Below are 247,726 nucleotides of genomic sequence, written 5' to 3'. Positions count from 1 at the left end.
AATTTTGAGAGAGAATCATTGATCAACTGCCTCCTGCACACCCCACACAGGGGATTGAGCCCACAACCTGGGCATGTGCCCTGAGTGGGAATTGAACTGGGGACCTCTTGGTTCCTGAGTTGATAATAAACCACTGAATAACACCGTCTGGGCACTTTTCATATTTTAAAGTCTTTAACCTTAATTACATTTGCAAAGTCCCTTTTGGTATATCACATAACATATTCACAGGTTCTGGGGTTAGAGAGTGGACGTCTTTGGGAATTCTTTGCATATACTATCTAATTGTTCTAGAACAACTTGTTGAACAAGTTAGGTGTTTGATTTCTATCATGATGAGAAATTATGATTTCCATAGTTTCCGAACAAATAGAACCATGACTCATGTTTCATAATTATTATTGCTGATTTCATGGGAAGTCCTATCACATTTTTGGCATTTACAAAACATATTTGTCTCTGGAAATTTTTAGGAGTGGGGCATGTGAAACTCCATTTCCATCCTCACTTTCCACACACATCCAACATTCCAGATGGCCAAGGAATCCATAACTTAGTGGCCAATTCTACATTTATACTACTTAAAGGCAGAACAAATCATGGGGCAGCTCTCTGGCTGCTTACAAGTTTCTGCCTCCTGTCTGGATTGTCACTGAGGCTGGACCTTGGGATGGATCAAGGTTTTCCACCCTGTGAGCTGGTGGAGGGATGGGGTGAGTAGTGAGGCAGGTATGATGCCTTGCTGTGAATGTCTCTGAGAAAAACATCACCCCTCTTTTTAAAAATAAGTTTCTCACAGTAAAAACTGTATCTAGGAAAATAAGAACAGAAGGTGGGCAGTCTCAGAAATTCTACCCTCCCAGCTTTCCTTAGTCCCCCGTCAGCTCACTCCCTGGTTAGATGGTCTCTTCTGGGCTGGGACTGGGTCACTGTTCTCTCTGAGGATCGCCCTGCCTGACTTTAGCCAGGGTCATGGATTCTGGTCAGCCTGTCAGGTGCTGGTTACCTGTTCTGTAGTAGGGCCAAAGCATGAAGCATGATGGGACCTCAGCTCCACAGGCACAGAAGGGCAGGAGGGTCGGGAGGACCTGGGACAACCCAAGTCAAGGGCAAGGAACTCTCACTTATCTCAGGCAATGACAATGACTTAGCTTTATGAGCAGCCACTGAGTGCCAGGCACTTCACTTATGTGATTAGATGAAATGACACTTCTTCCCTTCTGAGAAACTAGGATGATTAATTTGGGGCTGGGCACCCTTCATTATCTGTCAGTGAAAGAAAACTTTAGGGCCAAGGGCAGGTGTTCTTTCAGCAGAATAAAGCCCAAGCCAGGCTTAGTAGTTCTCAAGAAATGACTTGTGAACTAGACCATGTTAGTTAAATGGAAGAAACTTAGGTTGAAGGACTCAGCTAAATAGAACTATAAATCTTTCCTGGGGGTCAGGCTCAGGAGTCAGAAGGAAATTAATTCTTCAGGGTAAGGTGTGCTTTGGTTTTAGGTATTTGGGGAGTGAAGCAGGACCCCACCACTATGCACCTTTTCCTCCCTCCCCTGGGTACAGCGTTCCTTCTCTCCAACCCCCACTTCATCCCCTAAAAAGCAGAACAGTGGGAATTGATCCTTTGAAGCACTCAGAGGGTAGGGGGTTGTTATGCTAGGGATGCTCCTTTCCCCTCCAATTTCCCCTCCTCACCGGGCCCCTGGAAGGTGGGTGTCCCAGTGCTTCTGTCACTGCTTCACTGCCACCTTGCAGCCGCTGGTCCTCAGCTCTGGACCCCTCCTGTCGTCGCTTTGTGTTTCTCCATGCAGCCACTGCAGGAAAGCGTTTCAGTCTGGACCTGTCAGTAGTCTGGCTCCCATGATGTTTACAACTGCCTGTAGCCTAAATAGAATGGGGGTGCCTGGCAGCCAGCTCAGGGCGATTTCACATTGAAACAGAAAACCAGCTCACCATCCAAAATAGCTTCAGCACGAGTATCTCAAGGAAACATCTCAAGTCTTTCAAGATTGGCCCTAGCAAAGCATCTTGAAGATCCTCTCCACTCACCCATCTCTGAAGTCCTGTTGATAGTTACTCAATAATAGTTTTTTCCCTCTTATATACTCACCATGCCCCACCCCCCTCCAAAACCTGGCCCACACTGCTGCTTTTCCTCTTACTCTTCCCTATCTTCTTACTCTCAACTCCTTTCTCTTCCCAGAAGCCTTAAATTTGTTCCCTTGTCAAAAGTTTAAATCAGACAAAAGACCAATCTTCTCTTAGTGAAATGGATGCCAAGCATAACAGTACCAAAAAAGGGTCATCTAGCAAACTTGTTAAACTTGTTCAAAACACCACTTCCTGGGCATCAAACCTAGAGATTTTTTATCCAGGTTTGGGAATCCCAGAATCTGCATTTAAACAAGCTCCCTGGTGATTCTGAAGTGGTTGACCATTTTTGTAGGGAAGCAGGATTTCACCCCAAAATATGTCTCTTTGGCATGAGGATTCTTTTAGGCTGATTATTTTTTAGGAAACAAAAGGCTCTGGAAGAACTTCTCATCTCTTCTTTAACTGACTAAAATGAATTTAGATGGAGGGCCGGTTGTAGGAAGAGAGCTATCACCAGAAATAACTACAAAGAATGTGTGGGCTAGATGTGGTGGGCTTGGAGTTGCCTGCAGGGCCTGGAGATCTAATTCCTTTCTTTGTCCCATTGCCTCTGCAGGGCAGGGCAAACATTTATTTACCAACATTTGCCCTTCCCATCTTCCTGTGCATTGCCTCCCTCCCTAAGTCCTAGCCCCTACCCTCTTCTCCTTAGTTCAGAATGGCATGTTAGCCTCAATTACACGACTGTTTGTGGGCCTCCATGTTCTTATGGAGCCTCCTTATATACAAAGTTAAATTTGTTTTTTCTCCTGTTACTCTCTCTTATCAGTTTCATTATTAGACCTTGAAAGTTTTCCTCCTCAACAAGTTCAATGAAAAGCAGACAGATGTACAACCATCTCAGAGGACCCCTCTATAAATACCATCTGGTCAGGTTTACTTCATTAGACCCCTCTGGCAGTGAGGACCTGATCCTTGGCCTGCAGCATCCTGGAGAGCAAGTCATGTTCTTGCAAATGGGAGGGTCAGTCATTCAGATCTGAGCGAGCTGTTGGCCATCTCCATGTGGCTGGGCCTACCATGTGACCACAACCTGTTCGATGAAAAACTAGACCACACAGCCCTCTTTCCAGTTCACATTGATTAGTACACCTCAGTTGCTGCATTATGCTAGCTGTGAGGTCCCGAGCTTGTGATTCAGAAGGTGCCTCTGCAGAGGGGAGGTGGGGATAGGTAGGTGGAGGGAAAGAGATCAACCAAAGAACTTGTATGCATATATGCATAACCTATGGACATAGACATTAGTAGGGTGGAGGCCTGGATGTGGGGTTGGGGTGGGCTATAAAGGATTAAAGGGAGAAAAAAGAGAACATATCTAATACTTTCAACAATAAAGATTTAAAAATTAATTAATTTAAAAAAAAAGAAGGGACCTCTGGCCTGTGTCCCAGTAAGAAAATCCTCACTTAAAGTTTTTCCAGACATAAGCACATGCCTAACCATGACAGTCTAACTGGTTATTCTTAGCCAACCGAATCTGGTTTTTGGTTGGTGCTCCTGTTACTGGATACTCAATCACAAAGTCATTGAGAGCAGCTTTGTTCCTTAAAAGCTCTCTCTACTTCTTTCTAGTTCCTACTTCCCACTTTTATTATCTTTACTTCCTTTCTGTCTCTGGAGAGGACCCACACTGCCCTCTGGTGGTGGAACAGCATTGCACAGTCGCCTGCAGTAGTCCATCATGCAGCTAATCTCAGAGCCTGACTCTGCAGGAGCTTGGAAAGCACCCGAGACAAGTAGTACTCAGTCCAGATGCTGATTGCCAATGAAGTCTACCTCTCCTGAGGACAGATGTACTTGCCCAGGGGACCACACCTTCCCAGCTCCTAAAAATGAGTTTTCCAAGGTTGATTTCTGGTGTCAGCTGGAGTGGGGGATAAATTCTTACATAGAATTCCTTCAGGCATTTTTCTGCAAAGCTTTTCTTTGTTCCATTTTTGCAGCTTTAGCATTGCCAAGCTTCAGGGAACCATTGCAGTAATTTATAATCTCTTGTCTCACAATTTGGGTGGAGGCAGTCCTGAGTTGACCTGGGCTCTCAGCAGCCCTGGCCGGTGCGGGAGGGAAGGAATAAAACCCAGCTGGACCAGGAAGAGAGAAATAGCCTGGGTACAGGACTAGAAGAGATCCCTGGGGAGAGGCAATTGGCATTGTCTGCCAGGCTGTCACTTACACTGGTTTCATTAAGAGTCATCAGTGTGTAAGGAGGTGTGCGTCAGAACTGGCTGGGCCTGGGCAGCAGGAGACCAAAAGAGGGTGGCCTGAGCCTACAGCTCATAGGGAGTGGGGGAAGGCAAGCTGAGCTGAGCAGAATAAACCAAATTCTGCTCTTGGGGGATGGAAGTAGTTTGAAAACCAGAAGAGCAGTACAGCAACAAAAGGCAGAGATAGGGGTCTTGGTTGTCATGGCAACCAGACTGCTAGTGGTTAAAACTTCCCACTCAAAAGAAATAAATGACTCTTTACTGTATTTTTTCCCCTTTTTTAGTAATAGAGCAGCCAAGATTCATAATGGAAGAAAGGGGAAGGGAGGGGAGGGGAGAGGAGAGGAAATGAGGAGACGGGAGGAAAGGGAAGGAGAGAGGAGAGGGGAAGAGAGAAGGGGAGAAGAGGGGGGGGGGGAGAGTTAATTTAGTTTACCAGTGCCAGAATGAAAGGGTCACAAATGGATGCAATATCATGTAGACCACAGTAATTCTGCCCACTGGGAATCAGTAGGGTAGAAGATCTTTTATCGTAGCACTCTAGGGAGAGAAAGCTTTAGTGCTCCCATTAGAAGAATTTGGAAATCCAAAGATAATCCCACAAGAATTATCATCTCTAGGACTCACCATTCCCTCTCAGAATGGCACCAGGAGTGGCAGTCTTTAAAGCCATATTTGCCATCTTCTTATATAATAAAAGCAATTCAGTTTAATTATATGCTTTTTTTAAGTTTTCAAACTGCCTCTGCCCTTTTCTGGATCATAGGTGAAGTCAGTCCCTGTCACCCTTCACATTATTGTGGAAACACTTATAAATAGGACCTTCGAGATGTCTGTACATTTTCTACTTATCAGCCTGTGACACTAGGCACTTCCATGGAGACTCCAACACACTATCCCCCCAGTTCCTCACTGGGAGACTGGGAGTTCCTGTTGGACAGTTCTGCCTGGTTTGGGGGCTAGACAGGCTGTGGTGGTGTCACTCATTCTTTGGATTGGTCAGCTTGGCTGCCATAACAAATCCACAGACTTGGTGGCTTCAACAACAGACCAAGATGCCAGATGATTCAGTTACTGGTGAGAGTGCTCTAGGGGCTTGCAGATGGTCACCTGCTTGCTGCGTCCTCACATGGCTCTTCCTCTGTGCCTGTGTGGAGAAACATCTCTGCTGCCTCTTTCTCCTCTTACAATGGCACACATTTGATCTGAATCAGGCCTTACCCTTTCTGACCTCATTTAATCTTTTCCCTCTTTCTTTTAAAAAATTTCCAGTATTGCTGGCAACATGGGAGAGCAGTAGGTCATCATAAAAATCTGCTTTTACACTCCCTTCCCCCCCCCCCCCTTCTCGATAAGCCAGCTGCTTATATTGGGTAGAAAAATAAAGATTGCATGGGGAGGTAGGCAAAAGGAATAAGAATGGGTATAATGCTTACAGGTTACAGGCAATGTGGGCTAGGGGGTGCAAAGGAGGCAACTGACCTCATTTCACCTTTAAATGTCTTCTTATAGGCCCTCTTTCCAAATATAGACATATTGGGGATTAGGGCTTCAACCTATGAATTTGTGGGAACACAACTCAGTCCATAAAAACCCTCCATAGACACTAAATAAGAATGAAAAATCAGAAACACAGATCACAGGACAACTTTGTAAGTTGCAATGTCCTTTGTCTATTTTTGAGTTGAGGAAAGGAATGTATTGCAATGAAAAGTTTATATTCTTTGAGGCTTGGTTAATAGATAGCAATTCACATTATTAAAGTGCTGAAGAGTCATTCAGTTTAAAACATTGACATAGAATTACAATCATTTCTAGTTAATATATTTAAGTCTCATACTAATGACCTAAGAGAAGTAGTGCTTTCTGGAACTTTCTTCTTTCTTTTTTATTGGTAAATAGGAAGGACAGAGAATAGATAGTAGAGGTTCTTGAAAGTGAGCCTAGAATAAATGGATCAAAAAGATTTAATGGAATTGAAAACAGAACCAGTTATGTATATTGAAAGGGCTCAGCATGCCAGGCAAGATCAATGATAACAATATTATATTGAATCCTATCCTGTCAAAGTAACTAAAGACATAACTACAGAAGTAACAGGGGAAAATCCTATATTTGTCCACACACTAACAAAGAGTTAGAATTCTGGCTGAACTCAGACTTTAGGGTTGTAGAACAAAATGCCCCAAGGCAGTGGAACAAAGTCTAAGTCAATTCTGAAGGCCAGAAATTGTGATAAGATATATATTGTAGCACAATATGTGGTTAATGATGAAAACAATAAAGGTATTCTGAGTATGCAGAAGAAAGCATACCACCCATGTACTTTTCTTTAAAAATTACTTAAAGATATACTTCAGTTGACTGAAAGATGGAATAAAAATGAAGTATGGAAAAGTCATGCAAGAAAAGACCCGTAGGGAAATCTGAACTGTAAAACAGAAATAAATCAATATTATTTTAATGACTATGGATTATGATATAACACAAAATTTGATGTTACAAATAAAATATTTGATGTAATATAAAAATAATAAAATAATGACATGTTATCTAATAAAAGAGTGATATGCAAATTAACCACCACTCTGTTACACACAAGCTATTCCCACCAGCCAATCAGGAGCAAGTATGCAAATTAACCCAACCAAGATGGCTGCAGCCATGGAACGAGCAGGAGGTTTGGATTTCTTTAGCAACTGAGGAAGCCAAGCTTTCTGCACACCCTGGTGGGCCCAGGCCTCCACTCAAGGCTACAAAGTTTCAATTATAGAAGATAAGTAAATCCCAACAAAAATGGTGGCAGCCACAGAGCTGGAGAGATCAGGAGGCTTGGGTTGCCCCTGGCAATGGAGGAAGCCAAGCTTTTCACACACCCTGGCCTGCCTTGGCCTCTGCTGAAGGCTACAAAGTTTCAATTATAGAAGATAAATAAGTCCCAACAAAAATGGCTGTGGTCATGGAGCAAGCAGGAGGCTTGGCTCTGCTCAAGGCTACAAAGTTTCAATTATAAAAGATAAATAAATCCCAGGTACCAGGGCCTCTGCTTGGGTCACCGGGGTGTGTGGCTGGCCTGCAAACCAACATAGGCCCCTCGCCCAGGCCGCCTCATGCCTCAAGGGAACCTCCACCCTGATCCAGGACACCCTTCTAGGCAAACCAGCTGGCCCTCACACCCAATAGTGCACCAGGCCTCTATCCTTTCTAATAAAAGAGTGATATGCAAGTTGACTGTCACTCCAACACACAAGATGGCTGCCCTCATGTGGTCAAAGATGGCTGCCCCCATGTGGACACAGATGTCCACCACAAGATGGTCAGCAGGAGAGGGCAGTTGGGAGAAACCAGGCCAGCAGGGGAAGGCAGTTAGGGGCAAACAGGCTGGCATGGACCAGTTAGGCATTGATCAGGCTGGCATAGGAGTGGTTAGAGGGTGATCAGACTGGGAGGCAGAAACAGTTAGGGGCAATCAGGAAGGCAGGCAGGAGAGCAGTTGGGAGCCAGCAGTCCTGGATTTGAGAGGGATGTCTGACTGCCTGTTTAGCCCCAATCTTACCAGGATCAGGCCTAAACAGGCAGTCAGACATCCCTCAAGGGGTCCCAAATTGGAGAGGGTGCAGGCAGGGCTGAGGGACATGCCCCTCATGCACAAATTTCGAATAGGCCTCTAGTCTGATTTAATAAAGAGGGAATATGCTAATTGGCTGTCATGCCCTCACAAAGATGGTGGTGACGATAGCCAATAAGGAGGAAATATGCTAATTTACTGCCATGCCCTCAAAAATGGAAGACTGCGGTGCCCACAGCCACAAGATGGTGGCTCCCAGTCCCTTCAGCTCTGCCAGGACGGCAGGTGCACAGCTCCTGGGTGGATCCTGTTGTTCTGCACACCTGTCTCCAGAGTTCCCCAGTCCCCTCATCCCCCCCAGCCATCTAGGGCCAGCCTGAGGTGCAGGAAAGCCTTGGATGGTGGCTGCCCAACCTCCTAGGGCTAACCTGAGGCACAGGTAACCAGGGCTGGGCTGAGGCTTGTGCTGCTGGCAGTGGCAGTAGCAGAGGTGTGATGGGGGTATCACCTTCTCCTGGTTGCCAGGTTGCCTCCTCCCCCTGAGAGCTCCCCGACTGTGAGAGTGGGCAGGCCAGGCTGAGGGACGCTCCCCACCCAGTGCTTAAATTTTCATGCACCAGGGCTCTAGTATAATATAATTAAATACTATAAAAATAATTATGTAATTAGAGTAAAAGAAACAAATGTTAGTAATGTAATGAATAGCAAATAGGAATTAGGGAGCTGAGGGGTATAATAGTGACAAACACTTTAGTTTAAACATGTGGTATGTTAAAGATATTTTATTTTTAGCTCTGGCATTTAAAACACACATTACAATGCACTTGGAAAACTTTCAGGTAAGTATTAGAAAAACTAAAAACTGTTACAATGCTTCCAGAATAGAAGATAAAAATAAAAAAATATAGGCACACACACACACAAAAAGAAAGTATTCAAAATGGAGAGAATAAAATAAGGCTTAAATAAGGCTGACTATAAAAAACCCCACACAAATGCAATGGATTACTTCTTAGAAAAAATATAAAAGTGGAACTGATTAAAAAAAAAACACAATAGAATATTTGAATAGTCTAATCACCATGAAAAAAAGCACACAGAGAAAATAGTCAATAAGCACCTCTCTAAAGGACTCTAGACTATATAATTTTATAGATTTAAGACATGTTATTCCAGAACATATAAAATGGTAGGAAGTTTTATGAGTTATGAGTTATTTTACCAAGCAAGGATAACCTTATGCCTAACTATGGCAAAATACAAAAATTTATAGACCAATTTCATTTATAAATACAAATGTGAAATCCTAAAAAATACTCTCTGCAATGGTATATTTAATATATAACAAACAAAAATAGATTCCATACAAACTTAGAATTTAACTTAATAAAATTTTTATAATAGTATGAATGTACAAAAGCCCAGAATATGAGAAATTTTATAGGGTAAGGGCCCCAGGTGTTATAATAATGTAACCCCTCTAATGTATGAAATAATTATTGTGTGAAATGTTTGCTATATATAAACCCCTAATACTCTGTAACTTCCAAAATTAATGAACACTCCACTATCTTGATGTAAAAGCTCTGAGCCCTTAAAGTGTAAATGCCCTGTTTCCAGCATAAGGTACACCATCTGGCCCACACTGATAAGGACACAACTTGTTTATGGTGGTCCATATAACCCTGGGACCATCTTCAGTTGAGGTCTCCTGCCCGATAAGAGGAGGACTCCACATTGCTCTGAGAGACAAGCCCCTGATTGCTCTGCTGTGTGAGCCTGAACCAGCTACGGCCGCCTGCCTGTCTCTGTTTTCGCCTGTCCTTCAGTGTGCATCGCCAGGTGGTCTTTGCTGGAACCCAGGACCTACTAGGAATAGGTGTGATTACATACTAATTCTGTCTTGTGTGTCATGTGTTTCGGTTTGGCTCAGTTGTCTAGACATTGAAGTACCAGAGGATAGGTCGTTATTTCTGACTCCTGGTCACCTGCATTTGTCCCACTAAGTCTAGACAGATAATCAATTAATTGGAGCATAATTGGGACAATAGGCTCTCCGGTGAATAGTTGGCAAGGAATAAAATTGGCAAACTTATAGAATAGAAAGGAACTTAAGAGACAGAGTAGTCAAATGCAATGTGTGGAACTGTTTGAATCTTGACTGAAACAAATCAATTGTAAAAAGATTTATAAGAAATGGGGAAGAATGTGAACTATGATGGCTATTTAATAGTATTAAAGAAGAATTCAATTTTTTAAGTGTGAGGTATAATTTTTTAATTGCAAAAAAAAAAAAAAAAAAAAAAAAAACACCAACAAAAAAACAAAACAAAACACTAAAAGGAGATAGAAGGTGTGATGATGCTATGAAGGGCCTGGATTTGAGTCAAGGGGACAGAAACTCACTGGCAATCTAAAGATGACCAAGGTTATATCATCTGGATTCTGAAGTGGAGGTGCCTCAGTTCTTCCAGAATGGGGTCAAGAAGGAGCCTGGAAACTGTTCTCACTAGCTTCATGAAAAAATAAGCACTTCTTTGAGATCCTTTTCAAAATTTGCCTCTAAATCCAGTCCTATCTGACCCAAGTCAGAAGCCTGAAAGAGAATACAGCAAATGCATAGATATAAAGATAGAAATAAAGAAATTTAGGCAAAAATAATATGAAAGTACTCAAAATGGAAAGAATAAAATAAGACTTAAATAAGGCCAACTATAAAAGACAAATGCAATGGATTACTTCTAGAAGAGATTTTCCCCTGGACCTCCCCTAAAATCTTCTCCCTTAAAATCATTAGGAAAAAAGACCCAATGCGCTCTCCCTTCTGGGAGCTTGCCCAACCCATGCCTTCCCTTTCTGTCCCCCTCTTCTTCCCTACCCCAGGCATCTTATCAATTGCTTCCTCATTCCTAAACTCCAAGGACCCCTCCTTTGCAGGAAGCAAATTCCAGTAGTTGGCATAATAAATGTGAGAAGTTAATCAGAAGGCTGATGGACAGCTTCAGTAGGGCTGAAAATCTGTATATATTATTGTCTACTGCTGGAATAGCCGAAGGCAGTTCCCCCAAACTTATAATCTTTTTTATTGTTCACCAAACTTTGATAAGTATACCTGCTTTGCTAGAGGGCAAGATGTGTGAATAAAAAGCCCTGGGTGAAGAGATTCAAGGAATTTAGTCACTAGCACTAAGCTTCCTCTGGATCCCCCAATATGCCTTCCAAATTTATATTTTATGTCTAGTCTCTTTATCATTTACATGCAGCCCCTTTTCCAGATTCCTGAACCCTTGTAGATGCTGAGAAAGACCCTGGCACTCCTTTATCTCCAGAACTTGTTTCCTAAGCCCATTTCTTTCAGGATTACTTCTACCTCTATGATTTACCAAATAAATGTTCTCTTACAGTTTGGGCCATGGCTCTGAATTCTTTCCTAGCCAGAACCCAAGTATCCAGGATGCTGAACCCAGGTTTGGTCTGACCCCACTGATCAGACACCTGGTGCTGTTCCCACTGCCTACAACCTAAGGACATTGGATTAGGACTATTCAATCACTCCAGTACTGAGGTAGAATGGGTGGGGAGATGCTGCTGCTACACTGAAATGGATGAGAGTCTGCCTGGTTGGTAACTTGGACCCGACAGGTGGTCTGAACTGAAGAACTAGTTCTGATCACTGAGAAGCTCAAGATTGGTGTTACATAGGAAAAGTAAAGGCATTTCTTGAAAGCTCACTCTTTGAAGGAAGGATGAACCTCCTCTTCTCTAAGGCTAAGACTATGTTAGGTGAGAAGGCACTCCCAGGTCCACTCTGCTACTTCCAGCTCCATATATAGACAATTTATGGCTTGTAAACATGCTGAATTATGGTATGCAGGAGGGAGGGAGGCTGGGTGAAGTGAGAACCTTCTTTAACTATCTCTCCAAGTATGTCTGAACAAGTTAGAGTAAACACCAGGAGATAGAGAAACATCAAGAAACCAAAGTTAATGATGTCTTGGGGTTGGAGGAGGGGTAGAAGGGGTCAATTGGGAAAAAAAGGGGGGACATATATAATACTTTCAACAATAAAGATTTAAATTGAAAAATACCTCAACTAATTGTCTCTCCCTACCTAGGAAGGTGGAAGACAATAAGAGCTTAGGACAATTTTGCATGATGTTTAAGTTCACTGGGAAATTTAGGTCTCATAAATTCAAGCATATGCATCCTGAAAGTTTAATTTATTTCATCTTGTTTAATTAACTCATCTATATATTCCTGGGGCATGAAGAATTATGGAAACACAAATTGCCCTTCTCAGTTTGAACAAGGAGGCTGGGGAAATTGACTGTCTTAGTGGGAGCAGCCTGCCAATCTGGGAACTGAGGATGGATTTTTTTCAGGCACCATTTACAAGAATTCTTCCCTGTCCTGTGTGTGGCTCTTTTTGACATTCAGCCCTGTAATCCTTATTGTCTGAGGAAAATTCTTTTTTATATATATATATATTTTATTGATTTTTAAAAATTTAATTAATGAATTAATTAATTAATTAATTTATTTATTTATTTATTTACAGAGAGGAAGGGAGAGGGACAGAGAGCTAGAAGCATCGATGAGAAACATCAACCAGCTGCCTCCTGCACACCCCCTACCAGGGGTGAGCCTACAACCAAGGTACATGCCCTTGACCGGAATCGAACCTGGGACCTTTCAGTCCGCAGGCCGACGCTCTATCCACTGAGCCAAACCGGTTTCGGCCCAAGGACAATTCTTGCAAAATTCTGTCATCCCAGAAATTAGGGGAAAGTAGAAAGGATGTGAGAAGGAAGTAGGACATGTCCTTTCTACTTTACCTTATAAAATGTTTTGTGGTTATGAAAGATCAGGCGTATGTCCCGTACAAACCATTCCACTGAGTACATTCTCTCAGCCAGCCTTTCCTTTACCAGGTCCAGCCACATGGCTTCCCTAAAGGGCTCTGCGTAATCTCGGATCTAGGGACAAAGTCATCAGAGGGGTGATGTTAGCACAGCTATCCTGATGGGGTGGATCCAACTTAAATACCAGGCAAGTGTTTATTTCCAGGGTAATGATAATACCACCTGACACCTAGATGCCAGGTGTTCTGAGAACTGTCACAGTAATAATATGTGGTCTCCACAACAACCCTATGAGATAGGTGCTATAATAACTACCATTTTACAGATGAGGAAACCGAGGGAGGGAGAGGTTAAGTAACTTATCTAAGATGTCACAGCAAAAAAGTGGTAGAGCTGGGACTTGAACCCACAGTTTGGCTCCTGAGTTTGAGATCTTAATCTGTGAGCTATCTTTAAGAAAGACATTGTCCTGTAGAGACAGTAAAAGTAGGACCTGAGGGAGATGAAGTTAGCACAGTGGGATGGAGTTGGACCCACTCCAACATCTGCAGCTAAAGGTTCTGCTTCCTGCAGGCAGTAGCCTCTGCAGGACCCGTATTCCAGGTTTCCAGGTTGAGTTTTACACCAGAGAGATGACTGGAGGATGAGACACTTACGTTATGAGGGGTCTTTGCAAAAAAAGCACTTTGTGGGTGACAGTAGGCCTTCAAGAGGAGGAACTCACATCTCTGTAAAATATCAAGAGGGTTTTAAAAAAAATGCAGCTAGTACACGGTGGAGAGATCCTGTGTGATGACAAGCATGCATGCGCAGGCAGACACTCAGGCCCTCCGACCATATTTGTCAAAGTGTCCTAAAGTGGGTTCAATCCTGTTCAGACTCCATTTTTTGAGCACTGAATACCATCCTCTGAAGCCAGACACCTTTAGGTGCCATCCCTTAAGGCTATGACTCTTGACTTCTCAGATGTGAGCAGAAAGGAAAGGTCTTGGGTTTGAATCTGACTCACCAGCTGCTCCTCAGGCCCCATCTGCCTTGTCAAGACCTCAGATCTCCTGAGACACTGTTGACTTCCTGAAGACTCCTTCATCCTGCAGAAGGTGCAACTCCACGGGCTCCTGAGAGGTCGGGCATAAGTGATCAAGGCAAGACCTCAGAAACAGCCACCATTCCTAAGGCTGCCACTGTTTCTCCTTTTAGGAGTGGCTGGTGGGCACAGCCGGAGGTTGAAGGGGTCACTTCCCAGTGTCCAAGACCCTTAGGTGGGGTGTGACCCAATGACCCTCTTCCCATTGAGGTTAGCATTTGGGGGTCAATAGATGGAAGGCCGTGTCAGGATGAGTGGTGTGCTCTCTTTCCCCCATCTGAGCTGCTGGGAGCACAAGGAACCCTGTGCACCAGGACTGAGTGTTGGAGGCTGGGCCTTAACCTCTGGGGGCCTTGGGCCCCAACAGCCCATTGAGAATGTAGCAAAACGAGGGAACCAGGCCATGTTTCCTGCCTTTTCTGAGTAAGCACAGAACACGGACCAGTGGCATTTCCCATCTCCATCCCCTTGGACAGGAGTCTGTGCTGCAAACCTAGGAGAGGACATCTCCTAGGGGCAGTGGCAGCCTTGCCTCACAGACACAGGCTATCACTGACAGCAGAGGGCACAGAGCTGTGCCCCACCAGGTAAGCACACCTGTGCCACCATGCTCATGGGCCTGCTCTTCCCTCTGGAGCTGAGGGACAAGAGACAGAACCCGGAAGAGGGTGTTCATGAGGCTGCTGCATCTCACTAACCTCTTAGCCTCTGTGGACGGGATGTGACAGTCTTCATGAAAGGCTCGTGGACAGGCGTCACAGCTGAGCAGCCGTCCCCCTCTACAGCACACCTCACATTCCTTTGCATTTTCCCACTGGAAGAGCAGATAATGTGGACACGCCTGGAATCAGCAAGATCTGCAGAGCACTGTGGGGCTCTGGGACACCCCGTCCTTGCCTGTCCCAGAAGGGACTGGAAGGTCATGGAAGCCCTTTCTACACAGTATGGTTTGAGGGTCAGTGGCATTAACATTGTCAAGGAGCTATATATACTGAATCAAGGAACACAGATATACTGAATCAAACCTGCATTCTAAAGGATCCCAGGTGGTTGGTATGTGAAATTTGAGAAAATATGGCTATAGGCAACTCCCCCCCCACACCCCCTCCCTTTTTTTTTTTTTTTTACCAGCCTGGGAAGATGAAATGCTTTGATTCATGCAGGAATCAAACTTAGTACCTGAGCCAGACTGGCACTTAGACCTACTTGGGGTCAGAGCTGTTCCCACCTGCTTGGTACCATACCAGGCAAGCCTGTGGACCACTCAGAACTGTCCCTAAGGCAATGGCTGACAGGACACAAAGACAGAACTGCTGTGCAATGGGTCATTGTGTGGGCTTGAGAACTCATACGGAGCTTTCTCGTGGCCTTAAAATGGGACTCAGTAAATTCTGCAAGTGATTTAGGTGAGGAATCCTGTCTTCACTGCTGAGTAAAGCACTGGTTCTACTACTGATGCCCCGCCCTCCCTCTCCCTCCTGCCCCTCCGGAGACAGACAGCAAGGGCTCTACATGGATAAGAGACCACTTTCTCTGTGCTGAAGGTAGGAGCCAGGAAGTGGCATTCACCCTTCTGTGCCCATTGTGCACCCCAGACAGATGTACATAAAAAAGTGGGAAACAGATCATCAGGAGCTGGAGGAAAGGATCCACGGAGCTGGGACAGGCCACCGCCCTCAACTGTCATAACGCAAGCATGAGGACCTGGGAAAAAGCTTAGAGAGGGAATTTTTTTTTCCATTCTCAAGACTGGCCACTCAGCCAGAGTGAAAATTCCTTTTGTTTTTGGGAGGGTGTTCTTCTTGCTTGTAACTGAGAGGAGGCTTTGCAGCAGCTCTCTTCATTGACTGGGCCCCAGGACTTCATAAAGAGAGATCCCTCCACCCTAAAGTCCAGTGGATTTTTCTGGCCTTCACATGCTGAATTCTCCAGTCTGCTTTTCTTTGTCCTTGGGGTTGATACTCTATGACCATTCTTGCCCTCTGACTGGATGCCTGGCCTGCTCTGGACCAGGATGCAGATTTCAAGGTAGCCTAGACTCTTCCTAATTAAGACTCTAGTTGGATCCAGAGTCCTAAGCCACCAGCACTCCCTGCCCCCATATACTCTAGAGTGAAATTGTTTCAAGCGTACATGATAGAAAAATAATAGAGAAAGGACATACAATTCTTCAACCTCCTAATCTCTAAGAGTCTGACTCTGGTTTTTGTGATGACCATTAATAGTTTCAAGCCCCACCCTCCCTCTTACCCTCTTGCCATATCTGTGCAAGTTGATAAGAAAGTTATGGGTTTATAAAGATAATTTTTTTTAAAGCTAAGGGTTCCTTCCCTCAGCCCTAGTAGAAAGTCCAAACCATATAGGCCCTGCCCCAGCAAGAGAAACCTCACCCTATTGCTACTGACCTCCTCAACCCCACACTACACTTTCATATAGGAGAAACCATTGAGGCTCTCACAAGCTCTGAGCCAGTACTCTGCACCAGCCACCCATTGTGGGAAACCACAAAACATGTTTGTAATGTCGGCATCAGGTGTCTTGATGGTACACACGTACAGAGTTCTACACCAGTGGGACTTGGTCTACCGCAGAGCAACAGTGATGTATAGAGTGATGGGGCCAGGGAAGGGCCTGCGTTAGTCTATTTGAAGTCAGAACTAGACTTCATTCTCATTATCCCAATGTGGCTCCTTCTAGGTGGGATGGAAGGTCAGATTAAGTGTACTCCTGGCTATCATGTGCTGACATGTGGCATTACGTACGAGTAAGAAGAAACTATAATGTTGGGGCCATGAATTAATGATTTGGATTTTAAATATCTTTATTGTTTTTTTTTCTGATTACAAAAGTATTAAGTGGTTATTTAAAAATTTTCCACATGTACATAAATATGTAATATGGAAGGCAAATTTCCCCTATAATTCTGTCCCATGATAGCTATCTCTTTCACATTTTTAAAAGGCATATACCTACATATTTACATAAACAAAACATAGTACTACCAGTTTGAGTTTCTAAAAGCTTTTCTGACCTCAAAACCTGTGTGTGGTTTTTCAATGGACTGAAGGATGAATCTTGACCTATGCATTTAAAAAATAACATTCTGTAGATGTCTTAGGTTATTTTATAATACCAATGGACATTTATAGTCTTCCCTATTTTTTTTTTTTTTTTTTTTTGCTATTACAATGAGCATCCTACACATATCAAGGTATTTCAAATCAGTATGGAAAAGACAGCTTATACAAGAAATGGCTTTGGGGGACCATTGTTTCACACACTTTGAATGGAGCCAGTCAAGGGTCAAGATTGCCTACAGGGCAAGATGGGACTGACACCATTGCCTCTGTTGGAGGCTCAGATCTAATGAGAAGCCCATGAATGGGACTTAAGAGGAGGCATCTAAGCAAGTAAAGAAGGCTGAGGAGAAGCAGCTGGTACAACCAGTGGATTGCCATTCTCACCTGGAGGGAGGTTCTGTAGACACAAAGCTTAGTTCAAACACATTCTTCCATTCTGATGCCCTTGAGCATGTTGAGTTAGGATAACTTGGTGTTCAATCAAGGATGATCATCTTTCCTTTTCTGTTCTTATCTATTTCAACGCCATATTTGCTTTTCAAACTAGAACACTCAACTTCTGACACCCTGGGTTTGCCATCATCCAAATATCCTGATCTTTGTTTACAGCATATACATCATCAGCTTTTGTCCTGATCTTTATTCTAAAGAGTTATTTGCCCCCATCTCAAATCAGCTATGAAAATAGTGGTGGCATGTACAGGTATCAGAGAACTAATGCAGTCAACATGAAGACGCAGTATCTAAATATGATGGTCACTCAGAGCTGGGAAACTCCAGGATTCAAGGATGATCCTTTGGACATAAAAAGTTGGCAGCTTGGTGATCAAAAATGTGGTAGAAATTCACTTTCTATTTACCTCTCTCTTGAAATTTATTCTTGGAGGACAGAACAAAACTCCTTTCTGAAAGAGAGAAGAGGTCAATGAATTAGGTTATTCTGGAGACTTTCCTTTTGTAATTATTGAAGTTTTCACTTCCTAGTGAATATTTGTACCTCGACATCCTACTGGGTCTCAAACCCTAAGTGTCTAAAAGAAAAATGAGCTCCTTTTCCCAATCAGTTCTTCTTCTGGATTTGATAAAATCACTTCCCCCTATTACTCAAATCCAAGACCTGTTGGTCTTTTTTTTTTTCTCCGTCCCTTCCCCATCCACTTCTTTTCATTTGCATTTCTTTCTCTCTAGATAAAATCCTATGGTTTCATCCTAGCAATAATTTCTGAGTGTACTTGAGAGGCTTTGTGTAGGGATCACTAGGACCCTAGTGAATTGCTCAAGGGATGGAATAGTGTGCTGGGAAGTACAGAGAAGAGATTGACCATGGACAGAACAGCCCAGAAACACTTCACTGAGGGGTCCAGATGGAACAGTGTCTTGAGTAGCATTTAGTGAGTGGAGGACACTGGGAAGCTATGGCTGAGGCCTGTTTTCATCAATTTTCCTTTTAGCTAACCCTACCTAATACCACCAGGGAGAGCTACTTTTCTCTCCTGACTTCAAAACCCTTTGCTTGCACTTAAAGTTCTTCGCTATTAGCACCAATCTGCATTTTTAGCTTTATTGCACGCATCTTTTTTTCTACTAAGGTTTACCTCTTTCTCAATCATGCTATGGAATCTAATGGGAATTTCTTCACACTTCTGTTACTGACATCTCCCTCATCCTTCAAGGAATTACACCCATTACCTATCTGCCCCTTGTCCTTATCATACCTCCATCAGCTGTTGTAGGGTCTGTCCTTTGCAACGCACATTCCGCTTCCAGTGCTTTGCTTTTGTTCCTCTTCCTTTAATTTCAAATTCTCTTGGTGTGAACCAAACTCCCTCCTTATTCTCAATGCACTTCTCTGAGGGTCCTATAAAACAAAGACAGCCCATCCCACCATCTACTTCCATCCTCTGAATTCACCCTAAACTCCAACCTCCTGCTTGTGGTGTTCTATCTTTCTGGGTTCAGAGAGAATCCTTGGAGGCAGAACCAGTAGCAGGGAGTCTGGGTTTCTTCTCTCTCAGATTGCAGGAAGCCCTAAAACCTGTCTGAGTGGTGAGGTTGGGAGAGAATTGGCATTTTATGTGACACCTTCATGTGGCAGGGACATGGTGATCAGTGTCCCGGGGTCCATGGATGGATGACTCCTTTGGGAGAGTGTAGTGGCCAATAGGTATACCACAGCCAGGAAAAGTTTGAAAATTCCTTTTTAACAGATACTCTCCCCACCCCACCCCCTTTTTTTCCCTGCACCCTGGCTTGCAGGGCTCATTTCCTAAACAATCACATACCTGGGTATGTTCCTCCCCTCTAGGATTCCTTTGTTAGGGCAGGGCAGGGAACCTTTTTTATGCTAAGGACCACTTGGATTATTTATGACATCATTTGAGGGCCATACAAAATTATCAACTTAAAAATTAGCCTGCTATATTTGGTCAAACATTTAATTAACTCAGCCCTAATGCATTGGTAGGGCCTGACCAAATGATTTTTTCAGGCCTTACACGGCCCTTGGTTCTGGATGTTTCCCACCCTTGATCTAGAGGTTCCAAAGAACAGACTGTCAAGGAACTCACCATTTTTCATTTTCTCCTTATGTAAAATCCCCGTCTCCCCACCACAGGTCACAAAGAGTATAGGAGACTGAAAGTCCACAGCATCATCTTTGGGTTTTTCTGAAAGTGGACAAAGAGCACAGTTTGTTACTCAATCCTTATTCTATCTCTCTCATGAATCCTCCTTTCCATGAGCATAAGCAGCACACCTTCCTTTACTTGGTGCAGGCAGCATACTGAGTCATGGGGACCTTGTGTCCCCAGTACTTCAGAAATGACAACCCTGCCTCTAAGGGAGGGAAACAACTTTCTGAAGCGTTCCCCCAAATCTTGTGTCTGGCTCAGCTTTCCTCACAGATTTCAGCAAACAGGCCTTTAAGGGTGGAGCCCTGCCTGGAGCGCTCCAGGGTGGATTAGGTCACCATTAGTAACCATCAGGTCAGGGTGAGCCAATAGGAGGAGCCTGCTTTGAAAGTGAGGAATTGAAAACCAAAGAGAGTCCATGTAAACAGAAAGCACTGTGGAGGAAATGAAAAGAAAAGCCTCACAGAGAGAAGGAAGAGCAGAATGGAAAACAACAACAACAACAACAACAAAATAATTAGCCATGGGAAGACTAACTCCAGGAATTCTTACAGAACACAGGAAAAGGGCACTAGGTGAAAAATGATATGGAAAGACACTACCTGGACAAAGATCTGGGAGCTTTATGATCAGCACACACATTGTACAGCTTATTTTCACTACCATCCGTGAAACAGGGAAGGCAATGATGATCCCCATTTTACAGGTGGGGACACAGATTTAGATCTAGAGAGAATTCCTGGTGGTCACCACATTTCATGAGATGCAGCTGGTTTTGGGATCCAGACATACCATCTAGTCTAATGCTCTTCCCATGCCATCCAAAGGGCCTCAACAAGACTCCCTAATATACTAGTATAATTGATAACAGTACAGAGACACTGTTAGAAGGCAAGCCAAGGGTGGGAATGTTAAGGAGGCAGGAGAAGCTGATGCTGGTGGATAACGGTTTGTGTTTGCCTGGATTCTTGCTTACACTAGCATTTTCTAAAAAGACCAGGGATTTTTTTTTTTCTTGTAAAAAATGAAGAACTTGAAATTTGAACACCTAAGTTTTTAGCTCATGCAATTTTTTTTTCTGTTTTAATTAACTATAAAATGAGTTGAATCATACTTACTTGAGGGTTAGTAAACGATAAAATGTAGAACAAAGTGATTTGACATTTGTAAAGTGATGTACACACTTATATTGTTGTCAGGGCCTCTGTATAAGGTTGTGTGGGTTGTGAACGGAGCAAGGATTCCACCTGGGAGGGGCCTCTGATTTGCATCCAAGGCAGAATCCATCTGTACACTTCCTACAGCAATCTTCCAGCAGAGGGCAGAAAAGGCCGTGGCTTCAGGAATCAGCTCCAAGGGATGTGGGGAACATGATTGAGGAAGGAACACCCTTTTCTAGTTCACAGGGGCATCGTATGGGTAAATGAGGGCCCTGATGTTGTTGGTATTCATCCTTGATGAGGAAGAATGAATAAGGTTTTGATGACTTGACAGTTACTTAAGCATAAAAAGTGTGAGGCACAGGGGAGACAGCAAGACTGACCCACTTACTGACTTCATTTGACTTTCACACAGTGAACAGAACCTACACAGATGGTTAATGACAGTTGTAATAAGTACCAGAGAGAAAAAAATACAGGAAGCCCTACTCCTGCCTGCAGGGTGGAGAATGCTCTATTCAAGGTGAGGCCTGAGGATGTATAGCAAAGGGAGAGATGGGGATGAGGGAGCGTGTGTGTATGTGTGTGTTTGGGGGAGCGGGGCACACCAAGCAGGCCCTGAACAGGAAGAAAAAATAAAGCATTCAGTGTCAAAGGAATCTATGTGTTGAGAAATCAGGCTGGTGGCTACCGAGGAGTGTGGGTAGGGATTGGATTATGGGAGTGGATTGTGTTCTGTTTCTTGACTTGGTGCTGGGTACACATGGGCTCTTGTTTTGTGTTAATTCCTCAAGCTGTACAGGTATGGTGCATGCATTTGTCCATAAGCACATCCCACCAGTGCTACTAAGCATGTGGCCTGTGAAGAGACAGGATCTTGACCAGGATAGAAATCAGTGCACTGCTGCCTGCACTGGGTAGGTCTGGCCACAAAAAACAGCGTGTTCAATGTCACAGTAGGTTCACAAGTTCTGCAGACCTGCAACAAACAGGCCTGAAGATGGCACCAGTCTATAGATCCCACTTTGAATAGCACCTGCTATATACTTTAATAAGTTAATGGGACTAAAAAGACCAATGTTGCTTGTGCCAGAGAGGAAGGAGAGAGTGACAAGAAAGAATGCTGAAGAAGTAAGTTATAAAAGCAGAAGAAAAGTGAGTACAGGAAGAGGAGGAAAAGAGAAAGGAGGAGGAGGAGGGGAGGACAGTCAACCCAGGAGGCACAAGAGTTCAGAGGGACAGGAGCAAATCCAGAACCTGACCCATGGAGACCAGACCTGCACTCCTGACCAACTCAGGAAGAGAAAGTCAGTCCCAGCAGAAATGAGAACACCCTCGGCTTTGCTTAGCTTAGGGTTTTCACCAATTCCTAGAATGAAGAAAGTAGATGTTTATATTAAACTGGATTCATGTGTTTGATCATTTTCCCTTATCGTTTTTGGGTCTCTGTAGGTACTGTGGTTGCTGGGGCACAACGTGGATAGATTGGATGGCAGTGGGGCAGCACTCCTTACATCATTTGCTGGGAGTGTGTCACATGTGGCACCGAGTTGGAGTGGAGAAGAGACCTAGGAGGAGGACAAGGACAGTGGGAGGGGGTGCAGAGGAGGGGAGGGAGAAAGGAGCTTTCAGCTCCTAATGGCAAGTCTCTGCCTTGCTTACTTACCCTTATGGGAAATACTTTTCTGACAACTTATTCTTGAACTGGAACAGACATCCTTTTTTTTCTTTTCTAAAAAAAAAAAGTCAATTATAATTCACATGCTTTATATGTCAACTACATTGAAATAACATTTCTTGTCTTTATTCCAATTTGGAGAAAGACAGATATGAATTCTTATTAAAGGAAAATCATAGCATTGACCAAGTAAAAATAGCAAGCTCATGTTAATAAATAGGAAGGCTAAAATATTACAGAAGTCAAAATGTCAATTATTATATATAGTAATATGTATAATAATGTGTATGTATACATTTAATACAAATACTATGAGTTAATAAAGGATTAGCCTTTTACATATTATATAGGAAGAACGTTTTAAGGCAGAAGTACAGGGCATAAAGCAGTGATTCTCAACGCTGAGTGATTTTGACATCCAGGGGCTATATGGCATGTTGGGTTTTTTTTGTTTGTTTTTTTTTTGTCATGACTGGGAGGCAAGTGCTATTAACCTCTGATTGGTAGAGGCCAAGAATACCAAGTTGTAAAACTCTAGCATAAAACATACTGGAAAAGATAAACTGATTTGTCTAACACAAATTTAAAAAAGGTTTCTATAACCAAAAATTTCTTAAGTTAGAAGACAAAAACAAAACAAGAAAAATTGCAATAACAAAGCATTAATTTTGATTAAACAACAACAACAAAAAGAATATTCTTATACAAAAATGGCATATATAAACAGGTGATCCTTAAAAAAAAATTCTAATAAAAATTTTATTAAAAAATAGGTTCTGGTCATTTACGATTGTCCCAAACTTTGGTAGTTTATTTATAGGTGTAATCAAACGACAACCTGAGGGCCAAATTGGCTCAATGCCAGTTTTGTAAATAAAGTGTTATTAGAACACAGTCAGGTCCATTTGTTCATATATATTTATTTCTGGTGGCTTTTGTGCTACAATGACAGTGTTGAGTAGCTGCAAAGAGACAGTAAGACCAATAAAGCCAAAACTAGTCCCTTTTTATTATTGGTCCCTTTTTAGAAAAAGTTTGCTAAATGCTGGTTTAGAAAAACACAGGTTTACTTCTTCCTGGTGCTGTTTATTGATCACAAATTAGAATAGGTCCCGCTCCATTGACACTCATGGAGTCTGGGACAGAGATGCCTAACATTGCTGAGAATGACAGAGAATGAAACACAGGGGCTCTTATATCTTTGGTTTGGAACTTACCCTCTCACATCTGCCCACTTTTCTTTGTCATGTCAAGTCTCATGGCCATTCCTGAGTACGCAGAGCAGGGATATACACTGAGTGGCCAGATTATTATGATCTCTGAACGCATAATAATCTGGTCACTCAGGATGTGTGTGTGTGTGTGTGTGTGTGTGTGTGTATGCATAATGTATATATATGCTATATATATGTATATATATATATATATATATATATATATATATATATATATATTCATGCACCAGGCCTCTAATCCGCTAATATAAATATATAGAGGCCTGGTGCATGAATTCGTCCATGGGTGGGGGCCGGCCAGCCTGGCCAGGGGGAGGGGAAATGGGCATTTGGCCTGCCTGCTTTCTGGCTGAACTCCTGGTGGAGTGGACAATTTGCATATTAGCCTTTTATTATGTAGGATATACACTGAGTGGCCAGATACTATGCATTCAGAGATCAAAATAATCTGGCCACTCAGTGTATAATCTTCTGAAATATTGATGAGCAGTTATACAACCTGTAACAGCATGTTTAACGACATGCATGGTGCAAAGAAATTCAAAGGGAAACATTGGAGGAATATCATTTTATGCTTTTCAGTTGTCGAACACACAAGTCTCATTATTGTGAAGGTGTAGGAAAGAGGATGTCCAGATCTCATTAATGGGAGACTAAAGTAGCAATTATTTGCTTATCACTATATGCTCACTTTAAATATGTAGACTCATTGACCAATTGACTTCACTTTTAGAAATTCACCAGTAAAAAATACTACTGAGAATGTGTCCACTTTAGGGATTGGTGACAGTCTCCTCATTGGGTCACCTTGAATCAGAGAGTAGCCCCAGATTCAGTGGAACAGTGGTGACTCTACCAATAGAAATGTAAACAGTCGACACTGGGAAGTGGTCATGTGAGTCCACAGGGCACAGCTGAGGTCAACTGCACCCAGGGGACATACTTATTTCTTCCAACAACCACTCAGACCAACAGATATTTGCTGTCTTCATGCCCTTCTTGTCTACACTCTGTTCTTCTCATATTAACTTTTCATGTCCACCTAACACTGTGCCTGCTGCGTGAGAAACCCTCCCACCCCGAGCCTTCAAATGATAGATTCTGTCACCAGCCTTACCCTTAGGTCCAGATGTTTGGGCACATTCAGTCTTTGCTTTTTGGGCCCTTGTCATCATCCTTGGGTTTCTGGTTGAGTTGTTATTTTGAGTTGCCTGATCCACCATTTGAGGCTTCTGTTGGGTTCTGGGCACAGAGGAGGTGGTTCCTGGGCCAAATAGGGATTTGTGAGTAGTTTCCATTGGGGTCCCTAATGCAGCTCCTCTTTCCCGTTCGTGACCTTTCTTCTGATGCAACCTGTCTCCACACTGCCGGGAAATCCTGCATCCCTATGCTTCATTTCACCTTTCTGTTTTTCTATAAATACTCCTCTTCTTTCTCACAATACACCTTCTGATTCTGTATCCCCCTTCGACTCCTCTTTTTGCTTGTTAATTACACGTGCATCAGTGAGATTGTAAGCTCCATGTCTGTTTTGCTCTCAGATGATTTCTCAAGACCCAGGACACGTGCCTGGCACCCACCTCAACCCAATTTATCTTTGTTGAATGAATATACAAGGGCATTTAATATTTTTGAAATTACTAGAATTATAACTTTTCATCCTTATAAATCCCAGTGTCCTAGGGTTCTCTAGTTATTAAATCAATAAGTTTCAGGGGAGGGCAGATGCTGGCTAGAACTAAGTCATGGCTCAGTTGAAACCATTTTGGAGACATTACACATCATGAAGCACAAAATTTGCTGAGAACAAAGGGAATTTCTAAGTTCCAAAAATTTTCTTCATGTACCAAGAAGAAAGATTTGGAAGTCTGAATGTAAAATTTTCATACAAGTCACTGGTAACAAAAAACTCAGCATATGATAAAAAGTAAGTTTCCTCCAGCCTAAGCAGGCACTAGGGTTGGGATTTGGGAGAAAAGACAAGGGTTGGAGGAGGGCACAGAAGGAGGTCCGAGTCCCTTCATCCTCAAGATTGAGGGTGTTGGAAAGAAGCAGGAAAATGGGGTATATCTAAAGCAGGGAAGCTCATGTGATGCTGCATGTTTGGAAGTTGAGATAAGGTCCCTTTAGAGGGTATCCAGTACTCCATAAGGTAGGAAATCCAAGCGATTTCTCACCTACTAGCATATTTTGAGCTGTAGAAAAAGGAAAGGAGAAAGAAGAGGGAAAAGGGAAGAGGGAGAGAATGCAGAGGAGAAGGAGAACAGGGTGATGAAGACAGCAGAGAGAATAAAGGAGCCAGAAAAATGCAGTTTCATGAATTGTTACTTCCTGTAGGAAAATAACACAAGTTTCATGGTAGATGCATGATAAGTAGGTGGTTTGGTGCACTCAGTGACTATAAATCTAACTCCAGCGTGATGTAGGGAATCTGAATCCTTCCTGCACATTCAGATTTGTTTTATCTATTCTTCCTGGCTCTCAACTTGTACTAGACACATTTCCTAATCTCAAAATTGTCTGATGCCTCTTGCCCACCTCACCCCCATTCCTTTCCAATGGTAAGAAAAAAAAGCTTTTGGAAACGACAGAATGTCTGGATCCTTTTTTTGTGAGGAGAAGTGCTTTCACAGGGTGGCTTAAGGGACAGGGATGGAACTAGCCATGTTCCCGTGACACCAGGTGATCATGTGCCTGGAAAAGAGGCCATGCTTGTCCTTCAAGTGAGGGACCTCATGAATAGCAAGGAAGTGATGACTTCACTCTTCTTGCTTACTATTCGGGAGCCTTTTTTTCTGTCTTGTTTTTGCCCTTGAGCAGCTATATTTTTTTCTTCTATTTTCTAAAACAGAAAAAATATATCTCATGGCCACACAAATTGATCTACAAGAGCTAGATGTCAATACTTTATAAATCAATTTACTTCTGTCTTTCCATCACTTTGAGGAAGCAGAAAATCATGAGATCTATATAAAAAAAAAAGTACTCCATTTTAATTTCCATTTTACTTGGAAATTAAAAAACTTGAATAAAGAAGTAATAAAGATATACTAAATTGTTAACGTTTAAATAAGGTCTTTTTTTTCTTCAAATTTATAACTTGGTTTTTAAAGACTTGAAGAATATATATAGAGAGATTATTATAAGATTTAAATATAAAATATTTCTTAGCCAAAACTCAAGGCCAGAAATTATAAAGGTAAAAGATAGATTTGACCATTAAAAAATTTAAAAATGTCCACACTTCAGAAAACATCCCCACAATATTAAAACAAAAAATAAAAAATATAGAGGGTTAATATCCTTAATAAATAACACAAAAGATGAATAACACAAAAAATGGGGCAAGAACATAAATTTAAAATTATTAAAGTAGAAATACAAATAATACATTTATTTTAAAGTTATATTCAGACCACTAATAATATAAAAATGCATTGCTTGGTTTTAAGGATACCCCACACTTTAAAAAATTTATCCTATCTAAGTTGATGAAGATATAGTTAATGAGCACTCTTGTATTGTTAAAGAGAATGTAAGCAACTGCATTTTTGACAGAACAATTGGGTGACATATATGAAATTTAAGATAAAAAGATTGAAACCAAGTAATCTCACATTTAGAAATTTCAAGGAAATTATTGGAGAAGTGTGGAAAGATACAAATAGATGTGAATAGGGCATACATGGGGAGGGGTTTAGGATAGGAATGGGGGGATGAGGACAATTATGTGACACCATAATCAATAAAGAAATTAAAAAAAACCACATGTGAATATGACTTCTATTTTCATATAAAAATTGAAAATAGCCTAATTGTTCATCAATAGGTGATGACTTAAATTGTTAATCATACAATAATGTGCTATGCAGTTAAGAGAAAAGAAATAGGGAACACTAACATGAAGATATGTGCATGAAATTTGCAATAAAAATGTATTAATAAAATAGACTAATAGTATATATATGTATACACACACACACACACACACACACACACACACACACACACAGCATATGACAACTGGTAAGAGTGACGTGGAACCCACCCAGACAGAGAACATCCAGGTTCTACACTTACCCTTTTTCCTCGGAGATTTCCTCAGAGGCAGTCTGCTTCCATCATCCAGGGGATCTACAAAGCAATGACAAAGTTATTTTTAAATAAGCAGGCTTTACATTTGTTGACCACACTCATTTCAGATAATATTAAGATGACAAAGCTTTTTTTATTTTTTATTTTTTTATTTTTTTATTTTTTATTTTAAAAATACATTTTATTGATTTTGTACAGAGAGGAAGGGAGAGACATAGAGAGTTAGAAACATCGATGAGAGAGTCATCGATCAGCTGCCTCTTGCACACCCCCCACCGGGGATATGCCCGCAACCAAGGTACATGCCCTTGATCAGAATCGAACCCGGGACCTTTCAGTCCCCAAGCCGACGCTCTATCCACTGAGCCAAACCGGTTTCGGCAAGATGACAAAGCTTTGACAACGCTATTTCTGTTCCTTCCTTTCTGATGGGGAATCATGGCTCCAAGGCATGAGTCCTGTACACAGAGAATCATCTAAAACCCATTTGACCTTTTACAAGTCTCAGTATTCTCATCTGTAAAACTGAATAAACTACTCACACTTCTCCAAGGGCAGTTGTGAAAATAAATAGAATTTATCCATGAGAAAATTGGAAGTGAAAGAAAATAGAAGTCAGTGCAATGGAGGAAGCAGAAATTGGGTGACATATATGAAATTTATAATGGAGAAATTGTGAAAATGGTCATTTATTTCAAAGGTGGTCAAATTTAACACATTCTTTGGGGCAATGACTAGATATTTGTTGTTTGTGAGTCAATGTGGGATTTTTAAGTTGTGATTTGTAAGTTGTCATATAATGACCAAAATCACCAACAAACGGAAGGATGTTCAGCTTTTCTGCCTCAAAGAACAGTGATTACAAGGAGCATATACAGTAGCCATGGTGAGAATGAATTAACATGCACTCGTTCATGAGCGCATGCCAACATCATCATCAGTTGCCTGTGCTCAGTTATACTATTATGTTTGTGTCTATGATGAGATGTTCTCTTTCCAGTCATGGAGATTGAGACTTATAAGAAAAAACTTGATCTAAGGCTTGGGCACTTCCAATAAAATGCCAAGAATATGCTTAGTGCATGAATTCTCAGTAGTGGTGATACTGCCCAAAAATTGATTCCTGGGGGGGGGGGGGGGGGGAGGGGGAAATCTTACTCTTTTTTATGTATAAGGCATAAATAAATATATGCAGTCCCTAAATCAACATATATCTTGTGATATTAAAATGTCATGGGGGTGTGTGTTCTGGATTAGGTAAAAAACACATGCAAGTAGGCTCCCAAGGGCAGTGATAATGAAAAGAGGCCTGAGAAACTCTTGCTTAGAGTAAAACAGCTCTGAATCTGGGCTCCGGAGACTGCATTCTGAGACTCACAATCCCTCATCTGTACCTTGTGTGATTCTCGGTGGCGTGCTGGATGGGTCCTGGGGACTCTGCTTCATTCATATCTAAAGTGTCATCACTGACCTCTCTCAAAAAAAAAAAAAAAGTCATTCTGTTCAGATCTCAATAAACATGCCCTAGAAAAATCTCATGGGGAATCTCGCAGAGATCCAGGGAGGAACCTTGCACACCCTGCAGCTGAAGGCTGGAGGTTGCACAGAACCTCCGCGGTGCCCTCCTGTGTGTCCATCACCAGGTAGCTCCCACTCAGGGCAGCAGCACAGCCAATGAGAGAGCAGTCATCTGAACCCCTGGACCAGAGGCTCAAAGGGAGGTCATGAACCCCTGAGGAGTTCTGGAAACCCTTTTAGGAGATTTGTGAGGTCAAAGCTGTTTTCATAACAAGGTATCCTTTGTCTTTGTCACTATGGAGATTTTTCTACCCTTAGATGAAGAACTGCTGGTGCCTTAGGACAAATCAAAGCAGTGTCTCCAAACCATAGGAGTGGTTACTCCTCACTGTCACTCACCAGAAAAAAAGAAAAACAAACCAGTTTTAAGAATGTTCTTGATGAGGCAGTAAAAACTATTAATTTTATTACATTTCTATCTTTGAGTACACATCCTTTTAATAATAGTCTTTGTGCCCTAAGTCCCAGCTGGGGTCAGCTGTACCTTGTAATCACAGCTGTTTCTTTAACAAAAACTCCTCAGATGTAACCTGCATTTGTGCCTTCTCTGTTGTTCCTGTCATACCTCATGGTCTTTCCCTGCATTGCTCCCTCCTTCACATGTCCACCTAATTCTGTGCCTGCTGCACAAGAGACCCATACTGAGCCTTCAAATGACAGATTCTGTCACCAGTCTTACCCTCAGGTCCAGACGTCTGGGCACATTCAGTCCTTGCCTTTTGGGTCCTTATCACCACCTTTGAGTTCCTGGTTGAGTCATTCTTCCTGTGAGTCTCCTGATTCACCATTTGGAGCTTCTCTTGGATTCTGTGCCCAGGTGAGGTCAGTCCTGGGCCGAATAAGGATTTGTGAGTAGTTTCCATTGGGATCTCCTCTTAGTGACCTTCCTTCTCATGCCTTTAGCCCCCAAATGTTGAGATCTCTGTACCCCTGTGCCTCACTTTTCTCCTGCTACTTTTCTGTAATTATATATTTTTTATTGTGTGTGCCTTAATTCCCTTCCCTAATGTATACTTTTAGTAGGATTATGTGTGTTCTTTTTTTCTCAGAATGTGGTATCTCTTTTCAGGTGTTATTAGTATTTTTAATCAAGATGATTAATTAAATGTAAAGTAAATAATATAGGAACAAAGCCAAATCTGGAAGGGCCTGGCATCTTCTTAGCAGAGGACAGTGTCAGGAGGGAAGTTCCTCAAACAGAACAGCTTAACACAAGCCCCGGAAGCTCCCCATTTCTAACAAAGCCACTCTGACTGGGGAGTGTGTGCCGTTGCATAGTCACATAGATGTTCCTGCCCTCAGTTCCATAAACCTTTAGTGCACTATGAGAGTGGATGCTTCAGTATTGGCATGCTGGCCAGAGGGCATGCAAACCATCCATGCCTGCTCTAAACTAGGGATAACAAGAAAGAGAATTATGTGGTTTTATTTCTCTGCCATGAGATTGCCCTCCAATAACTCTTAGTTTATATCAAGATCACATGCGGGTAGTGGTACCTGTGACTTTGCATAGCATAATAATAGATCACAAACCATCTTTTGTCATTCTTCAAATTATGGGATATAGAAAATATGGTTTCTTTCATTCCCCCCCCCCCCATTCAGGTAATAATTAATGTTGATTTCTGTGCCTGGAGATTACCATCTAGCTTAGAAGAGACACATTAGTAGTAATTACAACGAAGAATGTGGAATCTTCCCAAAGGGCCAGTGCTGAGTGCTATGGGAACATGCAATGTGACCACCTTATCTAATTTAGCATCAGAGAACACCTTGAAGTAGTCATTGAAGCCAATACCAGTGATGAACAGGAGATAGCCAAACATTAATGGGAAGTAGTGTAGGGTCAGAATGTATTATTCAAAGAGAGGAGCATATACCAAGGATCAAAGAGGAGAGAAATAAAACAGGAGGAATAAAGTTCAGAGTGTCAGCTGGAGTTTTGAGTGAGAAAAGATGGAATTAAAGAGGAAGAGAAGGGTTGGATTGGAAAGAGCATTGTCAATCACACTAAGAAGTATGAATATTATTCTAAAAGCACTAGGAGGTCATGGATAAGTTGTAAGCATGGGAATGAAACCATCAGATTTTAGTGTAGCAAAGAGAGGACAGAACCAATAGAACTTGTCAATATATTAAGGTAGATAATCGGGTAGTCAAGGATGGCTTACTTTTTGACTTGTCAACAGGGTAACTAATTTCAAGTTAAATAAACTCCAAATTCCTCCCAACAGCCTGTGAGGGCCACATGATCTGGCCCCTCTCTACCCTCACCTTGTACCACCTTCTCCTTTCTTCATCATAGCCCAGGTCAAAAGGGATGATACCAGAACTTGGAGACACCTCTAAGTAAAAGACAAGGATACCTAGGGTTTCTATGGCTCTTGGAAAGACACATTTAAATTCCAAAAAATTAGGGTACAGACCCAGGATGCTTTCCTAGTCCTGTATAAAAACAGCAAACCCACCATTCTCCATTCCTTGTCTATGGAATGTAATCTACCACTCACATAGAAAGATTCCATCAACTCTTTTTGCTGCCTGTGGGTATGCATGTGAGGGATATACGCTGCAATGTTAGTTTATTGAGCTGCTGATTGTGATTATCAATAAAAATTATTTTCCCTGACCCAGGTGACTTGTGTTTCTGTAGTAGTCGTATATCTAAGGAATATGACTATGCAAATGGGGTTACAAGTCATCCGGTCACAGTTCTTGGCAAATCACATATTGGGCACAACTGCATGGATGGTTAGCACAGATCTTGAAATGGACAGGTGAAAAACTGAATTATAAAATCTCCCTCCAAATATTATATATTGTATCCTTTTTCAGCAACAGGAACCACCATTCACCCAGACATTCAAGCCAGAAATTGAGATCACTGTCTTTTTCATCTTGTTTCCAGTTTATCACATCTTGTCAACTCGACCTCCAAACTGACTTTGAATTGGTCCTCTTCTCTCCATCTTCACTGCTTGATCTGAATCCAGGTTACTATCAAATCTCATGACATCTGCTCTCCAAATGGTTTCCCTATTTCTATTCTTTTCTATTTCCAAATCATTCTTTACACAGCACCCAAATCAGTCTTGTCTAGTTTAAAATTGGATAGTGTCATTCACTGATTAGATCTGTCAATGGCTCCACATTACATTTAAAATACAATTCACCTTCCCACACCTTGACCTACAAGCATGAGCTGCCTCCAGCCTCCAGCCTCCTCTCCTACTGTCATCTTACCTCTGAGAAGTCTTTTTTTCTGTTGTCTCTTTTTAGGACCTGACCACATACTTCTTTTTCTTTTCTTTCCTAAAAAGACAGAATACATATAATCTTTTATAGCTACACACATAGATCTCCCAATTGTCTTATGCCAACAATTCTCAACTTTTATGTCTGGCTTTCAAATGACAATGGCTAGGCAGTCATTGGTGACCTTAGGTAATACTGCTTCATGGAGTAATGGCAGAGAAGAAATTCTAAAGTGGCAGAGGCAGGAGAGACATGAAGAAAAAGAAGAGAATAATTCCAGGTAATGCATTTCTAGAAGCTATGCTGTGAACTGGAGGGAAGGGATATGGAGGCAAGTGAAGAGAGATGGGGATCAAGATAAATTTGCTTTATGAGCTGGGATAGGTATGGGCATTGGTTAGGATGCAGATCCTATGAGAGGTTGATGCTGAATTCTACAGTCAGGTGAGGTGGAAGGATTGCCTTGGAGAGAAGGAGGGAACCAGAAAGAAGGAAATTTCCACCTGATGGGTTTCTATGAATTAGGAGGAAAATTAATCTCTTGAGAAAAAAAAAAAGGAAGCATAAAGAGGGGCAGAACTTTGGGGGGAAAATGAGCTCAAAGTTTCAAAAAGGATCATCACAGGAAGTGGGATTGTCATTTAAAGGAGGTGCGACTAACCCTTTATGAAGTTGTGGCTATAGGAGAACTTGGTGATTGCAGAACAGGCAATTTCAAAGGATGCATATTATAATGGCTCTAAATGCCTTCCACTTTTCCTATCATTTAATGAAGGCCTCAAAGGTAGAGGCAGTGAGAGGGAATTGCAGAAACAAATAGTACTGAGCGTCATGACTACAATCACAGAGAGAATGCCCATGACAAGATCCAATCAGAAAAACAGGATGCAGCTTCGCATTCCCCCTCCTGATGCCTATAAGAGGAGAACAATCCTTACCTTTCTTGAGGAGAGGTGTGCTGGCTGCCTCCTGGGGCTCTGCTGGATCATTTGGTTCAGGAGAATCATTTCTTATCACTGATAAGGGAAACAGAATTCATTTCAGAGGTCAGATGGGCTAAAGAGAAAATACTGAAGGAGCTCGATGTGAGAACAGGAGGATGGAGGACATGTGTGGCCTAGGGCTGGGGACCCACCAGTACAGGGTTTCCTACCTCTGCCCTGAGTCAATCAAACTTGTGGTTATTGTGACTTACATGACTACCCCAGAACCAGGGAACAATTGCCCGTAGAGGAGGGTTCAGTTTGGCCCATTGGATGGACTACCCCTACTCAGTGGAAGATGAATACGGGGACTCTCACTCAGGGAATGAGGCTGAGAGCAGTGGAAGTGGTGACCTTGAATTCTGTTAGCCACAGTGAAAGTGAATGTCTGCCATATAAAAAGATATATGTTATTGCTTAGATGTCTATGAATGGATATTTTTAACCTGTTCTACCTGATTATTTCACCCTGAGAAGGCTAAGTGCCTTATATATATATCAGCTGAAGAAAGCAGGAGCCAGGGGGTATTCGCTAGCACTTGTTAACAGCAAATAAATACAACAGTTCTTAGTTTCTGCTGCACTAAGAAAGACAGAAGGGCTCAAAGATAGAAAGCCATCACAGAGACCCATCTCAAGAAAGCTATCACCTTTTTGTCTTCACATCCATATCAAATTCTGGCCTATTTAGGAACAGATAACTAGGACAGGTGGCAAGCATAGACCCTTTAAACAATTTGTTGCATTTAAAACTATTTAAATAATATCAATTTTAAAAAACCTAAACATGCAGGGATTTTGAGGGCTAAGTGAATGTTTCCCACAGTTAGGGTGGGGACTGGGCAGGAGGGCCATCCATGTCTGGGGCTCTGATTCAGTGTTAGGGCCACACAGTGGTTTTGCTTGCTTTGCATTTTGATGGAGCAGTTTTGAGCCTTGTCTTATTTAAGTGGCCTCAGAGGGTGAGTCAAACAGTCTTGCCTGGCTTCATGCTTTTCTTTGTGTTCCCATCACAACCCCTCTGGAAGGTGAATCTTCTCCCTTTCCAGACCCCTTAGTGGTGTTTGAGTCTAGGTCCAGTGGGTATTAGGAGGGCTCCCATCCCTTGTCATTGGTGTCCCCTTCCCAGTTCACCTTGCCTTCCCCAGGGACTCTATCTCCCTCTAGGAGCTCAGGTCTCCTGTCTGTCCAAGCCTCCAAGGGCTGGGTGAGAAGCCAGGAGCTGCACCATGTTGGTGGTCAGGATCAGTCTCTAGAAGGTTCAAGTGGATTCTCCTCTTTGCAGACATAAAAACTAAGGTGAACTTAAGTTGCTTAAATCAAAATTACCTAGCTCGTGGGCTGAGGGAGCCTGGGGCATCTCTTGAATCTTTTCTTTATCTTTTGCTTGAGGGATCGGGTGGTCACTGGACACTGAGCAGAAGAAGAAAAGGAATTTCAGATGCCAGGACCAGCAAGCAGGGATCAGAGAAGGAGGAAAGAGAACAATCTATTCTATCAGGAGAAAACGATGGGGCCCAGACTGAATACCAAGGCCTGGTGAGGGTGAGGCAGAATGGGAGAGTGAGCCTTCATTTGCTTTCAATGGCTACTTACTAATTTAATTATGGTACCAATTTTTTTTCTTTGAAAAATCTAGAATATGGAATCTTACATTGTTATTCACTCTATGATGATGTTAACCTTAATCATATATCTATATCTTTATCTATGTCTATTACCATATATATTAGATGTGTGGAGGAAACATTATTTGGACCAAACAGGACCCCTAATTCTCATAATTAATGACACCATTTCTGGCAGCACCTAAAATATACCATGGTATATTTAACAAACTCCAACTCCTTTATAATGACGCTTTGAGGTTAATAAGCGACACAGTCTCAGAAACTAAGTCAGGTCCAGCAGACCTTTAAACATGTTGTTTTCTTTTCTAATAATTTTAATACCATTGCCCTTAGAATTCAAACCACATGAAAATGAATAGGGTTGAAACAGAAAGGCCTGTAATCAATCAGAAGGTGGGCAATCAGGTGAGGATGGTGGTGTGAGTGTGCTCAAGTTAGTTGTCAATCAGAACAGTGTTTGAGTGTTGGACATCACATAGCCGACTGGCTGTGGCAGCGACCCTGACAAGTGGTCCTGTGCCAAGTCGGAGCATTGGTTCCCTTTTGTCTTTTTGTTTGTCTCCGGGTTCTTACCACCAGCCTCCTGGTTGGCAGGTGTGTATCCTCCCTTCATAGCTACCTTGAGCTAAACTAAGCCAGCCTCAAGTATATTACCTTGCACAGTTGCAGGGGGAGTGCTGGGCATCTGTTGTGAGTCTTCTTTATCATTTTTGTGGGATGTTAAGTTGACCACTGAAGAGAGGAAGGAAAATCATTGCAGGGTGTGGGGAGGAGAGTGAAGGGTAAAAATGCCTGAGCAGATGGAGCACCAAGGTCCAAGGGCAGAGGGTTGGGCTGTTCCAGGGATGGAAGCAGGGCTCTGGGCCCCCCACCCAAGCCCCTCACAGTGTATATAATCCGTCTTAGAAAAGGCTGTTTATGGAGGTGGGTGTATGGAAGGGGCAGATTAACCCAAAGGTGGGACCTTGGGTTGTAGACATGGCCACAGGCACCCAGGCTGGCAATGTCCAGGTGTTGGACTGAGTCTGTTTCTCACCTGGAGTGGTCCTTCCTTCCTGGATGACTCTTGGGAGAGCGTTGGCAGGGCCAGCAGTGCTGGGTGGCTTGTCCAGGACATTATTGCTGGGCTGTGGGATTGCTCTGGGCTGACTGACTCTGGGCACAGAGGTCGGGCATCTCATTGGGGGGCGCTGGGCTGCAGGCAGTGGCAGCAGGTTCTGACGGGGGTTTCTACCTGTTGAGTTGGCTGGGGCTTCAAAGACAGTTCTTCTCCATCCTCCACAGGAAGCGACAACTGGAATTGATAAAGGAGCACACATCAGCACCCTAGAGACTCAGAATTATGTGGGAAAGAGATTTCTTTACACACATGACTTCCAATAGGTTGGGGGGGGGAGGGCATAGAGGTATTCATTCTCCTCCCAGGTGTAGAGAATTGATTTATCGTCCTCGCTATGGCTAATGGTGGGCTTCTCTTATGATTCTTCTCCATAATTTATTTCAGAAGTAAAGTTGTTTCAAACAGTAAACAGAAAAAGGCAAGTAAGGTGGGATTTTGGAGAGGGACCCAGAAAAAAAATCACAGAGTAATAGATCAAGAAGGAAGTTTGAGCTCAGCTAGGTCAGAGGGGCACGTTGGTGTGTGGTCCCTCTGACTATCAGACTTGCTTGGCATGGCCTTTGAGAACAATATTTCTCCTAGAAATGCCCCAGTGCTGCCAGGAGTATGGGCCCACATGCCTGCCTGAAGATGACTTTTCTCTTTTGAGGCCCCTTAAGCCCAAGGATTCATTTCTTCTTTTGGGAAGGAGCCTGTGGATGGAAAAGTGTTGGAGAGCAGATGAAGAGCTGTCAACAATAGTGCTCTGCTGCTCTCTCCCCTGCCATTCTTAGATAAGTGAACCTCCTGTTTCTCCTCAAACCTGAAATAGTTTTACCATCTGCTCCTCTTACTCCCTCCCCGCCCCCCGATCTCTATCACTGTTCTTTTTTCTACTCCTTTATTTATTCAGTTCTTTCTCCCTCTAAGTATGCTTCATGCTCTATGTCTTTCTCATATCCTCTTTCTGCCTCTGTGTCCACACTTCCCCTCCCTTTTCTCTCTCCTCCAGTATCATACTCTGCCTCCAAGCTATCCGCTTTAGTAGAGTGATTAACATTCCAGGCCCAGGTATTAGGAGATCCAGGTAGGAATTCTGGCTCTGCTCATAACAGACAAATAACTTTGGAAAAGTCACTATTACTTTGAGCTTTAATTTCCTTCTGTGTTATATGGGGATAATTGTGACTCCACAGGATTGTTTTAAATATGATATGAGACAATCATATGAAGTGCCTGGGATATTGCCTGGCACTTACTAAGCACTCAAAAAGAAAATAATACCACCACCAAAAGATATAGTTCTTACTATCTCTCCTTACCCATTACTCTTCCTCTCCTTGTCCTTCCATCAGAAAGGGTCTCTGGAACTTTGCATTTCCTCATATTATGCATTTCTTAGAGACTGTCCAGTATACTAATCTGTACCATTTTCCCAAATTCTTAAAACAGGTCCGACAGAAACATATGTGCCCTCCAGAAAGTCATCTTAGAGAACCAGGGCTAGAGGCTACACTTGCTGCCACATCTGAGAAAGAGCACGGCCCACACCTTTCCAAAGAGAAAGTGGGCAATTAAAGTGCCTCTTCCAACAACCCGAATTTTCTATAGCAACCCCCCTCATGCTTCTATAGCCCCAGAGATATTTAAGAAGCCTCATACCATTTCTGAAGCTCCTGTGAATTGCCTCCAGGTTGGGGTATTCCCGTAGATTGATCTGACTGAACAACATTTCCAGAAATGACAGATTAAATGGGTCCTCCAGTATGGTGAGAATGTTGTATACCACTTTGGACACAGGGACCATATTTCTACAGGCTTCCATAGACTCCTTAAGAAACAGAATGAAAGATTATTATACATGATTATAAAGATAAATAGAGATTTGTTATACATTTGTGGTTTTCTAAGTTGTAATAGAGCTATTTTGCTCTTTTTAGGGGGAATTTCATGCAAAATGTATAGTCAAACTCTCTAATGTAGAGAAATCACAGTTCTACCTGTTTACTTGGGAACTTCATATATATGTATTTTGATAGTCATAGAAATAAATTAGCCTTCTTTAAAATAAGTCTGTTTTGTAAACCTTATTTTAGTTCTATTTGAGGGAATAGAGAAATTTTATTTTGTTTTGTTTTAAAATATATTTTATTGATATTTTACAGAGAGCAAGGGAGAGAGATAGAGAGCTAGAAACCTCGATGAGAGAGAAACATCGACCAGCTGCCTCCTGCACACCCCCCACCAGGGATGTGCCTGCAACCAAGGTACATGCCCTTGACTGGAATCGAACTCGGGACCTTTCAGTCTGCAGACCGACGCTCTACCAGTGAGCCAAACCGGTTTCGGCGGAATAGAGAAATTTTAAGAAAGGAAAGTGGAATCAAAGGCTGTTATGGTAGAATTAACTCTCTAAGGCTCTGGGAAGGACACTTTGGTAATTGACCAGGGGTCAGTAAATAGTTGTTATTCCGTTGATTTTTGTTAGCCTGTGTTCTCTCTTTGCCTCTTGGACTTGAGATAGCCTGATTAGGGTCCAGCCATAGGGAAATGACCCAGAGAATTCTTTTTGATGAGAGGATAGCTAAGAAGACAAAAATGGCAAGAGAGAATTGATTGCAAATGTTTATGGAGCACCTACTAGTCTAGTTCTTGTGTACAAAGTAATGGAGATGTTTAACATGTTGCTCCCCTTATGGGGGAGGGGCACTGTCAGGCAAAGAAGATAGGCATCCAAAATAATAAAAGGCTAATATGCAAATTGTTCCCTCTACCAGGAGTTTGACTGGGAGTTCGACCAGAGGGCAGAGCCAGCTGGCCAATCACCCACAGCCTCTCCCCTGGCCAGCCCCACCCTCGATCAGTCCCTCCACTCTGATCAGGGCCGGCCTACCAGAACCCACCCATGTACAAATTTGTGCACTGGCCCTCTAGTTAAATAATAAACACAAATTAAATAAATATTATTGTTGAGAGAAGTTTTATTAAGGGCAATCATAGGAAGAATAATGAGGGAGGTCTTAATTAGGAGTCAGTCATGGAGACATCTCTGAGAAGTGACAGCTGGGCTATGATCTAGAGAGGGCTTAGAGCCAACCAGGCCAAGCCTGGGGGGAGATGATTCTATCACTGCTAACACTTCCCTAGGTTCAGGAAATGCTTTAAACACCCCAAATTATATGAAAAGAGTGCCATTTTTATACACATAGACATATCCCATTGTCTTCCTTTCTTCACATTAGAATGGACCATGGGTGCCATGCTCTTAGGAATTAAAATGGTGCCATTAGTAGGATGAATGGTATCCTCTCCCTCCAAAGATATGTGCACTTGAAACCTGTGAATGCGATCTTGTTTGGAAAAAAAAAAGTTATTTGCTAATATAATTAAGGATCATTTTGGATTAGGTGGGCCCTAAGTCACAATGACAAGTGTTCTTAGAAGAGAAAGAAAAGGGGAGAAGACACAAAAACAAATAAAGTGGTGTAGAGATGGAAGCAGCTATTAGATGTTTTTATAAGTAAAGAATACCAACATTGCTGATACCACCAGAAGAAAGTCAGGGAATAGACTCACTCAATATCTCTAGAAAAAAAAAAAAAATCAACCCTACCAATTCCTTGATTTTCGATTTCTGGCCTCCAGAACTGTGGGAGAATACATTTAAAAACTGGTTTGGGGATGGGGACAATGTTAAAATATGTACACAGATAATAATTTAATAAAAAAATGTAAAAAAATTAAAAATAAATAAATAAAATAAAAATATTTTTTAAAAAAGTAAAAAAAAATTAAAAATAAAAAACTGGTTTTTGTTGATTTAGTGATTTTTTTGGAGAGAGACATTGACTTGTTGTTTCACTTATTTATGTATTCACTGGTTGATTCTTGTATGTTCCCTGACTAGGGATTGAACCCACAACGTTGGTGTATGAGGATGATGCTCCAACTAACTGAGTTACTCAGCAGGAGCCATTATTTCTTTTAAGTCACCTGGTTTGAGATTACCCTATGATATCCTTTTTTTCTGCCAATAAATATTTGAGTCCAGGCCTTCTGAACTCTAGAAATCCAGGGTGTGTGTGTGGGTGGGGGCAAGGGGGTTGGTTTGGGACTTCAACAATTGGGCATTCTTGGTGAGAACTGAGCTGCTATGTGAACGTGGTCAACATGACTCACCGTGTACATTTTCTCAGAGATGAAGGATTTGTCTCGGAGGCCTTCCAAGAAGGGAAATGGCTTGCATATGGCATAGGAGATCTCCAGCTTCTGGAAGATGAAGTGCTGGCGAAGAGTTTCTTTTAAGTCTCGGGTGATGTTGAACATTCTATGGAAGGGGCAGAAGAAAAAAAAAGAAAAAAAGGAAGCAAAGACATTGTGGAGCTTGGGAAGCTGCCCCCTGTGTTTAGTGAGCATTCTGGTCCCAAAGGCATACCTGAGCAGTCTGCAAAGCAACATCTGCCTCAAAGACTCTGGTATACAGGACAATACCTAGCAATAACGGAGGCTAAAAGTGAACTCCGACACTTTGGGATGACTCTGACATCCCAAAGGAGCTGCTGGTTAAACATTAGGCAGGTATTAAAAATAGCTAAAATTAATTGACAGCTTCTAGTGTGCCAGATTTTAAGGGTTTCCCATGAAGTGACTTATTTAACCTTCACAAAACCTTTGATTACTATGATCATAGCCATTTTTATTGTCAAGGACACTGAGACATAGAGGGGTTTAATAGCTCACCCTAAATTGTGCAACCTGGAAGTGGTGCAGGTGAATAAATCCTGACTTTCTTGTTCCTGGCTCCCAGCCATAAGCACTATGGTCTGTGGCTACATTGAGCTGAGTTATGATTTCCTAGACTGCAGCTTAATGCACACCCAAGCAATGCTTATGTAGGGGATGGCCTCAAACAGGCAAAAAGATGGAAACATGATAAATCTTAGAAACTTTAATAAACCACCTACAATCTTCAACACACAGATAGGCAAAGCATAAATAAAAATACAAAGAATATAAAAGACAGGATTAGTAAAGGTGACTTAAATGATTTATGTATTAATTTCATATCTTCGACATGTGCCTTTTCCCATGCCCATGACACATTTATAAAATTTACCATTTGTAGGTCATGAGAAAATAGTAAGTTTAATAGGCAGGAAGTTGACAGACAACATTTCCTGACAAATTGTCAAGAAGAGGGAGGCACTGACAAAATATTCATTCATCTGGAGATACTTAAAAAACAAAACGAACAGAGATCCCATTTTTCCAACACCATTTTATGTCCAAGAGAAAATGGAACTGTAATGACTATTTCCTAGGATTTAATTCCAGTGGCAGATTGAGTAACCTGTCTCTCTCTTTCTTCATTTTCAAATCCTTTAAGTTGACTTTAAAAAAGGATAATATAAAAAAGAAAATGCAGAAGAGTACTAGAAAACAAGAAAAAATGCCAGGGTAGGGGTGGGGTGGGCATCTATAATTGTGAAGAAATCCTGGAAGATAGAGAACAACTGGGAAAGAAATCTACCATCCACGCCAGGCATGAGGGAAGGATAGTGCAAAGAGCACAGAACTAGAGAAAGTCAGAATGAACACACGACACGCTAAGAAGAGGAAGGGGCCCTGGGGTTACATTTAGGATGACTATGCAACAGCTTTCAGAACAGAACACTCCCCTGGTTCCTCACTCTTAAAAAAGTGTTTTCTGTGATTGTTCAATTACAGTTGACATTCATTATTATATGTTTTCAGTGTTCAGCACAGTGATTAGATATTGATATAGTTAATAATTAATGAAGCAACACCCCCCCCCCCCTCATTTCTTGTCTGTTATGATTCCCAGGGATGAAACACAGAGAGGTTAAGTATCCTGCCCAAGGTATTCAGTGGCAAAGGAGAACTCATCTGACCACAGCCCCGTTTCTAGCCAGCACCTGACACCACGTCTCATCTATGAGTGTTCAGACTTTTATTATGTGAAGAAGTCTTAAAATGAGCCAACAAAAGACAAAAATCCACATAGAAAAAAAAGCAAAAGACATAAACAGGCAATTATATAATCGCGCAATAAATATAATGAAAAACAGAATAACTCACTAGTAGTCAGGACAGTGCAAATAAAGACAACTTAATAACATGTTTGCCTTTCAAATAGACCGAGATAGAATCACCGACTCTCCTGGTGGAAGCTGAAGGCTAACTTTGTAATCATGGCCAAATGTCTTAAAGTATGAGCTCCCTTGAATCCCAGATTCCACTTCTAGGAACTTATTTCAGGTAAATAATTATGGATATGTTTAAAGAAAAACTATAAGAAGTTTACAATACATCACAGATGTATCCTCAATGTACCTCCCTTATTTTCTCCTTTCTCCCAGCTTCCCTACTATTGTACTTCCAGTCACTGCCCAGGCACAGTGGATAATGAATGAGTTGCCATTTGGGGCAGGGGGCAGGATCACAGAGCGAGGATGAGTATGGGGGCGAGCAAACTTGTCGCACCCACAACAACAGGCTAGAATTTAGGGAAGAGAGAGTTGAGCTGTATGTGTGGTGCCCTTCTATATCTGTCCCCCTGTTCAGTAATCTCCTATTAAATCCACGTACCCTCTAGCTCTTTGGAAAACACAGTTTTACGGAGAGTACGCTGCACAGTTTAAGCAGTGGAGTTCCACCCTGCAGCTGCTGCCAGGAAACGAAACTTAAAAGCCCAATCACCAAAGCAGCTAAGTGGAAACCCACCTGGATGCTGAGTTTTCCACCTGCTCCTTCCCTTCCCTGGTGCAGGGACCAGCCAGGGGTTGCTCCTGGAAGACTGGAAGACAGGCAGGGAGATACCAGAGGGCGAGGCAGGAAGTCTGTGCGTGGCACACGAAGCAGAGAGGGCCAGGCTTCCCAGGAAAGAAAAGTGAAAGTATTTTGAGCAGTGTGTGCAGGAAGCTGAAGGCTGAACTTGCAGTTCACTCCACCCTCCGGAAACTTGTGAGGTTACAAGGGTACCTGTCTGGGGTTGCTGGTGGTGGGCTGCTCCCCATCCAGTCCAGCCTGGGAGGGGGAACAGAGGGGAGAAAGTGTAGGGGTTCAACCCCAGGGTCCTGGGGATCTGAGAAGCCACGGTGAGTCTGCTTCCCTATCCTCCTCTATTTCCCATGTCTTGTCCTTCTATACCTTTTGGGTAATAAAAATGTTCTACAATCTTCTGGATTGTGGTGATGGTGACAGTCACACAACTGAGTACATTTACTGGAAACCGTCCAAGTTTAGAAAACAAACAAATTAAAGGGGAAGTGAGGCAGCTCAGCTATGCTTATAACACACTTTATAATGCTGAGCTTTGGGGCTGTCCCCAGTCCCCTGTCTGGACCTACCTCCTCCAGTCCCAGGCTCCCTGCTGTGCCAGGCCAGCTGTCCCTTTTCTTTCTCAAGCCACTTCAGCAAGGGAAAGGGACAAACGCGAAGCACCCTTAGTCCCCACACAAAGTTACTGCCTCACCTCAGAACAACTTTGATTCCTTTGAATTAGGCTTCTGTGTCTTCTTTGCTTTGGGTAAACAAATGGCCCCCTGTCTTCCTCCTAGATCTGGCCACACTCCTCCTCCCGGAACTGACAATGCCCTCTGAGGCTGGGGGGAGGGACAAACACCACAGATGCTGGCTGATCTGCCTTTTCACTTTTCTTTTACCCTTTGAGTGCCGAACCTGAAGGATCCTTCAATGGGCAGCTGTTCTCCCTAGAGCTGTGGGAAGACGGTCAAGGAAAATCTAACCAAGGGTGATCCTAGCCCAGCTCCATGGCCCAGGGGGGCCAGCAGATGGCAGATGGAGACCATAATCTCAACTGCAGGTCAGTCTTCTGTCTTCTCCTGTCCTTCATTTCTGGTAAGGTGGGCATCTACTGTTATTATTTCTGTCTACCCAGCCTCATTCTATAGTTATGTAAGAGAAGGAGATTGAAAATAAATACATAATGAGTGCATTAGGTTTTTAAAATTAAAGTGGGAAAATTTAAGGCCACATGATTCACATTACATAGTTCTTTTTCTCACCGCCCCTCTTCCCCCTCCCCGCCCAACCCTCTCATTTTCCCCATGCCTCCTCTATCCCCACCCACAGACAGTTCTGTCCAGAAAAGGTCTTTTTAGAAAAATTAACATCCCAGTCAAATGCCTGATTGTTGTCAAACCTTTTCCAGTCTCCAGGTAGTTGGGAACCAGTTTTATTCAGAGCCTGAGGGTTGATCCAGTGCCTCTGAACACTTGATAAGAGGAACTGAAAATAGCCGAGATCGGTTTGGCTCAATGGATAGAACGTCGGCTTGGGGACTGAAGGGTCCCTGGTTCGATTCCGGTCAAGGGCATGTACCTTGGTTGCGGGCATATCCCCAGTAGGGGGTGTGCAAGAGGCAGCTGATTGATGACTCTCTCTCATCGATGTTTCTAACTACCTCTCTCCCTTCCACTCTGTCAAATTCAATAAAATATATTTAAAAAAAAAAAAAAAAGAGGAACTGAAAATAGGTGGTGCCCAACAGGGACTAATATAATCAAGTGGGGAGCGAGTGTTGCCTTTTTTTTTTTTTTTTAATTCTAGGATGTAATACCCATCTGGTTAGAGAAGGAAGCAAATATTCTTTTAAAATGCACAATTTAAAAATCCTATATAATAAAGAGGTAATATGCAAATTGAATGTCATTCCAAAACACAAGATGGCCACCCCCATGTGGTCATAAGATGGCCACCACAAGATGGCCGGCAGGGGAGGGCAGTTGTGGGGGGGACCAGGCCTGCAGGGAAGGGCAGTTGGGGATGACCGGGCCAGCAAGGGAGGGAAGTTGGGGGCAATCAGGCCAGCAGGGGAGCAGTTAGGCATTGATCAAGCTGGCAGGGGAGTGGTTAGGAGATGATCAGGGTGGCAGGCAGAAACGGTTAGGGGCAATCAGGCAGGCAGGCAGGCAAACGTTTGGGAGCCAGCAATCCTGGATAATGAGAGGGATGTCTAACTGCCCGTTTAGACCTGATTCCAGGATTAGGCCTAAATGAGCAGTTGGATATCCCCTGATGGGTCCCAGATTGGAGAGGATGCAGGCTGGGCTGAGGGATTTCCCCGCGCCCCCCCCCCCTCCCCCGTGCATAAATTTCATGCACTGGGGCTCTAGTATAATTTAAAAAGGCAAGATAAATACATCAATATGTTCTTGTTGGTAAAAATTAAAACAATGTATAATTTATGGAAACTTATGCAATGTAGTGGGTCCACAACACCCAGCACAATCTCTCCTGGCAGCAGAGAACATGTCCTGACCACCACTCCTCCATTTGCTCTCATGACATTTGAAGATGAGTGAGTAGAGCTAGTAGTCCAGTCAAACTTTGGCCTTCAGGCAGGGAAAGAAAGGCAGTGAGAAATGAGGTCAGGGGTAATGTTAGCCTCATAAAATCATTTAGGAGTTGATGCCCTTGCTTCCATTTTTCTGGAAGAGATTGCAGTTGAAATGGTTTGGTGGAATTCACTAGTGATACCATCTGGGCCTGCTGCTTTCTTTTGGAAAGGGGCTATTAATTATTAACCTAATTCCTTTATCAGATATAGGCATATTCAGAGGATCTATTTTTCCTTGTGGAGTTTTGGTAGTGTGTGTCTTTTAAGGAATTTGTTCATTTCATTTTTTTTCAAATTTGTAGACATAGTTGTCCATATTATTTCTGTATTATTCTTTTAACCTCCATGGGATGAATAGTGATTTATTTGTTTCTGTTATTAATAATTTGCCTTCTCTGTTTTTGTTTTGTTTTGTTTTGTTTTGTTTTTGTTAGCCAGGCTAAAAGTCTGTCAATTTTATTGAACGTTTTTTCTAAAAAATTATCTTTTGGTTTTATTGATTTTCTCTAATGTTTTTCTGTTTTCAATTCCATTGAGTTCTACTCAAAATTCTATGATTCCCTTTCTACTGCTTGCATTAAGCTTATATTTCACTCCCCTCCTTCCCCTTTAGTTTCCTTAGGTGGTAACTTTAAGTTGTCGCAGAGGCTCCTTACACTGTCATTTTTTTGAAAAACTTTTTTTTTTCTTTTTGTTGTTCTGATTAGGTGTTTTTTGCTTCCTTATATTCCAAATCATTGTTTTGATTATTGGCTTCATCTACTCTACTGTTGATTTCCTGTAAATTATTCTTCATTTCAGTTAGTGTATCCGTCATTTATGATTGATTCTTTTTTTATGGTTTCCATGTCTTTTTTTTATGGTGTTGAAGTTCTCTCTAAGTTCATATACACTTTCCCTAAGATCATGGAGCATCCTTTTAACCAGTGTTTTGAACTCTGCATCTAGTAGATTGCTTGTCTCCATTTTGTTTAGTACTTTTTCTGGAGTTTTGTTCTGTCCTTTTATTTTGGACATGTTTCTTTGTGTCCTTATTTTAGCAGTCCTGTGTTTGCTTCTATGTATTAGGTAGAGCTGCTATGTCTCCTGAGCTTGGTAGAGTGGCTAGTAGGTGTCCTACAGGGTCCAGTGACACAACCTCCTGGTTCACTTCAGCTGGGCCTCCAGGTGCAACCCATTGTGGTCTGTGTACATCGTCCGGTTGTGGTTGAACTTTTATTGCTGTTGGTATACCCATGAGAGATATTTACCCCCAGGCTGATGGGTTACTGGATGTAACTATTGTGGATGATCAGCTGTGCAGAGCTCTGATGCTTGCTGAATCCATCCCTTGAGTGTGTCAATAGTGGGTGGTAGTTCAATGTGGTGTGAAGCTGCTTACTGGGTGTACTGGTTCTGGGGCTACCTGGCATAGCTACAAAGAGGTCTGCAGATGATTGCTACTTGTGCTGGTCTTGGAGGTGCCTAGGAGAGACCAAGCTATGAACCAAAGCTGGCTGCCACTAGTGCCGGGCCTGGCGCAACTTAACAAGAGGAACCAGGCACATGGAAACCAGGTGCTGCTTTTTAAACGTTCTTTTTTTTTTTTTTTAAATATATTTTATTGATTTTATACAGAGAGGAAGGGAGAGAGATAGAGAGTTAGAAACATCGATGAGAGAGAGTCATCGATCAGCTGCCTCTTGCACACCCCCTACTGGGGATGTGCCCACAACCAAGGTACATGCCCTTGACCGGAATCGAACCCGGGACCCTTCAGTCCCCAAGCCGACGCTCTATCCATTGAGCCAAACCGGTCCCGGCAAGGTGCTGCTTTTTTGGGAAATTTTAAGAAAGTCTGAAGCATGAGTAAAGGCAGGCCATTGGTATGGAAAAGCTACTGGGAACAGCTTAGATAGGCTCAGAAGTTGGATGGGGCAGGATCTCAGAGAATCACCAGGATGGGGGTAGAGAAGTGGGGGAATGGGGAGGGAGAGGTGACTGACAGCTCTGAGGGATAGGTTTCAGAAAATGTACCCACCTAATTGTTATCTGCCACATGTGGGTGGGATCAGCCCATTCTGCATTTCTACCCCTCCTATTAGTCTCAATATGGCTTATTCTTTAATTCCCTAGTTGTAGGACTTCCATTTAGTTAGATTTCAGTTAGTTCTGAATGATGGTTGTTCTGTATAGTTTAGTTGTAATTTTGATGTGGTTGTAAAATGATGCTAGTACTGCATACCAATGCCACCATCTTGACTGGAAGTCAGTGCTACTTTTTAAATTGTATACACATTAAGGATTGCCATGAAATTCATCCTTCTTGCAATCCGGGACCCCTTGGGGGATGTCAGATAGCCAGTTTTGGCCAGTTCATGCAGGCCAGGCTGAGGGACCCCACTGGTGTTCGAGTCCATGCATCATGCCTCTAGTCATTATATAATGCCCTTTCTATTTCTGACAATTATACTTGTTCAGAAGTCTGCTTAGTTTGAAATTAATATAGCTACTATAGTTTTCCTTTGATTAATGTTGGCATGGTATATCTTCCTTCATCCCTTCACTTTTGACTTATCTGTGTTTTTGTATTTAAAGTGACTTGCTTATAAACAGCATATAGTTGGATGTTGTCTTTTTTCTCTGTCAAAGTCTATGTTTTAATCAGTATATTTAGACCATTCATACTTAAAGTGATTATGCATATTGTTGGACTAATATCTATAATTTTATAACTATTTTCTTTTTTTTAAAATATTTTATTGATTTTTTTACAGAGAGGAAGGGAGAGAGATAGAGAGCTAGAAATGTCGATGAGAGAGAAACATCGACCAGCTGCCTCTTGCACACCCCTGACCAGGAATGTGCCCGCAACCAATGTACATGCCCCTGACCGGAATCGAACCTGGGAGCCTTCAGGGGTCTGAGCCAAACCGGTTTCGGCAACTGTTTTCTATTCATTGTATTTGTTTCTATTTGTTTTTCCCTTTTTCTTTTTTGTTTTTGTTTTAATTGAGCATTTCATGATTCCATCTTTTAGCATATCAATTATACTTCATTTAAAACATTTCATTGCTTTACCTAGGGTTTGCAATAAATATTTACTACTAGCTATCTCCATTTTATTTTTATTTATTTTTTTATTTTTTTTAAACTGGCCAGGTTGGCCGCGAGAGCACCACACGCAGGTGGGCTCCACACGACCGCACTGATCCAGGTGTAGGCAATCCTTTTAATATATTTTTTAAAGATATATTTTATTGATTTTTCACAGAGAGGAAGAGAGAGGGATAGAGAGTTAGAAACATCAATGAGAGAGAATCATCGGATCAGCTGCCTCTTGCACACCCCCTACTGGGGATGCGCCTGCAACCAAGGTACATGCCCTTGACTGGAATTGAACCCGGGACCTTTCAGTCTGCAGGCCGATGCTCTATCCACTGAGCCAAACCTGTCCTGGCGCTATCTCCATTTTAAATAATAGTGTACTGCCTCATGGTTAGTCCATGCATCTTATAATAGGATGTAACAAGTTCTTCCCTCCTGTCCTTTATAACACTACTACCAGTCATTTCACTTATTCATATGCTGTAATAACAACATAGTAGTTGTTATTACTTTGAACAAGCAGTTACCTGTTAGCTCAATTTATAATAGGAAAAAATGATTATACATACATTAATTTCTTTCTAATATTCTTCCTTTTTTTATGTAGATCTGAGTTTCTGATCCATATAGTTTTTCTTCTGCTTGTAGAACTTAAAAAAAAAATTTCTTTCTGGGTATTTCTTCAAGAAAGGAATTAGCTCAGTGCTTGTTTGAGAAAATATTTATTTCTCTTTTACTTTGAAGGTTAATTTCAAAGACTAAAAATTTTTAGATTGGTGTTTTTGTTGTTTTTTTTTCATCACTTCAACTATTTCTTTTTACCCTCTTGCATGGCTTCTGATGAGAAATTTGATGTAAGTTTTATCCTTGTTCTTCCATAGATAAAATTTTTCTCTCCTCATCCTTTTGGATTCTTTTAATAATTTTCTTTGTCTTTGCCTTCTGCAGTTTGAATGTGAAAAGACTTGGTGTAGATTATTTGGCATCTATCCAGTTTGATATTTACTGAGGTTCCTGACTCTGTGGTTTGTTGTCTATTATTACTTTTGAAAAAATTATTTGGCAATTACTACTTGAACTATTTTTTCTGATTTCTCTTTTATCCCCTAGTATCTAACTTACACATCTTTTTGAGATTGTTTCATCATTTTAGTGTGTTCTGTTTTGTTTTGTTTTACCCCTTATATATTTTTTTCTCTTTGTTGTTTAATTTGAGAAGTTTCCATTGGCTTATCTTCAACTCACTGATTCATTCCTAGGTCATGTCCAATCTGCTGATGAGCCCATCACAGGCATTCTTTTTTTCTGTTGTAGTATTTTTAATTCCTAGCATTTTCTTTTTTTATTATTTCTTTGAGTTTCTCTCTTTGCTTATTTCACCCTCTGTTCTTGCATGTTGTTTGCTTTATCCATTAAAGCCCTTAACATTTTAATTAGTCATAGTTATTTTAAATTCTTGTTTGACAATTTGAAAACCTTTCATATCTGAGTCTTGTTTTGTCTTTTCAGACTTTTTCATGCCTTATAATTTTTTTGAAAGCAAGATGTGATGTATCAGGTAATAGGAACTAAAGTAAATAAGTGACTAATGTGAGATTTTTATGTTAATTTGGCTAGCAGACGGGTCATGGTTAATATTTGTTCCAACTGTCAGAGGCAGAGCCTTCAAAGTCTTTCAGTGTTCTTCTTGTCTCCCCTATTTTTTTAAAAATTTTATTCTCTGGGAACTCTTTCTTAAATCTGGCCTTGCAGCCTTTTCAGCTATAATCCAGTTATTTACTGGAATCCTGTTGGTGTGGCAGCAAGGTGTTGGGAGAGAAAGCAGTCTATAATGTTATGATTAAATAACAGTGTTTTAGTGAAACTGTGTCCCAGGACCGTACATTTTAAAATGATTTCATAGCTGTTTTCCTTTTCCATGAATCATTTGGATGATACTGAAAGGCTAGAAATGTCTTAATTTTGGAAACTACCCTTCCCCTAGGTCAGATAAAGTGTTTTCCCTGGAGAGTAGGCCGTTGTTATGGAGAATGCTCTGGTAGTTTCAAAGGTTTTATTTTCTCATCTTCATGCCAGAAACTCAGGGGATTTTTCCTAGCACTTCACCATGAATACCTGGTGAGGTCCTGAGGGAAAACTGACCGAAGGTTCTCACTGTCATATACAAAGTCAATAGTCAGTCTCCAGCAATTCATCAAACTTACCATTTAAGTGTTTCTATTGGTTTATAAATCTGGTTACTTCTGGTTCAGGCAGCTGATCTTATATGTGATTCTCCAAATTTGTGTTCAATAGAGATGTGGGGTGGCAGTTTGCCCTGTGACCTGGATTTTCTGCTAGGTACATGACAAGTCATTGATTTTCAGTTTGTTCACTTTTTCTTTCCATGAGGATGAAAGTGATGACTTCCAAAGAATTTGCATTTTAAAATGTCCATATGTTTAGTTTATTTCTTTAAAAAATATCCTTTTTGTTTTAAAATTTGATCTTATTGTAATATGATCTTATAGCCAGAACATGTAACTGTTCATTTTCTCCATATTATTTATTTGGTTTAATTCAAGGCCAAATAATTGATATAAGTATATTTTTATAATTTGTAAAACATTTTTTTTTTTTGTGTGTGTGTGTGTGTGTGTGTGTATAAATACTTTAAGAGTTAAGGATAGGATAGAAAGTGGTTTTTAATCACCATGAAAAATTTGTCTATTCATGGTCTTAAATTTTACTTTGAAAATATAAATATTGTTATTTTTGCTTTTGATCTTGTTTGCTTTTGTCTAATGTAACTTGCCCATCTTTTTCCATTAAAATTTTTTTAATGTCACTGTTTTTGTTGCATCTTTTATAGTTAGATTCTATTTTGGCCATTTGTATTTTAAGATGATAATTTAATCTATTTTAAATGACATATATCTCCTTATATTTTTTTGCACTTTTTATGTCTTATGCCTCTTTGTTTTTTTATGTTAAAAATAGTAGAGTATATTTTCTTCACTTTTTTTTTGTTTGTTAATCCTCACCTGAGGATATTTTTCTATTGATTTTTAGAAAAAGTGGAAGGGAGAAGAGAGACAGAGAGAAAGAGACATCGATTAGTTGCCTCCCCCATGCACTCTGACAGGTCTAAGGATTGAGCCTGCAACTGAGGTACATATCCCTGACCAGAATCAAATGTTGACGCTTCAGTCTGTCCACTGAGACAAATCAACCAGGGCTTCTTTACTTTTATTTTTTGTAAAATTTCTAGTCTCATTTTTGGTGCTATTTGTTACCCTTAAGTTTTCTAATTAATTCTCAGATATATATTTCTCTAATTGATAGCATCAAATGTGAAACCATAGCATGTGAGTTTACTATAGTTTGAAATAAGTTATTTAACTGAGTTTTTATTTACTGGAATACACATTTGCCCTTTAGCAAAGCAAACACACATCAGTGGTAAGGTTTGGTAAACAATAAAGGATTATCAGGTTAGGGGAATTGCCTTCAGTTGTCCAGCCAGCAGCAGATAATAATATGTAGATTTCCAGCCCTTCTGAATATCAAAGTCCCAAGGTCCACCAGCCTTCTGAAGGACTTCTTGCATAATTATGACCTGCTGGTCTTAGCCTCCAGCACATTACAATATCATATTAATTCCTCTGAATTAAAAAAAAAAATCATTGTCTTCTCTAGAGGGTTCGGGTGAAAGTCTTTTTATAGTAGCTTTGATTGGCACAGGGTGAACTCTTTCACTTTTCTATGTACAAGTCTCTCTTAAGCTCTTTGTTTTCTTCTATTGTACCCTTGATTATTCTTTAAATAAGTAAATTCCATTTATTCTGGTCTCACCACAAGAGCACTATTTTACTTGTGTTGGCTCTCCATTAACTATCTTTCAAGTCTTAGATCTTCTAGCCCACTACAGGTCTTCTAGAAACCCAATGTCTAGGGAGGTAAGATATCAACCAAAGGACTTGCATGCATGCATATAAGCATAACCAATGGACATAGACATTAAGGGGGGTGAGGGCATGTGCTGGGGGGTGGGGGGGGGAAGGGGATAGAAGTGGCTAGGGAGAGGTCAATGGGGGAAAAAGGAGACATATGTAACATTTTCAACAATAAATAATTTAAATTTAAAAATAAAAAAGTAACCCAAGGGATATTTTTACATCGTGTCTTTGTTTCTCAGGCACCAGAACCCAGAAGACCAGAATCCAGAGGAGCAGTTTTTCTATGAATTCATTTTTAAGCTCTTCAAGGAAAATAAGGTGGAGATTGCAAAAGCAATAACGAAGCCATTTCCTTTTCTTATGGGCCTCCGAGACCGTGGTTTTATCCCTGAATCAAAGTATAATGTAAGTGAAGGAGCTTTCCTCCTGATAAACAGGCCCTTACTATATTATTACAAAATTTGGGATGCGAAGGGCAGGCTAAGGGGCTCCCTGTGAGTGTGGACCTTCATCATCTTATACTTTAGGAGGTGACAGGAGAAGTGGCACCACAGAAAGCATTCCCTCTTCTGTAGTAAGTGTTGGTGGAGGGGCATGGGATGGAGATGTGGCAGGATTGTAAATGGAAATGCTCCGTAGGTACAGAGAATCTCAGTTATATTGAAGACAAGCCTTCTGTTAGTGAATTTTCTTTGCCCTTTGGCCAGATCAGAGTCATGGTTTCCTGGAAACTTTAGCCCAAAAGAGGGAAGTAGGGTAATGTCTAGACACCAAAATAGCCACTCATTACCAGTCAGGCCAACTTTTGAAGCATTCTGGCCAGACTCTTAGAGCCACCCCTCACCCCAATATTCAATTTTGAAATCATTTTTATTCTTCAAAATAGCTCTCTCAAGCATACATCAATGTTAGAGAGTCAGGTTCAAAGAATAAGTGTATTTTTCAGGTGGGGAGTATTTAAGGAGTTATCTAAAAATATGTGACATTCTAATATTTTTCTAAGAGAACAAATATTTTATTTATAATCTACATATTCTCTAACCTATAAATGCATATCTATAAAATTGTCCATTTAATATTTTTAAGCATTTTCAAGAAGCTTGTATAAATCTGGTCCCCATGGAGAGAGTGGCATATAATGTCCTCAATGAACTGGAGAAGAAATTTGACCTGACAGTTCTGAATGCCTTATTCAGCACAGTTAACCTGAAGACTTATACTGATTTACCTGAGATTTACAGAAGCTTCCAAAATGGTAATTATAACTTGCAATGAAAATTGGGGATTCAAGTCCATTTCATTCATTGATTCATGTATTCATCTATTCTTCATCAATATCTGACAATTGTCCTGGTTGGATAGTTCAGTTGGTTAGAACGTTGTGTAGTCCCAATACCTGAAAGTTATGAGTTCCATCCCTGGTCAGAGGACCTACAAAAATCAACCAATGAATGCAATAAGTGGAACAAGTTGATCTCTCTCTCTCTCTCTCTCTCTCTCTCTCTCTCTCTCTCTCTCTCTCTCTCTCAATATATATATATTTGACAATTATTTTGAGTAACTATTATGTGATAAGCATGAGATAATACAGCGTTGAAGAAAATACATATCTGTGTTCTCATGGAGCTCACACATAGTGGAGTGACAGAGGTTAACCAAGAAATCCCATAAATGATTCTTAAGTCATGGCTTGAATTTGGTGCTAAAAACCATAGTATTTAAGTCTCTACTTTATGGGCAGAAGATATGAATTACGCTCCCTTATAAGAAAGAAGAAGACTCTCTTTGATATTTGCAAAAATGTTAAAAAAATGAAAAGGTCTTTTTTTCTCTTTGTATTAGAAAAGTTGTAATTAAATTCAGACCTTTACTAATTTACTTCTCCAAAGAAAGAGTGGAAAAGTCACAAGAGTCCATCAGCACACACCCATACATAGGGAGGGGCAGCATGTGAAAGCTACAAAATGTAAAAGAAACTTAAAGTATTCTCTGGCTAAAGAAATAGAGCATGGGAAAGAGTGCTAGGAAGCTAATTCTGAAAAGGGAAGTTGGAAAGAATTTTTGAGGGTCCAACACTCTGTGGCAAGGAAAGAAATAAAGAGGTAATATTGTAAAAATGTTAAACAGAAAAAAAGTAAAAGAAGTCATGTAACGAATGGATGTGTTGATTTGTGAAAGCCATATATTGATAATAAGAGCCACCTCATTTTCACACTACAATATATCTTAGTCAGAGAAAGGATTAAGGAAATCAAATACTTTGTCACAAATTTTAAGCATGTTCCTGGACCATGGGTATAAATAGAATGGCAATTTCCTTTACACTCTACATCTTAGAGTCTGTAATTCTTTCCATGGATTGTGGGGTTATAACTGCCTTGGCCCTAGTACCCACATCACACATATAAGTTTCTGGGGTTTCCTAGCAGGGATATGGCTGCGATGCTCAATGCCTGGCCCAGTACAGCTGCTCACTTGCCCCCAGAGGAGGTTGCTGCTGGTACCTCCCAGGCCCGGATGTACATGGGTGCTGTGGGTCTTCAGCCCAAAGCCCAAGCTTTTTGCTGGGTGGCATGCAGGTGTAGAGGAGACCCCCTCATTTTTGAAATGCCTGTGCTTGGGGTCCCCCTTTATGTTCTCTAGACCCTACAGCATTTATATGCCATGTCCTCCTCCAGACTTTGCTTGCACATAAAGTCAACATGTCCTTGGTGTGGCAAATGCATCTGTTGTTCTGATAGGAACTTTCCACCTTCATCCCCTCATTAGTGCCCTGATCCCTCAGTGGGATTTTTACCCAGAAAGTCTGATCCAGTTACCTCTCCTTCTAGACCAGCACCTTTCTGTATTTCTTATATGTTTTTCTTAAGAGTCTTGCTTTTTAAAAAATCTGTTTTATAAGTTACCTCAGTGTGCATTTTTAAAGTGCAGTGCCCTGGACCGGTTTCTTGAATTTCTTGTTACCACTTCCTGGGTCACTGGTACAGCTGTGCTATATTCACTTTCAGTTTGTGCCTCTCAGAAAATATTCATTCCTGCCCTGACCAGGTGGCTCTATTTGTTGGAGTGTCGTCCCATACAACAAAAAGTTTGTGGATTCAAGACCAGTTGGACACATAAGGAAGGCAACCTATCTATGTTTCTCTCTCACATCAATGTTTGATGCCTCTCTCTCTCTCTCTCTCTCTCTCTCTCTCTCTCTCTCTCTCTCTCTCTCTCTCTCTCTCTCCAAATTAATAAAAAGATAACCTCAGATAAAAATTAATAATAATAATTAAAATAAAATATTATTCTTGTTTGTGCCTTAGAGAAAGTACCTTTCCTTTGTTCCTGGATCCTTCCCACCCATTCCATCTTGGAGGAAGTTCTAGTTTCTTCTTACTTTTATATTTGTAACCAGATAATCTTCCCTGACCCAAGATATACTTCCTTCTTCCCTTCCTTCCCTCTTTTCTTTTAAATTCTCCATTCTTAAAGATGTAGGGTTTTTGTTGTTGTTGTTGTTTTGTTTTTGTTTGTTTGTTTGTTTGTTTTTTGTGTGTGTATGCTTTTTTAAAGTAGGTCTATTTCACTACAAGCATTACTTTTTTCTTGAGGAAATCCCTGTGCTTCTGCACTATTCCTAATATATGTAGAATTTACAAAACACATTATTAATTTTAAATTAGCTTTCACCATTCTATGATTATTCTGAAGGGGTTTAACCCTGATTTACACTTGTCCACTGTCCATTTTTAAACCTTGAGAGGTGTATCTGTGTGGAACGGCTATAGGATTACAGGAACACCATCAAGTCACAGGTTATGTGAGACCCACAAAAGCCCAGGGTTCCCTGAGGGCTGGAAAGTTCCCTCTGAATTATGGAGTCCTGAATGTACCTGGATATGCAACTGTGATATGCATCCCCTGGCCATTGCCAGAAACCTATAATTGCCTTTTCCTCCTCTTCTCAGAGCTTCATGGTCAATTCTATTACCAAGCTATTGATGATGAAGAAACAACAGAGATGCTCAACTGCCAACCAAACTGTGAACAAGGTAATGATGACTTGATAGAAACATGTTTTTTCATCTACCAAGAGTAAAGGAGATCACAGATCAGGAGACTGCATTCCTGAGGGGAGAGTATACCCTGGGGAAGGAATGCAGAAGGAGATGGGAAGCCAGAGTAGTGGTGTGTTGTATAGATTTACAATTAACCAACCAGATGTGGAATCCAAGAATATTTTCAGATAGAACTAACAACTAAGAAGTTGGAACATACACTCAAGAGAGATCTTACTGTGACCAAAAGCAGAATTAAGGGAAGAATTGACTGCAGTATTTGCGACCTTTGTAACAAGTTCAAAGAGGAAGGCTTTGGTATGTCAAAAGGAGGAACAGTTGTAAATATGCCTAATAATCTAGGAAAATCGAGGAAGTGAGTGAGTAGTAATAGTGCATAGAAGAGAGTGTAGAAGGAATGGTGCTGTGTAGAAGAGAGGAGAGGAAAAAGAAAAGGAGAAAAAAGGGGAGAACAGAATAAAGGGCAGTGATAATTTTTAACAATGATGGTAGTAACAACACTTAACTTCTATAGGTATAAGGTCAGCACTTCATACAGAGAGGAAGGGAGTTGGATAGAGAGTCAGAAACATTGATGACAGAGAAACATCGATCGGCTGCCTCCTGCACACCCCCTACTGGGGACGAGCCCACAGCCAAGGTACATGCTCTCGACCGGAATCGAACCCAGGACCCTTCAGTCCGCAGGCCAAGGCTCTATCCACCGAGCCAAACCGATTTCAGCTGTTGTTCCCATTTTTCTGAAGAAGTGAAATGTGAGGGAAGATGCTCAGGGATGTGTGCAGGTAACATAAATAGGAATTGTGCTGTCCAGGACTCAGACCTTCCTCTCCACACTGGTTGAGGGCAAAGATTCTGAGGCCCCACTGCCAGGCTTCAATCTTGGCTGTACCATTTACTTACTTGGGAAAGTTACTTAATTTCTATGTTTGAATAGCCTTACCTGTAAATTTGTATCTGTACCTAAAATAATGTTGTAAGGATTAAATGACTTAATTTATGCAAAGCACTTAGTCATTTTTGGCACAAAGTAGCCCCTTAATTCATGGCACAAAGTAATTGCCCTGTGTTTACTGCTGTTATTGTTATGTATACCTGAGTGCAACAACTATACATTTAGTCGATGCTCTATACTTTGAAATTTCTTTTCTCAGACACCCTGAGAAAAAATTATTTTTCAGACTAGAGTAGCAGTGAGTGAAATAGCTTTGAAGCCCAAGAAAAGGTCATTCTTAGGCCAAATGGTCTACAATAAATTTATTTATTTGTTAACTGTTGATATCTTCCCTTGGAAATAGTCAATGTAAGAAAAACCATGAGAATATACACTGAATGACCAGAATATTATGATCTCTGAACACATAATAACCTGGCCACTCAGTGTATATCCTATATAATAAAAAAGTAATATGCAAATTGTTAATCTGGCCACTCAGTGTAGTCAGCCTGCCATTTAATATGTATTCTTTAATTTGGATGGATACCTCAGATATACATTTTTGACTGTATTAATATCCTATATAATAAAAGTAATATGCAAATAGATGAACAGCAGAACAACCAAACAACCAATCAAAGCATAATATGCTAATGATATGCTAAGGCTGCTCAACCGCTCACTATGACATGCACTGACCACCAGGAGGCAGACAGTTGATCCATTAAGCAGTTACTATGATATGCACTGACCACAAGGGGGTTGATGCTCCAACCTGTAAGTTAGCTTGCTGCTGGATTCTGGCTGATTGTGTCTGAAAGAGATGGTCCAGACAGGCCCTGGAGCGCCCCCCCGAGGTTCCTCCTTGACCCGATCGTGCACCAGTGGGGTCCCTCAGCCTAATCTATACCTTCTCATAATGTGGGACCTCTCAGGGGATGTCAGAGAACCAGTTTCAGCCCTATCCCACAGGTCACTCCTCTTGGGAGGGTGCCAGACACAGGGTTCATGGCTGGCGAGCAATGCTGCTGCAGCTCGAACCTCTCCCGATTGGGACTAATTGGGCACAAGCCAGGCACAGTGCGACTGGGATGAGCGGGAGCTGCAGGTAGTGTTGGACTGTGGGTTTCGGTCCAATCCCTGCAGGCCACCCAGAAAGACCCCACCCATGCACAAATTCGTGCAGTGGGCCCCTAGTATTTGTATAAAATTTGGATCTATGTTAATAACCATACTTATTATTTTGAGTACAGACAAATTGCTAAGAGTATAAAGTGTACATTAAAGAGTAGAAAATATATCAAAAGTATGCTTAGAGAGCTGTCTACTGCTAGGGTAGGGGAAAGGAGAATGGAGTGGTGGAGGGATTAGTAGTAGATATTAGTAAAGAGTAAAAGAGGTTTATCATGAAAGAGAAAACAAATTCTTCCATACTCCTAATGTGATCCAGGTCAAGCCCTACCTGGAGCTAGAATCTCAGAGTATCTCAGTGATGGACAGCAAATGAGTATAAAGCAAGAAGATTCATCTCATGACCTAAGTAGATCAATACAAACACAGGAAATGACAAATGAATCCTCCCAAGGATCTCAACAAATAGGTAAGATTGACTCAGTCAACATACACCTGGATTACTGTGAATGAATCTAGCACATATGGGGGGAGAGGAAGGGCTGTGTGGTTATAATTAAAAAGGAGTTTTCAAGGAGCCTAAAATAGGGCAGAAGAGTAGGTCAGTGTTTAATGTAAAGAGCCATATTTACCAAAAAAGGGTATTTCACATCCCCATGCACAAGTTTCTAATCCAGATCTGAGTCATGGTTCTCAGAACAATAGCCACTTGCTCATCTCCTCTTTCTCATCTTGCTCCCATGAAATAAGTTCTTTGCATTTTAACTAGATAGAACATTTGAAAATAAAAATTAGATTGGATTATATTTGTACTTACCTTATTAATAGATTAGGAGTAAGTATTTCTTTCAGTGGCATCCAGAGTCATCCACAATGAGCCATTGCTTATTTCCCCAGCTTCATTACTTGCCTCCTACACTATTATATAGCAAAAACCTTGTTCCAAATCATTTTAATTGTTAAAATTTTCTTTCTTTTCTGAGCCTTCTCATATATCTTTTTAGAACATTTTTTTTTTGTTCCACTATCATCCAATTATCCTTTCTAGTCTGGTTAAAACTTATTTAAAACAGACTTTCTCAGAGAGGACTATATATATATATATATATATATATATATATATATATGAAAAATCAATTATATATATATATATATATATATATATATATATATATATATATAAATAATTGATTTTTCACATAGAGAAAGGGAGAGGGATAGAGAGCTAGAAACATCGATGAGAGAGACACATCGACCAGCTGCCTCCTGCACAACCCCTATTGAGGATATGCCCGCAACCAATGTATATGCCCTTGACTGGAATCGAACCTGGGACCCTTCAGTCCGCAGACCGATGCTCTCTCTATCCACTGAGCCAAACTGGTTTCGGCTATTTTTTTTTTTAAGAGAGAGAGAAAGCTAGAAGAAAAATTGCAAGACCAAGGGTAGGAGAGAAAGAGCAGTCTCACAGAAAGCAAGAGACAAAAGGAGCAGAGGAGAGGAGAGAAACACATTAAGAGTAAGAAAAGCTCCAAGAAACACCAGCAGAAAGAAACAGGCAGACCTTGATAAAAAGTACAGAATGAAATAGGAAGTGAAAATAAAGAGAAAGAGAAATTTTCCCCATGATGATGAGTGAATTATTCTTAGTCTGTAGGAAAACTACTGAAGCAAAGTTAACCGTTAGGTCAGGTCGTTTTGCAGAATGGGGCATTCCAGATTATCAACCTTCTTGGTTTTCTCATTATTTCCTTGTGGTGATTTCTTCTCGGTCATAAATTGAGATGCCAGTGGGATTTCAATCCTTTCTGAAGAGAATAGCAAGGCCTGTTGTATAACCTGTGATGGAGAAGAGCCCCAGGAAACTTTGAGCTCCCCACAGAGACATGAACCAGGTAAGAAAGGGGAAATTGGCAGCTCTGGGCTGCAGGTGGCTAAATTTAGAACTGGCATTTCCTGATGCAACAAATTGTGAACACACTTCACTGTCAAAAGTTTGGTGTGCCCTAAAACTTCATGAGTCATATTAATGTTTCTAAATGTATATTCTAGTGCAAATATGTAAAGAAAGAAGGTGCTTTTTAAATCTATTAATACTAAAGACTTGAATTTATGCCTACCTACCCTTTCTCTTCCCTACAAAATAAAAACTAAATATTATTCTCTGTTTATGTTACTAGAGGTCCAGTGCATGAATTCATACACCAGTGGGGTCCCTCAGCCTGGCCTGTGGGATCTGGCTGAAAACAGCTCTCTGAAAATCCCCCAAGGGGTCCTGGATTGTGAGAGGTCACAGGCCAGCCCAATGGACCCCAGTGGTGCATGATCAGGGATGGGGAGGGACACAGAAAGTTGGCCAGCTGGGGAAGGATCACAGGAGGGCTCCAGGGTATATATGGCCCATCTCCCTCAGTCCAGATCAGCTGAATCCCAGCTGCAAGCTATTCTACCTGTTGGAGCATCTGCCCCCTGGTGGTCAGTGCACATCATAGTGAGTGGTTGAGTGGCCTTAGCATATAATTATCATATTATGCTTAGATTGGTTGAATGGATGACCGGACAACTGGACACTTAGTATATTAGGCTTTTATATATAGGATTATTTTGTGCCTAACTTTGGAAAACCCTCAAAGGAAACATGGTCCTTCAAACAACTTCCCTCAAATCTAAATTATAATTTTTGTCAATAGTTTTGCATGATATTATTTAATTTTTCAAAGAATTTTGGCAAACAAGGTATCATTTTATCTGAAACATAGAAGAGTCTTTTACTGTTTCAAATTAGTCAAGCAAGTTGGTGGACCAGAATGCTTGATGACTCAGTGTGGTTATAGTCATGTGGGGCTGACAAAAGGGTTAGACAACTAGGGTCACCTGTGCTGAGTTCATTCAGGAGAACCCTTAAGGTCTGCAGGTACCAGGGGAGTGAAACAGGGCCCGATGCAAGGAGACTGTCATTCAACAAGTATGTTTCGTTGACCAGAGCAGAGAAAAGCAGAAAGAGATGGTAGGAAGGGACTTGCCATGAGGGATGCAAGAGATCTGGAGAGAGCTAAAAAGAAAAAGGGAGACATGAGTTGGAAAAGTGGTAAAGAGCAATAAAGAAGTAAAGGACTGAGAGGAAAGCTAGAAAGTCAAGGAGATGAACAATCCTTCATGGCACAGAAGCAAAGTATGTGGTGACAGAAATGAGGTGACTGAGGAAAAACACGAAGGAAAAGAGTAACATAAGGCTATAGGAGCAACTGTATCTTTTGCCCAAGGAGAAGCTCACTGAGCACTGAACACCAGAATTCAGTTGAGCTCTCTGAGTCTGTGCCCAGGTCACCATGACTGGTTGGTCATTTCTGTGTTTCTCCCTTCAGGTGAGCATGAAGCTCTCCAAAGGACTAGTGGAGGTGATTCTGAAGCGATGCCCAAACTGCTTCCAGTTCACGGGAGAGGTAATCATGCTTTAAATGACTAAATACCTCACTATATTTGTTTGACTTTCTGTATGCAAGGGAAGCTTCCTTTCCTTCCCTCAAACATAAGCTCACACCTTTCCTCTTTTTCTCTGGTTGCTCTCCCTGGGCATGTGGAGGCAAGGAGGAAAGGAGGAGTAGGCACCTAATGGACAATTGAAGAGCACAAAACAATAAAAATGTAGATTTGTGGAATTCAATGGAGTTGTCTAATTAAGCTGAATTTGATCTAAATGTATATGAAATCTAAATACTACCAGTTTAGTTTGGGAAGAAAGATAATTTTAAACTCACTCTTTAGGTAGGGATTGAATGGAAATAATGAACTACTACATATAGGAAAGACAAAGAGAAAGTGAGTTAAAAAAATAAATGAAAATACAATGGAGCAAAAAGCTGAAGAATATCATGGAGAAAGGAGACAGAATTGCAGAGATGGTAGAAGTCAGGGATAAAATGTCATAGTCAAAGGGATCCACAAATAGCCTTGTGGTGCAGATGCAGCAATATGTAGAAATAGGGTCAGAGGGATAAAAAAGAGGAGAAAGGGAGAAAGGGCCTAACAAAGTGTGCAGGGGTGCAGAGCAAAGCTGGTTTGGTGCAACATACTTTTATCCTCAAGGACAGTGTTTTTCAACCTTTTTTGGGCAAAGGCACACTTGTTTCATGAAAAAAATCACGAGGCACACCACCATTAGAAAATGTTAAAAAATTTAACTCTGTGCCTATATTGACTATATATAAAGTAATTCTCTTGAATAGGAATCAAATAAACACAAAGAAAGTATTTTATAATTACTTTATTATGAAATATTAAGTAAACAAAATAGTGAAAAATTATAAAATTCTTGTCTTGTCTGCACCTACGGCACACCAGGCAACATCTCGCGGCACACTAGTGTGCCGCGGAACAGCGGTTGAAAAACGCTGCTCAAGGAGCAGTTCTCCCACACTCAGATCATCAGAGCTCCGATGCACTCTGGACATGACCACATTAAGGTAGAGTTCAGGTAACTCTCAATTGCTCATCATGGTCCTGTTTCTCTCTTCAGTGCCCTTGGAACTTATTGATCTACAAATGAATGAAGGAGGAGAAATAGAAGCAATGCCCAAGCTACTGCCTTATGATGGAGATGGTAATTAGTATTTAAATGCTCTATTTTGTAATTAAAGCTTGACTTTCTTGTCAGTATAGAGCAGTGATTCCCAATGTGGGGCACATGCCCCACTGGGGGGAAATTTGATAGTGAGCTATTAACAGTGAATTTTTTGCATTTCTTGTGGAACTCAGGGCCTCATATACCATATATAAATATATATTGTGACATATTTATGCATTTCAGTTCTCTAAGTTTTGAAACTTTATTTGCTATTTTTTCTTATCACTTCATGTCATTTTTAAAAACAATTTCTTAGTGAATTCTTTCTCACTACTTCAACTTTCCTTTTATTCTTTTATTTTTCTCTTTCATGGATGCCATGTTTTTTGGAAGCTTGTTTAGAGCAAGTTAATGGCCTTTTAGGTTTTCTCCATGTGAATAGGAGTTCACTTTTTGAATAATAAGAATTATATGTCACAGGGAGGCGGGGCATCAGGATTTTACAGATGCTTAGATAGGGCATGGCCAAAACAAAAAAAGGTTGGGAACCACTGGTATAGAGAAAGACCAATTATTTCTTCTTCTTTCCCGCCTCTCCTGCTATCATTTCAACACTTTGGGTAAAACGCCAGGAATTTTGATTTTTTGACTACTCTTTCTCATCTAAGTCTTTGCACATGTGTAGCTTTATGCCTGGAACTGGTATTTGTTTGTATATTTGTTTTGCCCCATTCTGCTTTCCATTCTGCTCATCAATTTGGTAAATTTATGTGGAAATTACATACTATCTCAAAGATGCCTTTCTGACTGATAGTTCTGAAAAGCTGCAGAATCAGACAGGAAAAGACATAACACATGGCTTAGGGAAGCAGGAGGGAAAAGAGGGAAATGGGAACAGACATGATAAAAAAAAACAAATTGGGATAAAGAGAAGTGACAAGAGAAAGAATCGAAGGTAGAAATAGAAGAACTAGAGACAAGTGGAAAGAGTGAAAATGAGAAAGAGCAGGGGTGGAAGACAAGGATGCAAGGTTTCTGACAGTCTCCATCAGATTATTAAATTATGCAAAGCCTTTAACCTTTACAAAGCCTAAGACACAGACATGCAAACTACTGTAACTCTATTTTATGGACAAGGAAATAAAGCACAGAAAACCATGGAGGTCAGTTTTTAAGATCAAAGTAGAAAAAGAAGAGAGGCACAAGAGTTCCCGGTGTGTCACTGAGGGTGACAGTTTAGGGAAGCCTGCAGGTGGTCAGGGCGGGTTCACGGGGTCAGAAGAGAACCAAAAAGTCAAGGAATTCTGCATGTTCCCGTGTAGTACATCCAGTTTCTAATGTAAGAACTTAATTAAGAAAAAAAATGTTGATGGGTAGGAAAGGGAAACCACTGAGAGAGCATAAGAATGCTCCAAGCACCTGGGCTAAGAGAGATCTGGAATCAGACAGACAGAAAACATAATTGGAGAAATGACATGCTATCCCTGAAAAAACAAAAGCCAAAAACAAGACCTAAAAAGGAGAGATGGGGAGAAAAAACTGACTATCAAAACAATGCACAGTGAGGAAACAGAAAAGCATGGATACAGATCTGTAGGAAGGACACAGAATTAGAGAGAAGGAGAAGGAGGTGTCATACGATGGCAAAAAAGCAGAAGATGATGAAATGGCTCTCAGGACCCGTGTTTGGGGCAGACTCACCACTTCCTCATCATGATGGGCACAAACACCCTGAGGTCAGTTTCTGATTGCCCTCCAGGGTCCATCATGTTCTTGTTTCTCTGCAGTGACCTGTGATCTCAAAGCTTCAGAAATGACTAATGTAGGAGAAATACAGAAGGTGCTCAGCTTACAGCCTGCTGAGGGAGAAGGTAATTATGATTTAAATTCTCAGCTTCCTCAATGTATCTCTGTTTTCTGGTCAGCAAAGGAAAAATCTCTCCCCTTTTCCCGAACCTCCCATCTTCTTCCTCATATTCACATTCATAACGGATGGGGTTGCTTAGCTTTTTCCAAACTGTGAGAGAAACAAAGAGTAAAGGTGAATTCAGCTACTGGGAGGAGTGGGGATCCTTTCATGGAGAATGAAGGAAGACAGAATATGCCAAAGGCAGGCTGGGGCCTTTGCCTGGACAATTTTATTAAATGCATGCAAAATACAAATATCAGGCAAGGAGATTATTTTCAGCCTACTTCTGGAAATAACCAGAAACACGGAAATAAGTTTTGTGAATGATTGAGGAGGCTTGTAATTTAGAAAGGCTCTTTGGACTGTTAGGATAGACCTGATTAGGGAAGGTTCCCTGGCACCATGGTCCATGTGAAACGGAAGAATTTTTGTCATTTGGGGAGAAGGACCTGTGAGAATGAGGAAAATATATAAAGTAATGGAAATTTTTACAGGCATCCAGAAGGTGAAGACTCAGACATAGAAAAGAAGAAAGTGGCAAAGTAGAGAGGGTATGATTTCAATGAAGAAATGAGATACAGAGATAAAAACTAGAAAAATTACATAGAGAGGCTAATAAATATCCAAAATAATAATAAAGTAATGTGGAAGGGAACATAAAGGGAACTATGTGAGAGAAAGAGTTCTATCAAAATAGTTTTAGAATCAACAAGGAGTGAAAACTGCTGTATAAGGAGGAAAGGAGAGGAGTTGGGATCCTGTAAGGCTCAAATACAAGTCACTAGACAGAAGCATTTGCCAACAAAAGTGGGCATCTCAGTAGTGAGTTTTCAGATTAAGGCCTCCCTAGGTAGAGTAGTGCCCATAACATACTCAGAATAATGCTCTTCTCCCTGGCACCCTCAGCAACTCTCCAGTAACAGAATGAGTCTGAAGAGCATGTCTGCTAGGCAGACCTGTCTCCCAAGGTCATCAATCTATGAACTGATGGCAATTATCCCAAGACCTTGTCCATTTGTATGTCTTTTAGGAACTGACACTTCCAAGATTGAAACCAACATTTTCTTTTGTGAGACAGAAACTCCCCCTTCTTCAGGGTTGGCTTCTCCTCTTCCTTACCTGGTTCACATTTGGGTGTGGAGTACCCCATTTCTCTTGCTCCCAGCCCACCCATTTTCTTCACTTTAGCATGATTGCTATTTGCAAGATGTAAGTCAGATCATATTATTTCCCCACATAAATCTGGTGACCTTTGCTGTCCTTGGATTAAATCAGTTTTCCTTCTTCCTGGGGATTTCTTTGCCTTTCATTCATCATGGGGCTCCAACTTATGACTTCTGCCTCATCTCTAATGAAAGTATAAATATTTTCAGTCATTGCAATGCTCCGATCTTTCTTTTATATGTGGGCCTTTGAACAGCTCTTCCTTCTGTTTGGTGGTATTGCCTTGGTTTATTCTGTTTCCTATCCCATTCACTGACCAGGTTATGTTATACTATTTTAATGATGCCTTTGAAAAGGATAAGTGAGATGAGAAAAGTCAATAAAGAACAGTGTCAGGAGCTCAGGAAAAAAGAGATAGGAGTAGGGGAAACAGAAACACATCATAAACAACTAGAAGCATCTAGGGACACTGGCAGCAGGAAACAGGGCAGAGACAGAAACAATGTGCAGTGGCAATGGGGCTGGGAAAGAAGTAGAGAGAGGATTAGGTGTACTGAAGGGAGGAAGATGATGGATGGTTCTCAGCCCCTGGGGATAGTGATAGAGGAGGGCCAATCTTCAGAACAGGTGAATGCAAAGGGCAGACCAGGATGGTCTGGGACATGGACAGTCCCAATTAGGGGATTCCTGGCCTTCCCACATCTTCACTATGATTTTTATTGCCTTGATTCCCCTGGTTGTATATGGAGACCTCTGAGGAAGTTCAATTCTTTCTGCAGAGGACAGCAATGCCTCTTGGGAGCCCTGTGATGGAGAAGAGCTCGAGGAAGACTTGCGCTCCCCACCCAGATATGTGCCAGGTAAGAAAGGGGGCATTGCCAGCCCTTGGCTGCAGGATGGCTGCAGGATGTCAGGAGGCTGATTCCAGAGCTGAACAGCAGGACCCTTAGTGTTAGAATAGGTGTGCTACCTATTCATTTTGTGATAGATAAATACCAAGGAAGGATAGCATTATTCACATTCTTTATTCTTTTTTAAAAAAATATATATTTTATTGATTTTGTACAGAGAGGAAGGGAGACAGATAGAGAGTTAGAAACATCGATGAGAGAGAGTCACCGATCAGTTGCCTCTTGCACACCCCCTACTGGGGATATGCCCACAACCAAGGTACATGCCCTTGACCGGAATCGAACCCGGGACCCTTCAGTCCCCAAGCCGACGCTCTATCCATTGAGCCAAACCGGTCCCGGCCACATTCTTTATTCTTAATACTAAAGACTCAATACTATTATTTTAACCCTGCCCACCTTTATTTTCTATATAAAGTATAAAGACTTAATGTTTATTTAGTGCTTAATAATAATATTATTAAGCTGCTGTAACCCTGGGTAGGCTTCAAAAGAAACACGGTTCTGAGATCTGCTTGTTGAAAAAGAACAATGAGTCTCAAGATCAAATTACAGTTTTTCTACCACATATACTTTGTAAGAATATTAGATTACATAGCACTTCTTTCTTTCAAAGTACTCGGGCAAATGTGACTTCCTCACAAAACTTTAGGACTTAGCTAGGGAAATTGTTACTGTCCCTCCTTAAAGATAAGGACATGGAATACTTGTTTCCCCCAAGGAAGAGCAGAGACCCATGTTACAAGTGATGGCTGTGTGAGGCTAGTGGGGGTTAATGTGGAGATACAATCACATTCCAAAAGGGTACTTGCAGGCTCCCAGGGAAAGAACAAGGCTTGATTCAGAGACACTTCTACTTCACAAATAAAGCATGTTCATTAGGAGGGGAGAAATCCAGACAGTGAGAGGGACCAGATTCTGGTGTAGGGATTGGAGAGACCTGGGAGAATAGAACTAAAGAAAATAAGCTGAAAAGGAGAGATCAAGATCATCATTGAGGAAAAAAGAGGATAGAAAAGAACAAAATAGAAGAAGTCAGTGGGAGCAGAGCCCACAAAATCAAAGATGCACAAATATACCCCTGTACAGAAGAGTAATATCTGGAGCCAGGTCTATAGGTAACTGAAAAGCAGAGAGCAGGAAGGTGAGATGAATGAGAGGGAAAAGAGGCAGACCAGGGCTTGGTTGGATCTCAGGTGAGGTCCTTAGAGCAGCTGTCTCCATTCCCCACTGGTTGTGTACTGAGACCTCTTAGGAAGTTCAATTCTTTCTGCAGAGGACAACAATGCCTCTTTGGAGCCTTGTGATGGAGAAAAGCTGGAGAAATACTTGAGCTCCCCACCAAGATGTGAGCCAGGTAAGGAAGGGGAGATTGTTTGCCATTGAAACCCAAAGTCATTGTTTGTAAAGTTTTGTAATTTATTAAGATACTAGAGGCCTGGTGCATGAAAATTCATGCCCTCAGGGGGTGGGGAAGTCCCTTAGCCCTGCCTATGCCCTCTCACAGTCCGGGACCCCTCAGAGGATGTCTACCTGCCAGCTTAGGCCCCACTCCTTGGGGTGGGGCCTAAGCTGGCAGTCAGACATTTCTCTGGCAGTGTGTGGAGCCTTTGGGGGATGTCTGACTATGGCATAGGCCTGCTCCCCGTGGGGAGGGGGCCTAAGCTGCAGTTGGACATCTTTAGCACTGCCTGGCTTGTGGCTGAGCTGAGCTCCCCTTTTGGGAGCGCACTGACCACCAGAGGGCAGCTCCTGCATTGAGAGGGTCTGCCCCCTGGTGGTCAGTGCATGTCATAGTGACCAGTTATTCCTGACCATTAGGGTCAATTTGCATATTAATCTTTTATTATGAAGGATGTGCCACAGTTAGAATCACAGTGAGAGTACAAAAAGGAAGTGGAGTTCTGCCAGTGGGAAATAGTAGCTTTGGCAAAGGCAAGCTGATGACAAACAACAAAGAGGCCACAACATTCAGTCATAAGTGTTAATGGTGTCCTGCATGTGAATGGAGTGCTGAGCTCATCTACCAAGCAGAGATTTAAAAAGAGACATATGGTCAATTATATGATAATAATTGATCTCAGATTAGGTTTAAACAAAATTATTTTCCTTACACTGTGATAGGATGTCAAGTGCCTTCATGAAAAGTTTGGTGAGAGACTCAAGACAAAATGATCAAATCTCTTTGTACAAATTGGCTGTCTAATGGACCTATGCCCATCAATTAGTCTCTTGGACTGGCTTGGATAAGGGACTTATCAGGTCTATACCTCCTTCCATTTGCTTTGGATCGCTTTCTTCTAACATTCAAAAGCACAGGAAAATAAAAAACAAATACATGTGAAATAAGACTTTTTATTGTACAATAGACAAGAGAGTGAGAGTAAATGAAGTAGTAAAAGAATAAGCACATTACCGAAATATTTGTTAAATGATACACCTCCAAAGCAAATGCCCAACTAACTACTTTACATCTAATTACATATACATTATTAAATAATAAGATAAATTCAGGAATAAGAGCTCATGAAACTGCTCAGAGCTCAAGTAGTTGCTGATACTGAAGATTTACACTTACCGTATTTTTTGGACCATAAGACGCACTGGACCATAAGACACACCAGTTTTTAGAGAAGGGAAATGAAGAAAAAAAGATTCTGAAACAAATAGTGTCCTAAAATATTTTATGTGCATTAAAACCCAACATCACAGTCATAAACACATGTAATCAACCCTGTAAACAGCAGCATTTAGAACCATTTTAGAGCCGGGCAAGCACACAGAGACCACACAGAGCCGGGCAAGTAAAAAAACTTTTTTTTTACAGTATATGTGTAGCCTATATTTGGACCATAAGACGCAGGGACTTTTCCCCCCCACTTCTGCGGGGGGGTGGGGGGGAAGTGTGTCTTATGGTCCGAAAAATACGGTATTGGTTCAACGGTGCCACACTACTTTTCTAAGCAAAAGTCTTTAAGGTGATCTTGAAGGATCTCCATTGTGAAGGGATCATCTATATACAATATCTGAAGCTACAAGAGAGACTTATTTCTTGCTTAACAAGGCACACAGTAGGAGAAGGTAGTATACTTATTGGACATTGTTTCTTAAAAAATAGAAACTATTGAATTTATGAGAAGTTTTGGGAAGCATGTAGTTCAGGGACTACAGACTTTCAGAAATAGGAGTGATTGTAAACAGACTAGCATTTAGCCATAGATTCAGGCTTTCTGGAGTGATTTTCAAAATGTAAGGCTGAAACTCATGTGGTTGGTTATGTAAGCAGTCATTAGCCAATTAGCATGAGTTTAAAAGTGGTTCTGGTAGATACTTATACAATTTTCAAAGAACAGTTAGTTTTTTTCCTGAATAAATATAATCTTTTTTTTTTTTTTGTAAGGCTGCAAATAGAAAAATAAAAGTACAGGAAGAAGAATAAGGGGTAAAAGATAGGAAAATCATGGCTCTGTGGGATCTCAAGTGTGATTATTGGAGCAGCTATATTTTTTTCTGAGGAAGCAGAATATCAGTGTGTTTCATGAGAACACCAGGAACTCTTCCCTAATCACTGTCTTAGGATCCATAAATTGTAACTTTCTTATTTTCCTTAGTATCTGGTGACCTAGAAGCTTCCCAAATGGGTAGAGAAGGAGAATCTGAAGAGCTTGCCTCTAGCTCCCTACCCTGTGATGGACAAGGTAAGCATGACTTAAAAAAACAGAGTTCTGATAAAGAGAAAAAGACAAGAGAGAAAAATAGGAGATTTAAAGGAAGAATCAGATGTAGGGAGGATCAATGGAAGATTTTGAGGGAATCAGTAGAAAATGGGGATCAACAAATTTACATAAAAGAAGGTCCCTAGTGCAAATGAAAGGTCTTCATAAATCACAATTTTGTTTCAGGAGCAGAGCTAACAGCAGGTGGAAATGAGAAGTATGCCCGTGTTGTGTGCTTCTCAAAAGACATGCCAGAAGGTCCGGAAGCAAGGACTGAAAGTAGTGAAGCACGTGACACAGTAGGTAAGGCTGTCCAAAGGTCAAGTCATGAGGGTAGATCTACAGGCAACACAGACCCCAGGGTAGAATATGATGGGTGGTCCAGTCCATCCCACTATCTTGTTGTCGGCAGTTTCTCAACCTGCCCCTTTTGGGAACAGCACAGAGGCAAAACATCTCTAATTATAGAGATGTTTAACAGGATGAGCCCTGTTGATTTTACATAGTTGATTATAGTAGAATTACACTTTTAAAATGACTGTATATAGTTTACTACATTAGTATATTAGTAATAGATTTTGTATTTATACAGTGATTTCCATCCTGGTCTCACCCAGAATTCAGAAAAAGGGAGAATGTAATTCTGCTAGTATATAATAGTATCATTTTTTTCACAATCTGAGAAAGACCTAAAAGATAACTGATCCTGCCGAAACCGGTTTGGCTCAGTGGTAGAGCGTCGGTCTGCGGACTGAAAGGTCTCAGGTTCGATTCCGGTCAGGGGCATGTACATTGGTTGCGGGCACATCCCCGGTAGGGGGTGTGCAAGAGGCAGCTGGTCGATGTTTCTCTCTCATCGACATTTCTAGCTCTCTATCTCTCTCCCTTCCTCTCTGTAAAAAATCAATAAAATATATATTTTTTTAAAAAAAAGATAACTGATCCTGTCATTTAATTGTCAGTAGGAAAGCCTTCAGGTCAACTACTCTTAACCTAGCACATATTTTTGATGGATGTCCTCCAGCATATCACTAATTTATATATTGTTTTCCTACAAACTTTTGCACATGTTATTTAATTCTCACAAAAATATCTTTAGATCTAGACAGAATTGGATAACTGATTCTATCCCTGAATTAATTGAAGTATAGAGACATTTAAGAGTGTTTTTCAAGATCCTATTGAGAAATTAAGGAAGACCCTGGGCCCATCCTGGACTCCTACTTCTCAATTCAGAAGATATTTAGTCCTTTTAGAAGGAAGAGAATAATGATAGTCTAAACATCTTTAAAAACTTAAGCCTTCTGTAGTATGAATGACCTTAGGATTGGCAACTTTTAGTTATTAATTTGTTTCCTTACATCAACCTCTTATTTTCTAGATAATGTGGATCTCGGAAATAACTCTACTTTGGGAAAACTCAAGAGGAAAAGAAGTAAGAATACATTACATTTTACTTGATTTTGATGTTAAAGTTAGCTTTTTAATGCCAGCGTTTTAAATTACTACTAGAGGCCTGATGCATGACATTCATGTAAGAGTAGGCCTTCCTTCCTCTGGCTGCCGGCACTGGCTTCCCTCTGGCATCTTGGACTTGGGCTTCCCTCCGGCTGCTGGCAAGCACCCAGGACTTGGGCTTCCCTCAAAGCTCTGGCTTCATCTGGAAGGCCATCTGGTCTAATTAGCATATTATGCTTTTATTATTATAGATTTACAATAATAAGTGATAATAAAAATAATTAATAATCATATGATAGTTATTCAAAACTGTTTATATCCTAATTCTAGAGCCTATAATGTGTTTTCTCCCATGGCAAAAGGGATTTTACACATATAATAAAGCTAGGGTCCTTCAAAAGGGGAAATATCCTGGATATTTGGCTGCCACCAATATAATCAATGAGCTTTAGAGTAAAGAACTGTTCTTAGATATGGCGAGAGGAAGATGGTCACAGAGAGATGCGATCTTTGTGAAGATGGAAAAGCGGAACAAGGAATATGGGTTATATGTAGAAGTTGCAAGAGCATTGGAAATAGCTTCTCCTATATCACCTCCAGAAAGAAAGGAGAGCCCACTGAAACCTTTATTTCAGTCCTTGTCAGTCTAGACCCTGTCAGACTTCTAACTGACATATCTGTAAGATAACAATTTTAAATTGTTTTAAGCCACTAAATTTGTATGGCAACAATAGAAGAGCAATACAAATTTTGGTTATTATACAACTATAACACATTCCTAAAAAGATGGAAGTGGCTTAGAAATTGAGCAATGGACAGAGAAAAAACTGGGCAATGTGAAGAATTTTTAGTAGAATGATAGAAACTGTCTACATGGCCTGGAACAGTTTGTTAGAAATGTGGGAAGACTACTAGTGAGGACTCAGAAGGAGGTGAAGAACTTGAAAGAGAAAGGCTATATTGAGCTCCCACCCAGATGTGAGCCAGATAAGGAAAGGGTGTTCAAGTAAGATAGGTGAGATGTAGCTCAAGTGAGGTAAGAATCAGGAGCTCAAGACACTTAGAGAATACATAACTCATGTTCAACAGATGTTAGTAGATATATGGTTAAAGGTGTGGCTGGTGAAGACCGAGAAGGGAAAAAGGAAGATGTTTTGGGAAACTAGAGAAAAAGGATTCTTATTAAGTAAAGGCAGAGAGCTTAGTGAAATTCTTCCTAAAGATATGTGGGAAGCAAACCTTTTTGGGTGTACAGTTAAAAATATTTGTAAGCAAGTGATAAAGATTCTGCTGTTTTGTTTGTTTTCGTTTCTTAGAGTAAAATATGTGAGGAAAGAGATAAACCCATAGAAGAACTGTTCAACAACAACAACATAAAAAATTAGGCTTGCTGATCTGTACAATTTTTAGCTTATTCAGGTTGCAAAAGATGCTCAAATTAGGAGATTCACTGTCAGAAAAGTGTGCTCTGTAGAAGTGATCAAGAATGTGGTTTAATAACTTTTTGTTGATGCCTCAGAAATAACAGAAGATCGGAATATTCATTCACATAAAAGGTTCTTTGAAGGAATTAATGTGTGATTCATAAGTCCCCCCAAGCCACCTCAGCAGAGATTAAAAAAATAGATACATAATTATGTAAGAAAGACCAGGGGAGGAGCTCTTGTGTATGGAGTAATTCTCCATGACATACATAATAAGGTTCTTGAGAATTATGTATGGACAGAAGCAAAACTCTCTCTGTCTAATCCCTAGAACCTATAATATGGCTCTTTACATGGTGAAAAGAGTTTTAGGAATCTTTAAATGGGGAAGTTATCTTGGTAGCCCCATTCAAATCACATGGGTTCTTACAATCAGAAAACATTTCCTGCTGTGCAGAGAAGGATATGTACACATGAAATAATCAGAGCTACAATGACCTGGTTTTGGAGATGCCAACATGGGATAATGAATGAAGAAATTGGCAGCTGAAAAAAAAAAAAAGATAATCCCTTATAGCCTTCAGAAATGAGAAAAACCCTGTGAACACTGAGATTTTAGCCCAGTGAGACTTGTGTCACACTTCTGACCTTCAGATCCATAAAATAATAAATCTGTGTTGTTTGAGGCATAAGTTTTATGATAATTTATTACAGCAGCCATGACAACTAATACCTTTTGTAAAAAAGCAAACAAATAAGAATATTTTAACTTCATATGTTAGATTGCATCTTTTAAAATAGCAATTGATATTTTTAAATGCTCACATCTTTGCATATGTTTTTAATTTTAATACATATGAACTTTGTAAATGTGGCATATATATATTTCTAGATTTTTCCTATGCATATATGAACACATTTAGAATTATATCAGATATCTAATACAAATCTATTGATACTGTTAAATGAGTATATCATGTATAAGACATTATAAACATTTAACATATTGCCAACTTACCTTTAAAAATTGTTCAAGATAAGTTTACAATGAAATAGAATAAAGTTGGGAATATCATTTGATGTGTTATGACATATGCATTGTCCTGTGTAATCCAAATCCTATCAAGATACATAACATGACCATTACCCTGGAAGGGGCCCTTCTGTTCTTCTGGTATATCTTTAACCCTCACTCACCAAATGCAATTACCTATTCTTACTTTTTCATGATAACTTAATTTGGCTTGTTTTCAAACTTTAAGTAAATAAAGTTTTAGAGTATATTCTCTTTTGGTGCAGTGTTGCACTCAACACAATGTTCTTTCAGTTTAACCACATTGTTGAATGTATCAGTAGCTTTTTTCTTTTGATTGCAGTTAATGAACATTGTATGAATATACCAAACATTGAGTATATATTCTCCTATTGATGGAGAGCACAAGTGTGCCAGTTTGGGGCTAATATGAAAAAGCTGTAATGAACATTCTTCTGGAAGTCTTTCTGTGGCTCCATGCCTTCATATCTTTTATATAAATTTCTAGAAATAAATTTTACAAGATATGGCATAGGTACATCAATCTTTTGTCCCCCAAACCCAAGTAGGGGCTACACAGTACATAGAAATGGTGCCAAGCTAGAAATAGAATGCTTCAGGAACTGTTTCTACTAGTCAGAAACACCTGCCTTAAAAGGAGGCTATTAGTAAACCTGCAGATCTCCTCTGAGGGGAGGAGGAAAACATTACTATTCCAGATCTTGATGGCCACATTAGATACTCGGAAGCACGTGGAAATGCCACCAAGAATTAACCTCTGAACAAATCCACCTCACCCAGCAAACTCTGGCAAATTTCCCCATGAAGACACCACTCATAAGTCACTGCAATTCTTCTGACCAGTGAGGGTAGGACCAAATCCATTTGATTTGTTTTTTTGCACCATTTAACACATTTCATAAACCATAAATACTGTAGGTCTCTATGGACCACCCTAATCTGCAGTTCACCATGTTTGCATGAGGGAAACAAGTGAGTACCTGGCTTTCTCTTAAGAAGTATCATCTCAAGGGCACACACAGTGACCCTGGAAGGGTAGCTTTTATAGTTATTGAGCCCCCTAGTGTGATGTACTCCACCAGGAGGAAGATGGACAGTGCCCCTAGTGTGGGCCCTGGCTCTAAGCCTTATAGTTCCCAGTTCCATTTACTGTGTCTAGTCCTTGATGTTCAGAGAGGCTCTGCATGGATGTACAGATGCAGGGGCCACCCCCCTCCCCCCTTTTTTTTGTTGTGTCTGGAGCTGAATGGCAGACTTAGCATCTCCCTGGTGGGAGAGCTGGCCCATGCACATGGTCCTGGAAGAAGGATTCAGGACAATTCTGAAGGACAGATATTATTAATGCTTCTCCCTCCCTCAAATGTCTTAAGTTGTATGGTGTTCCTTCCTCAGATGCCTGGATCTTTTCTCTTCCTTCAGTGCCGCAAAATCTGTGTGTACCATTCCAGTGGCTATAGCTTCACCTTTCTTTCCCAATCATCTTTAATTGTCACTCAGACCTTTTTTTTTTTTTTTTTTTTTTTTTTTTTTTTTTTTTTTTTTTTTTTTTGCATAAGGACCAGATACAAGCAGGAAAATACATTTTCATAAGGTGTAACCAAAATTGAATCTGCCTCCCCTAGACACTACAAGGCTGGTTAGGGAAAGAAGAAAGCATCATCCCCAGGGATGTTCAGAACAGAATCCTAAATTTTTAGAATTTGTCTATTTAACAGCATTTATCCCGCACTGCTTTGGTCCTGATCCTGCTGCAGACGGGAGTTGATCCTTTTCTGGGAACACTGTTTTCAGTGACCAAAGAGCCTTACAGAGGTGTGTGGACAGGAGGAGATGAGGAATGTTATGTCAGTCAATCAGTGCTTTGGGAGTAGTTTTGGATAAAGGGCATACCATTGTCAGACTCAGATGGTCGAGCCAGCCAGGTTCATGACACCTGTGAGTTCTCAGGGTCACGATGGTATGGACAGAATCAGTTGCTTTGTAAGTTGAAGTGTGGACTATGTTGATGCACTACCCATAGCCCCAAGAGGGGTTTGAGGCCTGATCAGTGTGTCAGGAGCAGGAAGAGCAATGGCCCTTGTAATGGGGCTCCCTGACCAAGGAATGAACAGGTAAACATTAGCAGGAATCATGAGCCTGGCACACAGCTGCAGTCCCTGATCACAGTCATGGTGTCATCCTGTCAGCAGGTACTGAGGTATCTCCACGAGGGGTCCAGACTGGTCTGTCAGCAGCACAAGTTCATTTCTGCTCTTAACTTTGCCAGCCTGTTGCTTTCCACTTGGCCAACAAAACATCTAGGCCACGTGCAGAGAAGCACAGTTGTCTGAGTGCTGCCAACCAGAGGAGTGACCACATTTGCTTTTGATTCTGCAAAGTTGGCTCTGAGGCCAAGCAGCCTCAGTAGCTCAATGGGCACTGGCTGTCAGCTCAGCCAGGCATTAAGGCACCAGGCCCAGCCACCAGGGCAATCTTGCTCAACTGAGGATCCTGCAAGGCCAGTGTTTGCTTCAGTCTCTGAAGGAGAATAGAAAGCCTAAGTGCCATTGGGCACCATCCCCACATTCTTGAATATACCATTTATACTTAAAGAACAAGGCTTTCAGGCCCTTCTTACACTGTAAGTCCTAGAGTTGAGTAGACCCACCTCAAAATGGGAATCTAGGAAGAGAGAGTTACAGGCCTTCCTCCATGGATTTTTTATTTTCAGCAGTAAACATCTAGTAGCTGGCTGTTATGATATTAATATTAATAATAACAACAAGAAATGGTCTCTACCCAGTCTTCTCACATTCACATGTTTTCATATAATTCATGAGAAAGGAAAATCACAATCACATAAAACCTGCTGTGGATCTTTAAGTTCTCCAGGAGCTTCAGGCACGAGATTAAATATGAGTGAGAGGATCTGCTTTATACCTGCAAGAGCTCAAAGATTATTTCATGAAAACACTCCATATGGAAGTTGAGACTGTTTCCTTGCTTTCTAGCCCAGTATATGATCCATGATATTATTTTTAAAAATATATATATTTTATTGATTTTTTACAGAGGAAGAGAGAGAGAGATAGAGAGTTAGAAACATCAATGAGAGAAACATCTATCAGCTGCCTCCTGCACACTCCCCACTGAAGATGTGCCCCCCAACCAAGGTACGTGCCCTTGACCAGAATCAAACCTGGGACCTTTCAGTCTGCAGGCTGACGCTGTATCCAAACTGGTTTCAGCGATATAATAATGAGTATGCTTCTCTATTGCACATTTGAATCAACATTTGAAAAAAAGGAAAATATTGCTAGACTACCATAGTTGTCTGTCGGAATCAGCAGAAGTTTATTTTCTAACTTTAAAAAATAATTTTAAATGCAGGTCATCTCTTATTGTCTCCTGAGTCCTTGCAGCATAAAATATAACTCCATAGTCAACCTCATGCTGCTACACTGGTAGTTAAGAATTTTGTTTCATTATTTAGTGGATTAAGTCTGAAAAAAGTACTTGAACACTACTGAACTATGAGCCTTTGAGAATTATAGTCATGGTTCTGCATAATTAACTTTGTTCTCTTTCTTTTTGAAGAAAAAAAGAAAGGGCATTCCTGGACAAGAATTAAAAGGAAATGTTCGAGAAATATATATCAAAAAGGTAAGTGGGCAAAGTGAAGTAGTCACACCTTTGAGTTTACTGAGGCACTGCTTCTTGTATCCTTGTACCCTATAATCTCCTGAGGGCCATGATAGTTTCCCAGCTACTATATCAAGTAGGATATAGGCAAAGACACTGTAACAAAGAGGCCTAAAAATGCAGTGACTTGAACAAAATGGTTTATTTCTGATATGGGTATGTAATCCTCCAGAGCTAAATGATCCGGGGCTAATAGGGAGACACTGCCATCCTCACTTTGTGGTTTCTTTACTGGGTCAATACATTTTTATTAATTTAGAAAGATGTCCCAAAGAAGGGTAAATGAAGAAAGCAGACTGTATGTGTGGTGTACATGTGGTAAACAATATATACATATAAACATATATATAGAGAGAAGCAAAGATATAGATATAACTGAAATTCATTGCTGACATGTACATATAAGGAACTGTTTGACATTGAAATTGGAACTCAAAAGAACTGTTGGCACAGAAAGAAACTCACTACAGACTGATTCATTTGCCTCTCAGTATAAGCATTATTGATTGTCTCATTTTTGGTTTTTATAATTGTATTTCTAGTATCACATGATCTCACTCATCTAGGGGAAACAATGAACAATATAAACTGATGAACAAAAACAGACCCAGAGACAGGGAAACTTCAGAGAGAAGGTAGGGGAGGGTGGAGATAAGAAGGAGAGACCAACCAAAGGACTTATATGCATACATATAAGCTTAATCAGTGGTCAAGGACAGCAGGAGAGTGGGGACATGCATGGGGAGGGGTTTGGAGTGGAAATGGGGGAATGAGGACAAATATTGATACCTTAATAAAGAAATAAAACAAAAGAATTGGCAATTCATCCATAAAAATATATGTGGTGATTACATTTGGTCATTGAAATGTAAGTAATGTTTATTTTTTTGTTTGTGTTTTAAGCTATATGTGCATATTTATAATAGTAAACACATTCTACTCTTATAATGAAAAAATATTACTCAAGTAGTAAAATATGCAAAGAAAAATTCTAAACTGATGCTTTGAACAACTTAATTGTTCTTAGTCCCAGATGGCGATGTGTCATACTATTTCTATTTTCTAATTTTTCAATAATGTATATGTCTTACTTCTGAACAGACCCCTGAGAGCTTGTTTATTTCTGTAGTTATTTATGGTAAGGAACGCCTTTCTTCTAGACAATAAGGGTGAGGCCCCATTTTCTAGGTCATTGACAATTTTGAATCAGTAAAACTATGTAAGATTTTAAAGTCTAATTAAAACTCATTAATTTTCACCAACCTAAACATCTTATGTTCCTAACAACTTACATGGCTGCTTTGTTGGGGAATGTATGAAATTTTGTTTGGAAAGAAAGGAAAAATGGTTGAATCCATTTTAGAATTAGTAATTTTCCAAATACCAAATACTGATATTTAATTATTGTAACATTTCTACTCATGTTCAAATGAGTAGAAAAAATTCTAAACCACTTCTTTCCAAAGTACAATGAAATCTTGCAAGTAATTTAAAATTGTCTCTCCCAAAAAGAGAGAATATTCTGGAAACACAAGACCCTTTACCATCAATTTGCTTTCCTGTCTGAATGTAGAGTGAGGGTGTTCAAAATTGAATCCAGGATTCCTACACTTGCTTTTGGCCTCATATCAGCTGTTGTTTTGCCCAACCCTGTATTTTCCTTGCCTATCACTAGACAACAACAAAGCTGTTGACCAGTTAGTTGTTCTTGAGTAGAAAGAAGGTGGGAATGAATCTGCAGGATGTGGTCAAGATTAGGCAAAAATAAAGTTTGTGTCACTCTTCTTTGCACTATTTATGGGTCTATACAATATTTTCTAAGGTTTTGTGGATCATAGATTTTCCTTATTTATTTATTTATTTATTTATTTATTACTATTCAAGCTTACCAGTCAATCTTAGAGCCATGAAACCTAAAAAGCAAGCCCAGTGTTTCAAATTATTTGTGTTTATATTGTAGCTTTTATATGCCCAAAACCTGTAAGTTTTTTCCTCTGAGTCTTATCTGCTTTTTTATGGAAATTCCTTTATCTTACATCATTGGGTTATTGAAGTGACTGGACTTGGTGAATTGTTTATAGTAGTTGGGACTGAGTAGTCTGGAAAATAATTCTTCATGGGGTCTATATGACCCTACCCAGAGCCAACAGATGGTGATCAATGGATGGTAGGCATTGAACACATAAGAAAATGAATTTGTCCTCCTGCCTTAGAAAATAAGACATATTTGAATGACAGCAGACATTGAAATGTTCATTCACAGCCAGTCAATTAACTTATAAAATAGAGCAACATTCTCTGCTGTAACATCTATTAAGTCAATCCTTAATTGTTATTTGTAAGTAAGATTTTTGGAGAACCCAATTCTACCCATTACTCTTCATTAGACTTCTTGTTGGTTGTAGACAAAATTCCATATTGGGAAAAGAACAAAAGATCTTCACAAAAGTTCAATTAACTTTACTGGAATATACTGGAATATACTTTACTGGAATATACCTTTAGCTATTTATTGTTATTTTCTAAGAATATTTATATTCATTTTTTCAGCACAGAATCATAGTCTTTCATTTATACAGGATAGAGCAAAAGTAAGTTTACAGTTGTGAGTAGCTGAAACACACCTTATTCTTATATTATTTATTAATTACTGCATTATTTTCTATATGAACAACCATAAATCTATAAAGAAAATGTAAGGGAATTGGACAACCAGCCTGGTATTTTTATTTTATTTTATTTTGTTTTACTTTATTTTTATTTTAAAAACAATACTTATCACCAAATAATATTAAGTCAGGATTTACTAGTAGCAAGAAAGTATCCCAAATATCTTTTCTGGAGTGCACATTGGAAGCAAAATCCCCTTCATTGAGTAAGAGTTATAGAGTTGCTAGATCGAGAATTATTTTATCTGCACAGAATGATAGAAGAAAGATAAAGTAGTAATCTTTTATAAATAGGTAATTGGATGGCAAAACACCAGTGAATAACTTCAATTAACATCAGAGTTGTACAGTATGTAATTCATCATATGTAAAGGTGGTGCAAGTCCAAATATAAAAAAGCTAAAACTAATGGCCATCTGCAATTGTTTTGAGGCAACCAAAATAAGCTGTGGCTGCTAGCAATGGGCTTTTGATGTCTGTCATCGTTTGAACTAATACCCCTAGAGTGTGGCCTATTTTCTTATGTACATATAAAACAAAAAGATTGCGATAATATGAGGGATCCACTGTAGATGGCTATTGAGGGAATATTTTGAGAGCATGAATGTATTTTTAATTTGTGCATTCCATGAGAGTGGCTCTAAGATACTTGATGTAGTCAAATGAAGGAACACTATTACAGAAAGGTTTGATATCCATTGTCTTCAATACCAAGTTAATTCTATATTTCCCCTTATTTGTGTTTTAGTAATTGTTTTGAGTAACATTGGATACTCTGTAACATTTCTTTATATAATGTTTTTCTTTAGCCAATAGATTATGGCTTATTTTCAAAGGGTAAGGCTGTAACTTATTAGCTTGCTTTAAATGTGGTTGGCAATATAAGAAGTCATTGGCCAATTGGCATGAGTTTAAAAGTGGTTCTGGTATCAGTAGATGAGTGGATAAAAAGGCTGTGGTACATTTATACTATGGAATACTATGCAGCTGTAAAAAAGAAGAATCTCTTATCTTTTGAGAGAGCATGGAGGGAACCTGGAGAGTATTATGCTAAGCAAGATAAACTAGTGAGAGAAAGACAAGTATCACATGATCTCACTCATATGTGGAATCTAATAAACAAAATAAACTGATGAACAAAATAGATCCAGAGACATAGAAGCATAAGACTATTGAATCTCAGAGGCCAGCTGGAGGTGGGTGGGTGGGAAGAGATCAACCAAAGAACTTATATGCATATATGCATAACCCATAAACACAGACAAGAGTGTGATGAAAGCTTGGGGAAGCGGGTGAGGAGAGCAAGAAGGGGAAAGAAAGAGGACATATGTAATAGTTTTAGCAAAGAAGATAAAAATGTGTGAATGGAGATTAAATATAAACATAGCCTAGGCTACATAAAATACAAAAAGGATTGTTTAAACAAATAAATAAAAGTGGTTCTGGTAGTTACTTTTACAATTTTCAAAAAACAGTTTTGTTTTTTTCTGGAAGAATACAAGGTTTTTAGTTATTCTTAGGACTACAAGTAGAAAAAATAAAAGACAAGGAAGCACAATGAGGTATAAAAGATGGGATAAGCATGGTTCTGTCAGAACTCAGGTGTGATTATTGGAGCAGATGTATTTTTCTGAGGAAACAGCTCATCTTAGCTTAGAATATCAGTGTGCCGCATAGGAGCACCAGGAACAACTCCCTAATCACTGTCTCAGGATCCATGAACAGTAAATTTCTTGTTTTTCTTTAGTATCTGGTGAACTAGAAGCTTCCCAAATGGATAGAGAAGGAGAATCTGAAGAACTTACCTCTGGCCCACTACCCTGTGATGGACAAGGTAAGCATAACTTAAAGAAACAGAGTTCTGATAAAGAGAAAAAGACAAGAGAAGAAAAAAGGGAGACAAAAAGGAAGAGTCAGATGTAAAGAGGATTAATGTTATATTTCAGAGGAAGATGTAACAAAACAGAAATTCACAAGGGTACCAAAAATAGAATCACTGGGGCATGTGAAAAGAGTCTTCATAGCTTACAATTTTGTTCCAGGAGCAGAGCTGCCAACACATGGAAATGAGAGGTGTTCCTGTGTTATGTGCTGCATAAATTATGATTTGGGTCCAGAATCAGAGCAACCAGCACATAAAAATAGTAAGTGTTCCTGCATTGTGTGTCTCTAAAAATATGTGCCAGGAGGTCCAGAATCAAGGGCCAAAGGTAGCCGAGGTAAGACACAACCCAGGGGTCATGGTGTGAGGGTGAATCCGTAGTTACCCAGGACCCCAGGTACAGTGGAGCAGGTGGTCCAGTCCATCCCACTCTCCTGTTCTCTGCATTTTCTTGACCTGACCTTTTAGGGAACAGCAGGGAGGCAAGATATAATTATAATGTCATATTTAACAGGATGGGTCCTATTGATTATTATGGATGATGTAGTAGAAATACACTCTTAAAATGGCAATTATATATTTTGGTATGTTAGCAATAATACCCTGAATTTATTCAGCTATTTCCACTGCTGTCACACCCAATATTCTGTGGAACCCAAGAAAACAAGGTGTACTTCTGCTAGTAGATAATAGTGTCATTTTTTCCACAATCTTTTTTTTTCCTCTCCTCCCCTCCCCCCACAATCTTAGAAAGACTTCAAAGACAACTGATCCTGCCACTTAATTGTCAGGAGGGAAGATGCCAAATCAACTTTGATTAACACAGCACATATTTTTTGTTGGTTGTCTCTGCATGTCACCAATTTATACATTTTTTCCCTACAAACATTTGCACAAAATATGTTATTTGTTCCTCACAAAAATCTTAAGACCTAAATAGGATAGGACACCTGTTCTTATCCATGAGTGAACTGAAATTCATAGGTATTGAAGAGTTTTTTTTAAGAGTCTCATTGAGTAAAAAAGAAGGAAGATCCCAGGCTCATCCTAGATTCCCACTTCTCAATTCGGGAGACATTTAGTTCCTTTGGAAGGAAGAGAAAAATGATAATCCAAACAACTTTATAAACTCAAGCTTTCTGTAGTATGGATCATCATAGCATTTGGTAACTTTTAGCTACTAATATCTATTTTCTTACATCAATCTTTTCCAGATACTGTGGATCTTGGGAACAACTCTACTTTGAGAAAATTCAAGAGGAAAAGAAGTAAGAGCACATAAGATTTTACTTGATATTGATATTAAATTGAGGTTATTAATGCCAGAGTTCCAATTATTATAATAGCCAGTGATAACATGATGATCCCTCAAACATGTTCATTTCCTAATCTTTGGAACCTGGATTGTGTGTATTTTTTTCATGGCAAAAGGGATTTTACAGATATAACAAAGCCAGAGACCTTTAAAGGAGTTTATTTTATTTTATTTATTAATATTTTAAAAAATATATTTTATTGACTTTTTACAGAGAGGAAGGGAGAGAGAGTTAGAAACATCGATGAGAGAGAAACATCGACCAGCTGCCTCCTGCACACCCCCAACGGGGGATGTGCCTGTCCGCGACCTTGACCAGAATCGAACCAGGGACCTTTCAGTCCGCAGGCTGACGCTTTATCAACTGAGCCAGACCGGTTTCATCAGGGAGTTTATTTTAGATATCTGTGTGTCACAGATAAATCAGTTTATCTGTGTAATAAAAAATCAGTTTATTTCTGATACAGGTATGTAATCCTCCAGAGCTAGTTTTCCCAACATAGTTTATTGAGAAGGCTGTCTTTTTCCCACTATATATTCTTACCTCTTTTGTCATAGATTAATTGATCATATAAGTATGGGTTTAATTCTACTTAAGCAATTTACAGATTCAGTGCAATCCCTTTCAAAATATCAATGGCATATTTTATAGATCTAGAACAAATAATCTTAAAATTTATATAAAACCAGAAAAGACCCCGAATAGCCAAAGCAATCTTGAGAAAAAAGAAAACAAAGTTGGAGGTATATAATACTACATGATTTAAACTATACTACCAAGCTATGGTAATCAAAACAATATGGCAGTAGCATAAAAACAGACACATAGATCAATGGGACAACAGAGAAATTTCAGAAATAAACCCATGCTTACATGTGATTTATTTTTAACTGTCAAATAAAGGTAATTTCCTACAGTGTCCCAAGTCCACACACAGTAACTCCACAAAGAACTTCATGCAGCCACACTGGTAATTAAGACTTTTGCTTCATGTTTGTGGATCAAAGTTTGAAAAAAATACTTGAACACTACTGACCTACGAGGCTTTGAGAATTATATTCATGGTTCTGAATAATTAACTTTGTTCTCTTCTTTTTTGAAGGAAAAAAGATAGGGTATTCCTGGACAAGAATGAAAAGGAAACGGCCAAGAAATATATATAGAAACGGTAAGTGGGCAAAGTGAAGTAGTCACACCTTTGAGTTTACTGAGGCACTGCTTCTTGTATCCTTGTACCCTATAATCTCCTGAGGGCCATGATAGTTTCCCAGCTACTCTATCAGGTAGGATATATGCTAAGACACTGCAACAAAGGGGCTTAAAAATGCAGTGACTTCAACAAAACAGTTTATTTCTGATACAGTATGTAATCCTCCAGAGCTAATTGATCTAGTGCTAATAGAAAGACATTGCCATCCTCACTTTATGGTTTCTTTACTGGGTCAATACATTTTTATTAATTTAGAAAGATGTTCCAAAGAAGGCTGAGTATGAAAGCAGACTGTATGTATGTATGCATATACTATAAAATATATACATATAAGCATAGAGATATGCAAATATGTTTTATATATGTATAAATGTTTTCTATAGAGAAACATTTATAGATATATAGAAAAGTCAATGGAAGTTTATGCATAAAAATATATGCAGCAGTTTTATTTGGTCATTAGTGATCTTTATATTTTTATTTGTGTTTTTAAAATGTATGTGTGCATATTAACAATAGTAAACACATTCAACTTTTGTAATACAAAAGTATATTTCATTAGTAACATGTGAAAAGAGAAAAGCCTAGAGGATGTTTTTGAACAAGTTAATTGTGGCTTCTTCTAATCAGAATCCTGACATTTTATTTATTTTTATAGTGATTCAAGCAACTATTTTCTCTGAAACAATGAGGTTGAGATCTCATTTTCTATATCATTGAAAATTCTGAATCAGTAGATCATAATAAGATTTCAGAGTCCAATGAAAAATTACCAATTTTCACCAATCTGCATATCTTATGTTTTTGCCAATTTATTTGGCTGCCCTGTTAGTGAATTTGTATAATTTCTTTTGAGGAAAAAGAAAGTGGTTGCATCCATTTTAAGAATTGTTATTTTCAAAATATCAAATATTGGGAATTCATTATGATAACATTTTTATATGTATACAGATGTATTTTGATTATTTAGAACTATAAGTATATAGTTTGATTTTGAACTGTTTCTTTCTACAGTACAATAGAATTTTATATGTTATTGAAAAGTTGTCCTTAAAAGTAGGGAATGTTCTGGACACCTTCTTGAGATCCCTTATTGTTAACGTGCTTTCTTGTCTTGAGCGTAGAGTGAAGGTGGTCTCACATGTCAGTTGCAATTTTGCCCAATTTGATGTTACCCCCTATTTCAGCAAAGCTCTTGGCCAGTTGGTCTTGAATAGAAAGAAGGTGAAAATGAATCTGTAGGATTCTGCCAAGATTTTGTCAAAAGATAAATTTTGTGCCATTTCCACTTTGCACTATGTATGGGTCAGTACAAATTTTGCCTAGCTTTTGGGGATCATAGAGTCTACTTAAATTTTTACTACTCAAGCTTACCAGGCAATTTGAGAGCTATGAAATCTAGAAAGCCAATCTGTTTGGAGCTGTGGTTGTCATTTGCATTTTTATCATAGCTCTGCCGAAACCTATGATTTTTTCCCTCTGAATTTTATCTGCTTTTCATGGAAATTCCTTTATCTTACATAATTGGTTTATGAACGTGGCTGGACTTGGTAACTGTAAACAGAAAGAAGGTTCATTCTCTCATTGACCTTTCAAATCTACCCTCTAGATGAGTTCATTCACTCTTGGGCAGGCCTGATAGCTTCTCTGTTCTCTTGTTCACTAGTTGAGAGTCCTTCCTTGTCTAATATTAAAACTTCAATATTTTCTTTTATTCAAAGCACCTGGGCAAGCCATGGACTAGGACACCTGCTGTGGGAAGGTGGAAATGTCCAGCTCTTCTCTCTCTCTCTCTCTCTCTCTCTCTCTCTCTCTCTCTCTCTCTCTCTCTCAGCTCTACCCCCACTCAAGAGCTATTGGTTTGGTTCCATCAGGATGGGGAGGTGGAAGGGCCAGGAGAGAGAAGAGTGTGGAAGTGTCTTATGTGATGGGTACAGTTGTGAGATGACATTGGATATGAACAATGCACAATCACCAGCTCTTTCCTCCACGAGATGCTCTAATCAACTCCATGGGGAAGGTAAGGGCAGAGTCAAATACCACAGCTTAACTTCTTTCAAAAGAAATGTAGCATTTCTTCTACTGCTTGGATATGATGACAGACCTAGAGCACTCTGTATTTTCTGGATCCTCCAAGGTTGTAATTAGAGGTTTGTGCCAGGCCTGGAGGCAAGAATAAGATGTGTGAATCTCTTCTAATTGGGCTGAGCATGGCCTTTCAGAAGAGAAGGCAGGAATGAGAGAGACAGAGATGTCCTGGCCTTTCAAAGTCCCTCACTACTTTGGCATATTAGGTGAAAGAGAAGGGGAGGAGAGCTTCTCAGAGAGCTGTGCCTGGGTGGTTGACCTTTTCAATATTATTGGGAAATTATAGGAAGCAAGAGGCATTATAAGTGGTTGTTCAATTGGATAAATGCATTCAATTAATATATTGAAAATGTAGCAATAATACACTAGTAATACACTAGTAAATAACAGCCATTTTTACTATGCACTGTCATATCTATTAATGCTAAAGTATTTATATTCTATAGAGCATAGTGAGTGAACACAGTGTATCAACTATCTGTTGATAATATTGTCATTACTGCAAAACTTAGATAGTCTTCGAAGAATAATTTGTGCTAACATTAATTATTAATGGAAAAATGTTTTAGACCAACTACTTTCAAACTTAAATGATACTTAAACTATTGACTTACTTTTTGATTTTTCACAGGGCTTTTGTGAATACAAGTTCATTTTGTTTTCACAAAAAAATTAACAGGGAAATAGGGTAAGTAGGTTATCCCAGCATTAACAGTGGAGGAAACTGAAGGTGTTAGAGGGTCATTTATAAATGAGTCAGGCAGGAGCCCAGCATTATGGCCCGGAGCACAGAACTGGGTACAATTGAGGGAAACAGGAAAATGATAATCTCAACATTAAAATTATCACAAACCCTGCCTGTTGTGTGAGTTGTGATAAACTATGTAACACTACTGGCTGACCTTCTATTGCCTGGTGACCCAACCTTCGAGAAGTAGGAAGGGAAAGGGAGCAGAAAAGAAATTAATATGCCTCTTCAAAAAACACATTTTCTCCTTTTTAGCAATTCTTTTTGCTCATGGCTATTTATATACAAGTGCTCCACTTTCTTACACAAGTTTATCTCTGTCGACATTTTGTTTGAGCTGCTATTATCTTGTTACATAATAATAAGGTAACAATTAGCCAGTCTACAAATAGAAGAACATTCTCTACTACTGCAACATCTTCCTAGTCAATCCTTAGTTACTGTTTGAAACTAAGGTTTTGTAAGACTCAATTCTATCCATTTCTACTGATTAGCCAATAATATCTTTGTTCAAAACAAGATGAACAAAGCCCTTGGTCACATTTACTTCACTTTTTTTTTTTTTATCATGTTCTGCACAAATTTACAAATAGCTCTATTCAAGATATGTGCTGTTCACCTGTAAGCCCACCACAGGTTTTTCCTTAGTGCACAGAATTTCTATTTTTTTTCTATCTCTCCACCAAAAAAATTCCTAAATGTCTTCACTTAATTTTGCAGTTTTTCCTCTATTTCCTCAGAATATTTTTAGTTTCTGTAATGGGAGTAATCATCATCTTAATATCATATATTTGTTGGAAAGACAAAATAAATTGGTAGATATATAATTGACATCTATTAAATACTTAACACATAGCAATTTGAGTTATAAGTGAAATGATGATTTCAATTGTTTTACTAATTAGTGTTATGAAAAATAAAATAGAAGATGAACTTAAAAATAGCCATTTATTTCTTGGTAGTTTAAAAGCTAGGGATGATATATTTTTCTTCATGCATTAGATAGGCTTAAGGGAAGTTACATTTAAATGGAAAATTTGAAAAGCATTAATATCTGAAAAGAAACTGCATGTCTGCGACTGTGATTATATTTTTTCATTTTGTCAGGGAAAAGAGAGGCAGATCTAGAATTTACTTAATTCATAGGAACAGAGACCTAAAGAAGAGAGTCCAGTCAAAAGGCAATGAAAGACTTTCAATAACAAAACATCTAATTTCCCGCGCTCTAGTCCATGTTTTTAGTAATAAACCAATTTCCTAATTGCTTCATGTAGCTTGACTAACTGTTGAGAAATTTATATGATTTGGTCTGTTTCCAAAATGTGTCAGGTACAGAAAGCAGATAATTCCACACACCTATTACCTGGTGACAGATATAAACCTGGCCCTGGGGTCCTGGATCCAATGCACTGCGGCTGTTTCCACTGAACTGATAGCTTTCAAGCTGTTGCCAAATAAAGGATATATAGAACTCACAAATTACTTAGCTGCTCTTCTACTGTTACACCGAGTCACTGGTTGCAGGTGGCCCAAAGTAGTGGTCAGAAGTCCATGTCTTCTGCTTTGACTGACTGGGCTTGTGCTGTCACTTGATCACTTTCCTTCAGTTTCCCCATCTGTAAATCAAGAGAGTAAATTAGGCCAACCATCATTCTCAGTCCATCATAGTTTTAATAGTCTGCCTATCTCAAAATTGGAACATGGATAAGTTACCCAAGTTCCCATCAAGGCTCTACAATGCTGGCCGAAAGGGCAGGATTAACTACACACCCTTCTTGAGTTAGTTCATCTGAAAAACTTTCATTCTTCTGTGTAATCAGGTCTCTAGCCCCAACCCCCATACAATTTTCAGATTATTATAGAGTTTCCTGAGCCCCTCTTTCATTTTTGGAGAAAGTTAACGTGAGAAAAAAATAAGGCAAAGAAGATAACACATATACTAGTAGACATCATCTTCATTAAATTATCCCGTTATTATTCTCCCTGCTCACTGACTCAGAGCTCAAACAGGGAGAGACAAAGTCTCTGACTTTGTCTTTAGCTACCTGACTACAACTGTATGTCTCATCGTAAGAATGCAAAGAATGTAAGAATCAGGGGGGCTGACTGGATTGGGAGTTATGACAGTTTATTGAAACCCTATCTTTCTGTTAAGGCATTCTGATTGTGTGGGGTTTGAAGGTAGAAGCAGACACTCTGAGGTTATGTATTAAAAATGCCACTTGAAAGACAGACTTTGACTATAGAAATCTGTTGAATAAAGTTTCTGAAGTACCCCTATGTGTTTCTAGAAATAGCCATGGTCTCATTTGCAGCTCTTATGCGAAGAAATGACAAGAAGTCATAGAATTACCCATCATTCAAGGAATTGAGGATCCACTGTGGCTTGAGAGAAGGAGGGAGGAATTCCAAAGATTATATTTTCACACATTAAGAAACCATACATTTTAGATGTCCACTTCCACATGGCAGTGAGCACGGAAATGCCCAAAGAACCAAAGAGAAGTGAATCAGAAACAAAAGGCAAGAGGCTCTCGGCTTCCACATTCATATCCTTTCTTCCTTCTGGATCATAATCACAAGGGCAAGGTGTTTGATGTAGTGAGAAGATGACAGAATTTAGAGTCAGAAAACCTGAGTCCCATCAGCTATGCCAAGAGTGAATGATTCATCTAAATAGAGAAGGGGACTTTTCTTGACCCTGAAATACTTCATCTAAAAATAGATGATCTGCTTCATGGTATAGCTTTAAGGAATTATTTCACATAATTGATTTATAATATTTAAATAGCTTTCCTGATATAATTCATAAATCATACAATTCACCACTTAGAGTGTATGATTCATTAAGTTTTGTTTGTATATTCATAGTATTGTGAATTTACAATCTAACTTTAGAACTTTTCTTGCTCCCCGCTAAAGAAAACCCCATGACTCTCAGTAGTCAATGCCCATTTCCATCTCACCCCACCACCCAGCCATAAGCAATCACTAACCTCTTTTCTGCTCTGTAAATTGGCATATTCTAGGTATTTTATATAAATGGAATTATATCATAGGAGCCCTGAAGTACCCGTATGTGTTCCTAGAAATAGCCTCAGCATAGGATGAGGGGTATATGTGCAAGTGAAAATGATACAGCATGAAGAAATCTTCTGTTTCAGGGTCAAGAAGGCACAGGGGTAATAGTGTGGATTTTTGCTCTGAAATACTTCCTGTGACCTGTGGTGCAGTGAAGGGGATGTTACATAAGAAGAAATTGAAACAAGGTAGGTTTCACGGTGATGTTTAGCATGATGTTACAAGGTTCATTCATGTATCAATAATAGCATGAATATTACTTTATTACTTTTTATTGTCAAATAATATGATATTGCATGGTATGACTACACCTTATTTTGTTATCTCATCATCAGTTTGGGTTATTTCTGTTCTTTGGGATTATGTATAATGCTGTTTTAAAAATCTATGTGCAAGTTTTTGTTTTAACATGTTTCTAATTCTTTTGGGTATATACTCAGGAGGGAAATTATTGGTTCATATACTAATTTTATATTTAACATATTGAGAAAACACTAAAATATTTTCTATAGTGGCTGCACTATTTTATATTCCCTCCAGCAAGGTATGAGGGCTCCAATTTCTCTCTTTGCCAACACTTTTAATTGTCTGACTTTTAAAATATGGCCCTATTAGTGGACATGAATAGTGGATATCTCATTGTGGATTTGATTTGCATTTCTCTAATGGCTAGTAATATTTAGCATACGATTATATTTTATATATAATTTAAAATTTCCACGGAATACGTCACAATTATTTTTATTATCAGCTGTTTATGAATTCAGGTATGAAAAAACTCACTGCTCAATAAGAACATTAAACTGGATGTAGCATGTTGGAATAAAGGACACAGATGTTTCTGTGGTTTTATTCTGAGCTGCAGGGCCACCACCTGAGAACTCAGCCCACCCAGAGGTTCTGCCTCCACATTGACCCAGGGCCATCAGAGAATCTGGCCTGTTCTCTATTCCCAAAATTCAACAGCAAATTGAAATCTTCTCATTGTTCAGAATAAGAGGATTCTTGGAGGATTCCCTTATAGGTGATTTTGGAATCCTTTTATAATGTTGATTTTGATGGTAAGTTAAAAAAAATGTGTGCCCAAAGCAGGAAATCTCCTGGAAAGGAACTTACAGGCTGGGGTTGGGAATTCGGAAGTCTAAGAGGGGAAGCTAGATTCTCCTGCTACTGATCTTGAGCCCAAATTGGGTGACTCCATATCCAGTGTAGTGGGAGGTGAGTGTCTGAGTTATGAGGACTGAAGGCCCAGGATCAACTTATCCTGGTTTTATAGGATCCATCATGAAGTGCGTACAGGGTGAAGATGGAAATTGGTTCACTCCCAGAGAATTTGAAGTCAAAGGAGGCCGTGCAGGATGGAAGAACTGGAAGACCAGCCTTCTCTGTGATGGAAGAACCCTAAAATGGCTGATGGAGGTATTCCAGTGACAGGAGCTTGGATGTGGTTTTTTTGGATGCACCCTAAGATAGATCACTTTTTCCCCCACCAAATATATGTTAAATTATAGCTAATGCACTAAGCCTCTCAAACCTTAATACAAGGTTGCACATTGATTAGAGGCTCTTTTGGGGTAGATGCAGGATCCAGGAGGAGGGAAAAGTCATCCTGACTCAGGTGCTTGCAGACAACTTTAGGCACTGAAAGAAAGGAGACAGTCTATGGCCAAACAGGTGTGCAGAAGGCACGTCAGAGAAAGAATGACTAATGTGGCTCCATGGATTGAGGTAGATGGATTGTGTGTGATTTGGCATAACCTATCAATTTATGGAGGGATTTAATGCCAGGCTAAAGAGTTCAAACACATAGCATATACAATGCAGAACCAGGAGTCTCCTGAGGTATGAAATGACAGGTTTAAAAAACAGCATCTCAGACAACATGGGGCCTGGAAATGGCCCCATGGCAATTCCAAAAACAATGGCCCCATTGTTTTTCAGCCCAAGAAGCCAATAATCAACCTACAATGCTCAACTCCAGTGTCACCCCTCTTTGAATATTCCCTGACTGACCTGCCCTGTCATCCCTTCCTTGGGCCTCCTGTCTCCACTGTTAAGGTCCTTCTCACACTATTTAATACTTATTATCCCATGAATTCTCTTTATCTTTTTAGATCCCTAGGGTTTGTACATCTTTGTGTGTCCAACATTGTCCAGAGTGCCTGACACCCTGTAGGTGTGGGATACATATCTATTGGTTGAATAGCCCTGATGTAAGAATGCAATTTTGAGTGGAACTTGTGGGAATAGAAGGGAAATGAAAAATGTCAAAGAGATTGTGAAGGAAACATCTTAAAACATAGGGGGAAAAGATCAAGGAAAAAGGTTCTAAAGATGATTTTTTTTTCTGGGTACTGTTGATGAATTTTAGAAGAACAGGTGAGGAGAGGGAGATGGTGTATCATTTAGACACCTTGGTTTTGTCTGACAGTGGGATATCAAGGTAGAAATATTTGGGAGGAAGTTGGAAATGCCAGACTCACAAACCAGATCCACAGGCCATTCATATACTTGGATCTTTTTATTTTTCAGAAAGGATTTCTATGTAATCCCCCAAAAATATACAGAGGGAGAAAAAAGGTAAATGATTATTAACTTTATACAAATTCTCATTGCATAACTGATTTTACATTCGTAGTATGGTATTTTATGGTTTCTCAGTTGGATAATTATAATTAAGCATCCTTTATTTTTTGCATGTACCTTCAGAGTTCCTACTTTGGACATTATATTGTATGCAAAGTCTCTTTTGAATAGCAAATCATTTAAGATGAAGATGATAAGGAGGTATCAAAATAGATCTCATATATGAGTCTTAGCCATAGATGCAGAAGCTATAAGGGTTTCAAAGTTGTAAAGGCAATCATAATTATGAAATACATAAATGCATTTAGTAACAAAGTCACAGGCTCACTTTCAACTCAAGCTTAGATTTTTAAAAATTAGGGTTACTATTTTCTAACTGTATTAAAATCAAATGGTGCAAAAGTTTTCTCACCATCATCCCTATGACCCCCTGGTTTGTAGTATATCTTGGAACATCTCCCCAAAATATATGTACATACACTTTGAATAATTATAAAGGAAGTGTTTACTAAAGTGCATTTTCTTTTCAAAATTGAGCTAACAGCTATTGAAGTGTGTATACATTATTTTGGGACAACCTGTCATACTCCATTTCATGAGATAGGCAACTAAAAGCCTGTTCTTTTCTGATCCTTTACATCTTCTTCCACCTTCCAATAAAACATGCACAGAGGCACTCAGAATTCTTTTTCAGTGGGAAATTATTTGCCCTTCATGAGGATAGTGCTTTTGGGGAAGAAGCTTTTGGGAGATCCATGACTATAGGAGGCCTGACCTGAAAAGTTGTGTACTTTGATGCTAACAAACAAATACATAATGCACAGTTCAGATTCAGGACAAAATGATGGGTTTTCCAAGATTGGGTGTGAATGAGAACTTGAGGTAGAGAGAGAGAAAAGAAATACCATTCTTATATACTTCAGGTAGAAATGGCCATCTAAGACATTCTCGAATCCTAAGATAGGTCACACATAGCTGGCCGATGAGATTTATCTTTCACTGGGGATGTGAGGTCCAGGCCTTTATATTGTCTGATGATTTGAATGGTTTAAACTGTCAGTCCTTGGCACATTTTATTCACTGAATTTCATCTTTGGAAACTTACTAGATTTATTTATTAAGTTAAAGATGAGCATCTGTACCATTCTTCAAGTCAAGATTTACTCAAGAAGAGCACCCAAATGAGCTGGTAACTTCCTTTCACCAGGGTCTATCCTCATTTATGAGTCAAACACTGTTCAGTAACAAGCTGCAGTTGCCTCTGTATTTTGTCTCTTCTTGATCAAAAATAGAAGCTCCCCAAATTGTCAAATCTCAGGACCAGTAACTCGCAGAATCTCTCTTGCTAAGGAGCCCATTGGTTTCTGGAAACTTCAGTGTCACTCTTAGCACTACAAAACAGCTTTCCTGGCTTCTGAAGAGAGAGAGCCTCTAATATCTTTTGGTGACAATATTTTGTGAAATAACATACTCCTCAAGAAGAATTGTTTATTATATGCTAATATTTGTTTAGGAGAGAGCAAGTAATCTCTTTTTCTAAGTAAAACAATACTTATCCATTCACTTGTTTAACATAAAATTGTTAGTGGGCATTTAGTATGTCAAAGGCATACTAAATGCCCACTAGCCATTAAAGAAGATTCAAACAATAACTTTGACCTCAAGATTATTTCAACTCATTGTCTAATATGGAACTATAACTTCTTTTATGGAATAAAAACTTCCATATTAGACAATATGGAAGGGATCTAGGCCACAAAGAAATGTGGGCAGTGACATGGCCACCTCTTAGGTGATTGTTCAGTGGATCACACTGGTCTAAGACCTCTATACCCTGGGCTGGAGATAAAGGCTGAGGCTACCTGAATCCATAAGGAAAGGACATCAAGCCATTCCAAGGAATATGCGCAAACAATGTAAGTCTGGTAGGTGGTAGCCAGTAGCCTCTGAAATGTCACCAGCTGACATCTTGGGATTTGAATGGAGAGAAGAGGGTGACCTTTGGGAAGAAGAGCTGCAACACTGGGGCCCCTGAGCACATTTTTTTTTCTTTAAAGATATATCCTAGAAGAGTTTCAAAGGGTGGTGGAATTCTTCTGTGGGACATTTGCAATGGATTCCAGGAATCTGGGTGATGAGGTTGCTGGAGGCTGTTAGCTTGATATTTTCATTGAAGCTACTCTGGTGGGGTTAGACTTATTAATATGGAGAAAAAGGCCTGATGGTCTCTCAAAGTAGGAGAACCAAAAGAGCTCTTCCAATTTCACCTATGGAAACCAGGGCCAGACCACTACCCTAGCCAGAGGATGTAACTAGATGGGGTCAAATGGTGATAATTTTGGCACTTTTTATTCTCCTTGTAGATATATTTAAAAATAATGGATACATTGTGAATTGAATCCCTCAAAAGATGGCTGTTTAAATAAGTTATGGATGCAAACATCACATTCAGCATTGTCACACAATCTTTCTTTCTTTGTAGCGGAGAACATCGCAGTCTCTTGACAATACCTTAGTTGACCCATATGTAAGTACTAACTCCAACCTGTAACCCTAGAATAATGTAGGCCTTTTCCCTTGGAATATTATCTCTGCCACTACTGACTTTCCTTGAAGCATACTTATATTCAGTTGAAACATATCCCTGTGTGTGATGAGCAGAGAATAGCTAATGCATTACCCATACCAGGTAGATGGATCTGGAGTTGAGTGTCTCAGCATGAAAACATACTTTCCATTTGTTTGGAGGAAACTTTTCTTATTAGCATGGGAGGTAGAGCTCTAGACCACTGGAGAAGGGATTTTAAGTGGAAATGGGCAGGGCTGGCCTGCAAATTAAGAGTAAGAGCAAATTTGAGATGGTAGCATTTTAAAGAAGGCAGGGGGGAGGGGAAAAATCACAAATATTCACTCCATGGTGCAGGCAGAACTAAGATGGTTTCATGCATCAGACAGAAAGAAAAGGCCAGGCAAAGCTAGTGAGTTCAAGGTGTACATCCTGTCATGAGTCCTGCAGAAAAATGTACTCAGGGCAATTGGGTCCTTTACAGAGGCCCTGCATCCAACCTCAAGGGAGCCATCAAGGTGCTGAGCTGGTATTTAGGAATAAAACCATCACCACTTAGTGAATCATGGGCATTTTTACTCAAACTGATACCGTATGCCAACCTGTTTTAAGGTCTGCAAAATTATAGGTGATTCTGCTCCCTAAACTAACTCATACATTGATTTCTGTCATTTCAACAAGATCGGTATTTTAAGCGCACTTGCCCTTGCACAACTCAAGTGGGCAGCACTCCATAGGAATCGATGCAGTAATATTGATATATGACATTCAGCAGAGAAGGGATAGTCAAAAAGATTTCTATACACTTTACCTCCAAAGCAATACTCCAACGAGATTTAGATCTTATGCACGTTGATTTTGACCGTTGGTCCTCTGAGGGGGTATTCAATCAGGTCAACAGTCCTGGAGTCCAGTGTTTATGTGGCTTGTTTGGGATAAATGCAGACACAGAGGGCCAGGCCACATTGTTCATAACCAAAGGAAAAAAAAAAAGGAGAGGGCAAGAGTACCCTCACCTCTGTTAATATCTTTCATGGGATATACATTATAGGCCAACTCAACATTGACTTAAAATCTCCCCCTGCCTTAATAAGTAGACTCTGCTCAGGCTAAATCTCCAGGCTGCACACTGGAATCATCTGAAGACCTGGATTTCCCCCATAGGAAATCTGATGTAATTAATCTGTGCTATGAGTTGGACATTAGGATTAAGTTCTAAATGGTTCAGATACACAAAATTATCCATTTTATGACTCAAAGAAGAATACCAATGCCTGTGCCCCACCCAGACCAATTGATTCATAATCTCTGGTGTTGGGAACAGGACATCTTATGTAGTCTCATTAGAAGATTCTCTTGTGTAGCTGGGCAAAGAACCTGAGAGACGCACCTTGAAAGAAGATTGTAAATGCAAGATTCTTAAACATTGCTTATGTTTATCATTTCCTTGTTCTTTTGAAGAGAGGGGTCTTCACCTTTGGAGAATAATGCTGGTAATCTGTGAGTGTCTGCACAGATAAGAAGAAAAATGGTCCAGGCCTCCCTGCTAGAGCATTTCAGTGCTCACTGGAAATATGTGTTAGGACTCCCACCCACTCTGGAACACTTAATGGGAGCTCTTGGCAAGATACTCCTTGGGGCTAGCATTTCCGAATATGTAGCCATCTTTAAAAACAAAAGAAATGGCCACGATCCCAATTCAGCCAACACAAATATTTTCACCCTAAAACCTGGGAAGCAAGTCAAAATAATTGTGAATTAGTGTCTTTTCATCTTTGATTACTTTCTGCACTAGGAAATTTTTTCCAAAGGACCCTTTTGCCCTGAGTACATTTTTTCTGTAGGACTCATGACAGGATGTACACCTTATCAAATTCTCAATATATTATCCTTTTCCATCATCTAATATATTATGTCATTGTTGTGTTGGCAAACAGACTTAACAGTATTTCAGGAACTTGTTTTGTCTGCATGGTAATAAAATTATTCAGATCCCATAAATCATCCTCTTGTTTTGTTGCCTGTGTTTCTGTATTAGAATCTCTGGTTTTACAGGAAACACTTTTCTGGTCTGGCACACAGATCCTTCCTCCTGAACTTTACTGCAGATTACAGTTCTTTTTTCTGAAACCGCCACTCCATGCTGTTCCTTCACAACTCAGGGAGAAGCACATAAGAGTCTGTGCAGATTCACACTAAGGCAATGAGTGCTAGATACCTACAGTGTTTGTCTTTAGGGTCTCACTGGAGATATGAACATTGTTTTACCTTCTAGCTAGGAAATTCAGACATATGTGAGATCTGCCGGTATGGAGGAAAACTGTTCTGCTGTGATACTTGTTCAAGATCCTTTCATGAGGACTGTCACCTCCCACCTGTGGACACTGAGAGGTTTGTGAGATGCAGTCCCATCTCCCTTTAGGGACCCTTCCTCCTGCCATGCATAGTTCCTCCTTGTGTTCTGATGGGAAAAGAGCAGGGTCAGTGGTACAGGATCCCGCATTATGATCCTGGGAACTGTTTAAAGAGTCTGTCAATTACCATGCTTCCCCGAAAATAAGACCTAGCGCATGGAAAAATAAGACATCCCCTGAAAATAAGACCTAGTGCAACTTTGGGAGAAAAATTTAATGTAAGACACTGTCTGATTTTCGGGGAAACAGGGTAGAGGCTAATGTTCCCCTCTTTTTTCCGAGAGGCTGAGGCTGGTGGCTGGGTCTTTGCCTAAATACTGCCAATTGTCTTCACCAGAACTTTCTCAGCATGAAATACTGAATTATGGGAGTGGAAATGCCAGCTGTTTGTGTTTTGTGCTTTTTTAGAAAAATCAGGAAACATGGACAGGTTCCCTCATTTCACCACTTTTTCAACTGGCTGATGAAGGCCTGAGGCTCCATGGGTTAAGGCCCGGTCTCCGACATTTGGGCTTGATGGGCAGAGCTCTTTGTGCTCCAGCAGATCAGATGGGGAAAGAGAGCTCACCACTCATCCTGACTCCACCCTCCACCCACTTATCCCTTGCTGCTACCCTTGATTGGAAGAAGGTTACTGGCTCAGACCACACCTAGGGAGTCTTGAAGTATCCCTTCACCTGCTGGCTGTGTCCATTGGTCATTCCTGAAAGGAGAAATAGGGCAGCCGTAGGAATGGTGGCTGTTTCTGAGGTCTTGCCTTGCTTACTTATGCCCAACCTCTCAGGAGCCCGTGGAGTTGCATCTTCTGCAGGATGAAGGAGTATTCAAGAAGTCAGCAGTCTCTCAGGGAATCTGAGGTCCTGGCAAGGCAGATGGGTCCTGAGGAGCAGCTGGTGAGTCAGATTTAAACCTCACAAACTTTCCTTTCTGCTCACATGTGAGAAGTCAAGAGTCATTGGGTGATGGGTGGGGTGCCAAAGGGTGTCTGCTCTTCTGACTGTGCCTCTCACAAGGACTTGTTTGCAAAAAAATAATGATTTAGCCATTGCATGATTCTTGTAGAGCAATAGTCGTTTGAGAAAATTTCCAGAAAACCCTTAAGCAATCTTATAACCATTGTTTTGAACTCTGTCTACTAGTATGCTTGCTTCCATTTCATTTAGTTATTTTTTTCTGGAGATTTCTTTGTTCTTTTATTTGTGACATGTCTCTTTGTCTCTACATTTTGGCTTCTTTGCTATGCTTGTTTCTATGTATTAGATATAGCTGCTTGTCTCCTGGAATTGGTAAAGTAGCCTTCTGTAGTAGGTTTCCTGCAGGACCCAGTGGCTAAGCCACCCCAGTCACTTTAGCTGGGCACTCTAGGTGCATCCATGTGTGGGCTATGTGCACAGTCTTGCTGTAGTTGAGCCTTGATTGCTGTTGACATCGAGAGGAGGAGTTGACATCTAGGCCAATAGGCTATGAGGACCAGCTGTGACTACAGTGGAAGAGCTGCTATGCAGGAGATACCCCTATGGAGCAGGACTTGCTTCAATGGGACTTTACATTCTTGAGTGTGTTGCTCATGGATGTGTAAAGTTGTAATCCAGCCTGTTAAAATGTGTCTACTGGGTGCACTGGCTCTGGATCCTCTTGGGAGGTGTAAAGTCAGCCACTGCCTATGGCCACCTGGCAGGAACTACAGAGTAACCTGCAGATGTCTGCAGCTTGTGTTGTGCTTGGAAATGCTCAGACAAAACCAAGCTGTCTAGGGCCTCTTATTGATAGGTATGGGGCATACTGATGCCAATACTGTGTTTTTGTTTTGTTTTTGTTTTGTTTTTTTGATAAATTTTAGCAAAATCTGAAGCCTAAACTAAGGAAGGCCATTCTTATGGACAAGCTGCTGCAAATAGCTTGAGTGGGGCTGAAAATTGAATGGGTCAGGGTCTCAGGAATCAACAGGGTGGAGCAAACAAAATGAGCCAGGTTGATGGATAATCAGATATGGCTGCCCGGCAGTTCTTTAATGGGAGAGGTCTCAGCATAGGAACAATGACTCCAGTGTCAGACAAACCGGTTCTTCCCATATGACCCTGTGCTTAAAGGGAATGAGTCCAAGTAAGTTCATGCTCTGATTCATTAAGAGGAACTGACTGAGTATGCAGTAGCCCCTGTGTTACTCAGCCATAATCTCCAGTTGTTTTTATTTATTTTTTAAAAATATATTTCTTTATTTTTGTACACATACCAATTACCCCCCCCCCTCCTGTCCAGTTGTTTTTAAACCTGAAGTTATGGAAACTTCTCTTCCCGGCACTGGAATCCTGGTGTGGGGCTCGGACCCCTTGCTCCTCACAGAATACCTCTGCCACTGAGATATTTCTCCTGATTAAAAACACATGCCACATATGGGTGTTGGACCAGCCAGTTTTATGCTTCTACCCCTCTTGTCAGTCTAAATGTGCTTTCTTCTTTACTTCTCCAGTTGTAGGACTTCCATTCAGCCAGCTTCAAGTGGTTCTGAATGGTGGTTGTTCTGTGTCATAGTTGTAATTTTGATGTGGTTGTGGGAGGTGGTAAATATTAGAGTTTACCTATGCTGCCATCTTGGTTCTCTCTCTCCAAGCCGCTTTTCATTCACATCTTCCTTCTTTTGTAGAAATGTGAGTTCCTCCTCTTGAAAGTCTATTGCGATTCAGAGAGCACATTTTTTTCGAAGATTCCATATTATTATTATGTAAGTAACAACAACAACAACAAAAATCATGATTATAGGCTTCCCTGGTGTTACCTGACCTTGACATGGGCTCTTGTGGGATTTGTGCTATGAAGCCCACAGGAGGGATATTGTGAGCTGCCATTATCTTTACCTGGTATTTCTGCTGGACTTTAAGGGAATCCACAGAAGGCAGATATTGAATTGTGTCAGTAATTGTCTCAATGATTTTCTCCCACTAGATTAAAGAGACTTCTCAACATCTAAAGGAACCCATGTGGTTGGACAAGATCAAGAAGAGACTAAGTAAGCTGGGTTACCCCCAAGTGGAAGGGTTTGTGAAGGACATGCGCCTCATCTTTCAGAACCACAGGGCATCTTACAAGGTAAATGGTTCTTCCTGCTTCCATTTCCTTTTCTTTCAGTTGAGTCACTCTGCCCTCATTTCCTGGTGCTGGGGAATTTTAGAGTTTCCCTCACCTTTTATGATGAACCTATATAAGCAAGGGTTCAGGAAGTGAGTGGGTTTTCAAATTGAGGATCTAAGCTCATCAGGGAGAGTAACGGTGAGTCAGGAGGTTCCCTGCAACCAAACTGCAGGTCCCTGAGAGCTCAACCTCCTCAGAAAAGGCAACAGTGAGAAGAGTCTCTTCCTCCCTGTTCCAAACCCAAGGAGAAGAAGATTGAATCCTAAAGTCATGTTGTTCTTATCTCTCTCAAATATACTCAACCAAACCTCTCAGAAATCTCAAATTCCAGAGTCATTTACATATGAATGGACCATATAGTTAACAGGGATCACCAGAGGGGAATAGAAGTGACAATATGAAAGGAAGATTGTACTTAGACATCTGTAATATTTGATTGTTACAAAGAACATAGATTATTCAACAACTCAAACTAATAAGTGAGAGTCCCCACATGTGGTCATGATTTCCCATTTCTGTCTAGTTAACAAGAATTAATTATGCACTTAGGACACAGAATTAACACAGGAATTTTTTTTTTATTTTAACCTGGTTAATGTAACTTGGGTGTTTAAGAAAGTTATTCTTGAATACAATGTTTGTAAACATTGGTAATGAGTGGCATTACTTTTGTTGTTATTTATCTTTTTTTCTAGTACAATGACTTTGGCCTAATGGGACTTAGACTGGAGGCAGAATTTGAGAAGAATTTCAAGGAAGTGTTTGCTATTCAGGAAACAAATGAGAACAGTTCACCAGTGGATACTGTTGGGACCCTGGAAAATCCCCTCATTTTGTAAGTGCTATGAAGTTGGCTGCCAATCCATCTCTCCTCAGAATAATATTACATTGAGTCCAATCAATTGAGCCAGCATTGCATGGAGGTTATATTTGTGGAAGAGGAGTACCTGAAGTGCCATGAGGAAAAGACTTTCCTGAGGCCCCAATGGGAGGATGGGGTTTCATGAAAAACTTTTTTGATGATGTAAAATTAAGGGGGTTTCCCTTCAAGGTCCCATCTTCATCTGTCTCACCATGCAAGAAGTCCAATCTTGCCTTCAGTATGGCTAGAATTAAGGCCAGTGCCCATAATTTCTGTTTCATATTAAAATACAGGCTAGTCCATTCCAGCATCTGGGTAGCTTTGCTTGTGTTCTCAGCTTCAATCCAGGGGTCTTCATGGCCCATCGCCATGTGGCTGCTTAAGGCCACTTGGCTATGGAGAGAAAACAGACAGTTGCACGGGCAAGTGTGGGACAAGAAGCAAGAGAGAGCCAGAGTAAATAAGAGAGAAGGAACTGTCTGGGGATTGTACCCTTTTAAGATTTTGTGCACTTGCCGAAGCCAGTTTGGCTCAGTGGTAGAGCATCGGTCTGCGGACTGAAAGGTCCCAGGTTCAATTCCTGTCAAGGGCATGTACATTGTTGCAGGCACATCCCTGGTTAGGGGGTGTACAAGAGGCAGCTGGTCGATGTTTCTCTCTCATCAATGTTTCTAGCTCTCTATCTCTCTCCCTTCCTCTCTGAAAAAAAATCAATAAAATATATTTTAAAAAAAATTTGTGCACTTGTCGTGGCTCCACCCTTGCAGCCAATGATCCTTTCCCCAGTCTAGCTGGCAGGCAAGCACTTTCCCTATATCATCCTGACTTCACTGTGCATGTACCCATCTCCCCCATTGTTCTATCTCTTCCTCAGGTAATCTGGAGGGAATGAACTGGTGGTTTCTGGGGAGCATGAAGCTATCGCTTCCTAGTGAAGCTGCCCAGATAACCATGCTTATAATGCCTGGCCTCCCCTTAGCTCTTTTCCTATCCTATCTAATAAAAGAGTAATATGCAGATTGACCATCACTCCAACACACAAGATGGCTGCCCCCATGTGGTCAAAGATTCTGGCCCCATGTGGACAGAAGATGGCCACCACAAGATGGCCAACAGAGAAGGGAAGTTGGGGGGACCAGGCCTGCAAGGAAGGGCAGTTGTGGGTGGTCAGGCCAGCAGGGGGGGCAGTTAAAGGTGTCTAGGCCAGTAGAGGAGGGAAGTTGGGGGTGATCAGTCCTGTAGGGAAGGACAGTTGGGGGGGACCTGACCTGCAGGGAGGACAGTTAGGGGTGACCAGGCCTGCAGGGGAGGGCAGTTAGGGGCAAACAGGCTGGCAGGGGAGCAGTTAGACATCAATCAGGAAGGCAGGGGAATGATTAGGGGGTGATCAGGCTAGCAGGCAGAAAAGATTAGAGGCAATCAGGAAGTCAGGCATGCAACCAGTTATGAGCAAGCAGTCCTGTATTGTGAAAGGGATCCCAGATTGAAAGACATGCAGGTTAGGCTGAGGGACACCTCCCTCCCTGTGCACAAATTTTGTGCACTGGGCCTCTAGTTATTAATATTCACAAACTAGCTAATTGCAACAATAACAGTTACACCTCCTTGGCTTTGGGTCTAGTTTCAATGAGTGGCATGATTCATGCTCCCCACTAGGATAAGGTTAAAGCTATTCCAAGCTGTGATCACATCCTTGCTTAGCTTTCCAATCAGGCAATCCTGTTTCCCTCTCTACTTCTCCATCTGATAGAATTATCACAATACATCATTTATTTAAGGAACTTTATCTCAGGTTCTGCTTCTAGAGAACTTAACATTTAGTCCTAGCAAGAAGGCCCTAAGAGTAGGGTTTGTGTGTTGGATTACTGTCTTGCCAGAGGGTAACAGGAAGAATGTTGATAGTTTCTGTAATAGTGTCATTGATAAAACTTTTATCTGTAAGAAATTGGATGATATAGAGGGGAAGAGCTATGCCATCTGGTACAGGCATTTATAATACTAACTGTAAGAAAGACTTAAATGTAAGACTGGAAATAAAAAGACAAAATTTTTAAGACTCCATAGACAGCAAAATAGCAGACATATGTCATAGCAATATCTTTACAGACACAGCTCCTAGGGCAATGAAGACTAAGGAGGAAATAAACAAATGGGACTACATCAAAATAAAAAGCTTCTGCGGAACAAAAGAAACCATCAACAAAACAACGAGAAAGCCCACTGCGTGGGAGAACATATTTGCCAACGATATTTCAGATAAGGGTTTAATCTTCAAAATTTACAGAGAACTTGTACAACTTAACAAAAGGAAGATAAACGATCCAATCAAAAAATGGGCAAAGGATCTAAATAGATACTTTTCAAAAGAGGACATAAAAGGTATAGAGACATATGAAAATATGCTCAAAGTCACTAATCACCCAAGAGATGCAAATCAAAACAACAATGTGGTATCATCTCACATTTGTCAGAATGGCTATCATCAACAAATCAACAAACAAGTGCTGACAAGGATGTGGAGAAAAAGGAACCCTCCTGCACTGTTGGTGGGAATGCAGACTGGTGCAGCCACTGTGGAAGACAGTATGGAGTTTCCTCAAAAAGTTAAAAATGTAACTCCCATTTGACCCAGTAATCCCACTTTTAGAAATATATCCCAAGAACCCAGAAACACCAATTTGAAAGGATATATGCACCGCTATGTTCATAGCAGCACAAATTAAAATAGCTAAGATTTGGAAACAGCCTAAGTGCCCAACAGCATATGAGTGAATAAAAAAACTATGATACATCTACACAATGGAATACTATACCCCTATTAAAAAGAAGGAATGCTTGCCATTTGCAATAGTATGGATGGAACTGGAGAGCATTATGCTAAGCAAAATAAGCCAGTTGGAGGAAGATAAATATCACATATCACTCATATATGGGATATAATGATCGACATAATTTGATGAACAAGAATAGATCCAGAGACAAATGATAGAAGAAGGGGGGCTAGAGAGCAACCAAAGAACTTGTATTAGCATAACCAATGGACACAGACACTGGGGTAGTGGGGGCTTTCCAGGGTGTAATGGCTGGGGGGGATATCAGTTGAGGAAAAAGAAGACATGCAAAACTTTAGACAATAAAAAATAAAGTTTAATTTAAAAAATAATTATAAGAAGTGTGTATTTTTGTATGGCCAGTGTTGCTCAGTGGTTGAGCATTGAACCACAAACCAGTAGGTCATAGTTTGATTACCTGTCAGGTGCATGCCCAAGTTGCAGACTGGATTCCCAGAAGGGGGTGTGCAGGAGGAAGCCAATTGATGATTCTCTCTCACCATTGATATTTCTACATCTTTATCTTCCTTTCTTTTCTTCTTAAATCAATGAAAATATTAAAAAGAAAAGAACTGTGGATTTTGGTGCCTAAGTGAGATGAATGTATTGAAAAGAATACATGATAGGCTTAAATCCATTAGTCTCCACCTAAAACAAAGAGATCCTCATACATGCAGTTGGAAGGCAATAGTTCTAGGCCTAAAATAAGCCCTAATTTTAAGAATGATAGAACTTCACAGAAGACTGAATTTTAAGCCCAATTGGGCCTCTATTCCAGTCAGAGCCCTGATATAGGAGTGAAGCCCTGAAGCTCAGAATGGAGATTTCTAAGAAGTTGTATATGAGAGCTCCAAACTGCACTCACATGCAAAAGAGTCCCCTGCCCTTTGTTGTAAGACAGACCCCTACACAGCCTCCCTTCTTGCTTGAATAGAGAATATGCAGAGTCCTCACAGCATGACCCAATAGGCAAGACCTAGGTGGGACAGATAGGCAAGGAGAAGGCTTCTATTCCTTTTTAAAAAAATTAGATTTATTAGGGTAACATTGGTTAACATGAACACATAGGTTTCAGGTGTGGGTTTTTATGTTACAAATCTTTATTTTGTACCATGTCCCGGCCACCCAAAGTCAAATCTTCTGTCACTATATATTAGGACCCCCTTCCCCTCCCACCCTCTTCCCTCTGGCAACCACTACATTGCAGTTTGTGTTCATAAGTTTCAGTTTTATATCCCACATATGAGCTAAATCATACGGTTCTTAGCTTTTGCTGACTAACTTATTTCATTTAACATAATATTTTCAAGGTCCATCCATGTTGTTGCAAATGGCACAATTTCATTTTTTCTTATGGCTGAGTAGTATTCCATTGTGTATATGTACCATATTTTCTTTATGCAGTCCTCTATCACAGGACATTTTGGTTGTTTCCATGTCTTGGCTACCATGAATAATGCTGCAATGAACATAGGTATGTATATAACTTTGTGAATACAAGATTTTGAGGTTTTTCAGGTATACCCAAGAAAGGGATTGCTTGATCATATGGTAGCTCTATTTTCAATTTTTTGAGGAATCTCAAGTCTACATTCCCACCAGCAGTGATTGAGGGTTCCTTTCCCCCCATCACCTCTCCAACATTTATTTTGCTTGTCTTACTGATAATGGCCACTCTAACAGGTGTGAGGTGGTAGCTCATTATAGTTTTGATTAATGTTTCCCAACTATTCTTCTAAATTCTTAACAAACTTTATCAAAGTACATCTCCTCAAAGAGAGCCTGGCTTCCCTGGCTGCTCAAGGGTCAATATCATGATGAAAAATGCCTCTACTGGTGCACACCACAGGAAGAAGTCATCTGCTAAAAGAAAACCGGTTGCTGCTAGGGAAGGTGAGGAGGCTGGTGGGCCAAGAAAAATATGACTGATCTACAGAACCTATCCAGAGGACCCCCAGAGGTGGGCCCAGAAGCCTAACAGGAAGGATGGGGCAGTCTCAGGCCAGTCAGAGGGGCCAAAGAGCCTGGGGATCCCTTAATCGAAATGTGGTCCTGTTTTCCTGTGCTACAGAGATAAAGGCTGAGTTGGTCATTATGCTAGTAGGTAGGGTTTCCATCCCACTCCACTAGATGGCCTAGGGCATGGAAAGCCACTAAGCCTGTCATTTCCTCAGTCCCATTTACCTGAACTCAGATACCAGCTGCTTCTTATGATGCTAAAGAGCTTAGCGGTAGTCTTACCCGGGACAGTGTGACCTGGAGCTCCCGAGGCCCAAGGGCTCTTGGTAACCACCCCTCAGCCTGAACCTCCCAGAGTGATTTCTTTGGGCATCAGCACATGCCCTGCTCTGCTTTGCTGGAGAGAAGTGCCTTCTGTCTGGGAGGAGGGGCCAGGGATTCTCCTGTTCTCTCTGTGTAAACTGGGTGGGTAGACATCTCTGTGAGGACAATATTCAAAGAACAGCTGGCTGAGGCTTCTGGATCATGAGCAAAGGCAGCCCACTGCGGAGGGAAGTCCATCTCAGAAGCAGGCAGTACAAGGTAATTCTTGTGTTATTATCACCCAGCTGGGTAAGCAGCCATAAGCTTGCATGAGATGGTCAAAATTTGGTAAGAAAGTCCAGTTTCTTCCTGGTCGCCTGAGCCAGGGAAGAAGCCAAAAGTCCCCAGGCTTTTTGGGGAGGGAAATTTCAGAAAGAAGAAATTTCAGAAAGAAGAACCACAAATTCTGTGTACAATTCCCCCCACCTTTACTGCCCCAAGTTTCCTTTACCTGAGTTCCAAACCAACTGACAGGCAAAAAGTGAGAGAGAGATGGGGTTAAAAATATCAGCTTTCTTACCAGCCAGCCTGGCTCAGTAGTAGAGCATCCACCAAGGAACCAGGAGATCCCTAGTTTGGTTCCTAGTCAGGGCACTGCCTGGGTTGCAGACTCCATCCACAGTAGGAGCCATGCAGGAGACAGCCGATCAATGATTCTCTCTCATCATTGATTGTTTCTATCTCTCTCCCTCTCCCTTCCTCTCTGAAATCAATAAAAATATATTTTTACAAAAATCAGCTTTCTTCCTGTTAAAAGCTGGATCAGAGGTCATGGTTTAGATGGGGGCTAAAATAAAATTCCTAAGTCTGGATCCCAGAACAGGGCTTAGCCTCAAGTCCCAGGCTGCTCTATATATGTAGCCCACACATATAGCCCACATCCCCAGGCTGCTGTCCCTTGTACTGGAGCTCAGAGAGCACAGAGCGCTGGCCCCTCCAGCAGGATCTGCTCAGGGACACCTGCCAAGGAGCAGACTCACCTTCACAGAACTCCCAGCTTCAGAGTCTCCCCAGGAAGAAGGGAGGGCAGGGGGGCCAGGAGTCCTGCTGACTGATGGGCCACCTCCCAGAAGGAAACATTGGTGTGGGGCCTGAGTGCTCCCACTTGGGTGCCCCTCCTCTCCATTTCTGCATCTGCAGAGGTGCCAGGTCTTCATCCTTTGGGCCAGTGGCTGCTGATGCTGTTACCTCCGCTTCCTCCTGCCCCTGAATTCTTAGGTCTGGGACTCTCTCCCTCCTCTCAAGGACAAACCCTGTCCCCATAGGGGTCTCCCAGGCTGGAGACTCAGCCCACTAATGACATCTGAATAAAAGCTGCTCGTAGTGAAGCTAAGTAAGCCCATCTCCCTGGCATATTCTCCATCCCCTGTCCTTCCTCAGTCACTGCCTCTCCTGCTCTTCCTGTTTCCAGGCCCCTAGCTCAGGTACTTCCTGACAACAGAAATGGTCTCTGTTGTCAGTGTCCCTGTTACCCTGGACAATGTCCCAGGCCCTCCCTTCTTCCTTCCATATCAAACCAGCAGATTGTCAGGGTTTCAACCTGCTTCTGAAGATGGCCTCATCTCATTCCTAACTGGGTAAGTCTGACATTGTTTTCTTGACAAAAATCTTTGATTTATCCACAGAGACCTCCAGTTCCCACAGAAACCACTGCTGTTCATGGAGTGGGGTGCTGCCTAGCTCTCTCTGGCCCTAGGAACATGTCCTTCCCTTGGCCAAGGCAGCCCCAGTTTGGGGTGTCCACAGAGGCTGGGCCCTGTGGATTTCCTGGCCACCTGACTGCTATCAGCCCCCAATTCATGTGGTGATCTTGGTGACTCTAAACTGGCATATTTATGCCAATACCCAGCATGGTGGTGGCCTAGTCAGCCTACTTCCCATGGACAGAGGAGAGAGAGGGTAGACAAGAAAAAGCTGGTGTGGTCTGTGTGAGACCTTTTCTGGGCCCCAAGCACCATGAGAGCAGAAGCACATGACTGCTGTGTGTTATAGCTGGATGAAGTCAGACTCAGAGATCAAATATGAAATCCATCCCTCTACAATGTATAGTCTACATAATGTCTGCTTCTCCAGCCCATGTCCAAACACTGGGACCCATTCAGTTGGCTGCAGACTCTCCAAAGGCCTTGGTGAAAATTTGTAGTTTTTGTCTTTTCCCACAGCCATCTCCTCAAGGGCAAGGGGCAACCTGGAGTTCACCACCCATCCTATCTAATAAAAGAGTAATATGCAAATTGCTGTCACTCCAACACACAATATGGCCACCCCCATATGGTCAAAAATGACTGCCCCTATGTGGACACAAGATGACCTGCAGGGGAGGGCATTTGGGCCAATCAGGCCTGCATGGAAGGGTAGCTTGGGGGCAATCAGGCCAACAGGGGAGGGCAGTTAGGAGTGACAGGGCAAGCAGGGCAGTTGGGGGCAATCAGGCCAGCAGTGGAGCAGTTAGGCATTGATCAGGTTGCAGGGAAGTGGTTAAGAGGTGATCAGGCTGGCAGGCAGGCAAGCGGTTGGGAGCCAGAGTCCTGGATTGTGACAGGGCAGTCGGACATCCCTCAAGGGGTCCCAGATTGGAGATGGTGCAGGCTGGGCTGGGGGACAACCCCTTCCCTTTGCACAAATTTCATGCACTGGGCCTCGAGTTTTAAATGTTATAATGAACATAAGGGTGTATATATATTTTTGAGTTAGTGTTTTCATTTTTTGGAAAACAAAAACACCAAAAAATTAAAACAAAAACAAGTGTGTTGCTGCATCATATGGTAGTTTTATTTTTTATTTTTAAAGGAAATGCCATTGTGTTTTTCATAGGGTCTGCATCACTTTTTATTTCCACTACAGTGAACAATGATTCTGTTTTCTTCAGATCCCCATCTATATTTTTTGTTTGTTTGTTTGATTTTTGTCTGTCTGATAATAGCCATTCTAACAGGTATTTCTTTTAGAATGTTTTTAGTAGCAGCCTGGAGTTCAGAACATGCAATTTATGCCACTTCACCTGTAGCTCAGGCACCCTATAATAGTATTACTGCTTTCCATCCCTTATGACATTGCTGTCATTGTTGCATTTATCTATGTGCTATAATCATCACCTTTTTCAATCAGAGACATCTGGGCTCTCTGTCTGCTGCTGAACTGCCATCTTGGATTTCTCTTTAATGTCTCCAAGGTTGGATTCATTGCCTTCTTATTTTCATGTCTTTCTCATTTTAGTTTGCTTTTCTGTTTTTCTGCAATCCATCCTATTGTAGTTTCCTAAGAGTGAAAGTGTACTGCACAATATTCTACATGAAATAAATAAACAAACAAACTAGAATCATACTAGATGACAGAGAAATTTTGCAAGGTATTAATAAATAAAAATTGATGCAGAAAAGCAGTGTATGATGCAGAGAAAGTAATGCAATATTATAATGTAATATAATGAAAAAATCTTGCAAGATATGGGTAGATTACAGTTTTAGGTAAAGGGAATTATATGCTTAGGGGAATTTAGGGATGCAGATATACAAGGTTATTAAAATGGATTATGCAAGAGTGTTGAGACAGTGAGTGGATGAAACAAGCAAAATATAAAAATAAAATAGTGATTTCATAAAACTTTAAGAACACAAATTTTCATTTTTAAAAGTTGTATATCTGTATTAGCAAGTACGTAAAGAAAATAAATAAATGTTTAGGAAAAATATCCAAAATGGATGTTTGTAAAGTAAAATTTCTTATTCTTACATGTCTGATTCACTCTAAGGATTGAAAGTCTGGCTCTACAGTTACTGTTATTGAACAGATGTCTCAAGCTATTCTTGAGATCATTTTCCCTTAGGTGATCAGGCTTTTAATTGTTCTAGAAGCTTTTAAATTCTTCTCTTTGTTCTTTAGTGTTGTCATTTTAAAAATGATGTACCTTAGCTTGCTTTTGTTAAAATACATTTTTCTAAGTACCCAGTTGTGCTTTTTCAAAGTCATCTCATTTTACTCTGTGGTGTCACCCCTTAAAGAATTCTCTTGATATATTCCTCCTCTGCCTTTTCCTTGCACAGTTTTTTTTTTTTTAAGTCCAATTAGGCCGATATTATAACACCTAAGTGAATCCTAACCCTCTTATATTTTCTCTCAAATTTATTACTTTCCCCCTTTTAACCGGCTTAATTAATTTTCTAGAAAATCTCCTGTACTTTATTTTACAAACATTTTAGTAAATATCCAAAAATTAACAAATATCTAACCACTATCTCTTTCTTTCTCTGTATACCTTTTTTTTTTTTTTTTTTTTTTTGCAATTGTGGGTACAATATGTATTCTCAAATCTCTCTAAATATATTAGTTTCTAAAAGTGTTCTCTTATTTTCAACAATATCCTTGTCTGTCCTGGGGTAACCCTTTTAATATTATCCCTTCTTTTATTTATTGATAAATATTCTAAAATTACTGTTGAACTGTAGTTGTACTTACTTAAGAGAAGACTCTAAAGATCAATAAGTATCGAGGGAATATTAAAGAAAAAGATGAAAAACCATATGAGTAGCTCAATAGTTGCAATTTATAGTATTCAATATCTATCATAAAACTCTCAATGAACTACAAATAAACAGAATTTCCCTTTAAAAAATGTACAGCAAATATCATTATGATACTGAATGCTTTTTCTCTGAGATTGGAAACAAGACAAGATTTGATGTTTGCTTCTTTGAGAGAAATGAAAAGACGTACATGGAAAGAGGGTAGAACTTCCCCCTGTATCTTAAATGAAATAGGGCAAGAACCCTTATTTACAGCCGGATGAAGTTTGGCTCATGGGAACAAATATGGAAATCATTGCTAGACTCTAGAGTCTAGAGAATGTTGCTTCTCCAGTCCTGTTTCTGAACATTGAGACCTAAAGCATCAGGTCTCTGTACCTTCTTAGAAAGTTGCAGCAGCTGAGGACAGAAGTATTCACAGGCTTTTTTCATGTTTTTGACAAGCCAGGGGACTCCTGGGGGCTGGTCCTGCTCCTCCCCTGGGATCCTGCTCTCCTGGTCTCCAGGTCCCTCCTGTCCCTCCTTGTCCTCCACTCCTGTGGCCACATGTCCTGAAGGCTGAGAGAAAACACACTCCCTCCCTCCCCCGGCCCCCACCCCACCGCAGCCCTGGAGCTGCAAGCTGCAAGAGGAGGCAAACAGTATCTGAAAACACTCAAAAAGTTGTTTTCACTTTTCATTTCCTCATTTGGGTGGAGCCCTGGTGGGGGGGTGGTGTTCACTCACTTCCTGCTCAGGGTTTGGCAGCCCCAGTGGACCCAGGCTGGGGAGACTGGAAGGATCAGAGGTCCAGGCAGACCCCAAGGCAGGACGATGGCCAGTGGGGGCAGCGACCTCAGCACCAGGTCAGTTTCTGTCTCCCTTCCTTTAACTTTCTGTCTGGCTGTGCTGCTGCTTTAGTGTGTATTATTAGACACTTGTCTAAACCTTGATCTCATCCTACTTTACAAGGACACTGATGTGCAATGAAATGAAATGTAATGAAGTGAAGGAATTAGATTTTTAAACTGCAGAGGGACAGCTGCTGGTGTGAGTGCAGCTGCCACAACCCACAGGACTCTTATTTTAAAGCTACTGCTCAGCTGTGGGCCATCTGGACTCAGCTATCGTTTTTGATGCTTTGAGGCAGTGATTTATTATTTTCTTATGACCTTTGAATCCTCTCATTTCCCTCAGCCTCCTATGGCCACCTTAAGATGGCCAGTAGGGGAGGGCAGTTAGAGACAACCTGGCTAGCAAGGGAGGGCAGTTGGGGGCGACCAGGCCCACAGGGGAGGGCAGCTGATGTTAGGGGCAATCAGGCAGGCAGGCAGGCAGGCAAGCAGTAAGGAGCCAGTAGTCTTAGATTGCGAAAGGGTTGCCCGACTGCCGGTTTTGGCTGACTAATACATTATCTCAAGCATATAAATATGTATATTATCATATACAGTGCATGTAAATTGTGGTAATGGTAGGCATCACTGTTTTTTATATGAATGGCCTCATAATTTCAATGGTTACTTTTGTATTTGTCATTTTGGGAGATTTTATATTGGGTCAGCTTCCATCAATTTTATGTAATTTTTCTAAAAATTGCTGCTAGGTATTCCCAATTTTTCTTTTCAATTAACTTGTGGATATAACAAATACTCTTTCTGCTTTTGTTTATTTTTTTAAAATAAATCTTTACTGTTGAAAGTATTACATATGTTCCTTTTTTCTACCATTGCCCTCTCCCACCCATCCCCCAAGCCCTCACCACCCTACTGTTTGTGACTATGGGTTATTCATATATGCATATGAGTTCAGGGGTTGATCTCCTGGGACCAACTGCCCTGTCTTCCTTCTAAAATTTGATATTCTGTTTGATGTTTCTATGTCTCTAGGTTTATTTGTGTTCATTAATTTATCAGGGGTCTTCAAACTTTTTAAAGTGGGGGCCAGATCACGGTCCCCCCGGAGGGCCGGACTATATGAACTACTAATTCCTACTGTAACACCTCGGCTGCGCTCACTGCCCAAAAAACCTGGCGGGCCGGATCAGACTCCTCTGCGGGCCGCATGTGGCCCGCGGGCCGTAGTTTGAAGACCCCTGATTTATGTCATTCATTAGATTACACAATGAAATACCACTGAACAATAAGAGGAAAAAATTTCTATTCACCCAACAACATAAATGATGAGCAAAAGAACTCAGACATATAAGCATACATGATATATTATTCCATTTATGAAATCTGTCATAGGCAACAGGAAAGTATGATAATAAAAAGAAGAGCAATGTTTACAACGGATAGGTTGCTTGGCTCGAGGTGGTCAGGATACAAGTTAAGGGATGAAGGGGACATCTCCCCATTCTTCATTTTTCAAATGGCACATCAATGTTTAGCACCACGTCTCCCTTTCAATCTTCACCACCTTCAAGATCCCACAGGGCAAACTGGTTGCCTTTACTTTCAGTAACAATTATTCTCCTCTGACCGTGTTTTGTTGAAATCTCTCATTTACACATTGCCCCCTGCCATTCTATTTGTCACTGTGAAGTGTATTTTTTTTTAAATTATCATTTTAGTGGCATTTTAATAAGATAAAAATACAAATGGTTTCTCTCGTGTCTTTAAATAAGAAACTCGTTTTTATAGAATTTGACAAAATAATGTGACATTATTATTCCCTGATGCTGGAAAGAGCCAATAATTTTCTTCTAGTTCCCAAAAGGAAGCTTATGAGTCTTCATGATTTAGGAATACAAAATGCCTATTAAAACATTATTATTAGCCCAGCTGACATGGCTCAGTAGTTGTGCGTCCATTTATGAATCAGAAGGTCAAGGTTCAATTCCTGGTCAGGGCACATGCCTGGGTTTCAGGCTCAATCCCCAGTAAGGGGAGGAGGCAGCCAATTAATAATTCTCACTCATCATTGATGTTTCTGTTTCTCTCTCCCTCGCCATTCCTCTTTGAAATCAATAAAAATATATTTAAAAAACAAAACATTATTATCAAAGAAATAAAATATTCAACTAAGAAGCAGAATTACAGACTCAGGTTTACAATTACTTTCACAGGAAACAGCAGCCACTTCTGAAATTAAGATGTCTAAAAAGATTCATTTTATACAACAACTAGAAACCTAGTGCATGACATTCATGCACTCAGAGAAGGGATGGTCCTCTCAGCCCAGTCTGTGCCCTTTAGCATTATGGGAGCCCTTGGGGGATGCCGGACTTAAGACTTAGGCAGGAGCAGGCCTAAGCCATCAGTTGGACATCCTTAGCACTGCTGCAGAAGTGGGAGAGGCTCCAGCTACCACTGCCAGCAGTGAGCCAGGCTTATGGCTGAGTGGCACTCTCCCTGTGGGAGTGCTCTGATCACCAGGGGGAAGCTCCCTGGTGGTCAGTGCACATAATAGCAACTGGTCATTCCACCATTCAGTGTATTTGCATATTACCTTTTTATTATATAGGATAGCACAGACAGATACATATTAACATAAAGCAGAAGTTATAGGAAAAATTATTGATATTCTTATGAAATTTCAGTTTATGCCTCGTCATATAATTATTAAACCATATCTAATCATTTATGGACTAGTTTAAAAATTCAGGATGTTATTTCTCTTAACTGATGTATGTCAGGGAGGGAACACCATGTTTTTATCTTTTTGAGATTATTTTCTCTTAGTTGTTAATTAAGATACATTTTTAAGCTTACATTCTGTTTTTATACCATTGTTTCTTATTCCTCTGTGGATAACCTGTTTAGTCCATCTCACTTTTGTACAAATTAAAACATTTTGATAAAACTTTGCAGTATGTTTGTTACAAAATAACTTTACAATGGCTTTGATCATGACATGCTTGTATTCTTTCTAATCTACCATGCTTGATTTTATGATAGTTTTATCTATTGCTTCCATTCTATTTGTTCTAATCTTTATTCAGGACCACTTATTTTAATTATTTTTGTTCTTCAAAGCCTATCTATCCTTTATATATATAATGTTACAGCATATCAAAACCTTGATGGCCATTTTCTCATTGTATCCCTTTTCCCTAGGATGTCTGCAGAAGATGGGAACATAGAAAACAAATGTACCAATGACCTTGCACTCACATATTTCAAAAGATATAAGGTGGATATTTCAGACGCAATAAAAACAACATTTCCTTTCCTTGAACTTCTCCGTGACCGTGATTTCATAACTGAAGAAATGTATGAAGTAAGTGAGGTTTATTATGTTACAATCTGATAAAACAACCCTAAACTAAGTTATACTTTGATATCCTGGAATTAAACATCAGAGCATAACTGGGCAACTGAGGAGTCACCTATGAGTGGAAACCTTCCCAAGTACTGCTACTAAGTGTTCTTATAAGGTCAAAAGAGGGAAGGGAAGGAGTCATTACTAATAGAGATAGTGCTGATTCTAACTGAAGGAATGGTCTACATGGTGCCCCTGGGAGCTGTGAGAATAGCACTGGAGATAGGCTGGATCTGAAGTGGGTGTACAATGCCTTCTAGAAATTATATATACAGTGTAATATAAACTAGAAGTTAAACATAATATTAATGAACTAGAGGCCTGGTGCACAAAATTCCTACATGGGGGTGGTGTCCCTCAGCCCAGCCTGCACCCTATCCAATCTGGGACCCCTTGAGGGCAGTCGGATATCCCTCTCACAATCCAGGACTGCTGGCTCTCAACTGCTCAACTGCCTGCCTTGCTGATTGCCCCTAACTGCTTCTGGCTGCCAGCTTGATCATCTTCTAACCACTCCCCTGCCAGCCTGGTTGATGCCTAACTGCACCCCTGCCAACCTGGTCACCCCTAACTGCCCTCCCCTGCCAGCCCAGTTGCCCCCAACTTCCCTCTTCTGATGGCCTGGTCACGCCTAACTGCCCTCCCCTGCAGGCTTGATCATCCCCAACTGCCCTCCCTTGTAGGCCTGGTCCTTCCCAATTGCCTTCCCCTACTGACCTGATCGCCCACAACTGCCCTTCCTTATAGGCCTGGTTCTTTCCAACTGTCCTCCCCTGCTGGCCATCTTGTGGCGGCTGTCTTGTGTCCACATGGGGGCAGCCATTTTGTGTGTTGGAGTGACAGTCAATTTGCATATTACTCTTTTATTAGATAGGATGGGTGATTAAGTTGAATGACTTCATTTAATAAAATAATAATTGACATAACATTTCATTTCAGTGAACATCAGTTTAAATATTTAGATTTGAGAATATTAAGATCCACAGAGAATTAATGTCTTCTTAGGACATATTTAAAAGTAGATGCTTGCTATTCTTTCAACAAAAGCTTTCAGTTTCCTTTCTATTTTCCCACTTTCTCTTGGTATTTCTGGAGTCTTAAAATTTAGGTTAATTTTAGCAAAAGACTTAGGTGGAAATAGAGATGCATGGCTTCACTTTCCCTGTGCCTGGGCTTTCTTTATGGCAAAGTTCACAGGAGCTTCCAGGCCAAGTCAGTCCTGGGGAAGGGACAAGGGCTGTCCAGTCAATAGAACAGCAGCTCATCACCACTAAGTCTATTCCTAAGACATTTAGCCAGTCTCTGAAAGGACTACATATTACTGCACTTGAAACCATTTTTGTTCTTCCTAATTATTCCTTATTCCATCTCATGTAAATGAGGGTGAGGAGTTCATATTCACAAATGGGTGTTTTCTAAGAGGAAGGATTTAGTTGTTCCACTTAGTAGCCACACAAATATAGAGAAATTATAAAACTGTATGTGAGAAGATACCTATGTTGGGAAATCACTATGCATTAACAATAAAATCACTTTCTAGGGCTCTTCTGTAATTTGGAAGTCTGTATTTATGTTTTCTCTATTCACTGTTTTTAAGAAATCTCAAGAATCTTTAACAAAACGGTCTCCTGTACATGAAGTCATATACGATGTTCTCAGTGAACTGGAGAAGAAATTTGACATGTCTCTTCTGGGAGCGCTGTTCAGCAAGACCATCATGAAGAGTTACCCCGATTTATTTCGCATTTACAAAAAATTCTACAAAGGTAATTAGGTTTATTACCTACAGTTTGATGTCCAGGGCCAATTTATTCCCACAGGTATATATTGAGTGTCTACCATGTGGCACACAAGATGCTGGGTAGTGTGGATGTAGCAGTTAAGAAAAGACATATAATGAGCCTCTCAAAGTTTATGATATAATAGTTAGAATACAAACACCCTATTCTAATAGTTAGAATACAGACTTAGTGGTGATGAGCTGCTGTTCTATTGACTGGACAGCTGCAAATCTGCTTAACTGGGCATTTAGAGTCACAGGACTACCAGAGCCATAGGGACATAGGATTTACTTAGAAGAACACATGACAAGGAACGTAACATCCCCAAAGGGCAGCATTAGTTGTTCCTCTTCTATGGGTCCATTTTGCAAAGTTCCACATAGCAGTCCACGAAGTTGTATACAACCTGCCCCAAGTGATGGCTTGGATATGGGTGCTGGATCCACCCTGATTTAGATACAGCATGCCCAGGGGAATCAATATGTCATTGAATAACTCTGTGGTCATAACTTTTAGAGATTACTCAAGGAACAGTTGAGTTACAACAGTTACCACATTGAAGGAAGACAAAAAATGGATTAGAGTTAACATCTAGTCCCTCCTAGGCCACATGCAATTTACCTACCTACAGTCACTGGTCATTTTTAACTCTAAGCTCAGTGTTGGTCTATTAACACAGAAGAAAGGCCACCTACATCAGGTTTCCAGAGTAGTGAGCAAGGTCAAATTTCCTCTTGAGGAAGTAGAAATGGCCTTATTAACTCATTCTTCACAAAAGGTGTGATCAACAATCAAATAATCAAAAAACCAATTGCTCTGCCTATACAATAATACCGATTTGATTCTCCACTTTTTCCCTGAGGTGGCATGATTTCATATTTTTTATTGGTTCTCAGTAAAGATGTTCTTCAATAATTTTTGTTAGACTTGCCTAGAAAAATTTTTTATTCTATATACTTTTAATCTCAAAAAGATCTCCAAGTAATGCTGGAGAATTGAAAAGAAAAAATGATATGAACTGAGGAATGTAATGCCACAGGAGCAAGCATAGAGTGTTAAAGAGTCCATGTGTATGCAGAACAAGGACAAATTAGATTAATCTCAGAGTGAGAAGCAGATTGTGGGAGTTTATTCAAATGTGGTAAATATAAAAAAAATATTTTGGAGGTCTGGCTTCAAAAATTAAGTAATTTGATGTTATCTACTACACGGTAAAGAGATAGTCCCGATTTATAAGGTTAAAAGTATGGGGTTATTACCCCAGGAGGTACCCCAGCCATCAGCCCTTAGGAATATTGTCTAACTGCTTCCCTCCATCTCTTCCCTGGGTGCCTCCAGAGACCTGCACCAAGGATTATTGGTGTATTACCTTCCTCCATATGTTTGCTGAGCTACCTACATGCACTAGCTCAAGGCTGGTGCTGTGTTCTCCCCTTTTTAGCAGTCTTCCAAGATCCCTGGTCCAGGTATCTTGGGATGTTCGCCTGTGCCATAATATTCAAACCCTGCTTTTGTCTTCAAAGAGGGCATTTTTTTTGTCCTTGGATCTGGATGCCTCTGGGACATCTTTCTATTTGCTCCCATGTTTTATGATTTTTCTCTTTGGGAAGCACTCATCCTCCATGACTCAGTGAAGCCAAAACTTCTCTTGTCCATTCATATTTTTAAAGATTTGGGATTTTATCCTTTTTTATACACATAAACCTCTTTGTTTCTCTCACAAGGAAATACCTCTCTTTTTCTTTACAGTTAAAACAGTTCATTAAACAAATTTCAAAATAAATAGTACATCATTTATTTTTATATATGCTTTCCTGGCCAGTTGAAATTTTTTACATGCGTAACAAGCTCATGATGCTGCCACAACTCTTTTATCTTGAAATTCAAGTGACTCTTTACTGTGTGGGAAGCATAAAGGCTCCTTAACAAAGTCATTCACTTTCTGTCCCAGGAATGAAAAGGGAATATTACCAACAGGATTGGGACCCACTGAGTACTGAGTGACCCAAAGGTTGGAAATTCCTTAATGTGTAATTTCAAATGACTCTTGTCCCATAAAGATCTCTAATTATCTTCTTTTCTTGCCCTCTCTTCAGTGATACCAGTTATAAAATTCCTCCTAAAAAGTGATGGAGGAGAAGAATATGAGGAGAGGCCTAATGAACGACTAAGCCTGGAACAAGGTAATTGCAAACAGACAGAAACCGATTCTCCTCTGCTAAGAAGAAAAGAGTATGGAAAGTGGGCCTGAGTCTTGAGTGGAATTTGGGAATCAGGGAAGATCTGTTCAAGAGCACGGAGGGCTGTTTGTATTAGAGTCTGACCAGGGGCTGATCCTGGAGGAGGAGCTCTGACAAGAGATCCTGGGTCCAATAACCAAGACAGAGGAATGGGAACCCAGTGTGTCAGGAAACCAGATTTAGAGATGATGCTGACCTGGAGGTAACTGTGATTTAGAAAGACCCTGCAGCAGAAGATGAATGTGGAGTTGTGAAAGGCTAAGAACTATGGTCCCAATGTCAACATCACAGAAGATATTCTGGATGATGGTAGAAGGGACTATTTAAATGTGGAAGATGCTGTTTAAGAGAAGAAATAGTCAAGGAGATTGGCAGTCATATAGGGAGGGAAGAGGGGAAATGGTAAGATGTGTAGGAGGGGATGGGTATTTTGAGAGAGAGAAGGAGGGGAAATGGAAGGTAGGAGAAAGGGTTAACAGACACAATAACAACAAGCATATTACTAAGAGCTCACTTACAGATCATTTACTCTGGCAGTTGTGGGCTTAGTGCTCACAACTGCTCTTGGGAAGAAGTATCAATCTCTGTCCATTTGCAGAAAAGGAGACTGAAATCTCAGAGGACCAGTATGTAGTTGGCCTGGGGTCAAAGAAGTAAAATGAATCTAGGCTTTCTGAACCTAGAACTTGTGTGCTTAACCCTATACACACCCAGATAACCTCATGGAAAAGACAATTGTGAGTCAAAAGAAGAGAAATGTGCAGAGAGAAAGATACAGAAAGAAGAATATCCAGGAGCTGGAGGAAACATAGGAGACGTAGACATTGAATCTCATAAAAAGGCCAAGAAGACATAGAAACAGACATGCATATGAAGGGTGTGGTGTGAAGGAGGCTCAGACAGGAGGCTCTGACTTTGTAGGAAGTCAGAGAAGTCTACCAATCAGGGGTATACCTGGCAACAAAAACAGGTTCCCTATAGCCGTGTGTAACAAGAAAAGCCATCTCTGGTTACTGAATAGCTCCTGAATGATATCAGTGAGATGGCCTGGCTCATGACAGAGGGCAGCTGATGGCATGAGTTGAGTAGGATCTTCCAGGTCCAGATGGGCTCTGTATTGATACCTGGGAGAGGGGATCTTGAACTTCAACTTTATAAAGATTAAATTGGATTAGGAAAGAATGGCATAGCCCATACTTCAATTAATGAAATAAACCTTTCATTTCTTCCCTCAGGAATTGGTGGTAATTCAAATCAAAGACTGATGTTGTTAGGCCCAGATACCTGGAATTACAACGGTCTGTTCCTATTGACTATTCTGTTACCCTTTGTCGTTCTTGTCTCATCTGGCAGATGCTAGGGTGTGGGAATTGGGGGCAGGGAGGTTGCTTCTTTTTAGTAATAATTGCCCAGAAAAGTCAGTCTTTGCATTGGCAATTTCTCTAAGGATTTAGATAACAGAGTGTTCATTTTCTTGGTTGCCTTGGAGGGTCGCTCTTTCCATACTCCTGAAATGCACTGGCTTCCAGCTTCTGACAGCCTACGCCTGGATGTAATGCCATGCACCTTACTTCAGTTTTCTGCCTCTGTCTTGCTTGCATCTGGCTGTAGCCTTGCTTTGACATTACGTCGAGTGGTGGCCAGCACTGCAGTGAGGGTGGTGGGGTAAGGGGGATGAGTGTGTTCTCCCTAGGCCAGGGGTCCCTCACACAGGACCATGTGCCTCCAGAGCAAACCTCTCCCATCATCTTTGGGGCAGCAGGCCTGCAGCTGCTCTAAAAACACCATAGAAGTCATTATCATGTAACTTGCCTTAGGATGTGTTATTTAAGAAAGGATGTTCTAAATTAGTAATACATTTTTATAAAAGAAAAAAAAAACCTTCAGAATGTTTTGAAAGCACCACTATAGTTTTAGCTATTAACAGTTAGGGAAAAAGTTAATATTTAAGAATATAAAATATCTACCATGCATCAATCCATATTCTTAGCAGTTCACCTACCAAGGTAGCTGGGGGGAGGGGGAGAGACGGGAGGAGGGGCGGGGATGAAAGGAAGGAATAATGATAATGAACAGAGAAGGGATTCAGTGTATGTGTGCACAGGAATTAAGTGTGGGGGGAGGAGAAAATGATATGACAACTCTAATGATGCACAACAAACCACCAATAAACAAGTCAAAGTGTCTGACTCAGCTGGGACAGTTGACTGACCAGCACAGGTAAGGGAAAAGCTATGCCTCAGGCCCTTTCCCCAAGAGGAGGTTCCAAGGAATGGTGGATGTGGCACAAAACATGCACCAGGGCCCAGTTACTATGATAATTATAGGAATGTCTATTGAAATCACCTTTACATAAATCATTTTGCTTAGAAAAATAGCACTAAATGAAAAAAAAAATCTAAGCTGCTCTGAAAAAAATATTTATCTTTTTATGCACTAGGGCAGGGGAGGTTCACCATGGAAAAGGAGGTATGCTGGTCCTGGGTGGTTTCCTTGGGGATTCATTCCTTATGGGTTCCTGCTCTGCTCTGCCTTATATCTTTGGCCACAGACTCTGTGGACTTGTTTGTCATTTCCTTTGCTACTGCTTCTTGCTGAGCTCCTAAACAGGGTGATACTAGCAAGAGAGTGGAGGGGGGGGGGGGGGGCAAGGGAGAAGCATGGTATTTCCCCATCACAGTCTTGGGCAGCAATTCTGGCATTGGCTACATCTCCCATGACTCTACCTCCCACCAACCAGTCCAGCCATAGTCCAGCTTTCACTTACCCAGTGACCTTGACACATGACTTCACCCTAGATTACTCCCAAAGCTTCCTGTTGACTATTCTGTGGGTTGCCAAATTCCTGCATTTGGAATTGTCAGCTCTACCATCAGGTTAATAACTGGATTCAATTCCCTCTGATCCAAAAGCTTAGAGAGCTTTGTATTTTCCTGTTGGATTCTGATTGATGCTGGGAGTGACTAAAATATCTATTAATCTAAACGTGGTCTAGATACAGCCGCACCTGAATGTGGATTCTTAGAGCACCGCCATGAGACACAAGAGATAAATACAACTGAAACAGGTACAAACAGTGAAAATAAGGATGCACTAAAAAGCCAACAAGCAAATGAACAATGTGCCCAACAGTCGAAGACAGCAGGTGAGAATGGCTGGGTTTGATGAATGTGGAGGGGAAATGGTAGGTGGAGGAATTTGGTATTGTGAGTTAAAGCATAGGGAAGACTGTGGTGATGATTGAATGCTAGAAAGTCAAATATAAAGAAAGACAAAATAGATGTAGAAAAGGCATTCACAGTTCACAGGAGTAATTAAGTAATTAAGAAATAGAAATAGAAAACATAACAGAGACTGGTTAAACTGAAAAACAAACAAACAAACAAACAAACAAACAAAAAAACAAACCGGAGGGCCACCTGCAAGGAGGATCTCATTCTTAGGATCTTCTTATGTCCTGGGTGCCTACAGTACGTCACCCTAGACCCTAATGGGCTCTTGGGACACTGATAAAAAAAATATAGAGAAAAGAAGTAGGAAAAGAGAAAAAATGCAGAGGGCAATAAATAGAAAAATGGGGGGCTGGAGGAGATACAAAGAGAACTATGTTGAGAAGGAGTAAAGGACAATGAATGAAGCCCTGGGAGGGAGTAGAAAAAGAGGGCCACGCATTGTCTCATTTGAGAATCACCACAAAGAATGCACAAAGGGATGTTCCTAACACCATTAAGAAGGAAATGTGTCCACAAAATAAAAATGGCCCTGGAATCCACTCAGATAAAAACAGGCCTCTCCCCCGGACAGTAAAACATGTACAATTAAGAGAGGCACAAGGTGCCTGGCATTGCGGCTCAGTAGTTCAGCATCCACCCAGGAACTAAGAGATCGCCAGTTCCATTCCAAGTCAGGACACATGCCCGGATTGATGGTTGGATCCCCAATATGTGCAGGAAGGAGTATGTGCAGGAAGCAGCTGATCGATTATATTTCTCTTGTTTCAGTGCTCCTACTTCTCTATCCCTTTCCCTCCCCCTCTCTCTAAAAATCAATAAAAACATTTTTTTTTTTAAAAAGAGACACAAGAAAGGACAGAGTCGAGGAGCAGAAAAGAACAGTGGTGAGGGAGTCTTCACCTGCAGTGGAAATACAGGGAGAAGGGATTATTGATTGCCGTGAGGGTGCTCACTCCCTTAGAGAAGGCAAATGAAATTCTTCATTTATTACATTTCTTCCAGGAGCAGAGCTACTCCACCATGGAACCCAAACCAATTCCTGCTCTGTAGACCCAGTGGATATAAAGGAGGAAAAGCCATTTTTAAATTCAGGAGTTGAATGTGAAGTCCAAGCAATGACTGACTGTAACCAGGCATCTGATGTAATAGGTAAGGCTGACTGAAGGCATGGGTGAGGTGCATCCCCGTACCAGGCAAAGGTCTGAGACATGTCAACAGGGTTGTTGGAGACAGTAATGGTGGCCTTGGTTAGAGGTAGAAAGAGGAGGAAACAAGTGCCTTATGAATGGAGTTCAACGGGAAAATGTCTCCAGTAATTTGAAAAAAATATCAAAAACAGGAATGATAAATGTAAATATTGATATCAGAGAGTATATTTCTAATTCAAAGACAGGAACATATTGGGGTAAGAGTTAAAGAAAAAGGAAAAGTTTCGGAGAGATAAGATATTTATGAAAGTACATGCAAAAAAACATACAAACAACATCTAGGAAAGGAATAAAGAGATACCTTTGCCAGAAACAGGCTTATTTAGCAAAATTGAATTGAACCAAGAGACTTTGCTCAGGGTGGTGTGCAATTGATGCAATGTGCGAACCAATAAATTAAATTTAAAATGATATTAAATAAATAAACCTATTAAAATATATCATTTGATGCCACTTTTATAAAGTTAGGCTTTATATATGTATACCTCTCTCTGAAACGTCTTTCTAGTTTAGTGAATATATAGATATGTTTGTAATGATGCAAAGAAAGAGAGAGGTACCGTACACTGAGGGTGGAGACAATAGAAAGAGAACGGAGGTAAGAGGTAAAGTGAAAATCTGAGTTGAGGTAGAATGTGGATGGGATAGCAGGTTGAGTAAATGGGTAAGGGGTAATAAAGTGCTGCAGGATGGCCAAAGCTGCCCTCTGTGCATGTCCGTCACCACCTTCTGGGTAGGACCTGGAGCAACCTTCAGGTCACACACATCAGGTACAACCAGAGGGACCCGAGTTAACTTGGCTTCTAGGTCCTCCTAGTGATCTATGAAGTGTTTCCAACCAGGGGCAATGGGGCCCCACCCCATGATACTAGAGGTTTTTTTGGTGTTTTTTTTTTTTACTTTGTTTTGTTTTTGTCTTGTTCTTTTATTCTCATTTTTTGTAGTGATCAACAGTCAGGACTTTGAAGAATTTACTGGTGGAGATGAGCCTTCCAAAGGATCCACCTTATTATTGAAACGAGAGACAGGTGAGGTGGGAGCTCAAGGCTTGGGGTGTAGGAACTTCAATTAAGAGGAACTGTTTTCTGAGGCATCAATTCTCAGTTCATCCTATACCACAGACTCAGTTTATCCTGGAATCCCATTCTCTGTGTTTATTTTACCTGACCTTTGGGATGTGCACTGTAATAAATCATTATATTTATATTTTTAAATTATGTGGCCTATGAATTCATAGGTCCTATAAATCAACCAATGCTCCTATCTATTGCTTCCATAGTAGTAATAGGCTAGTGAAGTAGTGAATTTATATTAAAACTAATTCTGTGATTATAAAGTGTTGTGTTTATACATGGATTTTTACAGAGAAGAGAAAGCTAAGTATTTCTTTATTGGAAGATCATATTGTCATCTAATCACAAAGCACGAATAGTGCTGAGGGTCAATTCCTCCAGCTCTCCTTTGTTAGCAGAAATAAATAAGGTGTTTTGAAACCCCAATTGTTGTTTTCTAGAAAGTTCTCCAGCAAGTTGTGACATATAGAATGTCTTTACAAAGGATCTTTGCAAATAGTGTTTTACCTTTTCCTTTACAACAACCCTGAGGAGTGAGAAGGATGGCCATTATTACTCTTGTTTCTAGATGAGAAAACAAAATCACACAAATGTTTCAAACCTTCCACAGAGTCTCATGGAGATAAAGGAAAAGGCAAGACTAATTTCCTGGATTCTGTGTTTTTATTTTATTTTATTTTATTTTATTTTATTTTATTTTATTTTGTAAATCTGGAACTCAAAACAGTTATCAAAATGTTGTTTTATGTAGCATGAGTGGTCATCAGATCTGCAGCACTTTAGTGGACAAAGTGGAGATTGTTTTCCCTTCCTACTTTCCCAGAGGTGTTAGAAACATGTCTTTTGAGGTAAACCAACTAAGAGAAGAACAAAACACAAATAAAGATGTGGCCTAGTCTTGATGTTACAAGACAATATTGTAAATAATACTTTTATTCTAGTAGTTCTCTATATCTATCAATGTAAAATGTAAGTTTCCTTCTGTTTATAGAGAGTGCACATTGTGACTGTGACTTAGTGTAGGCAAAGTGCTCTGAAAAGTGGTCCCCAAATATGCTCAGACACAAGAGATTATTTCAAGATGCACCAAGGGGTAGAAGAGGCTCCCTACCAACAAGTTTCTCAGCATGAGATTTCTGAGGTCTCCCCACAAAGAAACAGCAGGTGAAAAGGCAATAGAAGGGTAAGCGGTAGAACAGAGAGAAGTGTAGGAAGGTAAAGTTCAAATGGAGCACAGGGACATTTTGCGATTGATTTGTCTCTGCTATGGGGACATGAATTAGATCATCACTTACTTACAAGGCAGGTGACTTAAAGGGACAGATCAGGTAGCCTATGTGCAGGCCATGGTATATATAGGTTTTCAAAAATTTTCAAGTTGTCTTAGGGAACTCTGTGCTGCATTGGTTCCCTGGTCACACAGTGAGACACCTAGGAATCCTATTCCTTAGGACTTGATCCCTTAGAGTAACACAGAGAGGAGAGACCCAAGAAGCCACCTGTTCATGACACTAAACTATAACAGATAATATTGTATTTCTGGACAAATATCCAGAGTCTAAATCTGGAGCTCTGTTTTAGTGATGAATCTTTTTCTGAGGTTCTCTGCAAGCATTGATACAATTTTAAACATTTAGCTATTTCAATCCTATTGGAATATAGGAGGAGGAAAGAGGCATTATAAGGTCGTTTGACTGGATGAGCGCAATCAATTGATATATGGAAAAAGAAGCAATAATATACTAGTAAATAAGTCTTTTTACTACACACTATGATATACTAATACCAAAGAGTTTATATTCTATAAAGCAGAGTGAGCACAATATTTCACTGTTGACAATAGTGTATTAATATTAAACTTAGACGTCTTGAAAGTATAATTTGTGCCAACATTAATTACTTCTGAAAAACATGGTTTAGACTACTTTCAAACTTAAATAATATTTAAACGGCAGACTTGCATTTTTACTTATCACAGGGATTTTGTGAATAAAAGTTCATTCCTTTTCACATAAACCTTAATAGAGAGACAGGGTACATAGGTTATCCCAGCATTCATAGTGGGAGGAACTGGAGATGATGATGTTTCAGGGTTATTTACAAATTCACATGGAAAGCAAATGGGAACACGAGGCAGGATCCCAGCATTGGGCACCAGAACTGGGTTCAAGTGAGAGAAAGAGAAATATGATCATGTAAACATTACAACTATCACAAACCCTATCTGTTGTGTGAGTTGTCATAGACTCTGTAAGACCACTGCAAACAAATACTGCTCTCTTTCTTTTAGAGTTTATGGAATTCAGAAAATCACCTACATCTGGAAAAATAGTTTGCGAAACAGGCAAGAGCAAGCAAATAACTTTTCACTGTGACAAATGAACAGTGTTTTGTTTTTGTTTTTTCCAAAAGATTTATTCTAATTCTTGCTAGTTTATATAAAATACAAATTTGTTTTAATATAAGATAGTTCATATTTTCACTTTTGTATTAGTTAGGCTAATGGCTTTGATAAATTAACCTAAAGAAGCCAATCACTCAAACACAATTTAATTTCAATATTTTTATCAAGTAAACTTTCCAAACATTTTTAGAAATGTGGTGGGGGCGGGGGGCGAGGGAGAAGAATGTTATTTCACAAAGTCATTCTGGAAAGCATACCAATGAGAGATCTGCCTTCTTCAATACCAGATTTCTAAGACCACCTTGAGAAAGCAACAGAGCTAAAATATAATATAATTGCAAACATGCACACAAATCCATAAGCTACATGTATAAGAAGAAACTGAATGTAGTGCATAATACAGTTCGCAAAAAGAAAACAGAGAAACTCTGGCCAGAGTAGCTCAGTTGGCTGAGCATCCTCATATGCACCCAGAGGTCACTGGTTTTATTCCCTGTCAGGGCACTATGCCCAGTAGGGGTATGTGCAGGAGGCAGCTGATCCATCCTCTCTCGTTGATGTTTATATATGTCTATTCTCTCTCTCTCTCTCTCTCTCTCTCTCTCTCTCTCTCTCTCTCTCTCTCTCTCTCTCTTTCTCCTTCCCTCTCTCTCTTAATCAATCAATAAAAATATGGTGCTGTTGTTTTTTTTGTGTTTTTGTTTTGTTTTGTTTTTTTAATATATTTTATTGATTTTTTACAGAGAGGAAGAGAGAGGGATAGAGAGTTAGAAACATCGATGAGAGAGAATCATCCATCAACTGCCTCTTGCACACCCCCTACTGGGGATGTGCCCGCAACCAAGGTACATGTCCTTGACCAGAATCGAACCTGGGATCTTTCAGTCCGCAGGCTGACACTCTATCCACTGAGCCAAACCGGTTTCAGCTGGTGCTGTTGTTTTTAAGAGAGGCATAAAGGACAGGCTTGAGCAGCAGATGGATGAGCATTCCCCTGCAGTGGAACTACAGGGAGAAGTGCTTGTTGACTGCCGTGAGGGTGCTCACTCCCTTAGGGGAAGCAAATGAAATTCTTCATTTATTACATTTCTTCCAGGGGCAGAGCTACTCCACCATGGAACCCAAACCAATTCCTGCTCTGAAGATCCAGTGGACATAAAGGAAGAAAAGCCATTTTCAAATTCAGGAGTTAAATGTGAATTCCAAGCAAGGACTGACTGTAACCAGGCATCTGACATAATAGGTAAGGTTGACTGAAAGAATGGGTGAGGTGCATCCCTGTACCAGACAAGGATCTGAGACATGTCATCAGAGCCCATGGTGGCCTTGGTTACAGGTAGAGAGTGGAGGGAACAAGGGCCTTAGGCAGCGAGGTCAACAGAAACACGACACAGTAATTGGAAAAAATATCAAAAACAGAAATGGTAAATTTAAGTGTTGATATCAGAGTGTATGTTTCTATATTCAAAGAGAGGAAGGTATTGGGGTAAAGGAAAATTTTCAAAAAATGAAGATATTCATGAAAGGAGATGAGAAAAACACATACACAAAGAGAAGGAAAGGTATAAAGGGACACTTTTGCCAGAAACCAGCATAATTGCCAAAAATGAGAAGAATCAAGAGACTACATTTGAGGTGATGGATGATTGATGCAGTGTGCAAATAATGTCTTTTTCAGTTGTACACTTGAATCCTGTACAGTTCTGTGAAGCAATGTCATCCCAATACATTGAGTTAAATATAAAAATAAGTACATTAAAAATTAACAGTATATAATTTGATGCCATTTTTAAAAGATAGCCATTTTGTAGGTATACTTCTCTTTGACCCATATTTCTAGCTTAATAAATATTTAGATATGTTTGAAATGAATCAAAAAAAGAGATAGAATGAGGGTGGAGATATTAGAGGGTGGAGGTAAGAGATAGAGTGAAGATGGGAGTTGAAATACAGTGGGCATGGGGATAACAGGTGTAGTGAGGTTGAATGTAAGAATTGTGCTTCAGGTTGGGCAAAGCTGCACTCTGTCCATGGACACCATGACCTCTCGGGTAGGGCCTGGAACAACTGAAGGTCACACACTTTGGCCACAGGCCAGAGGGACCTGAGTAAGCTAGTTTCTAAGTCTTCCAACTGCTCCCATGAAGAGATTTCCACTCAGTGGCTTCACCCCAAGACAATGTGTGCTTTTATCTTCTTTGTGCAGTGATTGACAGTCAGGACTTTGAAGAATTAACCAGTGGAGATGGACTCCCTGAAGCTTCCACCATAGCATTGAAAAGAGAGCCAGGTAAAGAGGTGGGAGCTCAAGGCTTGGGGTGCAGGAATCTCAGTGAAGAGGCACTGTTTCCTGAAGCATCAATTCTCAGTTCATCCTATACCACAGACTCAATTTAACCTGGAATCCCATTCTCTGTGTTTATTTTACCTGACCTTTGGGATGTGCACTGTAATAAATCATTATATTTATATTTTTAAATTATGTGGCCTATTAATTCATAGGTCCTATAAATCAACCAATGTTCCCATCTATTGATTCCATAGTAGTAATAGGCTAGCAAAGTAATGAATTTATATTAAAACTAATTCTGTGGCTATAAAGAGATATCCCTGGGTGTATACAGGGATATCTACAGAGAAGAGAAAGCTAAATATTTATTTATTGGAAGGTCATATTGTCATCTAATTACAAAGTTTGAATAGTGTTGAGGGTCAATTCCTCCAGCTCTCCTGTGTTAGCAGAAATGGATAAGGTGTTTTGAAACCCCAAAAGTTGTATTTTAGAGAGTTCTTCAGCAAGTCATGACATATAGAATGACTTTACAAAGGATCTTTGCAAATAGTGTCCTACCTTTTCCTTTACAACAACCCTGAGGAGTGAGAAAGATGACCATTATTACTCTTGTTTCTAGATGAGAAAATAAAATCACACAAATGTTTCAAATCTTCCTCAAAGTTACATGGAGATAAAGGGAAGGACAATAGTAGCTTCCTGGATTCTGTGTTATTTCCTTTGTAAATCTGGAGCTCAAAACAGTTATCAAAATGATGTTCCCTCAATCCCGTGTATAGCATGAGCGGTCATCAGATCTGCAGCACTTTAGTGGACAAAGTGGAGATTGCTTTTCCCTTCCTACTTTCCCAGAGGCATTAGAAACATGTCTTTTGAGGGAAACCCACTAGGAAAAGAGCAAAACACAAATAAAAATGTGACCTAATCTTGATGCTACAAGACAATATTGTAAATAATACTTTTATTGTAATATTTCTCTATATCAATCAATGTAAAGCTAAGTTTTCTTCAGTTTATAGAGTGCACATTGTGACTGTGACTTAATGTAGGCAAGTGGTTGGCAATTTGCACTTTGTGAACCACATGCAGCTCTTTGGCCCCTTGAGTTTTTAGCAAAGGCCAGCTTAGGAGTATCCTAAATAAGTTAATAACAATGTACCTACCTATATAGTCTCAGTTTAAAAAATTTTGCTCTCAAAAAAAATTTCAATCATTGTACTGTTGGTATTTGGCTCTGTTGACTAAAGAGTTTGCGGACCGCTGGTGTAGACATAGTACTCTAAAAAGTGATTCCAAAATAAGGCAATGGCTCAGACACAAGAGATTATTTCAAGGAGCACCAGGGGGTAGAAGAGGCTCTCTACCAACAAGTTTCTCAGCATGAGATTTCCGAGGTCTCCCCACAAAGAAACAGCAGATGAAGGAAGTGTGAAATGGGAATTGAAGGGTAAGAGGTAGAACAGAGAGAAGTGTAGGAAGGTACGGGTCAAACAGAGCACTTGTGCTCTTTGCCATTGACTTGTCTCTGCTATGGGGACAGAGAATGGAGCATCACTAACCTACAAGGCAGCTGACTTAAAGGGACCAACCAGGTGTCCTATTTGCAGGCCATAGTGTATATGGATTTTCAAGATTTTTCAAGTTGTATTAGGGAATTCCATGCCTCCAGTCTACAATAATAAAAAAGAAAAAATACTAATTGACCATATTTTCACTATTACCACAGCCAATCAGAGCAGGTATGCAAATTAACCCAACAAAGATGGTGGTTAATTTGCATACACTGAGGTAGGGAGGAGTGAAGACTGAAGACAGCATATGTAGAAGCAAGAAGAAAGCGGAAAGCAAGGCAGCTATGGGAGGGAAAGCCAGGGTGGGGCGAGTGGTGGTGTGAGGCTGCAGAGGCGGGAGGTGGAAAAGTGAGGGGCAGCAGAAGGGAAAGCATGGGGCAGCAATGGCAGGAGGGAAAGCACAGGGGGGTGGGGGGCTGCAGGAGGGAAAGCTTAGGGTGGGGGGCAGAGAAGGCTGGAAGGAAGGAAAAGCACAGGGCAGCGGTAGTGGGAAGAAAAGTGCAGGGCAGAGGTGGCAGTGGGAAGGAAAGTGCTGGGGGAGCGGCAGTGGCGGGAGGAAAAGCATGGGGTGGGGGATAGAGGGCAGAGGTGGCAGAGAAAGCATGGAGGGGGGGGGGGGAGAGGTGGTGGTGGCAGGAGGAAAGCCTGCTGGAAGCCCTGTTCTTGCAGGAATCTTCCTGCAACGGGCCTCTAGTATAATATAGTTACAGACATGAACACAAATCCATAAGCTACATTTAAAAGAAGAAATGGAATGTTCTGCATAATAAAGGGGGCCAAAAGAAAATAGAGAAACTCTGGCCAGAGTGGCTCAGTTGGCTGAGCATCCTCACATGCACCCAGAGGTCACTGGTTTGATTCCCCATCAGGGCATAGGCCAGGGTTGTGGGCTCCATGTCCTGTAGAAGTGTATGCAGGAGGCAGCTGATCCATGATGTTCCTCTCTTATTGAAGTTTATATAACTCTATTCTCTCTATCTCTCTCTCAATCTCAAAATATCAATAAAAATATGTTGTTGTTGTTTTTAAGAGAGCCACAGAGAAAGGACAAGGTTGAGCAGCATATGGATGAGCATTCCCCTGCAGTGGAACTACAGGGAGAAGTGCTTGTTGACTGCCGTGAGGGTGCTCACTCGCTTAGGGGAGGCAAATGAAATTCTTCATTTATTACATTTCTTCCAGGAGAAGAGCTACTCCACCATGGAACCCAAACCAATTTCTGCTCTGAAGATCCAGTGGATATAAAGGAGGAAAAGCCATTTTTAAATTCAGGAGTTAAATGTGAAGCCCAAGCAAGGACTGACTGTAACCAGGCATCTGACATAATAGGTAAGGTTGACTGAAAGAATGGGTGAGGTGCATCCCTGTACCAGGCAAAGGTCTGAGACATGTCAACAGGGTTGTTGGAGACAGTAATGGTGGCCTTGGTTACAGGTAGAGAGTGGAGGGAACAAGGGCCTTAGGCAGCGAGGTCAACAGAAACACGATGCAGTAATTGGAAAAAAATATCAAAAGCAGAAATGGTAAATCTAAGTGTTGATATCAGAGTGTAGGTTTCTATATTGAAAAAGAGGAAGGTATTGGGGTAAAGGAAATTTTTCAGAAAATGAAGATATTAATGAAAATAGATGAGAAAAACACACACACGAAAAGAAGGAGAGGTATAAAGAAACACTTTTGCCAGAAATCAGCATAATTGCCAAAAATGAGCAGAACCAAGAGACTTTATTTGGATGATGAGCGATTGGTGCAGTGTGCAAATAATGTCTTTTTCAGTTGTACACTTGAATCCTGTACAGTTCTGTGAAGCAATGTCATCCCAATACATTGAGTTAAATATAAAAATAATAAATACATTAAAAATTGACAGTATATAATTTGATGCCATTTTTAAAAGATAGCCTTTATGTAGGTATACTTCTCTTTGATCCATCTTTCTAGTTAATAAATATTTAGATATGTTTGGAATTAATCAAAGAAAGAAAGAGATAGAATGAAGGTGGAGATATTAGAGAGTGGAAGTAAGAGATAGAGTGTCGATGGGAGTTGAAATACAATGGGCTTGGGGATAGCAGGTGTAGTGGGGTTGGGTGTAAGAATTGTGCTTCAGGTTGGGCAAAGCTGCACTCTGTCCATGGACGTCATGACCTCTCGGGTAGGGCCTAGAACAACCTGAAGGTCACACACTTTGGCCACAGACCAGAGGGACCTGAGTAACTTAGCTTCTATGTCTTCCAACAACTCCCATGAAGGGATTTCCACTCAGTGGTTTCCATGGCTTCACTCCAAGACAATGTGTGCTTTTATCTTCTTTGTGCAGTGATTGACAGTCAGGACTTTGAAGAATTGACCAGTGGAGATGGACTCCCTGAAGCTTCCACCACAGCATTGAAAAGGAAACCAGGTAAAGAGGTGGGAGCTCAAGGCTTGGGGTGCAGGAATCTCAATGAAGAGGCACTGTTTCCTGAAGCATCAATTCTCAGTTCATCCTATACCACTGACTCAGTTTATCCTGGAATCCCATTCTCTGTGTTTATTTTACCTGATCTTTGGGATGTGCACTGTAATAAATCATTATATTTATATATTTAAATTATATGGCCTATTAATTCATAGGTCCTATAAATCAACCAATGCTCCCATATATTAATTATATGGTAGTAATAGGCTAGCAAAGTAGTGAATTTATATTAAAACTAATTCTGTGACTATAATGAGTTGGGTTTATACAGTTTTTTCTACAGAAAAGAGAAAGCCAAATATTTCTTTATTGGATGATCATATTGTCATCTAATCACAAAGTTTGAATAGTGTTGAGGGTCAATTCCTCCAGCTCTCCTGTGTTAGCAGAAATGGATAAGGTGTTTTGAAACCTCAAATGTTGTTTTCTAGAGAATTCTCTAGCAATTCATGACATATAGAATAACTTTACAAAGGATCTTTGCAAATTGTGTCTTACCTTTTGCTTTACAACAACCCTGGGAAGTGAGAAAGATGGCCATTATTACTCTTGTTTTGAGATGAGAAAATAAAATCACACAAATATTTCAAATCTTCCTCAAAGTCACATGGAGATAAAGGGAAGGACAATAGTAGCTTCCTGGATTCTGGGTTATTTCCTTTGTAAATCTGGAGTTCAAAACAGTGATCAAAATGTTTTTTCCTCAATCCTGTGTATAACATGAGTGGTCATCAGATCTGTAGCACTTTAGTGTACAAAGTGGAGATTGGGTTTTCCTTCCTACTTTCCCAGAGGCATTAGAAACATGTCTTTTGAGGTAAACTCATTAGGAAAAGAGCTATAAATAAAGATGTTACCTAGCCTTAATGTTACAATAAGACAATATTGTAAATAATACTTTTATTCTAATAGTTCTAAATATCCATTGATGTAAAACGTAAGTTTCCTTCAGTTTATAGAGTGCACATTATGACTGTGGCTTAGTGTAGGCAAAGTGATCTGCAAATTGATCCCCAAATAGGGCTATGGCTCAGACACAAGAGATTATTTCAAGATGCACCAGTGGGTAGAAGAGGCTCCCTACCAACAAGTTTCTCAGCACGAGATTTCCAAGGTCTCCCCACAAAAAACAGCAGATGAAGGAAGTGTGAAATGGTAATAGAAGGGTAAGAGGTAGAATAGAGAGAAGTGTAGGATGGTTAGGTTCAAACAGAGCTCTTGTGCTCTTTGCCATTGACTGGTCTCTGCTACGGGACAGAAAATGGAGCATCACTAACTTACAGGGCAGGTGACTTAAAGGGACCAACCAGGTGTCCTGTTTGCAGGCCATGGTATACATGGATTTTCAAAATTTTCAAGCTGTATTAGGGAATTCCATGCTACATCAATTCCATGGGCACTCACTGAGACATCAAAGAATCCTACTGCTTGTGCAGTGATCAATAAACTAGATTCTTTAGAATCAAATAAAGGAATAGAGTCCCAAGAAACTACCTGTTCATGATTCTAAATTGTATCAGACAAGATTGTATTTCTGGACCAAAATATCCAGAGTCAAAATCCGGAGCTCTGTTTTTATGATGACTCTAATTCTGAAGTTCTCTTTTTTCATTGATTCATTACTTCTGGGATACCATTTTATGCCTTTAGCTTTATGAATCCTATTGCTAAATAGGAGGAAGCAAGGATCATTCTAAATGGCTGTTTGACTGGCTGAGCAAAATCAATTGATATATTAAACATTTAGGAATAAATGTAAAAATAGTGTTTTTTTTTTTCACTGTACATTACCATATGTTAAAGGTAAAGAGTTTATATTCTATAAAGCAGAGTAAGCATAATATTTCACTAACTGTTGACAATTGTGTCATTAATAAAAACATTAGAATGTTTTTGAAGTATATTTTGTGCTAACATTAATTATTAGTGGTAAAATGGATTAGACCAACTATTTTAAAACTCTAATGAGACTTAAAGATACATTTTTATTTTTCACATTATTTTTTGAATTAAATTTCACTTCTTTTTACAAAAACCTTAACAGGGAGATAGGATAAGTAGGTTATACCATCATTGTAGTGTAAGAGATGATAATTCTTGAGGATCATTTACAAATTCACAACGGAAGTAAATGAGAGCGCCAGGCCTGAGCCCAGCATTATGGTGCTTGGGGGAGCACCAGAACTGGGTTCAAGTAAGAGAAAGGGGAATATAATCATCTCAACATTGGCATTGTCACAAACCCTATCTGCTGGGTGAATTGTCATAGACTCTGTAAGACCACTGCAAGCAAGTACTGTTTTCTCTTTTATTTTATAGAGTCCATGGATTTCAAACAATCACCTACATCTGGAAAAATACTTTGCAAAACAGGTAAGAACAAGCAAATAAGAACTGTTCATGGTGACAAATGAACAGTGTTTTCTACAAAAGATTCATTCTAATTTTTGCTACTTCGCTTATAGTAAAATACAAGTTTGTTTAAATATAATATAGTTCATATTTTCACTTTTGTATTAGTTAGGGTAATGGCTGTGAGAAATAAACCTAAAGAGGTCAATCACTCAAACACAATACAATTTTAATATTTTTATCAAGTAAACTTTCCAAACAGTTTTAGAAAGGTTGGAGGGAAGGGGAAGGGAGAGGAAATGTATTTCACAAAGTCATTCTGGGAATCATACAAATGAGAGATCTGTGTTCTTCAATGTCACATTTCTAAGACCACCTTGGGAAAGAAATGGAGCTAAAATCCTATCTAATAAGAGTAATATGCAAATTGATCATCACTCCAACACAAGGCTGCTCCCATGTGGTCAAAGATGGCTTCCCCCTTGTGGACACAAGATGGCTGCCTCAAGTAGGCCTGCAGGAGATGGCAGTTGGGAGTGACCGGGTCTGTAAGGGAAGGCAGATGTGGGCGATCAGTCCTGCAGGGGAGGGCAGTTAGGGATGACCAAGCTTGCAGGAGAGGGCAGTTAGGGGTGACACCAAGGGGGGGGCAGTTAATGGTAAACCAGCCTGCAGGGAAGGGCAAACAGGATGGCAGAGGAGCAGTTAGGAATCAATCAGGTTGTCAAAGGAGTGGTTAGGGGGTATCAGGTTAGAAGATAGAAGTGGTTAGGGGCAATCACAAAGGCAAGCAGGCAAGCAGTTTCGAGCCAGCAGTCTATGAGAGGGATGTCCTACTGTCCATTTAGGCCTGATCCTACTGGGATCGAGCCTAAACGGGCAGTTGGACATCCCTCAAAGGGTCCCAGATTGGAGAGGGTGCAGGCTGGGCTGAGTGACACACACCCCTATGCAGGACTTTTGTGCACCAGTCCTCTAGTATAATATAATTACAGACATAAACACAAATCCATAAGCTACATTTAAAAGAAGAAACTGAATGTTCTGAATAATACAGGTAAACAACAACAACAAACAACAACAACAAAAAAAACCAAAAAACAAAGAAAGCAACCAGAGTAGCTAAGTTGGCTGAGCATCCTCACATGTATCCTGAGGTCCCTGGTTTGATTCCCCATCAGGGCATAGGCCAGGGTTGTGGGCTCCATGCCTTGTAGAAGTGTGTGCAGGAGGCAGCTGATCCATGATGTTCTTCTCTCATTGAAGTTTATATAACTCTATTCACTCTCTCTCTCTCAATCAATCAATACAAATATGTTGCTGTTGTTTTTAATAGAGGCATAGAGAAAGGACAGGGTTGAGTAGCAGATGGGGGAGTTTTCTCCTGCTGTGGAACTACAGGGAGAAGGGCTTGTTGATTGCCGTGAGGGTGCTCACTCCCTTAGGGGAGGCAAATGAAATTCTTCATTTATTACATTTCTGTCCAGGAGCAGAGCTACTCAACCATGGAACCCAAACCAATTCCTGCTCTGTAGACCCAGTGGATATAAAGGAGGAAAGGCCATTTTTAAATTCAGGAGTTGAATGTGAAGTCCAAGCAATGACTGACTGTAACCAGGCATCTGACATAATAGGTAAGGCTGACTGAAAGAATGGGTGAGGTGCATCCCTGTACCAGACAAGGATCTGAGACATGTCATCAGGGCCCATGAGACAGTAATGGTGGCCTTGGTTACAGGTAGAGAGTGGAGGGAATAAGGGCCTTATGCAGCGAGGTCAACAGAAACACGTCCCCAGTAATTGGAAAAAATATCAAAAACAGAAATGGTAAATTTAAGTGTTGATATCAGAGTGTATGTTTCTATATTCAAAGAGAGGAAGATATTGGAGTAGGGAAATTTTTCAGAAAATGAAGATATTCATGAAAGGAGATGAGTAAAACACACACACGAGGAGAAGGAGAGGTATAAAGAAACACTTTTGCCAGAAACCAGCATAATTGCCAAAAATGAGCAGAACCAAGAGACTTCATTTGGGATGATGGGCGATTGGTACAGTGTGCAAATAATGTCTTTTTCGGTTGTACACTTGAATCCTGTACAGTTCTGTGAAGCAATGACATCCCAATACATTGAGTTAAATATAAAAATAATAAATACATTAAAAATTAACAGTATATAATTTGATGCCATTTTTAAAAGATAGCCTTTTTGTAGGTATACTTCTCTTTGATCCATTTTTCTAGCTTAATAAATATTTAGATATGTTTGGAATGAATCAAAGAAAGAAAGAGATAGAATGAGGGTGGAGATATTAGAGAGTGGAGGTAAGAGATAGAGTGAAGATAGGAGTTGAAATACAATGGGCATTGGGATAGCAGGTGTAGTGGGGTTGGATGTAAGAATTGTGCTTCAGGTTGGGCAAAGCTGCACTCTGTCTGTGAACGTCATGATCCCCGGATAGGGCCTGGAACAACCTAAGGTCACACACTTTGGGCATAGACCAGAGAGACCTGAGTTAACTTAACTTCTATGTCTTCCTACTGCTCCCATGAAGAGATTTCCACTCCTTGGCTTCACCCCAAGACAATGTGTGCTTTTATCTTCTTTGTGCAGTAATCAACAGTCAGGACTTTGAAGAATTTACTAGTGGAGATGGACCCCCTGAAGCTTCCACCGCAACATTGAAAAGGGAACCAGGTAAAGAGGTGGGAGCTCAAGGCTTGGGGTGCAGGAATCTCAATGAAGAGGCACTGTTTCCTGAGGCATCAATTCTCAGTTCATCCTATACCACAGACTCAGTTTATCCTGGCATCCCATTCTCTGTGTTTATTTTACCTGACATTTGGGATGTGCACTGTAATAAATTATCATATTTATATTTTTAAATTATGTGGCCTATTAATTCATAGGTCCTATAAATCAACCAATGCACCCATATATTAATTATATGGTAGTAATAGGCTAGCAAAGTAGTGAATTTATATTAAAACTAATTCTGTGACTATAAATATTTGGGTTTATACAGTTTTTTCTACAGAGAAGAGAAAGCCAAATATTTCTTTATTGGATGGTCATATTGTCATCTAATCACAAAGTTTGAATAGTGTTGATGGTCAATTCCTCCAGCTCTCCTGTGTTAGCAGAAATGAATAAGATGTTTTGAAACCCCAAATGTTGTATTTTAGTGAGTTCTTCAGCAAGTCATGACATATAGAATGACTTTACAAAGGATCTTTGCAAATAGTGTTTTATCTTTTCCTTTACAACAACCCTTGGGAGTGAGAAAGATGGCCATTATTACTCTTGTTTTGAGATGAGAAAATAAAATCACACAAATATTTCAAATCTTCCTCAAAGTTACATGGAGATAAAGGGAAGGACAGGACTAGCATCCTTAATTTCCTGTTATTTCCTTTGTAAATCTGGAGCTCAAAACAGTTAACAAAAAGTTGTTTCTTCAATCCTGTGTATTGCGTGAGTGGTCATCAGATCTGTAGCACTTTAGTGTACAAAGTGGAGATTGGGTTTTCCTTCCTACTTTCCCAGAGGTATTGGAAACATGTCTTTTGAGGTAAACCCACTAGGAAAAGAGCTAAACACAAATAAAGATGTGACCTAGTCTTGATGTTATAAGATAATATTGTAAATAACACTTTTATTCTAATATTTCTCTATATCAATGTAAAACTAAGTTTTTTTTCAGTTTATAGAGTGCACATTGTGACTGTGGCTTAGTGTAGGCAAAGTGCTCTGAAAAGTGGTTCCAAAATAGGGCTATGGCTCAGACACAAGAGCTTATTTCAAGGGCCCAAGGGGCTAGAAGGGGCTTCCTACCAAAATGTTCCTTAACACAATATTTCCAAGATCTCCCTACAAAGAATCAGCAGATGAAGGAAGTGTGAAATGGCAATTGACGGGTAAGAGGTAGAACAGAGAGAAGTGTAGGAAGGTACGGGTCAAACAGAGCACTTGTGCTCTTTGCCATGGACTTGTCTCTGCTATGGGGACAGAGAATGGAGCATCACTAACCTACAAGGTAGGTAACTTAAAGGGACAGACCAGGTGTCCTGTTTGCAGGCCATAGTATATATGGATTTTCTAGATTTTTCAAGTTGTATTAGGGAATTCCATGCTACATAAATTCCCTGGGCACACACTGAGATATCTAAGAATCCTACTGCTTGTACAGTGATCAATAAACTACACTCCTTAGAATCAAATAAAGGAAGAGAGTCCCAAGAAGCCACCTGTTCATGACTCTAAATTGTATCAGATAAGATTGTATTTCTGGACAAATATCCAGAGTCTACAGAGCACAGGGCCCTGTTTTCATGATGAATCTCATTCTGAAGTTCTCTATATTCATTGATTCATTACTTCTGGGGTACCATTTTAACCATTTAGCTTTTTCAATCCTATTGCTAAACAGGAGGGGGCAAGGATCATTCTGAATGGTTGTTTGACTGGATGAGTTTAATCAATTGATACATTAAAAATTTAGCAATAATATACTAGTAAATAATATACTATTTTACTACACACTATCATATGTTAATGGTAAAGAGTTTATATTCTATAAAGCAGAGTACAATATTTCGCTAACACTTAACTATTGTGCCATTAATAGAAACCTTAGAATGTTTTAAAAGTATATTTTGTGCTAATATTAATTATTAATAGGATAAATGGTTTAGACCAACTACTTTCTAATTGAAATGATACTTAAATGATTGACTTACATTTTGATTTTCACTACTTTTGTGAATTAAATTTCACTTCTTTTCACAAAAACCTTAACGGGGAGATAAGGTAAGTAGATTATGCCATCTTTATAGTGTAGGAGATGTTAATGTTTGAGAGTCATTTACAATTTACATGGAAAGTAAATGGGAGCACCAGGCAGGAACCCAGCATTGTGGGGTTCAGGGGAGCACCAGAACTGGGTTCAAGTGCGAGAAAGAGAAATATGATCATCTCAACATTGAGTTTTCACAAACCCTATCTGCTCTGACAGTTGTCACAGACTCTGTAAGACCACTGCAAACAAAAACTGTTCTCTCTCTTTTACTTTATAGAATCAATCGATTTCAGAAAATCACCTACATCTGGAAAAATAGTTTGCAAAACAGGTAAGAGCAAGCGAATAAGAACATTTCATGGTTATAAATGAGCATGTCTTTTTTAATCTGAAGATTTATTTTAATTTTTTGCTACTTCTTTTATAGTAAATACAAGTTTGCTTTAATGTAAGATAGTTTGTATTTTAACTTTTGTGTTAGTAAGGCTGATGGCTATGACAAATACACCTAAAAGGTCAATCACTCAAACACAATACAATTTCAAATTATTTTCTCAAGCAAAGATTCCAAAGTGTTTTAAAACGTGGAAAGGTATCTATTTCACAAAGTCATTCTGTCAAGCATACAAATGAGAGATCTGCCTTCTTCAAGGTAGTCTTCAGATTTCTAAGACTACCTTGGGAAAGAAGCAGAACTAAAATATAATATAATGACAGACATGAACACAAATCCATAAGCTACCTGTAAAAGAAGAAGGAAAGCGTAGTGCATAATACGGAGGGCCAAAAAACATACAGAGAGATACTCTGCTTTTGTGGCTCAGTTGGCTTGGCAGCCTCCCATGCACACAGAAGTCTCTGGTTTGACTTCCCATCAGGGCATTTGCCAAGGGCTGCAGATTTTGTGCCCAATAAAATTGTGTTTAGGGAGAATCCAAGATGGCTGCTCGGGTAGGCAACTAGCCGCAGCCGCACACAACAATTTTAATAAAATACAACTAAAATATAAAATGGACATTACCCAGAACTACAGGAAAGTCGACTGACTGGAAATCCTACAACAAGAAGCAAGGAGAAAACCAGAAGGAAGCGCGGAGGAGCTGTAAAAGCCTAAGGTACGGAGACACGCGGCGCACGCGAAGAGGTCGGAGCCGGAGAGGAGGGAGGCCGAGTGCCTGGCGGGCGTTCCCTAGCGGAAAGGAGATAAAACTCCGACTGTGCTGGGCCTCCGACTGCTCTGAACCCCAGTTCCCCAGACCCCGGGGAACCAGGCTCAGCCATAGGGAGCCGGGCTGTAAGTCGGAACCCTGGGGTAGCGGAGAAAGGAGGTCCCGGAGGCGCGCACACTGCCCCCAGAGAAGGGACGGTCGGCTGTGCCGCGGGATTGCCCTGACGGGAAGGAGACTGGGGCTCCAGACTGCTCTGAACGCCACCTCCAACTCCACTTCCAACTGAACTGAACCCCAATACCGGGCTCATTGTGGGAGAGCATAGACTGTTTGGCAGCAGGCGAAAATCGAGGGCACCTTTCTCTCAGAGGCGCCGGCAGCGAGCACTGAAGGACCCGCATAGGGCGGGGCTGACGGAAGCCAAAGCTGCAGGCTCCACCCTGAAACCCCGTCCCATCTGTAACGGCGAAATGCGACAACAAAATAGATCACAAACGAAAGAAATGGAGGACAAAAAGCGTCTGGATATAGAGTTCAAATCTACGCTTATAAGGTTTTTCAAGAATTTCCTAGAAAAGATGGATAAGGCCTATGAGGATATGAAAAGAGATCAACAAGAAATGATCAGGGATCAACAAGAAATAAAGAATACATTGTCTGAAATAAAAAATATTCTACAGAGTCCTAAAAACAGAAGGGAAGATCGCAAGAATCAAGTCAAAGATTTGGAACATAAAGAGCCAGAAGACACTCCTCCACAGAAGCTAGAAGGCAAGAGAATCCAGAAAATTGAAGATAATGTAAGAAACCTCTGGGACAACTTCAAGCGAACCAACATCAGAATCATGGGGGTCCCAGAAGATGAGAGAGAGCAAGATATCGAAAACATACTGAAAGAAATAGTGACAGAAAACTTCCCCCACCTGGTGAAAGAATTTGACTTACAAGTCCAGGAAGCGCACAGAACTCCAAACAAAAGGAATCCAAAGAGGACCACACCGAGACACATCATTATTAAAATTCCAAGAGCAAAAGATAAAGAGAGAATACTAAAAGAAGCAAGAGCAAAGAAGGTAGTAACTTATAAAGGAGCACCTATACGATTGTCAGCTGACTTCTCAACAGAAACCATGCAGGCCAGAAGGGAATGGCAAGAAATATTCAAGGTGATGAATAGCAAGAACCTACAGCCAAAAATAAGCTACCCAGCAAAGCTATCACTCAGAATCGAAGGCCAGATAAAGAGCTTCACTAATAAAAAAAAGCTAAAGGAGTTCATCACCACCAAACTAGAATTATATGAATTGCTGAAGGGGGTTCTTTCAGAAGAGAAAGTAAACAAAGATAAAAATTATGAACAACAAATACGTAATTATCAACAAGTGAATCTAAAAACCAAGGAAATTAAAAAAATCTGATGAACAATATTAACTGTTGAATATAATAGAATCAGAGGTATGGAAGGGGAGTGAACTGACGATTCTTGGGGGAAAAGGGGAGAGGGGGGCGTGGGAAGAGACTGAACATAAACTGTGCACCTATGGATGAGTACAATGGGGAGAGGGGAAAGGGCAGAGGGTGGGGTGGGAACCTGGTGGAGGAGAGCAATGGTGGTGGTGGGGGAAGGAACATTTGTAATAATATGAAAAATAAAAACTTATTAAATAAAAAAAAAAAAATAAAATAAAATTGTGTTTAGGAGGCAGCTCTCATAGATGTTTCTCTCCCTCTCCCATACACACTCTCTCTAAAGTCAATAAGAAAATATATTTTTTAAAATAAAGAAATCAGAGAATCCCACTGAAAGTGAAATATCTTAGCGGACAGTGAGGGAAAAAATATTGACCTATAGGTCATGAGAGTTCAAAAAAGGCAGATCATGTAGGTCTGAGAACTTAATATTCCACACATGGGATTTTAGGGCTTCGCACACTTTTTATTGTTTCCGTTATTATGTCATTCACTGAAATCTTTAAGAAACATTTATTCCTTCTGCAGGGAGAAGTATTGAAGAGTCTTCAGGACTCTGTGCAGTGAAGAAGCCTCGAGTAATATGTGGCGCTGCAGTGAAATTTCTTGAAGTGCCTCCAGGATGTGGTGCCCAGGAAAAGCCCCTAGGACCCTGTAGCTCTACAGTGAGAAACACTGAAGTGTCTTCAGGATTCAGTGCACTGAATCAGCTCCCAAGAGCCCATAGCTCTTCAGTGAGAAACCCATTGATCAGTGCACAGAAGAAGCCCCAAGGATCCCGTAGCTCTGCAGGGAGAAACCCTAAAGTGTCCTCAGGGATCAGTGCACAGAATCAGCCCCGAGGACCCCGTAGCTCTGCAGTGAGAAACCCTAAAGTGTCCTCAGGGATCAGTGTACAGAATCAGCCTCCAGGAGCCTCTAGCTCTTCAGTGAGAGTTTCTGAAGTGTTTTCAGGGATCAGTGCACAGAATCAGTCCCCCAAAGCCTATAGCTCTGCAGTGAGAAACCCTGAAGTGTCTTCAGGCTTCAGCGCACAGAAGACATTCCCCAAAGCCTGTAGGACTGCAGTGAGAAGGCTTCAAGGTTCTTCAGGATTCAGTGCACAGAATCAGCCCCCAGGAGCCTCTAGCTTTGCAGTGAGAAACCCAGAAATGTCTTCAGAATTCAGTGCACAGAATCAGCCCCAAGGACCATGTAGTTCTGCAGTGAGAAACCCTAAAGTGTCATCAGGGATCAGTGCCCAGAATCAGCCCTCAGGAGCCTGTAGCTCTGCAGTGAGAAACCCTAAAGTGTCTTTAGAATTCGGTGCACAGAATCAGCCCCAAGGACCCGGTAGCTCTGCAGTGAGAAAATCTAAAGTGTCATCAGGGATCAGTGCACAGAATCAGCCCCCAGGAGCCTGTAGTTCTGCAGTGAGAGCTTTGGAAGTGTCCTCAGGGATCAGTGCACAGAATCAGCCCTCAGGAGCCTATAGTTCTGCAGTGAAAGTTTCTGAAATGTCTTCAGGGATCAGTGCACAGAATCAGCCCTCAGGTGCCTGTAGCTCTGCAGTGAGAAACCCTGAAGTGTCTTCAGGATTCAGTGCACAGAATCAGCCCCCAAGAGCCTCTAGCTCTGCAGTGAGAAACCCCGAAGAGTCTTCAGAATTCAGTGCACAGATTCAGCCCCCAAAACCCTGTAGTTCTGCAGTGAGAAACCCTAAAGTGTCTTCAGGGATCAGTGCACAGAATCAGCCCTCAGGTGTCTGTAGCTCTGCAGTGAGAGTTTCTGAATTGTCTTCAGGCTTCACTTCACAGAATCAGGCCCCAAGAGCCTCTAGCTCAGCAGTGAGAAACCCTGAAATGTCTTCAGAATTCAGTGCACAGAATCAGCCCCCAGGACCATGTAGCTCTGCAGTGAGAAAATCTAAAGTGTCATCAGGGATCAGTGCACAGAATCAGCCCTCAGGAGCCTGTAGCTCTGCAGTGAGAAACCCTAAAGTGTCTTCAGAATTCAGTGCACAGAATCAGCCCCAAGGACCCTGTAGCTCTGCAGTGAGAGTTTCTGAAGTGTCTTCAGGATTCAGTGCACTGAATCAGCCCCCAAGAGCCTGTAGTTCTGCAGTGAGAGTTTTGGAAGTGTCCTCAGGGATCAGTGCACAGAATCAGCCCTCAGGAGCCTATAGTTCTGCAGTAAAAGTTTCTGAAGTGTCTTCAGGGATCAGTGCACAGAATCAGCCTCCAGGTGCCTGTAGCTCTGCAGTGAGAAACCGTGAAGTGTCTTCAGAATTCAGTGCACAGAATCAGCCCCCAAGAGCCTCTAGCTCTGCAGTGAAAAACCCTAAAGTGTCTTCAGGGATCAGTGCACAGAATCAGTCCTCAGGTGCCTGTAGCTCTGCAGTGAGAGTTTCTGAAGTGTTTTCAGGGATCAGTGCACAGAATCAGCCTCCAGGTGCCTGTAACTCTGCAGTGAGAGTTTATGAAGTGTCTTCAGGATTCAGTGCACAGAATCAGCCCCCAGGAGCCTCTAGCTTTGCAGTGAGAAACCCTGAAGTGTCTTCAGAATTCAGTGCACAGATTCAGCCCCAAGGACCCTGTAGTTCTGCAGTAAGAAACCCTAAAGTGTCATCAGGGATCAGTGCCCAGAATCAGCCCTCAGGAGCCTGTAGCTCTGCAGTGAGAAACCCTAAAGTGTCTTTAGAATTCGGTGCACAGAATCAGCCCCAAGGACCCTGTAGCTCTGCAGTGAGAAAATCTAAAGTGTCATCAGGGATCAGTGCACAGAATCAGCCCTCAGGTGCCGGTAGCTCTGCAGTGAGAAACCCTGAAGTGTCATCAGGGATCAGTGCACAGAATCAGCCCCCAGGAGCCTGCAGCTCTGCAGTGAGAGTTTTGGAAGTGTCCTCAGGGATCAGTGCACAGAATCAGCCCTCAGGAGCTTATAGTTCTGAAGTGAAAGTTTCTGAAATGTCTTCAGGGATCAGTGCACAGAATCAGCCCTCAGGTGCCTGTAGCTCTGCAGTGAGAAACCCTGAAGTGTCTTCAGGATTCAGTGCACAGAATCAGCCCCCAAGAGCCTCTAGCTCTGCAGTGAGAAACCCCGAAGAGTCTTCAGAATTCAGTGCACAGATTCAGCCCCCAAAACCCTGTAGTTCTGCAGTGAGAAACCCTAAAGTGTCTTCAGGGATCAGTGCACAGAATCAGCCCTCAGGAGTCTGTAGCTCTGCAGTGAGAGTTTCTGAATTGTCTTCAGGCTTCAGTGCACAGAATCAGCCCCCAAGAGCCTCTAGCTCTGCAGTGAGAAACCCTGAAATGTCTTCAGAATTCAGTGCACAGAATCAGCCCCCAGGACTATGTAGCTCTGCAGTGAGAAAATCTAAAGTGTCATCAGGGATCAGTGCACAGAATCAGCCCTCAGGAGCCTGTAGCTCTGCAGTGAGAAACCCTAAAGTGTCTTCAGAATTCAGTGCACAGAATCAGCCCCAAGGACCCTGTAGCTCTGCAGTGAGAGTTTCTGAAGTGTCTTCAGGATTCAGTGCACTGAATCAGCCCCCAAGAGCCTGTAGTTCTGCAGTGAGAGTTTTGGAAGTGTCCTCAGGGATCAGTGCACAGAATCAGCCCTCAGGAGCCTATAGTTCTGCAGTAAAAGTTTCTGAAGTGTCTTCAGGGATCAGTGCACAGAATCAGCCTCCAGGTGCCTGTAGCTCTGCAGTGAGAAACCTTGAAGTGTCTTCAGAATTCAGTGCACAGAATCAGCCCCCAAGAGCCTCTAGCTCTGCAGTGAGAAACCCTAAAGTGTCTTCAGGGATCAGTGCACAGAATCAGTCCTCAGGTGCCTGTAGCTCTGCAGTGAGAGTTTCTGAAGTGTTTTCAGGGATCAGTGCACAGAATCAGCCTCCAGGTGCCTGTAACTCTGCAGTGAGAGTTTATGAAGTGTCTTCAGGATTCAGTGCACAGAATCAGCCCCCAGGAGCCTCTAGCTTTGCAGTGAGAAACGCTGAAGTGTCTTCAGAATTCAGTGCACAGATTCAGCCCCAAGGACCCTGTAGTTCTGCAGTGAGAAACCCTAAAGTGTCATCAGGGATCAGTGCCCAGAATCAGCCCTCAGGAGCCTGTAGCTCTGCAGTGAGAAACCCTAACGTGTCTTTAGAATTCAGTGCACAGAATCAGCCCCAAGGACCCTGTAGCTCTGCAGTGAGAAAATCTAAAGTGTCATCAGGGATCAGTGCACAGAATCAGCCCTCAGGTGCCGGTAGCTCTGCAGTGAGAAACCCTGAAGTGTCATCAGGGATCAGTGCACAGAATCAGCCCCCAGGAGCCTGCAGCTCTGCAGTGAGAGTTTTGGAAGTGTCCTCAGGGATCAGTGCACAGAATCAGCCCTCAGGAGCCTATAGTTCTGCAGTGAAAGTTTCTGAAATGTCTTCAGGGATCAGTGCACAGAATCAGCCCTCAGGTGCCTATAGCTCTGCAGTGAGAAACCCTGAAGTGTCTTCAGGATTCAGTGCACAGAATCAGCCCCCAAGAGCCTCTAGCTCTGCAGTGAGAAACCCCGAAGAGTCTTCAGAATTCAGTGCACAGATTCAGCCCCCAAAACCCTGTAGTTCTGCAGTGAGAAACCCTAAAGTGTCTTCAGGGATCAGTGCACAGAATCAGCCCTCAGGTGTCTGTAGCTCTGCAGTGAGAGTTTCTGAATTGTCTTCAGGCTTCACTTCACAGAATCAGGCCCCAAGAGCCTCTAGCTCAGCAGTGAGAAACCCTGAAATGTCTTCAGAATTCAGTGCACAGAATCAGCCCCCAGGACCATGTAGCTCTGCAGTGAGAAAATCTAAAGTGTCATCAGGGATCAGTGCACAGAATCAGCCCTCAGGAGCCTGTAGCTCTGCAGTGAGAAACCCTAAAGTGTCTTCAGAATTCAGTGCACAGAATCAGCCCCAAGGACCCTGTAGCTCTGCAGTGAGAGTTTCTGAAGTGTCTTCAGGATTCAGTGCACTGAATCAGCCCCCAAGAGCCTGTAGTTCTGCAGTGAGAGTTTTGGAAGTGTCCTCAGAGATCAGTGCACAGAATCAGCCCTCAGGAGCCTATAGTTCTGCAGTGAAAGTTTCTGAAATGTCTTCAGGGATCAGTGCACAGAATCAGCCCTCAGGTGCCTGTAGCTCTGCAATGAGAAACCTTGAAGTGTCTTCAGAATTCAGTGCACAGAATCAGCCCCCAAGAGCCTCTAGCTCTGCAGTGAGAAACCCTAAAGTGTCTTCAGGGATCAGTGCACAGAATCAGCCCTCAGGTGCCTGTAGCTCTGCAGTGAGAGTTTCTCAAGTGTTTTTAGTGATCAGTGCACAGAATCAGCCTCCAGGTGCCTGTAACTCTGCAGTGAGTGTTTATGAAGTGTCTTCAGGCTTCAGTGCACAGAATCAGCCCCCAAGAGCCTCTAGCTCTGCAGTGAGAAACCCTGAAATGTCTTCAGAATTCAGTGCACAGAATCAGCCCCCAGGACCATGTAGCTCTGCAGTGAGAAAATCTAAAGTGTCATCAGGGATCAGTGCACAGAATCAGCCCTCAGGAGCCTGTAGCTCTGCAGTGAGAAACCCTAAAGTGTCTTCAGAATTCAGTGCACAGAATCAGCCCCAAGGACCCTGTAGCTCTGCAGTGAGAGTTTCTGAAGTGTCTTCAGGATTCAGTGCACTGAATCAGCCCCCAAGAACCTGTAGTTCTACAGTGAGAGTTTTGGAAGTGTCCTCAGAGATCAGTGCACAGAATCAGCCCTCAGGAGCCTATAGTTCTGCAGTAAAAGTTTCTGAAGTGTCTTCAGGGATCAGTGCACAGAATCAGCCTCCAGGTGCCTGTAGCTCTGCAGTGAGAAACCTTGAAGTGTCTTCAGAATTCAGTGCACAGAATCAGCCCCCAAGAGCCTCTAGCTCTGCAGTGAGAAACCCTAAAGTGTCTTCAGGGATCAGTGCACAGAATCAGCCCTCAGGTGCTTGTAGCTCTGTAGTGAGAGTTTCTGAAGTGTTTTCAGGGATCAGTGCACAGAATCAGCCTCCAGGTGCCTGTAGCTCTGCAGTGAGAGTTTATGAAGTGTCTTCAGGATTCAGTGCACAGAATCAGCCCCCAGGAGCCTCTAGCTTTGCAGTGAGAATCCCTGAAGTGTCTTCAGAATTCAGTGCACAGATTCAGCCCCAAGGACCCTGTAGTTCTGCAGTGAGAAACCCTAAAGTGTCTTCAGGGATCAGTGCACAGAAGAAGCCCTCAGGAGCCTGTAGCTCTGCAGTGAGAGTTTCTGACGTGTCTTCAGAATTCAGTGCACAGAATCAGCCCCCAGGAGCCTCTAGTTCTGCAGTGAGAGTTTCTGAAGTGTCCTTAGGGATCAGTGCACAGAATCAGCTCCCAGGAGCCTCTAGCTCTGCAGTGAGACTTTCTGAAGTGTCTTCAGGGTTCAGTGCACAGAAAATGCCCCCTGGAGCCTGTAACTTGGCAATGAGAAGATCTGAAGTGTCTTCAGGATTTGGTGCACTGAAGAAGTCCTCAGGACCCTGTAGCTCTGCTGTGAGAAGTCTTCAAGGTTCTTCAGGATTCAGTGCACGTGATAAACTCCTGGGAGCCTGTAGCTCTGCATTGGGAATCGGTCCTGATGAGAAGGGTAAGGGCTTCCATTGCTGGGCTTTAAGACACTAGGAGTCTGGGCTCAGGGCTCCTGTTTCTCTGAACACACACCAAGGCCTTTGAGCCTATTATTGCCTTGATCTCATGCCATTTAAAAAGATATTTTATTGTTCAAAGCATTGCATATGTTCCTCCCTTTCCCTCTTTTAACACCCTTGATCCCTAAATACCTTATAGAATAAAGTAAACTAACAAACAAAATAGGAATTGACCTTCAGATTCAGAGAACAGAGTGATAGCTGTCAGATGTGAGTTGGGGTTGAGGGACTGGGTTATAAGGGTAAGGAAATTAAGCAAAGGGGAACATATACAGACGCAGATAGCAGTATGATGATTAACAGCAGGAGGATGGAATAGGGGAGGTACAAGAGGGTAAAGCGGGAGAGAATTGTGATGGAAGGAGACTTGACTTGGGGTGGTGAACACACAATTCAGTAGCATTGCATACCTGAGATCTGTGTAATTTCATTAACCAATGTCACATCAATAAACTCAATAAAATAAACAAAACTACAAAGAAAGAAATCACTAAAAATTGACGCTTATAATGGCTCTAGTTGAATGGCAATGTGTCTCACTCCTATTATTAGACATAAAATCTCCCAATGTGGTGGATTACATAGTGATGTCCACCTACTCACCATCTATTCTGTATAGAGTAGAGAAAGTGAGATAGTCAGCTATTGGTTAAATTTTTCACAAACATGTTCAAAATTAAATAGACTCTAATTATTGATAGAAGAAAAAGCTTCTGGCTATTACTATCAAATCTATTTATAGCATTTAATGATGATCCCCAGCATGACATAATGGTGATACTAGATGCCCAGTGCATAAAACTCATGCATTGAATGGGTTGGGAGGACCCTCAGCCTGGCCTGCATCCTCTCAAGTCCAAGAGCCTAAGCAGGCAGGCAGACTTCCCTCTCATAGTCTGGGACCCTCATGCCTTACCACCCATCTGCTCACTGCTGCTTACAGCTCAGCTTGCTGCTTCTTAGCGCTGCTGAAGGCTGGACAGGCTCCCACCACCGCCTCTGTGCTCACCAGCTGTGAGCCCCATATTCTACCAGTTGTTTCAAAGTTTGGTCAATTTGCATATTAGGGTTTTATTATATGAAATTTAAATGTCTTTGCAAATAAGATATCTATTTATGCTTACAACAACCAAAATGTTAGGCCAGATAACTGTATAAAATTTGCAACTCTTTTGGCTAAGTCTTTGTTTTCCTTTACTTCCAAATCCTGTGAACATTGAAAACAAGTCCATTTAGGGGCAGCAACCTGAAAAGACCCAAGAGCAAATGTATCAAATAGCTTTCTTTGCTACACAAGCTTTGTTCAAATATTTTTATTTTTTCTTTAAAATAAAAAAAAAATATGTTGTGCCGGGACCGGTTTGGCTCAATGGATAGAGAGTCGGCTTGGGGACTGAAGGGCCCCGGGGTTCGATTCCGGTCAAGGGCATGTACCTTGGTTGCGGGCATATCCCCAGTAGGGGGTGTGCAAGAGGCAGCTGATCAATGACTCTCTCTCATTGATGTTTCTAACTGTCTATCTCTCTCCCTTCCTCTCTGTACAAAAATCAATAAAATATATTTTTTAAAAAATGTCATGATTTTAGATGATATTCATTAAACATTCTGCATTGGTGGGTTGAACTAAATGGTATAAAAGGTCAATGGCACAAGAGCAATGCAAGTGCATATTTATGCAAATAAAACGATAAAGTAGTTACACTATTCTTTGAGGGCCCAGATGAAGGGACTCTGATATCTAATAAAAAGTGAAGACCTAGACAGGATAGGATACCTGTTCCTATTCCTACATAAAACGAAGTACTAAGGTATTCAAGGTGTTGTTCAAAGTCCTATTAAGAAATAAAGGAAGTCTCATGGCCAATCCTAGAATCCTCAAATTAATTTTTAGTTTCTTTAGAAGAAAGAGAGAATCAATAAATTAAACACCCTTATAACGTAAGGTTTCTGCACTATAAATTATGCTAAGATCTGCAACTTCTATTTATTTATTTTTATTTTCTCACTACAATCTTTTCTTTCTTCCTTTCTTTCTTTTTTTTAGGTACTGTGCATCTTGGAAACAAATCTACTTTAGAAAAATCTGAGAGTAAAAAAAGTAAGAGTGAATAGATTTTGCTTGCTTTTGGTGTAGAAATGAGTTTTTAAATACCAGAGTTTCATCATCATTATTATTTCTAATACTGCGGTAGGTAGAATGATGGCTTCTCAAAGGTGTGCATGCCCCAATCCCTGGAACCTGTTATCTTACATGGCAAATGGACTTTACAGATTTAATTTAACTAGGGACCTTAAAATGAGAGAGATTATCCTGGATTCTCTGGGTGGCCCCAATATACTCCCCTAATCCTTAAAATGTGGAGAACCTTTCTTGGCTCTGGAGAGAGGGATAGTGATATGGAAGAATGGTCAGAGAGATGCTATATTCTGGCTCTGAAGATGGAAGAAGAGAATCGGATATGTGGGTGACCTTAAGAAGCAGAAAAATCAAGGAAACAGATTGTCCCCTACAGCCTCCAGAAAGGAATGAAAGTCTGTTACAAACTGGATTTTAGCCCAGTGAGGCCATGTTATAATTCTAATGCACATGAATTGTAAGATAATGAGTTTGTATTGTTTTAAGCCCACTATTTATAGTAAATTGTTATGGCAGCAATATGAAATTAATTCAGACTTTGGTTCTTAAAAGTGGGTTGTGGCTATAAAACATTTCTAAAAATGTGGCAATGGCTTTGGGCAGTGAGTAGAGGCTAGAAGAATTTTAAGTAGAATGATTAGAAGAAGAAGAAAAAAAAGCCTAGATTGCCTTGAGCAGTTTGTAGAAATGTGGATGCTGAAGACCCAGGGAGAACTCCGAAGGAAGAAAGACATGGAGGAGAACATCGATGTTGCCTCAGAGAATTCATAAGTTATCCTGAACAACACAAGTATGTACAAACATGGTTAAAGGTGTGAGGATGCAGAAGGTAATAAAGAATGTGTTTTTGGAAACATGAGGAAGAGGAGTCTTATTATATAGTGACAGAAAGTGGAGCAAAATCCTGTCTTGCAGATATATGGAAAGCAGAACTTTCTAGATATACACTAAGGAGGTTTCTAGATGATGAAGATGAAGCTGGTTTCTTTTTTGCTGCTTAAAGTAAAATGTGAGAAGAATAAAATAAACTGAGGGGAGGAGAACTGCTCAACAAAAAGAAATCAGGACTTGATGATTTGGATTTTCTTAGCTTACAAAGATTACAAAAGATGTTAAAATTGAGATTCTCTGTTAGGTTAAGAGTGCTCTGTAGAATGGCTGAGAGTGTGACTGAACAACTTTTTACTAGAGCCTCAGAAGCAGTGAAAGATCAGAATATTTAGTCACAGGAAGGTTCTTTGATGAGACTAAGCATGTAACTCGTAGATCTCAGCCATCTCAGCTAAACTAAAATATAGATATGTGATTATATTGGGAACATCTGTGGAGGAGCCTCTTGTGGAAACACATGGGGATTGAGCAAATCCCCATGACATACATGGGAGACCTATAAGGTTCTTGAGAATTTTATACCAACAGAAACAGAGATGTCCATGTCTAGTCCTTGGAGCCTCTAATCTGTCTCTTTACATGGTGAAAGAGAGTTTGAAAATGTGATTAAGTTAATGAAATGGGGCGATTATCTGGTTAATCTGAGTGGCCCCAGTCAAATCATGTAGATGCTTAAAATTAGAAAAACTCTCCTGCTGTGCAGAGAGGGATTTGTATCTAAGGAATAATAATTAGAGATGTAATGTAGCTGTGTTTGAAGATGAAAGCAGAAGGCAATGAGTCAAGAAATGTGTGCAGTACTTAGAGCTGGAAAAGGTAAAACAAAAAAACAAACAAAACAAAAATATTTTTTTTCTTACTATAGCCTCCATAAAAGAACAAAGCCCTGTGGGCACCTTGATTTTATGCCAGTGAAATTTTAGTCAGACCCTTAGAATTATGAGATGAAAACCTGTGTTGCTTTAGACTAAGTTTTGGGGAATTTATTACAACCACATGAGAGAACTACCATCTTTCATAAGATTAAAAAAAAAAAGAGAGAATATTTTACCTCTATATGATTATTTTACATATTTCGAACCAGCAATTTATATGTTTTTAAATGCTCATATCCTTGTTGCTTTTTAATTTTGAAATCTATGAATTTTTTTGGATATCTTCTCAGATTTTTTCTGCCCAAGTATTAACATATTTAGAATTATATTACTTATCTGAGTTAATATATTTATGGTGTTACATTTCCCTTATTTTAATCAGTATATAAAGCACACATTTTGCCAATTTAACAGTAGATACTTTTATTTCATTCTTGTTTTAATTTGCATTACTATAATTTTTTAGTGTAGTTGAGCACTTTTCACTGGTTATTGGTAATTTGTTGCTCTTCTACAAATGCCTGGTATTTGTCTTACCAGTGTTGCTACTATGTTGGTCATTTTTTCCCATGCTGTCCAAGAATAGGTATCCTATCTAATAAAGAGGGAATATGCTAATTTACCCTCACACCATCACAAAGATGGTAGTGCCCACATTCAGTAAGGAAGGATTATGCTAATTGACTTCCCCACCCTAAAGATGGCAGCACTTATAGCTATGGTAATAAGGAGGCAATATACTAATTGATTTTCCTGCCCTCAAAGATAGCAGCACCCACAAGTTGGCAGTACTCAATCCCTTCAGCCCCGCTGGGGCATACCTACCTCTGGAGTCCCCAGTTGCCTCAGCCCCCAAGCTGCCCTGGGCCGGGATGAGGTGCAGGAAAGCCTCAGATGGTGGCTGCTCAGCCGCCCAGGGCTGCCCAAGGCTCAGGTAATCAGGGCTGGCTGAAGCTTCTGCTGCCTGCAGTGGCAGCAGCAAAGGTTTGAAGGGGGATTGCAATCCCCTGATTACCAGATCACCTCCGAGGGCTCCAGGACTGTGAGAGAGGGAAGGCCAGGCTCTGGTGCATGAATTTTCATGTACCAGACCTCTAATGTTAATATATTACATGTTGAATTTTGCAAAGGTATACTGTTAATATGTTGTCTTACTTAATGTTAATTTTTAGGTTTTTAATTGTATATTTTTTTCCTAAAGAAGTTTGAAAAGAGCCATTAGAGAGAAGTGTATGGACAGGAGGAGATGGGGTCATAGAGTTACACAATCAGAGCATTGGATATAGCTTTTGACAAAGGGCACACCATTGTCAGACAGTAATAGTCCAGATAGCCATGCAATTTGAAGATTGCCCTAAAGTTACCTGAGCTCCACTTTCAGCTCTGGAGAAAGCTGATTTGGAAAAGAAATCAGGTAAAGCAACAGAATACAAATATCAGGCAGAACCCATCTCCCTTAGGTTACCCCATCGTTATCCTCTCTGCCACTGAGTCAGAGCTCAAACAGGAGCTGCATGCATAATGTTTGACTTTGTCTCCAGCTACCTAACTGCAGTGGACTAGCATAGCTGGAGAGCTTCCTGCAGAACATGACAGCACCTCTGTGTTTCATTGTCATGTAAGAATCAAGGGGGCTGACTGGATTGGGAGTTAAGACAATTTTTGTTGTTGTTGGTGTTGTTAATCCTTACACAAAGATATTTTCCCCATTGATTTTTAGAGAGAGTGGAAAGGAGAGAGGGGGAGGCAGAGGGATAGATAGAAACATTGATGTTAGAGAGACACATCAATTTGTTGCCTTCCGTGAGTCCAACTGGGGCCTGGATGAACCTGCAACCCAGGTATGTGCCTTTGACCAGGAATCAAACCTGAGACCTTTTAGTGTACGGGCCAATGCTCTACCATTGAAGGACACTGGCCAAGGTGGGAATTAAGACAATTTTATTGATGCCTGGTCTCTCTGGTAAAGCATTCTGTTTGGTGTGAGATTTGAGAAGTAAAATCTCTGGTTATGTATCAAAAATGCCACTGAAAGAAAGACTTTGAAACTCTGGAGATCTGTGGAATAAAGTTTTCTAAGTAGTACTTCTATGTCTTTATAGAAACAAACCCAACTCAGGAGGAAGTTGTACATGTATAATTATAAAATGATATAGACTGAAGAATATTCTTTTTCAGGGACAAGAGAGCACAAAGAAGAAAGTGTGAATTTTCAACCTGAAATATTTCCAGTGACCTGTGGGGAGATAAAAGGCATGTTATATATTAAGGAGTTTGAACAAGGTGGGTTTTATAGTCTACATTAATTTATAATACCTATATGAAGAAATCTTATATAGTAATGGAATTACCCTTTGTTCAGGGAATTGAGACTCCACTGTGGCCTGAAAGAAGGAAGGGATCCCTAAGATGATATTTTTATACTTTAAGAAATGGTGCTTATTAAGTGCTCACTTCCACATGGAAGTGTCCATGAGAATAGCCAAAGAACCAAAGAGAAGTGAAGGAGAATTAGTCTATGAGAGGAAAATATTTCATATTTTACTTTTTATCAGATAGAAAAGAGGCCTTCAGTGCCCACCTTCATATTCTATACGCCTTCTAAAAATATATATTTTGTTGAATTTTACAGAGAGGAAGAGAGGAGGATAGAGAGTTAGAAACATCGATGAGAGAGAATCATCCATCAGCTGCCTCTTGCACACCCCCTATTGGAGATGTGCCTGCAGCCAAGGTAAGTGCCCTTGACCGGAATCGAACCTGGGACCTTTCAGTCCACAGGAAGATGCTCTATCTTCTGAGCCAAACTGGTTTCGGTCCTATACGCCTTCTAGATAATCATCACAGGATAGGAAGTTTGATGTAGTGAGAAGACCACAGAATTTAGAATCAGAAAATATAAGGCCTGGTCTCAACTATGCCAAGAGTGACTGTTTCCACCCAGCTAGTGTTGCTCAGTATTTGAGCATTGATTTATGAACCAGGAGGTCATGGTTGGGTTCTAGGTCAGAGCATATACCTGGGTTGCAGGCTTGATCGCAAGTTTGGGGCATACAGGAGACAGCCAATCAATGATTCTCTCTCATTATTGATGTTTCTATCTCTCCCTCTTCTTTTCTCTCTAAAATCAATAATATATTTTTTTAAAGAACAGTTCTTGAGCCTGAAATTTCTTTTTTTTTATAAATATATTCTATTGATTTTTTTCAGAGAGGAAGGTAGAGGGACAGAGAGCTAAAAATATCGATGAGAGAGAAACATTGACCAGCTGGTTCCTGCACACCACCTACTGGGGATGTGCCCACAACCAATGTATATGCCCTTGACCAGAATCAAACCTGGGAACCTTCAGTCTGCAGACCAACAACCTATCCACTGAGCCAAACCGGTTTCGGCTTGAGCCTGAAATTTCTAATCTAAAAATAGGATAATAACAACAATAACAACAAAAAACTGCCTCATGGTATAACATTGAGAGTTAATTTACATCATAAATACAAAATGTTTTGTGATTTTTAAATTATAAAGTTTTACAATAATTATCTATTATAATAAGCTTCATATGAGATTTCTCTTAATATGGTCAGTGAACAGCAATTAACATAAATGTTTGCATCATAACTATTTTTTAGACAACTTTCCTGAGATTTAACTCATATATCACTAAATTTACCACTTGCAGTTTAGAATTCATGCTGGGATTTTTGTTTCTTTTTATTTACTGTATAAGATTATGTAACCATTATCAAAATCTAATTTTAGAACATATTTTTGTTCCCCACTAGAGGAAACACCATGTCTCCCAGTAGTTAATGCCCATTCTAACCTCACCCCATCACCCAACTCTAAGCAACCATTAATCTATTTTCTGATCTATAAACTGTATAATTCTAAGAATTTCATATAAATTAACTCATGTAACATGTGCCTTTCTGTGATTGGTTTTCACACACATGATATTTTCAAAGTTCATCCATGTAGTAGCATCCTATCTAATAATGGAGTGATATGCAAATTAACCATCACTCTGTGACAAAATGGCAGCCCCCATAGCCATAAGATGGTGGTGCCCAGTCCCCTCAGCCCTGCTGCTGGAGTGTCCAGCCTGTCCACAGGAGCAGCGATTTGTGTCCACACTGCCACTCCAGAGGTGGCAGATCCAGCCTCCCAGATCTACCACTGCTGCAGTGTCCGGGCCTGTCAGCCCCACCGGGGTTGAGAGGGACTAAGCAGTGAGGCTTGATACACCCCCAGACATGACAGACAGAGCCCGGACAGCAGGGCATGGAGGCTTCCTTAGCACAGAGGCAGCAGCAAATAGAGCATAGGCAGCAGAGCATGGAGGCTTCCTTAGCACGGGGACAGGAGCATCTCCAGGCCAGGCAGTCAGAGCCCAGACAGCAGAGTTTGGGGGCTTCCTTAGTAAGGTGGTGGCAGGAGCACCCCCAGGCCCCACAGACAGAGCCAGGGCAACAGGGCATGGGGGCTTCCTTAGCATGTCGATGTCAGCGAAGCCTCCAGGCCTGGCAGACAGAGCACACTGCAATGCATTGGCGCTTCCTTGGCATGGCGCATGGTGGAGGCAGGCAGAGAGCAGGGCATGGGGGCTTCATCTCCATGGCTGCAGCGAAACCTCCAGTCCTGCAGAGAGCAGAGAACCATGGGGAGTGGGCCTAAGCCATCTGTAGGACATCTCCTGAGAGCTCCCGGATTATAGAGGGTGCAGGTGGGCTGAGAGACTCCCGTGCACGAATTTTGTGCACCGGGCCTCTAGTCCTATATAATAAAAGGCTAATATGCAAATCAACCTAATGGTGGAACAACCATTCGCTCTGATGCATACTGACCACCAGGGGATAGACGCTCAACGCAGAAGCTGCCCCCTGGTGGTCAGTTCAATCCCACAGGGAGCATCACTTAGCCAGAAGCCAAGCTCACAGCTGGCGAGCACAGTGGTGGTGGCAGGTGCCTCTCCCACCTCTGCGGTAGTACTAAGGATGTCTAACTGCCTGCTTAGGCCCGGGGGTGTGCACTGACCACCTGTGAGGAGCAGGCCTAAGCTATCAGTTGGACATCTCCTGAGGGCTCTTGGATTGTGAGAGGATGCAGGCTGGGTCAACGGACCGCCCCCACCCCAGGTGCACAAATTTTGTGCACTGGGCCTCTAGTTTATTGTATTCCCTTCTTTTTACTGCCAAATAACATAATATTCCATGGTATAGATAGGCCATATTTTGTTTATCTATTTATTAGTTGCACTCTTTGGCTATTATAAATAGTGCTATTTTGAACATCCATGTGAAATTTTTGTGTGAACATAAAAATTTGGTACATTTGGGAATATATCAAGACGTAGAATTGCTGGGTTATATGGTAATTCTATGCTGGTATTTATTGAAGAAAAACTAAATTATTTTCTATAGTACTTCACCAGTTTATATTCCCACTAGTAAAGTCTCAGGGCTCCAATTTCTCTACATCCTAACCAACACTTGTTATTATCTGTCTTTCTTATTACCACCATCCTAGAACATATAATGTAGTACCTTATTGTTTTGATACCAATTTCTCTGATGATTAATGTTGTTACAACTATCTTTTATGTATAACAAACTTTCCACTGAATGATATTTCACAATTATTTTAATGTCCATTATTTCAGGGGTAAAAATTTTTTTTCAATAATGACTTTAAACTTAGATTTTAAAAAATGGTATAATACAGCCGAAACCGGTATAAAACAGCCGAAACCAGCTCAGTGGTAGAGCATCGGTCTGCGGACTGAAAGGTTCCAGGTTCGATTCTGGTCAAGGGCATGTACATTGGTTGCGGGCACAATCCCAGTAGGGGGTGTGCAAGAGGCAGCTGGTCGATGTTTCTCTCTCATTGATTTTTCTATCTCTCTATCTCTCTCCCTTCCTCTCTGTAAAATATCAATAAAATATATTATTAAAAAATGGTATAATACAGGGCACAGATGTTGCCATGGTGCCATTCTGAGCAGCAGAGATCTCAGTCCAACTTGAGTTTCTGCCTCCACACTGAAACAAGGCCATCAGAGAGTCTGGCCTGTCCTCTATCTCCAAAATTCAATGACAAGTTGCAATCCTCTCATTGTTCAGAATCACTTGCTTTTCCTTGTGATTTTGGAATATTTTTATAATGTTGATTTTTTTATGCTAATGGTCATGTTTTTTTTGTTGCAATACTGTCAAAGAAAAGTGTGCACAAAGCAGGAAATCTCCTTGGAGGAGACTTACAGGATGGGTTTGGGGATTCTGAAATCTGAGAGGGGAAGCCAGATTCTCCTGCTAGTGATCTTGAGGCTAAATTGGGTGACTCCAGACCCAGTGTGATGGGAGGCCAATGTCTGAGCTCTGAGGACAAAGAGACTTCACTATCAACTTGCCTGGGTCTTACAGGAACCAAAAGAAAGTGTATAAGAGGCGAAGATGGAAATTGGTTCACCCCTAAGGAATTTGAAGAGAAAGCAGGCTACGGAACCTCACATAGTCGTTGGAAGACTCGTGTGCACAACTGTGGGTATACCCTACAATGGCTGACGAAGGTATTCCAGTGATGGAGAGAAGTTATGCTTTTTTGTTGTTGTAGTTGAAGATAAGGTCATTATTTTCTCACCAAATATATATTGAGTTATGGCTAGAGCCCCAAGGCTACTGATTTTATCCTTTTCCCTGAGAGAGGTGCCAGACCCTCAGACATCAGTATAAAGCAGCACATCAATTTGTTAAAAGGGATTTATTGGGGTAGATGCAGGAGCCTGAAGAAGAGAGAGGTCATTCTGACTCAGGTGCTTGATGACAACTTTAGGCACAGAAAGAAAGGAGACAGTCCAAAGTGGGCATAAGGAACTCCAAAGAAAGAATGGTGTGAATACCAGAACCACGACTAATGTGGCTCCATGGGTTGAGGAAGACAGATTATGTATGATATGGCATAATCCATCCATTGGGAAAGTTTTGGAGTGACTTAATGCCAGGTTAAGGAGTTTAAACTCATAGCACATACAATACAGAATCAGGGAGTCTCCTGGGGTATAAAATAACACCTTTAAAACAGTATTTCAGACAGCATGGGGCCTGGAAATGACTTCACTATAGTGAACCTACAATGCTCAGCTCCAATGTCACCCCTCTCTGAATATTCCCTGACTCACCTGGTTTGTTATCTTTTCCCTGGGTTCCCTGACCGCACTGTTAAGGCCCCTTTCATAATGTTTTATACTTACCCTTTCATGAAATCTCTTGTTCTCCTAGACCCCTCTAGGGTTTATACATGTTTGTGTGCCCAACATTGTCTAGAGTGTCTGTCACCCTGTAGGTGTGTTTGTTGAATAGCCTTGGTGTAAGGACAGAAGCTTGAATGGCACCAGTATGAATGGAAGGGAGGTGAGAGGTGTCAAAGAGATTGTGAAGGAGAACCTCTTAAAACTTAGGAAAAAGGCACAAGAGTAGGGAAAAGTTTGTAAGGGTGAACTGATGAATTCTAGAATAAGAACAGGTGAGGAGAGGGAGGTGGTGTCTCATTTAGACACCTTGGTTGGAGCTTACATTGAGTGGTACATCCAATAAGAAACATTTATGAGGAGGTGTGAATGCCAGACTCACAAAACATAAACACAGGCTAACCATATACTTGCATCTTTTTATCTTTCAGAAGGGACTACTAGCTACCCCTCCAGCAGAACATGGCAGGTCAAAAAAGGTGATTATTAGTTTATGCAAGATCTCATGACATAACTGATTTTATTATGGTTTCTCAAATGTGTGATTACCATTAAATTTCTTCTAGTCAACCCCCCGCCAGCCATTTTTTTTTACATGTGCCTTCAGAGATGCTACTTTGAACATTAGGTTGTATACAAGGCCATCTATGATGGTAAACCATTTGAGATTAGGATAATATGGATTCATCACAATAACCTCACAGAACAGTTTTAGCTATAGATGCAGATGTTATAAGGGTGTCAAATGTAAAGCAAACATAATTATGGAATTCATTAGAAAATGTCTTAATAATGTCACAGGATCATCTTAAACTCAGTCCCAGATTTTGTTCATATTTTTATATCCTCTTCCATCATTCAATAAAATATACACACAGTTATAAAATTCTTTCTCAGTTGGAATATTTTGCCCTCTATGGTGGCGCTGTTAGGGAGAAAGCTCTTGGGAGATTGATGTAGCTTACATGATGGGCTGACCTAGAAAACTGTTCACTTTGATGCAACCCTTTGCCTGCACCTCAGGGGCTGTGCAGGCCTCCTTTCTACTTATGAAAGTGCTTCTTCCCTCTATGTAAAAAGGCTATGGAGGCAACAAACAAAATATATAATGTGCAGTGCAGATTTAGCAGCAAACGATCTTTTTTCCAGACTGAGTATGGATGAGAACTTGAGAAGGAAGGGAAAGTGAGAAGTGCCATTCTCATACAATTCAGGTAGAAATGCTGTCCAAGGCTTTTGCTGAACAAGTTGCACATCGCTGTTCACTGGGACTTCATATAACACTGAAAATGTAAGGTCCAGGCCTTTACATTATCTGATGTTCTGGGTCTTTGGAACTACCAGTCCTTGGGACATTTCACCCACTGGGTTTACTGAAGATAAAATATTTTAACATACTTTATTTAGTGACGACTTTAAATAGCAATGTCTCTACTATTCTCCATGTGTCTAAGGTTACTCAATCTGTATTACCTAAAAGAGCTAGCAACTTCCAACTCACATGTTCTATCCTTATCAATGGGTATAACACTTAGCAGCTTCAAGGTTCAATTGCCCCTATATTTTGTGTCTCCTTGATTAAGAACCAAACTGACCCAAAGTGACAGATCTCAGGACCCATTACTACCTCAGTGGATACTCTTTGCTTCCCAGAACTTTTCTTGCTGATGGAGCCCCCAGTTTCTGGAAACTTCAGTGTTGCACTTGGTACCACACAACACATCCCTGTCTCCTGATAAGGGTCAATTGTACTTTCATGTGACAGCTATTGTGTTTTCAAATAACCTGAAATGCTTAGGCAAATAATCATTTATTATATGTTAATATTAGCTAAAGAGATAGCATGTAATCTCTTTTCCTAAATGAAACAATAATCATTTATTTACTCATTCAACATACAATTGTTGAGTGCATAAACAATGCCCAATGTCCATTGAAGAAGATTGAAATAGTATCCCTGGCCTTAAGGATTGCTTCAACTTTGGTGTCTACCATGGAAGAATAATTTGTTGGTTTTTTTTTTTCTCAAATAATTTCTGATACTTCCTAATTCATATGTGTTCTTCCAGGTTCAGAAAAGGTTGTGCAATCTAGATTCTCATAATGGTGGCCTTCTGGGGTCTCACTGGGAATACATTGTTTTACCTTCTAGCTGAGAAGTTCAGACGTATGTAAGGTCTGCTGCCATGAAGGAAATCTCTTCTACTGTAATACTTGTTCGAGCTTCTTTCATGGGTACTGCCACCTCCCACCTGTGGAAACTGAGAGGTTTGTGAGATGTAGCCCCGGCTCCCCTTAGGGCCTTTTCCTCCTGTCATGCACACTCTCCCGGCAGAGTTCCTCCTTGTGTCTGGATGGGGAAGAAGCAGGGTTGAAGGTATGGGGTCCAATGGTATGATTCTGGGATCTGTTTAAGCACCTGTGAGCTGGAGGGTAATGTTTTCCTACTTCCTCTGTAAGGCTGAGGCCAGTAGCTACGTCTTTGCCTATATGCCACTACTATCCTTTCCAGAACTTTCTTAGCACAGATTCCTGTTCACAGGAGTGGAAATGACAGTGGTTTATGTTCTGTACTTATTCAGAAATGGCAGGAAATATGGACTTTTTGCCATGTTCTCAACTGGTTTATTGAGGCCCAAGAGCCCAAGGGTTAATGCCCAGTCTCTGACACTCAGGCCTGGTGGGCAGGGTCCTTGTGCTCCCACCAGCTCAGAGCACACCACTCACTCTGACACCAACTTTTACACCCTCAACTCCTGTTGCCACCCTTATTGGGAGAAGCGTCATTGGCTCAGACCCCACATGTAGGTCTTGGGGACTCTAGAGAGTATCCCCTTCAGTCTCAGGTTGTGCCCATTGGCCACTCCTGAAAGGAAAACAGTGGCAGACATAGGGACAGTGGCTGTTTCTGGGGCTTTGCCTTGCTCATTTATGCCAAATATCTCAGGAGCCCGTGGAGTTGCACCTTGTGCAGGGTGAAGGAGTTTTCAGGAAATCAGCCATCTGCCAGGGAATCTGAAGTTATGGCGAGGCTGATGGGGCCTGAGGAGCAGCTGGTGAGTCAAATTCAAACCCCAAGATCGTTCCTTTCTGCTTGCATGTGAGAAGTCATAGGGTGGGAGGAGGGCACCAAAGGGAGTCTGCTCTTCTGACCAGATCTCAACATGCTGAACACTCACCAGAACCTGTTTTCAGAAAAGAAAAAATAAATCAGCCATTATATGTCTATTTCCTAGAGCCATACCTGTTTAAGGAAACTTCTTGAAAACCAGTGTGTCCATGCTTCTGCTGTGCATGCATGTGGGCTCATGCTCTCTAAGCTGCTTTTCATTCAAATACTTCATCTCTTGTAGAAATGTGAGTTCCTCCTCTTGATGATCGAATGCTATTCAGAGAGCAATGTTTTTCCAAATATTCAACATGATAACTATGTGAGTAACAATAAGAAAACATAATTATTGGCCTCCATTATGTTATCTGACCTTGATATGGGCTCTTGTGGGATTGGTGATCTGAAAACCATGGGAGTGAGTACACGAGATGCTGTTTTTCTTACTATGTATTTCAGCTGGATTTTATAGGAATCCACAGAAGGCAGACATTGTACTGTATCAGAAATCCTCTCATTGATATGCTTTTTTCATCAGCGAATAGAGATTCTTCAATGCATGGCAGATTTTTGGATGCTGAATGAAATCAAGAAGAAGCTAAGTGAGCGGGGTTACCTCAGCGTGATGGGGTTTATGCAGGACGTGCGCCGCATCTTTCGGGAACACAGGGCATCTGAAACGGTAAATGGCCTTCCCTGTTTCTATTTCATCTTTTTTCCATTGAGTCGCTTTGCCCTCATTTTTTAGAGTACGGAAATTTTATACTTTATCTCATCCTATCATAAGCCTATACAAGCAAGGGATCCAAAAGTGCGTGACTTTTACAATTCAAGATAGAGCATTACAGGCCCTGAGAGCTCATTCCTCTCCTGAAAGGCAAGAGGTGCCCATTGAGAACACTGTGTCCTTCCTGCTCAAAACAAACTGATAAGAGAATTGCATCCTAAAGTTATATTGTGCTTCTTATCTCTCTCCAAACATTCTCAAACTTCTCAGAAATTTTAAACTCCAGGTTCCTTTGCATGTAAATGAATATATAGTTAACAGACAGGAATAGAAGTGACAATGTGAAAGGAAGATAACTGATTATACTTAGACTCCTGTAATATTTGATATTTACACAGACCTTAGATTACTATTTAAGTTAACACAAAGGCAAACAACCCAAACCAAATGAGTAAGAGTCCCCAAGTATGGTAATTATTTTTCATTTTTGCCTAGATAATCCTATATAATGAAGAGGTAATATGCAAATTGACCATCACTCCAACACACAAGATGGCAGCCCCCATGTGGCCAAAGATGGCAGCTCCCTTGTGGACACAAGATTGTCAGCAGGGGAGGGCAGTTGTGGGCAGTCAGGCCAGCAGTGGAGAGCAGTTGGGAGGGATCAGGCCTACAAGGGAGGGCAGTTGGGGGTAACCAGGCCTGCAGGGGAGAGCAGTTATGGGCAACCGGACCTGTAGGAGAAAGCAGTTGTGAGCAACTAGCCTGCAGGTGAGGCAGTTGGGGGAAACCAGGTCTGGGGGGGAGGGAAGTTGGGAGCAGCCAGGCCAGCAGGGGAGGACACTTAGGGGTGACCAGGCCAGAAGGGGAGGGCTGTTGCAGGGGGACTAGGCTCGTAGGGGTGGGCAGTTAGGTGCTACTAGGCTGGCAAGGTAGGGCAGTTAGGGGTGACCGGGCCAGCAGAGTAGGGAGTTGGGAATGACCAGGCCTGCAGAGGAGGACAGTTAGGGGCAATCAGGCAGACAGGTAGGTGAGCAGTCCTGGTTTGTGAGAGAGATCCCAGACTGGAGAGGGTGCAGGCTGGGCTGAGGGACACACACACACACACACACACACACACACACACCCTTTCCCTCCTCCCAAACTTTTGTGCATGAATTTCATGCACCGGGCCTCTAGTAGTAAATAATCATGCACTTAGGACAAAGAAATTACTCTTCGCTACATGAGTTTTTAATCTTAACCTGGTTAATGTAATTTAGGGTTTTAGGCAAGAGTTCTGATCATACTCAAATTGCAAGGTATCTAATGACACTGATAATAAACATCATCATTTTTTTTTTTCCAGCACAATAACTTTTGCTGGGGAATGAGACTGGAGAAGCAATTTGAGCTGAATTTCAAGCAAGTGTTTGCTGTCCAGGAAACAGAACAAGAACATACAACAAAATTAAATTAGAAGACAAAATTAGAAGTTCAACAAAAAAAAGAAGAAACTATGTCACATACAATGGAGCCCCCACAAGACCATCAGCAAATTACTCAACAGACATTTTGTAGATCAAGAGAGAGTGGATGATATATTGTTATGTAAGATTAGTACTCAGCAAAGCTGTCCTATAGAATTAAAGGAGAAATAAACCCATCAAAGAGAACTTGAGAAAGTTCATGACCACTAGCACTGTTTTATAAGAAGAGCTAAAGCAGTGGTTCTCAACCTTTCTAATGACATGACCCTTTAATACAGATCCTCATGTTGTGGTGACCCCCAACCATAAAATTATTTTCGTTGCTACTTCCTAACTGTAATGGCTCTTGTTGAAAAGAAAAAAAAATGCTCTCATCAGTGTATGGAATCTTTCCAGATTCGATGTTTGCTTCGTTGGGAGAAACGAATAGAAGTACATGGAGAGAGGGTAGAACCTTCCCCTGTATCTTAAATGAAATAGGACAGGAACCCTTATTTACAGCCGGATGAAGTCAGGCTCAGGGAAACAAATGTAGAAGTCAGAGAATGTTGCTTCTCCAGGCCTGTTTCTGAACATTGAGACCTAAAGCGTCAGGTCTCTGTACCCTCTTAGAAAGTTGCAGCAGCTGAGGACAGAAGTATTCACAGGCTTTTTTCATGTTTTTGACAAGCCAGGGGACTCCTGAGGGTTGGTCCTGCTCCTCCCCTGGGGTCCTGCTCTCCTGGTATCCTATCCCTCCTTGTCCTCCACTCCTATTGCCACATGTCCTGATGGCTGAGAGAACAATCCTCCCCTCGCCCCCCATCCCCCACCCCCAACCCCTGTCCCCCTGCAGCAGGCCTGGGGCTGCAGGAGGATGGAGACAGTATCTGAAAACACTCAGAAAGTTGCTTTCACTTCTCATTTCCCCATTTGGGTGGAGCCCTCCCCCGGGGATGTTCACTCACTTCCTGCTCAGGGTTTGGCAGCCCCAGTGGGCCCAGGCTGGGGAGACTGGAAAGATCAGAGGTCCAGGCAGACCCCAAGGCAGGACGATGGCCAGTGGGGGCAGGGACCTCAGCACCAGGTAAATCTGTCTCCCTTTAATTTTCTGTCTGTGCTGCTGCTTTAATGCTGCTTGTCTAAAACTAGACCTCATCCTGCTTTACAAAATGTAATGAAGTGGAGGAATTGGATCTCTAAACTGCAGAGGGACAGCTGCTGGTGTGAGTGCAGCTGCCCAACCCACAGGACTCTTGTCTTACAGCTAGCTTCTGCTCAGCTGTGTGTCATTTGGACTCAGCTGTTGTTTCTGATGCTTTGAGGCAGTGATTTGTTATTTTCTTATGATGTCTGAATTCGTTCATTTTCCTCAGGCCCTCTCTCCTTTCACCTAGGTCTTTTCAAAGAGGGTACATTAAAAAGTATAAAATTTTGGGTGCCTTGGTCCCCTAGCTGACCTGGGGAGGGGCCAGCCTGGGCTTATTCTGGAATCTGTTTAGAGGTGTGAGTTCTTTCCCCAGGGATCTTGATTGAAGGGAGTAAAAGGAAGAGGAAGGCCCAAGATGTGGAAGACTAGTGCTGTGCTGGCTGAGTATTTATATCTGTATTTTCAGTTTCATTCATTATACATCTGACAAGAAAAAGACTATATTAACCCTGTCTTTTTTTATAGTAATGGGTCAGTAAATAATATTACTTAGTATGTTTAATTGCATGTCTTTTTAATACAAAAGAAATGCTTTACAGAGTCTTAATCATAAAGTTTCAAATGGCATAAATGTATATAGAGAGAAAAATCCTATTTCACCACTCACCCCACTGCAGCTTCCAATCCTGGTCCTTTTGAATGTTATGTAGAGAGAGACATAGTATTTTATGTCTCTCTCTGCATTTACACATATAACTTATTTTCCCAGGGAAAACATTTGTGTCTTATATTTTAATGATAATTTTACATTGTATATACCATTCTACATTGTATATACCATTCTAAAAAATTAATATTACAATTATTAGAGGACTTTTCATGTTAATAAACATATGGATCCACCTCACTTTTAACAGTTGCCTATTACTCCATGGAACTGATATTTAAATCATTTATGTTCTTTCCCATTGTTCACTGTTACCAAAAACTGCAATAAATAACAATTATATATTTCTGTTTTTGCATATGTACAAGTGTTTGTCCTATGTCAAAAACCAAAAGGTGAAATTGTTTAGACAAAGGGTACTAATATTGAATTGTTTATAGATCCTATCAAATTTCCTTCCTAGAGGTTGAACCACTATATTCTCCTACCACTAGCTGATGAGCCATCTCTCCACACCCAGACTTCACAGAAGTGCTAGATAAAGGGATGCATCCTATTCATTTGCATTCTCAGAATACATGGGCAGTTGAATGTGGTTTTGTGTCTCTTGACCATTGAAATTGCCTGGTCTGTCATTGCTGGTTTATTTTTGGCCAATGTAATCAGTTGAGGTGATTGTCCTATCTGTAATGATATGGGAGAGTTTGCTATGTAGTTTGAACTTTATAAATATACTTCCTTGTCTTTTAACTGTCTTTTGGTGACTTCTATCTTATTAAACCTTTGAAATTTAGAGTAAAAAAATTATTATAGTACTGATTTAATAAGATAGATGCACCCTTGTTATTACAAATAAAAGTGATGAAAAAAGTTACTGGTGATTTCTGTCTTTAACCATAGTTCTCTTGTTCTTAAGGTGGCAGATTCAATTCTACCTTTACTTCAAGGAAACTCTATTCTCTACTATCTTCAAACACACACACACACACACACACACTCACACACAAACATATATTAAATTTTGGGGCAAAACTTTTCTTCCATTGGTGCAACTTTAACCTTCACACCTTTATTTGTCTCTAATAAATCATTGCTTTAGGATTTCACTTTCTTTTCATAAGAGTTATCTCAAACCTTTCTTCTATGATAATTATTTAATTTTTAATAGTTCTTGTGGTTTCTTGTTCTTACTACATTTTTTAAAATGTTGATTGTGTTAGTTTCTTCATCCCCCAGCCAGAGTCCACTACCTGTATCAAGTCCAGTTAGTCAGCCTCAAGCTGTGTCCAGAATTGATACAGCTTCCTTGGGGCAAAGTGATTTCACAGCTTTCAACAACACTCTGTGTTCTCTAGACCTTATCATAATTGCCATTGCCATTTCTGAATAGTGAGGCTTCAGGTAATTCTACCCTGCTTTTAAGTGACACTTGACATGGTTTCTTTAGCTTCTTGGCCTGAAAACTTGACTGCATATCCTAAGGCGGGAACTGACTATGTTGGGGTGCTTCACTCCAGCCCTGCATGACCATCACAACCTTATCTGTCTTCCTTGCTCTCAGCAGAAGTCCTTGTCCTAGACCAAGCCCAGATTCTCATTCTCTGCTTTGTAACTGTTTTTTTCCTTAAAAAAAATTTTTTTTTTTTATTGATTTCAGAGAGAAAAGGGAGAGGGAGCGAGAGATGGAAACATCAATGATTAGAGAGAATCATTGATTAGCTGCGTACTGAACAATTGGGGATTGAGCTGCCTACTGAACAATCAGGGATTGAGCTGCAACCCAGGCATATGCCCTGACCAGAAATCAAACCATGACTTACTGGTTCATAGGTTGATGCTTAATTTCTGCACCACAAAATTAAGCTAAGCTTAATTTTAATGGTGTCTTTTAAAGTACAAAGGATCAAATATTTTTTATTCTAATTTATCAAGCTTTTGGTTTTATAGCTATCTTTTTGTCTAACCCAAAGTCACAAAGATTTTATTATGTATATATATTTATCATATAGACATATAATATATATTTTTGGTCAGTAATATATTATATATATATATATATATATATATATATATATATATATATATATATATATAAATTCTCACCCAAGGATATTTTCCCATTGATTTTTAGAGAGAGTGGGAGAGGGAAAATGGAAAGAAATATTGATGTGAGAGAAGAACATGGATTGGTTGCCTCTTGCACTTGCCTGACTAGGACCCAGACAGGGGTGGAGCCCGCAACCGAGGTACATGCCCTGGAGCCAAGCCAACTAGGGCAATGACACTTTTTAAAAAATATGTAATAGAGCTCCAGCAGGTTTGGTTCAGTGGATAGAGTGTCAGCCAGTAGCCTGAAGGGTCCCAGGTTAGATTCTGATCAAGGTCATGTACCTCAGTTGCAGGCTTGATCCTGTCCCTGGTCGGGGCACATGCAGGAGGCAATTAATCTATATGTCTCTCTCACATGGATGTTTTTCTCTGTCTCTCCTCCCTCCCCCAGTCCACTCTCTAAATTTCAATGGGAAAATGTCCTTGGGTGAGAATTAACAAAAAAATAAAATAAATTAAGAAATGAAGAGTTATTATTTTCACTTTTGTATAGGACCAGCTACAGCAATTTATGTTCACAACAGCAATGAATGCCTACTACTTCTCTGAATCTTCCCCCTTACTGCATTGTCCTTATGAAATCATTTTTGCCAATCTAATGGATGATAAGGGTTTTCTCATTGACTTTTTAAAATATATTTTATTGATTTTTTACAGAGATGAAGGGAGAGGGATAGAGAGTTAGAAATATCTATGAGAGAGAAACATCAATCATCTGCCTCCTGCACAGACACACACCCCCTCCCCCCCCCCCCCCCCGAAACGGGGATGTGCCCGCAACCAAGGTACGTGCCCTTGACCAGAATCAAATCTGGGACCCTTCAGTCCACAGGCCAAAGTTCTATCCTCCGAGAAAACTGGTTTCGGCTTCCTCATTGGTGTTATAATTTGTATGTATTCATGTATTTGTTGGACATTTTAATTTCCTTTTCTCTAAGTGACTGTTCAGGTCCATTTTCTTTAGAGTTATATGTCATATTTTGTAAACAGACTGGACTTTTTATATATCAGATATATTATGCCTTAGACATGCGTACTGAAAATATTTTTCTACATTCTTTTAATCTTAATGATTTTTAATATTTAGACCTATTAAGTCTTAATCTACTCTTGTGATACTTTTATTTGCTTGACTTAGATATTGTTCTGTCATATAAATTAATGAATTACTATAGCCAGTTTTAATGTGATTACAAATGTCAGAAGGATTGACATTTTTCAATTGCTATGTTTTCCTAACAGGAGGTACCTTCTACATTTCCATTTATTTAGATCTTGTTTTATTTCCTTCAATAAGACATTATAATTTCTTTCATATAGGTTCATAACTTTTAGAGGTTTATAAGTATACTAGTGGTCTGGTGCATGAAATTCATGCATATTATAAGGGAATTAATTAGAGGAAATATTTTTAATATATAATTTATTGATTTTTTTACAGAGAGGAAGGTAGAGGGATAGAGAGCTAGAAATATTGATGAGAGAGAAACATTGATCAGCTGCCTCCTGCAACCAAGGTACATGCCCTTGACCGGAATCAAACCTGGGACATTTCAGTCCACAGGCTGATGCTCTATCCACTGAGCCAAATTGGTTTCGGCAGAAAAAATATTTTAATATTGCTATTTGTCCTTTCTCTATAATAGAAATGTCAGAGATGAAAGAAAATTAGTAAAATGCATATGAAAATCTCCTTCCTGTCAGAGTCTGGGGCACACTGTGGGACCCAGAGTCAAGTCCCCACCTGCCTTGAAATCATGCCAGATTGAGACCCAGCCAGCCCCACCCTGGTCAATCCCCACTGGGCAGGGGTGAAGCCTCAGGTCCCTGTCAAGCCCCACCAGGTGGGAGGTGTGGCCTCAAGTACCCCTCTCCGGCCCAGCACCATGCAGCCTCAGGTCCCTGCTGATTGGTCATTAAGGTGTCACAGTGTGATGACCATTGGCATATTAGCTTTTTATTATGAGGATGTATATGTATTTACTATGGTGTTTGAAGTATTATTTCTTTTCAATGTATGCCGTGCGTATAATATCTGTTAGTTTTATGTACCTGATTTGTTTTTTATTCAGGCTCCTCAGCAAATTCCTTTTCTAGTACTTAGGGAATTTAGGTAGGTCTCTATAATTTCTTTATATATAAACATCTATATACACCAAGTGGCCAGATTATTATGATCTTTGAATGTATAATAATCTGGCCACTCAGTGTATATTTTATATAATAAAAGGCTAATATACAAATTGTCCCCTCAACCAGGAGTTTGACCAGTGGGAAGATAATAATCTGGCCACTCAGTATACATAAAAAGGCAGTGACCATGATGACTGAAATGACCATTCGATCAGTCACCATTCTGTGCTAGCATAGATGCATAGACACAGGTAAAGTCTATGAGTGAATTAAGAATGAACAAGAGAAATGCTTGCCTTCACAGAGCTCAAACTGTAAGGTTAAGTCAGGGATGAAAATTCAAAATTTCCACCAGCACAGACCTGAGGTGCTGCTTCTCATAGCAGCTAGATATACACCCGGTAGCCAACTGGGCCATGACTGAAGGGCTGGTCCCAATGTGAAGGCAGGGCCATTCTGGGTTTCCCAGAGTATCAAATGGCTGCCTAGAAGGTGGAGCTTTTGACACTGACTGGCATAGAAACTGACCAATCAGAACCTAATCTGGGTGAGCTGTATAGGCAGAACCTAAGGTGGGGGCTGAGGGAGGGTTTTAAGGGCAACAGCTATTTAATGAAAGGTGTAAGGAAGTGGTTCAATTTTTTAATGACCCATTTGGCAGTATAGTGCATATGACTGGCCATCAGTTCAGATATAGGGATTATGTATTTTTGTCTGCCAAGAGCATCTCCTCCTGATGAAAAAACCCTCCCCCCGCTTTAAGCAATCCTATTCTATATAAACCATCTATACTAATAAAAGGGTAATATGCTAATTAGACCTGGATGACCAGACATCTTCTGAACATCCAACTTCCTTCCAGATAAAGCCTTGGTGGTGGTGGCAAAGGCAGAGGTAGTTAGGGGCAATCAAGTCAGAAAGGAGAGTGCAGTTGGGGGTGAGAGCAGGCCAGCAGGGAGTTAGGGGCAATTAAAATGTTTTCATAAAACATTGCAGATATGTTTGGGACAAAATAACTTTACAATGGCTTTGATCATGACAGGCTTGCATTTTTCAATACTATTTTGTCTTTGTAATCCACCATGCTTCATTTTATTATAATTTTGTCCATTGCTTCCATTCTATTTATTCTAATCTTTACTCAGAACCACTTATTTTAATTATGTTGGTTCTTCACAACCTATCTATCCTTCATATATATATAATGTTACAGTGTATCAAGACCTTGATGGCCATTTTATCATGGTAGTCCTTCTCCCTAGGATGTCTGCAGAAGATGAGAACACAGAAAACAAACGTATCAAAGACATTGCACTCGCATACTTCAAAAGATATAAAGTGGATATTTCAGGTGCAATTCATAAAACATTTCCTTTCCTCGACCGTCTCCGTGACCACGAATTCATAACTGAAGAAATGTATAAAGTAAGTGAGGTTTATTATGTTACAATCTGGTAAAACAACCCCAAACTAAGTTATACTTTGATATCCTGGAATTAAACATCAGAGCACAACTGGGCAACTGAGGAGTCACCTATGAGTGGAAACCTTCCCAAGTACTGCTATTAAGTGTTCCTATAAGGTCAAAATGAGAAGAGAAGCAGGCACTACTGGAGATAATCCTGATTCTAATTGAAGGAACCGTCTCCATGGTGCCCCCTTGGGGCTGGGCGAATAGCACTGGATATAGGCTGGATCTGAAGTGGATGTACAATGCCTACTAGAAATTATATATACAGTGTAATATAAACTAGAAGTTAAACATAATTTTACTTAATGGGTGAATAAGTTAAATGACTTCATTTAATGAAATAATAATTGACACAACATTTCATTTCAGTGAACATCATTTTAAATACTAAGACCCGATAACATTAAAATCCACAGAGAATTAATGTCTTGTTAGGAAAAATTTGAAAGTAGATGCTTGTTATTCTTTCAAAACAGCTTTCAGTTTCCTTTCTGTTTTTCCCCCCTTTCTCTTGGTATTTCTGGAGTCTTAGAATTTAGATTAATTTTAGCGAAAGACGTAAGTGCAGATATAGAGATGCACGGCTTCACTTTCCCTGTGCATAGGCTTTCTTTATGGCAAAGTTCACAGGAGCTTCCAGGCCAAGTCAGTCCTGGGGAAGGGATAAGGGATGTCCAGTCAATAGAACAGCTCATCACCCACTAAGTCTATTCCTAAGACATTTAGCCATCTCTGAAAGGACTACATATTACTTCACTTGAAACCATTTTTGTTCTTCCTAAGGACTCCTTATTCCATCTCATGTAAATGAGGGTGAGGAGCTCAGATTCACAAGTGGGTGCTTTGTAGGAGGAAGGATTTAGTTATTCCATTTAGTAGCCACACAAATTTAGAGAAATTCTAAAACTGTATGTGAGAAGATTCCTATGTTGGGAAATCACTATGCATTAACAATAAAATCACTTTCTAGGGCTCTTCTGTAACTTGGAACTCTGTATTTATGTTTTCTCCACTCACTGTTTTTAAGAAATCTCTAGAATCTGTAATGAAACGGTCTACTATACATGAAGTCATATACGATGTTCTCAGTGAACTGGAGAAGAACTTTGACATGTCTCTTTTTGGAGCACTGTTCAGCAAGATCATCATGAAAAGTTACCCCGATTTATTTCGCATTTACAAAATATTCTGCAAAGGTAATTAGGTTTATTACTTACATTTTGATGTCCAGGGCCAATTTATTCCCATGGGTATGATTTGAGTGTCGACCATGTGCCACACAAGGTGCTAGGTAGTGTGGATGTAGCAGTTAAGAAAACAGACATATTATGCATCTCTCAATGCTTATGATTTAATGTCTAGAGTGCAGACACCCACCTGAAAGTATGTTTTACTAGGTATTTAGAATCAGTCACAAGACTACCAGGGACAAAGGGATTTACTTAGAGGGATAGGTGACAGGAAACACAGTATCCCAAAAGGGCGGCATCAGTTGTTCCTCTTCTATGGGACCATTTACAATGTGCCACACAGCAGTCAACTAAGTTGACTATAACCTGCCTCAAGTAACAGCTTAGATATGGGTGCAAGATCTGCCCTAATTTAACCACACAATGCCCAGGAGAGTCACTATCTCATGAAACAACATTGTAGTCATAATTTTCAGAGATTTCTCAATAGATAGTTGAGATTCATGAGTCGCTATGTTGAAGGAAGACAAAAAAATGGATTATAGTTCACACGTACTCCCTCTCAGGCCACATACAGTTTACCTACCTACAGTCACTGGTCATCTTTAACTCTGAGCTTAGTGTTGGTCTACTAACTCAGAAGAAAGGCCACCATCAGCAGGTAGAATGAGCAAGAAAATTAACTCAAGTTCAAATTTGCTCTTAAAGAAGTAGAAATGTTTTTATTAACTCACTAGGGGCCTGGTGCACAAATTTGTGCACAGGTAGGGTTCCTCGGTTTGGCTGGTGATAAGGGCCAAATGGAGCAAACTGGCAGGAGGGAGGGACTGTGGGAGGTTGGCTGGCCATGGGAGGCTGGCTGTGGGAGGGCACTGACCACCACGGGAAACTCCTGAGTTGAATATCTGCCCCTGATGGTCAGTGCACATCATAGCTACTCGCCAATCATCTGGTCCTAATGGTCGCTTAGGATTTTATATATATAGATTCTCCACAGGAGGTGTGATCAACAATAAAATAATCAAAAAATCAATTGCTCAGCCAGAGATAGTTTTTTATGCTATACAATACTACTGGTTTGATTCTCTCCTTTTTCCCTGAGAAGCATGATTTCATTTTTTTTTTATTGGTTCTTAGTAAAGAAGTGTCCTCCAATAATTTTTGTATGACTTGCCCAGAAATTTTTTTTTAGTCTATATACTTTTGCTCTCAAAAAGATTTCCATGCAATGCTGAAGAATTGAAAAGAAAAATTATATGAACTGAGGAATGCAATGATACATGATACAGACCCTTTAGGTTCTGCATATCTGCACAACAGGGACAAATTAGAAGCAGATTGTGGGAGTTTATTCACACGGGATAAGAATAAAAAAGGATTTTGGAAAGTCTGGCTTCAAAAATTAAGGAATTTGATGTTATTTACCACACAGTAAAGAGATAGTACAGGTTTTAAAGGTTTATAAGTACAGCTTTATTGCCCTAAGAGGTACCTGTGCCATCAACCCTGAGGCATGTTTGCTAACTGCTTCCCTCCATCTTTTCCCTGGGCACCCTCCAGAGAGCTGCACCAAGACTATTGGTATATTACTTTCCTCCATATGTTTGCTGGACTACTTATATACAGGGGCCATGGGCTGGTGCTATCTATGTTCTCCATTTTTTGGCAGCTTTCTAAGATCCCTGGTCCAGGCCTCTTGGGACATCCTCCTGTGCCACAAAATTCGGCCCCTACTTGCAGCTTCAAAGAGTGTCCTTCCTTTGTCCTGGGATCTCAGTCTGTCTAGTTGCTCCCATGTCCTCTAGCTTGTCTCTTTGGGAAGCAGTCGTCCTCCCTGGCTTAACACTTTCTCTTTTCCAGCCACATTTTTAAAGATTTGAAATTTTATCCTCTTTTATACAAATAAACCTCTATAGGATCTTTGTTTTCCTCCCAAGGAAATGCCTCTGCTTTTCTTTATGGTTGGAATAGTTCAGTGAACACATTTCAAAATAATTAGTACATTATTTATTTTGATATATGCTTTCCGGGCCAGCTGAATTATTTTTTACATGAGTAACAAGTTCACGATGCTGCCACAGCTCCTTTATCCTGACATTCAAGTGGTTCCTTTCCCTGTGGGAGGCATAAGAGCTCCTTGGTTGGTTTTGCTCTTTCTGTCTCCAGAATGAAGAGAGAACATTACCAATAGGCCTGAAACCCACTGAGCACTGAGTGATCCAAGGAATGAAAATTCCTAAACGTAATTTCAGATGGTTCTCACTCCATGAAGATCTCTAATTGTCTTCTCTTGCCCTCTCTTCAGTAATACCAGACATAGAATTCTTCCTAGAAAGTGATGGAGAAGAAAATGTGGAGACGCCTAATGAACAACTAAGCCTGGAACAAGGTGATTGCAAACAGATAAAAACTGATTCTCCTATGCTTAGAGAAGAGGAGAATGGGAAATGGCCCTGAGTCCCGAGTGGAGTTTGGGAATCAGGGAAGACCTGTTGAGGAGCCTAGAGAAGGAAGGAAGGGCTGTTTGTATGAGAGTTGACCAGGTGCTGGTCCTAGAGGAGGAGCTATGTCAAGATAGCATTGGCCCAATAACCAGACAGAGGAACAGGAACCCAGTATGTCAGGAAACAGATTTAAAGACAATGCTAAACTGGAAGTAATTATGACTTAGAGAGACCCTGCTGGGGAAGATTTCCTATGGCTGTGAGTCACAAGATGAGTGTGAAGCTGTGAATGGCTAAGGATTATGGGCCCAAGGTCAACATCACAGAAGAGATCCTGGATGATGACAAAGAGACTGATTTAAATTTGGGAGATGCTTTTCAGGAGCAGGAATATTCAAGGAGATAGGCAGTCATAAAGAGAGGGGAGAGAGGAAGTGATGAGATGTGCAAGAGGGGATGTGGGTATTTTGAGAAATAAAGAATAAATGAAAGGCAGGGAAAAGGGTTAAAGGATACAGTAACAACAACCATATTACTAAGAGCTCACTTATAGACCATTTACTCTGGCAGTTGGGGGTTTAGTGCTCACAGCTGCCCATGGTGGGGGAGGGGGAGTATAACTCTCTGTCCATTTGCAAAAAAGGAAACTGTAATCTCGAGAGACCATGTATATAGTAGGCCTGAGGTCAAATGAGCAAGATAAACCAGTCATTCTGAATCCAAAGTCTGTGTGTTTAACCCTATACACAGCCAGATTATTTCATGGAAAAGACAGACACACAAGTCAAAAGTAGGAAACTGTGCAGAGAGAAATATACAGAAACAAGAATACCATTAGCTGGAGGAAGTACAGGAGAATCAGACTTGAACCTCATAAAGGGCCAACACGACAGAGAAACAAACATGCTTAGGGAGGGAGCTGTATGAAGTGGGGTGGGATAAGGAGACATGACTTTGTAGGAAGTCAGGTAAAGCCACCAGTCAGGGATAGTGCTGACAACAAAAACAGGTTCCCTATGGCTATGGGTGGCAAGAAGAGCCATCTCTGGTTACTGAGTGGCTTAGAGATGATCTCAGTGAGATGGCCTGGCTGAGGACAGGGGGCTGCTGATGGCAAGAGATGAGTAGGATCCTCTGGGTCCAGATGTATCCCCCAGGCTCTGTATTGATACCTGGGGGAAGAGACCTTGAACTTTTACTTTATAAAAGTTAAAAATAGATTAGAGGATAATGGCACAGCCTATACTTCAATTTTTTAAATAAACCTCTCATTTCTTCCCCCAGGAACTGGTGAAACTTCTTATCAAAGTCTGACGTGGTTTGGCCCAGATGCTGGTAATTACAATGGTCTGTTCTTATTGACTTTTCTGCGACCCTTTGCTTTCTTGTCCCATCTGTCAGGTGCTATGGTGAGAGGGCTGCTTATTTTTAGTACTAATTGCCCAGAAGAGTCAGTCTTTGCATTGGCAATTTCTCCAAGGATTTAAAAATAACAGTCTTCATTTTTCCTGTTGCTTGTGAGGATCCTTCCTTCCATGTTCCTTAAATGCACTTGATGCCAGCTCCTGACAGCCCGGGCCTGGACCAATTGCCCATGCACATGGCTTCACAGTTTTCTGCCTCTGTCTTGCTTGAATCTGACTGCAGCCTTGCTTTGATATCACGTCCAGCGGTGGCCAGCACTGCAGTGAGGGTGGTAGGGTAAGGGTGATGAGTGTGTTCCCCTAGGCCAGGGTCTCTCACCTGTTGGGTCCCTCAAACAGGACCATGTGCCTCCTGAACCAACCCTCTCCCATCGTCTCTGGGGCAGCAGGCTTGGAGCTGCTCTAAAAACACCAAAGAAGTTGTTATTATGTAGCTTATACTGGGGTGTATTATTTAAGAAAGGATGTTCTAAATTAGTAATACATTTTTATAAAAGAAAAAAATCTTTCAGAATGATTTTAGCAAATCACATTTAGTCAAACAAGTTAAGAATATAAAATATCTACCATGCGTCAATTCATATTCTTAGCAGTTCATCTACCACAGCAGCTGATGGGAATGGGAGAGGTGAGGGGGAAAAATTGGAATGAGTAATGAGCAGAGAAGGGCTTCTGTGTGTATGTGTGTGTGTGTGTGTGTGTGTGTGTTGGTTTAGGGGGGAGGAGAAGGTGATATTATAACCCAAAAGATAAACAGAAAACCACCAATAAATGTGTGGAAGAGCCTGACTCAGTTGGGACTGTTGACTGTGACCAGCACAGGACCGGGAAGGACTGTGCTCTGTACCTACCACCAAGAGGAAGTTCCAAGAAACAGTGGGTGTAGCACAAACCATGCACCAAGGCCAAGGTTCTATGTTAAAATTGTGGGAATTAATATTTAAATAATCATTACATAAATTACTTTGCTTAGGAAAACAGTACTATATGGAAAAATCCAAGCTGCATTGAAAAATATTTATTCGTATACTAGCGAGGTTGGTGGGAACAGAGTGGGATGGGTCAATGGAATAAAACATGAGCAGAGGAGGCTCACTTTGGAGAAGGGGGTATGCTGGTCCTGGGTGGTTTACTCAGAGATTCATTTCTTATGGGTTTTCGGCTCTGCTATACCCTCTATCTCTGGCCACAGACTCTGCGGGCTTGCTTGTCATCTCCCTTGCTACTGCTTCCTGCTGAGCTCCTAATCTGGGTGACACCAGCAAGAGAGTGGAGTACGGGATCAAGGGAGAAGCATGGTATTTCCCTAGCACTGTCATGAACAGAAATTTTGGCATTGACTACATCTCCCATAATTCTAAATCCCACAGAGCAGGCCAGCTATGGTCAAGTTTCTAGGTATCTGGTGACACATGAGCTCAATCTCTCATAGCTTCCTGTTGACTGTTCTTTGAGTTGCTGAATTCCTCCATTTGGAATTATCAGCTATTCCATCAGCTATATAACTAATCCCCTGGATTAAATTCCCTCTGCTTCAAAAGCTTAGAGAGTTTGTATTTTCCCGGTCAGACTCTGATTGATGCAGAGAATAAATAAAATATCTATGAATCTAAACTTGGTCTAGATACAGTCCCACCTGAACGTGGACCCTCAGAGCACCGCCGTGAAGCACAAGCAATAAATGCAACTGAAACAGGTACAACCAGTGACAACAGGGATGCGCTAGGAAGCCAACAAGCAAATGAGCCATGTGCCCAACAATCTACAACAGCAGGTAAGACTGAGTGGCTGGGTTTGATGAGTGTGGAGGGAAACTGGCAGGTGGAGGAACTTGGTATTGTGAGTAAATGCACCGGGAAGACTTGAGAGGATTGGAATGCTAGAAAGACAAATATAAAGAAAGACAAAATTGACGTAGAAAAGGCATTCACAGTTCACAGGAATAAAGAAATAGAAATAGAAAAGAAGGAAGTAGAAAACATACTAGTAACAAAGAGTGGGTAAACTGAAAAATCAGGTGGGTAGCAAGTCTCCATCTATGGTGAGGCCTGGAGACCCAGGGTCACATGCAAGCAGGATCTCACTCTTGGTAGCTTCTGGTATCCTGCATAGCTACAGTGGTTCCCCCTAGACTCTGCTGGGCCATGGGGACACTGATACAAAAATAGAGAGAGAAAGGGAGCAGGAAGAGAGAAAAATGCAGAGGGAAATAATAACAGTAAATAGGAAAAAAGGGGCAGAAGACACAAAGATAATTACATCAAGAATAAATAAAGGACAATAAATGAAGACTGGACATCTATGTCTGATTTGAGAAGTCACCACAAAGGCTATAAAAGAGTATTCCCAACACCATTCGGAAGAAAATGTGTCAAAAAAAAAAAAAAAAAAAAAAAAAAAAAAAAAAAAAAAAAAAAGGGCCCTGGAATCCACTCAAATAAAAATAGGCCTTTCTTCTGGAAAGTAAAACATTCAAAGGCAAGAGAGGCACAAAGAGCCTCGCTGGTGTGGTTCAGTGTTGAGAGTCAACCCAAGAACCAAAGGTCGTCAGTTCCATTTCCAGTCAGGCACATGCCCAGGTTGCAGGCTCCATGTCCAGTAGGGATGTGTGCAGGAGGCAGCTGATCAATGATGTTCCTCTCTCATCGATGTTTCTCTCTATCCCTCTCCCTACCACTCTCTCTAAAAATGATTAAAAACTTTTTTTAAAGAGAGGCACAAAGGAAGGACAGAGTTGAGCAGCAAGAACGGACAGGGCTGGAGGAGTTTTCTCCTGAAGTGGAATCTCTCTCAATTTCTCTCTCTCAATTTCTCTCTCTCAATTTCTCTCTCTCTCTCTCTCTCTCTCTCTCTCTCTCTCTCTCTTTCTTTCTTTCTCTCTCTCTCTCCCTCTCTCTCTCTCTCAACCAACCAACCAATCAACCAATCAATAAAAATATGTTGTTTTTAAGAGAGGCAGAGAGAAAGGACAGGGTTGAGCAGCAGATGGGGGAGCTTTCCCCTGCAGTGGAACTACGGGGAGAAGGGCGTATTGATTGTCATGAGGGTGCTCACTCCCTTAGGAGAGGCAAATGAAATTCTTCATTTATTACAATATCGTTCAGGAGCAGAGGTACTCCACCATGGAAACCAAATCAATTTCTGCTCTGTAGACCTGGTGCATATAAAAGAGGAAAAGACATTTTTTTAAAATAAATTTTTATTGTTCATATTATTACAAGTGTTCCTTTCCCCCCCTTCCCACCCCACCATAGGTGCAGTTTATGTTCAGTCTCTTCCCACATTTCCCTCTCCTCTTTTCCCCAAAAATCATCAGTTCACTCCCCTTCCATACCTCTGATTCTATTATATTCAACAGTTACTATTGTTCATCAGATTTTTTTTTTTAATTTCCTTGGTTTTTAGATTCACTTGTTGATAGTTACGTATTTGTTGTTCATAATTTTTATCTTTATTTACTTTCTCTTCTGAGAGAACCCCCTTCAGCAATTCATATAATTCTGGTTTGGTGGTGATGAACTCCTTTAGCTTTTTTTTTATTAGTGAAGCTCTTTATCTGACCTTCGATTCCGAGTGATAGCTTTGCTGGGTAGAGTATTTTTGGCTGTAGGTTCTTGCTATTCATCACCTTGAATATTTCTTGCCATTCCCGTCTGGCCTGCATGGTTTCTGTTGAGAAATCAGCTGACAATCGTATAGGTGCTCCTTTATAGGTAACCACCTGCTTAGCTCTTGCTGCTTTTAATATTCTCTCTTTGTCCTTTGCTCTTGGAATCTTAATTATGATTTGTCTTGGTGTGGTCCTCTTTGGATTCCTCTTATTTGGAGTTCTGTGTGCTTCCTGGACTTGTAAGTCCAATTCTTCCCCCAGGTGGGGGAAGTTTTCTGTCACTATTTCTTTCAGTATGTTTTCGATATCTTGCTCTCTCTCATCTTCTGGGACCCCCATGATTCTGATGTTGGATCGTTTGAAGTTGTCCCAGAGGTTTCTTACATTATCTTCAATTTTCTGGATTCTCTTGTCTTCTAGCTTCTGCAGAGGAGTGTCTTCTGGCTCTTTATGTTCCAAATCTTTGACTGGATTCTTGCGATCTTCTATTCTGTTTTTAGGACTCTGTATAATATTTTTTATTTCAGACAATGTATTCTTTATTTCTTGTTGATCCCTTTTCATGTCCTCATAGGTCTCATTTATTTTATCGGCCTTTTCTAGGAAACTCTTGAAAAATCTTATAAGTGTGGTTTTGAACTCTATATCCAGTCGCTTTTTATTCTCCATTTCTTTCGTTTGTGATCTATTTGGTTTAGGCATTTTCGCAGGCAGCTTTTCTGATGGGGCTGGGTTTCAGGGTGGAGCCTACAGCTTTGGCTTCTGTCCGCCCCGCCCTATGCGACTCCTGAGACTCAGGGTCCTTCAGTACTTGTTGCCAGCGCCTCTGAGAGAAAGGTGCCCTCGATTTTCGCCTGCTACCAAACAGTCTATGCTCTCCCCCAATGAGCCCGGTATTGGGATTCAGTTCAATTGAAAGTGGAGTTGGAGGTGGCGTTCAGAGCCGTCTGGAGCCCCTGTCTCCTTCCCGCCAGGGCAGTCCTATGGCACAGCCGGCCGTCCCTTCTCTGCGCGCAGTGTGCGCACCTCTGGGACCTCCTTTTGCGGCTCCCCGGGTTCCGCCTTACAGCCCAGCTCCCTGTGGATGAGCCTGGGTCCCCGGGGTCTGGCCTAGAACGGGGGTTCAGAGCAGTTGGGGGCCCAGCACAGTCGGAGTGTTTATCTCCTTCCCGCTAGGGAACGCCAGCCAGGCACTCAGCCGTCCCTCCTCTCTGGCTCCGTCCTCTCTGTGGGCACCGCATGTCTCCGTACCTTAGGCTTTTACAGCTCCTCCGCGCTTCCTTCTGGTTTTCTCCTTGCTTCTCGTTGTAGAATTTCCAGTCAGTCGACTTTCCTGTAGTTCTGGGTAATGTCCATTTTATATTTTAGTTGTATTTTATTGAAATTGTTGCGTGCGGCTGCGGCTAAGTGCCTACCTGAGCAGCCATCTTGGATTCTAGCGGAAAAGACATTTTTAAATTCAGGAGTTAAATTTGAAGCCCAAGCAAGGACTGACTATAACAATGCATCTGACAGTATTGGTAAGGCTGACTGAAATAATGTATGATGTGAATCCTGGTACTAGGCAAGGGTCTAGGACATGTCATCAGGACCCATAGAGACAGTCCTAGTGACCTTGTTTAGAGGTAGAAAGGAGAAGGAACAAGTGCCTTATACAGGGATTCAGAAGGAAAATATCCCCAATAATTGGAAAAAATATAAAAAACAAAAATGGTAAATGTAAATATTGACATCAGAGCGTATATTTCTATATTCAAAGAGAGGAAGATATTGGAGTAAGAGTTTAAAAAAAAGGAAAAATTTCAGAGATCCAAGATAGTCATGAAAGGGGATAAATAAAAAACATTCACAGAAAGACACGAAGTGGTATAAAGAGACCTTTGCCAGAAACCAGCATAATTAGCAAAAATGAGCTGAACCAAAAGATCATATTTGGGGTGATGGGCTATTGATGTAGTGTGCAAATGATGTTTTATTGAGTTTTACCCTGAAACCTGTACAGTTTTGTGAACCAGTATCACCCCAATAAATTAAATTAAAAATAAAATTAATTAATAAATAAAAAGATAAAAAATATATAATTAATACCATTTTTAAAATTTAGGCTTTTTGTATGTATACTTCTCTCTGATGAATCTTTCTAGCCAATATATATTCAGACATGTTTGAAATGATACAAAGAAAGAATGGAAAAAAGAAGTAGAATGAAGGTGGAGAAAATAGGTATAAAGAGATTGGAGGTAAGAGATAGAGTGAAGATGGGAGTTGAGGAAGAATGGGGGTTGGATTAGCAAGCAGAGCAAGAGTGGTGGTAGGGGGGTAAGAAAAGTGCTTCAGGTTACACAAAGCTGCCCTCTGTGCATGAACTTCACCACCTTTTTGGTAGGTCCTGAAGCAGCCTGCAGGTCACACACATCGGGCACAGAACAGAGGGATCTGAGTTAACTTAGCTTCTAGGTCTTCCTAGTGGTCTCATGTAGGGCTTCCCACTCAATGGACTCATGGCCCCACCCTGGGACATTAGAAATTGTTTCTTCTTTGTGCAGTGATCAACAGTCAGGACCTCACTGAATTTACTGATGGAGATGGGTCCTCCGAAGCTTCCACCTCAGCATTGAAAAGGAAAATTGGTAAGGAGGTGGGAGCTCAAGGCTTGGGGTACAGAAACCTCAATTAAGAGCTACTTTTTCCTAAAACATCAATTCTGAGTTCATCCTATACCACGGGTCTAGTTTATCTTGTAATCCAATTCTCTGTGCTTATTTTACTTGACCTTTTGGGATATGCAAATTAATAAAAAAAATATCATTATGTTTATATTTTTTAAACATGAAGACTATTAATTCATAAATCCTATAAATCGACCAATGCACCCGTCTATTGATTATATAGTAATAACAGGCTAGAGAAGTAGTGAGCTTATTTTAAAACTAATTCTGTGACTATAAAGAGTTGGGTTTATACAGTGATTTCTACAGAGAAGAGAAAGCTAAATATTTCTTTATTGAAGGTCATATTGTCATCTAATCACAAAGTTTGAATAGTATTGAGGGTCAATTCCTCTAGATCTCCTGTGTTAGCAGTAATGGATAAAGTGTTTAGAAACCCAAAGTGTTGATTTTTAGAAAGTTCTCCAGCAGGTCATGACATATAGAATGACTTTTCAAAATTCTTTTGCAAATAGTGTCTTAATTTTTCCTTTACAACAGCCTGAGGAAAGAGCAGGATGGCCATTGTTACTCTTGTTCCTAAATGAGGAAACAAAATCTCATAAATATTTTAAGGTCTTCCACAAAGTCTCATGGAGATAAAGATAAAAGAAAAGATTAGCTTCCTGAATTCTGGGTTATTTCCTGTGTAAAGCTGGAGCTCAACACAGTTATCAAAATATTATTCCCTCAATCCTTGGTGTAGCATGAGTGGTCATAAAATCTGTAGCTCTTTAGTGCACTAAGTGGTGATTGATTTTCCCTCCTTCTTTCTCAGAGTTTATTAGAAACATATTTATTTAGGAAAACCCACTAGGAAATGACCCCTCTCCCCCCCCACACACACACACACAAAGATATTACCTTGTCTTGATGTTACAACAGAACACTATTGTAAATAATATTTTTGTTCTAAAAGTTCTCTATATTTATTAATGGAAAATGTAAGTTTCCTTCTGTTTTTAGAGTGCGTACATTCTGACTTGTGGCTTAGTGTAGGCAAAGTGCTCTGGAAGGTGGTCCCCAAATAGGCCTACCACTCAAACACCAGAGAAGATTATTTCAAGGAGCACCAGAGAGTAGAAGTGGCTCTCTACCAACATGCTTCTTAACACAAGATTCCCAAGGTCTCCCCACAAAGAAACAGCAGGTGGAGGAATTGTGAAATGACAATAGAAGGGGTAAGTGATAGAAGAGAGAGAAGTAAAAAAAGGAAAGATTCAAAGAGATCACAGGTGCTCTTTGCCAGTGACTTTCTGTTTTGGGGATAGGGAATGGCAGCATCATTAACCTTCAAGGCAGGTGACTTAAAGGGATGGACCAAGTGGCCTGTGTGCAGGTCATGGTATACATGGGTTTTGATGATTTTTCAAGTGTATTAGCGAATTCCATACTCCATCAATTCCTGAGACACCTAAAGAATGCTATTCCTTGTTCAATGATCAATAAACTTAGATCCTTTAGAATCAAGCAAAGGAGGAGAGTCTCAGAAGCCACCTGTTTATAACTCTAAATTGTATCAGATAAGATTGTATTTCTGGACATATATCCAGAGTCTAAATCCAGAGCTCTGTTTTCAAGATGAGTCTTTTTTTTGAAGTTCTCTATATGCATTGACTCATTACTTCTTGGATACAATTTTAAGCATTTAACTTTTTCAATCCTATTGGGAAATTATAGGAAGCAAGAGGCATTATAAGTGGTTATTCAATTGGATAAATGCATTCAATTAATATATTGAAAATGTAGCAATAATACACTTGTAAATAACAGCCATTTTTACTATGCACTGTCATATCCATTAATGCTAAAGTATTTATATTCTATAGAGCATAGTGAGTGAACACAGTGTATCAACTATCTGTTGATAATATTGTCATTACTGCAAAACTTAGATGGTCTTCAAAGAACAATTTGTGCTAACATTAATTATTAATGGAAAAATGTTTTAGACCAACTACTTTCAAACTTAAATGATATTTAAACTATTGACTTACTTTTTGATTTTTCACAGGGCTTTTGTGAATACAAGTTCATTTTGTTTTCACAAAAAAATTAACAGGGAAATAGGGTAAGTAGGTTATCCCAGCATTAACAGTGGAGGAAACTGAAGGTGTTAGAGGGTCATTTATAAATGAGTCAGGCAGGAGCCCAGCATTATGGCCCGGAGCACAGAACTGGATACAATTGAGGGAAACAGGAAAATGATAATCTCAACATTAAAATTATCACGAACCCTGCCTGTTGTGTGAGTTGTGATAAACTATGTAAGACTACTGTAAACAAATACTGTTCTCTCTCCTTTACTTTATAGTGCCCAGTGATTTCAGAAAATTACATACAGCAGGAAAAATACTTTGTAAAACAGGTAAGAGCAAGCAAATATGAACTTTTCATGGTTACAAATGAACAGGGTTTGCCTTTGTTTTTACAAAAGGTTTGTTTCAATATTTTCCTATTTCCTTTATAGTAAAATACAAATTTGCTTTAATTTAATATTATTCATATTTGGCTTTTGCATTTGTAATGGCTGTGACAAATAAACCTAAAGAGGTCAGTCACTCAAACTCAATACAATTACAACATTTTTCAAGTAAATATTCCAAAGGTTTCTAGAAGATAGAGGGGGGTGGGGTGGGGAGGAGGAACTCTATTTTACAAGTCATTCTGGGAAGAAGCCAAATGAGAGATCTGCCTTCTTCAATTCCAGATTTGTAAGACCACCTTGGGAAAGAAGCAGAGCTAAAATATTATACAATTACAGACATGAACACAAATTCATAAGCTACATGTAAAAGAATAAAGAAAGTGCAGTGCCAAATGCAAAGGTCCAGAAGAAAACAGAGAAGCCCTGCTAGTGTGGCTCAGTTTGGTCCGCATCCTCCCATGCACCCAGAGGTCACTGGTTTGATTCCACATTGGGGCACATATTAGGGTTGCAATGCCCTCTAGAAGACTTTTCCTATATTCATGAATCTGTGTCTGCATTCTACATCGAAGAGCAAGACTAGAGAGGTTTCCTTCTGGAAGGAAGACTCAGGGAAGTTGTGAAACCCAGCCATAATTATGCCTCTCTATCTCCCATACTTCCTAAGTATTTCCCCTTGAGGCGCCTGGGTCTTTGCTCTTCCTTCACTGCTAAAAACTCTGTGTGTACCATTCATCTATCTCTCTAAAAATCATTTGTCACTCAGTCTTTTCATGCAGAAAAGGGTCAGATATACACAGGGCAAAGACATTTCCAAAGAATATAAACAAATCCTCTAGGCACTCTGAAGCATGGGAGAGAATGAAGCATCCTTACCAACAGAACAGCACTCAGATTTTCAGAATTGATCTAATACAATGCCATTAATCCCCAATCACTTTTGTCCTAATCACAATGCAGGAAGGAGCTGATTCCTTTCTGCCTTCCTTGGGGACAACAGCCTTCAGTGACCAAAGAGCCATAATAGAGAAGTGTGTGGACAAGAGGAGATGAGGTCATAGAGTTAGATGATCAGAGCCTTGGATGTAGCTTTTGATAAAGGGCACACCATTGTCAGACAGTAATAGTCCAGTTACCCATGCAATTTGAAGATTGTTCTAGAGTTTCCTAGTTCCTCTTTAAGCTTTGGAGAAAGTTGATGAGGAGAAAAAATGATGTAAAGCAAGAGAACACAAATATTAAGTAGACAACATCTCCTTTAAGTTACCCATCATTATCCTCTCTGCCACTGAGTCAGAGATCAAACAGGAGCTGCATGTACAGTCTTTGACTTTGTCTCCAACTACCTAACTGCAGTGGAATAGCATAGCTGGAGAGCTTCTGGCAGAACATACAGCACCTGTATGTTTCATTGTCATGTAAGAATCAAGGGGGCTGACTGGATTGGGAGTTAAGATAGTTTTATTAAAGCCTATCTCTGCTAAAGCATTCTAATTGTATGAGGTTTGAGAGGTGAGATGAAGATGGACGTCTTTCATTATGCAACAAAAAATACCACTGAAAGAAAAACTTAGAAACTCTGGAAATTTGTGAAATAAAATTTCCTAAGAACCTCTGTCTTTATAGAAACAACCTCAACATGGGAGGACCTTTTATGTATGCAATTTTAAAATGAGACACAATGAAGAAACTTCTCTTTTCAGGAATAAGAGAGCACATGGATGTGAATGTGGTTTTTGATGCTGAAATACTTCCTGTGACCTGTAGGGAGATGAAGGGCATATTAATTAAGAGAAAATTTGAACGAGGTAGGTTTCAAGGTTTACTTTAATCTGCAACCACTATGTGAGGGAAATCACAAAACACTAATGGAATACCCTGATTATTCAAGGAATTTGGGCCCCAGTTTTTTCTTGAGAAGAGCTGGGGTCCCAAAGATGATATTTTTACACTTTAAGAAATGGTGTATAAGTTCTCACTTCCACATGGAAATGTTTATGAGGATGCCCAAGGAAGCAAAGGATAATGCAGAAATGTCAGTCTGGGGATAGAAAATATTGTGTATTTTACTTTGAATCAGGTTCCACCTTCATATCCTTTACCCTTTCTGGAAACCATCATCAGGATAGGTGTTTAATGTAGTGATAAGTTCACAAAATTTATAATCAGAAAAATGTGAGTCCCAACTTTAACTCTGCACAGAGTGACTGAGTAAACAGTGGGACCTCTCTGAGCCTGAAATTTCTCATCTAAGAAATTGATAATAATTAAAAACCCACCTCATGGTATGACTTTGAGAATTAATTTACATATTGATTATAAAATGTTTTGTGATTTTTAATATAAAGCCTTCCAATAATTGTCTATTATGATAAGCTTCATATCAGATTATTATTAATATTCCTTTTGAACAATTAATATAAATAAATTTTTGCATCATAACTATTTTTAAATAGCTTTACTGAGCTATAACTCCCATATCATATAATTTACCTCTTAGAGTGTGAAATTCACTATTGAGTATTTTGTTTGTTTGGCTTATTAATAAGATTATAAAACCATAACCACAATCTAATTTTAGAACCTTTTTGTCCCCCACTAAAGGAAACACCATATCTCTCAGTAGTCAATACCTATTCTGCCTCATCCCACTACCCAGCCCTAAGCAACCACTAATCTATTTTATGATTTATAAATTGACATATTCTAAGCATTTCATATCAATAGACTCATGTGACATGTGCTTTTTTATGACTGTTCTTTCACACAGCATGATGTATTCGAGGTTCATACATATAGTACCACATGTAGTATATTTCATTTTTTATTGTCAAATACTATAATAGTCCATGGTATGGATATTCAATATTGCATTTATCTAATGTTTGGGTTTTCTCACTCTTTAGATATCATAAATAATGCTATTTTGTGTCAAGTTTTTGGTGAACATATATTTTTAATTATTTTTGCTATATACTCTGGAATGGGATTGCAGGATACATGGCAATTCCATATTGAACTTGTTGAGGAAAAAACAAACTATTTTCCACAGTAATACACCAGTTCATATTCTCACCAGTGAAATCTGAGGGTTCCAATTCATCTGCATTCTCACCAATACTTCTTATCGCCGGTCTTTCTCATTACCACCATCCAAGTGGGTGTGATGTAATATCTCAATGAGGTTTTGATTTTCTTTTCTCTAATGAATACTGTTAAGTGTAACATTATCTTTTACATATAAATTAAATTTTACAATAAAAAATATTTCATATTATTTTAAAATCAGCTACCCATTTTTTCAGGGATAGAAAAGTATCTGCTCAATAAAGCCAATGAGTTGGAAGAAAATTGCTGTAATACAGGACACAGATGTTGCTTTGAAGCCATTGTGAGCAACAGGACCAGGACTTGATATTTCAATCCAAAGCAAGAAATTCCCTGGGAGGGGACTCACAGGCTGGGTTTGGGGATTCTCAAGTATGAACAGTGAGGCCAGACTTTTCTGCTAGTTAGTGATCTTGAACCTAAATTGGGTGACTTCAGCTGCAATGTAGTGGGAAGCCAGTGTCTGAGCTCTGAGGACAAAGAGGTTTCAGATTCAACTTACCCTGGTCTTACAGGATCCATGATGAAGTGTATAAGAAGCCAGGATGGAAATTGGTTCACTCTGCATGAATTTGAACTTAAAGGAGGCTACGAAACCTGTAACTGGAAAAACAACGTGCGCTGCCATGGAAAAACTCTAAAGTGGCTGATGGAGGTATTATAGTGACACGAGCTTGGAAGTGATTTTCCTGGTTGCACTCTAAGATAGGTCACTTTTTTGTCTGCCAAATATATGTTGATTGACAGCTAACACCCCAAACCCTGATATTATGCTTATCCCACACTCATAACTTAGTACATGGCAGCACATTGATTTCTCAAAGAGGCTATATTGAGGTAGACGCAGGATCCTGGAGGAGGGATAGGTCATTCTGACTCAGGTGCTTGCAGACAACTTTAGACACTGAGAAAAAGGAGGCAGTCTATGGCCAAACACGTGTGCAGAAGTCACTTCAGAAAAAGAATGGTGTGAAAACCAGAACCATAACTGATGTGGCTCTGTGGGTTGAGGTAGATAGATTGGGTGTGATAGAGCATAATCCGTCAATTGGGGTTGTTTGTGGAAGATTTAATGGAAGTCTAGGGAGTTTAAATGCATAGCACAAACAATGCAGAACCAGGAAGGTCTCCTGAGGTGGGAAGATAAATATTTAAAATAGTATCTCAGACAACATGGGGCCTAGAAACGATTTCACTGTCTTTCAGCCCAAGAAACCTATAGTTAAACTACAATGCTCAGCTCCAATGTTACCCTCTCTGAATATTCCCTGACTGACCTGCCTTGTCATTCTTTCCCTGGGCTTCCTGAACTCACTATTAAGGCCCTTATCACAGTTTTATACTTGTCCTTCCATGCAATCCTTTATTCTCCTAGATCCCTCTAGTTTTATACATCTCTGTGAGACCAACATTTTTCAGAGTGTCTTACACCCTGTAGGTATGGGATACATGCGTAATGACTGAATAGCCCTGGTGTGAGGACTTAAGCTTGAGTAGAACTGGTGGATATAGAAAGGAGGTGAGAGGGGTCAAAGAGATTATGAATAAAAAGCTCTTAAAACTTAGGGGGAAAGCACAAGAGCAAGAAAAAAAGTTCTGAAGATGATTTTCTGGGTACCATTGATTATGTAAGTCTAGGATCCCCGTCCTCCTAAAGAAGTAGTTAATCTTCTTTCTAGAATAGCAGTTCTCAACCTGTGGTTGATACCCAGTTGGGAGTCAAATGACCCTTTCACAGGGGTCACCTAAGACATCCTGCATATCATATATTTACATTACAATTCATAACAGTAGCAAAATTACAATTATGAAGTAGCAACGAAAATAATGTTATGGTTGAGGGTCATCACAGCATGAGGAACTGTATTAAAGAGTCACAGCATTAGGAAGATTGAGAACCACTGTTCTAGAAGAACTGGTGAGTAGAGGGAGATGGTGTCTCATTTAGATGCCTTGGTTTGAGCTGACAGTGGGACATCAAGTAGAAATATTTGGGAGGAGGTTGCAATGTCAATCTCACAAAACATAAACACAGGCTAACCATATGCTTGGATCTTTTTATCTTTCAGAAAAAACGTCTGCCTAAACCTCCAAGAATATATGGCAAAATAAAAAAGGTGATTATTACTTTATACAAGTGCTTATTACTACAATGCTCAGCATTGTAGTAATAATTTTATGTGTACAGCATCTTTTTATGGTTTCTCAGTTATGTATTTAACATTTCTTCCTCTTCTCCTCTCCCCTGACTTTATTTCATTTAATTAAGTTATTTATTTTGCAAGTGCCTTCAGATTTGTTCCATTGAGCATTAGGTTGTATGCAAGGTCAATCTTGAATGGTAAACCATTTGAGATGAGAATAATAAGGAGCCATCTCAAAGCTAAGTTTTAGCTATAGTTGCAGATGTTGTCAGGGAGTCCAAGTTGTAAATGCAAACATAAGTATGGAATACATAAAGACTTTTCTTAATGATGTCACAGGCTCATCTTTAACTCAACCTAGATTTTTTTCATAAATGTTACTATATTTTAACTTTAATGAAATCTGATTGGAGCAAAAGTTTGCCCACTGTCATCCAGAAGAACCTGGTCTAGTACAGAGTCTATATTGGGTCATATACAAAACTATGTACTATTTCTTAAGGTGGGAAACTCAAAACATATTTCTCTTCTGATTTTTTACATCATCTTCCAACCTTCTATAAAACATACACACAGACAAACAGAGTTCTTTCTCAAGCAGAAATTATTGGAAATTTTCACGAGGATAGTATTGTTGGAGAGGGAGCTTTTGGGAGACTGATGTGTCTTACATGAGGGTCTGACCTGGAAAATTGTTTACTTTAATGCCACCCCTTTGGCTCTACTCAGGGGCTGTGCAGGCCACCTGTCTATCCATGAAAGTGATTTCTCCCGCTATGGAAGAAGGCTATTAAGGCAACAAACACAATATATAATGTGCAGTGTAGATTCAAGACAAAGTGATGGTTTCTCTAATATTGGGCATGAATGAGAACTTGAAAAAGAGGGAGAGGTGAAAATTCTAGAACAGGTTGCACATAGCTGGCTATTGAGACTTTATATTCCAGAAATGTGAAGTCCAGGTCTTTATATTAACTGAAATTCTGGTTCTTTTGAACCTCCAGTCCTTGTGCCTGTGCCTCAAACCTTGGGACAATTTACCCACTGGGTTTATTGAAGATAAATTGTTGTTTGACCTATTCAGAGACTACTTTAAACAGCAGTTATCTCCACCATTCTCCATGTATCCAAAGTTACTCAACATGGAGTACCTAAAAGAGCTAGTACTCAAGTTCCATAAGGTTCTATCCTTATCCATGAGTGCAATACTTTGCAGAAACAAGGTTCAATTGCCTCTATATTTTGTGTCTCTTTGATCAAGAACAGAAATGACCCAAAGTGACAGATCTCAGGACCCATTACCACCTCTGTAGATCCTCTTTGCCTCCCAGAACTTATCTTGTTGGTAAAGCCTCCTAATTTCTGAAAATTTAAATGTCACTCATGGCACCACTCAATAGCTTCCTGTATCCTGGTGAGGACCACCTGTACTTTCTGGTGACAGCTTCTGTGTTTTCAAATAACCTGATATATGCCACCAAACAATCATTTATCTTATGTTAATATATACTAAAGAGATAGCATGTAATCTCTTTTCCTAAGTGAAACAATACTCATTTATTTACTCATTCAACATATAAATATTGAGTGCATAAAAATGCCCAATTTTCATTGAAGAACATTAAAATAATATCCCTGACCTTAAGGATTGTTTCAACTTCATTGTCTACCATGGAAAATTAACTACTGGAGGAAGGGGATTCTTGGCTTACACTAAAGCAATGTAGGTGTAGTACCTGGTAGTCAGCTTCCTGTGAAAAGTCAATCAGGTGCCATCTTGAGATTTTGATCACAGGGAGATGAGGATAGCTTTCTGTATCAAGGGCATTGAATTCATTTTAACTTTTGGGTGGTGTCCCAGAAGAGCTACAGGAGGTGATCGAGTTATCTATGTGGTACTTTATGGTTCCCAGAACCCTGAATGATAGATGGTCATGTCATACTACCCATGGTGAAGAGTCTGTAGGTACAATAGAAAGCAACTGCCCCAGCATGAGTGCCCTCACTCTTGTTAATATTCTTTCCTAAGATAGATATTACAGGCCAATTTGTCATTGTCTTATTATATCCTCAAGCATTAAAACCCACACTTGTTCAGGTTAAATCTCAACTCAAGTTGCACACTGGAATCACCTGAAGACTTTTGAAAAATAACATTGCCTGAATCCCACTCTTAGACAAAATCTCATTTAAATTATTCTGAGTTATGATTTGGATATTAGAATTGTTAAAATGTCTTCAGGTAATTTTGATACACAAGTTACTCATTCTATAACTTAGGAAGAATACTAATGCCTGTGCCTCAAACCAGAAAAATTTATTCAGAATCTCTGATGTTGGGACTAGGAATTTAGTATTTTATATACTCTGCTTTGACAATTCAAATGTACAGCCGGGCTAAGAAACAAAGAGCCTCAGAGAAAAGGGTTCCAAACTTGATTAAAGATTATGGATGCAAGATTCTTATGCACTACTTATATTTGTTATTTTTTTGTTCTGAAGAGAGGGTCGACACTTTCTGAAGAATGATGATGGCAATCTGTGAATCCCTACAGAGAGGAAAAGAAAAATGGCCCCAGGTCTCCATGCTAGGGCAGTCTCATACTTCTTTGGGAATGTGATTCAGGATTCTCTGGAACACTGAATGAGAACTGTTGGCAAGATGCTCCTTGAACCTTGCACTTTCTCATATATGGCCATTAATGTGTGTGTGTGTGTGTGTGTGTGTGTGTGTGTGTGTGTGTGTGAGTGAGAGAGAGAGAGAGAGAGAGAGAGAGAGAGAGAGAGAGAGAGAGAGAGAGGAGAGAGAGAGAGAGAGAGAGAGAGAGAGAGAGAGAGAGAGAGAGAGAGAGAGAGAGAGAAATAAACATATATGGGAATAATACATATATATGTATGTATTATTTATTTCAGAGAGGAAGGGATAAGTACAGAGACAGAAACTTGAATGGTGAGAGAAAATCATTGATAGGTTGCCTCCTGCACTCGCCAGACTGGGTATTGAGCCTGCAACCTGGGCAAGTGCCCTGACCAAGAATCAAACTGTGACCACCTGGTTCATAGGTTGACACAACCACAGAGCTGCACTGGCCAGGCTCACAAACTGGCCACTTGTAAAAGCAAAAGAAATTACCAGAATCCTGTTTCCCCAAGTTAAAAATTTCCATCCAAAAGTCTGGAACAAGACTCAAAATAACTTTTAGCAACTTTTCAACTTTTCATCTACTATCTGCACAAAGAGAAATAACATAGCTGTATTCCAAATTTTTGTGTCCATTTGCTAAAAGGACATTTCTGATATTTGTGTGTTGTTAACCGAGATATAATACAGACTGAGAAACAGACCACTTTTTGTTGGAACCATTTTTCAGGGTCTCAGCAGACCTGTGTTCAGTGAACCTTAGAAGGATAAAAGAACTAAGTAAGCTTAGCAATTACCATGAGGAGGATTGTTTATAGATAGAATTTTGGATGCTAGTGGGAGTATAGAGCGAGAAAGGATTCTCAGATTTGTGGCAGAAGGTGAATGTTTTATGAAATGGAAGCACCAGGAAAGAACATGTAGTGGGTGTGGGGGCAGGATAATACATTGTTTTGCCTGGATGAGTTTGGGATGTGCTTTAAGAGCCCAGAAGGAGATGCTGGGAGAGCATAGGGATGTGCACAAATGCAGAAGACAGGATGGACATCTGGGAGCTGGAGACATAGGGAATGTAACTGCAGCTTTGAGAGTGATTTGATGGAAACCTGAGGGATTCTGTCTAAATGTTGGAGGAAGAGAAGGAGAGATACAGCAATGAGGCTGATGGAGGAATGGCATGGACCACATGTATTTGGAAAAAAGAGAAACAGTCATGGCAGAGAAAGCTGGATGCTGTCATTCCTGCTTCCTCCTGCTCCTCCATGGACCGCTTTCCCTCCACCCAGCACTCATCAGTGGGTGGGCCAGTCCTCAAACCAGTCTCCTTTGTGTCACTTCAGATGGTCACAAGAGGGTAGAAATTCCTCCAGTAGACCATGGGATAGACAGGATGTTTCTATCTGAGATAGGATAATCACCAAGTTATTCTTGAACTGTCTGGGTTATCTCAGAAGGCAGAACCAGGAGCAAGCATCGTTAGATTCATATGTAAATGTTGCTTTTTATTTTTAAAAAGAGGGGGAAAAAGTGTTTTTCTGTTTTAATCATATCCTCTTCACTCCATTAATGGGGGATGCATATCCACCTGACTGGGGGATGGCAAATAAGAGCATCTGTTACCTGACAGAGGAATTGACAGGTGTTTATTAGTCACATATACTCCCAGACTGAGAAAGGAGGGCAGGGACTGCCAGGCAGGCCTCAGAGGGAGTAACCAGAGGCTGTGGAGGGTGAGGTGTGCCTTGGTTTCCCTGGAAGGTTGTGGCTGGCTCATTTGAACAATTTTGTGGGTGGCAGGGACACTGAAACCTGTAATTCCAAGATGAGCAGGGTTATACAACAAGCTCCCTTGGAAGGGTCTGACAGGTAAACAATGCTCCTTGCCAGGGGACCCTGGGTAACCCTGCTCATCCTGGAATATCAGGTTTCACTGCCCTGTCAGCCACAGAAGCTCTGGTTTTGTAGGAAAACCTTTTCTGATCACAAAGGTCACTCCTCCTGAACTTCACCACAGATCAAGAATTCTTTTTCTGAAACATCCACTTCATGCAGTTGCCTCACAGCTCAGGGGAAAGGACATAACTGTCCATGCAGCTTCCCACAGAGGCAGTGAGTTCCAGATTCCCACAGCATTGGTCTTCAGGGTCTCACTGGGGATACAGATATTGTTTTACCTTCTAGCCGGAAAACGCAGAGAAATGCAAGATCTGTGGGGATGAAGGAATGCTCTTCAAATGCAGCTGGTGTTTAGGCTTCTTTCATGGGGACTGTCACATCCCACCTGTGGACCCTAAGAGGTTGGTGAAATGTAGCCCCTTCTCCTGCAAGGACCTTCCTCCTGCTATGCACACTCCCAATACAGTCTCTCCTTGTATTCTGATGGGGGAAAGAGCAGGGTTAGAGGTAAAGGGCCCAGCGGTATGATGTGGAGAGCTGTTTAAAAATGCGATCAGAGGAACTTACTGTTCTCTTCTCACCTCTAGGAGGCTGAAGTTTGTAGCTGGGTGCTTTGCCTACATATCACTACTGTCCTTTCCAGAACTATCCCACCACAGACTCCTGTTCACAGGAGTGCAAATGTTAGTTGTTTATATTCTGTGCTTATTCAGGAAAAACAGTAAATAAAGACAGTTTCCCTTATTTTTCCATGTTCTCAACAGGTTAATGGAGGCACAAGGTCTCCACGGGTTAAGGCCCACTCTCTGACATCCAGGCATAAAGGCAGGGCTCTTTGTGCTCTCAGCACAACAAACAGGGAAAGGGGAGCCCAGCACTCACCTTGACACCATCTTCCAACCAATAAACCCATTCTGCTACTCTAGGGACCAGAGTACCACATGAGAGTCCTAGAGAATCTGGGAGGTGTCCCCTCATTCCCTGGCTGTGCCCATCTGCCATTCCCGAAAGAGCATTGGCAGCTGTGGGAACAGAGGTGTTTTGCTCACTTATATCTGACATCTCAGGAAATCTTGGAGATGCACCTTCTGCATAATAGAGGAGTCTTCACAAAGTCTGCATTGTTACAGTGAATCTGAGGTCCTGGCAAGACGGATGGGGCCTAAAGAGAAGTTGGTGAGTTATATTTGACCCAAGACATCTCCCTGCTGCTCACATGAAAAATCAAACACTCATGGGTGAGAGGAAGGGTGTCAAAGGGTGCCTGCTCTTCTGACATAGCCTCAACCACACTGAAAACTCACCAGAACCTGCTTATAGAAAACAAAATGAAACAAAACAAAAAAACAACTCAGCTATTACATGTCAGTATCCAAGAACAATCCCTGTTTGGGGAAACTTCCGGAAGACTACTGTGTTCATGCATCTGCCTAGACATGCATATGGGTTGACTCTTGCCAAACTGCTTTTCATTCACAGTCTCCTTCTTTTTGCAGAAATGTGAATTTCTACTCCTAAAGGCCTATTGCCATTTTGAGACCATCATTTTTCTAAATATTCCACATCAAAATTATGTGAGTAACAACAACAAACCATGTATACGCTCCATAATGCTATCCAATCTTGACACAGGCACTGTGAATTCTGTGATTTAAGGCCCATGGGAGGGAGAGCTTGAGCTACTTTTTCCTTTACCTTGTATTTCCTCTAGATTTTATGAAAATCCACAGAATGTACACATTGTACTTTCTCAGTAATGCTCCTATTAATATATTTTTCACCAGGCTCAAAAGGTTTCTCAATGCCTAGAAACACTTAGGACATTGGATGAAATAAAGAATAAAATAAATGGAGGATGTTATACCAAAGTGGAGGAGTTTGTGTTTGGCATGAACAACATCTTTCAGGATCCTAAGGTAAGTGGCTCTCCCTGCTTCCATTTCATTTTCTACTCATTGAGTCACTCTGCCTGCATTTCCTGATACTGGGAGTTTTTAGAGTTTCCCTTATCCTATGACAAGCCTATACAAGAAAAGATTCAGGGAGTGGCTGGGTTTTTTAATTGAGGATTTAAGTTCACCAGAGAGAGCATCAGTGAATAAGAAGTTGTCCCTGCAACCAGATTTCAGGCACCTGAAAGCTCTTTCCTCTCCTCAAAGGTGGCAGGTGCCCATTGAGAACAGTGGTGTGCTCCCTGTTCCAAACCTAAGGAGAAAATTGCTTCCTAAAGTCATGTTATCCTTCTTATCTCTCCCCCAAATATACTCAGTCGGGCCTTCCAGAGGCCGCAAACTGCAGATTTTTTTTGCCTGTAAATGAACCATATAACATATCACCAGAGGGAAATAGAATTGACAATGTAAAATGAAGATAATTGATTGTACATATTGTTATATTTGATTATCACTAAGGCCTTAGATTACTTTTCTTACTTTCACTAAAATAAATAAACCAAAGCCAATGACTAAGAATCATCCATGTAGTAATGATTTCCCATTTCTGTCTGGACAACAAGGCTTAATCATGCTCTTAGGAAACAAAAGATACAATTAGATGCTTGATTTTCTAAACTTCACCTGGTTAATGTGACTTAGGTGTTTAAGACAAGAGTCCTCATCATTTTCAATTGTAAGTTGTCTAATGACATGATATTGAGCATCATTATGTTTGTCTCTGTGTTTTGTTTTTTTTTTCCAGCACAATAACTCAGACCTAATAAAGGAGGAATTTAAGAAGAATTTCAAAGAAGTCTTTGCTATTCAGTAAACAAGTCAGAACAGTTCACTGGTGTAGTGGATACCTTGGAAAATCCCACTTTCAGGCAGATTTCTCATTCTCCCGCTGTTATGAATGTTGGCTGCTCATGCCACCTCTTCCCAATGTACTGCTTTGGGGAAAATGAAGCCAGAGTCACTTGAAGGTTACATCTCTTTGTGTTGGGGGTTCTTTCCCAGCACCAAATCTGAACTAACCATGTGAAGTGATTCATGTTCCTGTGCTCCCCAGCTATGACCACATCTTGCTTAGCATTTCCCTCCATGGTATCCTGCTTCCCTCATCCCTCCTCCTCTTGAGAGAATTCTCACAATAAATCACTAATAAAGAGACTTTATCTCAGGCTTTGCTTTTACAGAACCCAGCTTCACATAATCATATTAGCAAGCCATCCCTACGCATGGAGTTCTGAGTTGGATCACTGTCTAGTCATACTGTAGCAGGTAGAATATTGATAGGTCATGGGCTACTAAAACAGTGCAGTTGCATAAACATTCACCTGTAGGGGAAGAGGTAGTGATGCAATTGTCAAGCATTTAAAAAGAAAGAAATCGTAACTATAAGAACTATATAGTGATAGAAATTCAGAGAAGACTGAATTCTAAGATAATGGTGGCCTCTTGTGCTAAAGTCAAATCCCTGATAAAGAATGCATGAAAGCCTGAAACTATAAACCCGCTGTCTTTCAAAAGAGACCCCTGTCGCTGTTTGTAAACAGACCTTTTCCCTACCCACCATCCTGTCTGAATGAAGATAATGCAGAGTTTTCTCAGCAAGACCAACTTAGAATATTCTAGATAAGACTGTTAGCTGAAGAGATGTCTTACTCCAACAGAGCTGCAGGTCTGGCCAACATGTACTAAGAGGTGTCAGGAGATTGTGTGTGGGAGTGGATCCTGGAAAAACAATGTTAGAAGGTGAAACAGTGATGGGGGAATGCTGATATAGGCACACTCTCCTGAGCCACAGTGTTTAATTAGCCTGGCAAGGTCCAAGGGCAATGATTCTAATATGCTCTTGGGTGGCTCTTAGAGTTTTGCTATAACACAGTGCACACTAGATGAAGTGGAATAAGAAATATCAGACTTGCCCTAGCTGGTTTTGCTCAGTGGATAGAATGTTGGCCTACGGGCTGAAGGGTGCCTGCCTGTTTCAATTTTGGCCAAGGGCACATGCCCGGGATGTAGGTTCCATCCCTAGAAGGAGTTATGCAAGAGGTAGCCAATCTCATCATTGATGTTTCTATCTCTATATTCCTCTCTTCCTGTCTGAAATCAATAAAAATATGTTTTTAAAAGGAAGTCTGCCAGGCCAACAATTATAAAAGATATCCAAAAACCTTAGAAAGATGTCATGACTTCATTCTGTACAACTGGAAATTCCATCCATGTGGTTGCTGTGTCCTCTGATGCCTCAGAGACACCATCTTAACAAGGCAATAAAGACTATACTGTTGAGACAACAGCTGCATCCTTGAAATGATCAGTCCAGACTCTCCTATGTAGGTTGGAGTAATGCAGGAATGATTTACAGAGCTCAACTTTACAGGACTCCCAGCCTCAGAGTCTCCCCAGGAAGAAGGGAGGGCAAGGGGGCCAGGAGTCCTGCTGACTGATGGGCCACCTCCCATAAAGGGACATTAGTGTGGGGCCTGAGTGCTCCCACTTGGGTCCCAGGTGCCCCTCCTCTCCATTTCTGCATCCGCAGAGGTGCCAGGTCTTCATCCTCTGGGCCAGTGGGTACTGTTGCTGCTGCCAACACTCAGCATGGTGGTGGCTTAGTCAGCTTATTGCTGAGGGACAAGAAGAGAGAGGGGACACTAGGTAAGGCTGGTGTTATCAGTGTAAAATTCTGTCTGGTCCCAAAGCATCATGGAGGTCGGGAGCAGAAGACAGCTGTGCTTAACAGAGGCTCAGCTTACTAGTTCTTCTACTCCCAAAATGAGAGAGGCGCAGGGCAGGGAGAGAAAGATCCCCCATGTGTGCAGAACTTGGGCTCTTGTTGAAAAGAAAAGAAATGTTCTCAGCAGTGTATGGAATCCGTCCAGATTTGATGTTTGCTTCTTTGGGAGGAACAAAAAGACGTTCGTGGAGAGAGGGTAGAACCTTCCCCTGTATCTTAAATGAAATAGGGTGAGAACCCTTATTTATAGCTGGATGAAGTCAGGCGCAGGAGAACAAATGTGGAAGTCATCGCTCTAGAGCAGTGTTTCCCAAACTTTTGACATATGTGTACCCCTTCTATAATTTTTGTAACACTGAGTACCCCTTACACTCTTGAGAACTAGAATTAGGCGCAGCTAAGCACGGTGCAGTGCATATCCCCACCAAACTCTGGTGCAACGGGTACCCCCACCAAACTCTTCCCGTATACGAACCACACTTTGGGAAACACTGCTGTAGAGAATGTTACTTTTCCAGACCTGTTTCTGAACATTGAGACCTAAAGCGTCAGTTCTCTGCACCCTCTTAGGAAGTTGCAGCCGGTGAGGACAGTGGGATTTACAGGTGTTTTTCATGTGTTTGCACAAGCAAGGGGATTTTGGGTGTTGTTCCTGTTCCTCCCCTGTCCCTCCTTATCCTCCATTCCCACCTCCACATGTCCTGATGCCTAAGAACTACTGTGGGGCTGCAGAAAGGGGAGATATGTCTGAAAACACTCAGAAAGTTACTTTCACTTCTAATTTCCCCATTTGGGAGGAGCTCTCCCCCAGTGACTGATTGTACACACTTCCTGCTCAGGACTGGGCAGCCACATTGGATGCAGGCTGGGGACACAGGAGGGCTCCAGGCCCAGAAAGGGCCCAGGGCAAGATGATGGCCGGTGGGGGCCTCAGCACCAGGTCAGTCTCTGTCTCCCGTCCTTTAACTTTCTCTCAGGTTGTGCTGCTGCTTTAGTCTAAACTTTGGCCTCATCTTGTTTTACAAGAACACTGGTCTAAACTTTGGCCTCATCTTGCTTTACAAGAACACCCAGAGGCAATGTAATGAAATGCAGGAAGACGAGTGAGGGAATCGGATCTTTAAACTGCAGAGGGACAGCTGCTGGTGTGAGTGCAGCTGCCACAACCCACAGGACTCTTGTCTTACAGCTACTGCTCAGCTGGACTCGGCTGTCCTTTCTGATGCTTTGAGACAGTGATTTGTTATTTTCTCATGATGTCTGAATTCTCTCATTTCCCTCAGATTCCCTATGCCTTAACCTAGGCTGTCCCAAAGTGGATACTTTAGAAAATATAAAAATCTGGGTGCCTGAACTGGGGAAGGACCGCCCGGGCTTATTCCCATCTCTGGCTAGGGGGCAGGGTTCTTCCCTCAGGGATCTTGATCTAAGTGATTACATTAGTGGTTCTCAATCTTCCTAATTCTGCCACCCTTTAATACAGTTTTTCATGTTGTGGTGACCCCCAACCATAAAATTATTTTCGTTGCTACTTCATGAATATAATTTTGCTAATGTTATAAATCGTAATGTAAATATCTGATATGTAGGATGTCGTAGGAGACCCCTGTGAAAGGGTTGTTCGACCCCCAAAGGGGTGGCGACCCACAGGTTGAGAACCACTGGACTAGAGGAAGAGGAAAGACAAGACAGGAAAGAATAATGCAGGCTGAGTAGTTTCATCTGTACTTTGAATTTCTGCTTTTTTATATTTTTTATTATTTTTTAATTCAATAAATCTTTATTGTTCAGCTCATTATAATTGTTCCTTTTTTTTCCTCCATAGCTCCCATCCACCAGGTTCCCACCCCACCCTCTGCCCTTACTCCCCTTCCCCCCTCATCCTCATCCATAGGTGTACGATTTTTGTCTAGTCTCTTTCCACACCTCCCACATCCCTTTCCCCCTGACAATTGTCAGTCCACTCCCTTTCTATGCCCCTTATCTATTATATTCACAAGTTTATTCTGTTCATCAGATTTTTTTTTATTTACTTGATCTTTAGATTCACTTGTTGATAGATATGTATTTGTTGTTCATAATTTTTATCTTTACCTTTTTCTTTTTCTTCCTCTTCTTAAAGAATACCTTTCAAGATTTCATATTATACTATAATAGTTTGGTGGTGATGAACTCCATTAGCTTTTTCTTATCTGTGAAGCTCTTTATCTGCCCTTCAATTCTGAATGATAGCTTTGCTGGGTAGAGTAATCTTGGTTGTAGGTTCTTGCTGTTCATCACTTTGAATATTTCTTGCCACTCCTGTCTAGCCTGCCTGCCTCATCACCCCTAATCACTCACCTTCCTGCCTGATTGCCCTTAACTGCTCACCTGCCTGCCTGATTACCCCTAACCATTCATCTGCCTGCCTGATCACCCCTAACTGCCTCTGGCTGCCTGCCTCATCACCTCTAACCACCTCTGCCTCGGCCCACACTATGGCAGCTTTGTCTGAAAGGACATCAGGAATGATTTCCAGAAGATGATTCAGCTGTCCAGTCTATTTAGCATATTACACATTTATTATTATAGACTAGAGGCCTGGTGTACAAAGTCAGTTACCAGGGGAGGGGTATGGATTCCATTGCTCAATCAAACCTAACATTCCAGCTTTTTTTGTTTTATAAAATAGGAACAAAGGTCATATCTTCTATATTTACCTCCTGCTGGGGGTGACATCAAGATCACAGAGGGATGGACTTTGATAGTAGTCAGCTGGACGAGAAGTCAAAGCAGCATGATTTCCCCAAAAGACTGGTTTGTGAGAGCTTGAAAGCGGTCCTGCTGAGTGACTTGGGAGGTATAAGCTGGTCCTGAGACTGTCACAGTGTCACTTGTCTGGTTTTGCTGTTTTCTGGGCCTGGAGCTGAAATACAACTGAGTCCTAGATATTATCTTAGGGAGGAAAAGATCAGAGGTCTTATTTGCCTAACTAGTTATTTGCTAGGGGTAAATAACTAGTTATTTACTCTGGGGGTAAGGTTCTTATTTTCTCAGTTTTACCCCCTTTCTGCTCTGGTGAGTTTCTACACCTGTACCTGGCCCATATTCTTTGCTTTTAGAATCAGAGGGATGATGGGGCCTGGGCACAAAAGGAGGTTGTGATAGAGTCCAGGGGTGATATTTCCTGAGTACAGTAGGGCTCATAACCTGGTGGAGACAACCTATTTTTATAATTTTAGTATTATTGAGGCAAAAACTAGAAGAACAAGAATTATGACAAAAGGTCTGCTGGAGGGAAAGAGACATTAGTTTGGAGGGTTGTAGTTTAATTACCAAAATAAGGTTTATTCTCAAATCATTTACTCTTAAGTGTCCTTGGTTTAGGGAAGATAAGATTTTCTAGATGTCTTCAAACTGCTTGATATCTAGATTTTCTAGATGGTTGCAAACTGTTGTTATACTATCTCAGTTTCCCTGTTCTGCTTGTTTTAACATTTCTCCTATAACTTTGAAGAACATTCTTACAACTTTAACTCACTCTCTTTTTTCCCTTCAGAATGCATGTCCATGCCTTATCCTTCTACTGTCAACTCTTAAAAACCTTAATTTTCCAATGATAACCAAAAAGTAAACAGCCAGCATTTCTCTCTCTTTTTAAATTGTTTTTTTATTGTTTAAACCAGTGGTTCTCAACCTTCCTAATGCCGCAACCTTATAATAAAGTTCCTCATGACCCCAAACCATAAAATTATTTTCATTTCTACTTCATAACTGTAATTTTGCTACTGTTATGAATCATAATGTAAATATCTGATATGCAAGATGTCTTAGGTGACCCCTGTGAAAGGGTCGTTCAACCCCCAAAGGGGTTGCGACCCGTTGGTTTAAACTATTACATGTCTCCCATTTCCCGATTGACACCCCCTCCCTGCCACTTCCACCCTTAGGGCAAGCCCCCACCACCCCAGTGTCTGTGTCCATTGGTTATGCTAATATGCATGCATACAAGTCCTATGGCTGATCTTTAACCCCCTTTCCCCTGCCTTTTGTCTCTGGATCTATTTTTGTTTTGTTTTTTGTTTTGTTTTTTTTTGTTGGTTTTTTTAAAATATATATTTTATTGATTTTTCACAGAGAGGAAGAGAGAGATAGAGAGAATCATCTATGAGAGAGAATCATCAATCAGCTGGATCTATTTTTGTTCATCAGTTTATGTTGATCATTATATAGAGGCCCAATACATGAAATTTGTGCATGGGGGGTGTCCCTCAGCCCAGCCTGCACCCTCTTCAATCTGGGACCCCTTGAGGTGTTGGGTCTAAACGGACAGTTGGACATCCCTCTCACAATCCAGGTCTGCTGGCTCCCAACTGCTCACCTGCCTGCCTTCCTGATTGCTCCTAATCATTTCTGCCTGCCAGCCTGATCAGCCCCTAACCACTCCCCTGCCAGCCTAATTGATGCCTTACTATTCCCATGCCAGCCTGTTTGCCCCCAACTTCCCTCCTCTGCTGACCAGATTGCCCACTAATGGCCTCCCTTGCAGGCATGGTCCCTCCCAACTGCCTTCCCCTGCTGGCCATCTTGTGTCCACATGGGGGCAGGATCTTTAACCACATGAGGGCAGCCATATTGTGTGTTGGAGTGATGGTCAATCTGCACATTACTCTTTTATTAGATAGGATAGAGTCATGGTGCATGGATGAGGGTCAGCTGGTTTGCCCTGAAGGGTGTCCTGGATCAGGGTGGGGGTTTCCTGGGGGTGTGGAGTGGCCTGGGTAAGGGGCCTGTGGTGGTTTGCAGACCCGCCACACCCCCCAGCAACCCAAGCAGAGGCCTTAGTATCTGGGATTTATTTATCTTCTACAATTGAAGCTTTGTAGCCTGGAGTGGAGCCAAGCCTCCTGCTCTCTCTGCGGTGGCAGCCATTTCTGTTGGAATTTATTTACCTTCTATAATTGAAACTTTGTAGACTTAAGCAGACGTCAAATCAGGCCAGGGTTACAGAAGCTTGGCTTCCTCCATTGTCCGGGTCAACCCTAGCCTCCTGCTCTCTCCAGCTCTGTGGCTGCCGCCACTTCTGTTGGGATTTATTAAGGTGACTGACCAGACGTCCAGCTTTTGGCGGGATAGTCCTGATTTTTAACAATTTGTCCCATGTCCTGCGGCATTTTAAAAAAGTCCCAATTTTTTAAAAAGAATCTTTTAAATATTTTGGACTTCTTTAAAACGCCTCGGGACGCGGGACAAATAGTTAAAAATCGGGACTGTCCCGCCAAAAGTGGGACGTCTGGTCACCTTAGATTTATGTATCTTCTATAATTGAAACTTTGTAGCCTTAAGCAGAGGCCTGGGCTGGCCAGGCTGTGCGGAAAGCTTGGCTTCCTCAATCTCTGGGGAAACCCAAGCCTCCCTTCTGCTTGCACTGTGGCCATAGCCATCTTGGTTGGGTTTAATTTGCATACTTTCTGCTGATTGGCTGGTGGGCATGGCTTGTGGGTGTAGCAGAGTGGTGGTTAATTTGCATATGACTCTTTTATTAGATAGGATATGAGTGAGGTCATGTGATATTTATCTTTCTCCAACTGGCTTATTTTGCTTAGCATAATGCTCTCCTGTTCATCCATGCTGTTTCAAATGTAAACATTTTTTCTTTTTAATAGTAGTATAGTATTCCTTTGTGTAGATGTACCACAGTTTTTCTAATCCACTCCTCTGCTGATGGACACTTAGACTGTTTCCAAATCTTAGCTACTGTAAATTGTGCTGCTATGAACACAGGGGTGCATATATCCTTTCTGATTGGTGTTTTTGGTTTCTTGGGATATATTCCTAGAAGTGGGATTACTGGGTCAAATGAGAGTTCCATTTTTAATTCCATACTGTTTTCCACAGTAGCTCCACAAGTCTGCATTGTCACCTGCAGTGCACAAGGGTTCTTTTTTTCCACATCCTTGCCAGCACTTGTCTGTTTTGTTGATTTGTTGATTTGTTGATGATTGCCATTCTGAGAGGTGTGAGATGGTACCTCATTGTTGTTTTGATTTGCATCTCTCAGATAATTAGGGACTTTGAGCATGTTTTCATATATCTGTTTGCCTTTTGTATTTCTTCTTTTGAAAAGTGTCTATTTAGGTCCTTTCCTGTGTTTTGATTGGAATGTTTATCTTCCTTTTGTTAAGTTGTATGAGTTCTCTGTAAGTTTTGGAGATTAAGCACTTATCTGAAATAGCATCTATTTCTAACTTGGTCCCTGGGTGGCAGTGTTTCCGTATTAGTTTTCGGGACCAAATGGCCCCTCAACCCAGTCCCCCAGGTCTCTCTGGGGGGGTATTTAGAATCTTCCTTTTCCTGCTGTGCTTAAGACTGGGCACAGCTGTACTGCTAGGAGGAGTCTAGTTTTCAGGAGAAAAATGTCTATTCAGGGTTGGAGGGATGGACTGTCCCTGATAGTCTCCCCCTGTTCTGCTCCCCAGTTTCCACAAAAAATCAGCTTCCCCTGCTATCTCAGTGAGTGTTTTTAATTGAAAGAACCTATGTACTGGGTTTAGCAAGTGAAAGCAAAAACATTATAAAGACAGAGCAACTGCACCGCCTCGTGCCTCTCTCTCCCGGTCACTGTGTGGCCGGTGTAGAACTTCAGGGTGCCTTTCTGGGCACAGCCTCCCATGGCTGTGGGATTAAATTTATAGTCCCCGCTGCCAGCAGCCCAGTGCACTCCCTTCCACATTTGAGGGTTACACTGACTCCAAGGAATGGGGATTTGATGCCTTTTGTATTTTGATGTATTTTGTATTTTTATTAGATAGGATATGAGTGAGGTCATGTGATATTTATCTTTCTCCAAGATTCTAGTCCCAGCTGTGCACATTTCTCCCTCCAGCCCAGATCCTTGATGCGATCTCTGATCTTTCCATCCACAGATTGCCTCACCAGCTGTGTTTAATTCACCAATTTCAGGTGGATGTTATTCAATTCAGCTGTTTCTTCTATCTGCTCTGTGAGAAGGTGCAGGACCTGTTCACCTATAAGGCTGCCATCTTGTCTCCCCCCGGACAAAATTTTTAGATGCCTGCAGCTGAGGAGGCTGGAGTCTCAGTGCTCATGGGTTCAAAGCTGAGGCAGCTGGTCCCTAGGCATTGTGGCTGTAGGATCCTGGGTGGTATACAAGGTCTCCCTGGTTGAAGGTAAGGCTGGGCTTCTGATCACAGCTGCTCTCCCCTTCAAGATGGTGCAGTCTCTGTGGCAGAGCCAGCTTCCCTGGAAGGGATTTCAGCTGTAGCAGAGACTGTCCAGCAAAGGGTGCCTGGTCTGCCAGTTCCCAACTGTTCTATGGAATATAACTGTCCTGCACTCACACATATACACACACACACCCTGCATGTCCACGCACTCCCCTTTCACTCTCTCTCACTCACACCATCTCCCTCACTGCTGTCCTGTCGGCTGCCATCTTGCATCCTCTCCAGCCAGTATTTCTTAGACTGACATTTATGAACATTCTCACTTTCAAGAAACATACCTTTAACAAATCACAAAACATTACATTAACAGTTCTAAATCTATTTTTATAGATTTTCTGTAACAAAATCTAAAATCAAGTGAACTTAAAACTTATTAAAAAATATTCTGGTGTTTATCATTTAACCCAGCAATGCTCCAAAGCTTTTAAGTTGCCAAAGAAGACTTTGGAAAATAATGTATAGGCCTATGAGGCTGGAGAAATGGCTGAGGGGGAAGGGAGCAGACCCTACAGCCTGTTCTAGGACTGCAGTTTCCAAACATCCAACCACTTAGATTTAAAACTGCCATGTTTTCCCTTAGAGATAACATGCTAACGTTTGAGGGATAATGAGTTTACTTCTCATAGTAGCTGCACTGTTAAGTAAGCATTTGCAGTTTTAGTAAAGAAACTGTTCTTTGGGAAGGGAGAGGGTAAGAAAGTTCTGAAGTGAGAGCAGTTTTTAGAGCATCAAAGGGGTGAGAATGCTGGCCATGGAACCTAAAGGCTCACTGAGGGTCCCCTCACCATGTCCTAGAAGGGCTTTGTGAGAAGACTAAAGTTGGGAACTCAGAGGCAAAAGTACTCAGCGAGCCCAAGAAAGGAGAACATTTCTTGTCCAGAGGAGAGGAGAAGTCATGGAGGAGATTAGGAGATAAGGCTTTTACAATCCAAGGAATGGCTTGGCCTTGTGGGCTGAGAGAGTGAAGCTGAGGTAGTTGACTGTGGTTTAGGAGAATTGGGCTTTCTGAAGGCATGCACAGTAACTCCAGTTGGGCATCACCATAGACAAAAAAAGAGTGGGTGTGTAGTAAGATGCAGTATAGAGGTGAGGTAACTAATGGCTGTGAGATTAAGACTGAGGAGGGGACAAGGGTCCCAGCAAATTTTGGAAGGGAAGAATAAGTGGTACCAGTGTCAATTAAAAAGGAGATCAGCTTACTTGCCACCATAATCATTACCCGAGGTTCTGTCCTGTTGATGTAAGTCTGTGGGGACTTATCATGGCCTGCACAACTTTAGTCTTTGGTGGCCAGTCCTAAGAGGTCTGGGAGCTCCAAACCAGATTCAGGGAGTGGCCTTGCTGAGGTCCAAACTGAAGGGACCAGACTACAGTCTGATTTTCAGTGACCTTCCCTTCCATCCCTTGGGCAAGACACAGGTGGAAATCTTGGGTTTGAGCAGGACTTGTTCCACTGTCCTTCCTTGTTGCATTTGAAGCGTGAGTCCAGAGGAGGCTTAGCTCCTGACTTCCCCTTTGTTTGGAGTTCGTGAGAGTGGTGGCTAGGAGCTGGAAGACCTCCATCTGAGCCTCAGCCTTGGCTTGATCTCACCTTTGTTTTTAGATTTGGGTCTCCTCATCTCTATTATTAAAGACCTTAAAGGCCAGGTTGGTTAATGAGGTCTTTTGAGGGGTTTGTGGATCTATGTCTATTTTTCAAAGTTTGAAATTTTCAGGAACCAGGATTTGACTATATTTCCCTTTTTCTTTTCTTCCCTTTTTTCAAAATAGCCTCTAACTGCAAGATCATTTTTGTTTTGTTGTTGACATCTGCATGCTGTAACTTGCCTGTTTTTTATTTTAATAACTTTTGTGGCACTTTGTCTTCCTTGTATCTCTTGTTGAATTCCATTTTTGATCCTGTGCCTTTCAATAGCACCATGGTTTTATTTACATTTAGCGTTTTAAATATGTTTTTCATAATTTTTATCCTGTTTCAATTTTTATACTTACTGTTTTTGTCTCAAAATGCAAGCTGTTTTCTTTATATATTTTACTGGAGTCCTGGTGCACAAAATTTGTGTGGGGGTGGGGGGAGTCCCCTCAGCCCAGCTTTCACCCTCTCCAATCCTGGACCCTTTGGGGGATGTCTGACTACTGGGTTAGGCCCGATCCTGCAGTCAGACATCCCTCTCACAATTCAAAACTGCTGGCTCCTAACTGCTCACCTGCTGCCTGCTTGATCACCCCTTACCACCTCTGACTGCTGGCCTGATGCCCCTAACTGCTCCCATGCATGCCTGATCACCCTGACTGCCTCTGCCTGCTGACCTGATCACCCCTATTGCCCTCCCCTGCTGGGGACTTAACTCTGGTTCCCATGGCGCACCCCAGTCTCTGACAGGAGGAAGATTTTCATATACATTTTACTAATTTTTTTTTATCTCTGATACTTCTATTATAAAGAAAGGGAAAATAACAATATTAAAATATTTCCTCTAATTAATTTCCTTTTGATGTGCATGAATTTTGTGCACTGAGTCACAAGTCTCTAAATAAAAGACAACATAATAACATAAATGAGCCATAAACCTGAACAAACACTTCATGAAAGAAAGAATATAAATTCCCAATAAGCATATGAAATTGTGTCCAACATCATCAGTAATCAAATAAATATTTTTTTAAAAACTATATGGGCTACCACATCACACGTTGGAATAATTAAGTTAGAACAGCTATTTCTAATAGACTTTGAAAAACAATTTGACATTTTTGAAACAGTTAAACATGCAACCCAGTAATTTCATTCCTAATTATATACCCAAGGGAAACAAAAACATACTACCAAAAGGTTTATACAAGAACAGCAGCTTGCCGAGACCGGTTTGGCTCAGTGGATAGAGCGTCGGCTTGGGGACTGAAGGATCCCGGGTTCTATTCCGGTCAAGGGCATGTACCTTGGTTGCGGGCACATCCCCAGTAGGGGGTGTGCAAGAGGCAGCTGATCGATGACTCTCTCTCATCGATGTTTCTAACTCTCTATCTCCCTTCCTCTCTGTATAAAATCAATAAAATATTAAAAAAAAAAAGAACAGCAGCTTTATTTAAATGAATCCTAAACAGGAATCAATCCAAATGTCCATCAACAGAAAATGACTAAACAGATGGTAGTATACACACTGAACAATAAGAGGCACAAACTTCTAATCACCTAACAACACGAATGATGGGCAAAAGAACTCAGACATATAAATATACAGGATGTATTATTCCATCTATGAAATTCCTGGTGCTAGAAAGGAGAGCAATGTTTGCAACACGTGGCTCCAGGTGGTCAGAATGCAAGTTGAGGGATGAAGGGTACATTGCACTGTTCTTCGTTATACAAATGACAGTGTTCACACCGTATCTCCCTTTCAATCTCCACCAGCTTTCAGATTCCATGTATCTACACTGAAAACTATAAATACTCAGCTAAAATTTGCTAAGAATTGATATCATAACCTCAGGGCACACTGGTTGCTTTCATGACTAAAGGGAGCAACCTTTGCTTTTAATAGCAATTACTAGTATACTCTTCTGACCATTTTTGTTATTGTTGTTGTTGTTGAAATCTCTCATTTGTTCATTGGCTCCTGCCATTCTCTTTGTCATTGTGAAACCAATTTGTTAATTATCATTTAGTGGCATTTTAATAAGAGAGAAACACAAATGTTTCTCTTCAATCTCTTATCTTTACACAGAAACTTGTTTTAATAAAGTTTGACAAAATAATGTGACATTATTCCAAAATGTATATTGTGTACCAGAAAGAGCCAATAATTTTTTTCTAGTTCCAAAGAGGAGCTTAGGAGTCTTCATAACTTAAGGAAAATAAAATATCTATTAAAACATTATTATCAGCCAAAACCAGTTTGGCTCATGGATAGAGCGTCAGCCTGCGGACTCAATAGTTCCCAGTTCGATTCCAGTCAAGGGCATGTACCTTGGTTGCGGGCATGTCCCTAGCATGGGGTGTGCAGGAGACAGCTGATCAATGTTTCTCTCTCATCGATGTTTCTGGCTCTCTATCTCTCTCCCTTCCTCTCTGTAAAAAATCAATAAAATAAAAAAAACCATTATCAGACTGGCCAGTGTGGCTCAGTGGTTGAGTGTTGACCTATAAAACAGGGAGTCAAGGTTCAATTCCAGGTCAAGGCACATGCTGGGGTTTCAGACTCAGTACCCAGTAGGGGGCATGCAGGAGGCACCCAATTAATGATTCTCTCTTGTCATTGATGTTTCTATCTCTTTCTCCCTCTCCCTTACTCTCTGAAATTATTAAAAATATATTTTAAAAAACAAAACATTATCAGAGAAATAAAATATTCAACTAAAAAGAAGAATTATAGACTCTGCTTTATAATTATTTCACAAAAAACAGCAGCGCTTCTGAAATTAAGGTGTCTTAAAAGATTCATTTTATACAACAACTAGAGACCTGGTTCATGAATTTTTGTGTGTGTGGTGGGGTGTCCCACAGCCTGACTGGCTATTGGGGCAGCTGGGGGCAGAGGGAAGTGCTAAGGGGGTGGAGGGACCACAGAAGGTTGGCCAGCCACAGGAGGTTGGCTGTGGGAGCACACTGATGATCAGGGGACAGCTCTTGCATTGAGCATCTGCCTCCTGGTGATCAGTGTGCATCATAGCAACCATCGGAATGGTAGCTTAGCTTTTATACAGTATCTACACTAATAAAAAAGAAACATGCAAATTGACTGTCCCTCCACTATGCTCACCAGCCAATCAGGAATGAGTATGCAAATTAACCCAACAAAGATGGCGGCAGCCACTGAGCTGGAGCAAGCAGGAAGCTTGGGTTGCCCCCAGCAGCAGAGAAAGCCAAACTTCCTGCCCAACTTGGCCACTGCTCAAGGAGGGGCTGGAGGGGAGGAAAAGGAGGGACTGGGAACCTGATTTGCCAGGGGGCATGGCAGGCCTGAAAACAGCCCTCAGCCTTTTACCCAAGTTGGCCAGGCACCCCAGCAGGGACCCCCACCCTGAAGGGGGTGTGGCCAGCCTGAAAACAGCCATCAGCCCCTCACCCAGGCTGGCCAGGAACCCCAGCAGGAAACCTCACCCTGAAGGGGGTGTGGTCAACCTGAAAACAGCCCTCAGCCCCTCACCCAGGCTGGCCAAGCTTTATGGAGTAAGAGTCCCTACTGGGGTCCTGGCCAGCCTGCAAACAGCTATTAGCCCCTCACCCACACTGGCCAGGCACCCCAGCAGGAAACCTCACCCTGAAGGGGGTGTAGTCAACCTGAAAACAGCCCTCAGCCCCTTACCCAGGCTGGCCATGCCCCCTCTACGGGGACCCTCACCCCATGGGGGTGTGGCTGGCCTGCAAACCACCACAGGCACCTCACCCAGGCTGCCCCATGCCCCAAGGGAACCCCCATCCTGACCCTTCAGAGCAAATCAGCTGGCCCCCACCTGTGCACCAGGCCTCTAATAAAGAAGTAATATGTTAATTAGACTGGGAGACCTTCCAGGAGACCTTTTGGACGTTCTTCTGGACAAAGCCATGGTGGCGGGGCCAAGGTAGAGGTGGTGAGAGGCCAAGAGGGGAGGGTAGTTATGGGTGATCAGGCCAGGATAGGATGGCAGTTGTGGGTGATCAGGCTGCTGGGGGGAGAGGGGGCATTGGGGGTGAGCAGACCAGCATGGGGGTCAGTTGGGGGTGATCAGGACAGGGGGTAGGGCAGTTTGGAGTGAGCAGGCCAGCAGGGGAGCAGTTGGGGGCGAGTACACTGGCACAGGGGGCAGTTAGGGGTGATAAAGCTGGTGGGGTGACATTTGGGGTTAAGCAGACCGGTGGCAAGGGAAGTTGGGGGTGAGCAGGCTGGCAGGCAGAGTGGTTAGGGGCAATCAGGTAGGCAGGCAGGTGAGTGGTTAGGAACCAGCAGTCCCGGATTGTGAGAGGGATGTCCTACTGCCAGTTTAGGCCCATTCCCTATAAACCAGCTGTAGGACATCCTTCAAGGAGTCCCATATTGGAGAGGGTGCAGGCTGGGTTGAGGGACACACACCCCCATGCACAAATTTTGTGCACCGGGCCACTAGTACTATATTTAGATAGCATAGATAGATGTATAATAATACAAAAGAAAAGTTCCAGGGAAATTATTGATAGTTTGTAAATTTTTAGTTTATGCCTAATCATATGATTACTAAACCACATCTTAGCATTTATGAACTAGTTTAATAATTCAGGATGGTATTTTTTTAAATATATATTTTATTGATTCTTTATAGAGGAAGAAAGAGGGATAGAGAGCTAGAAACATAGATGAGAGAGAATCACCGATCAGCTGCCTCTTGCACACCCCCTATTGGGGATGTGCCCACAACCAAGGTACATGCCCTTGACCGGAATCGAACCTGGGACCTTTCAGGCCCAGGCCGACACTCTATCCACTGAGCCAAATCGGTTTCTGCCAGGATAGTATTTCTTAACTGCTGTAGGACAAAGAGGGAGCACCATGTTTTATTTTTTTGAGATTTATTTTCTATTGGTTGTTAATTAAGATACATTTTTAAGCTTACATTCTATTGTTATACCATCGTTTCATATTCCTTTATAGATGATCTATTTGCTCCATCCTACTTTTGTACAAATTAAAATGTTTTCATAAAAATTCCAGATATGTTTGGGACAAAATAATTTGACAATGGCTGTGATCATGACAGACCAGTATTTTTCAATACTATTATATCTTTCTAATCCACCATACTTAATTTTTTTTTATAGTTTTGTCTATTGCTTCAATTCTATTTGTCCTATTCACTACTCAGGACCACTTAATTTATGTTGGTTCTTCAAAGCCAATCTATCCTTCATATACATATAAAATGTTACAGCATATCAAAACCTATGGCCATTTTATCATGGTATTTCTTCTCCCTAGGATGCCTGCAGAAGATGAGAACATAGTAAACAAGTATATTAATGACATTGCCCTCACATACTTTAAAAAATATAAGGTGGAGATTTCAGGTGCAATAACAACAACATTTCCTTTCCTTGAACTTATCCGGGACCGTGGATTCATCACCGATGAAATGTATGAAGTAAGTGATATTTATTATGTCACAATCTGATAAAACAAACCCAAACTAAGTTATATTTTCTGATATCCTAGAATTAAAACTGAAAGCACAACTGGGCTACTGAGGAGACACATATGAGTAGGGACCTTCTCAAGTACTGCTAAGTATTTCTCTAAAGTCAAAAGAGAAGAGAAGCAGGCATTACTGGAGATAGTCCTGCTCCTAACTGAAGGATTGAGCTCTGTCATGCCTCCTATAATGCGTGAATAGGTCTGGTGATAGGCTGGATCTGAAGTGGGTATACATTGCCTTCTAGAAATCTTAATAATAAAAGGCCAAGCCGAAGCCGGTTTGGCTCAGTGGAAGAGCGTCGGCCTGGGGACTGAAGAGTCCCGGGTTCGATTCCGGTCAAGGGCATGTACATTGGTTGCGGGCACATCCCCAGTGGGGGGTGTGCAGGAGGCAGCTGGTCGATGTGTCTCTCTCATTGACGTTTCTAACTCTCTATCCTTCTCAATTCTTCTCTGTGTAAAATCAATAAAATATATTTTTTTAAATAAAAAAATAAATAAATAAATAAATAAATAAATAAATAAATAAATAAATAAATAAATAAAATAAAAGGCCAAGAGGCATCACGACCAAAATTATCAAACAACCAGTAGCTATGACGCCCACTGTGGCCAGTGAATCAGGGGGTAGGGCTGGCGGCCCCTCCCTTCTGTTGGCCTGCCACTGATTGAACTCTCCCACCCCAGTTAAGAGCAGGGTCAGCCAGCCATGCATGCCCCCAATCAGCGCCCCACCACAATAGGCCCGCAACCCTCCCCCTGGCAGGCCTGCCCCTGATCGCACACCCCACCTTAATAGAGGGCAGGACTGTCTGTCCAACCTCCTGCAGCTCCTGTCCTGGCCAACCATGCCCCGAATGGGGCCCCACCACCCTAATTGCCCCGCAGCCCCTTCCCCTGGCTGGCTCCACTCCTGATCACCCCTCCACCCCAATAAGGGGCAGGGCCAGCCGGTTAACCACCCATAACCCCTCCCCCAGACCACAGGCCCCTGATTAGCATCCCCCACCCATCCCATTTTGGGGTGGGGCCAGCAAGTTCACAACCCACAGCCCATCCCCATGTTTGGCTCTGCCTTTAATTGGCCCCCAATCCCAAATTGGGGCAGGCCCACCAGCCAATCACCAATCATCAATTGCCAGTCAACCTACGGACAGGTCCAGTCCCAATCTGCCCTGATTGGGGCCAGGCCGGTCAGACCCCACCTGTGCACAAATTCATGCACTGGGCCTCTAGTTATATTTAAAATATAGTATAAACTCAGAATTAAACATAATTTTAATGAATGGGTGAATAAGTTGAATGACTTCATTTAATGAAATAATCATTGACACAACATTTCATTGCAATGAGCATTAATTTAAATACTTAGACCTGAGAATATTAAAATTCACAGAGAATTAATGTCTTGTTAGGACAAATTTGAAAGTAGATGCTTGCTATTCTTTCAACAACAGTTTTCAGTTTCCTTTCTGTTTTTTCCCCCTTTTGGTATTTCTGGAGTCTTAGAATTTAGGTTAATTTTAGCAAAAGAGGTAGGTGGAGATAGAGATGCACATCTTCATTTTCCCTGTGCATAGGCTTTCTTTCTCTCTTTTTTTTTTTTTTTAAAAAAATATATATATTTTATTGATTTTTAACAGAGAGGAAGGGAGAGGGATAGAAAGCTAGAAACATCAATAAGAGAGAAACATTGACCAGATGCCTCCTGCACACCCCCTACCAGGGATGTGCCCACAACCAATGTACATGCCCTTAACTGGAATCGAACCTGGGACCCTTCAGTCCATAGACCGATGCTCTATCCACTGAGCCAAACCAGTTTTGGCTGCATAGGCTTTCTTAATAGCAAAGTTCACAGAAGCTTCCAGGCCAAGTCAGTCCTGGGGAAGAGACAAGAGTTGTCCAGTCAATAGAATAGCATCTCACACCCACTAAGTCTATTCCTAAGACATTTAGCCAGTCTCTGAAAGGACTATATATTACTTCACTTGAAACCATTTTGTTCTTCCTAATGACTCCTTATTCCATCTCATGTAAACGAGGGTGAGGAGCTCAGATTCACAAGTGGGTGTTTTCTAGGAAGAAGAATTTAGTTGTTCCACTTAGTAGCCACACAAATATAGAGAAACTAGAGGCCTGATGAATGAAGATTTGTGCATAAATAGGCCTTCCTTCCCCTGGTTGCCGGCACCGGCTTAACTCTGGCCTGGAACTATTTTTCTACCTTTGCTCAGGCCAGAGCCACCTTCTGCCTCTCACTTTGTTGCATCAGTTTGCATATTCCGTATTTATTAGGTAAGATTCTAAAACTGTATGTGAGGAGATTCCTATGTTGGGAAATTATTATGCATTAACAATAAAATCGCTTTCTAGGGATCTTCTGTGAGTTAGAAGTCTGTATTTATGTTTTCTCCATTCACTGTTTTTAAGAAATCTCAAGAATCTTTTAAAAAACGATTTACTGTACATGAAGTCATATACGATGTTCTCAGTGAACTGGAGAAGAACTTTGACATGTCCATTCTGCAAGCACTGTTCAGCAAGGTCATCATGAATAAATACACTGATTTATATCGCATTTATAAAATATTCAACAAAGGTAATTATGTTTATTCTCTACATTTTGGTGTCCAGAGCAATTTATTCCCACAGGTATATAGACATTCTAGGCAGTGGGGATGTAGCTGTTAAGAAAAGAAACAAATCATGAGTTTCTCAAAGCTTATGATATAATGGCTAAAGTACAGACACCCAACTGCAGGTATGCTTAACTAGGCATTTAGAGTCACAAGACTACCAGAGCCATAGGGACATCATATTTACTTAGAAGGACAAATGAGAGGAAACCCCAAATTCTAAAAGGATGACATTGGTTGTTCCTCTTCTATGGAACCCTTTGCAGGGGTCCACAAAGCAGTCCACCAAGTTGACTACAGCCCTCCTCAAGTATTGGCATAGCTATGGGTGCAGGATCCACCCTGATGTAGCTACACCCTGCCCATGGGATTCAATTTCTCATGTTACAACTCCGAAGTCATAACTTTCAGAGACTACACAAGGGATAGTTGAGGTACAAGAGTTACCACACTGAAAGAAGGCAAAAAGTGGCTTATAGTTCACATCTAGTCCCTCCTTAGCCACTTAAAATTTACCCATCTACCGTCACTGGTCATTTTTAACTCTAAGCTTAGTGTTGGCCTACTAACATAGAAGAAAGGCCACCTTCATCAAGTTTCCAGAGTACTGAGCAAGAAAATTAACTCAAGTTGGCATTTGCTCTTGAAGAAGTTGAAATGTTTTTATTAACTCATTCTCCATAACAGGTGTGATCAACAATCAAGTAATCACAACACCAATTGCTCTGCCAGAGATATTTTTTTAGTACTATACAATACTAATGATTTGATTCTCTACTTTTTCCCTGAGAAGCATAATTTTTTTATTTTTTAAATAGGTTCTCAGTAAAGAAAGTGTCCTCCAATAACTTTTACCTTGCCTAGAAAATTTTTTTTATCCTATATACTTTTGGTTTCAAAAAAGTCTCCAAATAATTCTGGAGAATTTAAAAGAAAAATTATATGAACTGAGGAATTCAGATACTTCAGGAGCAAGCATAGAGCATTAAAGGATCCTGTGTGTGTAGAACAAGGACAAACTAGATAAATCTCAGAGTGAGAAGCATATTGTGTGAGTTTATTCAAAGGGGATAAGTGTTTTTTAAAAACAGGATTTGGGGAGGTCTGGCTTCTAAAATTAAGTAATTTAATGTTATATACCACATAGTGAAGAAATAGTACAGGTTTATAAGTACAGGTTTATTGCCCCAGGAGGTACCCTTGCTATCACCCCTGAGTTATATGCACTCTCTGCTTCCTTCAGTCTCCTCCCAAACTCCTTGCAGAGACCTACACCAAGTATTCCTTCATATGTTAGCTCAGTAGCCTACATGCAGGGGCCCTGGGCTAGTACTGTGTTCTCCCTTCTTTGGCGGCCTGTGAAGATCTTGGTCTAGGCATCTTGACACAATATTCACGTCCTGCTTGCAGCTTCAGAGAGTATTCCTCTTTGTCTTGGGATCTGGATACCCCTGGGAAGTGTGTCCAGATGTTCCCATGTTCTCTGACATGTCTATTTGGGAAGCAATTATCCCCCCTGACTCAGCTAAGCCAAAAATTTCTCTTGTCCAGCCTCATTTTTAAAGATTTCCAATTTTACCCTCTTTTATTCGTGTAAATATCTATAGGATCTTTGTTTTCCTCCCAAGAAAATTTCTCTGTTTTTCCTTATTAGTTAGAACAGTTCAGCAAACTATTTTTTTTTTTAATTTTGATATATGCTTTTCTGGCCAGCTGAAATTTTTCACATGAGTAACAAGCTCACAATGCTGCCACACCTCCTTTATCTTGAAATTCAAGCGGCTCCTTTCTATGAGGGAAGCATAAGAGCTCCTTTGTTGGTTGTTCTTTTTTCTGGCCCAGGAATGAAGGGGGAACATTATCTACAGGATTGTGACCCACTGAGCACTGAGTAATCCAAGCAGTGAAAATTCCTAAACATGTAATTTCAGATGACTCCCACTCCACGAAGATCTCTAATTGTCTTCTTCTATTGTCCTCTCTTCAGAGATACCAAACATAAAATCCTTCCTAGAAAGTGATGAAGAAGAAAATGAGGAGAGGCCTAATTACCACCTGGAACAAGGTGATTGCAAACAGATAAAAACTTATTCTCTTCTGCTAAGAGGAAAGGAGAGTGGAAGTTTGGGAATTAGGGAAGACCTGTTGGAGAGCATGGAGAAGGCAGGGAGGGCTGTTTGTATGAGAATCTGATCAGGGGCTGATGCTGGAGGAGAAGCTATGACAAGAGACCTATGGCCCAATAACTAGACAGAGGAACAGGAACCCAATGTATCAGGAGACCAGATTTAAAGATGATGTTAACGTGAAAGTAATTGTGATTTAGAGAGACCCTGCAGAAGATGAGTGTGATACTGTGAAGGGCTAGGAACTATGGGTCCAAAGTCAACATAACTGAAGAGATCCTGGGTGATAAGAAAGCGACTGAGTTAAATGTGGGGGATGCTACTCAAGAGCAGGAATATTCAAGGAGATGGGCAGTCATATAGGGAGGGGTGGGAGGAAGTAGTAAAATGTGCAGGAGAGGATGTGAGTGTTTTGAGAGAGAGAAGGAGGGGAAATAAAAGGCCGAAGAAAGGGTTATATTAAATAGTAACAACAATTACATTACTAAGAGCTCACTTATAGACCATTTACTCTGGCAGCTGCAGGCATAGTGTTCATAGCTGCCCTTGGGGGGAAGTATCATGCTCTGTCTATTTGCAGAAAAGGAGACTGTGTATATAGTTGGCCTTGGGTCAAATGATTAAGATGAATCTAGGCTTTCTGAACCCTATACACACCCAGATATTCTCATGGAAAAGATAAAAACATGAGTCAAAGAAGAAAAACACGTGCAGAGAAAAAGATACAGAAAGAATACCAGGAGCTGGAGGAAACATAGAAGGAGGCACTGAATCTTATAAAAAAAAAAAAAGGCCAATAAGACAGAGAAACTGACATGCATAGGGAGGTTCTGGTGTGAAGGGGAAGGGACAAGAAGACATGATTTTGCAAGGAGTAAGGTGAATCTATGAGTCAGGGCTATCCCTGGAAACAAAAACAAGTTCTTTATGGCCATAGGTGACAAAAAAAAGCCATTGCTGGTTCCTGAATGATCTTAGTGAGATGTCCAACTGGTGACAGAGGGTAGTTGATGGCAAGAGTTGGGTGGGATCTTCCAGATCTAGATCTATTGATACCTGGGGGAGGGAATCTTGGACTCCTAATTTATAAAGATTAAATGTGATTAGGGAAGAATGGCACAGCCCATACTTCAATTTTCTTAAATAAATCTCCTTCCATTTCTTTCCTCAGGAACTGGTGGTAATTCATATCAAAGACCGATGTGGTTAGGCCCAGATGCCTGGAATTCCAATGGTTTGTATGGGGGGAGGTTTGATTCCTTTTAGCACTAATTGCCCAGAATAGTCAGTGTTTGCATTTGCAATTTCTGCAAGGATTTATAGATAACAGTCTTTGTTTTCCTGGTTGCTTGGGAAGGTCACTCCTTTGATACTCCTGAATGCACTGGCTGCCAGCTCCTGGACCTGGACGTAATTCCCATGCACCTGGCTTCACAGCATTCTGCCTCTGTCTGGCTTGAATCTTCCTGCAGCCTTGCTTTGATATCATGTCCAGCAGTGGCCAGCACTGAAACAAGGGTGTTAGGCTAGTGGTCTCTCACCTGTTGGGTCGATCTTACAGGATCATGGATGCCATGTGCCTTCTGAGCCAACTCTCTCCCATCATCTCTGGGGCAGCAGTCCTAGAGATGTTCTAACAACACTATAGAAGTTATGTTATAGAAGTTATGTAGCTTGCACTAGACTCGTATTATTTAAGAAAGGATGTTCTAAATTAGAAATGCATTTTCATAAAATAAAAAATCTTTCAGGATGATTTTGATTTTGAAAGCACCATTATACTTTTATCAAATCTCATTCAGTAAAAAAAAAAAAAAAAGTTAGTATTTAAGAATATAAAATATCCAACATGCATCAATCTGTATACTTAGCAGTTCATCTACCAGGACAGTTGGTTAAAATCGGAACAGTGAGAGGAGGAATGGTGATGAGTAATGAATAGAGAAGAGACTCAGAGTATGTTGTTTGTGTGCGCAGGGTGTGGGGAGGGAGGAGGAAGAAATGATATTATAATCCAAACCAGAGGCCCAGTGCATGGATTTGTGCACTAGGGGCAGGAATGGGGAGGGGGCCCTCAGCCCGACCAGCACCTTCTGGCAGTCTGGGACCCCTCGAAGGATGGGGATTGGGCCTAAACCGGCAGTCAGACATCCCTCTCGCAGTCCAGGGTTTTCACAGTCCAGGACCACTCACTCTTTACCACCTGCCTGCAGCAGACCCACCACTGGTGAACCTGGCTCCTGGCTGAGTGGTGCTACCCCTGTGGGAGTGCATTGACTACCAGCAGGCAGCTCCTACATTGAACATCTGCCCCCTGGTGGTCATGCATGTCATAGAAACTGGTCATTCTGCCATTCAGTCAATTTGCATATTAGGGTTTTATTATATAGGATAATACATAATAAACCGCTAATAAATGTGTTGAAAAGTCTGACTCAGCTGACCAGCACAGGCAAGGGAAAAGCTATGCCTCATGCCCCTTCCCCAAGAGGAAGCTTCAAGGAATGGTGGATGTGGCACAAAATATGCACCAGGGTCTGTGTTAAAATTGTGGCAATTGATATTTAAATCATCTTTACATAAAATACTTTGCTTAGAAAAATAGCACTAAATGAAAAATACAAGCTGCACTGAAAAAAAGAATTTGTATCTATTCATATACTAGTGAGGTTGGTGGGAACAGAGTAGGATGAGTAGATGAAATAAAAAATGAACAGAGAAGGCTTACCATGAAGAAGGAGTACACTGGTCCTGGATGGTTTATATGGGGATTTATTCCATATGGGTTCCTGCTCTGCTCTGCCCTCTATCTCTGGCCACAGGCCCCTGCTGACTTTCTTGCCAGCTCTCTTGTTACTGCTTACTGCTAAGCTCCTAACCTGGGTACCACCAGCAAGAGAGTGGAGAGGGGGAGCAAGAGAGAAGCATGGTATTTCCCCATCGCTGTCTTGAGCAGCAATTCTTGCCATAGCTACATCTCTCATAACTCTACATCCTACCAAGCAGGCTGGCCATGGTCCAGCTTCTACCTCCCCAGTGACTCGGCACATGAGTTCATCATTGGTCTCTCCCTCCCATACCTTCCTGTTCACTATTCTTCTATTTGGAATTGTCAGTTCTTCCATCAGCTGCATAACTAATCTCCTTGATTAAATTCCTTCTGCCTCAACAGTGTAGAGAGCTTTGTATTTTCCTGTTAGACCCTGACTGATGCAACGGGAAAATAAAATATCTATGAATCAAAACCTGGTCTAGGTACAGCACTACCTGAACATGGACTCTCAGAGCACTGCTGTGAAACACAACAGATAAATGTGAATGAAATAGGTACAACCACTGACAACAATAATGCACTGGAATGGCGACAAGGAAGTGAACAATGTGCCCCAAAGTCTGAGCAGGAAGGTAAGATTGAGTGCCTGTGTTTGATGAGTGGTGAAGGGGAACTGGTAAAAGGGGAGGGATTGGTGTGTATAAAGTCAGTAGGGCAGAACTTTGATAATGATGGGAATGATTAAATGGAGAAACAAAAAAAAACAAATGACTGAAATAGACATTCACAGATCACAGACATTATTAAAAAAAACAAACAGAATAAAATAAGAGAATGTAGGAAACATAATTGAGAATCAATAAACTAAAAACTAGGTAGAACAAAAAGGCCATGTCTTGGGGGAGGCAGGGAGAGCTTGGGACATATGTAAGGAGGAGCTCATTCTCCTGCCCTACACACAACTGAAAAACCATAAAAAGATTCTGTACATATAAAATTAGTTAAGTAATAAGCACTTGCGCAAAGTAATAAACACCTTTTCTATCTTGCCATATGTTCTTGGGGGTTTAGGTAGAATTTCTTTCTGAAAGATAAGGAGATCTGTAGGAAGAAGAGTGTTTTTCTCTTTTCTTAGGAGCCTTAGGCCACATTTGAGCAACAAGAGCATCAGAACAAAGGAAAGCTTTCCTGTCATGTTTCTTTAAGGGAAAACATCTGTAGTTCCTTAAGGTTTCTCATATGACGTCTCAAAGGCCTTAGTGATCATTTAAAAAATGTTGAGCAACCACTATTGGAGTAGCATCTTTATAACACTGAGTCAAAGGCAGTCACATGAAAATATTAAACAACCATGTGATATCAGTGGGCATTGTATGTAATTATTTTGCTTATACCTATATTTTATCTAGTTTAATTTTTATTTTATCAGAAAGGTTTTATCCATGTATAATAGGACGTATTAGCAATAGAGCAAATCCCACCTTGTTCAGGAAAGATTTGGTCAAGAGCAATTCTGTTGTCTAATGTAATGCATGCAAGGAAATTTAAACATTTTTTTGGTTGTCTGTTGTTGGAGTGGTCATTACAATTCATACCAAAGGGGGAAAAGTATTCTTTCAAATCTTTATTTGGTCTGAATCACCAGGGATTCAACATCCTTGACTATATGTATAACCAGTTTTATGTTTTGACCAAGAAGTAGGTTAAAAATGATGCCCAATGTTATCTTTCCAGTCAGAAATTAAGGATAAAAGGAAACATTAACTGTTATTGTGAGTGCTTGGCCTCTTATATTATTTGTGAGGTAAGAAGGAACTAAAGAAGGAAAAAAGGAAATATGAGGGTGTGGACTATACAGACCTGGCCCAAAATATTGGTTTAGTTGTCCACAATAGATGGCATCTGCTTTACACTCTAGTAATTTTAAATTTAATTATTTTGTTGGTTCAACAGTCCTGGTAAGTATTGAACTGTTTAAATGAACCTTTTTTTAAATGAGTATTTTTGAAGTTAAAACTTCTTTGTAGGAAATATTTTTTTAAAACATTTTTATTGATTCTAAAAAGAAACGCAGAAGGCGAGAGAGATAGAAGCATCAGTGATGAGAGAGAGTCATTGATCGGCTGCCTGCTACATGCCCCACACTGGAGAACAAGCCCATGCTGGAGATCAACCTCCTGGTGTATAGGTCTACTCTTAACCACTTAGCCAAGCTGACTGGGCTATAGGAAACATTTTTGTAAAATTATCAGAATCAAAGAATAACTGTCTGTACATGACATTTAGAAATATCTGGAAATGAGAAGTGTTTCTGCATCATTTGTTCATCATAAGGTGTGCCAAAAGGCCAGGAGGCAGGAAATGAAAGTAGCCAAGCATCTGACATAATGGGCAAAGCTAACAACGGTCTTGGGGTGAAGGTGATTTGGCAGTTACCATAGATTTTTGGTATCAGTGATGGGTGATCAAAAATCAAGAATATCAGGCAGCTCACCATGAGCTTTTATGAAGGTGAGAGTCACAGGACCTCACCTTCAGAATGTCAGAAGTCTGAAATTAGAGCTCTGTTTTCTGTTGCACTTGACTCTGAGCACTGACAAAAAATGAGTCCAGTTTTTGGCAGAATCCTATTCTTTTTGCTTTGCCTGATTCTTTGGGGACTAGCAGGAAAACAAGATATCATTAAAAAGTCATGATTAACATGACCCTGTTGATTGTCACAGAAGATGCAGTACAAATACACTCCTAAAATGGAAGTATCTAGCTTACTACATCACTGAATTAATCATTAATAATAATCACTGTAGTAATAAAAATTAATAAAGTCTTGATGTTGTACAGTAATAGCCATCCCTAACACACCCATATTCTGTGGAACCCATGAAAGCCAAGTATTCTCTTGCTTCTCAATAATAGTGTGATTTTTGTCACAATCTTAGCAAGGCCTCAAAAGACAAATGATTTTACTACTAAAATGTTAGGAAAAAAATCAAATCAACTATTCTTAACCCAGCAAATTTTTGAAAAATATATTTTTTACTGATTTCAGAAAGGAATGGAGAGAGAGATGGAAGCATCAAAGATGAGAGAGAATTATGGATTGGCTGCCTCATGCACACCCCTTATTAGGGATCAGCCTGCAACCCAGGCATACAACTTGACCTACAATTGAACTATAACATATGTCAATACTCAAACATTAAGCCACACCAGCCAGGCAACCCAGTACATAATTTTTATCTGTGTCTGTGCTCTAGCACAGTGTTTTTCAACCTTTTTTGGGCAAAGGCACACTTGTTTCATGAAAAAAATCATGAGGCACACCACCATTAGAAAATGTTAAAAAATTTAACTCTGTGCCTATATTGACTATATATAAAGTAATTCTCTTGAATAGGAATCAAATAAACACAAAGAAAATATTTTATAATTACTTTATTATGAAATATTAAGTAAACGAAATAGTGAAATATTATAAAATTCTTGTCTTGTCTGCACCTACGGCACACCAGGCAACATCTCGCGGCACACTAGTGTGCCGTGGAACAGCGGTTGAAAAACGCTGCTCTAGCATGTCACAGGTTTATACAGTGATGTCATACAAACTTTTGCACAAACCTCCTCATAAAAATCTTAAGAATATGAGACCTGGTCCTAGCTCTGAGTACAAAGGTGTTTAAGAGTATTTTTTTAATGTTATTGAGAAATAATGGAAGACCCAGGGCCAATTTTGAAGTCCTACTTCTCAATGTAGTAGGTTTGTGGTTACAATAAACAATAAATCAAGCATCTTTATAAACTCAAGGAGTATGAACCATCCTAAAATTTGTAACTTTTTTTAATCCTCACTGGAGAATATTTCTTCCATTGATCTTTAGAGAGAGTGAAAGGTAATGAGGATGGAAGAGAGAGAGAGAGAGAGAGAGAGAGAGAGAGAGAGAGAGAGAGAGAGAAATATCGCCATTAACTAATTGCCTCCCCCACTTATCCAAACTGGGCTTCGGAATGGAACATGCAACCAAGGTATAGCTCTTGACCAGGAATTGAACCAGCAATTTTTTGGTCAGGGGTTGATGCCTTCACCATGACAAAAGCAATTTTGTAAATTTTATTTAATCATTTCCATTTTCTCATCACTATCTGTTTGTTGTAGGTACTGTGGATTTTGGAAACAACTCCGTTTTAGGAAAAGCCAAGAAGAGAAGAAGTAAGAATAAGATTTTTTGTTTGTTTGTTTTTGATGTGAGAAATAATTTTATAATGCCAGTATTTTATTAGTTTTATTGTTATTTACAATATTGTGGTAGGTAGAACAATGGCTCCTCAAAGATGTCATGTCTTAATTCCTGAAACCTGTAATCTGTTCTCTAACATGGCAAGTGGACTTTGCAGATTTAATTAAACTGGGACTTAAAATGGGAGAGATTATCCTGGATTACCAGGGTGGCCCCAATATACTGTCCTAGTCCTTAAAACAATGGAGAATCTTTCTTCGGTGTGGAGAGAGAAAGAAGAAGGGTCAGAGAGACACAATATTGTGGCTCTGAAGATGGAAGAAGGGCCATAGCTGGTAACTCAGTGGATAGAATGTCAGCCTTCAAATTAAGGGTCAAATTAAGTTCAATTACAGTCAAGGACATGTGCCCTGGTATGGGCTCATACTCATTGGTGGAGAGGGGGTGTAAGAGGCATCCAATCAATGATTCTTTCTCATCATTGATGTTTCTATCTCTCTCACCCTATCCCTTCCTTTGTGAAATCAATAAAAGATCCATAAGTGACACATTCAGGGGGCAGACTCAGTAAGCACCAAAGCCCCACTGAAGCAATGCCTTCCCCATAAAGGTGTCTCCAGCACAGAAGTTCTCCCATCATCTACACAACTGATCCTCACAGCCAACTGGCCTGAAGATCAATTCCTCCCAGTGATAGCAACAACAATCAAGGCTTAACTACATCAAGACTGTGCACACAGCCCACAAAGGGGTGCACCAAGAGTGTCCACCTCAGGTAACTGGGGAGGCTGAGCCACTGGGCCCTATAGGACACCTAGCACACAAAGCCACTCTATCAACTCAGGGAAGCAGCCAAAATGCAGAGTCAAAGAAACATATCACAAATGACAGAAATGGAGGAAAGCAAACTACTGGATATAGAGTTCAAAACCACGGTTATAAGGTTTTGCAAGAATTTTCTAGATAAGGCTGATAAATTTAGTAAGATCCTCGAGAATATGAAAAAGGACCAACTAGAAATTAAGCATACATTGACTGAAATAAAGAATAATATACAGAAATCCAACAGCAGACTAGTTGATCATAAGAATCAAATCAAAGATTTGAAATACAAATAAGCAAAAAACACTCAACCGGAAAAGCAAAAACAAAAAAGAATCCACAAATATGAAGATAGTGTAAGGAGCCTCTGGGACAACTTCAAGTGTCTGCCCCTTGAATGTGTCCCTTATAGATCTGAGGGGTAGTAATCTGGAAGGTCCTACTCCAATTGTCTCTGCAACATTTTTTGAAAAGACTGTCCTTTTTACATTGAATTAGTTTGCTTTCATATCCATTTGAAAATGAACTAGCCCTATGAATTTTAGTGTATTTCTGAAATTCTTTTTCTGTTCCATTTACCTATTTGTCTACTATTATGTCAGGATCTTGATTACTGTAACTTTATAATGAGTCCTGACGTCAGGTAATAAGGCATACAATTTGTTTCTCTTTTTCAAATGCTTTTAGCTCTCTTAGGCCCTGTGCATTTGAAGCTTCTATCTTTAATTTTATTTGCTTTTTAAAAATTGGTTTCAGAGAGAAAGGGAGAGGGAGAGATAGAAGCATCAGTGATGAGAGAGAATCACTGATCAGCTGCCTCCTGCTCACCCCCTATGTGGGGATGGAGCCCACAATGGAGGCACATGCCCTTGACTGAAATTGAGCCTGGGACCCTTCAGTTCCCAGGCCAATGCTCTATCCACTGAGCCAAACTGGTTAGGGCCATTTAGACACTTTTAAGATTATATCACTTTCCAAGGTGCCTGCTGAGCTCCACCATGTGGCTATGTTCTAGGGCAGCCAAAGATAAATGGAGAAAAGCAAAATATAACTCCTTGCAGAATGCTACCCCTTTTGTGTGAAGCTTTTCTAGAGTTTCCCTCCTCCCCCAACAATAGTTTGCTCTCATTTTACTCAACAAATCTTAAGCTGGTGGTCCTGCTAACTATTAGGGAAGTTATGAACTACGGTGTTTTGTCTGGACCCTGACATCTCTGAGAATGCAGATATTCTGTTAGTAAATTAGGAATTAAAAATGGGTATCTGGAACATGACTTGAATAATTTATTTCAGTAACTCTAAATGTGTTGAAAGACCATTTGGAATCTATGTGACCAATATTTGTAAATGTTCTAAATCACTTTAAAATATGTACATTTGAACTCCTTGCTGGGTTCCAGCTTCTCCCTTTACATATGCTCTCTATCAAGCACACTATTTAAATATACTAAATTCATGTTAATTTAGGTTGTATTTGTTCCATCATGATAGATATAGATGTGTTAAGTTTTCCAAATGATTGTATTTGCCAACTCTTCCATGTTCTGCCATTTTTACATTAAAATTTTTATGCCATTTATGATTTTTATAACTTAGATACCTTCTTATTTTATAGTTTTCCTTTATCCTTATTAATGCTTTTTGCCTTAAAATATATTTTTAGGATGCTAATATTGCTACATTAACTTCTATAGTTTTTACCCCTTTTCATAGACCTCAGCCCCATTAAACTTTGTTTTATGTCTTTTGTAAAGACAAAGCTTTTTATAATTTTCTCAGATTATTCTCACCTTTAATAATTATATTTTATTTGGAACTTTCATTATGATCCCTGACATAAGTGGAATTATATATCTATATTATTGCTAATCGTTATTTTTGTGTGTTTCTGTGTCTCCTACTTTCTGAAAGATTGACATAGAATTCTATATTCTACCTTTTTTCTCCACTGGTTTGGAAACTGGAGGTAAAATTTCTATAATTTATTTAACCATGCCTTAATCTCAACAGATGGCAAGAATCTTAGCATGGATTCTCTCAAATTCAACATCCCATCTCTATCATTTAGCTCTTGTAGTTTAATATTTTGTTATACATTTTCTTCTCATTATAAATTGTGAAACATTATCATAATGTTTCATTATTTCATGCACCCACCATTGTTTCTTTCTTTGGTTTCAACTTTGGTATAGCTGAATAAGTTCTTAGTTCTTTTAGTGGGGATGTCTAAGTGTTACTATAGAGAGAGGAAGATGCCAGATAGATAGATAGATAGATAGATAGATAGATAGATAGATAGATAGATATAGATAGATAGATAGATAGATAGATAGATGATAGATTATAGATAGATGATAGATAGATAGATAGATAGATAGATAGATAGATAGATAGATAGATAGATAGATAATAGAATCCATGTGGAAGAGAAACATTGAAATATGGATCAGTTGATTCTCATATGGGCTCCAACTGACCAGGGAACAAACCAGCAACCTAGTTATGTGTCCTGACCAGGAAATCAAACACACAGCCTTTCTGTGCAAGGAACACCACTCCAACCAACTGAGCCACACCGTACAGAATCATTTTTCCAAGATTAAAAATTCTAGGTCTATGTTTATTTGTCTTCTATATACTAATATGATTACTGCATTGTCTTCTAGACACTATTGTGTGGCTGATGAATATTCTTCTTGTATTTTAACTGTCATTTTTTGGTTAATAAGCTATTTTTTCTTGCCAAAATATCTTTTTCTAACTTTTGAATTATGAAAACTTTTTTAAAAAATATATTTTATTGATTTTGTACAGAGAGGAAGGGAGAGAGATAGAGAGTTAGAAACATCGATGAGAGAGAGTCATCGATCAGCTGCCTCTTGCAAACCCCCTATTGGGGATATGCCTGAAACCAAGGTACATGCCCTTGACCGGAATCGAACCCGGGACCCTTCAGTCCCCAAGCCGACGCTTTATCCATTGAGCCAAACCAGTCTCGGCTGAATTATGAAAACTTTAAGGCTACTGAAAACTTGAACAATTTTACAGTAAACATAGACTCACAATTAACTTGTACTGTGCTTGCTTTATCTCATTTTTGTCCATCTATTCATTTTCCTATTCATCCACTAACTGTCCTTAACTTTGAAACATTTTAAAGTTGCAGACAATAATATACTTCCCTCAAGCACTTTATCATGCATATATTAATTAGATTCAATGTTTGTATGTATTTCTTTTTCTTCTGAGATAAAATTTACAATGAAATATACAAATACTAAATACATAATTCTATGGATTCTGATGAAAGTATTCTCCTGTAAAATCCTAATTGTTATCAAGAGACAGAATATGACTACCACTGTAGAACTGAAAAAGCTCTTATTTGAGAAGGAAACTTTACTATCCTGGGATAATTAAAAGGAAGATTCTCTCTATTTTATACTAGTCCAGAAACAAATTTGCCCTCTGACTGGGGGAGCTACATTAACTTCAGCTTCTAAAACTCTTTGCTATTCACACATCCTTGAAAAGGTACTCCAGGGCATATGGAACTCCATGGAGAATTGTGTCCCAACAAATTCATCTCACAAAGCTAATTGTGGCTATTTCCCTGTGAGGACCACTCCACTAGACAAGATTAACCTGACCCCTGAAGTCTAGTAGCATATTCATTCAAATTGTTTCCTTCAGAATTTAACAAATTTCCTAAACCATAGTCTTTTATATCTTCTACCACCACCCTGCAATGGTGCAAGTCACCATGGTTGCATGAATGAGGCAAGTGAATGCCTGGCTTTCACACAAAAAATGCAATTCTGAGGACACACATTGTAATCCTGAAAGAGAGGCATTTATAAGTTGTTCAGGATCCTAAGAGGACTATATCAGCCATGGGTAGGGTCAGTCCCTGATCACCTGTAACCTTAAAGTTTTCAGCTTTGTTCATTGTTGATGGGTTTTGGAAGGAGATGGGAGCAAGACAGTCCATTCAATCTGTTCTATTTCTCCATGATGTTTCCCTCAACCCTTCATCCAATGTCCAGAACTGTTTTGCCTGAAAGATGCTGATGCTGGGATCAGCCCCTGATTCATCACATATGATGCTTAATGGTAGACTCAGCATCTGCATACCGTATGTACTGGAATTGCTAAACAAGAGTGATTTCCTTCAGGACAGTCTTGAATGACAAATATGGTTAATGCTCTTCCACCTCCCAAACCTCCAGGTGTTTCCTCCTCAGATGCCTGGGTCTTTTGCTCTTCCTTCACTCCCAAAAATATTGTTGGGGCGGGGGGCTGGGGGGAATATAGTATGTACTATTCCATTGGCTGTAACTTCATCTCTTCATCTTCCATTCCAATAAGCTTCTATTATCATTCACATTTTTCATCCAGAATGGTCAGATACAAGCAGGGCAAGGCACTCCCAAAAAATATAACCAAAATTATATCCAAAATCTCTAGGCTTCTAAAGAGTGAGGAAGAACAATGCATCCTCACCAGCAATGGTCAGAACAGAACCCAGATTTTCACAATTGGTCTATAATAATGCCATTAATTCCCCACCACTTGTGTCCTAATCACAATGCAGGAAGGAGCTATTCCTTTCTGCCTCGATTGGGAATAGCTTCCTTCAGTGACAAATAGAGAAGTGTGTGGACAGGAGGAGACGAGGTCATAGAGTTTGATGATCAGAGCATTGGGTGTAGCTTTTTATGAAGGGCACAACCATTGTCAGACTGTAATGATCCAGTCAATAATACAATTTGCAGATTATTCTTGAGCTTCCTCCACTCCTCTTTTAGCTTTGGAGAAAGTTAATGTGGGCCACAAATGAGGCAAAGTAGAGAACACAAAGAGCAGGTAGACACTATCTTCAGGGTTAACTCAGCATTATCCTCTCCTTGAGTCAAAGCTCAAATGGGTAGATACAAGTATAGTCCCTGATTTTATCTCCAGCTACCTAACTGCACTGAAGAATTTCCTGCAGGATATGATAGAATTTGTATGTTTCATTCTCATAGAAGAATCAGGGGAAGGGATGACTGCTTTGAGAGTTATTATAGTTTTATAGAAGGCTGATGTCTCTGCTCAGGCATTCTGATTGTGTAAGATTTGAGAGGTGAGATGAATGAAGGTAGGCATTCTGTTGTTGTGCATCAAAAATGCCACTGACAGAAAGACTTTGAAACTCTGGAGATTTGTGGAATAAAGTTTCCTATGTACACCTATGTCTTTATAGAAACAATATCAACATGAAAGCAAGTTGCATGGAAGCAATTGTAAAATGAGACATAATGAAGAATCTTCTCTTTCAGGGACAAAAAAACCCACAGATGAGAATGTAGATTTTACTGCTGAAATACTTCCTGTGTCCTGTAGGGAGATGGAGGGCATGTTAATTAAGAGAAAATTGAAACGAGGTAAGTTTCAAGGTCTACTTTCACTTATAACCCCTCCAGAAAGGAATCACAAAAAGTAATGGAATTACCCATTGTTTAAGGAATTGGAGCCCTAGTTTTGTCTTGAGAAGAGGTAGGGATCCGTAAAATGATATTTTTACACTTTAAGAAATGGTGCAGATTAAGTGCTCACTTCCCCATAGATATATCCATGAGGATGCTCAAGGAACTAAAGAGAAATGCAGAGACCTCAGTCTGTGGGTGGAATATATTGCATACTTTACCCTGAATCAGCCTCCACCTTCATTCATATCCTGTACCCCCTCTGGAAATTATCAACGAGACAGGTTGTTTGTTATAGTGAGAGGTTCACAAAATATAGAATCAGAAAACCTGAGCCCCAGCCTCAGCTCTGCCAAGAGTGATTGAGTAAAGAATAGGACTTCTCTGATCCTGACACTTCTCATCTAATAAATGGAAAATAATTGTAAACCTGCCTTCTGGTTTGACTTTGAGACCATGTACATAATGACTGTAAAATGTTTTGTGATTTGAACATTATAAAGCTTTCCAATAATTATTTATTATGATGAATGTCATATCAGATTATTCTTAATGTGGGTATGTGAAAAAATAATATAAAAGTTTGCATCAAAACTATTTTTAAACAGTTTTACTGAGATATAACTCGCATATGTACTAGTAATTCACCATTTAAGTGTAGACTTCACTGTTGAGCTTTTTGTTTCTATTTTGTTTATTCACAAGATTATAAAACCATCATTATAATCTAATTTTAGAACAGTTTTGTCCTCCACTAAAGGAAACACCATGTCTCTCAGTAGTTAATAGCCACTCCCACCTCACCCCACCATCCAGCCCTATGCAACCACTCATCTATTTTATGTTCTATAAACTGGCCTGTTATAAATATTTCATATCAATTGACTCATATAACATGCACCTTTCTGTGACTGGGTTTCACGCATCATCATATTTTCTAGGTTAATACATATATATCATGCATTATATTTTATTCTTTTTTATTGTCAAATAATATAATAGTCCATGGTGTGGGGACACAGTAATGCATTTATCTATCAGTTTGGGTTTTCTCACCCTTTCGCTATTATGAATAATACTGTTCTAGAAGGTGTGATGTAGTATCTAACTGAGGTTTTTATTTATTTTTCTCTAATTACAAGGTTGTTAAGTATATGACTATCTTTTATCTATATATAAGTAAAAATTTCCACTGAATAACATTTCACAATTACTTTAAAGTCAGTTATCCATGATTTCATGTGAGAAAAATATCTGCTCAATAATGCCATTGAACTGGAAGAAAATTATTGTAATACAGGGCACAGATCATCTTAGTGTCATTGTGAACAGCAGGGCCGGGCCCCCACTTAAGATTTCACTCCAAAGTAGGAGATCTCCTTACAACACTTACAAGCTGGGTTTGAGGATTCTCAAATGTGGAATGTGAGGCCAGACTCTTCTGCTAGTGATTGATCTTGAACCCAAATTGGGTGGCTGCAAATCCAGTATCTGAGCTCTGAGGACAAGGAAGCTTCAGGATCAACTTATCCTGCTCTTACAGGAGCCACAGTAAAGTGTATAAGGACAGAGGATGGAAAGTGGTTCACCCCAAAGGAATTTGAAGTTGAAGGAGGCTATGAAAATTCAAGAGACTGGAAGATCAGAGTGTACTGTGGTGGAAAACAACTAAAATGGCTGATGGAGGTATTTCAGGGCAGGAGACGGGACTTTCCTTATTGTACTTAGAAGAAAATCACTATTTTCTCACCAAATATATATTGAGTCATGGCTAGATCCCTGAGGTCCCTGACTTTATCCTTATCCTGGAAAGAGGTGCCCCACACTCTTAAGTCAGTACAAGGCAGCACATTGATGTCAAAGGGGCTCAGTTGGGGTAGGTGCAGGAGCCTGGAGGAAGGAAAGGTCATTCTGACTCAGGTGCTTGCAGACAACTTTAGCCACTGAAAGGAAAGAAACCATCTACAGTCAAACAAGTGGTCAGAAGGCATTCCAGAGAAAGAATGGGGTGAAAACCAGAACCATGACTAACATGGCTTCATGGGTTGAGTAGATGGATTATGTGTGATAAGGCATAATCCATCAATTGGAATTTTTTGGAGGAATTTAATGCCAGGCTAAAGATTTTAAACTCATAGTATAGACAATGCAGAACCAGGGAAGTCTCCTGAGGTGTGAAATGACATATTTAAAACAGTATCTCAGACAACATTGAGCCCAGAAATGACTTCACTGTCTTTTAGCCTTAGACACTTATAGTGCACATACAATGCCCCTCTCTGAATATTCTCTGACTGACCTGACTTGTCATCCCTTCCCTGGGCCCCCTGACCCCACTATTAAGGCCCTTCTCACAGTTTTATACTTACCCTTTCATGCAACCTCTTGCTCTCCTAGATCCCTCTAGGGTTTATACATCTTTGTGTGCCCAACATTGTGCAGAGTACCTGACACCCCACAGGGACATGTGTGTGTCATTTGACCAACCCTGGAGTGAGGAAGTACTTAAGTGGCACCAGTGGGAATGAAAAGGAAGTGAAAGCTGTCAAAAAGATTGTGAAGGAAATGAAAACTTAAGTAAATAAGAACACAAAAGAAAAGGGGAAAATTCTAAGGAGGATTTTCCAGCTACTATTGTTGAATTCTAGAAGAACAGCTGAGGAGAGGAAATGGTTTCTCATTTAGACATCTTGGTTTGAGCTGATAGTGGAACGTCCAAGGGGAAATATTTTAGAAGGAGGTTGAAATGCACAAAACATAATCACAGGCTAACCATACCCTTGTATCTTTTACTCTTTCAGAATGGAGATCTACCTGAACCCCCACATGACAGGAAGAGAAAGGTGGTTATTACTTTATACAAGTTCTTTTCTTTAATCTTCATTTTTGAAAGTATTGCATAGGTCTCCTTTTGCCCCCCATTAACCTCTTCCAGCCTGCTCCCATCCTCCCAACCCCACCCACCTCCTGGCTCTCACCACCCAATTGTCTGTCTCTATGGACAATTGTATATGCATACAAGTCCATGGGTTGGTCTCTTCCCACCCACCCTCCCCTGCCTTCCCTCTAAGGTTCAACAGTCTGTTTATGCTTCTATGTCTTGGGATCTATTTTTGTTCATCAGTTTATTTGGTTCGTTAGATTCCACATATAAGTGAGAGCATGTGATACTTACCTTTCTCTGACTGGCTTATTTCTCTGAGCATAATATTCTCCAGGTCCATCCATGCCTCCCAGAACTTCTCTTGATGATGGAGTCTTGGTTTCTCAAAACTTTAGTGTCACACTTGGCACCACATGACAACTTCCTTTCTCTTGATGAGGGCCACTAATCATTTCTGGTGACAGCTATTATCTTATCAAATTATCTGAAATACTCAGCCAGAACTATTATTGGTTTTATGTTAGTATTTGTTAAAGAGATAGCAAGTAAGCACTTTTCCTAAATGAAATAATACTCATTTATTTAATCATTCAATATGCAATTATTTAATGCATTAAAAAATGCCCAATGTTCATTACAGAAGATTGAAATAATATTCCTGACCTCAAGAATTATTTCAACTTCATTGTTTACCTTAGAGAAATAATTAATGGGGAGCAGGGTATTCCAGGCTCTCCAGAGAGATATCAGTGACATGATCATTTCTCGGATAATTTTTCAGTGGCTCACCCTTGTCTATGACCTCTCTGACATGGGTGGAGATAAAAGCTGAGGCTGACTGAAGCTAATGAAGCCAAGTCATTCTATTGGGTAAACAAGAGCAATGTAAGTGTTGTACTCCATAGTGATTTTCCTATGAAAAGTTAGCCAGGTTCCATCTTGGTATTTGGATGAAAGTGAAATGAAAATGAACTTCTGGAAGTTGAATTGGAGTACCAAGGAGCTTGGAATCATCTTAACTTTAGAGTGATGCCCTAGAAGAAGAGTTGCTGCTGGTGGTAGAGTTCATATCACACTACCCATGATCAAGACTCCATGGGAAGGAAAAGGCAATTGTTCTAACAAGAGTACCCTCCCTCTTCTTAATAATCTCTCCTAGGATAAATATTACAGGCTGATTCAGCATTGGCTTATAATATCCTCATGCATTAATAACCACCCATGTGAAACTAAATCTCAACTCAGGTTCCACACTTTGCACTCTAGAATTGCCGGAAGATCTTTGAAAAATAACATTGTCTGATCCCACTCTAGATAAAATTTTGATTTAGTCATTCTGAGTTATGACTTGGACATTAGAATTGTTAAAGTTTCTCCAGATGATTTTGACACACAAGTTACTCATTCTATGACCTAAGGAGAATACCAACGCCTGTGCCTTAAACCAGACCAATTGATTCAGCATCTACTTAGTGTTGGGACCAGGAATTTAGTGTTGTATATACTCTCCTGAGACAATTCTACTGTGCAGCCAAGCTAAGACACAAAGAGCCAAAGGGAAAAGGACTAGACTTGATTACAGATAGGGATGCAAGATTCTTGTGCACTGGTTACATTTGTTATTTCCTTGTTCTTTTGGGAAGAGGGTAACCAATTTCTGGAGAACGATTATAGCAGTCTGTGAGCCCCTACAGTGAGAAGAAAAATGGCTTCAGGCCTCCATGTTAGAACTGGTCTCAATCTCTATTAAATATGTGATTCAGGATTGTCTGGAACACTGAATGGGAACTGTTAGCAAGATGTTCCTTGAGCTTTGCACTTTCTCATGGCCATTTTTTAAGGCAAAAGAAATTACCAGACTCCTCATTCTCCCCAAATAAGAATTTTCACCCTAAAGCCAGGCTGACTTTTCATTTTTTATTAAATTCTACATGAAGAGAAACAACATAGCTGTGTTGCACATTACTGTGCCCATTTACTTCAAGATGGACATTTGTGATCTTTGTTTGTTGCTAACCAAGATATAATACAGACTTGGAGAAACAGACCACTTTTCTCTAGGTATTAAGGTGGAACCATTCATTAGAGTCTCAGCATCTCTGTAAAGAGACAATGGAACTATTAAAAGGAGCTTGACAGTTACTGTGAGAAGGAATGGGCATAGTAGGATTTGGAATATGAGTGAGAGTATAGACCCAGAATGGAATCTCAGGTTTGTGGTCAAAGGTGAATGTTTTATGAAATGGAAGCACCAGGAAAGAACATGTAGTGAGTGTGGGGACAGGATAACACATTGTTTTGCCCAGATGAGTTTGGGATGTGCTTTAAGGGCCCAGGAAGAGATTCTAGGTGAGCACAGGGATGTGCACAAATGCAGAAGACAGGCTGGACATTTGGGAGCTGAGACATGGCAAAGTAACTGCACCTTTGAGAGTGATTTGATCATCTGGGACCAATCAAATGGCCAAAGACAAAACCTAAGGGATTCTGTATAAGTGTTAGGAGAAGAGAGGACAAAAAATGAAACAGATATATCAGTGAGGCTAATTGACTAAACCCAGGAGAGTGATGGCACCAACCCCAGGTATTTGGAGAAAGGAGAAATGGTCATGGCAAGGAAAGATGGACACTGTCATCCCTGCCTTCTCCTGCTCATCAATGAATCACTTTGCCTCCCCCCAGCACTCATCAGTGGGTGGGCCAGTCCCCAAGCCAGTCTCATTTGTGTCACCTGAGATGGTCACAAGAGGGTAGGAATTTCTCCAATAGGCAATGGATTAGACAGAATGTTTCTATCTATATCAACCCATAATCTTCTGTATTTTCTAAGAAGGCAGAACCAGGAAACCAACCATGAGCAAATATAGTTCTTGATGGTTCCTGATTCATATGTAAATGCTGATTCTCATTTAAAAGAAAGCCATAAGTAGTCTTCTGATTTAATCACATCCTTTTCACCCCATTGATAAGGGAGAAATGTCTACCACATAGTTTGGGGGACAGCAGGTAATGGCACCTGTCACTGGACAAATGGATTGACAGATGTTTATTAGTCAAATATACTCCTAATGCAAGGAAGGAGGGCAGTGCTTCACCAAGGTTTCCCCCAGGAACAGAGGGAACAAACAGGGGCTGTGGAGAAAGGGGTATCCCCTGGTTACCCTGGGAGGTTATGGCATGCTTGTTTAAATAATTTCATGGCTGACAGGGAACTGAAACCTGTTATTCCAGGCTGAGCAGGGTTACATGTGGCTCCTTGACAAGGAGCATTGTTTAGCTGTGGGACCTTATCCAGGATAGCAGATTCGGGAAGGGAACTTGCAGTTAGGCTGTTCAAGGCCTTCTCAATTTTACCTTCTCAAATGTCACAGCAGCACATAATATTGAACTTTAATGTTAGTCCTTACACTGCATTTTCTTGGTTAGGAAAGGGCTCAGTCACAGGACAGCTATTTGTCATGAATACATGTTTGTACATAACACAGTTTATTTTCATATCTGCTCCATAAATTTGGTTTTGTTCAATGAGTAGAAGTTATGCCACAGGATGTGGATGGCAATACTATCGAATTTTATCTTCTTCAAGTGAAATTAAACATGGTTAAAGGCCATACATTAAGAATGGTAAGAAATCTAGTATCAATTGTTTAAGGGGGTTCCTTCATATTCTGTTTATAAAACAAAGTGATTGCCACTCTCTCTGGCCATTCAGTGATGGAGCCTCCACACCTTACACGCCACACTCAACCAGGGGACATCTTCCCAGAGTTCTAGTGCCAAAGAGCTCTATCCTCGCTGACACAAACTTGTCATCTGTGCCTGTGGTCTTTCCAATTCAAAGACACTATCAGAGGTCCAGAGGCTCTCCAGTTACAGAACCCAGAGTCCAGGAAATCCAACCCAGCCCTTCAACTCATGGGGAGCCTTCAGTCAAGAAAATAGGATGTAATACTGTTTTAGAAGTTTATTGCATCTTATCAGTTTCTCAATAAACCACCTTTCCTTGCGTGATTTTAGTCATTGTGGTTCAGACAAATCATTTGTTCCAGGACTTTGTTTTAGTTGCAAAATAATACACTGGTTCACATTTCTATAAAAATCAATCTCTTCTTTTGTAGCTAGTCTTTCTATGTTAGAGACTCTGGTTTGTTTGGGTTTTTAATTTGTTTGTTTGTTTTTAAAATATATTTTATTGATTTTTCACAGAGAAGAAGGGAGAGGAATAGAGAGTTAGAAACATCAATGAGAGAGAAACATTGATCAGCTGCCTCCTACACACCCCCTACTGGAGATGTGCCTGCAACCAATGTGCATGCCCTTGAACAGAATCAAACCTGGGACCCTTCAGTCCACAGGCTGATACTCTATCCACTGAGCCAAACCTATTAGGGCAAAGAGATTCTGGTTTTATAGGAAAACCTTTTCTGGTCACGCAGGCCACTCTTCCTGAACTTCATTACAACCAAGAATTCTTTTTCTGAAACTCTACTCCATGCAGTTGGTTCATAGCTCAAGGGGAAGCACATAACTGTTCATGCAGGTTCCTACTAAGGCAATGAGTTCCAGATTCCCACAGAGCTGGTCTTTAAGGTCTCACTGGGGATACAGATATTATTTTATCTTCTAGCTGGAAAAAAAATGCAAGATCTGTGGAGATGAAGGAAAGATCTTCAAATGCAGTTTTTGTCTCAGCTTCTTTCACGAGGACTGTCACATCCCCCCTGTGGAACCTGAGAGGTTTGTGAGATGCACACCCTTCTCCTTCTACAGACCTTCTTCCTGCCATACACACTCTCAATGCTAAGTCTCTTTTTGTGTCCTCAGAGTCATAGGTACAGTGTCCAACTATATGATGTGGGAGCTGTTTAAAGATACTGTCAACAGGAGAGAAATGGTCCCCTCTCTCTCCTGGCAGGTTGAGACGGGTGGCTGGGTCCTTTGTCTATATTCCACTTCTGTCCTTTCCAGAACTTTCCCACCTTGGACTCCTGTACACAGGAGCGCCAGTGCCAATTACTTGTGTTCTGTGCTTATTCAGAAAAGGCAGCAAACAGGGACATTTTCCCTCAATTTGCCATGTTCTCAGCAGACTAATAAAGACACAAGGCCCCCAGAGGTTAAGGCCCACTCTCTGACACACAGGCTCGGTGGAGCTCCTTGTGTTCCTAGCATCTCAGAAAGTAAAAGGGGATCCCATCACTCACCCAGACACCATCTTCCACCCAATAGACTCCCTGCTGTTACTCTAGGGTCCAAGGTTATCACATAAGAGTGCTAGAGCTTCTGGGGGGAGGGGTGATCCTTCATTCCCTGGCTGTGCCCATCAGCCATTCCTGGAAGGATACCAGTGGCAGCTGTGGGAACGAAGGTGTTTCTAGGCTTGCCTTGTTCACTAATATCTGACATCTCAGGAAAGATTGGCTATGTACATTCTGCACAATAGAAGAGTCTCCACAAAATCAGCAGCATGCCAGCTATTCTGAAGTCCTATTGAGACAGATGGGGCCTGAAGAGAAGTCGGTGAGTTGGATTTGATCAAAAACATCTCCTTTCTACTCACATGAGAAGTCACACAGTCAGGGGTGAGGGCAAGGGTTCCAAAGGGTGCGTCCTCTTCTGACCATGCCTCTACCACTATGAAAATTCACCAGAACCTGCTTGCAAAAGTAAAAAGAAAAAAGAACTACTCAGCTGTTACATGTTACTGTACAAGAGCAATCCCTGTTTGGGGAAACTTCCAGGAGTCTACTGTGATCATGCATCTGTCTGGGCATGCATATGGGCTCATTCTCGCCAAGCTGCTTTTCATTCATAATCTCCTTCTTTTGCAGAAATGTGTGTTCCTCCTCCTAAAGCTCTATTGTCATTTAGAGAAAAACATTTTCCAGAATATTCCAGATGAACATTATGTGAGTAACAACAACAAACCATGATTTCAAACTTCTGTAATGTTACCCCACCTTGACATGGTCACTGTGGGATCTGTGATATGAAGCCCATGTGTGGGAAAGCATGTGACCTGTCTTTCCATTTACCTTGTATTTCCTCTAGATGTTATAAAAATTTACAAAATGTAGACATTGAACTTTGTTAGTAATGCTTCTATTGACATATTTTTCACCAGGTTCAAAAGGCTTCTCAATGCCTAGAGACACTTAGGACATTGGATGAAATCAAGAATAAATTAAATGGAGGGTGTTTTACCAAAGTGAATGAGTTTGTGCTTGGCATAAACAACGTTTTTCAGGATTCTAAGGTAAGTGGCTCTCCCTACATCCATTTCATTTCCTATACATTGAGTCACTCTCCCTGCATTTCCTGATACTGGGAGATTTTAGAGTTTCCCTCATCCAATGACAAGCCTATACAAGCAAGGATTCGGGGAGTGGCTGGATTATTTAATTGAGGATTTAAGCTCACCAGAGAGAGCAACAGTGAATAAGGAGTTGTCCCTGCAACCAGACTCCAGGCCCCTGAGAGCTTACTCCTCTCCTCAAAGGTGATAGGTGCCCATTGAGAACAGTGATGCTCTCCCTGTTCCAAACCTAAGGAGAAAATTGCTTCTTAAAGTCATATTATCTTTCTTATCTCTCCCCCAATATATTCAGTCAGACCTCTCAGAGGCCTCAAAATGCAGATTTCTTTGCATGTAAATGAACCATATAACGTATCACCAGAGGGAAATAGAATTGACAATGTAAAAGGAAGATCATTGATTGTACATATGTAATATTTGATTATCACTAAGGCTTAGATTACTTTTCTAACTTTCACTAAAATAAATGAACCAAAGCCAATGACTAAGAATCATCTGTGTAGTTATGATTTCCCATTTATGTCTATACAACAAGGCTTAATCATGCTCTTAGAAAACAAAAGATACTCTTAGATTAAGATTTTTGTTTTGTTTTGTTTTGTTTTGGTTTGGTTGTTTTTGTTTTGTTAGTTTTTAAATATATTTTTATTAATTTCAAAGAGAAAGGGAGAGGGAGAGATACATAGAAATATCAATAATGAGAAAGAATCATTGATCAGCTACCTCCTTCATGCCCTACACTTGGGATAAAGCCCACAACCCGGGCATGTGCACTGACCAGAAATAAACCATGACCTCATGGTTCATAGGTGGACGCTCAACCACAGAGCCATTCTGGCTGGGCTTAGCTGCTTGAGTTTTTTAAACTTAACCTACTTAATGTAACTTAAGTGTTTAAAATAAGATTTCTGATAATTTTCCATTGTACATTGTCTAATAAGAACGATGTTGTCATTATTTTTGTCTGTGTGTGTTTTTTCCCCCAGCACAATGACTCAGTTCTAACAGAAAAGAAATTTAAGAAGAATTTCAAAGAAGTCTTTTCCATTCGGTAAACAAATCAGAAGAGTTCACTGGTTGTGGATGCTGTTGATACCCTAGAAAATCCTGCTTTCAGGCAGATTTCGCATTCCTCAGCTGCTAAGAGCATTGGCTGCTTATGCCATCTCTCCTCAGTATATCACTATGGCCAAATGGAGACAGATTCACTCAAAGATTGAATCTCTTTGTGCTTGGGTTGGTTTCCAGCACCAAGGTTGAACCAACCATGTGGAGTGATTCGTGTTCCTGTGCTCCCCATGGCTGAGCTAGTCTCCAGCTATGACCACATCCTTGCTTCGCATTTCCCAGCACAGTGTTCTGCTTCCCTATCGCTCCTCCTCCTGAGAAAATTCTCACAATAAATCACTGACTAAAAAGACTTTGTCTTAGGCTTTGCTTTCAGAGAACCCAACTTCACATTATGATCTAGCAAGCCAGACCTAAGCTTGGAGCTCTGAGCTGGATCACTGTCTGGCCAGCTGGCAAGAGATGGAATACTGATAGTCCATGAGGTACTAAAACAGTGCAGTTGCAGAACACATTCACCTGTATAAATGAGATATAGGGAAAAGGAATTGAGGCAGTTGTCTAACATTTACAAAGAAATAGTAACTACAAGGACTGTGTGAGAAGATGGCTATTTCTTTTTTTAAAACTATTTTACATATGTTTTTATTAGCTTCAGAGGGAGGAGAGGAGAGGGAGGGACAGATAGAAACATTAATAATGAGAGAGAATCATAGTTTGGCTGCCTCCTGCAAACCCACTACTGGGGATTGAGTCTGTAACCCAGACATATACCCTGAACAGGAATTGAAACCCATGCTCAACTATTTCTAAGCTCATTTAAAGTGTTGAAAAGAGTACATGACAAGCTTCTATATATTAACTACCACCTGCATGTG

General features: G+C 40.7%; 5 protein-coding genes across 24 annotated transcripts; 4 read left to right on the top strand and 1 right to left on the bottom strand.

Moving 5' to 3' along the window:
• Positions 1-9,800: 9,800 nt before the first annotated feature.
• SP110 (SP110 nuclear body protein) lies at positions 9,801-43,178 on the bottom strand. Its single transcript, XM_084891814.1, is given in 21 exon segments — positions 9,801-10,449; positions 10,451-10,522; positions 12,762-12,902; positions 13,445-13,516; positions 13,798-13,906; positions 14,574-14,689; positions 17,816-17,860; positions 18,671-18,813; positions 19,523-19,621; positions 22,412-22,477; positions 24,776-24,922; positions 27,739-27,792; positions 30,011-30,160; positions 32,575-32,643; positions 33,525-33,602; positions 34,899-34,982; positions 35,855-35,932; positions 36,237-36,494; positions 37,962-38,130; positions 40,479-40,626; positions 43,044-43,178. Coding segments are annotated over 20 exon segments (2,139 nt in total). The 5' UTR covers position 40,626; positions 43,044-43,178; the 3' UTR covers positions 9,801-10,407.
• Positions 43,179-44,005: 827 nt separating this feature from the next.
• On the top strand, positions 44,006-103,992 carry SP140 (SP140 nuclear body protein). The gene is made up of 28 exons (XM_084891772.1): positions 44,006-44,145; positions 52,946-53,111; positions 53,793-53,961; positions 56,660-56,743; positions 59,158-59,307; positions 60,623-60,733; positions 62,204-62,281; positions 63,355-63,438; positions 65,190-65,273; positions 67,255-67,335; positions 68,663-68,743; positions 70,998-71,084; positions 71,289-71,405; positions 72,484-72,537; positions 78,615-78,680; positions 83,136-83,222; positions 83,431-83,532; positions 84,485-84,538; positions 85,689-85,754; positions 91,797-91,901; positions 92,990-93,132; positions 94,246-94,293; positions 96,782-96,826; positions 99,141-99,256; positions 100,064-100,172; positions 101,924-102,001; positions 102,223-102,366; positions 103,104-103,992. The coding sequence occupies exons 1-28, from the start codon at positions 44,093-44,095 to the stop codon at positions 103,245-103,247; spliced, it is 2,706 nt and encodes a 901-aa protein (XP_084747898.1). The 5' UTR covers positions 44,006-44,092; the 3' UTR covers positions 103,248-103,992.
• A 9,676-nt stretch (positions 103,993-113,668) lies between these two features.
• LOC311626405 (uncharacterized protein) lies at positions 113,669-168,397 on the top strand. Of its 15 annotated transcripts, none has more exons than XM_084891673.1 (27): positions 113,669-113,791; positions 116,984-117,146; positions 118,786-118,954; positions 121,066-121,152; positions 122,445-122,507; positions 124,205-124,354; positions 125,445-125,591; positions 126,595-126,678; positions 130,224-130,370; positions 131,334-131,417; positions 134,174-134,320; positions 135,312-135,395; positions 137,772-137,825; positions 139,292-139,438; positions 140,420-140,503; positions 142,882-142,935; positions 145,772-146,983; positions 147,260-151,855; positions 153,961-154,014; positions 157,998-158,102; positions 162,242-162,387; positions 163,497-163,544; positions 165,218-165,333; positions 166,013-166,121; positions 166,419-166,496; positions 166,713-166,856; positions 168,250-168,397. In XM_084891673.1, the coding sequence occupies exons 1-27, from the start codon at positions 113,760-113,762 to the stop codon at positions 168,358-168,360; spliced, it is 8,415 nt and encodes a 2,804-aa protein (XP_084747799.1). In that variant the 5' UTR covers positions 113,669-113,759; the 3' UTR covers positions 168,361-168,397. The 15 variants fall into 15 exon arrangements, 14 of the variants coding, with proteins under 14 accessions (XP_084747799.1, XP_084747809.1, XP_084747800.1 ...); XM_084891683.1 differs by having other exon boundaries at positions 145,772-149,122; positions 149,330-151,855; XM_084891674.1 differs by having other exon boundaries at positions 145,772-149,881; positions 150,158-151,855.
• A 389-nt stretch (positions 168,398-168,786) lies between these two features.
• LOC311626431 (nuclear body protein SP140-like protein) lies at positions 168,787-203,482 on the top strand. 5 transcript variants are annotated; one of them, XM_084891818.1, is made up of 16 exons: positions 168,826-169,436; positions 175,671-175,833; positions 176,907-177,075; positions 179,375-179,458; positions 180,798-180,860; positions 182,562-182,711; positions 187,094-187,177; positions 189,570-189,623; positions 191,387-191,491; positions 193,307-193,446; positions 194,861-194,908; positions 199,758-199,873; positions 200,540-200,648; positions 200,969-201,046; positions 201,257-201,388; positions 202,170-203,480. In XM_084891818.1, the coding sequence occupies exons 1-16, from the start codon at positions 169,027-169,029 to the stop codon at positions 202,236-202,238; spliced, it is 1,974 nt and encodes a 657-aa protein (XP_084747944.1). In that variant the 5' UTR covers positions 168,826-169,026; the 3' UTR covers positions 202,239-203,480. The 5 variants fall into 5 exon arrangements, with proteins under 5 accessions (XP_084747946.1, XP_084747947.1, XP_084747944.1 ...); XM_084891819.1 differs by having other exon boundaries at positions 168,842-169,436; positions 180,798-180,848; positions 202,170-203,479; XM_084891822.1 differs by lacking the exon at positions 168,826-169,436 and adding an exon at positions 172,306-172,412 and having other exon boundaries at positions 202,170-203,481.
• A 1,473-nt stretch (positions 203,483-204,955) lies between these two features.
• On the top strand, positions 204,956-247,198 carry LOC311626440 (nuclear body protein SP140-like protein). Of its 2 annotated transcripts, XM_084891838.1 has the most exons (16): positions 204,976-205,089; positions 206,821-206,988; positions 218,305-218,467; positions 220,951-221,119; positions 223,144-223,221; positions 224,454-224,516; positions 226,538-226,687; positions 230,209-230,262; positions 236,434-236,538; positions 238,124-238,266; positions 239,382-239,423; positions 244,092-244,201; positions 244,876-244,984; positions 245,296-245,373; positions 245,589-245,720; positions 246,767-247,198. In XM_084891838.1, exons 3-16 carry the CDS (start codon positions 218,306-218,308, stop codon positions 246,833-246,835), a joined length of 1,464 nt encoding a protein of 487 aa, XP_084747964.1. In that variant the 5' UTR covers positions 204,976-205,089; positions 206,821-206,988; position 218,305; the 3' UTR covers positions 246,836-247,198. The 2 variants fall into 2 exon arrangements, with proteins under 2 accessions (XP_084747963.1, XP_084747964.1); XM_084891837.1 differs by lacking the exon at positions 206,821-206,988 and having other exon boundaries at positions 204,956-205,089.
• Positions 247,199-247,726: the final 528 nt, after the last annotated feature.

Source organism: Pipistrellus hanaki, assembly GCF_964339955.1.
Source record: "Pipistrellus hanaki genome assembly, chromosome: 8".
Taxonomy (NCBI): Eukaryota; Metazoa; Chordata; class Mammalia; order Chiroptera; family Vespertilionidae; genus Pipistrellus; species Pipistrellus hanaki.
The sequence above is the reverse complement of the archived record's forward strand: the minus strand, read 5'-3'. Positions and strand labels throughout refer to the sequence as shown.

What these genes read in the sequence shown, in the direction of transcription:
- LOC311626431 (XM_084891818.1), top strand. Translation starts at nt 169,027, where the DNA reads ATGTTTTTGACAAGCCAGGGGACTCCTGAGGGTTGGTCCTGCTCCTCC. An exon ending in AGATGCTGGTAATTACAATG is followed by an intron (nt 180,861 to 182,561) that starts GTCTGTTCTTAT and finishes AACTTGGTCTAG; the next exon opens with ATACAGTCCCACCTGAACGT. An exon ending in CTCTAAAGTGGCTGATGGAG is followed by an intron (nt 193,447 to 194,860) that starts GTATTATAGTGA and finishes TTTATCTTTCAG; the next exon opens with AAAAAACGTCTGCCTAAACC.
- LOC311626405 (XM_084891672.1), top strand. Translation starts at nt 113,760, where the DNA reads ATGGCCAGTGGGGGCAGCGACCTCAGCACCAG. An exon ending in AGCATTGAAAAGAGAGCCAG is followed by an intron (nt 131,418 to 134,173) that starts GTAAAGAGGTGG and finishes CATTTCTTCCAG; the next exon opens with GAGAAGAGCTACTCCACCAT. An exon ending in TGGGGCCTGAGGAGCAGCTG is followed by an intron (nt 166,122 to 166,418) that starts GTGAGTCAAATT and finishes CATCTCTTGTAG; the next exon opens with AAATGTGAGTTCCTCCTCTT.
- SP140 (XM_084891772.1), top strand. Translation starts at nt 44,093, where the DNA reads ATGGCCCAGGGGGGCCAGCAGATGGCAGATGGAGACCATAATCTCAAC. An exon ending in GACCATAATCTCAACTGCAG is followed by an intron (nt 44,146 to 52,945) that starts GTCAGTCTTCTG and finishes TTTGTTTCTCAG; the next exon opens with GCACCAGAACCCAGAAGACC. An exon ending in CCCACAGAGACATGAACCAG is followed by an intron (nt 60,734 to 62,203) that starts GTAAGAAAGGGG and finishes TTCTCCCTTCAG; the next exon opens with GTGAGCATGAAGCTCTCCAA.
- LOC311626440 (XM_084891837.1), top strand. Translation starts at nt 205,061, where the DNA reads ATGATGGCCGGTGGGGGCCTCAGCACCAG. An exon ending in GGTGGGGGCCTCAGCACCAG is followed by an intron (nt 205,090 to 218,304) that starts GTCAGTCTCTGT and finishes TCTTCTCCCTAG; the next exon opens with GATGCCTGCAGAAGATGAGA. An exon ending in TAATTACCACCTGGAACAAG is followed by an intron (nt 223,222 to 224,453) that starts GTGATTGCAAAC and finishes TTCTTTCCTCAG; the next exon opens with GAACTGGTGGTAATTCATAT.